This window comes from Caretta caretta, chromosome 8 (genome assembly GCF_965140235.1).
Source record: "Caretta caretta isolate rCarCar2 chromosome 8, rCarCar1.hap1, whole genome shotgun sequence".
In the NCBI taxonomy this organism is placed as follows: domain Eukaryota; kingdom Metazoa; phylum Chordata; order Testudines; family Cheloniidae; genus Caretta; species Caretta caretta.
Window position 1 is genome coordinate 22359203 of NC_134213.1, and position 287209 is coordinate 22646411.

Below are 287209 nucleotides of genomic sequence, written 5' to 3' on the forward strand. Positions count from 1 at the left end.
TTGTTTAGGTTTGTTAGCATATGTATTGTGCTGTTAAATTGGTCAAGAGTCCTCAAGAGGTGAGGGGTTGGGGGGTGAGACGGGGATGGAAGGAGTTTAAACAGTGTTTTTTATATTATTTCTCCCCATTGGTCTGAATTATCTAGGACATCCATATTGCATCACATCAGAGGATGTTTGGATTCTGATGTCAGCCCAGTTTTGCAGCCTGACAGGAATCAGGTGTTGTCTCCAGTGAACACAGAATTCTTCTTTGCAGCCAAACTAGTCTAACGTGCATTTTGCTAACTGGAACTGGAGCAGAAAAACAAAGAAAATAAATGCCTCATTTTCCAGCTTTGTGGGTGAGAGAACTATAAATGAAGATTATAATGCCGGACACAGACGACCTTAAACCAGCTGCCTCAGGAATCTGCCAAGAACTTTGCTGAAAATATGTTCCTCATCTTAGCAATGGAGCTAAGGCTTATCACACCTCTGCCCACCTTTATTCGAATGAAGCGCCTTCTGATCTGACAGCGCAGGCATTGTCAGTTTCATCTAGAACAATTTACAAACTTGGAACCTAATCCTGTAAACCCTTAATCATTTGATAAATCCCATTGAAGACAATGGGACTATTTGCATGTCTATGGACCACTTTTGTGGTAAGAGTTTGAGGAGTCTGTTCTGTTCCTATAAAGGAAGTTGACTCCCCCATTGAAATGCAATGCTTGGGTACGATATAATGCAGTTTAGGATACAGTTCTACTTAAAATTTGTCTTTTAATAAGTCAGACATGCTGAAATGTCTCCTCGCCCAACTCCGTATTCCATATAAACAGACTGAAATACTACATATTTTAAGGGAAAGTGAGTAGTTAAGCATGTTGATGTTTGTGTATACAAACACCCATTTCATCACTGTACTGGAAAATACAGCTGAACTTAAATTTCTGAAAGTTTAACAGCCCCAGTTGTTCTCTGTGTTAATCAGTTAATCTGTGTTAATCAGTGTGAACCTAAAAAAATTACATGCCTTCTAAGAGAAAAGAATCAGTCCACACTTACTGAAAAAAAAATTCCTTCTAACTGTTGTTCAGAAGAATGCTATAAGACACATACATAACCTCAGGTTTCAGAGTAACAGCCGTGTTAGTCTGTATTCGCAAAAAGAAAAGGAGTACTTGTGGCACCTTAGAGACTAAGCAATTTATTTGAGCATGAGCTTTCGTGAGCTACAGCTCACTTCATCGGATGCATACCGTGGAAACTGCAGCAGATATTATATACACACAGAGATCATGAAACAATACTTCCTCCCACCCCACTGTCCTGCTGGTAATAGCTTATCTAAAGTGATCATCAAGTTGGGCCATTTCCAGCACAAATCCAGGTTTTCTCACCCTCCTACACACAAACTCACTCTCCTGCTGGTAATAGTATTATTAGTAATAGTAATAGTATTAATAGTAATAATATTAGTATAATAGTTGACATCTGTTGTTACATAACAGATAACAAAACTCCAGTGGGGCCTGGTGCTGGCACATAGGGTCTGATGTACGTGGTGTGATTTTTCAGAATCTCTTTTGGGAATAGTCATGTAGGTGAAATAGCTGGTACTTATGATTATGCTATTTCTATGCATGTAGATTCATCTTGGTATCTGAAGTTATGAATATTTGCTATGTTTACTACATGTTTGCTCCTGTGGTAACGCCCACAAGGTATTTAGCCAGCACATGAAGGGACAAGTCAAGTTGAATGGCCCATTAAGGAACACTTAGCTCACAATGGACCCTGGAAAATGCCCGTCTACACTTAATGGACTTTTTGTGAATGTTCTAACTAGAATATGGGTGGGCGTGATGGACATGTAACTTGCCCATGTGACTCCAAACACCATCTTTCACAGTAAAAAGAGATTTCCCTTTACTTGGCACTTAGCAGAAGCTAAAAGGCCGTGGCCTGGAAACCTCTCCATTTTGCCTTTTTCCTGCTCTGGTCTCTTTCCTGCTCCAGCCTCTGGACGATGAATATATACTAATGGGAACATTCTAACCAAGGGACTGAGGACTTTAAGGTAATCTGGAGCCTTCATATTTCTTGATCCTTTGCAGATGGACTTATGAGTTGGATATGGTACAGAGACTGTTCTAGCCTCATTGATTGCTGATTTCTCCCTTGCAATGGACAAAGATCAGATGTTGTTTGACTTTTTCACTTGAATCAGCAGCCTTTGATACCTCTGGTATAAGCAACGTAGCCCTTGCTTGAGTGGTTTTGTTCTTTCCTCTCCAAATGTCAAAGCCTGTTCCCATTGAACTCAATAGGAACAGGATTTGGCCCCTAGTGATCAGAGAATGTGATTTTGATCAATTGATTATCTGTCCGGAGACAGGTTTCAGAGTAACAGCCGTGTTAGTCTGTATTCGCAAAAAGAAAAGGAGTACTTGTGGCACCTTAAAGACTAACCAATTTATTTGAGCATGAGCTTTCGTGAGCTACAGCTCACTTCATCCAAAGTGAGCTGTAGCTCACGAAAGCTTATGCTCAAATAAATTGGTTAGTCTCTAAGGTGCCACAAGTCCTCCTTTTCTTTGTCCGGAGACAGTTCTCATGCATATTCTTCCAGGCTTGCCACTCCTGTATGTCACGCTGAGGAAAATAATAAAACAATTTGGGCTGTAGTTCTATCACTCTGGACTTGGCACACACAGTTCTGTGCCTCTTTTCCATGAAACCCAGGTGGCGCAGCATCTTTGCTTTCCTAGTGCCTGGTGGAGAGCAATACTTAGATACAGGCAAGCTGGCAGAAGCTTAGTTTGGACATAAGGGAGGCACTGATAGTGTGTTAAGGGAAAGTAGGATGATTGTCCTTCCTATCCTTCTTTCATTTAAGAAGTTTTCAATTTGGGGTGCTGCTGGATCCTCAATGACACCTGGAAGTACAGGTGGCACCAGGAAACTGTTGAACGGATGCAGTTGTAAAATTTTAGACCGGTAATGGGTGTGTTGGAGGGGACAGGGAGAGTGTGGGGGTCCCAGGCTGGGGGTGGGGTGGGGAGGAGTCACATGGAGGGTCACATGGGGAGGTCATGTGCCCCCCCCCCCTTGTGTCCCTCCCATGAGTGCTGTACTGGCAAGACATGATTTCTACTTGCACCATTGTTCCTGATAGATAAAAAGTCTATTGAAAAACTGTCAGGCCATTATGATTACAGATGTCCAGGTCCAGGTCCAGGTCCAAAGCCCATTAATAACTGGGGACCAGATAGAATCTAGCTGTATCCGAAAGATGATTTCCTTCCCAAGTCTTCCAGCCCCTCTTGCCATCCTGAAATCTCCACAGGTCTTACTTCCTCCTAAACTCAGGAGTTCTCAATCATTTATAGTCAAGGGAAAGAATCCAACTGCTCATTAGCCACTTCACAGAACAAGCCACCTACATCTTGTTTGTTAATTAAAAGAACAGATCATTGCACTGCATTTTCTTTATTAAAACCAGTGATTTACGTGATTCTAAAGCTTCATCAGGCTTTTCGTGAGCCCAGGATGATTGGCTGACATGGAGGCAGAAGAGAAAAGCTCAAGATTCAAAGCAGAAGAAATAAACATTCAGCATTCAACAGTCCACAAGGATTCACCTGAAATCAGCTCCTGGACTCCTCCAGCTTCCTTTTGCTTTATCTGGGAATGGGCCAAAATATTGGAAATGATTGGATCGTGCATTTCTTGGACAGTGTTCAAGGAGAGTGCAGGTGAATGCAGAGCTGGAGCTCCCTTGGGAAGAGATTAGACTGTGATGCAAGGACAACAAAACAGAGAAACCTAATTTCCAGGGTCACTTCTTCTGAACTTGATATATCCACCAAGCTGGGTTGTACTAATATCTCTCCTGACCTGCCGGCTTTGGTCCATCTTATGTATAAAATGTGTATTCTCAATGTCTCTGAACAGTCTCACTGGAGCTACTCCTAGATGATTTGAGGAGGAAGGTTGGGCCATATGACATATAAAAGATAATTTTCTTTATATTTGCAATAAGCTCTTAGATCTATGATATGACCTGTTCTATCACAGTAATTGAGTCATTCTTTATACAGACATAGGTCACAGAGGAAACTTCACTAGCATTATAATTCAGGGAGTGAAACTGGTTGATTTGTTCAATGCTTTGAACATATGACATTTCCATAAGTGCTATTAATAACACACTTTTTAAAAGTTGCAAATAATTCTGAAAATAAATGTTCTTAAAATAACAATTTCCTCTTATTTTTCCTATACAAGTCTCCCTTGTGCATCTCACATAACAGGATAAAGACAGCTGGGGCCAGATCTTCCCATGGGATAAATCAGCCTTCTTTCACAGAAGTCAATGGAGCTATACCAATTTTCACCATCCGAGGATCTGGCCCACAGCATGAAACCAAAGGTAAATGCTGCAAGCCCTCGGTATGTTCAATATCAGTTCTGCCTGCATTAGGGACCACTGGGGGACTGAATACGAGGTGTTTTCATTATTGTGAAACTCAAACTCCCATCTCATTGAATTCAGTAGGGCTATAGCACTGTAACTAAGAGGAGAATGTGTCTTTAGCTCTTCAGTCACACTAATGGCAATGAACTAATACAAGACTTCGGAATTATCAGCCATTTCACAATAGCCTGTGGTTTTTCAGGTGCAAACTGAGCCAAGCGCTCGTATAGCATTGTGCCATTGAGACAGACCTTCCGAGGCACTGGGGTGGTAAGAGGAGCTGGAGCTGGAACATAAAAATATTAAATAAATCTTATCAAAAACCCCATTATTTTACTCCATATTAAGTGCTGTTTTTCCAAGGAGCCCTTGCTCCCCCAGACCATAATGAGATTAATGTTCACGTTTAATGGCCTGTAAGATATTTGCCTTTGTTAGTTTGTAGTCTCTGTGCTTGGAAAGGCAACAGGAAATGCCACAGAGAAACTCCCTTCTGCTACTGATAAAGAATATTTCAAGGAAAATAAGCAACTGGGTATGAAAACAATGGCAGAATGGAACACGTAGCGAGACACCTTGGAGCACAGCCTGCTGCCACTGAAGTCAATAGGAATTTCCCCTGCTGCAGTGGAAGCAGGATTGTGAGAAATGACCTAACTGCAGTAATTTTGTAGTTAAAAAAAACAAATGTTTTCCTTGCCTCACACTCCACATGCAGAAGGTCTGTCTGCAGTATTTGTCTGCACAATCTGCCCTGTCTTATTCTTCTCCTTCCTGGGCCCCAACACCAGAGTGTCTGATGTTCACCTCACAGCAGCAGTTTAGCAAGAAATCGGTCTTAAAAAAATTGTTTTGCATCTGACACCACCTGCAAAGAACAATCCAGCTTCATTCAAGAAGATGGGGCCCCAAAACATAGGAGATGCTGTTAAACACAAGATCTGCTTCTCTTTAAAATGAACGGAAAATACCGATGGTCTGTTCAGTCGTTTCTAGATACTCTTGTTGACCCAGTGTCATGGGTCCACAGGCTTGGTGCCCTTGAACAGCTCTGACTCAATCCCTGATAGGAGCCTCTTCAGCGTGACAACCCCCGCAGACATACAGTAGGGTAAACTTCCTTGCCTTCAATGCCTCCTGGGATTAACCACGGACCCTTCAGCACCCCTGCAGTGAGTCCAGCTGAATAGGCCACTTGAGGAAGCCTTGCCCCCATCCCCCAAAGGGAAGCAAAGCGTGCGCGCACACACACGCGCCTTCCTTAGTCCTCAGTCAGCAGTGACTCTCAGCCAGCATTGTAAAAACAAAAGGGTTTATTAATTGTCTGGAGCACAGCATAGAAAATTCTTTTTGTTAGCACAGCGAGCAGGAAGTTTACAGCAAAATCCATCTTGTTCAGATCCAGAGCCCTAAGAGCTGGCTCTCGACCCTCAAGTCCCCATTTCACCAGCCCTCCTCCCTCCCCCAACTCCTTCCAGCTGCCTCATGCTTAGCCACCACCTCTGGCTCCTTTCCAGTCCTTTGTCCTGGTTCTCAGGAAAACTCTTGTCACCTGCTTTCCACCTTAGTTCCTTTGTTTCCCAGCTGGTCAAACTGGTTGATTTCCTGCAGAGGCTTGGCTGTTCAGGGCTGTTAGTTGCTAGGCACGAGTTGTCTGGGCCATCAGAATGACCCTTAACCTCTGGCTGAGTTACTGAAGTCGTCAAATCATGGTTTAAAGACTTCAAGTTACAGAGAAGCTACCATTTACACTAGTTGAAACCTGCAAGTGACCTGTGCCCCATGCTGCAAATTCCTTCCCAACCCAAGACCCACCAGCTAGACACCTGGGAAAGAATTCTCTGTAGTAATGCAGAGCCATTCCGAACTAGTGTCCCATCACTGGCAGTTGGAGATTTGCTGCTAGCAGATGTAGATCAGCTACATGCCATTATAGGCAGTTCCATAATACCATCCCTCCATAAACTTATCAGACTCAGTCTTGAAGCCAGTTGGGCATTTTTTCCCCATTGCTCCCCTTGGAATCTGTTCCAGAACATCACTCCTCTGATGGTTAGAAACCTTTGCCTAATTTCAAGCCTAAACTTGTTGATGGCGAGTATATATATCCATTTGTTTTTGTGTCCACATTGGCGCTTAAATAACTCCTCTCCCTCCCTGGTATTTATCCCTCTGATGTATTTATAGAGAACAATCATATCTCCCCTCAGTCTTCTTTTGGTTAGGCTAAACAAACCAAGCTCTTTGAGTCTCCTCTCATAAGGTAGATTTTCCATTCCTCGGATCATCCTAGTAGCCTTTCTCTGCACCTGTTCCAGTATCAATTCATCTTTCTTAAACATGGGAGACCAGAATTGCACACAGTACTCCAGATGAGATCTCACTAGTGCCTTGTATAATGGTACTAACACTTCCCTGTCTCTACTGGAAATATGTGGAACATCTCTTAGAATCCATGGAGTTGGTTTATCTTTTTACCAACAAGAAAACTAAGCATTGACCCATTTTAGCCAGAAAGTTCTTATGTCTTCTGGCAGTAATTGATAAACTTGTGGTCACTGTGGGAAGGCAATTACATTCCAAGCAAATACATTCCAAGTTGCATCAGCACCAATGGAAATGTCGACTGATGAGCTTGTGCCCCAACTGGCTTGGCAGCTTTATTCTTTGCAATGTTGCTCTCACATTCCTTCTATCTTTGACTTTCAATCCAAGCAGGAAGAACAAAGTTCAGATCCTGCAGCTGTGGCCAGGAAACCAGCATCTGACTTCATCTTCAGAACAACAATGGGCCATAAAGACTGGGCGTCTGGTCAGTTTGGTGCAGAAACACGTATTACTAAGAAGTGGATGAGTTGTCAGGATTAGTGTGATTCCCTGGAAGACATACACCAGAGAGGAAGAGCTCACCTCGGGTAGGCATCTCATCTTATCTTTCAAAGCCACTGCTTCCTGATGTGCTGATAGTGTGGAAAATACCAGCAAACGAGCATGCAGCTTCATTGGTGATGTGGTGCATCGGGGTACCAATGGCAAGATGTGGGGGTATTTTGCTGCAGATTGGGGGTGTTATGTAGTCCACGGTCTTTGGAACTGTGGGGCAGTAGTGTACAGAAGGGTATAGGTCCAGCTCTGGATGTCAGGTGTATGCAATAATGGGCACACAACTGCAGAATCAACACAAAATCAGGAAGAGAGAGGAAAATAGTATTGTGAAATGTGGATGGTTGGGTCTTTCTCAAAAGCCTTTCCCCAGCTGACGCTTTCTCATGTCTTCTAGAATCAGAGGGGCTGATTTAATCTAAATATTATTTTTAGGAATTTACTTTAGAGACAATACACTGCAAGTGGACTTCCTTGATGGAATTATTTTTCCTCGTTACCTTATTTACAGTAAATCTAATTCATCCCAAACATCCCAAGAAATTTTGGAACATACATAAGTGTAGATACATGGCCATTTCAGTCTATTCTGTCAGTGATCTGCATAGCAAGAGGTCCGCAGGTAGTCCACATATTTTATATGTATGATCTTATGTTACCACCTCACCCAAAGTGAGGTCCCAGGTGGGATTGAGCATTTGCCCTTCTGAGCTGAATTGGGAAACTTTTCCTGCTTAATTAGGACAGAACTGTGCCCCTTATGGAGGTCAGAAACTATTTGATGGGAGATGCTGGTGACCAGAGCCTGAAATTGTGGTGTAATCATGTTGTGTCAATAGAACGGAACCCTTCTCCTGCAGTGATGAGGTGCAGCTGGTGCAGTTTGTTTGTGGGAGTGGGAGGTACAAACACCCTTTCCATCACACCCATCTTCTCTTCCATTCCTATTCTCAGATTCTTTTGTACAGCGCTACGTTCCCTTGTGCATCACCCCCAGAAACCTGCACAGCTTGACTTCAGATTCTGAGTCCAAAAGCAGGAACTGCCTGCCAGCTCTGCGAACAAATTAGCAGGCTATCATGGAGGTGCCAGAAGTTAGCTTCCTGTCAGTTGTGTGAGGAGCCCAGGGCTCGTTGGGTGGAGACCTTACTGAGCGGGATGGGCAAATAATTCTAGTGGATGCTTGTGTAATACCCAGCTTGCAAAATAGTTATTTCTCCAGCAAACTTGTGACTTTATTTACTTATTCCTGTCACTCTCCATGGCCCTGTCAGACCATGGCCTTTCCTCCTTGAGGTTGCCCAGAACAGGACCTACTGTGGCAGTGTTCAGTGTGATGTGCACACTGATTACAGTAGGAACTGGACTCAGATCCATCCATTCATTTCTTGTAGTTATCAGATGGCGATGTCCACAATCCAACTGGGGCTGGATTTGGACCAAGAGATGAAAGGCTCCATGCCCTTCTACCAGTTCCCCAGGATGCCTGGTTCCCATGATCATCCTGAGATCTCAAGGCATCTTTCAGCCAGCCAGCCCCAGTTGTGGTCAGTCATTTATGGAGAAATGGAAAAATCCAATTGCTGATAGAATAAACCCTTGTAACCAAGGCAGCCACCTGCATCCTTTGCACTAATAAGAGGAAGGAAGATGAATAATTATCGGCATTGTTTAGTTTCTTGAAAAAAGCAATTAAAGTGATACTGAGACTTCAATAGAAGTTCCAGGAGCCCAGAATGCTTGGTCTGCATACGGAGAAAGAGGAAAGCTCTCAAATCAAATAGAGAGAAGAGCAGAGTGTTTGACATGCATCAGCCTGTGATCATCACTCTGAAATCAGCATCTGGCTTTCTCTTGATGTCCTCAAGACATCATGAACTGGAACTGGCTTAATTGGCATAACTGGCCTAGTCCGGATTTGTCAGCCCTGTGAGAATTTAGAGAGCATTAATGGTGGGATGCAGGGAATGCACATCCCTGGGAAGAGAATACAATGCCAACGTGCCTTTGGTTAAAAGTCTAGGGAAGAGAACGCTGGAGACTGGGACATCAAGTCCCTACAGCATAAAATGGGGCAGAGGGAAGCCATAAAACCATGATAGAAATGAAGAGGGGTGTGGCTCTGATGCCATGTGATTGAGAGCTGACATTTCATTGTCTCTCTTGCTGTTGGGGTTTATTTTTTCACCATTATTTATGTTAGGGCGAGAGAGAAGAGAGGGAACACAGGGAAAGGGAGAACAGGAGAAGGAGGAGACAGGAAGTGGGAAAGAGGATTGAAATTCAATGGAAAAGAGGAAAAACTGCCATCATGCCGGAAGCAGCAAGACTTCTCAGTCTGTGACAAATGGAAATGAGGCTTCCTGAATCAAGCTCTACCCACCCAACCCAAAGGAGAGACATTAAACCTGGGAAGGAGCAGGAAGAAGGTTAACTGCAGCTGTCTCTGCACTGGGAATGACTGGTCAAGACTTTGATTGAGCTTTACCTTCCTTTTCAGATCCAGAGGGGTGGAGGGTTCGGGGAGAGAGCCCATGCTGAGATGGGATCGAGCTAAGTAGATTGTAGTCAAATTAGAAGGGAGATTGGTTAGAACATTGAAAAGTAACGTTCTGGTGAGTATAACTCTCATCACTGAAGAGAGCTTTATTATAAAGAAAAAAGTCTCTTTGGAATAAATCCCAGGAGCTGAGCCGAATACAGTTTCACTAATGTCCGCCCATAAATAAACCCCTCAGCACTAAAAGACCCCATTTAATGCATTCTACTTGGATCACTTATTTTCACTATCTGCTTCCTTTCCTATCCTGCTACCAAAGTTGTGTCCCAATGGGAATTAAGGACCAGAACCTCAGCTTCATTCACATCAAATGGAACTTCAGCGGTTTATGCCAGTGGAGCATCAGGCCCTAAGTTATAGGCATGATTCAAAATTCAGAGCCAAGTTTTCAAACAATTTCAGTAGGCAAGTCTGTGTGCAATTATGTGCCTACTTTGTGGGTGCAATTACTGCAAGTGCATATGTACACACACAGTGGGTAAATGCAAGCACAGATGAGCCTAATTAGCTATGGGGTGATGATGAAGATATTGGAATTATCAGCTCAGTCTTAACATTGTCATCACAGAAATGTTTGCTTAGCATATATGGTAAAATCTGAGGGAGAATACAAAAATATGGCTTGAGCTCTAGCAGCACAAATAAACCCAGATCATTTCCAGCTATTCATTACTGGATAGTTACACACCATTTCTCAGCGCTGGCCCCGTTCTCCCCAGAATGGTGAGATTGACAGTACAGCTCGTGGGCCACAAGAGAGTTCAGGTTTTGCAAACCTCACATTCTATTCTGTAGATTCACATAAATGTGGATCTTTCCCCCCCAAGGAGTATTCAATATTTAACCCCTTAACTTGCTCTTCTACCTATGATCCCCGCGGGGTCTGTACAGATCAAGGTGCCAACCGCACCTTTTTGATAAATCTTTCCCCAAAATTGATACTCTTAAAATTTCTCTGTCTAGGAGGGATGAGAAGAGGAAGAGCATCTTTTGGTTCTGGACTTTTGTGCTCTTTAAGTGTCTGATTCTGTCACCCTTCTGCATGCTGACTAAATAGCTTTCTCCACGGATAGTGACATGGCTGGTACATGTGGGTGCCCTGTGCCTTATTAAGGCAGCAAAAATGATGTCCGAGGATCTATCCCAACCTTCACCAGCTGAAGTTCTGGCTCCCTATATTATATTTCATTGGATTTTTTCTTTCCTTCTCACTTCCTTCCCCCATGTTTCTTTTTTTTGTTCTGAGCAGAACATGAACAGGATAACATATGAGTCTGAGCTGAATTGTCAAGCCCACAGTGTTTGAGTGGTCTAAAATTACATCAAGCAGGTGAGTACATTTCTAGACTGTGTGTTTTCTGACTGGCAAAGAGACAGTGAAATCAGTGATATCAGTAAATGGAGAGAAAGACCTTGTGGGGCAAAGAGCTGAAAAGAACAATATGTGGGAAATTATCAAATAGACGTTAAAGTAGCCCTGCCCTGGCCTGTGTGTACATGATGCCCTAAAGTGAAATAATCCCATTGCCATTGTTGAGTAAGCTCTTGTTGCACTTTGTCTGCATCAGTCTCTGTGTACAGAAAATCAGCTTTAGTTTTCTGAGGAATCACTAGCAATCTCAAAGCAGTAACTGCTCAATGTTCTCTTTGGGAACTTCCTGTTTTTAATATTGATCTGAAGAGCATTATGGGTTAGGCTTTGGACAGTTCAGATGGCTCATATGCCCTGCTCTGTATAATCAAAAATGACTTACTAGAGTAACAGCAAAATGCTAAGGTGACAAGCAGAGGGGGCAACTGTCAGCATCATGGCTGAGCTGGTTGTTTTATTCTGTATTGAGTCTAAAACTGTCCAATGTCCAATGCCCTCTCTTTAGAGTACTCCTGGATATATGCTGGGCAGCCTACCTGTGTTCATCCCAGTGTCCTCTATGGCCGTGAGTGTGACATATTTGCCCAGCTAAGCTGCAAATATCCTTCCCTCTTCTTATGCTATTATTGCAATGCCCATTCTGGTCCACAGCCCAGTGATGTCAATGGAAGCTTTTCCATGGCCTTCTCTGGGCTTTGGCTCAGGCCTTTATTGAGATGGCCAACCAGAGGGTGCTGCAGGCAAGAGCCGAGCTCGCCAGCTGCTTTTATGCTTTTTTGAAAATATTTCCACTGGAAATTTTACTGAGCCCCTTTCTCAGGAAACAAATGGAGAAAGGGAAACTGGAAAGAACAACACAAGCAGTAAAGGGAGCTGGCCATGCAAGACACGGCCGTGAAGTAAGTCAAGGCAGTGTGAGCTAGGAAGGGGGTACAGCTACCATTCTAACATTGCTGCTTGGTCTGATCAACATTCTGGTTCTCGCTCATCCAAACAAATAGCAAGGAAAGAATAACACCAATAGCAGCTGGTTCAGGATTCCCACTTTGTGGTGTCCGGGGCCTCTCTGCAAAGCCACACAGAGGCGCAGGTAGTCATGGACACTATTCCGCCCCGGAACTGAATAGAGTCCCACCAAACTCTCTGCGTAGGCCACCAAAATGGTGGCAGGCCCTGGAAGTGTTGGCTTTAGAAAATCAAGCTGTGTGCAGCTTGGCTTGGGGGTGACTAGGGTGGGGCACGTATGATAACAGTCCACAAATATTTGAAGGGTGGAAACAGCACACGGGAAGGGAACCACTTCATTTGGTATGAAGGGAGGGGGAAATTTCACTTAAATATCAGGAAAAATTGGCAGTGAGATGTATTAGGTGGCAGAAGCGACTCCCAAGGGAATAGCAGAAGCCACGTTACCTGGGGGGTTTTTTTTGGAAAACGGGACTGCACAAAGCATTAGCAAATGTACAAGAGGAAACAATCGTGCATTGATCCCCCAGCAGGCGGAGTGGGTGACTTAGCATGCCTTTCTGTCTCTAACGTCTATGGCTCCATTATTCCATTCAGTGGTGGGAGAAGTATTGAAAGAAGAAACGGCTGCCTGTCTAAGGCCCTGGATTCCATTCTCCAATCCAGCGTGTTACACAATAAACTGCGAGGTATAAGATTTTGACAGAAGCGATGACAAAACCGGAGCTACAGCAATGTAAGCAACACAGCATTGATGGGAAATCACTTCACTTTCTGACACTGTCTATCCCACACAGTGGCACGGGCCAAACGAGGGGACAGGTGAAAACAGCTGCCAAAGGAAACAAAGGCTGCTCAGGCACTTCAACAAAGCCGGCCCAAAGGTGCAAGCACGGGAGACTGCAGCGCCACTGACATTTCCTCCTGCCAGCAGCAATCCAGCGGGGGTAGTTTTGCATATTTATCTCTTAGGACAGTTGCGTGAAGATTGTATTTATTGTGCCCTTCTTTTCCTTTATTTCCTCTGAGTGGCTTGAACTGGTGCCACCACCTGAACCCATTACATCTGGGATCGTCCTGATTTTGTGGGTCTGGTTCCGCGTCTGGCTAAACGCACTGGAAAGGGTGAAAGGGGGTCCAGGATAACATTTGGGGCCCTTGCAACAAGGCAAAACAACATTGTGAGCCCTGGCATCATGATACTACTTTGTCCTACAGGAGAAACTCTCCAAAGAAGGCAGCCCCACTGCCCCTACAGGGGCCTTGCCTGTAGCGGGGAGGAACACGGGTTGCAGGATAGAAGAGGAGGTATCTGGAAGTCAGTCTGTTTGCACAAGGCTTGAGTTGCAAATAACTCTCTTAATACAGAGGTAGTGTAGGTTTAGAGGCATGGAGTCCTCTCAGGTTATTATCCAGCATGCAGGATGCTGCCCACACATTGTGGGGTTTCACTGGATAAATGCAAACAGGTGGTTGGTCACTTGCACAGAATATATCAGATCATAGTAGATACAGGTAGAAAAGGTCTGTTAGGTCACCTAGTCCTGCATTTGTATTGCCATAGAACAGTTACCCAATAAAAGAAGTAGAGTGATGGTTAGACATCATTATTTCTGGTTATGGTTGACTACAGAGTTCTGCCCACAAGAGCGAGACAGAGGATCACTGGGAATCAGTCCTGACCTGCAGACCCTATCTGCTATTCCACCCTCCCTTGTCTGCCAAGGCCCCTCACTCCTGATCCATAGCAAACACGGCTATTCTAGTCTTGTGCTTCCCCACCACACTCTGCGGAGGCAGCTCAGATCTGATCTGCAGCATCTCCTCCTGTTACATCCATGGGGTCTCATTAAGGTGGGGTCAGGGACCCCAGAGCTGAATACTCCTGAATTGTGGAGAGGCTTGTGGATCTTGATCCAGAGCTGAAGTTTCTGATTCATACCCACTTGTGGCGAGAACCTGTGTGTCATTCTCCCCATGTCACCTTATGGACACAGAGGATTGGCCTCGCATGCCAGCTTAGTTCAAGCTGCCACAGTCATTTCACTGAGGCTAGAACTAAGGCTAGATTTAGCTGAGGGAAGGATTGTTTGTAAATCAGATGCTGCTCTGTGGATGATTTTCTATACCTTGATACCATAAAGATGTGAGAGCCTAATAAGCCAAAATTAAACATTGTGACAGGGTCAGGCCAGATGGCTACAAGAGAGTGGTCGAAGGTAGATACATTAGTTCCCGGTTAAGCAGGTCTCTTTTCCCTGGGTAAGATAACAGAGACTATTCCAGAACACTCAGGAACTTTCTAGAACTAATTAAAGCAGGCAGGCTAATTAGGACTCCTGTAGCCAACTGGGAAGCTGCTAGAACTAATTAAGGCTAATCAGGACACCGGCTTTAAAAAGGCTGTCACTCCAGTTAGTGAGGTGTGTGCATAAGGAGCTGGGAGTGAGAGGACGTGATGCTGGAGGACCGAGGAGTACAAGTGTTAACAGACATCAAGAGGAAGGTCCTGTGGTGAGGACAAAGAAGGTGTTGGGGGGAGGCCAAGGGGAAGTAGCCCAGGGAGTTGTAGCTGTTGTGCAGCTTTTCCAGGAGGCACTCTGGACAGCTGCCGTCCACAGGGCCCTGGGCTGGAACCCGGGGTAGAGGGCGAGCCAGGGTTCCCCTCCAAACTTCCCAACACAGGAGCTTCCACCAGAGGTGAAGGTCTCTGAGCTGGTCCCTGACCCACATGGTGGATCAGCAGAAACTGTGGGGATTGTTCTTACTCTTTTTTTCCCCATGCTGGCCAGTGATGAGGTTATCTGAGTGAACGGCAGATTTGAGCCACGAAAGTGGCCAAACTGAGGGCTGCCGTGAATCTCTGAGGCGAGCAAAATCCACCAATAAGCACAGGACCCACCAAGGTAGAGGAGGAATTTTGTCACACTGAGAAACTATTCGGCAGAATGATTTGTGTAAGTACTATACTTACTCAAATGGCTTTATCTTCTGTTTCAAGTCAGAGGTATTACGGTCAGAAACCCTTTTCATACCCAGTGCTTAGAACGCAGTCCCAGAGGAGGCGTGCACCAGGATCCAGTGTCTGTGCCTGTTGGTTTCTTTAGAGAAACCAGTTTGTTCTGTGGCTGTCAGACCGGACTCTCTGCTTGTTGTTGAAAAACAAGTGATGTAGCCAATGCAGGTAGGGGGTGAGGAATCGGTGTGTGTTTGTGGCTGGAGTATGGTGGAGAGAAACGTCATTAGAGCTGGCTTATTAAAACAAGCTTAAGGGCTACTGGTTAGAGTTGAGGGGCTAACCTGTGTGAGAGCTGAGTGACAGGGCCATAAAGAGATGCTGGATAAGCTGGTCCCTCAGGGATGGATCATGTATTTCTTCCAGGCAGGGGCTGTATGCCTTTTGTGTGCGTACACCTATAGCAGCATCCCTGCAGGGCCCTCCTGGCTTCTGCCCCTGCTGGGCTGAGAAAGTCACACAGAGACCTTTAGGTGCAGTGCCCACCTGGAGCTTTTATTTACCCCACCACCTTTCCACCAGACAAGTAATCCCCTTCTTGCAGTCCACCGGCAGGAGAGAGGGGGCAAGCAATCTCTCTCTGCTTCCCCTCACTGCCTTTCCTCTATTGCAGCTCCCCCTCCCACCCTGGCTTCTTCCCCGGGGGCTCTTATCCAGCCCCAGCCTGATGAGGCAGCAGCAGGTGGTCTACCCAGCTCCAATTCACCTCCCTTAATTGGAGCTGGAGTGACAGAGGGTTGGTCTGTCACAACACCAAAGGGCACAGAGTTGATGCTCAACAAATCAACAATCGGAGGTGAGGTGAGCACTAAATGATAGATTGTGTTGTGAGCTATAAAGATACCACAGTGATGGGCACAGCATTAGAGAAAGAGCGAGAGACAGTGACAGTCCTATGAACTGGCAGAGCCACAAAGAGGCTGCATTGGGCCAAAGCTTGGCAATTGCCTTTGGGGGTCAGCTAATTTTTGTACCCCATAATATTTTGCCCAGTCCATTTCCATTCCCTGACCCAGCAGTTCTGCCTGTGTTATTTCCACTCCCCATCTCCCTATCAGGTTTGGTTGGCTTTCCAGGCAGTAAGCAACCTGCTTTCATCCAGCAATCTCCCCAGCTGGCTGGCTGGCTGCCAGAGCCTTTTCTGCCATGGCTGTGTCTGCCTGCGCAGGGAGAACGTAGCTGGCTCAGCTGATCTGACTCTCAAGGGGACTCTCTCTCTCTGTCCCTGTCACTGTTGCCAACAGCTTGGGGAGAGCATGACCATGACCGAGAGGAGCTGGGCCCTGCTCAGCAACACGCGCACACAGCTGAGTGGGCTGGTCCCTCCTGCCCGTGCAGCACACAGCCAGTTTATCATTAACTTCCACAGAGGCAGCCTAAGCAGCAGCAGCCGCCACAGCCTGCGCCAGGTGAAGCTCCCAGAGGCCAATTCCTGACTCACTGGCAGGTAAGAATGACAAACTCTGAAATGACCCTTGCTTTGCTGCCACTGGAGTTATGTGCAGACAGGTGGTGAGGCCCTGAAAACGTGTGTGGTGCGTTAGCAGAGTGCGGAGGATCTGGCCTCTGCTCAGCAGCTGCTGTCTCCTGCGCAGGAGGGTTGCGTATCCAAGTTGGAGATTATGTACTTTCCAAGGCCTGCCTGTCTCCTTCTGGCACAAGAGCAGGTGCCTATGGGAGAGGGAGGAATGCAGGCACCTGAGAGGAGGGCCTGAGTCTCTGGTTTAGAGCCAGACAATCTGTGTCACCACCGCTGAGTCATACCAGCAGCAATGATAACACTTTGAGTTTCTACAGCAGCTTTCACCAAAGCGACATGCAGGTGGCTCAATAATGTGTTATCCCCACTTGACAGATCAGGAAACTGAGGCACAGAGCAGCGAAGTGACTTGCCCAAAGTCAAACAGCTGGTCAGTGGCGGAGCTGGAAATGTCTCTTGACTCTCAGTCTCCTGCTTTAACCACTAGGTGGGCTGGCTGCCCATGAGATTAAACAAGGACAGGCTCTGGTAAGAGGCGTGTCAAAGCTACACACTCCGGTTTATTCCCGAGACAAAGCTGTGATTTTTAAAGGCATTCTCACTCAGACCATTGATTGGCAGCTGTCAGTCAGGCTTTTGTAGCCCAGTTAGAAATATTTCTCACCTGATCCATTCATTCTGCCCCCTTCCTAGATTAAGAAGCTGCAGGGTACTGTGTTCGAGTCACAATTTCACTTCTTTCCCTCGTTTTTGGCTGGGGCCCTAGAAGCAGGTTTTCGTGTTTAAGTTCGGGGAGGGAGTTTCCACAGATCTGGAAGAAGTCCTAGCAAGAATGAGCTGAGCTAATCAATCCCTCCTGCAGGCTGCATTTCCCCCCGGACAGCAACATGCAGAACTGGGACCTCTGGAAATGAAAGATGTCCAGAGGAGATGTCCGATCCCAATGGAATATTCTTTAGGGAGTTGTCCAGTCACTTTTGAATGATTCCAGGGAGGGGCCTTAATAGGTTATAGTGCGGGTGCTTATGTGGGTACGGTTGGGATCATTATGGTTTGCTGAGCAGTGACAATGCACTCAGTGACATGGATTACTCCCGGAGTCCCCTGCTTGGAGTGACTGGGATTGCCATCTCTTGGAGCTTGTAAGAGAACACTGGAGAAGGCACTGAAAGGGCGTGGCAGGGCACAGCTCTTCATTGGCAGGGGGATGGACTGGGTGAGCTGCTATGGTAAAATTCTGGGACCCTGTGCTAAGTGCTTTCCAGACATACAAGCAGCGTCAGTCTCTGCTGAAGGAAGCTTCCAGCGAGAGACCGTTCAGACTTGTCTGATGCACAGGTGATGACAGCAGCCTGAGGTGGTGCAGGAATCTGAGTCTCAGAGCTGGGAGACTCTGTGGGAGAAGTGTAATTAAGGCAGGGTAGGAGGAAGAGTAAGGGTGTATGGGCGGATGGAGACAGCTCCAAGCTTGCAGAGTGCTGGAGAGCCAGGTAGTTGGGAGGCCAGGTATGGCAGCTACTGCTCCGGTTGAAAATTCTACCACCATGCACAGTGCACTGGAGTGAGATTCACCCATAGAATATAGTAGCAGTAAATCACTCCAGGGCATGGCCACAGGGTCGAATATCACAATGTTCCCCCTGCCACAGACACTGCCCTCCCTGAGGGTAATGATATTCCGGTGGTATCGACCCACGTGTGATATGCCGATGTTATCCCTGAGAGCTTGCCTGGCACTGGCTGAGTCTGGCAGATGCTTCTGTGACTGGACACTGGTGTGAATGAGAACATGTGCAAGGGCTCTCAATCGTCATGAAAGAAAATCCCAGAAGTATAGTGCTGCAAAACTGGCCATGTCGGTTAAGTGTGGGGCGGCTACCTTCTCCTAAAGTAGCACATACAGACAGATATAGATGGGCCGTTCCCTACTGAAACTCTGCCACTCATAAGAGTTGTGGAAACATCTGAAACACTAGGTGCTACAGAGAGTGAGGCAGTGCAATCCCATGAGTAGGCTGTAAACCAGCTCAGAATTTTAGTCCAGTGTCTGTAGAACCTCTCTTTTGATCAATACCTCCGGGCAAGAAGAGCATAGATGTTAGCATCACTGCTGACTGATGGGGTCTGGGGAGCAGAGGAGAGAGGTAAGCCAGTCCGCAGCAGGACTGGACAACCAAACATCTCCCATTTGTTGGAGAGCGCACACCAGAGGGCTTTTCTGAGAGCTGGACTTTCCTGGGGGAGGCTGCCACATAGAAATACTGTCTCAAAGCTACGGATGGAGAAAGCTCTGTGTTGTACTAGCTTAATCCTTAAACCTCTAGCATTTTCCAGGCTGCCCTTCCAGGGGGATGCACAGGAGGATGTGTTTATGTGCCCGTAGTCCACAAAGGGTGATTAATAATTGAGATGAGGATGATATTTGCACCCCAAGATCTCAAAGCTCTTTATAAAGGGGGATTAGTAGTATTATCTTCATTTTATTGATGGGGAAACTGAGTCACAGTGTGGCAGAGTGACTCACCTGAGGTCACACAGTGAGTCAGTAGCAGAAGCAGGAATAAAACAAGCTCAGGAGGTTAAATTATTTATCTGGGTGTGAGGGTGAGGCAGGCAGATCAGAGAAGAGCAGCGAGCGATGACTATGAGTGAGGCTAACATGGGACCAAACACCCACTAGTATATTGCACCCCAAAGCAGGATACTCCTCTCCCGCCCCCCCATAGGTGCTGGAACTAAGGGTGCGGGGGATGCTGCAGTGCTCCCTGGCTCTAAGTGGTTTTCATTATATAGAAGGTTTACACTCTGGTTCAATGCCTCTCAGCACCCCCACTATACAAATTGTTCCAGCAGCCCTGCCCACCACTGGACCAGTTCAGTTTTAGGGATCATCATATTTAGGGTGAGGTGGTAATTCAGCCCCTGAGCAGGCTGGTGAGGACCTTGGTGCAGGAGGGGCTGGTTTCACGTTCCTTTGGAGCCCCGAGCAGGGATCAGCTTATTAGAATCAGGCAGGTTAATCGCCTGGGGTCCCTGTGGGCGCTTGGGGCATCGGTGAACCTGTTTCCTCTGGTGTTTCTATTCCTGTGGCAGCTGTGCTTCAGGGAGAGACTGGCAAGGGGAAAGATGTTGAAACCTGGTTAGACAGATGAGCTCAAGCAACAAACTGCACCCAAACCTTAGGGAGCATGCCTGAGACACCAGTATGCATCCGATGAAGTGAGCTGTAGCTCACGAAAGCTCATGCTCAAATAAATTGCTTAGTCTCTAAGGTGCCACAAGTACTCCTTTTCTTTTTGCGAATACAGACTAACACGGCTGCTACTCTGAAACCTGAGACACCAGTGAGATACACAAGATAAAATGCGCCCTTGAAAACTGGTGGGATGAAAAGAGTGTGGCGCTAGTAATCATTCAAGTTTAACTCCTGGTCTTTTCCCTTCCAAATACAGGCTTTGAGCAAAGGCAGAATTCTTTTAAAGCAATTGAGTGGGATTTTAAGTGGCAACAAACTATCTAAATAATTTCGCTTTGGAGCTACTATCGGTTGGGTGGTTTGAGAGCACACCCAATAAGAGCATTACATTTCAGTAGCAATTTCAGTTTCTACTGCACCTCTCTTCTCCTGCCAGCACATCTGCACCCGGCCCTAATTTTTCACTTCAGCCTCCTATTTTGCATCACCTAGCACGCATCTCTCCCTTTGGGGCCAGTGCTTTAATTATTGCTTCAGAAGCCTTAGGTATTTTCGTGAAGCTAAGCTGCAGATTGGAGCTGACGCAGATTGGAGCTGTTTATCCCATTCCAGGCTTCCCGCCCTGTAGTGATTTTGAGTATATTGCTTTGCCAGTTCCAGTGCTGTGTCTTCCCCCCTTTAGTTCAAAATGAGCAACATACAGAATCCAGGATGGAAACTATGTGAGTTAACTCCATTTATTCCTGTTCTCTGCAGGCAGGGAGGAACTCAGATAGGCACATTCTAATGTGAAAGGAGTGCAAGTTCCTGATAACGCTCCTCCTCCTTCTAATATCTATAACAAATGAAAATTTAGCTTTTTTTAAACTCACTCCCCCTACTACACATGCCTGTCTGAGAGCCTGATCCCAAGTCAATGGAAATAGAGCTGGGAGGGATTTTTTGACTGAAAATTTTTGGGCAAAAAATGTTAATTCTGTGACACTGAACATTTCACAAATTCATGTCAAATTCCTTGTTTTGGTCAGAATAAAACTTAAAACAAATAATTCAGGAAAAATCAAAAAAGTTTCAAAAGTGTCTAAATGAAACACCTTGATTTTTCAATTCAACAAGATTTTTCATTTTGAAATTTCCTTTAATTTTATTTTGAAACATTAAAAATATTAAAATAAAAAATATGCTGTAAATGTTTTGCTGACCCAAAACTCCGCACCCCGCAACTTTTAGATTTGCTGAAATTTTTTTTAAAATTAGTTTTCCATTTAACCCAAAACATATTTTCCCCTGATTTTTCAGAATTGTCAGCAAACCAAAAAATCTGCCCATTTCTAAATGGCAAGACTCCCCCTGGACTTTGAGTAAAGCTCTTGAGCTGCAGGCAGTATTCCAAATGGTTAGAGTTAAAGTGAAGTTGGAAACAGTACAAAGAATCCCAGTCCAAAAGGAACATGCAGAAAAGAAGCAAAGAGTAAAAGAAGCACCATTATCTAACACTCATTGAATGGAATAGCCCGAGGTCCCTGTACTTTGGATTTCTGGGCCCAGGTTTTCAGGCAGCTTAGGTGCTCATTTGCAATTGAAAATCTAATTTTTTCACACACATCTACTGCAATTGCACATGCAGGTCAGATAACTATGCCTGCACATGTAGCTAATTATCTGTTTGAAGGTGCATCTACCCAATCCATGCATGCAGCCACTGTAATTGTGCCCATAAATCTGGTGAATACCTTCCGGCATATTTTGTGTCTAACCTAATTGAAAATCCAACCCTTGGGGTCAGTGAAATCAGCGCTTTATGGCTATGTACAGCTTACTCTCAAGCCTGTTTTATTTCTCCGTCCTGCACTCACTATGTGGGGCTGGAATAATGTTTTTCAGTTTTCTCCTGTTCTTGCTGCAAAGCCAAACCCTAAAGTGTAACTTTTTTAATCCCTGAATTGTAATCGGTTATTGTTATCGTGCCAACGCCTGAGCATCAATATCTCTTCACTGGACTGAGACAGCACTGACTGAGATCCCCACATTTATTGCCCATGGGCCACAAAACAGCCATTGAGTGATAATGACTTTGGGTTGCTACCAGTTTGGGCTGGATGAAAAATGGAGACCTAGTGGCAAAAGGTGACTCAGTAACACTGAATCAAAACATCTGCCTTTATTATAGTCCTGCATAAAGCTGCTGAGATGAGTCAATTGCAGAATTGCTCTAAACTGAGCTCTCTGCCTCTCTCAGAGCCTGCTGCTGACATGGCGAGCTCCAGCTCAGATGAGCCGTCTGCTAAGGAGACACCAGGAGCTGAGTGCCCCATATATGAAGAGGTGATATGCCTTGACAGAGCAGAGCAGAACCAAAGACTGGCAGTGGAAGAGCTGATCAAGACAGAGGCCAGTTACGTTCACACCATTGAGCTGTGTGTGTGTGACATTCGGGTCCACCTACGGCAAAAGCAGGTGAGAGCTAGACTAAAATCTCCCAATGGAGATGTCAGTCACAACGTGGGGTATGTTCTGTTGTTGTCAGATTGAAATGGGAGCTACTGTGTTTCCCCTTGGTATGAGCCAAGCCTGTTCCACTGTACAATGGAAGGGCTCTTTTAACCAGCCTCTTCCACAGGAGAGAAGGTGGGGAGGGGTCTAACCAGTCCTGGAAGATTGACATCCAAGCCCAAAAGTGAAGCTTCTTAAATTCACGGAGGCAGAACCCTCCACCAGCTCCTCAAAGAGTGACCGTTACCCTGGAGGAGTTTTGCCCCATAGAATTACCTGTGACATGAGGCGACAGATCTTCAAAAATAGCCACTGAACTTGCACCTTCTTACCCATTGAGATTTTCATGTCTGCTTTCAAATGCACAAACATCCAGAGTGGGGCACGCAAAGTGCATTTGTACAAGTGAACTGAGGACATGCAGTGCAGTTTGAATGCCTAGCTCTGAACTTCTGCAGGGGTACAACTAGATGTGGAAACCTGTGCATGCAGCTGGAGCTGGTCAAAATATTATAAACAAAACGTTTCCCTTGACAAATGCCATTTCATTGACACTAGAATCTTTTTTTCAGTGCGTGGTGGGTGGGAAGGAAAGAAAATATGAAAGACTGACTCTGATTCTATGGGAGTGTTTAGGATGCTGGTCTAGGATGTAGGAGACCCAGGTTCAAGTCCCTGGTTTCTATCAGGCCAGGCTATAGAGAGCCAGTGTCTCTCACTCTGTTAAACTTCCAGAGGTCTCATTTACATTCTCCATTGAAATGGTTTTTTTGTTTTTTTTTCTTTCATTTGTTGTCCCCCCTAATCTTTTGACACCTGGGTGCAGAGGCTCCTCCCCTTTGGCTGGGGGCGGGGCAGCTTTAGATGTGGGCGGGCCTGGGCCTCCCCATCCCCAGAGCCTCCAAAGGTGGAATGTTACCACATTTCGATACCTCTAAATGTTTTGTGAAGTGGAATTGTTTTCCAGCCAGCTCCATGTGCAACTTCTGAGGATGGCTTGAAGGATGCACATGCTGCTGCCCGGAGGCTGGTGTCTAGTGTGGGACTGAATTCATTCTGATTGCTTGTGGCTTCCTTGTGCCTTTCAGCTGCCTGACATAGACCTGGAAGGGCTTTTCTCTAACATAGATGACGTCCTCTGTGTCTCCAAACGTTTCCTGAAAGGGCTGGAAGCAACAGTGAACCAGGAGCCTGAGCAGCTGCTTCTGATCAGTAAGTGTGAAGGAGGCAGCGAGCAAGGCTCTGTGTGCCAGGCTGACACTGAACTGATACCGCTGATGCCTGGCAGCAGCAGGGGAAAAGGGGCCTGCTTCACCTTAACAGCCATCACCCTTGTCTTCCTCGGCACTCTTGATATCCAAACATGTACCGTGGCAAAGCTGTCTGCAGATCTGGCAGACCCAGCCAGCCTCATGCCCATGGGCAGCAATCCAGGGCAGCCTGAGTTGTACTCATGTCCTGCTTCTCCCAGGAATCCAGAGCCTGAGGGTGAGGAATTGTTGGGTCTTGTGTGTTAATCTCAGCAGATTGCACAGAGCTAGTGAAATAATCACTGACAGCCTAACCCTGCAGGATACATGCTGCATGAGGCACGGGATCGGACCTGCCCATGGAAGGGTTGGGGCACATCAGAGTCAGGTTAGGATAGGGTGTCTGAGGGGCAGTGTTGCCCATTGCTGGGCTACATTTGGCTGGGGCAAGGCCTGGTCTTGTTTGCTCTCATCTCCTCATGTTCCCTGTTCCCCAGTTTCCAGCAGGGTGGAGAGGAGCCTCCTCTGTGACTTTGAACGTCTCTTACTCATCTAGTGGGGAGAGTGGAGACCTCAATCTCTGCACTAACCTTCAAAGTCTTCCTCCACACTGTCCCCTGCCAGTGTTCCTCAGCCGCAGCTTGGAGGTATCTCCCTCAAGGGTGCCTCGCTGCCATATCCATTCAGTTCTTGGTGTCTCTTTGACCTGCTGGCCAGAAGGCTAATGATAGTGCTGGCACTGTGTGCGCTGAGGACGCCCCTCCCTGGGGAATGGAGCTGGCTCCCCAGCGTGACTCTGTCTGGTAACTTTGCTGCCCAGGTGCCTTGTTCCAGGAGTTCAAAGAGGAGATGGAGAGCATCTATAAGGTTTACTGTGCCTGCTATGAGCAAGCCCTTCTGCTGGTGGAGAGTTACAAGAAGGACCCGAGGTTGCAGCAGCAGATTGTGGAGACCCTGAATACGATGGTGTAAGTGCTGTATCTGTTCCCCAGCTCTCTTGGTGAAGCTAACTATGCTTTGGCCTGAATGGCACTCTTTATCCAGGATGGACTGGGCATGCCTTGGAAGCACATTCAGTTTACACAGCTGGCTGGACTAGCTGGATGTCCCTGTCCTCCTGACCAGAGAAGCTGCTGCTGGGGGCACATGTCCTCAGTCAGCTGGCTGGATCATGCACCCTGAAACAGGGGTTGGTAACCATCTTTACACCGCAACCTCCTTCAGCCCTCTGGCAAAATTATGCATCTCTGTGTCCCAGAATCCTCTGGTCCAGTTGCCATGGTGCTTTGTAGGAAGCACTGTGAGGACTGGCCTGTGGTTTATGGACATTCCCAAGGTATGGGGAAGACTCATTTGCAAGGGACTGAGTAATTCTGCTTCAGCAGGAGATCGGAGATGAGGAATGGCGATCGCTCACAGCCACCTCAGACAGCTACTGATGCTCCCATGGGAAGCTGTGACCCAGGAACCGAAGTGTTGTCCTGATAGCACCATTCCCCTTCCCCCTCATTCTGGTGCAGGTGGTCACAGTCTTCTTTAGATATGAGAGACCAGCCTCAGCAGAGGCTGGATTTTCCTTTCTCCTCTGGGGTATCTGTCTGCTCGGCCATGGTGTTCGAATTTGGAGAGTGAAATCTCCTTCCAATCTGGGGTCACGGGGAGAGGCTGCCCTCACACCCCAATAATTCACCTTCTGAACAAAAGTGGGTCAGGGGCCGTGTCAGCAGGGAACGTGCCTAGGGACTGAAGAGGATGAAATGAGGTTTGGGGGGCAGCCCTATGGCCCTGCACTGCCTTAAGGGGTGGGGGACCCTGACTGCATTCTCAGTGCCTCGACCCCTGTGTCTGACCATGTGCTCAGCTCCTGGTGGCAGATCCATCCTCCCTCAATATTGCCCCCCTTGGGCCAACTGAGAAACCGCCTTCACAAGCTCTGAAGGGAGACCCATCTAGTCCTACTGGACAGAAAAGGACGTTGGAATGGGAACGGGAGAAGGAATAATTGGAGGTGTGTGGAGGGGGCCCCACCAGCATTCCGAGAATATCACTGCTGTCCCCAACACACGTGACGGACGGGGGGGGGGGGGGGGGTGTTAATCTGTTGACAGGGAAGGATTTGTGCTGCATTTGCCTTGGACCTTGGTCCCTGTCTTGGACCCTTGGCTCATCCTTCCAAAGCTGGACAATAGGCGAGGCTGATAACTGAGAGAGCATCTGCAGCTTATGCCTCCTCCCCTCCCCCAGCCAGCAAGTGGGGAAAACATCACCCACAGGCGGAAAGGGGCCTGCCAGTGGATTGCGAGATGTCCTCAGCATGACCTGGGGCAAGAGCTGACATGGGCTTGCTGCTGACACTCTCACTGCCCTAGTCGCCCTATTAGGTGGAGCACTGATAGGAGGGGAGGCAGTTGCTGGGGTTTCTTATGCTGTGCCTCCATGGATCTTGCCACAAAATCTCTAGTGAATGGTGCCTGCCACGCTGCTGGGAGGAAGGCTGGTCAGCCTGCAGCACTCATTCTCTGCTAAAGGCAGCTAGTCACTGTCTTTGTCTCCCTTTCCCTCTCTCTGTCCCCAAGACAAGAATCAATCCTAGGACCTGTTCACTAAACAAACGGGGCACTGTGTAATGAAGCAAGGAAATCCGTCCGCGGCTGGCAGTGTCCTTTGGGTCACTCCCTGACTGGTGCTGGCAGAGACAGTCATCGCAGTGGCTTAGCACAGCACTGAGGGGTGACGGTTCATGGGCGTTGCCTGCTTCCCTTTGGAAGGCTGAGATCAGGGCTTCATGGCCTGGAAATCCCTGAGCACCTGACAGTGAGCTCCCCAGCACAGGAGGCCAGGTCCTCAGCTAGTGTAAATCAGCAAACCTCCACTGCAGTCATTGTAGCTACAGAGAAACTGATTTTCAGCAGCTGGGGAACTGGCCATGAATTTGAAGAGAAAATGGGAGCAACGGTACTGCCCATCTGTGATGTGCACAGAGGATCCTCCCCACTGTGGTGTCCTTTGGGGGTGGGAGGGAGGGCTGCTAAACACGTCACATGGATTCAGGGGGTGGATGCAATTAGCCTGGGACCTTATTGTGAAACGGAGTTTCTTTGAAGGTGATCACCCTCATTACATCACAAATGTCTGATGCCCATTTGCCCCCCCTGCCTCCACCCTCATGACTGGGTACATCTGAAAGCTGAGGGGTCTCTCACCCAACTGTGGACAGGAAGGAAGGGCTTAAAGCCCTGCCCGAGTTCAGCTGTACTCAAGACCCTAATCCTCCCCATTCGCTTCTCATGCAGGCCACACACGGGTGCTTCAGACCTGAGCTTCTTCCTGGTGATGCCAGTGCAGAGGATCACCAAGTACCCACTGCTGCTGCAGAAGATCCTGGAGAACACGTCAGCCAGGGACAAAGCCTACGCTGCCCTGCAGAGCGCAGCCAGTGCCATGCTCGAGATTAATGCCAACATCAACGAGTATAAGAGGCGCAAGGAAGTAGGTGAGGAGGAACTGGAATGTTAAAGGCCTTGTCAGAATGACGGAGGGTCTGTAAAACCCAAGATCAAACTGAAACGTCTTGACTCATTGTTATTCCATTGAAAACAGTTTTTAGTCTGGCTTTAACCTGCAGTGGAAGAACCCTTCCTTTCTCCCACCCTCTGTTTGTCTTGATTGTAAACACTTCCAACAGGGACAGTCTCTAGCAGCATCTAGCACAGTGGGGTCCTGATCTCAGTTATGCCCTCCGGGTACTTGAGTAATATTATTACTATGCTAATACTACTCATTGCAAAACAAACTGCCCTGTGTAGGGGATCCCTGAAGTGAAACTGACTAAAAACAATCATGAAACTGACCAATCTGTTGTCCCTCTCAGAGCTGAGAAAAGCAAAGAGGAAACAACCCTCCCCAATGGTACCAAATAAAAACAGGCTTTTAAAATACTTTCTGATTTCTTTTTCTAAATTATTTGTATTCAACCAAGCAATTCACCTTGATACATTGCAGTGGTACCTGGCGACACACACATTTCTCCAGCCGGTCACTTGTGCCAGCACTGAGTCATACCTTAAGTTCCCTCTAAGCTGCGTGGCCGTGCAGCTGCCTATTAAGCCCGACGCAGGGGTTCAGAGCTGCGGCGGGGAGAGGCGCCCCTCCCCACCAGCCCCAGCATGGACCTGCTGCAGCGGGGGGAGGCACATCTCTCCCCGGCCCCAGCACGGACCTGCCCCAGACTTGCCATGGCCGAGGGAGAGGAGCCCCTCCTTCAGGCCAGAGCCTACACCCCGAGCCAGAACCATCACCCCCAGACACACCCCAACCCTCTGCCCTGCCCTGATCCCCCTCCTTCACCCTGAACCCCTTGTACCTGGCCCCATCCCAGAGCCCGCACCCCCAGCCAGAGCCATCATACACACCCCTGGACCTCAACCCTCTGCCTCAGCCCTGAGCCCCCTCCCAGACATCACCTCTATATTCGTGCACATAACAAAATTAATTCCCCACATGGACCTAAAAAATTAGAGGAAACACTGCATACCCATAGTGGTTTGCACACATGAAACCACATTGGCCTTTCATGTCTGAATATTCTACTCTGGTAATGGTTTGAGTTGTCTTTCTTTTTCCACTAATCAGTCTGATTAGTCATGTTACATTTCCTACAATCCTTTCTTTGTGTTTTACTATTCTTATGCCTATTCCTACCTTATTTCTTATTATTATTTGTATCCCAGTAGCACCTGCAGGGACCAGGGCCCCATTGTGCTAGCTGCACAAACACAACTGCACAAACACTTAGCAAGAGACAGTCCCTGGCTGGAGAGCTTCTAGTCTAATTCAAATGAGAAGTGTGTGTCAAACTATAGGAGGCAAGGAGGAGGGTAAGAGTGTCCAGGGGAGAACTACAGGAAGGAATATAATGGAGTAAGCAGGTAGGTCATTTACAGCTTCAGTTATACTCTCTTCCCTTTATGAGGGGTCAGTGCTCTGCATTTGGGCCCCAAAGAACTGAATGAGATGTGATCCCCAGGAGGAACCCAGGCTCAGAGGTTCCTTGATCCCTCACCTGTTTATCTTCCTCCCCTTCTGTCCTGAGGCAGCAACCAAATACAGCAAGGTCGAGCAGCTGACGCTGCGGGAGCGCCTTGGCCGGCTCAACAAGCACTCCATTGCCAAGAAGACCATGCGGTTGAGCCGGCTCTTCATGCATGAAGCGGGCATTGTGCCCAAGGTGAGGCTCCTGCTCACATCCGGCTCCTAGTAACAATACAATGTGTATATGCTAGTGACATAGGTAGGAGGAAAACAGTTCAACCAAGGGCAGCAGGAGATGGGTGCCGCTTCCTGAAAGCACCTGTTTTTCACAGGTGGCCTTTCTGTGGCTTAACACTGGCCATCACGTGTATCTGCAAATGTGATGTGTGAAACATGGGTGAGCCACACTGAGGTCTTATCAACACTGAGGTCATGTGATCCATGCTGATCTCATGTGAGATACTTAAGTCCTCATGTGACCTACCTGTGGTCATTTATCCTAAATTTAAAGCCTGGCCTAGTGATCTGAGTTCAAGTATCAAATTCACTCTCTTGATCCCCTGGTGAGCAAAGTCTTGGAGCATTGTAGAGGCAGCTTGCTCAGCTCCTAAAGGTTTAGGAAGGGAAACAAATCCAGTGGGGTGGACCCTTCCTGCAGGCTGTGGCTAGTGCGTTCTCCCAAGTCCACTGAAGGCCTTTCTATGCCCAACCTCTATCCTGCATGCATCCCTACCACCAGGCAAGTACATTCTGGGCAAAGTTCTGGGCCTGTTGAAGCCATTGGCAAAGCTCCCAGAATTTCACCCTCTGTGTCCACCAAGAACTGTCTATATTCCAATCCATTTGGTGTTGCAATCCAGTCCATTCCACAAAACAGCAGGAGCACTTTGCCTGTTCAGACTAGTCAATGGACCGATTTCCTGTCCAGGAGCCCACAGTATATCTTCTTCCCATTGACTTTCAGACAGAGGACAAAGAATTTGACCGTCTGGAGGAAAAGTTTCAATTCCTGGCGTCTGGTGTGACTGAGCTGAAGGAGAACGTAACCTCTTACCTGAACAATTTGCAGGTAAAGCCCACTCATCCCATAATACCTGGGGGTGAGAGACCTACAGAGGCATCCTGGGCAAGCTCCTGTGGATGGCTCAAGCACCTTCAACTCCACCTGAAACCAATGAGAGCTGAGGGTGCTCGGCACCTGGCAGAATTGGGGCCGTATTTCTGATGGGTGAAATCCACCCCTGTGCAGAGGGCTCACAGAAGGTGCAGAGGGGTCATGTAAGGTCTGTGCATTGCTTAAGTCCCCAGACTGAGCTGCGATTGAAACAATGCCTGGGCCTTGTACTGATTCTCTGCCCAGAGGTGAAGTTCACCCCATGTGAGGAATAAATAAAATAATAACTGCACCATGTTTAGAAGACGCACGGTGCTATAAAAGGTCCCAGGGTTATTCAGGCTCTGAAATCCCCATGCTGCATGAGAAGGACTCTTTCCAACACTAAGGCTGACACATTGGGAACAAGGACATAGGGTGACACAGTGAGCTAGTGCCCTGGCTTTCCTTCTTTGAAGACCTGATCTGCTTGCTTCTCAGCCTTCCCACCAGATGGTATCTCTCTGTGGGAGATGGCCTGGGTATGGTGGCCTGCCTTTGTCTCTAGATGCAGTGTTGCCAGGTAGATCTTGACAAACTGCAGGGCGCTCCGAGAAGAGCATCCAAAAGGCCCAGGGGGCTGGAGGGATGGACTCGTAAAGAGCAATGAGAAGTGCTAAACAGGCTAGGCTAAGAGAAGAGGAGAAGGGGCCGAATAGCCCTTTATAAATACAGGAAGGGCTTAAAGCCCCATGAAACTCAGGAATTCTTTGGGGCTGGAACTGGGAGGAATGGGATGAAATTAAGGAAAGGAAACATATCCTGGGATGCCAGTGACATGCTAGTGTGCAGAATAGTCTCCCAAGGAAATGGTGGAAGCCCCATCCTGTGGGACTTTTGAAACTAGCCTGGAAAAAGACCTGGAGAACAATCCTGCCTTGGCCCCAGGGTGCTGAGCTGGATGCCCTGAAAGGTCTTTACCATCGCTACCGTTTTCACACCACGGCACCAGGAGTCAGGGAATAGGGCTGAGCACCCAGGACAATAAACTCAGTGGTCTGGCTGGGCAGGGCTGTGATCAGACACAGCCTTTAGAAGTGCCTGAGGAAAGGAGTGTGTCCCATCCCTGCCCGAGGGAAATCCTCTGGTAAATATTAATAAATATTTGAGATGATGTGATCTCCCGCACAGAAATGACCTGATCTCCTAATGCACCATTTGGCAGGTTGGCAGCTCCTTAATCCCTCCAGTCTGATCCTCCTTATTCATCTGCACATGCCGTCCCTCAGCCACCAGCAGACAGCCAAATCACTATTTATAAAAAACCCAGACCCCAGTGCGGCTCAGAGGTCTCAGACACAACAGCCACCTCAGTGGTGGAGGGGCCAAAGATACCTCCCCCCATCATCTTCGCTGCTTCTGGTTCCCACCTTTTCAGTAGCAATGAGGGCCTGAAAAGGGAGCTGCATTCCCTGGGACACGACCTCCTCCTCCTCTGGTGGAGGGTGGGGGAGAGCAGGAGTGCACCTGGGACAGAGGAGTCATTAGCTCAGTCTGAGCCAAGAAAGCACCTTCTGCCAGTACTCCAAGGCAGCCCAGGCTGGTGGGAACGGCACATGGAAGCCCCTCTTGAGTGGCCTGGCGACTATTCCTCTGAAGAGGAAGAAAACCCATCCAGCTGTGAGAGCAGGGAGTTCGGCCCCTCAGCAGCTGCCCTCAGGCAGGGATCCTTACGGCTGAGTGGGTGGTGCTCCCATCTCTGGGCCAGAGCATTATGGGTTGGATTCTCCCCTCTGGACTGAATGCTGCCGTTGAAGGGCAGCAGTGGGCCACTGCACTGAGAGAGATGCTGCCCATGAGAGGAAAGGTCGAACCAAAGCCTCTAGGAGCTCAGGCTGTCCCTCTAGGAGACCTGGGACATCTGTTTTGCCAGCTCCTCTCCCTTTGCATGAGTCCCCCAGTCACGGCCTCCCTGGCAGAGAGTGTCAGCTAAGTCCTCTGTGCAGCATGAGTGTTCATGTTAGCCACGCTGCCTGAGCTCCAAACACTACATGCCAGGGAGTACGAAAGCAGCCCCAATCATACTGCTCCAGGGGAGAGTGCAGCAGCCCTGGAAACTTGACAACAAGATCTCAAACCAAGTGGAGGTTTGGGTTTCTGCAGGGTTTCTTGTGGTCACTGGGCTGCGGGCACCTGTTTGTTACTGTAGGGTGGCTCTTGCCACGTGGTTTGTGCACCCTGACCTGGGGGTCATTCCTGAGCATTGCATGCACAAACTGGTTTGCTACCAGAGAGCTGCTTGGAACACTGGTCTACAAACACTGCTTTGGTATTTTAGGATAACTTGGAAATGCCAGGCTGAATCCATTGGTTTGTTATTTTAGGTAGCTTGGGAGAATCAGCCTGAGTGCACTGGTTGGATACTGTAGAATGCAGGACAGCTGCTGTAGTTTTTATTCTCAAAGAAAAGAGGACAGGAGCTTTGGGTGGAAGAGATAACAAGTGCCTGGAGTTTACAGAGGGCTGTAGGAAAAGGAGTAGGTCCCATTCTGAACCTGCCTTCAGGGAAGGCTGACACTGCCCTGGGCATCTCCCAGGTTTTAACACACATGGACAATTCTAGGGTTCTCAGCCCCTTTTCCCCCCCCTCTCCCAGGTCTTCCTCCTTTCCAAACCACAGGAGTGCGAGCTGGAAATGGAAGGAGCTGCCCAGCAGTATCGCCGCCTGGCGGGAACACTCTGTCGCACCATCTTCCCGGAGTTTGTGAGTGCCACCTCACTTACATCTATGTGGACAGGGAGCCTAGCGCTGGCCCTGCAGGTCCCACCCCAGGGCTGTTCTCATTAGCTTACAGCAGGCAGTGAGGGCAGGACTGCATCAGAAGAGAGGACTGTGGGAAAGGCAACTACACTGGCTATTTGACTTGCCTCCTGAACGGTACTCCATAGGGAGCTCCATCATGTGCCTCAGCCCCAGCCCTCCCACCACTCCTAGGGGTTCTCTGACTCCTCCCCGCAGTCAGAACTTGGGCACCTCACTCAACTATATGTTCCCCCACCCCTCTAGCACCCTGCCTGTTTCATTCCACGATGGCTGCTTATCGCCTGGGGACTCAACACCCTCTGAAGTCTGCTCTCTGTCTTGTGCCCCACGCTGCTCACTGCTGCAGTTTCACTGGCTCAGAATGAGGTGGGTGGGTGGCTCTTAGTGTCCGAATAAACATCCAGGGAAGGATGCCTGTTGTGTCTGGCTACCGGTGGAGAGGTGCCTGAGAAGATACAAACCATGTGTGGAGTCTGGTGGGATCATAATGGGAGCTTCCTGGGGTCTGTCGGCAGAAGGCCTCCTTGGTGAGTCCAGTGGAAGCTTCCCTTACGTCAAGTCAGTAGGAGCCAGAAGTTGCTCTCTGCAGACATGACAATTCCCTTCTCTCATGGCTGCCAGCCACGCAGGAGAGTTGGGCGCTAATGCTCTCCTCTGTGACAGGCCTGGAGAGCCTGGAGTTCAAGGGTCCCCCATGCTGTTTCTGATGTTCAGGCTGGAGCACTGTGCTGCACGGCTGGCAGATCTGGGGACATCAGGATTTCACTGGGGTGCTTCTGGGTTCTCTCCAACAGAGGAGTCAGCTGGACCGGCTGGTCTACCAGCCACTCTGCAGCCTGTCAGAGACTCTGAAGGGACCGCAGCAGCTGATCAGGAAGCGCCTGGACAAGCTGCTGGACTATGAGGAGATCGAGGAGAAGAAGTGTGAGATGGGCAACGTGACCTACAATGAGGAGGCCACCATGAACACCTACCTTGCCATCAACTCCCTACTGGTGTCCGAGCTCCCCACCTTCAACCAGGTGGCCATGCAGTGGCTGGGGCAGATACTGCGCTCACTTGTGGCCCTTCAGAGGGACTTGGCAAAGCAGGTGCTCCAAGAGGCTGAAATAGAGCTGGCCCAGGTAACGGAGACCCATGGGTGTGTACTGAGCTAGCATGAGCTAGAAGCTCTTGTGCCTGGCCTCAGCTGACAGCCACACACCACTAAGACCCACAGGCACGGGGTTGGGGGGAGCACCAGGAGAGGTTTCTGCCTGGGTAGCAGCAGGCTGCTTTCCTCCCACCCTGACTCTCCACAGGCAGATGCACCGAGCTCTCCCCGCAGGCTGCACTTTTATTTGCACGTGTCTATTTCCCTTCTTCTTTGGGTGGGCTGGAGTGGCTTCTCCTAGACTGCTACGGGTGGCCCTACCCCCTCTTGGGGAGTTCCCCATGGTGGCTGAGGGTTACTATTAATATTTGAATTGTGCTAGTGCCGAGGGTCCCCGTTGTAGACCTGGACCCCACTGCACTAGGTGCTGTACAGATGCAGAACAAGACGAGAGTTCCTGCCCTGAGGAGATAGCCTGATCAAGCCAGAATATTCGCGATCTCCTAGGAGCCCTCCTCTAAGTCCTGACAGTATCACTGACCATTGTACACATGGGGAGGAGCTATGATTCAAAGTCAGACAGGAGCATCTTGTGTTGATGAGGGGGACCTGAGAGATTGTTCCGGTTTCTTGAAATGTAGAAACTCTTGTTCTCTTTGGGTTTCTGATTCCCTTTCCTTCTGTTTCTCCTCTTCCTGAGACCCTTCCCATGGATTTCTGTCTGCACAGCCCTTCTCCCTTGCGATCTCTAATTCCAGTGTGTCTTTCTACAGCTACCGCATAGCCACATCCCTCTACCTACTTTCTGGAAGATGGTGAAGGACACTTTAAGCCAGTCTGGTGCTCAGCTTAACTCCTTCTGCCAGAAATTTGAGACGGTCATGCCGAGCCCTGTGGTACAGGTAGGAGCAGGGAGGAGCCAGGCACCTCCTCCCATCAGATGGCTGAGAAGACAGGAAAAAGAATGAGGAGTACTTGTGGCACCTTAGAGACTAACAAATTTATTTGGGCATAAGCTTTCGTGGGCTAAAAACCCACTTCATCAGATGCATGCAGTGGAAAATACAGTAGGAAGATATATATACACAGAGAACATGAAAAAATGGGGGTTGCCATACCAACTCTAACGAGACTAATCAATTAAGGTGGGCTATTATCAGCAGGGAAAAAAAACTTTTATAGTGATAATCAGGATGGCCCATTTCAAACCCATTAGTTGACAAGAAGGTGTGTGTAACAGTAGGGGAAAAAATAGCATGGGGAAATAGTTTTTAGTTTGTATAATTACTCATCCGCTCCCAGTCTTTATTCAAGCCTAATTTAATAGTGTCCAGTTTGCAAATTAATTCCAGTTCTGCAGTTTCTCGTTGGAGTCTGTTTTTGAAGTTTTTTTGTTGAAGAATTGCGACTCTTAGGTCTGTAATTGAGTGTTGAAGGAGGTTGAAGTGTTCTCTGACTGGTTTTTGAATGTCATAATTCTTGACGTCTGATTTGTGTCCATTTATTCTTTTGCGTAGAGACTGTCCAGTTTGGCCAATGTACATGGCAGAAGGGCATTGCTGGCACATGATGGCATATATCACATTGGTAGATGTGCAGGTGAACGAGCCTCTGATGGTGTAGCTGATGAGATGAGGTCCTATGATGGTGTCCCTTGAATAGATATGTGGACAGAGCTGGCAACGGGCTTTGTTGCAAGGACAGGTTCCTGGGTTAGTGTTTTTGTTATGTGGTGTGTGGTTGCTGGTGAGTATTTGCTTCAGGTTGGGGGGCTGTCTGTAAGCGAGGACTGGCCTGTCTCCCAAGATCTATGAGAGTGATGGGTCGTCCTTCAGGGTAGGTTCTCGATCCTTGATGATGCGCTGGAGAGGTTTTAGTTGGGGGCTGAGGGTGACGGCTAGTGGCTTTCTATTACTTTCTTTGTTGGGCCTGTCCTGTTGTGGGTGACTTCTGGGTACTCTTCTGGCTCTGTCAATCTGTTTCTTCACTTCAGCAGGTGGGTATTGTAGTTGTAAGAACGCTTGATAGAGATCTTGTAGGTGTTTGTCTCTGTCTGACAGATTGGAGCAAATGCAGTTGTATCTTAGAGCTTGGCTGTAGACAATGGATCGTGTGATGTGGTGTGGATGAAAGCTGGAGGCATGTGAGTGAGTATAGCGGTCAGTAGGTTTCCGGCATAGGGTGGTGTTTATGTGACCATTGCTTATTAGCACTGTAGTGTCCAGGAAGTGGATCTCTTATGTGGAGTGGTCCATGCTGAGGTTGGTGATGGGATGGAAATTGTTGAAATCATGGTGGAATTCCTCAAGCGCTTCTTTTCCATGGGTCCAGATGATGAAGATGTCATCAATGTAGCGCAAGTAGAGTAGGGGCGTTAGGGGACAAGAGCTGAGGAAGTGTTGTTCTAAGTCAGACATAAAAATGTTGGCATACTATGGGGCCATGTGGGTACCCATAGGAGTGCCGCTGACTTGAAGGTATACATTGTCCCCAAATGTGAAATAGTTATGGGTGAGGACAAAGTTACAAAGTTCAGCCACCAGGTTTGCCGTGACATTATCGGGGACAATGTTCCTGACAGCTTGTAGTCTATCTTTGTGTGGAATGTTGGTGTAGAGGGCTTCTACATCCACAGTAGCCAGGATGGTGTTTTCTGGAAGATCATAGATTCTCAGTATTTCACAAATGAAGGAGAACATCCCATTGGGAAGCAAGTGGGGTTGGGGACAGCCAATGGCAATGCCGAGAACTTTGCAGCAGCCATGCTACTGGTTTTGACTCCTTGACAATGGTTGGCTGGTAATTGTGGTGAGCCAGGGAATCCTCCACATCAGGTTACAATGGCCTAGGGTGGATCCCTTAGCTCTGGAGACCCAGCTTCATACCCTGAAGCTGATCAGATGTTTTACTGCAACTGACTGGAGTCCCTACCCTGGCTGACACTGATCATGACATAACCCCCAGTAATCCAGAAAGTAAACACACTCTGAGGGTAAGATCTCATAGTAGGGAACATTTTCTGACTCCGTTCTCCCTGTGTCTTACTCCCCATTAGCCTCTTAGCCCTGCTGAGGAGCACAGGGTCCTTTCACTTGTCAACAAACATGGCCCAGACAAGCTCTACCAGCTGACAAGCAACATCAGTGGCAGCAAAGATCTGGACCTGACCCTGCAGAGGGGACAGATAGTGGCTCTCCTGCACGAAATGGACACCAAAGGCAACACTAACAGATGGCTAGTGGATGCTGGAGGTACTTGCAAGGACTACAGGAACCTTCTCTTTTTCCCTGACACTAAAGGTTCCTCAAACCAGCGTAAAAAACAGAAGGGAGAACTATGTTCTGACAAAGTAAAGTGCTCTGGGTTGGTGAACTGTCCCAAGGGAGCCTTCCATCTGGGAATTTCTGGGGAAGCAGAGACTGCTCGGCTCTAGGGCTGTATCTCTTTTCTCTCTGGAGCAACCTTACTGAGATCCATTCTCCTTGACTGCTCACTTGTGGGTGGAATACATCAGAGCTTTGCTGGTGGAACTCACAGGACAGAGCTCGATGCACTGAGAGAACAGAAGGTTGTGAATTCTGTTCCACGTGTGTATTTTGGAGATAGAACCATTTATAGATAGAACTGAAGCAGAACCATTTATCTCAACCAGCCTGAACTTCCTGGAATTGGATGAAACAGGAGCTAGATGTGACCCTCCCCTGGTTTTGCCAAACCCAGATCCACCCCCATTTTTGCCCAGTTCTAATATGTCTGTAGCCACAGGCCATTACACATAGTGCTCAGGTTTTGCCACATTGATTCCCCAGGGAGCATTAGTGATGTGCCGCAGCCTGGTCCCCTGTGCTCAGCAAGATCTCAGAATCCCTTTGTGGTGCTTCACGGTGGGGCCAGTCAGCCAGATAGCAGAGAGGTGCAGCAGCAGAGCTGTGCAGCCTTGCACTATGCCAGGGTGTTGCCAGAGTCATCCCTTCCTTCTTCCCCTATGCTTGAATCCATCCACAAAAGAAGAACAGGTAACTGGTGCCCAGCCTGACTGAGTCTGTGTGTCTTACAGGTCACCGAGGCTATGTCCTGGCTGGAAAACTCCAACCATATCATCTGGTCCAAAGTCAAAAGCCCAGGATGCAGATGCTGGCCCCGGACGCTGGAGCTGAGAGAAGACGACACTCTTACACCTTACCCGAAACACCCAGGCCACAGGTCCTCATCACCCCTCCGGCTTTCCAGGTGGGTGTGGAGACACCTGCAGGCACCTACGTTTGTTCAGTCATTACACTCACCTCTGTGCGTATAGCTGCCCTGGGCACATCCAGTACCTGCACACATATACAGCACAGGAGTGGGGGAAGCACTTACAGCCAAACTCACAACATGCACATGTGTATACTCAGGACATACTTGGCCATGTCTGTAACCACTTCTAGGGAAGCTGTGAACGGACAGCACAGACTGGATCCGTGGCCCATCCAGTTTGGTATTTCCTCTCTAACATTAACCAGTGCAGAAGAAAGGGACTTCCTCCATGTGCAATTGACTATTGTACAATGTTCTAGCTAGAGGAAAAGGCCTCCCTGACCCCTGCAATGATCAGAAGATGCTCAGAAAAGATGAGGTTTGATTAACCCTCTGCACAGACAACTGTAAATGTCCTTTTGGCTTGTAACATTACATTGTCCCTTTGTAAATCCTGGGTGCAACATTTAACTCTGACGGTCTCATCACTCAGAGAGTGTGGCCCAGGGCAGTCATGGCTTAAATGACAGTAACTAACTCCTTGAATTCCTCTCAAAAGCAAACAGGTAGCCAGTGCTTCTGAAAATCCACACCCATGCACACCTCTCTGAATTGATAAGGCCTAAATGAGTGGGATTCTTCCATTCATCTTCACTTTAGCCCCCCTGTCCTGCTCCCCTTTGGATCTTCTTTCCAATGAGGGTTTTCTGTACCATCTCCTTGCCTTTTCCAGGTGGTTGCAGGTTATGCATTCACAGCCAGGAGCCCCCATGAGGTCAGTCTGCAGGCAGGGCAGCTGCTGACGGTGCTGGAACCTCACGATAAGAAGGGAAGCAAGGAGTGGAGCCTGGTGGAAGTCAATGGACAGCGGGGCTACGTACCTTCCAGTTACCTGATGATGGTCCCCACCCAGGAGCTGGGGGGTTGGAGCTTGCCTGCTTGGTCTCTACCAACTCAGCAAACATAGTTGCAGAAACAATGTTCAGGAATGAGTGATTCACTCCCCTACCCACCCCTCTCCCCAAAGAGGCTTGGCACATGCAGTGAGTAAAGCTGGAGAATGAGCTGGCAAAGAAATGAAGAGGCCCCACTGGACTGAGAACGGGAAGGACAAAAACTACTGACATAGAATTTTGCACAGGAAACTTTGTGTGCGGGAAAGTGTGTGTGTGTGTTAGTCTGAGGGTGCCTTTTGTGTTGTCATGGAGGAGGGCATGAAGGTGTGAGGGTGTGTTTGTGTCTGCACCATCTGAGCCATTAGCAATTCTCTTTGAAAAGTCATGGAAGATGGGAGAGATTCCAGAGGACTGGAAAAGGGCAAATATGGTGCCAATCTATAAAAAGGGACATAAGGACAACCCAGTGAATTACAGACCAGTGAGCTTAACTTCAGTACCTGGAAAGATAATGGAGCAAATAATTAAGCAATCAATTTGCAAACACCTAGAAGCTAATAAGCTGATAAGTAACAGCCAGCATGGATTTGTCAAGAACAAATTGTGTCAAACCAACCTAATAGCTTTCTTTGACAGGGTAACAAGCCTTTTAGATGGGGATGAGCAGTAGATGTGGTATATCTTGACTTTAATAAGGCTTGTGATACTGTCTTGCATGATCTGCTCATAAACAAACCAGGGAACTACAACCTAAATAGAGCTAGTATAAGGTAGGCGCATAACTAGTTGGAAAATGGTTCCCAGAGCGTAGTTATGAGTGGTTCACAGTCATGCTGGAAGGACATAATGAGTGGGGTCCTGCAGGGATCAGTTCTGGGTCTGGTTCTGTTCAATATCTTCATCAGTGATTTAGATAATTGCACAGAGAGTGCACTCATAAAGTTTGCAGACGATACCAAGCTGGGATTGCAAGGGGTTGCAAGTGCTTTGGAGGGTAGGATTATAATTCAAAATGATCTGGACAAACTGGAGAAATGGTCTGAAGTTAATAGGATGAAATTCAATAAGGACAAATGCAAAGTACTCCACTTAGGAAGGAACAATCAGTTGCACGCATACAAAATGGGAGATGACTGCCTAGGAAGGAGTGCAGTGGAAAGTGATCTGGGGGTCATAGTGGGCCACAAGCTAAATATGAGTCAACAGTGTAACACTGTTGCAAAAGAAGCAAACATCATTCAGGGATGTATTAGCAGGAGTGTTGTAAGCAAGACACGAGAAGTAATTCTTCCACTCTACTCCGCGCTAATTAGGCCTCAACTGGAGTACTGTGTCCAGCTCTGGTGCCACATTTCAGGAAAGATGTGGATAAATTGGAGAAAGTCCAGAGAAGAGCAACAAGAATGATTAAAGGTCTAGAAAACATGACCTATGAGGAAAGATTGAAAAAATTGGGTTTGTTTAGGCTAGAGAAGAGAAGACTGAGAGGGGACAGGATAATAGTTTCCAAGTATGTAAAAGTTGTTACAAGGAGGTAGGAGAAAAATTGTTCTCCTTAACCTCTGAGGATAGGACAAGAAGCACTGGGCTTAAATTGCAGCAAGGGTGGCTTAGGTTGGGCATTAGGAAAAACTCCTTAACTGTCAGGGTGGTTAAGCACTGGAATAAATTGCCTAGAGAGGTTGTGGAATCCCAATCATTGGAGTTTTTTTAAGAGCAGGTTAGACAAACATCTGTCAGGGATGTTTTTGATAATACTTAGTCCTGCCTTGAGTGCAGAGGACTGGACTAGATGACCTCTCAAGGTCCCTTCCAGTTCTATGATTCTGTGCTTTATTAGAAGCCAGGAAGGGCTGTGGGTGCATGTTGTGTCCCTTTGCTGTGATTCACTGGAGTTAATAATATTGAGAAGAATGTTCCATTCAGCAGGGAGAAAGAACCCAGCCGGAATCTAAAGGAGATCCAATGTTGACCTCCCCTGACAAAGGGAGACCTCCAGACTGAAACGGACAGCTGTTTGGTGGCCTCTTTGAAATGTATCTGGGACATGAGGACATGACTAGCAAACACGTGTTCACATCCACCCATCACAAGCACCCATCACAACTGGCAAGGACTGGTGCTCTTACTAGCCATCTCAGCAGAGAGGCCAAGGATCAAATGAGCCCTGGAGACTTAGGGGAAGTCTGCTCAGCTGCTGCCCTTGCTGCCCATTCAGTCTCATGGGCTCAAAGTCCAGCACCTTTGACTCACACTAAATCCACTTTAAATAAAAAAGACATGGCAATGGCTGCTATGTTTTAAAAGAGCATTCAAATTAGCAGTGTGGCCTAGTGCATAGAATGCTGGAATGGAACTCAGGAGATCTTGGTTCCATTCCCACCTCTGCCACTGCCCTAATGGGTGACCTTGGGCAAGTCACTTCCCCTCCCCTTGTCTCAGTTTGCTCAAATGACCTCCTTTGAGATGTACTGAAGAAAAGCTAACAATGACTACTAATACTATTTAATACTGAATATTATTCTGACATGTCATAGATACATAAAGCTACATACATACAACAAACTTTCTTGATACTTGGGGATAAGCTACCAAATGCTTCACTCATGCACTGTACTTGGGGGGGAAATACTACTGAGCTGCTAAGTGATAGTTACTGTGGGTGAAGGGGGAACCATCATTCTTTGCACTCCAGCAGTGGGTAGGGCGGGCATGTGGGCAATGGCAGTGCTAACATGGCACAGACACCCCCGACACATCACCTCCACGTCGCCATGACAGGACTCAATTGCCTGGGATTCTTGAGCTGGAGGGCAGCACAGCTGTACTGATGGGGATGTTTCAGACTGTTCGTACATTATCATCACAAGGGCTGGAGTACTGGAAGCATGCAGGGTAAGAAATGCTCATGCCATGGTCAGAAAGGGTTGTGAGGCTCTTGCTCTCTGTGGCTGGTGACAGGAATTCTTTAGTGGCCTGCGACACATCTGTGGTACAGAGGTCCCCGTGCACCCTGTGTCCCACTGCGTATTCATAGTGTGGCCACTAGATGGCACAGCTGAGCCATCCGGCTGCTGAATTCCCGGATCTGCCTCAGCTCTGAAAGAGCAGAGCCTCCAGAGCAAACGTTTGGCTTGAGAAGTCAGTGGGGACGGACAGCAGTTTGTAGAGGAGGCTCTGCCATCCCATGTCCCACTGCCTGCGAGGCTTGGTGTTCCACTGCGATACTGCGTGCTAAGCCACGGCAGGTCTGGTTGGTGCTTGGATGGGAAACACAGAAAGGGGCCCTAAGGGACTCAGTTCTCAAGCAGAATTCTGTTGTGGTGGCAGGGCATGGTGCTGCAACCTTTCCCTTGCATTGTGAAGCTGAGGGCCTGACAGATCCCAGGGCACTCGGGACTGATCTTAGATCAGACTCAGGGTCCTTTCCGTTATTGTTCAAGCTCTAAAATTGGCTTGGCAGCCAAATTGCACTGAAGGTGGTTACGACAGCTTCCCTGCCAGTTCTACTGAGTAAAGGCTTGGTCTTCACTCCTTGTGCCAAGCTGTTGTGTAGAGCTCCTGGGCCCTGTTAAAGAGCTGCCAGGCCCTACCCCAGAGGTGGCTGCATTTCACAGGTGGGCGAATGGATCTCCGTGTCTCCTTATAAATAGGAGATATGACTAATTCCATCTGTGTGGCTCATGCCCAGCACTGGCAGAAGCAGGCAGTGCGTGGGGGAAGGGAGTCTTTTGTGTCACTTGATGGTGGCCTGCTCCAGCTAACATGGCTACACTGGAAGCTTCAAAGCACTGTTGCGGGAACACTCCCGCAGCAGCGCTTTGAAGCGCGAGTGTGGTTGTGTGCAAGCGTTGGGAGAGAGCTCTTCCAGTGCTCCTGGTATTCCACCTCCATGAGGGGATTAGCTCCGAGCGCTGGGAGCCCGGGTCCCAGTGCTCGGAGCCTGTCTACACTAGCACTTTAAAGCGCTCAGACTTGCTGCACTTGCTTGTGATTTTTCACCCCCCTGAGCCAGCAAGTTAGAGCGCTATAACATGTAAGTGTAGACAAGCCCAGAGTAGTGGTGCTGACTGGCTCCAAAGGCAAGAACCAGCAGGTTCTCCACAACTGGAAGCATGCTGCCCTTAAAGGTAGGATGTGTGGAAGCAATAGGCCTGCAAGCCTCCAAGAGAAGACATCCCTGTTCTTCACCCTTGGAGGGGAAGAGCTATTTAGAAACAACACAATTGCCTGTAGCAGCAGCATCTCCAGCCCAAAGAAATGGTCGTGGAAAAGAGAGATGGGGATTGTGAGGAGCAGTGGCTACCATAGAGTGCTCCTGAGGGACAGGCTCCAAATGGACCATGAGGCCTAGGTGGGACCTACAGAGAAAGATGTGGTCTGAGCACAGACCTGGGAGCCAGCGCTCCTGAGTTCTAATCCTGGTTCTGACACTCCTCCCTCAGCAGCCTCATGCCATCCCCTCAGTGTACCTAGCTGGGGAGGCTTTGAGGAGTAACTGGGGAATATTTGTAACATTCTGTGCAGGCATGAAGGGTTATGAGGCACCAGGCTGGCTTACAACTATGCCAGGCCCACTGCCCCACACAGCAGGATGGGCACGGCCTTGGGAAGCAAAGCTGAACAATGCAGCAGAGAGATGAACCAGCCTTGGGGGAGGGGAGGAGAAGGGATGGTCTGTGGGGCACTACTGGAGCGAGACTCCAGGCACTCAGAACATGCTGTTTCTATTTAAAAATGCTGGGCTGGAAAAATCGATCCCAAGTTATATATTATAAATGCTGAAAGCCTCGGCTTTCAGCCTGTTGGGCATGAAAATAGGCCGAGGTCCTCCTCTCAAGCCCCTGCAAAGCAAATAAAATGCTCAGCCCATGCAAACTTCTCTCCTCTTGCTACCAGCCAGCCTGATGCTCCAGGGCCCTACGCAAGGAAGAGGAAGGCTGAACTGTGTCTGGGTGAGGCTGCAGCCTGCAGACGTGGCTGGCCTGCCTGCAGGGCAAGCATGTGTTTTGTGCAGCGGTCTATCAACACAGGCAGCCAATGTATGCCAGCCGTGGGTGGGCGCCGCAGGTGTGTGTGTGCACCCTACAGGTATGTTCATAATTCTGGGGTTCTTTGAGATGCTGGCTGCAGGGCACAGAGCAGATGACACCCATGCACCCGCCAGCTGCAGCCACGGCACCCGGGGGAAAGCAGTACAGCTGATGCCTGTGAGACCGCTCCGGGTACCTGACTGCTAATGCAGATGTCCACTCTGACAAAGGCATGCTCAATATCCAGTTCAGCCCAGTGACAAGCTAGATGAATGCCGCCAAAGCATGAGACCAAAAGCTCAGACGTGTCCGAGGTACGTGACATCCAGACACCTCAGCCCAGGATGGGGCTGCACAGGGGGTATGTGGTTCAGTCCCTTATGTCCATTTGTTGCTAGTGTCCACCCCTTACACACACACACATCATATTCAGAGGGTTTACAGTAAAGTGGTATTTTATACATCTATATTTATTTTGATGGATAAAACATAAGCCCCTCTATCTGCGCTCAGGCTGGGCGGGTGGTGTCTATGTGGTGGGCACTCCTGCAGCTTCAAGGCACAGGATCCAGGTGGACAGTAGGTTGCCACAGTGTGCTTCTCCTCAGCAAAGGGCATGCCTGTCACCTATCTCAAATGATCACTTCTGGCCAACTCAGCAACATGGCCGACGGATGTGATTTGCGCAAGGCAGCAGCCCTGGAGCCTGAAGGCCTCTATGATCCCAAGAACAGGTACAGGCTGGACTACAGCAGGGCAAGATTCCCCCGCTCAGGCCTGCAGTAATGTGTCGAAAGGGAACTCCTCCAGGGCTGAGGGTGCAGCTCACTCGCCATGGCCTGTTTGACCCACAGCTGCTCTGCTGAGTCTGCCAGCAGAGGCCAGTCAGTGCCAGATGCTGGAGCCAGGGGATTGGAGGTCTAGCCCTGCAGAGCTCAGTGGCTCAGTAGGGGGCAGTGTCGTGCCCATGGGAGGCCCTGGATTTGTTAACGGATTCCCATGAGGCTATGTGTGCACTACAGTACCTGAGCTGGTATAGCTTCGCTGGCCTAGCCCCCTAATGTAAGCACGGTGCACTGGGGCCCCCAGTTCCCTGAACGCCATTAACTGTGCTGACAGACACCCTCTTCCAGGGTGCAGCTATACTGAGGGTTTAGGCTGTGCAGCTATGTTGCCGTGAGCAGCAGACGCAGCTAGGCCGGTACAAGTTTTAGGTGGAGCCCAAGCCTTAGGCCTGCTACTATTTCTGCTAACTGGCAGGAAGGCAAACACACAGGGAACAAACAGGAATGACTGCCCAGCAGGCAATGATTTGGTATGTCTTGTGTGGTGTCTTACACAGCAAGCCTAAGCCATCCACTGGGCTGGGCCTTGCCTGAAGCATCATGACTAGCTGGTAGGCTCTCCTGGGAGAGCCCAATGGGATGCTGCTGCACAGGAACTATGGGACTGCTTCAGAGGGGAATCCCGAAACTTGGTGAGATGGGGTGCTGTCAGATCTGTTACAGCCCCCTTGCATAGGGGAAAAGGGGTTCACCCAGCAAAGCCAGTCGCTGACTCACATTGCAATGGGACCAGTAACAAAGCTGCTGATCTCCTCCAGCTTCTGCAGCAGAGCAAGAAGCTAGCAGAAGTTAGCACTTTGCAGGGCCCTGGCCTCTGCTTCTCATCACTCAGCACATTCGCAGGAAGGTTGTGCTGTTTATACAGAGTGTGAGGAGGGTAGCCCTGGCAGGACCATGTTTCCTTCCCCTGTCCATGAGATATAAAGCCAGACTCCTGACCATTTCCCATCAAAGCCTCTGTGGCACTTTTGGCAAGATTATGCATGCTGGCTCTGGTGTCCCAGTCAATCCCAATCTGGGCTGGAGTATATCCTGCCTACCACAAGCTCCCCTGGCATCTCATTTTGGAGCGATAGTCTCCTTCACTTCCTGCCCTGACTGTCTGTGTAGCATTGCTGCCCACTGATACATTTATACAAATAGGATGACCACACTGAGTCGATTATAAGCTTTGTAATGATACCTTCCAAGAGACCTTTTGCGTGAAACATATTCCAGTTACATTATATTCATCCTCATTAGCATATTTTCATAAAATCATATGGAGTGCAACGTCACACCCTCCTCCTGAATGTACTGCCAGAGATTTGGACACTGTCCATGGCAGAGGCAGTACACCTAAAATTCCTCTTTGGGCTCCCCTCCGGGGCAGACACTCCTATGTCCCCCAAAAGGGAAGGTGACCCTGATCCAGCTGTGGGCTCACAGCTACCAGCTATGACAGACTTTTCACTGGCAAGAGCAGTTGCTTTTCACTCCAGAGATGGCTGCATTCCAGGGATGGGTGAAGCACTGTCACCAGAGTCTGTACTGTATTTACAGAGACAGTGAGTAGATCCCTTTAGGCATGGCCGGAAGGGAAGGGGAAGAATCCAGTCTGCAGTTAGAGTCCTATTAACATCTGTATACACAACTGGAATCATCATTCCCTCAGCAGGAGTATAATGGTGTTTGGGTTTCACCCACCTTTGTCAACAGTGCTCCTTTCATCTGAAGCACCATTGATGTGAGTGGGGCGAGGCCGCAATAGGGCTGTGGGGAGGAGTTCCCCTTTATTTGCTGGGAGGGTGGGATGCTGCTGTCTCTATCCCGCAGGAGGAGGTTTCATTAGCACTTTAAAGGTCCAGGCGAGCCCTGCCCCCAGCCACACTGCCAGTCCTGTCAATAGAGTGGCCTAGCAGGAATTGCATCCCCTTTGGAGAGCTGGCCACTGCTGGCCCAACATTATAAATCGCTCAGGCCAAGTTTCTTGCAGACTCTCACTGGCTGCAGGGTACATGGGTGGTGGGTGAATATGGGAATGGAGGCTGGGAATGGGGTGTATAGGTATGGGTAGGTATGGGGTGTACACAGTTGTGGTGTATCTGTCAGTGGGGGCTGGGTCCAGGAGTACTCTGGGAGCCAGGGAGGATGAGTGAGAAAGGTCTGAATTTATGGGGCTGTCAGCATGGAATTGGACACATGAGAAGGTGGGCAAGAGCATGGAGGCGTCTGTCGAGGTGTCTGTTGGGGAGAGAGTAGGGCAGGGGGCTGCCGGTACCAAGGGAAAGTGAGGATGTACAAGGGTGGGGGTCTCTGGACAAGGTGGGTTGGGGCCATGGGGAGACTGTAGGGGAAGTGGAATGTGCGTTTAGCCCAGAACACAGGGTCCCAGACTGCTGTGGGCCCTGCCTGACACTGGTTTGCCCTTTGCTGGATACCCATGGGAACACAGGGGCTGGGGGAGAACACAGCGAGGTCTGACGATCACCGTGAAAGTGTCACTCATCTTCCTACCCCACCAAGCTGCCTGCCAATCCAGTTAGTTAACTAGAATGGGCCTGATGCTGCCAATGGACAGGGCCCCATCCTGCTTGTCTCACCCCAGGGCCTTGTCTCTTAACATTTCCAACCACTGCTATCCCAGGGCAGCTCCACATGATGGTGTCCCTTGCGTGCGCCTCCATCCCCTCTCCTTGGAACAATGCCCTCCATTGCTTATGCATCAGGGCAGTGGGGCTCAGACCTTCAGGGAGCTGCTGATGGCTCCTCTGGATTCTTCCGCTTCATTCTAATCAAATCAAATCAGGTTGGATTTCCCTCCCAAGCGGTCTTCCTGCCAACTCGGTGGGGGGCTCAAACACAATCAGCAGAGCAACCAACACAAGCAATTATGAGAAACGCCAACTCAAACAAGTCCTGCTCCTCTGGAACTCAGACTCCTGAGCCCCTTTGGGGAGGGGAAGTGCTATAGAAATGCTGCCATGCTCTTTGCTCACGGCACCCCAGAGCAAGTTCCGGACCGATCGGGGTGAAAGCTGGGGAGACACGAGGCCTGGCTGCAGAGTTACAACATTTTCTTACTCCACCTTTGCATGAGCTTTTATGAGTGTGAAATGACTGTCCTGTCCCCGTCCAGCAGTGGCTGCAGTTTAGCACTGAGTGAAGTGATTCTTGCACATAGCGGGGCTCACACAACAAAATTTTTGGTGGCCTCAGAGTGTGGCCACCAACTCTTGCTGGGGGCTGCGTTGACAATTTTTCCTAAAATGCTTAAATAGCTTTATGAAAAACAAATAAATATGCACATATCTATGTCCAAATCATTGTAATTTATTTATGTAGGGTTTTTTTTACAGACTGAATAATCAAAATAATGTACAATTGTCTCTATTCTTTACTGGACCTAAACAGAACAGAAACACAAATAAGGTGCTTTGAACATTCTTGTCTTTTTCTCTTGTAGTTTCTTTTGCTTTTTTCCTTTGCTTTTTTTTTTTTAAGTCTGCTTTGAAAAGTGATATTAACAAACACACAATAACAAACAGCCTCAGCAAGCCTGGGGAAAATTCAGCCCTGATGGGGAGGTGAGGATGGAGGCAACAGGAGCCAGGGGTGATGGGGCACTAGGGGAGGCAGCGGGGGCCAGGGGTAACAGGGGGGGTTGAGCTTGGGGCCAGAGCCTGCCACTGCGTGGCTGGGGAATGGAGCCTGAAGCGCCGCAGCTGGAGCCTGCCACCTGCCACCCCTAGGCTGAAGCCCTACCCCACGGCCCCCAGGAAGGTGGGGAACTCACTGGCTGCCTGCCCCTCCAGTGTTTGTATCTCCAGAGGGGGCAGGGCCAACCTTTGCTGGTAGCCGCTGGGGAGGGGCTGCTGCTTTGCCCCTCCCCCCCATCACCGCCCAGGAGGCTTTGGCCGCAAGAAAAGCCTCAGGTGGCTGCATGTGGCCACAGTGGGACCTGCATTTGAGAAACGCTGATCCTAGCATGTAGAGCCTGTGGGGGTCCTTCAGGCTGCAAGTCACTGTCTCCTTCGCATAGCCTGGAGGCTGGCAGGATCCCCATCTAGTGCCTGGGCACAGCACTTGCAAGCAGGCTGAGCAGGCCAATGCAGATGTGAAGGAAACAGCCCACTGCAAATCCCAGTAAGCGGTTTATGCTGGCCACATGCTGAGCTGCTGTTCAGGCGATAGCTGGGCCTTCGGCTGGGCTGAGCTAGAACAGACTCAGGAATGTATTTCCCACGGCCCAGCCACCCATGCTGAGTGCAAGGATGAGATCTGGGGGAGGGGGTGCGGGCGCTAGATTCCTTTTCTCACGCCAGTGACATTTCACTTATCCAGGCCCTGGCAGCCATTATCACCCCAGAATGTTGCCCCCATTGCTGGCCAGGGACAACACCCAGACTTTAGGGTGGGGCCTGCTGCAGTCGGCTCCCCTTCCCCAGGGGTGACCCACTCAGCAACAGGGCAGGACTGAGGCCTGCTGCTCCCCATCCCATCCCAGTGGGAAAGGGGCAGTGCTCCAAGCAAAACCTCAGACGGTGAGTGGCTGAAGGCCCATGGGTGACGCCCCCAAACAGCTGTTTGCTTGGCATGGGCCTAAGGCTGGTCCAGGGATCATTGCTCAGCCATATTGCGTGTTGCTTCCTTGGCGCTCCCTAGAAGTGTCTAAAAGACGCTGCAACAGCCTAGTCCCCGGTGTGTTCTTGGCCAGCAGGGTAATTACTACTACAAGTCTTAGCAAGCAGAGATGGACAGGCTGCTTTGATCGCTGAATCCTCTCCCTACAAGGACAGGACAGAGCCTTCAGGTGTGAGGCCCAGACCCTACTTGAACGTAAGCAAGGGTTTTGCTGCATTTCCCTGCAGTGCTGCTCGTGGGGAGATCTTGCTGTTACACAGCAAGGGTTGGGCAAATGGGCACTGAAGGCCTAACGGACCCCTCATGGCAGCCCTCTCATGCTGTGTTTGGCACCAGCCCCTCCCAATCAGCACTGCCCTGACCCTGGGGCTGCTTCCTCTCAGCCAGGCGTGTGGTACAGGCCTCTTACAGCATAAGTATGTGGAAGAATAAAGGGCAGCCTGCATACCTTTAAATAGCCTGGCAAGGACATACCCTTCCAGCAGGAATGCTCTGGCCCCATGACTGGAACATGTTGTTTGCGGCTGGGAGTGAGCGAAGGGGGAGGGTGCCTGACCCAACTTGTTAGCTCAGTAAGTGAACTCAGGACAAGGTTAGGAATCTCCTTCTTCAGTTAGGTGCATCTGTTGAGGCCTTGGCTCTGGGAAGTTTTCTGAGTCTTGCTCATGTGCAAGGTCACAACAAGGGTGGGTAAACATCCTTCCCCACTCTTTGCTTTCCCCCCTCTTGTGGCTGGGGTCTTCCACAGACCTCCAGCTCTGCAAGGTCACAGCTAAATCAGCTAAACGATCATGCTCCGCTCAGCCTGGGGTCTGTATCTAGTTCAAGGGTGCAGCAAGGTTGCGGGAACCCCACGAATTCTTTCACCCCTCACCCACGTCAGAGGAATGGCCCAGCTCAGCTCTGCTGAGTCATAGTGTTGCCAGTTTTGGCTGGATGTATTCTGGGAGGTTTCTGACATAATCTTTAATTAAAGATTAATCTGTAATCCCTGGAGACTCCAGAACAATCCTGGAGGGTAGTGATCACCTCATCCTGACCTGCAGCCTCCCACTCTGCCAGGCCTCTATGCCAGCTCTGCAGCCCCCTGTCCTGGCCAGGCTAGTCCCATCCCTCTTTAACGCAGATAGAAGACACAGTCACAGGGGTGTTGGACAGGGGGAAGCAGCATATAACTGTATCCAGGTTTATCCCTCTGTCACACTCTGTCAGTCACTCATTCCCTTCCCCCTACCCTCCTTCTCCCACTCTCTCTGGAGAACCCCTTTGGGTCCCATTCCTGACCACAGGAAAAGGCTGCTCCCAGAGAGGCCTCAGGTGAAGGCAAGTAGGGGCCAGGTTGGCATCCCACAGCCCAGCCAGCTGCACAAGTGACCATGTGTGGCTGAAGGCAGAGGCTGTCCTGGGGATTTGGGTGTCGGATCCTCTTTAGGCTATGCTGCTTCCCAGAGCGAACACAACGTCGGGACAGAGCTCCTGCCAGTCCCCTTTGCTATAAACTCCTCATGTCAATCCCACACCAGCTAGAGTAGCTGATTTTCCTGGGTCACATTATTACTGCCCAAAGGGATGATTGCCTATCGCACCTCCTTTAGGTTCCAAGCTGGGACAGCTTTCAGCAAGGGAGCCTCACTCAAGTCATGATCTGTCCATCCCGCAGCCATTGGAAACCCTTATTTGCCTTCAGCACAATTCTAACCAGGGAGAGAAAGGGCAGCTCTCTGGGTAACTCCCCAGCCCCAGCGGGTGGTCAGACAAAACTCTATTCTGCTTCCCCAGCTGGATCTGGCTGGGCCAGGGTTATTCACTGTGCCAACGGCAGAGCGGCACAGCAGGGCCAAGACAGAGCTGGGGAGGAGAGGAGCTCCATCTTCCCCACACTCTGCTATGACTGATCCGCACCAGCTGGGCTATAAGCAAGCTATGTGCCAAGCTGTGGGCCCAGAAAAAGGGAACCTGTCGCTAGGATACCATGCAAGGGCCTCCGATGGCGCTGCCCATGTCCAGGGGAACCCTTTCGGACAGCAGCGCAGAAAGCAAGTCTCAGAATTAGGGCTTGAACCCCCCCCCGCCCCAAACTGTCTGCCTTAATGGGCTGTAGCTTTGGAAAGCCAAACTGACGGCTCCTATCTGAGCCCATATACGAACATTCCCTGCTCCCCACTGCACCAGCGGCAGCAGAGAGCCCCTCACCCTTCCCCATCTTCTTCTGTGAAGAGGTGTCCAGGCCCGTCCCAGACTGGGCCCTCTGCAAGAGGGAGCTCACCAGCCCCAGGAGTGTCACCCACCACTTGGCTCCTCCATCTTGGCTGCAAGTTTGGGGAGACAGGGTGGGGCAGATCCCCTCAGAACTTCACCATTCAGCTCCACCCAGAGAAGGCCCTTCCATGAGGTGCCCATGTCTGCACTGCCGGCCGGCTGGCCAGTGAATCTGGGAGCGTGTCTGTGGGCCAGCAGCGCAGCTGTGGTAATTATGGTATTAGGATGCAAGGGAAGCTCTGCACCTCCAGCACAGGCTGTAAATGCTGATGCACTGGCCCGCGGCCAGGCAGCACATTAACTCAACATTCCCGGCTGATTTGTAAACCAGCAGCTCCCTTCCTGCCTCCTCCCCGCATCTCGCTGTCACGCGTGTTCCTCCAGCTCTGATTCCTCTTGTAATGACAACAGACTGCAAACAAGGAGGAAGGAGCCAAGCAGTTTGCAACAGGGGACACAGAGGCAGCTACAAGGCATGGAGCTGTCATGACACCCTGTTGGCCACAGCTGCTCCCTTGCAGAGAAACAGCCTCCCCCAGCTCCTCATCAGACCTGGTGTCCTGAGGGGCATACGCAGGGCCAGGGCATGATGGAGACTCCAGTGGGTAAGGGCAAGAAAGCAGAGGGACGTGTTCCGTAGCTCCTTGCACTTAATAATAATATTTGTCATGCTTATTAACTCCGAGAGCCTCTCAGAGAGGTAGGATATTAAGTATCATCATTCCCAGTTCCCAGATGAGAACAGTGAAATGACTCACCCCAGGCTACGCAAGGGGTCAGTAGCAGAGTCTTGATTAGAAGTCTGGAGTTCCTGGCTCCTGTTCCTGTGCTCACAACGCTAGGCCCTCTCCATCTCCTCAACCACATCATTAGTCCTATTGTTATCTGTGTTGCCATAGTGCCTAGAGACCCCGACGGAGCTCCGGGCCTCCATGCACTAGACACCATACAGACCCCGGTAAGAGACAGTTCCTGCCCCAAAGGGCTTACTGTCTGAAGAGACAATTTGCACAAAGGAGAGGAGAGGAAACAGGCACAGAAAGGGGCAGGGACTTGGCCAGGGTCACATAATGATTTAATGGCAGACCTAGCAATGAAATGGAGGTCTCCTGACTCCCAGTCCAGTGCCCCATCCATTAACCACACTGCCTCCCCATCAACTCTGGGCTCTAGGGAAAGGCAAAAAAGTCCATCCCCTCATCTCCATTTGAATGTGGGAGCAGAGAAAGGGTGAAAAACGTCCCGCCCCACCCACATGCAGTGTTCACAGGGAAGCATGGCTCCCCCTTTGCAGTGTTTCAGGGACGCAGTATATCTGATCTGCAATCAATAAATTAATTAATTAAATATCAGCGCTCCTTGTGCACAGTTCCTGCTGTCCCTGTTATTGGTGTGCTTGTTCCCACTGACAGAGGTGCAGGGCTGACCCAGGGCCCTGCTAATTACATCTTCCAGCGGAAAAGGCTCTTTGGATTTGTTGTTTGCATCAATCGTGGGCCAGGAAGGACTTCTCCCCTGACTTTGATCTGTCCTGCTGCTTCAGGTCAGGGAGTCCAGGGAAAGCATCAGGCATCAGGGAAAGCCCACTGCAGCATCTCTCCTGCAGAGCCTAAATCCAGGGAGCCTTGTTAATCTTCAGACACCAAATCATTGAAAATGGAAGGGAAATATATTTCAAGAAAGTTCCAAGCCTGTTTTTCATTGCTGAAACAGCATCCTCAGCTGCATGCGTTCTCCATGGTTGGCTGCTGTCAGTTACTTGGCTTCATTCAAGGGCTGGAGAAGGCATGATGGGACTCTACCCAAACCCCACTCACAATCCTAAACCCTGTCCACAACCCCAGAATAGCTGGGTATTTTGTTAAAATAGAGAGCAGGGAAATAATTAATGCTGGCATGTGGGCTGTCATCATTAGACTTCAGAGTCAACACCCAATGCAATTAATAAAGGCAGTGCACAGCTGTCTTGCACCTCTTTTTGCTCTTGATATTCGGAAGGTTCTCTCCCAACTTCCATGATGGCTAGGAACTTAATCATCTTTAGAAATCAAAGCTTAAATCCTGCGGAAGCTGCTAGACCCTGCCCAGAAAAGTGCTGTGAGAATGCTTGATCCAAGCCCTGGCCTCTTGGGAATGAAAGCACGGCCCAGTTTCCAGGGAACCTGGGCAATGGCAGTGCTACTGGGAGTGATGCCATTGGGGTGATACAGGCATTTGTGAGCACCGTTACTGGTGGCAATACGTGTCTTCGTGGCAGGGGCGGTGGTGTTGGCACGGTGCTGCTGTTGGTAGGTGGTGCTCTCGCTGTCCCATTGGTGGCACTGTTGGCATTCATGGGGGTGGCATGATGGCTGGCACTGTGCTTTTCAGGCTGGTGGGGATGCTAGTGGTGGGTTGCAATTGCTGGTGCTGGCTGCCGTGTTTCTGCTGTTCTGGGGTGGGGTGGGGGGGGCTGTGTAAATCTGGTGATGGTGCACCACCAGCTCTTTCCATGAAGGGTTAAACACTGGCAGGAGATTGTCTAATAAAGTAAATCTGAGACAAGCTGGCATCCAAGTGCTGGTGGTGGGTATGTGCCAAGTGGTGGCATTGCTCTCAGCGGTAAACCACAAGATGGTATTTTGAAGAGGGAGACCTTACACAATCATGGCCAGCCTTCTGGACCCATGCAACACAGAGCTCTGGGACAATGCTGTCCTGGAGCAGGCAATTTGCCGTAGGGGCAATACCAGGGAATGTTCTTCATGGCTCTTGGGTTGCTCACAGGCCCTGCTAAGAGCAAGGGAATATGCTTCCGAGGGGAGGGCTTGGAGCAAGAGGGAAGAGGGAAGGAGGCAGGATCACTCACTTCAGATTTGAGCAATTGACACCTGAATTGGCTAATAAAGTGTGAAATTGGTTTCACGCTCTGCTACCTTTTCTGTGCTGCACCCTCATTATGCCTCCTTCCATTTCCCGCCCCAACCAGCGAGCCGGCTGCTGCTGACGTCCGGGCTGCTGTCATTGTGCCTGCCAGATGAGCAGGTCAGTCTCATGCACGTGCTCAGGCTCAGCTGACTGAGTGCATGGGCAGTTTTGCAAGCCCTGCAAGGAGTCAGGCAGTACTGAGCCACTGCAGTCCTGTCAGGATACTCACCAACGTCTGTGTAACCAGGCCGTACGCACCTGAGCTGGGCTGAGCATCTCTTCCCCACTGTCAGAAGCAGCTCGTGGTGGTGGCATTGGACACGGAAGTGCAGTCACATGGGGCACTTGGTGGTGCCATGCCCATCGGCCTGCCATGATCCAGAATGCCCTAGCATTCTCCAACTGCTTCCCCACAACGCCAGTGTCCAAGCATTGGGCTTTGCCATGGGTGTGTGGCACCTCAAGACTTTGACCACAGGGTACTTCTGGTGGTCTTGTCACTGTTGCCTCCAGGCTGGGTGTGGGTTTCACAGGCAGGGAACCTGCTTCAGGCTTCCCCTTACCCTGGTGCGAGGAATGGGGCAGGGGGGTGACTGGGACGTGTCGGCCTTTGCTGCACTTTAATACATCAGACCAGCTTTCCAGTGATTTGTCATGGAAGCCTTATTGCAGACAAGATCCTGGCAGCTAGTGTTCTAACCCCCCATCATCTATGCCCAGGTTAGACAACTGGTGGTAAAGGCTGGCCCGAGCCCGCCTGCCATTGCTACCAGCAGCTGAGCTGCACCGGTCCTGGTTCAGCAGTTGAGGGTGAGGGGTTGATTAGAAAGTCTAGTGTAGACATGCTGGTGTGGCAAGCACCATCACAGAGCTATGTCGGGATGTGCTGGGTGATTTCTAAAGTAAGCCCATTGTAGGTCTATTTGCAGTGGATAGTACCCCTTTAAGAAGGTGGTCATGTGTTTACTGGCATGGTCCGCTTCCCCAAAGGTGCAGTTAATGACAAGGCCTGAGGCTCCAAACCAACCCCAACCTAGCACAGCTGCTCTTGGTCAAAGCTACCCAGGCCTCATCCTGCTCTGCTCATTTGTCATGTGTAGGGCTGCTGCAGCCCTTTCCGGCCTTTGGGGCAGGAAGCTCTGTGCCATGACATCATCCCGTCAGATCACGGTTAGCTCAGGGGCTAGGACAGACCCTCTCAAAACTCTGCCACAGCCAAAGAGCTCTGGCCTCTGAAGAGAAGCTCAGCGTAAAGCACTGTGCCCAGGAACCTGCCCTGTGAGCAGAACTGCTGCAAAGCCTGGCCACGGGGAGTAAATTAGTGCCAGGTGCAGTGCCAATCAGATAGCCTTGTATGGTTTGGAACAGCACATGAAGGTTGCAATCAGGTTCGTGCCGAGAACACCAGGGGCCATGTCACTCACCTTGGGCAAGGTGGATACCTTGGGAGACCTATGCTGGTCTGTTTCCATACACAAACTTTACCACTGGTTGTCAGCAGCACACAGAAAGGGTCTTTGTGGCCCGACACATATGTTTTGAAACATACATGTGGGCACAAAAAGAGGAGTCACATATTTCCCTTGTCCAGGGCTCTGATGATGAATGGTTATGCCTGCGTAGGCTGGGAGTGCTCAGAAGCCACTCACTGAGTTTAATAACAAGAATTAGTCATTCCCTAGCACTTTTAATTCATAGCTCTTTGAGCACTTTCAAAAGCTGGGCTGGTATCATCATGCCCCTTTGCCAGGCAGGAAGCTGAAGCACACAGAGAGAAGTGACGGTGGGAGGGTCACAGTGTGTCCGGGGCACAGCCAGGACTGGAGCCCAGGTTTCCTAACTCCCAGGCCATTGCCTTTTGTACTGGACCATTGTGCCCCCTCGGGGAAGGAGCTAGACCCGTGTCATTACATGCCGGCTGCTGGGCACTCCAGACGCCTATATGTGACTAGCTTGGTGTGCATGTGAAGATCAGGCATTTCCCTCAGCATGTGGCGAGGTGGGTGCCTGACCTATGCTGGCTCAAATGCCTGGTTAGCGCATGCACACTGGGTATGTGTGCATGTAAAATATAGAGGTATTGATAATCTGACCCTCACATACAGCCATGGCCCAGTGATGTCATCACACTAATAGCTGCAGCTCCGGGGAGAGTGGGAACTGCACCCACGGAAGGATCAGAGCCTGTGATTTCTAGGAAGGGGTGGATTGGCTGGGCTGAGCACTTGGAGCTTAGGGTAACAGGGCAATGGCAAGCGAGAGATACTTTGCCCCTGGGGAGTGGTTTCATGTTTTAACTGCTGATAAAGGTAAACCCTTGCTCTGGTTAAAGATTCAGACCACAAGGTATGTTTTGCCATTAGTGCTGCATAATTGAGCACATTTGTGCAGGCAGAAGCTGCTGTCACCTGATCACAGCGTGCCCAGGAGCTTGTATAAGATTGGCAGGTGACAAGGTCAGTTTGCATCTGATCAGGTGGTCGAGAGACCTCACCAACGGGGCTTCTCAGGGCTCTTTCCAATCACCCCACATAGGGCACAGTAGGCAGGCAGCCAAGTGCTTGGAATGGGAGACAAGTAGCTGGCCCACGAAGGGCTAACGGAGAGCAGGGCCTGTTCTACCCACAGGGACAACCCACCCTGAGCCCTAATTCCCACAGCGGGCTGGCGTGGGGATGGGGCTGCATATCTCAGAGGAGATGGGGGGCTCTAGTATGTATCCGCCTCTCCCACCCCCTCTCCCCCCGCAGGTTTCCTGGGGTTCTCCCAGGAGCTGGTGACGTTTCCCAAAGGAGCTGCAGGCCCCACTTCCTAGTGTGAAGCAGGCACAACCCTACTGGCTTCCAGGGAACTCCCCCACTTAGGCCAGGGTGGGCCGTGATGCCTGGCTGGCTCCAAGCTTCCAGGGACGACAAGACTACGACACGACACCAGGTGACACAAGAGCACAACCCCCCAAGGAACCGGGCGACGTCATGGAATATGGCAACAGAAACTAGAGCAGGGGAGGGGCGGCAGAATCAGCTCAGACCAGCCCATTTAAACAAACACCTGGCACAGAGCAGAGCCAGGCGGAAGCTGTGATCAGTGATCGGCCTGGAGTGTACACTGGGCTAGCTGACATAGCCAGCCTCAGGCAACGATAACAGGAACCTGGCTGATCTGCATCTTACCTAGAAAATGGGACCACGCCTGCGTTGGCTGAGCCTGTGGCAGGGAGGATGGGCCGCATGCGCGGTGGGGAGATGTGCGTTGAGGCTCTTGACTGACAGAATGGGGGTGCTGGGGAGATGCCGAGCAGCGAGGGGGAGCCACGTTGTCCTAGCTCATCAGGAGCACCATCAGCCTCGGGACACGCACCTCGCCTGCCTCTCCCTGGAATGGGGAGCAGGGCGGTGGAGTCGGCAACTACCGGAGCTGCGGCTCCGTGGAGGGGCCGCTCTGTGCTACAGAGCAAGGATGTTATTTTGGGGGGTGGTTTCTTCCTGTGGGCTCTGCTTGGCTCATGTTGTTTGAACAGTCATTGGGGGAATCAAGGACCTTCCTGGCTCCTTGGCCCTTTACGCTGAGCACTGGACTAGCCTGCTTGGCCATCTGATTTGAGCTGATCGAGTTAAATTCAGGGCCTCTGGGGACCCTCCAGCTGAGGAGTTAGCAGTGGTGGAAAGCAGAAAGGTCTGCACAGAGGGATGGAGAGAGGCACTGATTCAGCACATCCCCGAGGGAGCAGCCTCTGCCAGCATCCCACCTGGAGGGCAGATGGGGGCGAATCGTCTCTGGGCCAGCAGGGATTAACTGGAGCAGAGAGGGGTATTCTATGTTGTCCCTGCACCAGTGTGAACAATCCTGGCCCATCGTGATGGGAGAGGGGGCAGAGAAGAATGTCTGAGCCAGGCTTGGCCTCCAGCATCTGGAGCAGGGGACTCAGACAGGGAGTTACCTCCACTTCCCCCCAGTGCACACAGTGGGGTGGGAGGGATCAGGCCTGGCCTGTGAGTTGTGAGTATACAGGACCCTGAGCACTCACTTGTGCTGCTCTTCCCTTAGACCGGCCCTGTATCTTGTGCCCCCCAGATTCACTGCTCAGCTGAGAGCTGCTTTTTGGAGTCAGAGGCTCGATGCCAGTTTGGAGCCAACCTGCCCCCTGGGTTGACCTGAGACAGCTGTGAACACAGGGCAGTCTCAGGTCTCAGCAAGCCACTCCTTCCCAGCTCCTGTACAGAGAAGCTGAAGAGAAAGGTCAAGGCAAAATGGGAGAGAAGCAAAGCCAGCAGTGCTGCCTGTGGGTCATGAATCTTTTATTGGGGTAGATATTATAGACCGATAGGCACAAGAGCTGACCTGGGAGAACACACAGGTAGAGTCCCTGGAGCGCTCTGTGTGTCTGCCTGGCTCCCACACATCCCAGCCTGGCTGGAGTCCTGTGCCATTTCACAACAGCCCATAATGCTGCTCTTCTTGCCTTGCCCAGGTCCATGCTGCCTCCAGCCTGCACATTAAAGTTTCCAGTCACAAATGTGCCACTGGCCCCCACATTGGGGTTTCAGGGTGGTGAAAGCTGCGGGTGGAGAGCCCCAGGCCAAGCTGTATCCACATAACAGGTGCAGCACGAACTTCTGCAGGGCAAACCTCCCGGACAATGTGTCCCTGCCCTGCCCCAGAGGGACCCTCCCTCTATCAGTAAGAGGAGAGACTGGCCTCTTTGCTGGAACTGACAACAAGGGGTGCATATTAGCCCCTAGCTGTGAGGTGGCCTTTGTGCTGCAGACGCCTCCTCTGTCTACCTCTTCATTTCACCAAGAACCTGTAACAAATTTCAATCACTTTTTCTGATCTAGGGGAGATTCAGCCCAGTAATTCTGAGGAATTACTCTGCTAGACAGAGATCAGGCACTCAGATACTGTTGGATGGGAGCGGTATAAGAAGTTAAAGAAAATGGAATAGAATAGATTCCTAATGTAGCATTAGACATGGGGCCACTGTTCTCAGCAACTTCCTCATTGGCATTCCTCACATCAGGCCCTGCAGAACCAGTTTCACATGCATGGGATGCTAACTGAATTACTTTCCCCAGCAATGCTGCAGCTTCAGGGAGTCAAACATCTGCATATTCCACGAGCCCGAGCCCGTTGCTGAGAATTCCTGCTGCTAACTCATACTTTACACACTGCTTTAATCCTTTAGGGAAGAGCCAGATGGACTGTAGAAAAATGGATCAAGTTATGGAAAGTCAAACTTGGTGTTAAGTGGCAAAAGGCCTCCATGAATCACTTGCACTAGCAGCAGAGAGTCAAGAAAATAAATAAATGGAACTGACTTGTAAATCAGAAAGGCGAGGGCGTGTGACTGAGCTGCAGTACTCAGAAGTGAGCTGCCAAGATTTGTAAACATGTGGCAGGCTGTCGAGGGTTTGGAAATGGCCTTCTGCTACAAAAAGCCACTGCTCCGTCCATTTCCTGACGTCCAGTCAATCAAGCTGTCAATCAAAGGTTTTGGAAATCAGGTTGCTCTGTCTCCAATTGAAGGCAATGCTTTGTGATCTTGTGTCCTTCAAGCTGTTACTGACCAGATTTATAAACTGTAGAAATAGATCCAGTTTGTTTTGCGCCTCCTGATACATAAATAGAACCCTCAATAACATTGACGGGGGGGGGGTTATTTTTTCTAACAAAGCCCCATAATCAAATCATTTCCATTTTAATTGTGGAGCCACGAGGCAGATTTCTGCCTCCAGAGGGGACGTGATGGGAACAGTTCAAGGTTGCTCACCTCAATACTTTGGGCAAAATGAAATGGATCAGCACTGGAAAGAAGCTCTCACAAATGCTGGGGATCCTGCAAGGAGCTGAGCCCTCCACTTCCCCACGAAGAGGAAAACACTGAACTCCAGAGTGAAAGCAATGGGTGAAAACCAGTTATAGCATGGTGGACCTCTGCCATGGCTGAAACGCAGTTTGGTTATGCAGCCCAGAACCACGCACACCTAAGTAGCTCCAGGTACAAAGGTCCGATAATGTTTGAATTGGGAGCAAAACCCAAGTTCGTAGCATAGTTTGGGAGTGTGATTAAAACAGGGGTGTGAAACACAGAACCTAGGGGCTCCCCAGATTGGATCAGACCAGTGGTCCATGGTATTCCAGTGTCCCATCTCTCACAGTGGCCAGCGCTGGATGCTGCAGAAGAAGACGCAAGAAGCCCTGCAGTGAACAGTTATGGGATAACCTGCCTGCCTACAGAGGCAGTTTCTTCCTAACCTCAGTTAGTTAGAGGTTGCCATAGCCCTGAAGCAGGAGGGATTTTATCCCTTTCCAGAATCACTGCTATGCCATTTGAGAGCTGTGTTTTAACTGAGGGAGGGGATGAGTGAATCATAACTGAGGCCCCCACCACTCGATTTTACACTGGAGGCAGTGCCTGTGCGTCATTTCTTGTATCGGTTTCTCTTTGCTTTTATCTTGTGGCTCCATCAGAGTATCTGAAATCCATTTGTAGATTCCACTTACTGTATCATTTTCTAGTACTTGGACTTGGGGAAAACTAGGTCATTTTATATTTATTTTTAATGGCTGATATTTGTAGCCCTCCAGCCGCAAAATGCTTTGCTCAGATCTCCGTGGAATTTGACAAACTTGGAGGCAAGTGAGCTGCCAGAGGATAAGCTTTCCCCTCACCAAAGAAACTGGCTGTTTTGCCCAGCATCTTGTTCATGCTGTCTGGGGAATTCAACATCCTTACCAAATCTGACATGTCACTAATTGCCTGATTTCTCAAGCCTCCTTTCAGTGGCGGGCAAAATGGTTGAGCTTGTGAAGCATTTGGGGAGCCATTGCTATGAAAATGTAAGTCATTGCTAATTAAGAAACTAATTGTTATTGTGAAGGCAATGCTTCGTTTCAACAAGACACTCCAACCGAAGGTTCTGGGGTTGGGGTTATTTGGTCATTCTAGTGAATCAAGAATGCCTTTGGATTTGGTTGGACAGGCGTGTTGTGAGTTTGAACCTGCTGCTTAAACCCATGTCTCCCATCTCACACAGACCTGGGCAAGGACGGCTGTCCCAGTGGTTAGGACACTACCTTAGGATTCAAGAGACCAGGGCTCCAATGCCAGCTTTCGGTGGGACCTTGGGCAAGTTGCTTAGTTGTGCTATGTCTAAATCCTCCCCTTTAAAATGGGGAGACTATCACTGCTCTGCCTCCCGGGGCTGTTGGGAGGATAAATACATTGAAAAAAAGATTACGAGGCACTCAGATGCTGTGGTGACTGGGGTCATATAAGTATCTTAGATAGAAAGATTCTCCAATTCACTGTTTCCATTTTATAATGCTCTCTTCTCAGTGAGGGAGTGGGTGTGTGAGGGGTTTCAGGTCTAGCCTACGCTAGAAGTTTGCTGGTATAGTTATTCGGGTATAGCTGTATCAGCAAACCCTTCCAGGGAAGACACAGCTTTTGCCAGTGGAACTTATACTGATTCGCTGAATGAAATAAACTATTCCAGCAAAAGCACTCTTGTGTGGGCATAACTGCGGCTACACTGGGACTTCTGCCAGTATAGAAATGTCAGAAAAAAAATGCAGTACCGGAGGAAACATTTCTAGTGTAAACCTGGCCTTACTCTCAGTACAAAGGGCTGCACCTGGCACGCAACCTGGTTTGCGTCCATGTATAACCTCTGCTGGAGCATAACGACCTTCTGTGCCCTGCTGTGCATCACACAAAGGCTTGCAAAACCCAGGCTGGTGTCACTGCGAGGTAATGTGCCATTCGGTATCACTTGTGTTCAATGGCATGGAGTATCAGAGATGCACCATGTGATATATCAGAGATCAGCGGTTGGACGGCAGGCCACAAGCTTAGCCAAAACCGATGGACTTACTGAGTTCCTGGAGTGGTTTCAGTGAAGCAAGGTGGCAGTATGGAGCCCTGAAATTCAAGAATTTGTGGAAGAGCCAGTGTATATCAGCCACAGGGGGCTACCATGACATGAGGCCTTTACAGGTCACAGAGTAGCAGAGTAAAATGGGGGCTTGCAGAGGGCACCCAACCGCCCCAAATACCCAGCCACTGTTCCAAACAGCAACGTACTGCTGCCCTTTAAACATAAATGTAGTGTATAAAGATAGGTGACTTTAAAGATGCCGTTTCTGTGTACTGTGCCTTTAAATCTCTACGTGCGCTACTCTCCAAGGAGAGATAGGCAGCCTGTACACCAGTAAATAGGGAACTTGTCACTCTCCCCTGCTGGAATGCTAGTGAAGATAGGGCTGAGGTAGCTGCTAGTGTATTGGACTGGCCGGCTGGTATTTTACCCCTCTCCATGTTGTGTACAAGCCCTCTACTGCAGGGGGACTGCACTGGCGGTAGAAGGGGTGGAGAAAGCCCAGTCTGGAATAGACAAAGGCAGTCAGGCTTTTACTTTGTCTTTTTATGCTGTTTTGTTCTCCCAATCTAAAATAAGAGTCACGCGGACTGAAGGCGTCTGTTTGCTCCTTGCCATGGAGAAATGTAACAATCAAGGACTGAATTGCTCTATGATTGATTAACTCACACTGTCATTATTCCCTCTGATTCACCACTACCATCTCAACTGATCGCTGCAGCTACCAGCATCTGGCCCCAGGAAGAACTGGGGGAGGAATTCCAGGCTATCAGCATGGGGGCAGGTGATGTTACAATACAATAGACTGACAACATGGTAGAGGGACGGTGATGGGAGAGCCCTTTGTCTCTTGTTTACCAAACAAGCCATAGAAACTCCCCCAAGAAGCCTATGGTAGCGTGCTGCCCAGGGAACAGTTTGGCAGAGCGAAGGGTCAGATTTCTGCACAGTGGCCCAGCCCCAAACCTAGAACCAGTGTAACCTGTTTGGCTTTGGGAAAGGGACCCTCTTAGCTTAGAGCGGAGCAGGGCATAGGGGACGGGGTGTTACTGGGGAATGTTGAGATAAAAATGTAGGAAACCTTAAAGCCTTTGATATAGAGGCACGAGGCTTACCACACTGGCTTGGACCTATGCAGGCAAGACAGTTTCCAGCCTCAGGCGAAGGTGAGTCCTGGTAACTCCCATTGGGCCCCAGTGGCAATATGCAGAAGATCGGCATTTGCTGCTCTGTCTGCGTTATTATCAAGGCACCACAGAATTTCTTATGCTCAAAGCCAGGTTGTGGCTCGCCCTGCATGGGTACACAATGGGGCGGGATTAAACAAGGAGCCTTCATCCCACTTGGGTCTCTGCACTGGGCCCAGCTAGAATAGCAATCCTTACACTCTGTGAGCACAGACTGGGCCCAGCCAGCCCTACAGGTGGTATTAGTCATGCAAGAAGGATTGGGGCCATGTGGAACTGGGCTGGCATTTGGAGCTCATGCTGCCATCCTTTAAAAGGCAATGGAGCTGCCGCTCCAGCATGTGCTCCCAGAGCCCGGGGGGTGGGGGGTGGGGAAGTGGCAAATCAGGGAAAGTTCCTGCTGGGGTCCTTCATAATGTGGCCCTTAGGAATCCTCTGCACAAACCACAAAGGCTCTTAAAGGTCTCAGTCCTGATTCCATTGGTGACAATGGGATAACTGTCTTGGCCTTCATTGGGAGCAGGTTGCATCCTTCAGCATATACTGTGTTCTTGGAAACCCCAGTCAAAACCACCATCCATGGGGGTTGGCAGGGATTCCTTCCTGACCCCTGCAACAATCATAGTATGCCCTGGTGCATGTGTGTGCTCCTGTCTTAGTGGCACAGCTAGAGATATCAGAACTGGTCATAATGTTATCCAGTCTTTTAAAACAAAAAAATCCAGCCACAGCATTGGCCCCACTGGTGGGAAGAGCTAGGCACTTCAGGATATAGCAATGCAACCAGGAGAGAGCATGTCAAGTATATAATAGCCAGTGCTCTTGCTACTGCAGCCTCGATAGCCTTAACTGGACAGAGCTAACTTGTTATCATGGCATGCTGGTTTGTTTTCACTAGAGTGGAGCTCCTATATGCCCGGCAAAGAAGCAAATCCTGCTCTTATTACTGACAACTGTGTAAATCCTTTGGAAGGGTTCCAGCCTCTGGAGATTCTGCTGGTGAACAGTCACCAGGTCCCCTCCAGCCAGGCCTTTTCATTCTTATCTGCTCTCCACTTTCACGCCTGAGTCATCAGAGACAAGAGCATCATATCAAAAATAAAGTCATTCACTTGCTAAGCAAATGCAGATGACAATCCTCACTTTAGTTATTGAAAACAGTGCACAGGCTGCTCGCCCCTGGGCATTTCTGGTGGATGCTTTTTTCCTAGCCCTCTGATCAGCTTTACTAAGCTGGGGTTGTCTGTCTTCACCTGGGGCAGAGGATTTGGTCTGTCTCAGGTTATTAGAATGATGTCAAGGAGAAGAATAAACCAGGCTCATCATCCCATCTGTGATGTTTCCATACACATCGGACTGCAGGAATTGCCACACCAGATCAGACCATGGTTCATCTCATCCATACTCCTGTATCTGACAGTGACCTATCCCAGCTTTCATTTTAGATTCAAGACAACACCACCAAGAAAGAATAACAGTAAAGTCCCCTAGGAGAGCACAGTGTGTGTGTTTCCTCTGTAACAGGTTGCAGTAACTGAGAACAAAATGGCTGCTGGCCTCTGCACGCAGGAAGTGTCCTTAGATTTAAAGGTGCAGAATAGAGACTATAAATGCTATCCCAGTTTCAAGCTACATATACCACACAACCCGCTGAACCAGGCAGGTCCAATACTGCATTGTTCAAGGACAATGTCAAGGGTGGTTAGGCACAAGATCTAACCTGCATTCTCCTTTATGATGGTTTTGAAGACCAGGGAACAATTTATCTATTTTTGCAAAACACAGGTGTCACGTTCATGCCCCTTAGTGCTGATGTACCAATCCTGCCACCACACATTGCTTTGTCGAAGGCCCTCACTCGTGATGTAGAAACCCCATGGCATTCCACCTCTGCCAATGCTCCTCAGCACTGACCTGCTGCATGCCTTGCTATGCCAGTGCTGGAAACCCCACACATCTTTGCCACTACCCCACATTCCTCATCTTCAGTGCCTTGTTATTCCAATGCTGCTCCTCTGCATAACTCAGCCAATGAACCTGCATCTCGACCTGCTACCTCCCTGCTATTTTAGTACGTGCCTCCCACGCAGTTCTGCCAGTGTGTACCTCAGTTCTGGCCTGCTATCACAATCCTGGGCCTCTCAGTCCGCTTTGTGCCAGTCTAGGCAGTGGGGTTTTGATGCGGACAAATGGGAATTAAATTGAGGCCACCGAGCTCATTCTCACTTACAGCCATAATAAGATTTCAGACAACGTCTCACCCGTCAGCTCTTCACAACAGCTGCCTGTTTCCACTTGGAAAATGCTACCCACTATCTCCTGCTGCCATATCTCCGGCATGCTGCTGCCTGCCTAATTGAAAGGGGCCTTTGTCAGTAGAAATCCTTATGGAAAAACAGTAGCAGCCGGATAAATGCTGAAGTATTTTCTTTTTCATTTGAATGTGCCAGATCCAAAATATTGAGGCCCACATTCTGCTCTGGGTTCCCCAGGCATGATGACAGCTTTAAAGTCGGTTTAGTCTGGATTTACACCTGTCCGAATCTGGGAGATCCGAATCTGTCCCTCGCTGTTCATTTCACCTTAGGTCTTAAGAGAGGTAAGTTCTCAGCCTGTGTCACTCTGCACTTCTGCACTGATGGTTCACAGCTGGGTCAGCTGCAATAAAAGTAGGTGATGTGCACTCCAGATCTAGACTCGTACTCTCTGCCTGCGCTGTGCTGTTGAGAGAGAGGCGTCAGTGGATCCAGGACGTACAGCAATTGCACAAGAGCCATCCAGGAGGTTTCTGGGATACAGGGAGGCCAGCCCCACAGCAGAGCAGTTAGTGGGCAGAGCAACTCATCCAGTGACAGCTGAATGGAAGGCACCCGCCTAGCACAATGGCTTAGTGTGAATAAAGTGTCTGGGCAATGAGAGACTCCCTGCGAGTGCAGCATTCTTTATACAGCAGAGAACCCACGCTGCCTGCATCACCCAAGAGCATGCAGGCATAGTGAGTCAGTCAGAGTTAGCTCAGCTGCTGACTCCGGCCCTTTTCTTTCCACTGGAGTGCACCTGGAGGATGGGACACTGACATGCTCTTATTAGACATTACCGGGGAAATGATTTTCCAGGCCCGTCCCAGACAAGATGTGAAATCATTTCAGTAGCAGTTAGATGGAGCAGCTGGGGAGCCCTGCTGGATGCTAGGGCATTAGCTCGCTCACTCTTTCCCCCTCAGCTGTTCCTCACGTACAGACTGTCAGCACAGCAGCACTGGGCAACTGCCGGGAGTCTGTCTGAAGATCAACGGCTGAGGCATACCAGTAAGAAAGGCTTTAAAACCGCCACACCCTCTGGGCCCACATTCTAAAGGAATTGCCTAATTTGTGCATGCAGGTCCCCCCATGTGCATAGACAAACCTGGGGAGCTGGCTCTTGCAAGCATCTTGACATGCATCAATAGTGGGTCAGCATGGGACATGGACATGGGGATATCTGAAATGGGGCTCTATGGTTTGGCTTTCAGTTCTGAGGGGCAATGCAAGCTTCAGACAGAAATTTAGCGGCTCCTGGCTCATGCACCCCTGATTGGTAGTTAAAAGCAGAAACCCGTTGAGACCAACTGCACACACCACCCCCATTGATGGATGCATGGAGAACTGATGCAATTTCATTGCAGATAAATCAGTTAGACAATTTAGCCTTTTGTAACTTTTGCAAGTTGTTTGTAATCCAGCCCTGATCATTATTCATCACAGGTCACGGGATAATTTGGACAAACAATTTTGAGCCCATTTGTTGCTCATGGCTGTTTCCTTGGATTCTTCATTATTGAAGGGTTGTGACTGGTCAACTAAGTCACGTGGTTTGTCCCTGCTCCCTGATTGGGTGAGTAAAACTTCAACGAGGAGGAGGATGCTGAGGAATAAGGAATTCTCCTGTTCCCAGTTGACAATGGGAATTTGCACATCAAGCGTCCATTTGCCCCCAAAATGTTCACACAAATGTCTGCAAATAACTAGTAATAAAGGGCACCCATGTGGTGGAAGGGAGGGAACCACTGCCGGAATTTCAGTGAATGTTTGTGAATTCTAGCCTAAGCTTTGGTGTATTCTCGCCACATCAGCACTGCGCTCCACTGAAGCAGCATTCACATGTGGTCTATCCTGGGAATCTCACTTGAAAATAAAGCAAGTCTGAAAAATCACAAAGGAAATTGTGCTTGGAGGAACTCCCTGAACGTTGTCCCGCCTCCAGCTGATGGTGCCAAATGCGAGGCTTTATTGGATTTTATTGCATTGGAGACAGGTGATGTCTGAAGGTGGGAAGGCAAAAGTGACCATAAACGTCAGGGCCAAGCCAGGATATAGCAACAAAATGATCAGACTCCATTGGAACTCCAAACAGAGAAAGCCAAGCCTTTGGAATGAGTCCTGACAAACTGAAGACCTCTCTGCTTTGCATTGAAATGGTCCCAGAACATGTTTTCATAATCATAGGAGTTTGCTCTGGGATCCTGGGCCAAAATTCCCCTCCCCCCCACACCAGTGCAGTGTGCTATGTGCCAGCTGGCTGCCACTCTCCCATCCAGTGGTAGCTGCATTCAGCGGTGCTTTTGCCCTTAGTTTGTGGAGTGCTTTGAGATCCTTCTGGATGAATGGGGCTATTATTAATTTATTATTATTTGCACTAAGGTACTGCCAAGAGGCCACATCCAGGATTGTGCTAGGTACCGCTCAGCCTTAGGCAGACATGGTCCATCCCCTTACAATATAAAAAAAAAGAGTATTTTCCCCAGCCTCCCCTAAGGAGATTCCACTGTTAAAACTTCGTTATTATCCCCAAAGAGTGAAAAAGCCAGAGAAGAATAAACCTTAGCACTCCTAGGAGGAGAATTGCTACTGTGTGAAAGTCAAAGGCTTGTTATTATCATCTGCAAGGACATTCATTAAATCCTCATCTTCCATGACCTACCAACCCTCACACTAACAAAGAGAGAAGCGCTAGGAGGAATAACTGAGACACTTGGCAAATGGACGAGCTCCATTTCCTAATCACACTCTCTCTTTCTTGTTTTTGAATCAGGGGAGCCAAACGGAAGAAACTTATAACAGGAGCTACCCAGAGAAGAAGAAAGAGAACAAGAATTTTAAAGGGACAATCTCAATTTGCAGCTCATGGGCTGAATCGTTAGACAACGTAAGTCAGACAGTGTAGGGGGAGCACATAGGCACATAAAATGCCATGCAAGTGCACAGCTAAGTTGGTGCAATTTCCAGGACTGCACAGGCAAATGCAGATGCAACCAATTGCCGTGATTAGTGCACTCAATCACACATAAATCTATGCATGCGTTTGTGTATGATATCTGAAAATCTAGGCCCATATGGTTAAATAAAATTCCTTATCACTTACGTAAGATTAGACTATCAAAATCTTAGATTATTAAAACAACTGGAGAGTATCAATAAAACGAAGGATACAAACAACCTAATGTACTCTCCACCATCTATATATGGCATATTTGTTCATTTATTCACACAATAAATACAATTTCCACAGTATGCGTCCGATGAAGTGAGCTGTAGCTCACGAAAGCTTATGCTCAAATAAATTGGTTAGTCTCTAAGGTGCCACAAGTACTCCTTTTTTTTTTTTAATAAAAGTCTACTGAACCTTTTTAAAATAACAAGTATACTGAAAACATACATCTGTTCTTGACAGGAAGAGCGTAATTTTGATTTGCAGTCGTAATGTTTACAGGAATATACATCCCTAATGGAACGTTCTACCTTTAAAAATAATTGGCCCTTGTGTTCCTCACCCGTATTGTAACTCACAAGAGGAAACGACTCAGACTGGACAGTGACACTTGACACAGCTTCACATTTTCTTTCTCATCACTTTTGTGGTCCAGTTCTCAGCCCATAGCTCCATGCTTTTATGGTTGGGTTCCGATTTCTGCGGAATGCTTACAATTTGGAAAAGTGCTGCATTGACGTTTTCATTTTTAGTCTCATGAAAACATTGTGGGTCACATCAGATTTGGTAAAACCCTTTAAAAATGAAACCAACGTTTGGGGCATTACTCCTCCTTGACGATGACCAGGGGCGCTGAAGATTCTGGCAAAGGACACAGTCTAAAGCCTAGGCTACACACGATGTTTGTGCCAGTATAATGGTGGTTTGGGGTGTCATTTTTTACCAAACTAGTTATACCTGTGCATCTCCTAGTGTGGATGCAGTTATACTGATATAAAGCTGCTTTAAACCAGTATAGCTGATTCCATTTCCCATACAGGAACAGCATAGCTGCAGCCAGGTCTACACTACAAACTTTTGCTGTCGGAACTGCGTTGACCAAAGCCCCTCGTGTAGATGCAGTTATACCAGCAAAAATGCAGTTTTGCCAGTATAGCTCATTTTGCACAAAGTGGTCAGGGGGCTGTGCTGCTTTAACTAAACTGATATAGATGACACGGTACAATGTTTGTGTACCCAGAATCACAGGTGCCGACTTCCCCTTTGCCCGGTGGATGCTCAACACCCCCACTGCACCTGGCCCCGCCCCTTCCCCACCTCTTCCTGCCCCATTCCACCCCCTTACCCTAAGTCCCCGCCCCTGCTCCGCCTCTTCTCCTCCTCTTCCCCTGAGCATGCCGTGTCCCTGCTCCTCCCCCTCCCTCACGGAAAGTCCAAAGCACTGCCAAACAGCTGTTAGGCGGCGGGAAGCAATGGGAGGGAGGGGGAGGAGCAGGGACACGGTGCGGTCAGGGAAGGAGGAGGCGAGGGGAGGGCAGGGGAAGCTTGGCTGCCGGTGGGTTCTAAGCACCTGCTAATTTTTCCCCATGGGTGCTCCAGCCCCGGAGCACCCATGGAGTCGGTGCCTATGCCCAGAATGTCTAAGAAAGAAAAGTTCAAGAAAACCAGCAACTGACGGGCTAAAGAGAAAGTTGAGGGACAATTCACAGAAACCTGATTTTACCTAAGAATCATTCTGGCTGCAATAATTGAGACTGACCCGACTGGGAAGCTACAGGCAGCACATGGCTTTACATTTTATAAAAAAAAGAAGAGAACAATAATACTGAATAACACAAAGAGTGTCCCCTCCTCCGATGCTGCTTTTCAAGAATAAAGCAAGGGTAACATTAAGCTGGAAAGCTTCTGGACAGTGAACGGTATTCGTTTTCCCAAGGGAAGTGGTAGAAGCCCCATCACTTGGGTCAGCTAAAACTAGATAGGACAAAGTGCTGGAAAATATTGTGTAGTAAACAATCCTGTACTGGCCCCCAGGAGATGGGCACCCTGGGAGCCTTTTTGTGCTCTAATTTCAGATTCTAAGAATAACAAAGAACTTTATAAACAAGAATCCAACAGTCCATGTTGATAACTGTGAAGAGTGGGAGGGGAGGGGGGGTGGAATGATGACATGGAGAAGTTATGTTCTGAGGCCAAAAAAATCTGCCCCCAGGATCAGTAATGGATCAGGAGTTTGGACACACTGGTTATTTGAAGTCTAGTGTATTGGCTCACTCTTAACCACAGTGCAATGGGAAAAGACAGGGAAGTGAACAGAATACGGGAGACAACTAGAGGGTGGTTCTCGTTTGTAAGTGGCAAAGAACCAGTAATTACGATACATGTAAGTCCCATACCACATCCAGTCTCCAGACTAGCATAAACTTTGCTCACATGCTCTCCCAACAAGAGGGAGTGCTTCTGTGATAGAGTGAACTGGTACTGAAGGTTGTAAGATACTCACTAAACTCCTGGGGGGGTAAAATATCCAGGATGTGTGAGAATGTGGGGAAAGCCCAGACACCAAGACTGTGTTGAGAGTAAGTGGGACGCTGATCCTGAAAACTTCGATTGTGTTCAGGTTCTTGTATTTCTGCACCGCATTTTCATTTCATACCATTATTGGGGTATGCCCACCTGCTCCCAGACTCTTCCTTCTGCTCCCCGTTCCTAGGCTACTAGCTCTTCCTGAGCCGGGGTTGACTCTTGGTCACTGACTCACTGCTTCCTTGAGCCACCTCAGATGTCCAGGCCTGGATCCCAAGGACCAGACCCGCTTCTGCTGACATGACCCTTTGAATAAAACGACACGGAGAACACTGGACAAAAGTGAAACTGGAGATGCAGCAAAGACAGATGGTAGAGACACATTTACGGCTATGAGCCAAATTCTATAGTCTTAACTGGCCTTTTTCCAGACCGCAGCTCTGTATGCATTCCTCCTTTGACCATTATTCCATGGGTCTCCTTTTAATTGGTTCTTCTGTGTGAGCCCAGATGGGTATGAATGGCAATAATCTTCAGGCCAGTTTACTGGGACACAAGCAGAGTACTAACAAGCAGTATATGCAGTCCCTGGACTTTGGTAATAACCTATATGTAGCTTCACCGTACTGTGCACATACGCAAAGCCCTGTGCAGTGTACAGGCGTAGAGGGATACTCCAAGTATATCACAACTTATTTGTCAGCACTTGGCATTCTAGCCAAAGACCTTCAGGCACAGCTGAGCAAACCCTCCACAACCCTCTGAAACAAAGGGAGGTAACTTCTAAGCACTGTGTAAACGTACCAACAGTGATGGGAGAACCATTACAATTTCAGAGGTTCCTTTAGGAAAAACACCTCATCATTTGGAATCTTACCTAAGGCCTTCTCTACTCGGGGGGTTTGGCCACTGGCATAGTTACACTGCTGTAGCTGTACCAGTGAAAGCCTTCATGTAGATGCACTGCATTGTATAAACCCTGACTTGAACAGGGGCAATTTACCCCAGTTAATGGTTACCCCAGTTCTCTGCACTAAGGATTTGCATTGCTGCAGCTACATCAGGGTAACTGCACTGGTAGCTAAAACCAGAATGCAGACAAGGCCTACATCTTCAAATCTGAACCTCTGGGTTGAAATTCACATAAGAACATCTGCTCTTTTAAGATTTCCAGTGCTTTCTCCTTCTGGAGGGATGAGCAGTACAAGAAGAGCTGCCTTTCTTGGAGAGTGCTACATGTCTGCGCCAGAGAGAACCAACAAGAAAAATAAATTTAAAAGGCTAACCAAACATTTTGGAATTTAAGAAAAAAATGGTTCTTGTTTGTTTTAAGGACTGTATGGATGATGGATGTTCCTTATTTTGTTATTAATATGTATTCTTTGTCAAGCATTAAGAATGTAAAATCTACTGAGGAAGAGATGGTCTATGGTCCAAAGAGTTTACAATCTGTTTGCTCCAGCAGAGCAGAAACTGCCATTTCTCCAACAGTGCCTTTCCCCCTCGTATTCTGGTGTCTATAATGCTCTTCTTTGGTGGTAAGCTATTTTGAGCAAACCCAGTTTATCACAGCCTTAAGTTTTCTTTGTATCACCATCCATGGGTTGCAAATAGCAAAATTTCTATACCATACACTCTATATTCCTATACCGTAGCTTGTAGGAATAGGTCTCACACCGTGGTGTTGCTTCTCTAGATCCTGTTTTTTGCATCTGTGCGTGTTGTGTGTGTGGTGGGCGGGGGAGGATATATATGCAAAAAGCAAGAGTGAGAGAGAGAGACCAGATATGAAAAAGTTAGATGCACAAATGTGCGTGCAATTCCATGTCTAATTTATTCACAGAATTACCCCCAAATAAATATGAAAATTGGGTATTTGTTTTTATGCAAAACACGATTGGCTTTGTCTATGGAAATGCTTGATCTGTGCCACAACTGTGGTAAGCGTGCATGCAAATAGATATGCAATTGTCTGGCTAACTTTTTGACAATCAGGTCTACAGTGTAGAGAGGAGAGAGGAATAGATAAATATATGGGCACATAGTGATGTGAGCTTGCTTCTGTAATAACATATTGCATGCAGAGGAGTCACCCACAGCAATGCTACTAGCTCCAGTGGTATCCAGCACATTATGTTGTGCTGAACATTATGATGTGGTTATTAGGAAATTAGCCCATGTCATCCTTTGTACTAAACAGTAAATATTTATACCTACACACACATTATATATATAAGGGGTTTCTTTGTAAGGAGTCAGACAAACAGTAAGTAGGGAAGGATTTGGGAATCCAGACAAGGTGGTTGGGTGAGGGGAAAAAATGATAATCTCTTGCAGTTTTTTAGTCACTTGGACAGGGTTTTTCTTGCAGTGTAGACATACCCTGTGACTTTGGCTGTCATGACCAGTGGCCTCCTATTCAACTATGCAAGCTCTAGCCTACAAAAGTGCTCATGATACTGGGGTCTGGAGTGGTCTGGAGCGTAGAGAAGGCACAAGCGAATGGGATGATAGGTAATAGCGGCCCTGGGACCCAAGCCCATCACTAAGGGAGGGATGGCATGTTCAGAGACCCTACTCAGAAGCCTGCTGTGCCAATAACGGCAATGTGGGTACCGGTCATTCAGAATGATTATTCTAGGTCAGCATAGTGATGGGGCAGGACTTTTAAGAGCAAATATAAAGAAAAGGGAAGCGAGGATCTAAAGTTGGGGCTAATGAGAGTCTTAGGCTCTTTGCTAAATGGGATACGGGCTAGCAACTGATAGCTCTGGGACCTGAGCCATAAGGAAATGGGATGGCGCCTAGGGATGGCATTGCCAACAATTGCAGTTTAAAGAACAAGAAGTCCTAGTTCCACAGCGAGCTGGATCCCACCACTGCTTCCTTCATTTGTCTTACCCATTCAGCACTTGCTGACACTGAAGAGGAAGCAGGGGTCTGTTCCATGAGATAATCATGCCTCTTCAGAGGGGGACAGATAAACAGAAGGAGGTGAAGGAAAACAGTGATCTCAGTACTCAGATAAAAACCAACCCAACCCCCCAAGGAGAGGTGCATGGAATTTCTGTGCTCTGGGGCCACGGTGATCAGAGAAGAGTGGGGACTGGGAGACAGTTCTTTGGGGTCCAAATTTTGGCCACAAATAAGCATCCTAAGCCCTAGAGAACACAATTAAAACCTGAAAGCAGATAAACAGCAGCTCTCTCTATTGATAAGGACTGAATTAAGTTTAGGCATGGAGAACTGGTGCACACTGGCATGAAGATAGCACCATGCACACTCAGATATTGACATGCATGGAGACATCTGCATGCATGAGAAGATATCTGTGCACCCACCAGGCTGTCAGTGCACCCAAGGGTATTGGTGCAGAGAGAAATGACAGCATACATGGAAAAATGGGAGCATGCACAGGGATCTCTATATGCAGAAGCCTCATTTATACATTCACATATACACTGGGAAAACTTCCCCCTCCCTGTCCGCCCTTGGTGACTTCATCCCATTTGGCTGAGTGCTAGTCTCCACCCAGGGCAGGTCCCACCCGAGCCACCCGGAGACGAAGCTCAGCATTTCGTAGCCTCTCACCCCACCAGGGCATTTTGCCTGTGGTTCAAATTGGCTGTGAAATGCTTTAGGTCATTCTCCAAATGGCCGTGTGTGCCCCTGCTGTGGACACCTGCACTAGAAATGCTGAGCCAGCCATGCAAGCTGCTTGCGCCTCCTGTGACTGATTATGAACTGGGCTATTATTATTCGCTATTATTTGTGGAACACTCAGTGGGGAGCTCAGCGCTCAACATGATTCAAAGGAGGACAAGGGCCTGGCCCTGAGCGATTAGTTTTGGAGTCCGATCTGAGAAGGTCTTCAGTGCCTCTTGAGAGCCCTCAACTCCCATTGAGTCCAGTGGGGTCTGAGGGGACTCAGTGTCTTGCTGTGTCAGGCCCAAAGGACCAGGTACTGCTCCTGTTGAAATCAAGGGTAAAACTCCCCCTGGCTTCAATGGGAGCAGGATATATCCAGAAAAAGGGTGGGAGGCCCTTTTTTTCTGAGCTGCTCTAGCGCCTGTGGGATTTGAGTTTTATTCCTCCCCGGGCTGAGATAGCATGTTTATTTGCCTTCCAAACTGTCTGGCTCTCTGATGGCACCAGCGGGCCCATGCTGTGAGCAGGAATGCGGAGACAAGATCTATATGGGTTATCAAAGGGAAGGAGATTCCTGCTCAGGTGGGAGGGGCTCAGACTTTGCTGCATTGCCTGTCACTCAGCATGGTTCTCAGTAAGACCGAGGACAAGCAGGTCAGCCCAGGGGGTTCCCAGGTCTCAGCACAGCCTGAATGAGTTGGCCTCATGCATTTAGGGACAGCTGAGTTGAAGCTGCTGATCCTCTGTTGCAGACAAATACAAAATACATGAGAGTGACAAATGGAAAGGTGATGTGGCTGCTGTTTCATGACATGACATTATTAACCACTGAGACCGGCCAGGTAAGCAATCTTATTGTAGGAGAAGCTAAGGGATGCTGCTAGGAAGGGACCTGCAGCAGGATGAAATGAGCAAGGCAGCATTACTAAGTTACAGCAAGATGACATCAATACAATATGACAGACACCGTAAGTCAAGTGTAACAGCCTGCAGTGGTACAGTAAAGCAGGGTAAGCAGAGTTCGTCCAGAGTGAGAGAGTGAGTGAGAGAGAGAGCTAGTGTGATGTATGCCGGGAGATTGCTGTGTTTGGTCACTAAAAGTAAATAGCTTTCTAGTTTTATCCACCTAGATCTCCTTCAAAGGAACAAATTGCTTTAGAGGGGTAGGAGGTCAGTGATCTAAAGTAGAAATGAAAGGGAAAGATCAGTGCCTTGGAGTCAGGCAAGGACGCAGAAAACTGCACAGATAAAGATGCGGCTGTTCAGTACCATTACAGCCCTGTAATTAGGGTAACATAAACCTCCCGATTTCTTCTCAGATTTAAAGAAACAGGCTGGAGTGAGCTGCATACTTTGATGGCCTGCATCCCTGGGACATTGCCCCTAGAAACAAGGGGAGCTTGTCTCCACTTACAAATCATAGAGAAGAATCAGCTGATGTCTGACTACTCTGATAGGGTAAATAAGATGGGAGGTATTGGTGCCTGGAAAACTAAAAGGGGACAGGGCAGGCATCTTGCTCTCAGGTACAGGGCAATTGGAGTTACCCCTCTCCAGGAATGACTGGCATCAAGAGAAAGGTGTGGTCTAGGGCCCAGCATTATGGCTATCCATTTATGCTGTCATATGAAACAAGCTTTGGTTTCTACTGGCCTCCCCAGCATAACTGGCTTTCTAACTTGGCCTTTACCCTATCAAGAACTAGGGCTTCTTACCAACTGGGAGCTGTGTGAGATTTCCAGAAGAACCTGCCCGCAAAGCTTACTGAGAGCACATGGAGGGCATGACTGTACTGTAGTGGGAAAAGAAAAACACCGCACATGGGGAAATATTCAAAAACGGGGCCAAATTCTGCAATGTGCTCACCACCTTCAACTCCCACGGGCTTCATAGGGAACGGGGGGCTCAGCATTTTGCAGAATTGGGCCCTTTATTAACAACTTTGCATTGTCCCCTCACATATACATATCATCACCTACAATCCCAAGATGCGTGCATGCCCTGGTATACCAGGCCAATGCTAGCAGAAAGACTCATTAAGAAAGACCAGCCTTGCTTCAACCATTGTTTGTTTCTTCATACACACATCTGCGAGTCACTCAAATGCCATAAATTGCCATTGAAAGAAATCAGTGGCCTCAGTGTAATCTCTCAGGCCAGATGGGTGGCTGTTAACATGAGCTGTCACATACGAGCCAACTTCACTAGCCTTCTCCCCTGAAAACTCCATCATCCTGTGAACTTCTGCCTCAGGAACTCCCCATCTATTTTAATAGCTCAATAAAACCCTCTCTTAACTTTCTTGCCTCAGATTCTCCCCATTTCTTTTCTCTGTACATATATTATTTTAATGCTATAAACAACGTGTTGAGATACATTTTTGAGAAAGTCACTATGAAAAATTAGGTGACCTGTACTGTATGGCAGTGCTGTACTGTAGCTTATTGTATTTTTGGCTGCAGGCTCTTCTGCCTTTGTTTTGGTCTTTCGAATCGATGGGTTTTGCCTCAAACCACAACCTCCAAGAGCTAAATTTCTAACATCCCACTAGATCATCCAGATGGAATCAAACACTAGGCCAGGTCTACACTGGGAGCGCTACGCAGATAGTGCTGTGCTGGTGTATTCTACTGGCAAAGCGCTCCTAGGGTGGACATGGTTTATTCTGGCAAAACTGCGCTTTTGCCAATATAATTTATCTCAGGTATACTGAAAACAAAGCCACTTTGCCAATATAACTGCATCTATACAAGGGACTTTTACTGGCTATGTTGGTCACGGGTCATGCTTCTTCAGACCCCTGTTGGACATAAGTATGCCAGCAGAAGTTTGTGGTGTAGACCTGGCCTAACTGTTAAAGATAAAATGATAGCTTCAAAACAATTCAGCCACTCAAGAATCCCCAATGCAAACAAGTGCTTAGACACAGGGCCTGGAAACAGCTGGCACACACCTATATACCGGACTGGCACCTCTCTGAAGGGACTATCTTGTTCTCCAGATTTTTCATTTGTTTAAAAAAGCTAGTCTCTAGCTAATATGGTTGTGGAGAAAACCTCCAAAATATGAACGTAGGCGATGTCTACACTCCGGATGCTACAGCAGCACAGCTCCAAGTCCTGTCTACATGAGTCTGCAGAGAACTTGGAACAATAGCACTGAGAGGTGTGAGCTGTCCCATTCTTTTCGCTGAGAGGTTAGCTCAGATGCTCCTTGGTGAGCATTTAACTACCAGTATTTTTGACTGCAGTGTTGTTGTAGCTGTGTTGGTCCTAAGATATGAGAGAGACAGGTGGGTGAGGTAGGTAATGTCTTTTACAGGACCAACTTCTGTTGGTGAAAGAGCCAAGCTTTCAAGCTTACATAGAGTTCCTCTTCAGCTCTGAGAAAGGTCCTTAGAGTGTCACACCTAAATACAAGATGGGACAGATTGTTTAGCCTAAGGAGTTAACATGTTGTAAGAGACCATTTAAGGTGAAGTGGGTGGGTAGTTAACACCTTCTGCATTCATACGAAAAAGAGGGTTAGTGGGTTACAGATTGTTGTAATGAGCCATAAATCTAGCTTCTTTATTAAGTCCATGATTTTTAGGGCTTGTCTCCACTTGAAAACCAAAGTGGTACAGCTACACCGCTATAGCATTTCAGAGTAGGTACTCCTTACAGCAACCGAAGGGATTCTTCTGTTGGCGTAGGTAATCCACCTCCAGAGAGGCAGTAGCTAGGTCAACAGAAAAATTCTTCTGTCAATCTAGTGCTGTCTACACTGGGGATTAGGTCTGTTTAACTATGAAGCTCAGTGGTATGGATTTTTAACTCCGCTGAGCAATGTAGCTGAGTTGACCTAACTTTTTAATGTAGACCAGGCCTTAGTGTCTAACAAAGTTGTGAATTTAAGTTCCCAGGCTCATCTTTTGAAGGTGTTGTGCGGGTTTCCGTTGAGAACGAGGACCAAGAGGTCAGATATGGAGTGATTGTTTTGTGAAAAGTGTTTGCCCTGAGTGACACAGTGTTATCATTTTTCAGCATGAGTTAATTCGAGAGGGCAGTGATTGTCTTGTTTCACCCACAAAGTTGTTATTGGGGCATTTAGTGCACTGGATGAGGTACACTACATGTTGTAATAGGCATGTGTAGGACCCATGGATTTTGGAAGGTGTATTGCAAGTTGTATTAAGCATCATACAGGTCAGTGGAGATTTGTCTGCAGATTTTGAATCTATTGTGGCAGGGTCTGGTGGTGCTTTGAATTGGTGGTGTAACACTGGCAGACCAGGTTCCAACTCAGGCTAAAGGCCCAGGGGGCCTCACTGAACACTGAGCAGGAAACCAGTCTGGCTCACGTGTGGGTTAGTATAGTTAAAATAGATATGAGTGTTGTTAGAATGTGTTTAGACTTTATGGAATGCTCGTAGGATGCTGCATGTATTAATCCTACTTATAATATCTGTATCCATTGGTTGAAAGTTATATTGAGTGTTTGCATTGTAAACCTCCATAATTATGTAACTCAGAAGTTCTCGAACTGTGATCCGTGGATCACCAGTGGTCCGCGAGCTCCATTCAGGTGGTCTGCGGATAGTTCTCTCTAAGGTGCAGAGCCGCACATGACAGAATGAAGGGCCACCCACCTAATTAATGGAGTTGTGCAGGCATGCCTGGACCCTGGGAAGATGCACATGTAAGGAGAGGCGGTGGCCTTGGGGGAAATAGGGGAGTAGGTGGGAGGGGGCAGTGGGGTGAGAAGAGAGGGTGGGGGGAATTTGGGATGTGCAGGGCTGCGGCGGCCAGAGAAAGAGGTGACTTTCCCCAGCTCCAGGGCTGTGGCTGCCAGGGAGATATGGCCCTCCTTCCCAGCCTCAGCTCTGTGGCTGCTGTGGTGGGGGAGAGACGCCGCTCCTTCCCAGCCCCAGCTTGGGGGCTGCTGCAGTGGGGGAGACAGGGAGAGACCCCCCCCCCTTCTTCCCAGCGTCAGCTCGGGGGCTTCCACAGCAGGGGAGAGAAGGAGAGACACCCCTCCTTCCCAGCCCCAGCTTGGGGACTGCTGCAGCAGGGCAGAGGGCACATCCATCGCATTAGAAAGGTAAGACTACTGATATTAAAATATGAGTTGTGTGCTTCTATTTGTAAAACAAAAAAAATTATTATTAATCTTTTTATATATATAGTGCTTTTATCCAAAGTGCTTTACAATAGTTTGCTAATGATACAAACAACATTTGGAAAGATCATTTAGTGGTCTGCTGAGACGCTCAGCAATTTTCAAGTGGTCTGTGGGGAAAAAAAAGTTTGAGAACCACTTATGTAACCCACCACACAGGAAAAGAAGTGTTAATTAAGTGCTCATCCTGCACACAAGATGGTCCATTGAAGGCAAATGAGGCATTGTGTAGCATCAAAGGACAGAGACCTTATTGGCTGCATTCCTAACTCCCTCCAGGAAGGGGAGGCCTGTGCATGAACTCATACCCTCAGCTTGCATTCTGAGGTTGAGGGGATAAAAATCCCTGACAAGGAGAAACTGGAATCTTTATGCTGTCTGGACTCTGAGGGGCAAAGTTTCCTAAACGTAAGCAAGAGGTTATATGCTGCTGGCATGGGTTAGCCATAAAGAACAATAGAGCTGCTTATTAGAGAAACTTATATTATCTTTTTAAATCTGAAAGTGCAATTCATTTGTGTGTGTGTTTCCTGTTTTAACCTTCTAGATAACTCTCTTATCTCTTTTCCTAGTTAATACATCTTTAGTTAGTTTACTACAGAAGTTGTTACAGGAGTTGTCTTTGGTTTGAGATCTGAGTACAAATGACCTGGGGTATGTGACTGGTCCTTTGGGACTGGGAGTAACCTGAATATTGCTGTGATTTTTGGTGTAAGGTGATCATCTATCACATAGTCCAGCTTGCCTGGGTGGTAAGATAGTCTGGGATGCCCAAGAGAACTGTCTGTGACTCCATGGTAAGACTGTTCTAGTGCTTTAGGAGTTCACACTTGTTTCTGGGTTGGTCAAATCTGATTAAAGAACATACCACCAGCTTGGGGTGTCTGCCCTGCTTTTTGACAGTCTGTCCTGAGGTTGGCACTCTCGGTTGTGAGCCACTCCAGACAGCGCGGCAGGTGGGTCCTGGTCTGTGGGGAGCTTGCTTCTGATGATGAGCTTTGCAAGGCTGTGGGGTTGTTTAAAGGCCAGAAAAGGGTGCTTGGCAAAGATTTCTTTCAGGATGTGTTCCCCATCATGTATGGATTATAATTGTTTAATGCTAACCTCTAAGGGTTCCAATGTGGGGTGGTAGGTGACAACGATGGGTGTGCAGTGGGAGATTTTTTTTTTCCTTTATAGAAGCAAGTCATCTCAGGGTATTTGGGTGGCCTGTTCCATGAAGAGATTTACTTCTCTGGTGGAATGTCTTAGGTGAAAGCGGTTTCAAGTGTGTTAAAATGTATATCCTGGACTTTCTCCTCAGAGCATAGTCTGTGGTATCTGAATGTCTGGCTGTAGATAACAGATTTCTTGGTGTGTTTGGAATGGTTACTGGATCTGTGAAGATAAGTGTGGTGATCTGTGGGTTTCTTGTAAATTGTTGTCTGTAGGGTTCCATTGTTGAAGCTGATTGTGGTACCCAGGAGGTTGATGCTGGTGTGGGAGAGAGGTTGATGAATGGGTGGTGGTTGTTGAAGTTGTAGAAATCTATGAGGGAATATAGGTCATGTGTCCAGATGATGAAAATGTCATTGATATATCTTAGGCATATCACTGGTTTCATGGTATATTTGTTTAGAAATACTTTCTCCAGGTGACTCATGAAGAGGTTGGCATATTGGGGAGACATCCTAGTATCCATGGCTGTTCCCATGGTTTGGGCAAAGTGTTTGTTGTTGAATGTAAAATTGTTATGGGTGAGGATGAAATGGATGAGTTTGGCAATGTGTTTGGGGTGGATATCTAAGTGTTGTCCATTGTCTTGTAGATATTTGAGGCAGGCAGCTAGGCCACCATTGTGAGGGATGTTGGTGTATAGGGAGGTGCCATGGTGCCAAGGATGGTGTTCTGAGGAAGGTTGTTAATATTGAAGATTTTCTGGAGGAAGTTGATTGTATCCTGCAGGAAACTGGCCTTTTGTGTGGTAAGTGGTTTGAGGATGGTTTCTATGAGTCCCAATATTCTTCAGTAAGAGTTCCATGGCCAGATATGATGGTTCTGCCTGGGTTCCCTTTTTTAAGAATCTAGGAAAGTCCCTGAGTGAATTGTGATGTGGTGTCTTTGAGTTCTTTATAGTAGGTGGTGTCAGAGAATTGTCTGTTGGCCTCCTTGACCTAGTCATCAAAGTTGAAGACCACAATGGTGTCCCCTTTATCTGCTGGTTTGATCACTATCTGGTGCTTGGATTGTACAGCAGTCTTCTAAGTGGTGGCAAGATTGTGGTGGATGTGATGTTTGTTAAGGATTTTCACACTCATTTTTTTCCCTGAAGCAATCAATATAACGAGGAGGTGTGTGGTTTTGTCCACTGTGATGTGTCCAGACAGAGGATTGTTTTTTTCTTATGACTACTAGTAAGGCCATGGTGGTAGTTGTAGGTGGTGTGTCTCTGTTGTGAAAGAATTCTTTTCAGTGGAGTAGGCAAGATAATTCTTCTATATCTCCACATTAGTATGGTATCAGGTTCTGTGGTGAGGCAGAAGTTCAGTCCGTGGGAGAGTACAGATAATTCAGTTCTGGTTAGTGGTGGTCTTGATAAGTTGATGATGTTGGGGTGCCATTTAGTGTCCGTGTGATGGATCCTGGTGTCATGGTTTCTTCCGGAGGTGGTGTTCTGTGGGTTGCAGAGTTGTAGTTGGTTCCACTTCATATTTTTGTGTTGGATGCCTGTCATCAGTTTTTTTTAATAGTTTTTTTGGGTTTCTTGCATGATCTGCAGGTAGGTTTCCTGATTTTTTCCTTCCAGTGTGTGGGAGTACGTAATGATTTCTTGTTTACAGTGGTCCCTTATGGAGTATGTGAGGTGCAGGAGATGGTTCCTCAATTTTTCTGAAGTCCCCACAACACACCTTTCAAGATTTATGGGTCCTACTCCTGCATGTCACAACAGGTGGTGTTCCTCATCCAGATCACTAAATGCCCCAATAACCGCCATGTGCGTGAAACCTGACAATCACTATGTTCTCAAATGAACTCACACAGAAAAATTATAAAAGACAAAACCACCATATCACCCATGGGTGAACACTTTTCAGAAAATGATCACTCCATATCTGACCTCTCAGTCCTCGTCCTCAACGGAAACCTGAACAATACTTCAAAAGATGAGCCTGGGAATTTAAATTCATAACTTGTTAGACTCTAAAAATCATGGGCTTCATAAAGACACTGGATTTATGGCTCATTAACAATGATCTATAACCCACTAACCCTCTTTTTTACTACGACTGCAGAGGTGCTAAATGCCCATGTCAGCTTGGATGGTCTCTTACAACATGCTAAACCCTTATGTTACGCAATTTGTTCCAACTTGTATTTAGCTGTGACACTCTGAGGGCCATTTCCAGACCAGAAGAGCTCTGCGCAGCTTGAAAGCTTGTCTCTTCCACCAACAGAAGTTGGCCCAATAAAAGATATTATCTTACCCATCTTGTCTCTATAACTTTGTTGACTGTTTCATTCTTCATCTATAGAGGAGATCGAGGATCACAGACTTGGACAATTTATTGGATCAGCGGGATGGGGAGGGGGGACGACAGGAAGGTGGTGGTACTCTTGTTCACCAGTAGGTGGCATTTGAGCTAGCTCCATCCCTTTGTTTTTCCGATGCAGGAAGGAAAGCCGGAGCCCAGCTCAAGATGTCTAGCACAGCCCATGGGCATTAACCCACCAAGGGGGAGCCAAGAGAACATATAGTATTATAATATGGACATCTGCATTTGAATGTCCCTGCATTTCACTGCATGCTGACTCAATGATTACAACATTTTCTATTTTACAAGTATCAGAAGCATCTGAGATATGAAACCAAAGCCAGAGAGTTCACACAGAATTTTGGGTGTTTCCCACTCAACTGATTTCCACTGGCTCTCTTCTTTATGTCCCACATTTGGCCTTCGGTAGGGCAACAGTATATATAAACTCTGTGTCCTCTCCTGACCAGTGGCCTAATGACATTAGTTGCTCTCTGTGTCCTGCTGTTTTGAAAGGGCATTTGCAGCCTTTTCCTGTCACACTTTAGATTGGTAATATTATACTTAGCCTCTCTGGGCCAAGCATCACATTGCAGCAGCTGGCTATAAAGCTGGTTAAACTCTTGGAGATCACACTGGTTATAATCCATGACTCACACAGACACATACAACTGTGAAAGAGGAAGACGCTCTGAATATTTTTTTTACTTTAAAATTCAGTGGGCTCCTGGGTCAGTATGGCCTGCAGGACCACTTGGCATGTTCCAAGTAGAGCAAAGAATATATATATCATTGAATCTTGAGGTATCAGAAATTCGCATGAGATGGACCCAGAGACATAACAGCTTCTTGCCCCTTTGTTTTGGATAAACCAGGAAATTTCACTGCTTTTCAGGAGAAAAAAATCTCTTTACAATACACTACTTATCCTGTTGCCTCTAGTACTTCTTCTATGTCTGCCAGGCATTCCATTATAACACTTCATTTCTCTGGGGTTTACAACTCATTCATAACAAACTGGTTTTGCCTGAAGCATGGATAAAAGGGAAAAGTTTGTTTTTAATTAACAAAACATTTTGTTTTATACATGAGTTTGGCTTTGCTTTCTTCAGTTACATAAATGCACAAACAAGAGGTCTGACCACTGTCAACTACTTTTCTTTCCTTGTATAACTCAAATGTTTTTATTTAAAAAAGAGACGTGGCAACCAATTAGCTTGTAATGTTGTTGTATAACCACTCAACATACATAATAAGTATATATAATACCACATTATATATGATTAACTCTTTTGCCTCAACATGACATGCAAATGGCACATCCTAAACCCCAGGAGTTGAGTATTTTTAATGCAGCCATGTGGTTTATTTCTAAGGGGAGGAAAACAACAATCATAACTATAATAACTGGCTCTTCTCTACTGCTCTCCATCTGAAGATCTCAAAGCACTTTGCAAACTTTCGTTAATTAATTCTCATACTGATCCTGTGAGTAGGGAAGTATAATTATTCCCATGTTACAGGTGGAAGAAATGAGGCACAGAACAGTAAATGACTTGTCCAGAATCACAGCTTTAATCACTCGCAGAGCTGGGAATGCAGAAGCTCTGACTCCCAGTCATGTAATCTAATGCATACTTCCTCATTCAGGAATCAATCCAGCTCTCATTCAAATCAATGGAAAGACTTCACGTGGAGAGATTTAACTTAAAAAGAAATCCACTCAGCATTTGCTTTATCTAGCTTTCCTTCTATGGATTCTTCTATGCATTTACACCAGAACACTAGTTATGTATTAGATGTCCTTAAGGGCTAGAAGTTTAAAAAATGTAGATATCTGTGTTATAGCCCATGTCTGATCAATCATGCTAACTGTACACTTTCATGTTTAAAAAAAAAAATCACACACACACAGTGTTAAATATAAAACTATGGTCTGGCTTTAAATCAACAATTTGAGGGAAATTCAGATGCAAGGTTGAAACTATAATTAGCTTATTCTTTGTGTCTAGGTATTGGAGCATACATAGAATATAAAAATCATACTTGGACTCGGTTCCCACTGTTGTGCATCAAATTCCTTCGTAAATCACATGTAACTTGTGAAGGCTTCCAGCACTGCTCTCCTTACTGGCCACGCTTGCCCTGTGCTGTCAGTCTGTATATATAGGATTTAGGGGTAGCACAGTCCAGTTCATAGAGCACAGGACTAGGAGCTGAGAGGCCTGAGTCTGTCAGCAACTCTCCATGTGACCTTGAATTTCAATTTTCCTCTCTGGGTCTCTTCCCATCTTTAAAATGAGGACATCCCTTCCTTTGTGAAACCCTTTGAGATCTATGCATGAAAAGTGTTACAGAAGTGCCAACCATTATTATGCTCTCTCAGACAGAAGTGGCTCCGTCCTGCTCCCTGCCCAGCTGCCAGGGAGAGTGGCCGAATGTGTGTGTGGGGAGGCGCAGGGAGAGAAGGACAGAGTGCTGTGGCCAGAGGCTGGGCACAGGGCGGGAGGGGTCACTGGGCAGGGGAGGCGCATGGGGTGGTCATGTGTCCTCCCCTTTAGCTTGCTTGTGCCCCCCCAGTATGGGGAGTCACCAGTCATCTATGCTACCCACCACCTCTTTATTGGTGTGTTGACATAGTTTTTTGTTTGTAGACCACTCAGACTAACTTGTACTATTTTGTAAAATGACCATTGCCAAATCCTTCTTTTTCTTGATTTTAGTAGATGGAATAGTGCCTAAAGTATGTGCTCTACAGAGAGCTAAACAGTGGTGGGAAATAGTCCTTCCTTTGAAACAGCAGTGTGAAGACAAAGTTCAACAGCTACAAATTTTTATTGTTGATGGCCTCAAACAACAATAAATTTATATTAATCCATTTAGAGAAATACAACCATGATGCACTCCACCTAGATCAGTACATATCCCTTATTTGCATAATCAGCTTTATGCACATAAGTATCATATGGTCTCATCTGAGCACTTTGATAGGATTTGGGGATCTGGGCCCAATAGTTTGCATGTGCTGCTACTCTGATCAATTTCACATTGGTTAATTTAGCTGCCTGCTTTTCCCCTCTTGTAATCCTTGTGGCTATGTGAAGTTGGAATGTTCATGAGATTTTGGTCCAGTGATAAATTATTTCTGAAAGAGCTTTTAGTATGGGCAGCAAAATGTAAGCCAGAAAACTGTGCCTGCAACATGAAACTATTCACTGACAGAGAGAACACCACACATGCAATGCAGCACTGAGTTAGTGGCGACCTTTCAGTCCTCTTCATTCTTCACTTTGGGTCACTATGTACTCTGGTTATTGAGTGTATTCAGGGGCTAGTCACATGCCTATGAACATTGCTGAGGCCCCGTGCAAGCAATTCTAATGACGATGTGCCTTTATATGCCAACAAGGTGCAACCCTCAGGCTCCTGGCACACTGCCAATGTAGTCTGAGGTGCTGTAAAGTTTGGTCTCTCCAGTTTAAAGGACCAATCCTGCCAACATTTTTACTGTTGGGCATAATGTTTATTACCATGAATAGGCTGACTGAAGTCAGAAGGACTTCTCACAGCAGTCAGTGCTACAGCCAGTAATAAAGGATTTCAAAAGTTAGAGTATGTCATTAAAGCAGCACAATATGCCAGTATAGTTAAAGCAGCACAACCTACCAAGTGCAGATGCAATAAAATCAGTATAAATGTGGTTTATACCAGTAGAGTTTATTCCTGTACAGAAGGAAAATAACCTCTGCTTACTGCTATAAGGCACCTTTATACATATAAATTTATCCACACTAGGGTTGTACCCGTATAACTTTTTTGGTAAAAAAAAAAAATCACATCACAAGCAACACAATTATCTCAGTACAAACACTGTGCATAGAGCAGGCCTTAGTAAATAGCTGGCCGTATCTCTTTGAATTGATTGTATTCTGTTTTCTGACCTGAAGCGGCATGTAACTAATGGACATTTTTATTCTTTTTTCTGCTTTTGTCCTGTTTCTGTCAAACATATCGATTGAGAGAAGGTGAGGGGAGTTGCTTTCTATCTGCTGGAGACCCTCAGGGCTCAGATCAGCCCAGCCAGCTTTTGCAGTGAACTTTATGGAATAAGATAAACGCAGAAAAGTATGACTGGAGCGTCATCCGTTTGCTGTCGCACCAAAATGCAGCGGTGAGGGGACAGCATTGCCTTATGTCATTGATGTGAGATTCAAATAAGGGGATTTGCTCATCCCTGGAGAGCTCTCTTTAACATTATTGGGGGTTATCATCAGTGTTATTCACAACCTGGCCAGGGCCCAAAGGTGTGACACAGGCCCCAACGTTAGAGCAGCTCTAGGACGGGTTGGAAATTATATGAGTTAGGCTGGTGTTGTGCCCAGATGGTTTGATTTTGGGGCTGCCTTCCTCCCACCCCATGGGAAGTGTTTTGCCCCCTGCCCTGCCTGCCCAGGAAGAGCTGTTCTGAGTGTTCTCCACCTCAGAACCCCAAGGGTTCTCTCAGTGGGAGCTATCCTGCACCCCAGAGGGAAGAGCTCTGCCCCCTGCAATGAGAAATGCTCTGCTGCCTGGCTTCCACACAGGGCTTGGCTTTGGCTCTGGTGGATTGCAGGGCTGTCTCAGCAAGGGAATGGGGAGTGAGGTGAAGCAGAGCCCCTCCTAAGGAAGGTTTCAGAGTAACAGCCGGGTTAGTCTGTATTCGCAAAAAGAAAAGGAGGACTTGTGGCACCTTAGAGACTAACCAATTTATTTGACCATGAGCTTTCGTGAGCTACAGCTCACTTCACAGTATGCATCCGATGAAGTGAGCTGTAGCTCACGAAAGCTTATGCTCAAATAAATTGGTTAGTCTCTAAGGTGCCACAAGTACTCCTTTTTTTCCTCCTAAGGAAGGGGCTGGTGGGAGGTGCTGTGGGGCTAAGTACCTGAATGGGGGATGCTCTGGGGTGGGGGCAGGACTGGCCCCTTGGGGGAGGCTCTTGAGGAAGGGATGCCCCTTTTGGGGGTGCTCTTGGGGAGGCTGTCGGGGGGGTCCTATCCCTTGGGGGGGGATCTCGAGGGGGGAGTGTCCCTTGAGTGAACAATTACCAACCCTCCAGGATTGTCCTGGAGTCTCTCGGAATTAAAAATTAATCTTTAATTAAAGATGATATCACGTGATGAAACCTCCAGGAATAAGTCCAACCAAAATTGGCACCCCTACTTGGGGGAGGTGCTCTGTGGAGGGCTGCTCCTTGCGGGGGGGGTCCTGCCCCCTTGGGGACGCACAGAACAGGGACACGCCAGGAACCACAGGACCCGGCCCCTCCCCGGGCTCTGAGGCGGCGGGGGGGCCATTCCCACAGGCGGGCCGGCTAAGATCCCCTCCTCCCCGCCCTGCAGCCAGTGCCGGGTCCTCCCCGCCCTGCCGCCAGTGCCGGCTTCTGCAGCCGGCCGGGTCGTGGCTCCTCCCCGCGGTGCGGCCCGGCTCCGCCCCGCCGGCTTCCCGGCTCCGCGCTGCTCTAGGCTCGCCGCATGCTTGGTGCCGCCGCTGCCGGAGCCTGAGCCGGAGCTGGAAGATGGCGGAGCCGGCGCCAGACTGCAGCGCGCTCCTGGACGAGGAGCTCTCCTCCTTCGTGTTCAGCTATCTCACTGACAGCCAGGTACCACGGCAGGGAGCCCGGCCCAGGCACCGGGGAGCCGCGGAGCAGGGAGCCCTGCACCCCGTGCACTGCGGGCAGGGAGCCCGGATCCCCCATGCACCGGGGAGCCCTGCATCCCATGCACCGGGATCAGGGGAGCCGGGAGGTGCAGGGAGCCCGGATCCCCCATGCACCGGGGACAGGGAGCCCTACTTTCCATGCACCAGACAGAGGGAAATCCGGGGGTGCAGAAGCCCCGCTCCCCCTCATGGACTGAGGACCGGGGAGTCTGGGGTGCAGAAACACCGGTTTCTCCATGTACCACGGATGGGGCAGTCCTGGTTCCTCGCATACAGCAGAGAGGGCGAGGGAAGTCTGCGGGTGCAGGAAGCCCTGACTCCCACTCTACGCCAGGGAGGGGGAGGTTGGGGGTGCAGGGACTCGTGATCCTTCCGTGCACCAGGCAGGCAGAGGGGGACCCAGGGGGCTGCACGCTGCTGCTGCTGCAGTCCCAGTGGGAGAAGCATGGGAGGCTGTAGCTGGCAGCCCTGACTGACGGGGGTGCGCGTGCAAAGCCCCCCGCGCAGCAGTGGGGGACCTGGCACCGGGGAGGCTCGAGCCCTGGTTCGGGGGAAAGCTCGCGGCGCCCGAGCACTTTCAGCACCACTCCCACGTGGACTCCTGGGTGCTGCTGCCAGGCACCTTCCCCATGCACAGCAGCCCGGCCGGGCTGGACACACGGGGGGAGGGGACGATCAAGGCACAAGGGCCCTACCTGGGCTCAATCAGTCCGTCTTTGCAGGGTTATTGTGTGTGACTGGGGGGGGTGGGGGCAGTCTGAGGAAGTGCAGTTGTTGGGGGAGGGGGTGACAGCGCCGGGGGGATCCGGTTGTGTGGGAGGAAGTGATAGTGTGTGTGTGTGTGGGGGGGGAATGCTGGGAAGGAACAGTCTAGTCACAGTGGTTCTCAAACTTTTGCATTGGTGGCCCCTTTCACACAGCAAGCCTCTGAGTGCGACCCCCACGTCTTATAAATTAAAAACACAGTTTTTTATATTTGGCACTATGATAAATGCTGGAGGCGAAGCGGGGTTTGGGGTGGAGGCTGACCGCCCACCACCACTGCTTAATAACCTCACAACCCCTGGAGTGGTCACGACCCCCAGTTTGAGAACCCCTGTGGGTGCAGAGTTCCTTAAAGTTGTCAGGTTAATGTATCGATTCCTGCTCACCCCCCATCTTCCCAAGTGTGTTTCCTTTCTTCTTCTTCAGACAAGTGGGTGAAAGAAGGTGGGGGAGGAAGGGGTGAGAGGGGAATTGGTTGCCTGGGTTGGCTTCTCCCATCCCAACAAACAGCCTGGCCTGAATGCTAGGGCTGGCATTTGGTAGATGGATTAAACATTGTGGTTGCCCCTGCTCGGTCCTCCAGAGATATGGTAGTGATGGGGTTGTGTGGTGTGGGGGCAGATAGGAATTGGACTGTGTGGATGAGTCATGCCGTGTATCAGTTACATGTATGCAGGCTGAGATCTGGGGGATGCAGTGAGAGGGGTCTTACTGTTGCAAATAAGCGACTCAAAAACCTGGATCAGCTCCTTTTTGGACGGAGCTGGATATTAAAATCAGATTGAGTCTCCTTGGCAGCTTTTGCATGATCACGAGAGGGTGCGTGCTAGATATATCAGAGGCTGCATGCTTTTCCATTTTGGGGGGTGGTGGAAAGGGGCTAAACAATAAACATTGCAATAGCTGAAACTGTGACTGATCTGGAGCACAACCACGCATTTTGCAGCCAGATTTATGTGCCCAGAGCCTGTTGCAAATCTAAAGAGTTTTGTATAGTTACTTATAACCCTCCCCCCAACACACCCTCAGTCTCATAACCACAGATTACAAAACAGCTTTGATTGTGGATCTGCCACATAAATGCCAGCCCTTCTTCTCTCACTGGTTTATTTGTTTTGACTGCAGGAGATGGGGAAGAATTGCTGTTTGGATTCATAACAAATAATAGTTGAAGACTTAGTAAATCTCATTTGCCCCCGGTGCATGTGCCAGACAGAACTCGGCTGGTCTTGCCACAAGCTAGATTGATGTGGTCTCTGTGCCTCCCGAAGCATACACCAGCACTGGAGATTTCCAGTTTGGCATGGGACATGGGGCAGTGGGGATGTGTGTGTGGCAACTTTCATTATTAACTGCAAGCTGCTGACAGTTTGATTACAGATGAAGGGTCAGAAAAGGTGAGAAGTGGGGGGAGGACATTTTATAAACGGAGTTTGTATTTTCTGGTTGGAAGGATTTATTATTACCAGAGGAATTAGTGATGAGGAACCACTGGAGAATATGAGATTGTATAGATAGATGTCATTCTACAAAAACAAAGTATTTCAGAAAGGTTACAATCTGTAAAAGTCTGGTTTCTCTCTATGCAGGTGAAAGGTCTTGGGTACGAGACCCAGTAATAAAATGCATCTTTTCTGCTTGTTTAACATGAAATAAATAATTATATTATATATGCTGTGCATGTACTTTGACAGCCGAAGGAATTTAAAATGCAAAAACAATCTAAAAACGCTATTCCAATAAGAATCTTTCCCCTCTTCTTTTTTATATCCTGATGCAGACATTTTTGAGAGTTTGTATGTTTGCTGCAACACCACCATATCGTGAATATTTTCTGCAAAGTTTGGAACTGTGAAATGGGTTGTGATGAAATAAGAGTGTTTTTTCCCTGACATTTCTTGACATAATATTTGCTAAGTTTGCATCTCTCTCTCATATATAACATACACAGTAGTTTAGTAGTAGCACTATGTACATACATAGTGTTATAGCTAATCTGTCATCTGTTGTGTGTGTAATGTGAACAGCAGCAAATAGATCTTTGCAGACTGCGCAGGCTTCCTCAGAAGTGTTATGCAGTCTGTGTTGGTTATAGGGTATGTATGGAAGGTGCTTTTGTTAATTTCATTTCGCTTCTCTCCCCCACATGTATAGAAGGGTTAAAGTCCCAGCATGTGATTTGTTTGAGAAATGATTGAAGTTGTAAGCGTGTGTCGTGCTTGTACCTTAACCTCTGATGAAACTGCAGTGAAGGCTCTGGTCACATGCTTTGCTTATAACTATAAAAGGGAGGCGGTTCCTAGGCTCGCCTCTGACGTCTCTCCCCATTACTACTGTACTAGCCTGTGCTTACAACTGGCTTACTGAGTTCTCAATGAAGCCTGAAAGCTGCTCCTGCAAAGTCCCCAGTGTTCTAGCACATGATCAGATTATCCAAAGAGGCTAAAATGTCAGGAGGCCATGAGATCATGAATATTATCCGTTTCCTTCATGGAAATCCTGAAGGACTCCAGCTCTCCTCCATCATCCCCCCTTTTCCTTTCTTTTGCAGCAGTATTGCAGAAATTCACAGCAAGGTGCACAAAAACGGTAGGTGATTAGTGGCCCAGCCCAGCTAAACAGACAAAATCCCTGAGAGGCGCAGTGCAAGTTTAACATGGTTATTTGCATCAGTCTCTTAATTACTCAGGATTGTACTGAGGGTGCATGCTAACCTCTATTTACATATGGAAGGTAATGATTATTCTCATGATAACTGCATTGCTACACAAAGAGAATAAAGGGTTTTCTTTTTATGTTTTACTTTTCTTACCAAAATGGGCTTATTTTGAAAGTGACCTGAAATGTATGATTGATAGGCCAATTTAATGCGTTCTGTGCTGCTCATTTAATCTTAAAAGGATAAAGACAATTGCAGCTAATTTGTCGAGGGTATCAGGTGTTGGAAGGGACCAGGCATAGTGGATAAAACCAGTCGGGTTATGGAATCTTTTCTGATTCTGTGGAATAACAAGGCTCAGTCTGACTTTTCCATTTTTGACTTGTTTAAAAATTAGCATCGGAAAAAATAACACAGGCTGCTGCTTGGAGACGTTTAAAGATCACATGAACTGAAATACCTTATTCCCTATTTAGCTTCTCTGCACCTTGTTAACAGCTTAATTCATTAATGGGTGCAAAAGCACTTTGAGGTCCTCAGTTGAAAAGCAGTATAGCAACTTAATTATTATTGTTAATCATTAAGCAGTTTGCTCTTCTCCAGCTATTTCTCATAGCTCGAACCCATGTTCTACTTCTTGTGTGCTCCTCTTCTCAGTCTTGCTCAATAGCTGTTTATCAAAACTTTTTGTCTTGAGGCCTGGAGTAATTAGGCCAAGCCAAAGATGACCCTTCTTTGCACTTGTGTCAAGCATACCTTTTGTTGGACTGCATGCGGGTATGTTCCCTTGTAGTGTGAGCCAGTGAAAAGAAGTGGGAAGAAGGGTCTGAGAATAGTAGCCATGTACAAGTCTAGAGAGGTGTTGCGATGATTACTGAATCTGAGTTTATTGAAGAGCAGACTGATACATCCAAAGCAGAACACAGACATTTTGGGAAGGTGGCCACTGCTTGGAGTTGCAGCAACAGCTTATATCTGAGTGCTGAATGTGAAAAATCCAGAGTACAGCTTGCTGCTGAATTTGTCATTTTCAATGATGAGGTACTAACTGCTAGGAGCAGAGGCAGAGAATTCCCACTGGCAGCTCGGGTGGGACTGGTCCCTTTTCAGAACCTATGCACAGGTCAGCCCATTTTCAAGCCTTGCTTTTCTGGCAATTTGTGTTTAGTATTCATAGTAGGAATCCACTGATTGCATCCTGGTGTGGGTTTGGGGTTTTGTCTGTGTCGTACCAGCACATTCCTTTCCTTGTTTCATCCTGTGATTCAAAGGCATCTACCCCACAGGTGAATAATTAAGGTCTTAACCTGCTGTCTCTAGCAAAGGGAACTTTTATCCCACATCATAGGTGCTGGAACTAGGAGTGCTGGGGGTGCTGCCACACCCCCTTGCTTGAGGTGGTTTCCATTACATGCAGAATTTACGGTTTAGTTCAGTGGTTCTCATCAGCACCCCCACTATAAAAATTGTTCCAGCATGCCTGCCCACATTAACCTTTCCAGTGTCAAAAGCCTCTTTATAGTAAGAAATTCTACTTCCTCTAGGGTTTCGTTTGACAACCTGACAGGGTAAAAATGCACTGACATCCACCCCCCCCCAAACTCCCCAGCTGATTTCCAAAAGAACCTCTTCTTCTTTCCCTTAAGGAGACTGGCTTTAAACCGCTGAGCCTCGAACCTAACACTGCTGTGTTGTTGAGTTGCATGATAGCACTGTATGGCATAGTCTCTGCCATGCACATATTCCCCTTTCCTTGGCCCAATAAGTGACTCCTGCTATTTTGAGCTAATTGGAGGGTTAGGCTGGAAGCGAATTGCTGTGCTTTTTATGCGACTGTTCTACTGTCTAGCAGGCATCCATCTTTTGTGTTTCTCACAGTGGAAGACACGGAGGTTTCATACATTGCCCTTTGGTTTCCTTCAGTTAAATTAGGGACTGGCCCAAGAGCATTCTGTCATGTGGCAGTTCGGCATTCATGTTCCAGGCTAGCAGAGACAGAAGGCAGGGAAGGAGCATTCCATGACACTTAACAGTGACCTTCTTCTGGGCAACACACAGACTAGGATTAATGGGCTCACCAGTGGGCAGGATTCACCCCACCTTGGCTGGAGGGAGGGTGGCTCTGACGTGAGGGCATTATGACTTGTGTTGGTGAAATGGGGGAATTGCAGAAGACCCTGATCTTTAGCAGGACCTCTAGAGTGTGTTGTTTTTGCTTCACTCAGTAAACCAAGATATATGCTCATTTGGCTTTCCCCTCTGCTCTGGACCAGTCTTCAATGAGTGTAAAGAACTGAAACTAACTCCGAGTCCCATGGTCCTTCGGAAGGCAGGGGGCAGAGTGCAGGAGCTCTGATGGGAGTGTCTGTGTGCAAAGTGCCACTGCAGTGAAACTTGTATTTTCACCGCGGTGCCACTTTCAGGTTGTGAATTTAGTGCCAGATTGACAGCCCGCGAGGCCAAATCCCTCTGTTCCCCACAGAGCTGGTACAGCAGCCGGGCACGTGTTCCCTGGAAGGACTGCCTTTAGGGTAGAGACCACAGCTCATGCAGTTCTTGGCTTCTCTCTGAGACTGCCAACCAAGGAGCCAGACGTGATGAGGTATGGATGCCTGTCTACAGAAATCCACCAGACTCCTTTCATATGCTCCACAGAACAGGCCTCTGTCGGTAAATGCTTTTGGTCAGAGGAATCCCCTTTTCAGCTTCCGCTTCCATGGCGTAGCTGCGCTCCATGGCAACACTGTAGAGGCTTATGTTTCTCGTGATGGTTTGGCAGAATAAAGTGATTTAACAGAGAGAGATGGCTTCTAAACCCTGTGAACTGCAGATTGCCAGGGAGCCAGCCTTGGAGCTGGCTTTTTGAACAGCACAGCTGTCTATGGCACACAGCCTTGGCAACACAACACATTTCTCTTCTCCTTGGCCACAGAGTATGCAGTGGAACATGTGATGCGTGTTCCACAGGGTTGTATTTTGGATGGTGCGCTGCTGCATGTATTGGGGAGAAGGTCCCTAAAATGGGGTCTGGTGAACTAGGTTCTGTGGTCTCAGCAACCATATCGCAAATGGCATTATAGTCACCACACTTTTCCTTGCAAGTTTAAATGAATAGGAAGGACATTCCCCATCTCCTAGCCCAGGCTGCATGCTAGACAAATACCAGGTTGTAGAGGCTTAGAAGAGGGAGAGAGATTTAAAAAAAATCGTTGAAGTTGTCGTGATAAAGACCGCTAACAGGCTAAAGTTAATTGGCCAAATCATCAACGGGTGTAAATTGGCCTAGTTTCATTGAAGCCGTGCCCATTAGCACCAGCTGCGGGTTTGATGCCAGACATTTCCTGAGTTTGTCACTATGTACTGGTAGGCTGGTTTGCTTTTCCACATTTCTCTCAGCCTGGACTACGAAAAGACACAAATTACTGTTTGTTTATTTTGGGTGAAGTGAGCTGTAGCTCACGAAAGCTTATGCTCAAATAAATTGGTTAGTCTCTAAGGTGCCACAAGTCCTCCTTTTCTATTTGTTTATTGTTTGTGTTGCGGTAGCATCCAGGATGTGGCAGGTATTTTATGCACGCCCACCGCTATGTCTATGTCGCCTTGTCCTGCAAGTGCTTATGGTCTTGTCGGCTCCGCTCTTGCTCCTTGGCCATTTCACTTTGGGGCTCGCATGCACCAGTTTACAATGATTTAAAAACAACAGCTTATTTACCTTAGAGTTGAAAAAGGGAAATCAAACCCTGCAAACATGTCTGCGGACCTTAGTTTCTGTAGAAGCTGAACAGGGTCAGGGCTTCCTCCACACTCCCCCGTGCTTGCTTTGGAATACCAGCATGTATGCAAGGAGCTGTGGGAGCATGAACTTGGTCATAGCCCCGGGGCCAGGTGTGCTGGGTGGACCGTCACCTTCCACTGTGGCTAGCATTTGGTTAGCATTTACTGGGTGGAAGTGCTAGGGTGCGCCTTGGCAGTGCTTTATTTATCCTCTCCCTGTTCTTTCCCCCTTGTCCCAAGATGGGGCAGAAGTTTGCCGCTAACACTTCTTTTGTGCTTTCCACTTTCAAAATGTTCAGTGTTATAATCCAAGTGGCAGATCACTGCTTTGTGTGTGTGTGTGGTGGGGGGGGTTGCAAGTCCACGTCTGAGGTATGGAGCGAATGAAGGAGCAGTGAGAGACAGGGACTGCTGGTGCATCTCTAGCAGCTCTTTGAATCCCTTTCTGTGTCTCCGGATTCCCCTCCCAGGCAGTCAGAGCCAGAATCTTTCCCAGCCTTGGGAAGGGAAGCTAGAATGGTTGAACATGACGCATATTTCCCTTCACACTGGAACAAGAGGCCCCTTGCTATTGTTGTGTGGAGCAGCAGAGAGGTAGAGGAGTCCCAGATGGCTGTGGCTGCTCATCTCCCATCACAATGTAAGTGGGAGAGACTCTGGGGCATTGGGAACACTGATGTGACGCTTCCCCTGTGTTCCTCCTGGGACCAAACGACATATTCTTTACACAGCTGTTTTCCTTTGCTGCTGAGGGGAGCAATAAAATGCAGCTTAGGATGAAAGCAGTGCCTCCAGCTCTTGCAATAAAATCATTGTGGGGAATTATATTTTGATTAGACGGACTTGCTAAATTCTCTCTCTGTCTTGCTCCTAAGCTGTGAACTTTCTCCCAGCAGCAGTACTGAGCATGCTGGAAGAAAAAGCCCCTTTCCGGTGAGAAAGCCTTTGCTGGTCAGGCAGCTCAGTTCTTGTTTCAGTTTGTGGAGTTCATTGCTGCTGCAGCTTCCAAATTTGTTATTCAGAAAGAGCTGCAAGTGACCTATTAATCCCAGGCAGGGTGGCCATGCATTCACCAGGCTAAGAGCCACCTTCACCTCCCCTGAGGAGCCCTAGTTTCCCTGCAGTTCAAGGGCAAGGAAATCCTGAAACTGACAGGACTCTCCAGGGGACCAGAATACCCTTGCCAAGCCACAGGATTGGAGGTCTCTGTGTGTATCAAGCTGGTGTGGTCAGATCAGTGTGCAGAGGAACACCATTGCTGAGATACATGCACACACCAGGAAGCCTATCACCATCAAATCAGGTTTCTTTTCAATCCCTGTATGGTGGTGTTTGCAAGTTTGCAAGTTGTCTGAGCATAACCTCCTGCTGCCCTGAGTCTGGGCCTGTTTCTGCTTTCACTTCTTCTGGTGTAAATGAGGCGTAACTCCACTAAAGTCAGTGGAGCTACACGGGTTAAGTGAGCTCAGGATCAGACCCTCCATGAGGTGCTGTTGGGAAGAGGAAGTGTTGCTTGCTGTCGTTGCATCTGGGCGGTTTTTTAACCTAGTTGAGTGCTTGGTGGTAGAAATTACTTGTCATGTTTGCATTATGAAAGTGAAAATGTAGCACTGAAATGTTGCAATAGGTGTTGCAGAGGCAGGATGCCATAGTGACTGCGCTTTTTGCATGCACAGGAGAGAATATCCAGGCCATATAATTGTCCATTACTGGACCAGCTGGATTGGTTTCAAGCAAACAGTGATTACTATTTCATCTACCACGTATACAATAAGGTAACAGTAATAATCAGGCTATACTGTATCCAGCTCCCATGACGCCCACTGAAGGCAAATGCTGAGGGAGCCTTGGTTTTACATCTCCTCGGGAAGATAGCGCTTCTGCTAGGATTAAGAAAGAGCATTTCAAGGTGGACCCTGTAGACTCAGTAGGCTGCCTCTTTATTGAAGACAGTACTGCAATTTGCTCCATGTTATGCAGAGGAGATGTGGTTCTTTGGCTTTGGGCAAGTTGACAGCGCAACCCTAATTTGGGCAGTTTGATTGTCCTAAGTACATGCATTGGCAAAGCAATGGAAAATGTGCCATTTCCTTAAGGCAATGCTGTTACCCTTCAACGAGGAAACCCACTACTGAGAGCAACATCTTTAGCCCTGGTTAATCATTTCGGTCTCTGAGCCCTGCATAGCCATCCTGGTTCCCATCACCACTTCCTCAGGGGACTCTCAGGCCACATCCACAGCAGGGGAGAGGGATTGCGTAGTGACTTGTGCTCTACCAGCTGACAGAGCCCTTTCCTGCTTCATGAATGCTCTTCACCTGGCATCCAGTGAGGCTTCGGTGAACTTTGTTCCAGTCTGTTCTCCATGTTCCCTGAATTCTTGGGAATTGAACAGGCTGGATACTAACAGGCTGGGTTCTCCCTGTTTAAAGAGCTTTGTTTTTGTTAATTAAGAAAGCTTTGCTTTGTTTCTCATGGGGTGTGTGTGTGAATTTAGTGCTGGGGAAAGGTGCTGCATTGGTAGACCTGTTGACTGAAGGCACGTCTTTATCGACCAGAGCAGGTATCATACAGACAGTAGCGGTGAAAACTCCCTACACTGTCCCACCAATTCGACTGTAAGCTCCCCTGCCCAGAGACCTTAGTTCCCTATTTGTTTGTAAGGCACCTAGCACACAGTGGGTGTTAAATACATAATGTTAATTAAGAAATGATCAACATCACCCTCACCTAATATATGCATGTATTTACTTTTTTGGAGGATACTGTTGGCCATACGTTCAAAAGAGCCCATTTTCCCCATTGGTACCTAAGTGAGCTGGGAAGATGTTCAGAGGTACTCAGCATCCAGAATTGGAGTACTGAGCTCTTTTGAAAATAATAGAAACACAAAATCATAGAATCCTAGGACTGGAAGGGACCTTGAGAAGTCATCTAGTCCAGTCCTCTGCACTCAAGGCAGGACTAAGTATTATCAAGAACATCCCTGACAGATGTTTGTTTAACCTGCTCTTAAAAAAATATCCAATGATGGGGATTCCACAACCTCTCTAGGCAATTTATTCCAGTGCTTCACCACCCTGACAGTTAAGAAATTTTTCCTAATGCCCAACCTAAGCCACCCTTGCTGCAATTTAAGCCCATTGTTTCTTGTCCTATCCTCAGAGGTTAAGGAGAATAATTTTTCTCCTACCTCCTTGTAACACATTTTACATACTTGAAAACTATTATCCTGTCCCCTCTCAGTCTTCTCTTCTCCAGACTAAACAAATCCAATTTTTTTCAATCTTTCCTCATAGGTTATGTTTTCTAGACCTTTAATCATTCTTGTTGCTCTTCTCTGGACTTTCTCCAATTTATCCACATCTTCCTGAAATGTGGCACCCAGAGCTGCACACAACACTCCAGTTTCAGAGTAGCAGCCGTGTTAGTCTGTATTCGCAAAAAGAAAAGGAGTACTTGTGGCACCTTAGAAACTAACCAATTTATTTGAGCATAAGCTTTCGTGAGCTCAGATAAATTGGTTAGTCTCTAAGGTGCCACAAGTACTCCTTTTCTTTTTGCGAATACTCCAGTTGAGGCCTAATCAGTGCGGAGTAGAGCAGAAGAATGCCTTCTCGTGTCTTGCTTACAACACTCCTACTAATACATCCCAGAATGGTGCGTGCTTTTTTTGCAACAGTGTTACACTGTTGACTCATATTTAGCTTGTGATCTACTATGACCCCCAGATCCCTTTCTGCAGTACTCTTTCCTAACCCATTTTGTATGAGTGCAACTGATTGTTCCTTCCTAAGTGGAGTACTTTGCATTTGTCCTTATTGAATTTCATCCTGTTAACTTCAGACCATTTCTCCAGTTTGTCCAGATCATTTTGAATTATAATCCTACCCTCCAAAACACTTGCAATCCCAGCTTGGTATCGTCTGCAAACTTTATGAGTGCACTCTCTATGCCATTATCTAAATCACTGATGAAGATATTGAACAGAACCAGACCCAGAACTGATCCCTGCGGGACCCCACTCGTCATGTCCTTCCAGCATGACTGTGAACCACTCATAACTACGCTCTGGGAACCATTTCCCAACTAGTTATGCACCTACCTTATAGTAGCTCTATTTAAGTTGTATTTCCCTGGTTTGTTTATGAGCAGATCATGCGAGACAGTATCAGAAGCCTTATTAAAGTCAAGATATACCACATCTACTGCTTTCCCCCCATCTAAAAGGCTTGTTACTCTGTCAAAGAAAGCTGTTAGGTTGGTTTGACATGATTTGTTCTTGACAAATCCATGCTGGCTGTTACTTATCAGCTTATTAGCTTCTAGGTGTTTGCAAATTGATTGCTTAATTATTTGCTCCATTATCTTTCCGGGTACTGAAGTTAAGCTCACTGGTCTGTAATTTCTGGGCAGTTTGTTGAGCTGTGTAAAGGGGAGCGGGGCAATTTTGAAAAATCGGGTCCTGTGTTATTTCCATGCTTCGGGATTATTCTCATTGCTATTACCAGCATCATCCAGCATCCTAAGTGGGGGCAGCAGATAAAAAGCTACCTTAAAGGGGAATTGCGGATTTATTTTTCAAATATCTAAATATAATTTGAGGCAAGAGTGCAAGTTTGGCCAACTGTTTTGTTAATATTTTATAGGCCAATGGAGATGAACTAATCATATTCAGAAATACACAAGGCAAAACTGTGCTTAGGATTAAATAACTTCACTTCCCTGCACCTCTGCAAGTTCTGTGCTTCAGCGGGGCTCTAATGGGAACCGTGGCTGTGACATCTCAGGATGATGAATTCCAGGGCATCAGAGCGGAGCCGGCAGGCGTGACATTTGGGGGTGGAAAAGGAAACAATAGTGAAGGCGAATGCCCTTTGTTGCCCTGGTATTTGTGGCACTGAGCACATTAAAAATACATTTAGCTCATTTAATGAAAAAATGTGCAGTATGCCCTTTAAAACTGTGGGATGGAAAGAGTCTTGATGTGTGTGATTTCTATTCGTCAGAGATAGCTTCATAACATCTTGTTTGTGGCCCTTGCTTTACTGCACCACTTGGCTGAATTAGTTGAGTGGCCAGTGGAAGGAACTGGAATGCACTGTCAGACATATCAGAAAGGCAGGTCTATGGGAGCATCTGGAGTTCCAGTCCCATCTGAGACACGGTCATCCAGTGGAACATGGGATCGGTCGCTCCCGTTCCTTGAGTCTTGGTCACTCCGTCTGGAAGGAGAGCGTAAAAGTGGACGCAGCCTGAAGAAATAGATTGAACTCTGGTCTTTTCTGCCAGCTGGGCCATTAGGGTGGCCTGCAGGCTCCATTCTTATTTCAGGTTAACAAGTCTATGTGCACCCCACATGCAGCTCCTGAGACACATACTTGGGCCAAATTCTGCCCTCAGATACACATGGAGAGCTCCTGTTGTCTTCAGTGGGAGCCACAAACAAGAAAGAACCTGAGCGCAGGATTTGACTGCATGTGTAGGTCAGTGTTGTGCAGTCATCTCTCCAAATTGCACTGCAATATGGAGTTTCTCTCTTACATTATCTGGGGATTCTGCTATAGCAACATGCAGATGTAAAATCCTTTTGAAGTGTGAACCAAATGTCAGTGGAAAGATAACTCCCCATAGCTGTGTAATGTGGTCTCTGATTTAACCTGTGATCTCTCTGATCTGATTTACGACTGGGCTGGACATCATGATTATATGGGCTTGACCCTTCCTGTGGTGGGATCCTCCATTTGTGTATATCTGTGTTGCTGTCCTAAGAACATTGGGTATGATGAACAGTGTGTGCTGCATGATGAGTCTCTGTACCCATCTATTTATAACTGTATAGACAGAGACACCCACACGTGCCCCCTCCTTTCCAGGGCTGATATTCAAACCCAGGCATTCCTGCCATAGGCTTTGTCGCTCAGCTGAGCTGTTTGAAGTGCTAACTGATCTGACTTGTGATCCAGTCTCTGACTGGAACATGCATAGGATGTGGCTGCTGTATCTTTTCCACAGGGATGTGGAAGGTCCCTTAGCTACTTGACTTGTTATGCTCAGTGAATTTCTTATTGTTTCCTTTTCAAGGCACGCCTTACTAAAGGAAAAAATACGCCCAGAATTCTGCTGCTGGGTGGCTTGCTGACCCTCTGAGGAGCTGCAGTACATACATGGCATTGCCCACAGCACATGCTTCCCGAGCACTGGGCTTCTGCTGTTTGTATCCAGACTCGTTTTTTATCATTAGCCAATGATTTACATTAGACAGTCCCATGTTTAGTTTTTAGAGTCAGCAGTGCCAGTTAGCCCTATGTTGCTGGACCCAGGAGTGGTGCTGACAGCTGCTGTCATGCATGTGTGTGTACAGAATGGCTGAAGGCTTAGAGTGAATACCGATCTGGAGCTCTGCCATGGGAAGGGCTGCCTCTGCTGCTTTTGCTCAATCGCCGGGCACCAACCCATTCCCAGTGGACCAGGAACGAAGACCTGCTGTGCCAGTGAGCTTCCTGCCTGTTGAATCCACTGTCCGAGGGAGAGGCCTACCCAGAGCATGAGTTTTGGAGTCAGTGTGATGCCCCACATGGTCAGCTTGTGTTGTGACCTGGTCTAAAGAGTACATATGTGTGGCGGATATGCCATACGCCATATAAGAGTTCAGTGTGTTACCTTTTGTTTCAATCCACATCTTTGCTTGTGTGCGCACTCCTTTAGCAATGCAAGATACTGACTGTAATAGACATCTGCCAAGGCTCTGCTGTCTTCGCCACTACCTACCTGTCCGTCTGTCTTGGCACAGAGGCAGAGAAAGCAACGACTGCAATGCATTAAATGAGGTATTATGCTGTAGTGTTGGGATCCATCATGCGTATAATGTAATAAATAGGGTCATAAGCCTTTTACGAAGTCTATTTCCACTCTTGAATCCAGGATTTAATGCATGGCTGCTTAGAGAGGCTGAGGATTTCAGAGGTCAGCAGGGCTAATTGCAATGCTGTAGTAAAAGGGAAGACTGCAGAATACTGCACATGCGAGTAAACCGCTCTGGCAAAAGAACTTAACGAAGGCTGCGTGATCGTCCAAACAAACAGGCACAAGTACACAGTGTTACCAGTGTTTTGGGAAAACAGTGGAGAGGGTTGTATGGGAGAGAAGGGGCCTCTCAAAATTGCCTCTCAGCTGGGTTCAGGTGACTTTGCAGCATCTGTGGGGGCCTGTGCCAATTTCCTGAGTCATGTGCTGAGAGCAGAATGTAGTGCATTTGATTTCCCCTGTCCTCCGGCACACATGTCTCTGAATATCAATTGGATACAGCATTGCTGGGATTCTTGACCTTAGGTTTCCAGGAGAACCTGAATGCCTCCTAAGGAGCTCTTCAGTGGCTGATGATGGCAAAAATTAGGGACTCATGGAGGGACCGTCTGCTCCACTCTGCCATGTACTCTGCATCCTTTGTGTGGAAAAGGTGCTGGTTGGGCAGCCCTGGAGACCAAAGGCCTGCATTGATCTAGGGACGAGGCCCAGCCTGGGCTGTGTAGGTGCCTCATGAATGTCCCTCAGCCCAACCTAGATGGGCTTCTCTAGATCCGCCATGGCCCATCCTGTTCTTGGGCTTCCTGCCAAGCCTGTCTGCATACAGGCCAGTTAGTGCCAGGCATGAAGTGAACTCCTGTCTGAGTGCTCAGACACCATTGTGCAGAACAGGGAACTAGACAGAGAGACAGTAGGAACTGAACTGAAACCCACTGACTCATTGCTCATATATCATCATCATTGTTATTATCTAGGCAGGGACAACAGGGTGACATGGTCCCTGCCCTGAGGAGCTCATTGTTCAAGTGGACATCACACAAATGCAGGATTGAGGTGGATGAGCAGTGCAATGCACCAAGCGGCTGATTAGCTCCATGGTGTTGTCAATGGGGGCATTGCCATTACTTTCCTGAGAGTCGGGCTGGGGACATGTGGCTTGTTGGAAGAGAAACTGGCTGGAGTTTTTACACAGAACTATGTGAAGCCCTGGAAGTGGCTTAAATCCTTGGAGGTAGGGTGTGGAGCAGTAGAACCACGTGACTGTGCTGTGTCTACTTAGGGGCCCTTCCCAGGGGTCTGGGGGCAGGGCAGAGAGATGTACCTCCCCCAGCAGGGGCATGGTGCTCACCTTGTTCAGCAGAGAAGCAGAGCTGCCAGTGAGTGTGTTAATTTACACTAGGTGGTGCCCAAACTTCGCCACATCGTGAACTTGCCAGGAGTTGGTGGGCTGTGCCTAGTCAGCATAAATTGGAGCAAATGGTAGCCACTCTCAGACTCACTAAGGAGGTATGGTCCATGCGTGCTGCAGGTCCCAGTGTGCAGTGCAGCAAGGCTGTTTGGAGTGTTGCATGCTGGGGGATCATCTATGCAGGCTACACTTTGGCATCTCCCTTCATTAGAGAGTGATTGAGGTTGGGGGACTGGAGCAGTGGGGTCCCTCACTCGCAGGGGAGTTGCCTGCCAGCAGAGCTGTCAGGGCATCCTCACTCTTTCTGAGAGTTTTATCCATCTGAGCAGTTCCCTGTGGAGGGTAACTAATGGCAGTGGATAGCTCCGTGGAGCTAGCTTAGCATGTGGCCAACTGAGCACAGCCTTGGGTCAGCTCCATCACTTCCCTTCAGGATGAAGGATAATGCCAGCTCCTTTCAGTTACTTTCCTTGCCGATCCTGTCATCTCCATCCTGAGCAGGAGCAGTGATGTAGTCATGGTAACCAGCAGGGTTGCAGTCTCACAGTGCAGCTCCTGTGCATGATAGACCAGTAATCTAGAAATATTGTAATGGAGAACTGCTCGTTGGTGGGGAGCTGATCAGAACCCTCCACCAGTTACAGTGATCAGCCATTTGTAACTGGGGAAGCAGCCTTGTCTAGTGGTTCTACTGGAAATTAGGGCTCTTGGGTTCCACTCCCATCTTTGTCCGTGACTTGTTGTGTAGCCTTGGGGAAGTCATTTCACCTCCCCGTGCCTCAATTTCCCCATCTATGTCACAAGGATAATGCACAGATTCATAGACTAGATTATAATGCCAGAGGGGACCATTGTAACAATCTAACCTGACCTCCTATATAACACCAGCCATTGAACTGCCCTGAATTAATCTCTGTTTAAACTAGAACAGATCTTTTAGAAAAACATCCAATCTGATCTAAAAATTGCCAGTGATGGAGAATCCACCACAACCCTTGGTAAGTTGTTCCAGTGGTTAATTATCCTCACTTAAAATTGTGTGCCTTATATTTCCTCATTTCCAGTCTGAATTTGTCTAGCTTCAACTTCCAATAATGACACTTACCCCTACCCACCCACAGAGAACTGCAGTGAGGCCTGATCTATTAGCATTTGCCAAGCAGTGCGAGATCCTCATAGAAAGCTGCTATAGAAATGCAAAGTATTACTATTAATAGAGTCCTTTTGCAAAGTTATCTTTAGCAACCCTGTTCCCACCTTCATTCGTAAGAGCAGTGAGACAGGCCTGATTCTTCTGTCCTACACTGGTGTAAATCAGGAGTAACTCCACTGAAGTCACTTGGATTTGCATTGGTGTGGGTGAGATCTTCCATCCCATCCCACTTGCCAGACAGAGTTCACACTTCAATATCTTGCCAGCATATTTTGGTGCTTAAATAAAAGTTCTGACAAATCTTCTTTCCCTGTAGTGGGAACAGACTGTTTTTTTTTCTGGTTGTTTTACCTACTGATGATTAACCTCTTGACTCTCTTTGAGCTCCCCTCCCCTTTCCTCCCATCCCATGCAGCCTCTGCCCTGGCTCAGACCTAGTGGGGAGAAACTACCAAGGACTTTCTCCTCTGAGTATCTCTGAGGAAGTCCAGCATGTCATCTTGATCAAAGGAAGGAGCAGTGTCTGAACTGCTGGGAAGGATCTGGCAGATTTGATTGGCTGGGCTGGGATATGCCTTCTCCATCTTTATTTCAGTGGGTCTGTGATGTTAGGGTTCAGACCTTGGCTGCCCTTCCCCAGACTGTCTGCCTTGAGGACCCTCACTGTAGGACAGCCAGAGCATAGGCTGTGCGTGCCTACAATGTGGCCTGGGGGTAGCCTGATGTACACTCCACAGAGAGTGTTTCCAGCCTGCCAGATCAGGATGGAGCATTGTGTGCGGCACTTAGCATCTCCACTGGCTGCACTTCCATTGCAGAAGTGCAGGTGATTGCAGTATGCTCCCTTGTATGCACATGGCCCCTGAATTACTGCTGCAGTTCTCAGCTGGGCAAAGTCTCAAGGCCCCTTCTTGCTTGACTCTGCAGTGAGATCAAAAGAACTGGTGAGGGAATGAAGCTGACCCACAGAGAACATGCCAATTCCCACTCCCACAGCTGAGTAGAACTAGTGCCCGATTTTACAAGCCCCAGCAGACTGAGAGGATGCAGCAGGAGGAGGAGAAAGGCGGGGGTCACAAGGGGAAACTTGCTGAATGGGAAGAGCTGTACGTCCCAGGAGAAGAGTGAACTCTGTGGATAGAACCTTTTTTCAGTTCATAAGCTGCTTCTCAGTCATGCAGGGTCGCAGCCTCTGCCTGGAATTCTCTTAGCAGCTTAATAATCGTTTTGATCTTGCTTTCCTTTTGTATTTTAAGCGTGATATCATGGGTCAACCTGAGCACAGGCTGTACCTTAGTGGGTGTGTATTGGCAGAGGTGCATGCACCAGTGAGGGTGTGTGTGTGTGTGCATCAGTCACTGAATTCGAGTGTCAGATCAGACTGACAAGGTCTGAGCTGTGATGTCCGCTTGTGTTTCCTCCTGTTTGGAACGTCAGTCGGTCAACTGGTTTTAAGAAACAGCAGCGTGTGTTGCACTCTTGCTGTGCATAGGCGCGCACACACACACACACACACACACAGACCAGTTTTCAAACATGGAGGCCTCAGTAGAACCCCCGTGTGATGGATTTGGACACTCACACTGGCCCTCCACCCCAGAGGTGGATGCTCCCCGGGCAGTGCTGATTTGTAAAGCTTTCAGGGTGAATATTGAGAAAGCCCATTTGTGTGCAGGCCAGTGTAAATTAATTGAAGGAACGCATGCGGTGCAGGCTTGTTTCCTCCTGTCCATTCCTGGCCAGGCCTCTCCCCACCCTGCCCCCACTGTACTGGCCCTTTCAGCCACATGACGGACTGGAGTGTTGCATGTGCCTGTCACAACATATACAGAACAACAGTCTGACTTGATGCCCCATCATTTTCATGATCACATGGTAGAAATGGCACAGGCAGGTGGTTGGATGTTGCCCTGATTCTGGGTAGGTGGGTCTGATGTAACAGCACCTCCTGCTACAGGGAGTGGGACAAGAGGTGGTTGGAGCATGTGACATTCTCTATCCCTTTGGCCCTGTGGGCACATAGTGTGCTGCCATCCTCATCCCTTGACCCCCTTTTTCTTGGTTCTGACCTGTGGATCTAACATGGGCACGTGTTAGCAGCAGTACAAACTTTTTAAGGTGGTAGAGGAGGTTTTGGCAGCCAGGGCAGAGGGCTGAGTGCTTACCCTAGAGGGGCACCTTCTTGAAGATACCTCTTCTCCCCATTCCCCCCTTTCCTACAGAAGTCAAGTGTCTTCCAGCCTCCCCTCCGAACACCATTTCTCCTCCTTTCTCCAGCAGTATTTCCTTCCTCTAATTAAAAACTGAACTGGGGGCTCTTCTTCCCCTGTGGCTTCTGGCATTTGAAGAGAACCACCTTAACCGTTAAACAGTTAACCGTCTGTGTGAGACGGAGGGTCCATCTAGCTCAGTATCCTGTCTTCCGACAGTGGCCAATGCCAGGTGCCCCAGAGGAAATGAACAGAACAGGTCATCATCAAATGATCCATCCCCTGTCACCCATTCCCAGCTTCTGGCAAAAGAGACCCCATTGCACACAGCAGTTCAACCCCACTGGAAAGGTGGCTGTGCAATGGGAGTTGTGGGATGGTGGGTCTGTGCAATGGGTTGTGTATCCCAGACCCACTATCAGCATCCCAGACTTCCCTGCAGGGGCCACCCACCTGTAGCTTCTAACACTGAGAGTTGCATTTGCATGTGGAGGTGTTTGTACATCTGTGTGTGTGTGTGTGTGTTTGTGAGTCCCAGTAGGGGTGTGCATTAGGGATGTAAATACCATTTAAAAAGTTAACCGTTTAAATTGTTAAAATATATTTTGTTTAGTCAGTTAACTGTTTAAGTGGCTGGGGCCCATCCGGCCGGCACAGCTAGGGCTGGAGCTGCTCTGGCTGGGCCTGCTCTGGCCGGACGGTGCTGCTTTGGCTGGGCGCCGTGGCTGGGCCCGCTGGCCCAGGGGTTAATGGTTAAGGTGGTTAGCTGGTAAGACTGTGGTCACCAGTTAACCGGTTAACGTTTTACATCCTTAGTGTGCATGGAGGTGCGTATATGTTTGTGAGCATGTTTGGAGGGGTGCATGAATGTGTTATTGCTTTGCTAGTTGTAGTTTGCAGCCTAATATATTGGACGGCTCAGGGAACTCTCTCTTCCAAGACTGAATGTGCTGCCTGCTTTCCCTCCCACAGAGCTATGCAGCTGCCCTGCCATCCTGTTAGATTTTTAGTCCAGCCTGACAAGCCCTTGATTTGGCTTCCCGATGAGGGTAGCCCAGGCAGATAGCCTGACAGGCACTGAAGCCTCCAGGGTTTTCCCTAGATCCAAGCAAGACGCATGGATTGGAGCACGGGGGTGCACCCAGGTGAGGAAGGGCCATGGAATCAGGTCTCGGAGCAAAGGGCAGACTGCACGTGGGAAGAGCAGAGAACTTGGAGAAGATGTGAATTCTACTCCTCCAGAGCCCACCATCTACCTCTTCCCTGTTCGGCGTGCCGTTGCATGTACTGACTGTGTTGGGATACACCCTCCCCATCCCTGTGGGAGATGACAGCTCCATCAATTACACACTCAGCTCACTCCTTACACTGAGGTGAGATGCCCCAAAGCCCCATGGTGGGAAGGGCCTTTAGCTAATGTCCCTGTAGTGGAAGGAAAGCACTGTTTGGCCGTGGTGTGGAGGCCTTAGACACAGAACCTGTGGGGTGAACCCAGGGTGTTGTTCCAAGGCAGCATGTGGGTGGGGCAGAGACCACAGTGCTACTGCTACACGAGGTTGGATGCCAGGAGAGCGTAACCATGATAAGCTGATTGCTGGAGGTTCCCTGTGAAGAGAAGCTGGAGCGCTAGGGGAGGGAGAGAGGGAACCGGAGTCTGGGTGTGGTGAGGTAAGCAGAGTCCTCCTCTGGGGATGGGAACCTCACAGAGATGATGCTGCTAGGATGGGAAGGCTCCTGGCATCCTCTCTCTAAGGCTCTGTCTGACTGACTATCTCTTACTCATAAAGCTCCCAGGTTGGTACAGAACCAGCAGCAACGTGGATTCACTTTGAGGTTCCCGGTGCATTAGCACTCAGTGTGGTCTCTCAGCTGCCTTGGGCTTAAACTATCTTCAGTCTTGCGACCTCCTCTCAAACTACCCAAGAAGGTCACTCTGGCTCCCGAGAATGGGGTCATGAAGCTGATAGTATAGGAGGAATCCAGGCTTCAGCAAGGTAGCTGGTTACTGTGTCTGCTGCTCTTCTTTTCATATGAGAAGTGTGTGTATGCGTGTGTGTGGGGAAAGAATAGGGGGACAAGTACATTAAACTCTGTCCTGGCTGTGTGGAGACTGGCCACCTTACACACAGGTTCTATGCACTGCTGCCGTCATCCTCCTGAACATGCTGTGACACACAGAACATCCTACCCTGCCCATTTGCAGGTGAAGGATTTTCTTAGAAGTGATGCAGCAGACACTGTCTCTGCTCTGCTGTCCATGCCTTTGTTGAATGCTGGAGCGGTTCCTCTGGTGGTTCCACAGCAGGGAGTCTTGCCCACTATTGGGGAGGTCGGATGTATTGCAGCCTCCCTGTTAATTAAGGCACCTCATTTTTCTCTACGTCACCCTCTTTCAGCCCTAGTTGTGAGTTCTCCGGCTATTGCACTCAGACCCTTGCATGCTGTGCTGCTCAGTGCAGCTCACCTCATCTGTCTCAAGGGCACAGCCCAGGGAAGAGCAGCAGCCCAGACTGGTGGCACCCAGGGGTCGGATTCCCACCAGGGGGGATACATTACAAAGATGAGGACTAGCAGAGTAATTGGAGACGGAAGAGTGGCCTGTAATCTAAAAGGTGAGGTGGACCCAATCCATGGGGCTCATGTTTACCCTGGGTCATGGAGAGACAGAAATAAGGAAGCAAGACTACACTGATATGTGTAACCCTGTGAGCGCTAGAGACAAATCTGTCCTCTCCACCTTCTCACCCCCAGCTGTTGCTCCCTCCCCCAAGCAGAATGGACCCTTCCAGTCTCCGTCCACCTTGCTGGATCAGTCCCGCAGTCACTCACCACTCCATTGTCAGCAGGGACTGTGCTCCTTTCCCACCGGCTGCTGGCTCAGCCTCCCCAGCTCTATATCAGTAGCTTCCTGTCTCTGCCTCCCATTGGTTCCCAGCCTGAGGGGAAGGTTGGGAATCGCAGGGAGCTGTGCAGAGAAGGTGAGTCCTATCAGGAGGATAGGTCTTTGGAAAAAGCCAGCCTCTTGGTGACATACACCTGGAAGTTAACTGTTTTCCTAGGGTTAAAAAAGGGTGTAAGGAATTGGCTCTGGAACTTACTGTCACAGGACATTTGAGGTTAATAGTTTAGTGAGGTTCAAAAAAAGGTTAGAAACACGTCCAGATAAGAACAGCATTGACAATGACACTAGCTAGGCTGAAATCACAAGGACTGTCCATTCTCATGCTTCATGATGCTGGTTGCCAGCTTTGGCCCAGAAGGAATACCCCCCTGGCGGAATATTGCACATTTAGACACATAACGTGGGGAGGAGTGTGTTACCCTTCCAGCTCTGTAGCATTCAGTCCTGGCCATTATTGAACAGACATCAGATAGAAGGACCATTGGTCTGTGCTGGTGTGGACTTGATGGACCATTGTCCTGCTTCTGCATGGCAGGAGATGGGATACTGGATGGACAGGGCACTGGTTAGCTCCAATACATATTGGATGGAAAGTTGATCTGCTGTGGTTTGGCAGGAGATAGAAAGGGGGATTGGGCTTCTCCCACTTCCTATGTTCCTAACCTAGGTCACCCCACTGACATCATTGGACCCTGTTTTGATGTATGTTGACCTGCAATCGAACCAGTGACCTTCTGAGATACCGAAAGGAGACGGCCCAGGTCTGTTTGAAAGCTGGGATATTCAGGGATTTCTGGGGTTCCTCCATGCTGTTTGAGTGCTGCCTATTTTCACAGGGCTCTTTGCTGGTCTGTTCAGTGGGGATATCACAGATGTCTTTCCCAGTGCACTGGGCTGAGTACTCAGCACCCACCAGAGTTTGTTGGGACAGGGCTGGGATGCCAGGGCCCGCCCTGCATGGAGTGATGGCCCTGCCGCAGCCCAGACTGGCAGTTAGCACGTGCAGTCACTCCCTGCAGTATCGGAGGGAGTGTTGCTGGCATCGTAGCAGGTGATTGCACAATCACATACTTCTTTTTTCTTCCTTTTGGCTGGAAGTGCTGGAGGGTGTGTATATGTGAAGGCAGGCTGGGACAAGGTCAGGCAGGCACTGAACTGCTAGTCATGTGAGGCCACTTGCAATCTTGTTACAACCGACTAACACTTTGGTAATGTTCATTACAACACCAAATGCCTGTACTCTCACCCAGAACTAGTTGCTCCATTAACCCATGCCAGGACATTAAAGCATAGCAACGGTTGAAAGACAAGGGGAAGATATGGCTTTTTGGACTATTGGATGGCCTCTTCTGCTGGGCAATAGTCCGTCACTCCACTGAATGGTAGTCCAGGTATCCTAGTCTGATCTTGAGTGGGCAGAGCTCTGCTCCTAAAGTTGTTTTCTCTGGGACTAATGTCTTGCAGTTCCTGTTGATAGTGCCATGTATATAGGGTTTGTTATGTTCAAAGTACTTCCATGGCAATACCCACTAAATGGTCTTAGCTCCCCAGAAGGCAGGTCAGTATTGCCCCATTGTTGCCGGTGGGGCAGGTGAGTTACACAGAGGAGAAGGCATTTGGCGAAGGCGTGGAGGGTAGTTGGCTTTGGTGCTGGAGTGAAGACTTGAGAGCAGAGCTGTGCAAATAATTGATTTTTTGGTTCACTGACAATTCTGAAAAATTGAAAGAAAAAAAAAAAGGTTTCGGATTGACCTGAAAACAAAATTTTTCAAAAATTCTTTCAGGTTGAACAAACATTTCACTTTGATTTTGAGCATTTTTAAAAAGGTTTTAAAATTATTTTAAATACAGTTGAAGGAAATTTCAACATGAAAAGTCATTTTGAATAGGAATATCCAAACATTTAGGCTTTTTTAAAAAAAAAAAAAAAAAAAAAAAGATGAACAATTCAGCAAAAGAAACAGGAATCCGTGAAATGTTTTGGTGTTGCTGAATCTGCATTTTTTCTAAAAAAGATTGTCAGTTGAAAATGTTTGCCCACTCTGTCTGGGAGTTCCTGAACCTCTGCGTTGTGCTGAGACTCTGAATTTATCTAGCGCCCCTCATTTGAAGGAGCCAGCCATGCATTGGAGACTGGCACCTAAACAATATATGGGGTTCACCTCAGCCAGCACTGATGTGCAGCCACTCCTGGGATCGAATGCAGCAGCCCTGCTGCATGGCAGTTGAGACAGAAATTGAAGAGGAGTCCTGCCTAGCAGGAGAATGTAGGTAAGCAAGATGTAGGCACCCAGGTTAGAAGTTTGTTGAGGCGGCTCTGCCCCGGCTACACCGGTGTGACCACTGGAACAGGGTTACACATGAGAGCTAGAATTATCCCAAGGATATGTGCTGACTTTCCTTTGGAAAGCAGCTCATAAATGCTGGAACTAGGAGTGCTGGGGATGTGGCTGCATCCCCTGGCTTGAAGTGGTTTCCATTATATACAGGGTTCACAGTTTGATTCAGTGGTTCCCAGCCGCCGCCCCATTATACAAATTGTTCCAGCACCCCTGAAGCAACCTGTTGTATGACTGCACTGTTACCCTTTACCCTGTTCATCCTCCTCTGCGTGCCCATCCGGTCTGCCTTTGGGAACTGTCTCTCGCTTCTGAGCGGTCAGATGTGGAGAATGCTCCTGGCTGTTCACCCAGGAAGACTCCAGATGTTGACGCTGACGGAATGAATGTTGTTGGGGGTCCTTGCCGGTATAATTTAAATGGAGCCAGGTGGCTTTTCAGGGTGTAACTGACACCGGCAGTTACAGATGGCAAAAGCCCACGTACACTCTCTCCTGGGTGACCCTGGAGCAGCGTGAACCCTGGAGGGTTAATTCCCCTGCTGCAGCTACACAGCCATCTTAGCACAGCTGGGGCCTTAGCCAGTCCGTCCCTGTTCCCACTCCTTTTACAGTATGGGCTTGCTGGCGAAGGAAGCCCCGTAATCTCCTCTGTCCTGCTTCTTTCCTTCTTTGGTCGTCCTCCCTGCTCTGTGCACCACCACCCGCTCCCTCCCTCGTTCTTTCCAGAGCCCATGTCTATGTCTGTTGCCTCACATTGAAGCAGACAGAAAACTAGCAAGAGCAGAAATGGTCCCTGACACCTGGTTGTCTACAGTGAAGCCTGGCTGGTCCGCTCATGTTGATTGTGGCCAATACGGAGGCAGTTTTGCAGAGGTTTCTCGTGTATCAATCCTCAATCAGTCCCTGGCAGAATTCAAGATGGATGCCAACCGGCTTTCCAGGCTTATAGTGCTTAGCACTTAGAAAGCCCTTCACAGCTGCAAAGCCCTTTACAGCCATTTACTAATTCATCCTCCTGGTGGGAGGTCAGGATCATTAGCCTCATGGTATGGATAGGGAAACTGAGGCATGACAAATGAAAGTGAAGCATTCAGGGTCATAGAGTGAGTCAGTGGCTGAGCTACTCATGTGGTGTCTCCAACACTTGTGGATCAGGATCAGAACTCGGAGCATTCCAGCTCCCACTCCCATTCCTTGTCCACTCTCTCATGCTGGTCTCTTGGCTGGGCATGCTCCCTGCCGGGGATCTTCCTTGAACGGAGAGGAGATATTCCTTGATTGTTAACGGTGGCAATGTCTTTCAGGCCAGCAGCCAATAATATGTGAGACTGATACAGACAGAGATACTCCACTGGAGCAGCAAGTGAGCCTTAAGCATAGATTCATATATTCCAAGGCCAGATGGGATCACTAGGATCATGTAGTCTGACCTCCTGTATCACACAGGCCATAAAACTTCTCAAAATAATTCCTAGAGCAGATTCTTAAGGAAAAAAAAATCATATCTTGCCAGTGATGGAGAATCCACCATAACCCTTGGTAAATTGCTCCAGTGGTAATTACTCTCACTGTTAAAAATTTACACCGTATTTCCAGTCTGAATTTATCTAGCTTCAACTTCAAGCCATTGGATCGTGTTATACCTTTGTCAGCTAGATGCAAGAGCCCATTATCAAATATATGTTCCCTATGCAAGTACTTACAGACTGTAATCAAGTCACTCCTTAACCTTTTCTTTGTTAAACTAAATAGATTGAGCTCCTTGAGTCTGTCACTGTAAGGCATGTTTTCTAATAATTAAATGCTTCTCACGACTCTTCTCTGAACCCTCTCCAATTTATCAACATCTGTCTTGAACTGTGGACACCAGAACTGGGCACAGTATTCCAGCAGCCAAATACAGAGGTGAAATATCCTCTCTGCTCCTATTTGAAAGTCCATTTATGCCTCCAAGGAACGCATTAGTCCTTTTGGCCATAGTGTCGCATGGGGAGGTGGAACGGAGCTGACAAGAGCTGTGTACATTGTTTGTCCTTGGACGGACATCTAGAGCCAGTTGAAACTCAGAATTTCTGGTTCATGGGAAATTTCGACATATTGAAATGTGTTTTTGAAATTTATCCAAATTAGACGCTTTATGTCAAAGTATCAAACTATTTCATTACAACACAAAAAGAGACACTTTGATCTAGAAAAGAAGATGAATGTTTCAATAAGTACCAAGTAACAACTCCCTTTAATTATTTTTAAAATAAAAATAATAGAATATTTCAACTAGTATATTGTGTTATATTATGGCAGGAGCCTCACATTATGCACCACAACTACTGGCATATTATAAAGCAATGTACAAATAATTAAAATAATATAAAAATTGAAAAACAATAAAATATTGGAATTTCCCCAAAACTAATGATTTTTATGAATTTCGAAATATTTTTTTGGGCAGGAACGTTTGTAGAAATCAAAAGACATTTTCCTAAATTTTTCAGTGTGTGTGAAAATGGCATATTGCATTAAAAAAAAAATCTATTTTGATGAAACATTTCCAGCTGGCTCTGCCTGCAGCACATTGTCCAGCAGCAGGGCTGCAGCCCAGTGAGAGTCGCCCCGGAACGCCTGGCCCTGGGCTGGCCCGAGCATGACACTAATGCGGAGGTGAAACCAGTATAAACACTAACGGTGAGCAAAGCCTGAGTCACTTTGCAGGGGGTCAGTCCAAGCCCAGCAGCTCCACAGAGCAGGCCTCTGGGCAGCGGTGGGGGGAGAGACGGAGGGTGTCCTTTCAGCTAGGATGAAGCAGAGCTCAGGCTTCAGCCTGCAGATGTCACTGTCTGAAATAAACAAAGGTCAAGATGAGCTCTCAACATGAAAACAGTTTCTCTGGGTGGGGTTAAGCCCCCCACAGCCCCAGCCTAGGGGAATTAGTGCCAAGGCTCAGAAGTGTCCCAGCACAGGAAGGTCCAAATCACAGACCCTTCCTGGGACTGCACCATGAGCCTGGAGCTGTGTTCTCTCCATTTGCCCCCTCTTTCCCCTTTCCCCCTTCTGCTGCCTTGCTTCTTCCCCAGCACTCCTCCATGTCTCCCCAGACATCTGGATCCCTGAGTGTCCCCAGGATGTTTACTTGCTGACCGACCGTGGGAGAGTTTCTGGAGCATGCGCTGCTGCTGCTTGAGCTGCCGAAGGAGGAGTGGAAATGCCGGACGTCCATGCAGCTGCACTCTGATTCCAGCCCTGTTCCCATCCTGGCCTCACTGGTCCCAGTGTGCTACCCATTTCTGAGCCTTTTCCTGGACAAACCTGCATGCCCTGAGGGTCAGAAGCAGGAAGGAAGGGAGCCTACGGGTGGGTAGGGGGAGTTAGGACCCCAGGGGGTGGGTGTGGGGAAAGTGGCTGTGGGGTGAGCACAGGAATACAAGCTCATGGCTCAGACCCTGCCTGTCTCTTTTAAGGGAGCCAAATCTCCCTTTCTCATCCCCTCCTGCTCCGAGCGTCTCCCTCAGTCACTGCCAAGCCCGGCTCGGCTTCTGCCAACTCTTATTTTAGTGCATTGTCTCTCAGCTGTCCCTGGTTGGTGTCTCAGTGGACTTACCCAAATACACTGCTTCAAGGGTTTCTCTCCCCGTAAATGAGTGGAAATTGGGGCAAAGGCCTCAGGGGGAGGAGGGGAGGGAATGCTGGCCACATTCCCGGTTGCAGTGCCTGGGTCCTGTGTGCTGATCCTCCCTGTACCCTTATTGCTACCCCAGCACCATTCAGTTGTGGGACCTAGTAGCCACGTGTGAGGCCAGGTGTGTTAGTCTGTGTGTGAGGGGTGCATGGCCCCTGGCTGCCCTGGCCATGGAGCTGGGCTTAGAGAAGGCTTTTTTGTCTTGGGTTGGGTGTGCTGTTGTGATCACGTGTCCACATGTGTGTGCCTGCTCATGTGTGATTTACTGCATGGGCCATAGATTTAAACACCTCTCTCTGTGTGACAGAGCTTTACAAGAGAAGGCTAGTGAGGGAGGCATTGTCTGGTGGTCTGAGCGTGGGATGGCGAAGGAGTAACTCTCCTGAGATACAGCCCTGTCTGTGTTAGAGATCCTTCTGAACCCATGGGCCCATCACTGCTTTGTGCCTCAGTTATCCCCCTCTAAAACCACAAAGACACTGCCATCCCAGAGCTGGCTGAGGAATGGGGGGAGGAATTTTTGTGCCCCCCCCTTTTTTTAAATCCACTCCCTTCCTCACCCTCATATTTTAAAAAAGCAATTTAGTATTTTGAAATGTTGTTAAAATTTGAAAAATGAAGAGCTGGGTGGTAGAAATGCAGGGAGGAAATTCAGGAAAAAGAAATCATCCTTCAACCTTTTTTCCTTTTTTAAAAAAAGTCTAAAATTAGAAATTTCAGCTGAATTTCAAAACTGGAAAATTGTTGCCCGTCTGTGCAGTCTCTGTGCCATGCAGGGGTGTTCTGAGCATGAGATAGGTGTATTGTTTGTCAGTGCTGATGGTATTTTCAGCCTTGTGCAATGCACAGAAGCACAGACAGTCTCCACCTCGAGACACTGACAGTGTAACAGGTGGATGCACAGAAGAAGGGACTTGCTGGGAAACTAGATTGTGTATCACTTTGGACACATAAAGGGATCTCTTCCATCACCATTGTAATGTAGCTGCCTCGGCGGTGGAGTGTGGCACCTGTAAAACAGTGAACAGCAACACTACACAACAGTATAGGCTGGAAAGAGAAGCAGAATTCTGCATCCTGTTGACATCCAAGGGGACTGTTGGGAGGCAGAATGGAATCATGTACCTGTGCGATCCTTGGGAGGGGTGAGAGGGTGGGCCAGAGTGGGAGGGGACAGGGCAGATGATCCTTGGCTGGTACAATGGTTCCTATGGTACAACTGCAGCCATTATCCAGTGACCTGAATGTCTCCCATTTGGGCCAGGATCAGTGAAACAGAATGTAGCTTAAGCCATCTTTCCTCCCGCTCTCCTTAGCTTAGCTAGATCAATCAATGTCGCATAGGGGTGTGAAAAATTCACACCCTGGGCACTGCAGTTAAATCCACCAAACCCTGGAGTAGACATGCGGGTGGGTCAGACTTTTAGCGGGTGCAGTTACCTTCTTTTCCCATGGCCATTGTGAACAGTGCGTGGAGTGGAACGTGGCCATTGTGAACATTGTGTGGAGTGGAATGTGGCCCCGGCGCCGGGGCGTTTTAGAGAGAGAACATTCTGGATCAGGTAGCTTCTCTGTCCCACCTATGCTGCAGCACAGACATTGCTACAGACCCCTGGGATTGCGTTTATTGATACAATGCACCACTCGAGCATGCCCAAAATAAAGTTAGGAGAGAGAGACCGCTCTCCCGACATAGGCTCCCAAGCCCTGCTGTGGAGCTGTTTCTCAACACCAGTATCCTTCCACCAGGGAAAGTAATGCTTGCATGGCACTGGGCTACTTCATTAGTAGCTAACTATTACCTCTGAGAGAACAATACCGTGCCCTGACTTTCAGCTCTCAAAGGTACTGTCGTGTGCAGCACTGAGGTCGTTGTTGGCATTTTAGAAACAACAGGGACCTGCCAGCTGGTTTGCAGCTTTAGTGTAGGTGCTGGGATTCAGTGAGTCTCAACAGGGCAGGAATTGCTCTTCCATGCATGTCTCTGGACTCAGATATATTTTCTTTAACTCTTTGTTTATTTACGTAGGAAGTATTAACAGGTTCACAGATTCTTGCCATGTAAATATCAGAAACGAAACAATCACGGCAACAGTGAGCTTTTGTTTAACTAGACATTATCCAGGAATATACTCATCAGACCTTTCTGTTTAACAGGGTGTTACCATATAGCATCATTCCAACACCTGTAATATGTCATTTCTAGTGGTTTTAATAATCTGAGTGAAATCTCTCTCTGCACGTTTTTAACAGATCTGGCATGTCTATTGAATGTTAATATTCCAAAATATTGGACAGGTGTGCTGTGTTTTTGCAGGTGAATGTGCTTGGGGACTCAGATATTTTTAGCGCAGATGATTAATTGTTTAGCACCTTCTCCTGTGTCCCTTTGGTTTTGACCGTTGGTTGGATGCATTGCTTGGGGGCGTTCCTCTTGGCTGGCCCCACAGTCACAAGGCAGGAATATTCTGAGTGGAGATGTTGCCATGGCGTAGCAGCGCTGCTGGAGTCTGCCAGCCAATTGGAGTACAGGGCCACTTGGACCTCCTGTACAGCAGGTGTCCCAAAGTGAACCAACGTTCTGGAAGCACTGGCATTAGGAGGCAGGATGACTGGCGTTTCCATGCTCCTTGGCCCTGAGTCAATGAGACCGCATACCAAGAGCAATGGGATGCTTACTCTAAACATCCAGCAGAGCGTCTTCCCATCCAGGCTTCCAAAGTTGAGCAGCATTGCAGAGGCAGCAGCTAATTTCCAGTGATGTTCCCTGTTTTTACCCACCAGTTGGAATGACCAATGTGGAAAGAGTTCAGCTCACCTGGCCACAGTCCCACACAGCTCAGGAAGAATGTGAACCCAGGGTTCTTTACTTTATAAACACAAAGGCCCAGATCCTCAAAGGTATTTAGGCTCCTAACTTCCACTGATTTCAGTGGGAGTTAGGAACCTCAGTAGCTTTGAGGATCTAGATGTCTGGGCTTCCTTTCTGCGACAGATGGGTTTTCTCTGGGTGTGCTAGGTAGCAGAGAAGGGATTTAGGACATCTTTTTGGCTTCCCCATATTCCTGACCAACCATTTTGAGGACCACTTTCCTCTCTGAGGTCACATGTAGGGTGAAGGCCATTTTTATGAAGGCCCCTCCATGTTGTAGGGCATCTGGCAAAGAGTCCTTATTCAGCCTAAAGGAAACTGTGCGGGACAAACCACGTGTGAGAAGCCAGATTACAGATACTCATAGAGGGCGTGAACCTGGTTAGCGTTAACACAGGGGGCTATAGACAAGAAAGACTTGGAGAATCCAGGTAGAACCATAATGAGATTCAGTCACATTGTGACCAAAATGGAGACAGTTTCCTACCCGCTCTGCACTGTGAAGGGAACAGGCCGAGGGGAGGTAGTCCGGCTGCTGAGACTCAGGATGGGGTTCAGAATGTACAGTCACTCTCCGTAGTGCCCAGCCTATGGGGTACAGGGTGCCTCCCTCAAGGTACTGAGCACTGACAACACCCTGTGAGTGGGCTCATAGGGTGCTGAGCACCTGGCATTTCTCTGCATCCTGAGGAGAGGCTGCCTTGCCCTGGTTTTCAGCTCCCTCTCTTTGTCTTGGCCAAGGGTTAGCTGCTTACCCTGGGAACTGGCTGGAAGCAGACGTGGGTGAGGGGAGTTTCATGGCTTGATCTGTAGTTAGTTGTATTTCTCTTGTATTTCTTATGGGCCAGGGGATGCCCATACTCCCATGCTTTGACAGGGCTTAGATATACAGCTCAAGGTCTCCAATCTAGGTACCATGCCCCCCTGCTCAACAGCACCACCCATCACTGCAGCCCACTGTGTTCAGATAGCTTTGGCTCTGCCTGGGCATTGGGCTCACACCGTGCAGCTGCCAGGGGTTCACTCTCTGGCCTTCCCTGTTTTAGAGGCAGGGCGGTATGCCCAGGTTGCTGAGGCCTAGCGGTGGTTGTGTAACTGACAATGGTATGTAAACTGTGCCCTCAGGCCCAGAGCCCCAGGAACCACCACAGCTATCTGAGAAAGGGCAGGGGTCTCTCCTCCCCTAGGATGAGGAAGATCAGTGGGGTTTCTTGCTACGTGCTGGATCAGACCGCAGGCTGAGAGTCCCAGGGAGTGAGGTGTAAGTGGCCCCAGGTTCACTTCTCCACAGCATCCTCCTTCTCACTTCGGTGACACTGGGGCTCCCTTCCAGCTCAGCCACCCCCAAAAAGACAGTGACACTGAGCTGATAAATCTAGAGGCCGTTCTCCTGTGGCTATAGGAAAGGGCAGGGTTAGAATTACACTTGTGGCTCAGACCTGCCTTTAATTTCCCCCTCAGCAAGAGGCAGAATGGACCCTTCTATTGTTAGAACAGATTTGGTCAGTGATGGCAAGAAAACTCCCTGTCTTTTCCTCCTTCCCTCCCAAACACAGAGAGCTGAGGGACCCTCTGGTAAAGGCCCCATCAGACAATCTGCTCTCACTGACAGGAAGGAATAGACAAGTACAGCTGGGCCCATGTGGGGCAGGGTCACCTGAGAGATGATCCCTAACAGAAGTTCAGTGGCCACCTCCCTGTGTTCTCACTGTCCTTTGTCTCCAAAGTGCGTGGTTTCAGTTTGGTCTTCTCTAGAGTGTCAGTGAGTGATGTGTGACCACCCCCTCGTCTGTCCTCCCACAGGGGAGATGTGAACATTCACCTGCAATATGAATTTGTTGCTGCTGCGAGGAAGCCCTGCACTAGAACCGGAGGAGAGGAGGCTGTGAGTCATGACTAAGGTGCATCAGCAGAGCCGGGGGCTAGGGATTGAACAGCAGGGCATGATGCAGGTTAGGAGTGAGCAGAGTTGGGGCATTCATCTAGGATGTGTTAGCTGGGGTGTCACAGGTCAGGAGTAAGGGGCACTGTCAGAGCTGTGTCAGGGGAGCCCTGAATTGGAATAGCCTTGGGTGCTGCAGATCCGCTCCAAGGAGCTAGCAGAGCTGGGGAGCGGGGTGTGTTTGGACAGTTTACAGAGTGCCTGCCTCTTGAGCTCAAGCCAGTGATATGCAAATTTCCCCACCCTCCTTCCTCCACAGGCTCATCACTTCTGGAGTCAGACAAGCACATCCCTGGCTTGAGAATTCCCCCAGGTTGCTTTAGGGATCCTTTCCCTAGCAGCCTGCATTGCTGTAAAGATGATGTTGCCCAGGTACAGAGGCTGGACCCTCCTTCAGTACATTGTGTTTCCTTCCTGGGTTGTTTCTCTGGGGAGGAGGTTGTGCATGAAACAGCCTCGCTCCCTCCTTCCCAGGGTTTGGAACTGGTTGTAGCATGGAGTGTACCTCCAGCAGAGCTGAACAGGTGCCCAATGCAGCTGAGAAGGATGCTCTGCTGTAGGGAGGATTTGATGGGAAAGGCCTTTATGCAGCACATGTCGAGGATGATGTTTGTTTTAACCCGTTGTGCCCACTTCTGGCAACTCCATCCAGATAGGCTCTGCAGAACCACGCCTGACTTTTGTGTGTTGTTGCAAACTCCTGTAACTTGGCTTTGTGCCATCTCATTTTGTTACTTCCTGGGGAACGGCCAATCCCTGTGTACTTCCTGTTACCCCCAGGGGAGGCAGGCATCACGTCTCTGTGCCTTTGGCTCTCTTGCGGTTGGGTGTGGGACACAGCAGTAACTTGTCTCACCTGCTGCTGCTAAGTTTTAGGTGTCCTGAGTGTCATGGAACTCTGCCACTGCAGCAGGGTAGTGGTTTCTGCCGCTCAGAACTTGCCTGCAGTGAGTCTGATCAGGAATCCGGCTGTTTCCTGATTGGTGCTAGGGTTCTGCCCATTTCCAGCTTCCCCCGCCCTGTTCCCAACCTCCTCCCAGGTGAGAATGGTGTGGGTCAAAGGGTTTGGCACTTTAGGGCATATCTACACAGAAAAAAAACTTGGCTCAAAACAGCAGTGAAGACACGGCAGCTTGGCTTTAACTTGATTTGGTCAGTGATAGCAAGAAAACTCCCTGTCTTTTCCTCCCTTCCCTCCCAAACACAGATTGCTGAGGGATCCTCAGGGTTAGCAGTTTGACTTCAATCCTAGGCTGCTCTATAGGTTGACCTTGAGCTTCTGACCTGAGTTAGAAGCCGAATTACCCTGTCTCCACTGTTACTTTAACCTGAGTTAGCTAAGCCGAGGTAAGAACACACCATTATTTTGCAGCGCAGACGTACCCGTTGATGGCAGGGAGGCAGCTTTGCTCTCTTACCAGGTGCGAGTGAGCCACGCGGTTTGCCTCATGGTGACTTATTGAGCCAAATGATTAGTGCAGTTACCCATGCATATTTATTTCTGATCTGTTACATATTATCTTGGAAATCAATAGCGAAGCTCAGTCCCAACCCAGCGCAGGGGTGTCTCTTTTGTTCCCAGGCCAGGGTCTCCCACACCCTCCAGATCCAGTCTCAGATCTGCATCAAGAACCACTTTGACTTCCCTTTCCCTGCTGCAGCAACACAGATCTCGGCCTGTGGCTGACAGATCATTATGGAGGGTGTAGGATGATGCCAGCGCATCTTCTCAGTCTGTCAAATTTGAGAATTGCCCCCTTCTGCCTCCCACATCAGGACTTGCCCTGGAACTTTGAAGAGGCCTAAGACAGCCAGTGAGCAAAAATTAACCCAGTGATTGCGAGTATCATGATGGAAGAAAACCCAGGAAGGAAGTCCCCTTAAAAATGCAGTTCACATTTTCTCTCTCACTATGGGATCTGAGATGTAGAAACAAAATTATTGCGTGACTTGAGCAATCCTAGGAATTTGGCATAAAAGATTCCTAGCTCCACGTCCTGGAGGGACGGCTGATTCCGTCAGATTGACCCCTGGTATCCTGGCTTTTTGGATTGTGAGATGTACCAAGGTGCCAAACCTCATCAGCAGAAAACAACATAAAATGGGTCTCTGGGGGCGCTGGCCCAGGCTGGTTAGCTAGCGTCTCCTGGTCCTTAGCTGCTCTGCTCTCACAAACGGTAAAGGGAATCCCCTTTCCCTTCTACTTCCAATGCCTCTGAGATGGTAAATGGCCAAGTGCTGTTCTGAGATATGGAGATGGGGTTCATTCTCTTGGAAGATGCCTACAGTGCGAAGCATCAGGGTTAAATCTACAGCTCTGGGGCCTTCTTTAAAATGCTGCAAGTGCCAGGGGGAGACCCCCAAAGAGTTTACACTGACCAAACAACTATGTTTAGTACCTGGGCTTAAGCAGGACAGTTTAGTGCACTTGTGGTCAAACTGGATCATAACTGCAGTTCTGGGCAGGGCCAAAGCAAGTTGTATCCCAGCGTGAGGTTTTAGGCTGGGCTATGTACCTGGTTCGCTCCCATCTACACTGGCAAGACCAAGTTGTATTGTCACTATGTGGGGGAACACTCCTGTCCCCCAGCAGGCTGGTTTTTATAGCCTTGATCTGTGTTTATAAGTGGGACCATATTTAACATGTTGTGCTCTTTGCATCACTGTCCCTCTCTCAGAGCAGTGGGGACCCTAGATGGGGTGCTGAATGCAGAACCAGTAGACAGTGTTTTCCCCGTGTTCAGCTTTGACTAATCCCAACGCTGCCCACTGTTTATTTTTATACTGATGAATAATGAGGTTTTCCTTGCTGCTGCTACACTTGTTCCTGGCTGTTTCCAGTTAGTTTAGATCACTTAACGATTGTCCGAGTGGCTAACAGACAGCAGGTTCTACATGCGCACAGACATGTAGAACATGTAGACAGACTAACCAGTGAATCGCAGAATGCCTTGAAGCTTTTATGTGGCCTTTCCGATCATTCTGGTGTATTAAATGAAAGTGGGAGACCAATCAGAACTCTCCGTAGCTACACACAGGTTGATTTTTTCTCTTTAGGGACAGATTTTTGATGTGCCGCCAAAAATACGTACAACTATTCTAAAGGCCCCAGCACAAGTACCTGGTTTTCACACACCAGTATGTCCGGCTGATTGCATACTCTGCACCAGAGTATCTGAGCACCCTGCACCCTCCAATCTGAAGAGGTCTATCCTACAATTACATGGGTAGATGAATATTGTTGGCATGTAGTTAGTGGCTCCTTGAGACTTTGGCCTTTGATTTGTGCAGGCAGCACTGTATTGGAAGGCGTGGCCGAAGGGGGATGCTGGGGCCAGACACACACCACTACCTTCCTTCTAGCTCTCCCTTCCTCCCCTGCCCGCCCGTCTTTGGTGGCTTTTGTGTTCCTGGCATAGCAGCTCGCTCCTCAGTGAGACTGCCAGAGAGCAATGCAGCGTCTCAGAGCCTGTCCCCATGCACGTGGCTGGTTGCTCCCACTGGCCAAGGGCTGACAGAGGGCAGGGAGGTGTTGTCACAGGCGCCCTGGCTCCGCTTGTACCGAATCCAGTAGGAGGCCCAGTAATAAATGAGGATGCTATATTTAGAGGCGCAGTCTGGAGGAGCATCACATTGTTGCCAGCAGATTTACTACACAAAACAAGCAGGTTTCCCTGCCTGGCTGCTGCTACTTCTCTCTCACTCAATATCACCTTTCCAGAAGGATTTTATGGGAGATCCAGCACCAGCTGGAAAAAAACACACCTAGGGTTTAGTGCCCAGTCAAGGATGGTCAGAGCAGGATCCGCTCCAAGGAGCTCTGGGAGGGGTGACGTGGCCAGGAGCCCATTTGCTTTTGCAAAGGCCTCATTTACTTGCACGGAAGTTTAGTAGCAAAGAAACATATTCCTGGGACAGATCCATCTTCTGTGTCACACTCGCCTGGTGGTCATCCTGCTTTCCTGGCACGTTCAGTAACTCAGCCAGGCGGGAATCCTCCTCCCCTCCTTCCACCACGGCCCTCGCTGATCGATTTCTATTCCTCTTACAAAGGGCTGTGCAAACGCCTGCATTACTGCTGCCCACAGCCTTGTGCAAAGCTCTCAGCATAAGTTCAGCACAGGGGAAATTCTACACTAGGCAAAAATAAAATTTTCCTCCATTGCTACTGTGGGTCCAGCAACTCTGGGAGCTTCTAGTGCAGATGGGCTGCGGGATTCCGCAGCCATTTCTGCATTGTGTCATCTAACCCAGCACAGACTAGTCTGTAGGGGGCTTACAACGCTGGCAGCAGCCCATGTCCCCAGTGTGGCTCACAATGAACTGGGGTGAGCAACAGGGGGATGTTTTGGCAACATTTCCTTTGTGTAGCCAGGGCCATAGAGGATTCTGCTAACCAGAATGCTAAATGCCCTGCAGTCTGTGGTAACAAGCAGATAAAGCGGGTGGAGAGGAGTAATTCATAGCAGGGAGCGCTCAGCTGCTACCCCGCCCCCGTGTCTCCAACTCACATCCCGCACAGCAGATCTCCAATGAAGTCATTCCGGGGTCCAATTAGGACAATACCACCAAAGGCTTTGGTCATGCTGTAGGATGTCTCCAGGGACCCGCAATGGACGGACACCCGCTTTAATGCTCAGTTACTTGTTTGTTTCACATCCCGACAAGGATCGTTTAGAACAAACACTGTCCAGATATTAGCTTGTTTCTCTCCTCTCCTCCACCACCTTTCTCTTAAGAATCTGCATCAGTTTTTCAAGTTGAAGGTTGAGGCCAGGTGTAAACTACAGTGTTTTGCCAGCCTAGCTCTGTCTGTTAGGAGTGTGATACTATCCTGGCCAAAGAACTTCTGGCATAGGTGTACCAGCAAAGCCTTCACAATGTAGCCTAGCCCTGAGATTTTCCAGGCACTGCAGATCCTCCAATTGGCCTATGCACTGCTTTGGAAATCTCAACACAACAGCATTGCCTTAATGCAGGCAGGCGTCCTCACCCAGCTCTGCCTGTGGAGCTTAGTCCTGACCTGCAGCATTCATAACTAATCTAGCTCTGTGCTTCCCACACACAGCTCTGGCGAGGACCTCAGTTGTGACCTACAGCACCTCTTGCTATTTGTTTTCTTCCTCACCTCTGCTCTACCAATGCACCTCTGCATCATGTTCCGTTATTCCAGTATTGAACCTCTCCAGAGCAGCTATCCAGTGGTTCATTTCCCAACAGTTTGGTGATGTACACAAGTGTCCTCTAAGGTCTCTGATTAGATCACTGAACATGTTTTGCTAGGAGTCTAAACATAGATGTGAATCTGGGTCCTCAGCGATGCAGTCAGTGAGTTGAGAGCCCCTGCAGAGCAGGTTGCCTGGAGCTGGTGGTGCATGGACGCTGCTGTCTTGTGTTGTCATGGAGTGAACACCCCAATGTAGCCATCTCTCCTCTCTGAAGCTAAAAGGCCCCTCATGATATTCCCCATCTCTATGGCATAAGAACATAAGAATGGCCATACTGGGTCAGACCAAAGGTCCATCCAGCCCAGTATCCTGTCTACCGACAGTGGCCAGTGCCAGGTACGCCAGAGGGAGTGAACCTAATGGATAATGATCAAGTGATCTCTCTCCTGCCATCCATCTCCACTGTCTGACAAACAGAGGCGAGGGACACCATTCCTTACCCATCCTGGCTAATAGCCATTAATGGACTTAACCTCCATGAATTTATCCAGTTCTCTTTTAAACCCTGTTATAGTCCTAACCTTCACAACTTCCTCAGGCAAGGAGTTCCACAGGTTGACTGTGCGCTGAGTGAAGAAGAACTTCCTTTTATTTGTTTTAAACCTGCTACCCATTAATTTCATTTGGTGGCCCCTAGTTCTTATATTATGGGAAAAAGTAGATAACTTTTCCTTATTCACTTTCTCCACACCACTCATGATTTTATATCCCTTTATCATATCCCCCCTTAGTCTCCTCTTTTCCAAGCTGAAAAGTCCTAGCCTCTTTAATCTCTCCTCATATGGGACCCGTTCCAAACCCCTAATCATTTTAGTTGCCCTTTTCTGAATCTTTTCTAATGCCAGTATATCTTTTTTGACATGAGGGGACCCACATCTGTATGCAGTATTCAAGATGTGGGCTTACCATGGATTTATATAAGGGCAATAAGATATTCTCCATCTTATTCTCTATCCCTTTTTTAATGATTCCTAACATCCTGTTTGCTTTTTTGTCTGCCGCTGCACACTGCGTGTATGTCTTCAGAGAACTATCCACGATGACTCCAAGATCTTTCTCCTGATTAGTTGTAGCTAAATTAGCCCCCATCATATTGAATGTATAGTTGGGGTTATTTTTTCCAATGTGCATTACTTTACATTTATCCACATTAAATTTCATTTGCCATTTTGTTGCCCCATCACTTAGTTTTGTGAGATCTTTTTGAAGTTCTTCACAGTCTGCTTTGGTCTTACTATCTTGATCAGTTTAGTATCATCTGCAAACTTTGCCACCTCACTGTTTACCCCTTTCTCCAGATCATTTATGAATAAGTTGAAAAGGATTGGTCCTAGGACTGACCCTTGGGGAACACCATTAGTTACCCCTCTCCGTTCTGAAAATTTACCATTTATTCCTACCCTTTTGTTCCCGGTCTTTTAACCAGTTCTCAATCCATGAAAGGATCTTCCCTCTTATCCCGTGACAACTTAATTTACGTAAGAGCCTTTGGTGAGGGACCCTATCAAAGGCTTTCTGGAAATCTAAGTACACTATGACACAAGGATCTGTATCCCCAGCTCGGAGCGGTGGGGCCACTTCACTATCAGCCGTTCGTACACAGCAGCACGGTCTTTCCTCCAATCACCCTTGGCGGCACACTGCTCGCATCATCAATACCGTAAAGCTCGAGGACACCTCAAGGTCTGAGAAACCTGCTGACAGGGCTGGTTTCCAGCTGCCTCACTCCGTGCCTCCTACCTTTCATAATACCGTGCAAAAAGCAGAGTACTGCCACGGGGCACCAAGCTGCTACTGACACCTCGAAGAGTGTTGCAGAGAGAGCATCTTTATAGCAGTAGAGAGAAACTGTGGACCAGTGGTTCCCAGCCACTGCTACATGCCACATGGCTATGTCCAAGCACGAAGGTGTATCAGGGAAAGTAAGGAAACCTGTGCAGTGATAATGGAAGAGGATCTGCAGTGCCCATTCAGCACAGAGGACAGCAGCATCCAGGGGTGGGGGGAGGAAGAGCCTGGTTATTCCAGTAGAGACCATTTCAGGAGAGGGGGGAAGTACCCACCTGACTGAAAGGCGGAAGCCCAACTAATTCGTATGGTTACAGTTGCCTCTGTTTACTGTAAATACTGATACAATTAAACCAGCCCCTAGCGGTTATGACAGTTCAGATCCTCCAGGTGGTCCATGGTTTGAAACAGAATTTCAGAACTTTGGGGCCCGATCGTAAGCCCAGTTGCCCAGGGTAGGGGCAGCCACATCGCTGGAGAAATGTGCTGGCTTCCTACATGCTGCAGGAGGAGCTTTCGGCTGGGCAGGGACACGCATCCAAGACCAGAACCTACGGCCCCTGATTTGGCTGCAGGATCACCACTGGGCACAAGCCTGATATGTCCTGGCACTTGAATTCACAGCCTCGGAGTTCAGTCTGTTCTCCACCTGCATTGCTTGCCTGGCAGGCAGAGCGGGGGCTACAGATGATCCCACCGGTGTGTCCGTGAACGGTAGCAGGGCCTGATCAATGTTCCTGTCGCTCTTGTTTTCTCTGAGCAAAGCTGGGAGTAAAGCACAGAGCTCTCTTTATCTCCTCCCTACTCCCCCCTCCCCTTTTCTCCAAAGTTTGCATTGCAGCGTTTCTTTCCAAGGTGACATTGGAGGCGAAACTGCCCATTCAAGGGCACCCAGCTGCATTCTGAGTCCAGCCGCCCCCTGACACAGAAAGCGGAGGCAGCGGAGAGAGACTGATGGCTTCCTTTGAGTGGGGAGATGGATCTGATAAAAGCCAGGCTGCACGATTGGGTGCCGGGTAACTGGAGCTGCTCATGTGACTCGCAAGCAGCTTTTCCTGATGCCTTTCAAAGTTCTTGAAGGTGGCATGTTGAACAGCCACCTTAACCCCTTATAGTGTTGGTCGAGGTGACCAGGCATGTCAGGAACTGGTCTCCTCCAGTGCAGACTTCATTGCCAGGCCTATACGCTATGTTGGTTGCTTCCAATTCACTCAAGCCAGAGATGGGCCCGCGCTGCAAAGACTGGATCTAGATTGAAACTTCTTCAGAGTACGTGGATCCAGGTTTTAGGTTTGTGCCATTATAGATAAAGGGGCCAAGGGCAGAGTTTGGATCAGGGTCCTTTCTGCTCCAGTGCCTGTGGCTCTGAGGTTTGATCCATCTCTGATTTAACTGGACATGATGTCAAAACCTGCTGCTGGGGGACCTGTGCCTTTGGGTGGCTATGAAGAGGCTAGGTCAGGAGCCAGGGTCGGAGCTGGGAAGAAGGAGGGGTACCCCTGTTTGGGAGCCCATGCCTTGCTCCAGCTCAGCATGCAGCAGCTAGGGCGGGTTACGTGGGTATGGATTTGTCTCAATTCTGGGATGCGGCGTGCACTGTGCTGCCAGCTGGGTTAGCACTTGAAGCCACATGTGCTGTATTCCGGACTTCCATCAGCTCCCACTGGATTTCTGCTTTGCAAACAATGGCAGCACCCAGGGCATGGAGACACAGCTCAGCACCATTGGGGCTGACCCCGCTGGGAGAGAGGAATGTGCTTTGCGTTCTGTGGAGGTGTTACACACTACACTAACATGTATGGATGGATGGATCACTCGATGATGACCTGTTCTGTTCATTCCCTCTGGGGCAGCTGGCATTGGACACTGTTGGAAGACAGGATACTGGGCTAGATGGACGTTTGGTCTGACCTGGTATGGCAGTTCTTATGTTATGTAGCATCTAGCCCAGTAGTGGTTACTCACTATGTCTACCTGCCATCCCGTACCATCCCCTAGAGAGGGGGCCCCTCATCGCCCTTCAGCCCCACTCCCCAGATCCACAAGCCTCAGTCATATTTCTGGACTATGCTGTAGCCTGTTGTCTTGTCAACAGTCAGTGGAAATCAGTATCCCTTATCTAGGCAGTTGTAGCAAGAAACCAGCTTTGGACACAACTAGCAGGTCTTCACCTTAGATTTCTTTCCTTTTAGGCTCTTAGGATTTGTGGGGAGTTGTTTGTTTTTAGGTTTATATGGATTCCTGCAGGAGGGTAATTTTGAATGGAGGGGAGCTCTGGGGACCTGCGTGTGTCTCGTTTTACATCGAATTATAATAATTAATAAATGAACATTTGACCCGGATAGTGATTTTCCATCTGTAGATCTCTAAGCACTTTCCTAAGCTGGGTCAGTGTCAGTGAGGTGGGAGCAAGGCAGGAAGATTACAGGATCCCAGAGCATTCAGAGGTGCCTGGCTCCGGCTCCCACTCCCAGGCCAGAATACACCACTGTCTAGTCCTGTAACCATACCAATATCAGGAGCAGCTGGATGAATGGCCCAAGCTGCCAATCCCTAGTTGCTGTGCAGACTCCTTCTCCCCAAGGCTTGGCCCAGAATACATGGCAGCCTAGTTCTAGCCAGTCTTTGCTTTCCCCCACCACCTTCCTATCCCTGTGCATTGTTATCCTGCCTGCAGTGCCAGTCACTCAAGTGCTGGGAATTGAAGGGCAAATAAAAGTTTTACCACATAATGTAATCATCCAGGTAAATGGATGGAATGAGAAGGGTGTTTATGTATAAACAGACCAAAGGAATTCCCATGAAACCGGATTATTGTCTCCTTAAACCTAGACAACCGCCCATTCATTCCACCAACTCCTATGGAGTCCAGACATGACTGCGAGTTTGGGAACCTGGCAGCAGATCAAACTATAATGTCTGGTCTCCTGCCTCCAGCATGGCCACTGGTGCTGGGCACACGGGCACACATCTGTTCTGACCCCTAAGGTGAGCAGCTGGTGCCCTGAAGCATGACTTTGGATTGGCCCCGTCTTAGCTATATTATTGCAAGTAATGGTCAGACATCCATCCTTTAAAAAAATCTAACCACAGCATTTGTCATGCCCTTTCCTCTGTAGTGTTCATAGCTACCCAGCGTGGACAGGTGTGAGCGGGGAATCACAGAAGACAATGGCAGTGTCACACAGGTGCCATGGAGAGGGGTGCAGTCTCGGCACCTAAATGGAACAGCCTGGGGAATGGGTGCTGTCAGTCTCAGTGGCTAATTCCAGTGGGCTCCCACTCCTCGGCCAGGGCTGAGAAGAGGCTAGCCAGGCACTAGGCTGGGCGTTGTCTGTTGCGTGCAGCACTCTCGGTCATGTTTCCTGGAGATTCTGTGTCACGCTGAAGCAGAGTGGAGCAATAACCACTCCGACTGGTCATGTGTCTGCTTGTGCCACGACATCTCCAGGGGCTTTGCAGAAGATGGACACTAATTTGATGAGAAAGACTGCAGTGCCGAGCTAATGAGGGAAACCACAGGGGGAAACAAGGGAGTCTTCAGCTTTGATTGAAAGAGGGTCTGCTGTCCAGATTCCTCTGCACTGGGAGCTGCAGAGAGAAGCGACTGTCCCACTGCTCACCCCCGGCGTGTGGTGTATTGAGACCTCATAGTGCGATAGGCAGGGGCACTGCTGCCGAGGCAGAGCCTCCCTTGCAGTGGAAAGTGGCCTGAGCTGTTAGCTCAGAGAGAGGTGTTTTCCCCTGGCATTATGCGGAGTAGAGTGCCGGAGCCGACAGCAGGCAGCTCCCAATATGGTGCCAGGTTTTCTCCGGAGCAGTGGAGGTGAACGTGATGTGGCACTTACAGTGTTGTCCTTGGCAATTGGTCATCCAGGGAACAGCACTTCTGTGTGCCTCATAGTCAAAAATGGGGATGGCATGAGCAGGGCTTTGTTTAGGCTTGTACCGATGAATAGGCCTCCATAGGAATACCCTGCAGGGAGAGATGGGATGCGGGGGTGGAGGGGCACAAAAAGATGCCAGTGTTTTTCCCTTGCAGCTCAGCCCTCAGTTGTAATGGTGCAATGGACTTTAATCCTGAGACGTCTTGTGACTCGGTCCCTAACAACGCCCTTTAACATGGGAGCTCTGCACAGCTCAGGATCCTCTGGAGCAGCACACCTGGGAGTGGGGGCGGGGGCAGTGCCTTCTCAGGAGCTCTGGCACGCCGGTTCGCCTTTGTCATTTGTCTTCCAACAATACCTGCTTTTTAAGGCTTGCGAACTGTTCAGCCTTTTCTCAGGAGGCACCTGGGGAGGGGAGCAGGGAAGGGAGCGGGGTTCAGAGCATGACAGTAGAAATCATGCCAGTTCTGAGGTCATCATGCTTCTGGGCCCCGGGGGTGTGTGTTGGAGGGGCTAGCTCAGCCCTCACCAGACAAGCGCTCTGTTCTCCTGTGGAAATGATGGACGAGCCCCCAGAGTACCTGTGCCCATGCAGTGCGTGTGGAACTGAGTGCTCCCGTTGTGCGATTGGAGCCAGCTCTGAGACAGTGTGTTTTCTGCATTATACTCCGAGTGGAGGTGTCATCACGGGGCTCCTTCTCCCGGTAGCCTGCCTTGTGCAACTAGTTCTCCCCAGCTTGGGTGGCTTCCTGCTCAGAGGCCGCAGGCCCCTCGTGGAAATGGACTGGGCCAAGCAGAGCACTGAACTGGAGACTGTAAAGCTAATTGCAGCAGATACCATTCAGTAGCCTAATAAAGGGGTCTTGCACTTACAGAGAATGGGAGAAACACTCCCCCTTCTTCCCTGTTTCCTTTCTGCCTCCTTCCATCGATGTCATAGGAGGGATCCCTTGGACGCTGGGGGAAGACAAAAATGAAAGAGTGGACCAAAGTCTAAGGGGAGATGAGTGAGCAGGGACACTGTAACACTGCCAGGCAGGGCTGACCTGTGGGGGGAGAGAAGGGGGAAGTGGGTGGGCTCCTGTTTTGCTGCCCAGTAGGGCTGATCCGGGGAGTGGAATTTGTGGGGAGCTGTGGGGCAGCGGTGAGCTTTGCAGCTCTGGTTCATTCAGCTGTTCACAATAATTCTTCTCCCTCCTTCCTTGCTTCCAAAATTTTCCATTTCCTGCTTTTGGCATTTGTATATTTTTTCCTATGGGGGAAAATGGCCAGATTCCAGCTCCCTTCTACTCTGGGAGAAGGAGGAGGAGAGAAGACAGAAAGCTAGGAATTGGCTGGATTTAGATCTGTTGGGGCTCGTGCCTGGTGCTGCTAGCCAGGACCTGGCCAGATTGCCCAGCTACCAAAGAGGATCATGTTCTGCTGTAAACATGCCAGGTTTCTCTCTGTTCCTGGATCTCGGCCACAATCACTGCTTTGCATTGCAGCTGCAGGGTACATCCGATGGACCTGTGGGTACTTATAGCACCAGGTGCATTGGGGTTTTCATCCCGTTGGAGGTCACGCTAATGCTAGGAAGGACAGAAGATGCTAAGATATTTCTTGTGCTTTCTTAACCCGAGTGTGAACCTTCTTTGTCTCCTTGCTTGTCCTGATTAGCACTAAGGAGACAGTGCTCCATTTCCTTATCTCTCAGGCGATGACACTCAATGAATGCAGGGCTCTGTATTTTCTTCTGCACAGTGAGGGGACTTTAGAAACCTGGTACCTGACCACAAATGACACAGGCAGCCGGGAGAGATGCTCTTCCTTACCAGTCATCAAACTTTCCTGCCCAAGTGCTACCAGTGGTTCAGGAGTGAGGCAGGCTAGGGGAGAGCATGGTCTAAATGCACAGATAGATACTGGTCTGGGTTTAAGGGAATGCAAGATTTGAGAAGGCGCAGGCTGCTTTGGGAAGTTAAAGGTTGTAATGGACAGAGAATTAGGGTTGCGTGCTGAACTGTTATACCCCTTTATTGGGATGTTGCCCATAAAGTCCTGTGCTAGGTTTCCCAAACCGGAGTAGAACTATATAGAAATAACGTTAGCACCTCCTATCGTTCCTCAGTCGAAGACGGAGATGCCAGGCATCCCGCAATCTGCATTTAGACTGTGGTTCTCTGGTTCCCCCTCTTTTTCTAGGCCACCTGCGGGAGTGAGAAGCTGGGCAGGATACAGAACTGTTGGCATTGCAGGCACAACTTTCCCAGCCTCACTTTGGAATGGGATTTACAGGGAAGAAATCACATAGCATGATAAGACAAGACTGTGCTTCTGGAGGAAACACGCACACACACACTGTATGCTTGGGAATCTAACTCCCAGTGACATTCACATTTTGGTATTTCCTGGCTACTCACCCAGGACCTCAGGCATTTCTTCAAACTCAGAGGAACTGCACAAGCACACCAAGAATAGGAATCTCCCCCCACGCTTCATGTGGTTATTGCCGCGTCCCTGGTGTGAGGGTGGGTGTAATCCCTCGCAGAAGGGCCACACTGAAAATTGGTAAGTGTGATAAGTGGTGTCTTCTAACCACACTCCCTGGGGAAACATCACCCGTTTCCCACAAACACGTGCTCTGGCAGCTCCCCCAGTGGTAGTGTTGTTAGGCACCGTAGTGTTGCACGCCTGCTGCCTTCTGGCACCGTTTTACACACCGTTGATTTGGCCATCTGAGAGCAAGGTTAGAAACCCAGGGTCAGAGACCTGTCTATTCCAGGGCTCTCAACACTGCCGCTGAACTGGTGTGAGCCGGGGGAGAGGGGAAAAGAGATTTTTGCTAAACACTGTAGACAGGGCCCTGGATGACAGTACAGCTCCCATGACCTCCACGGTCATGGAGGGGCCTGCAGTCCAGTGCATTTGCACTGTGCCGGCAGGGTAGTGAGCCTCACAGAGCACGGCTCCTCAGCGGCTCCCTGTACCACGTGGCAGAAGGGTCATGGACAGCAGGTATAATAGGCCGGGGAGGCTAAGCCCCCCCAAACAGCCGCAGGCCCGCCACCTTTGAGAGTGTAGATGCCTGGGCTGTGGCCCCACCTGCAGTCTGCCTCGAGGTCCCGCTCCCACTCTTCCCCTGTGGCCCTGCCCGCGCTGCTCCAGCCTCCCCAAATGCCGGAGCCATGTGCCACTCATGAGGGGTAGTTTGGAAGGAGTGACCCAATGACCAAACCCCACCATGGAAGGCAGGAGGGGGCTAGTATGGTGCCTGCAATAACGTGAGCAGGGCCAGCAATTTCCCCTTGCCCTGCTGGTTGGCTAGCCCCTCTCCGCCTACAGCTATCATGTGGCCATTTGCTCCAAGACGGTCAGATGAGGAAGGTCTTAAAATATTTCTCCAGTCATTTGTTCCTTTCAAAACAAGGGAGATGCTTGGGTGGGGGAATTTCTGTGACAGATGAGCCTGGCTAATAGCTCCTGAATGAGTCAGACATTTGCCCCCTCATCTGCGGGGCTAGTCAGGCTCAGCTCCCTGCCTCTGGCAGAGCTGCGGAGATGCAGTGAAAGCTCTCCCAGCTCTGGCCGGGCCCTGGGGCTGGCTGGGGACTCAGATGCTCCCGTTATCTTGTTTGGTTTTATTCCCCTCCAATCTGCTGCTGCTCCAGCTGGAGCTTTCTCTGGAGCTTTACAGATGTGCGGGCTGGATCTCTGAAGAGGGCTGGCGTCGTTCATCACTCACGCAGGTGCAAGAGAGAACCCGGTCTGCTGCCTGGGAAGGAGTTGTCCTGATAAAACAGGCCCAGCTTCCTCTCATCTTTGGAGCGGCTGGAGTGGCCCATGGAAGGGTGCTGGGCAGCCACGGCTATCAGCTCCAGCATGGGGATGGTGACATCTCTCTGACTTATTCCTCGCTCAGCACCGATTGTGTGCGTGGTGCTGTGTTAGCCAAAAGAATCAGGTGGACAGTTCCTGCTCAGGGAGCTGCAGGAAGGGCCTTGGAGGAGGAGCTGGCTTTAAAACAGGGGTAGCATGAGGCATGGCATCCTCCTGTCTACCTCAAGAACACAGAGCACTGTCCCCTGGCCCAGCAAGGGCAGGCCAATTGTGAAAGGTTCAGGCAAGGGATGGGCAGAAGCTTTGGCTGATTGGTTTTAACCTGGCTCCCTATCATGGGATTCCTGGCTTCCAGCCTCTGGGGTGGTCTCAAGGGGGATCTGCCTACCCAGCAGCCTCAGCCTTGGAGCCAGGAAGCTCTGCTCTTGAGTCACCGTGGGAAAGCCTAAGGGTGGAGAGCCCTGCTAGGCTGAGCACAGGTCACCAGCTGGGCTTGGGAGTCACTAATCACGTCAGACGTGTCTTCAGTTTAAAGATTCAGTCCAAAATAAGCTGGATCCCGGGGGCCTTCTTCTGTGTTTATACAGACTTCTGTTAGCTAGATACTGGCTGGCATTAATGGGGTTTTGCCTGAGTCCAGGTCCTCATTCAGGACTCATCTCTACAGAAATCATGCATTCAGAGCTTCTGTCTTTCAAAAAACAAAGCCTGATCTGCTTGCGTCACTTCCTCCATCCCTCCCTTCTCCCTGGGGTGTCTCAGCCGTGGACAGTCTATGCATCCTTACTGGAGAAAGGCCACACAAAGGGCTGAGTCTTGCACTGGAACAGAAGAGTTGGATCTCCGTCTCTGCTCTGTTTCCAGGGCTAGTGTATTCTGCAGCTGTGGGCTCTCGGCTGAGAGATCTTTGTCCCTGGCTCTTGAAAGTTTACCCTGGAGACAATCAAGCCTAATGGGTAGGAAAGAGATCCCTTGTTGGACAGATTCCCCTGACCACATCTGGTTATTTCCCAGATCTACCGGTGTCTTCTCTCGTTACCCGCTCATACCCAAAACCTGTTGCTGCTGCAGGGCTTGGCTGCCTGAGCCAATTTGCTCCTGTTTGAGGTTCCAGTTTGCACTTGCATTTTTGTGCCTTACCCAGCACATACTTACTGTTATTGCTCTTTATTTATCCTGCTTTCTTTTGTGTGGCTGATAGCAAGGGATTTATTAGAAAATACCATTAGGGCTCAGAGGCACGTCTGGGAATCTCAGCAATTCGATCTCAGGACTGGCCTCCTTTGCAGTGCATTTTTGTCAGTATGGGTGAAATGGACTCTGACCAATGGAGCTGTGCCAGTCACACTTGGATTGCGATCACAAGTTGCCTCCTGCCTGAGGGATAGAACTGGCATGTCACATTAGCACAGCAAGGTTTGTGTCTGAGTGCATGCAGTGCTCCCCTTGCTGGGGGAGATCAGGCCTGCACGAGTGTCTGAATGCATTCAGAGAGAGGGGATGCTGCTCTCCAGCACGCTGAGGAGCAGCTGTCGTTATTAGCCTGCAGTTACACCTAGGGCTGAGTGTGTTGCTGGTTTTCTGCGGTACTAGGCTACTGTTGTATTTTTCCCCCATGCAGGCTGGATAAAAAGTCATCCTGTGTAGCCAACGTAAACCAAACTCACTCCTAGTGGAAGCCTCCAGACCTCAGGGGGAAGCATTTGGCCTTTTGTCTTCCTGGTACGCTTGCCCCATCTTTGTCAGTGTATTGTATTTCTTTGAATGCACTCGTTCTGCCTGGATGGCCTGTTCCCTCAGTGCTGCATATCCTGTTGAAATCAGGGCAGAGCCAGCAGCAAGCTTCCTCCCGCAAAAGCAATAGGTCTAATTTCCATATGCTGCTGTTCAGACTCCAGCTTTGGGAATGTCCTTTTCACAGTTACATTCTACCTGACTCACTCCTGCGGTCTCCTCGCTCTCTGTCCGAATGTGTTGTGCAGCATTGCCGCATGCCGTTAAGCAACTGCCACATTCCACTGCAGAAGTGGCTGCGTCTCAGTGCTGGGTGAATTGAGCCCCGAGCGTAGTCTGATCTGTATATCGGTTTGGGTTTGTAAAGCAGGTTGGGATCCTCTGGGATGAAAGGTGCTAAACAAACATAACTGTATTATTACTTCTCTGTGTTAGTCAGGTCTTTGCTGGGGGGAAGTCTGGAGGGGCTGTGGGTTTTGTCACCAGTAACCTTGGGTATACCTCATCTCTTTAACTGTGGGTGTCATTGTTCGCACAGCGAAACAGAGAGGACAGTGTGATGTGGAAAATATGAATAAATGGAAGTTTAAATCCCTGTAGTAATAAAATGGGGCTGTTTAATCTGTGACAAAATATACTTTCCTTCAACCCTTCCCAAATTCAACACACCTTTGTTTAGAAATGGTCTTCTTCACCTTTGCTTATTCAGCATGTTTTACCAGTATTTTAAGCCCTGTTTTTTTACTTTCTGAGATACATGGTATGACTCAGGGATGCTCTAGTGCAATTACTTCCATTTTTCCTCCATGTCAAAGATAAAACTATAAAAAAAATACTTTGCCAGGTAAAGTTAATGTTTAATATTTTCTATTGCTCATACCTTGTGGTACTTTTCAGTGCTGTCTTTTTCTATATAAGGCAAAAGCCAGTACACAAGGACACTGTATGTGTTTGTGTGAGTTGTACTATGGGCAAAAGCACAGGGCTGAGAGTCAGATTTGGGGTCTGTTTCCAGCTTTGCCACTGATCCATTATGGGACTGTAGGCAAGTCACATAATCTCACTCTATGCCTCAGTTTCCCTGTCTGTAAAACACAGCTAACCTGACAATGTGTTGTGAGGCTTAGTGTTCAGTTAGGCAGTTTGTGTGTTAAGACCACGGGCCATCATACTGACGACCATCAGTTCCTTGTGCTCCCCATCTGTCTGTCTTTCTCCATCTCTCTCTTGTTTTATATTTAGGTTTTGAGTTTGTTGGGGCAGGGACTGTTTTTGTGTTCTGTGTTTGTACAAAGGGGCCTGGTCCATGTCTAGGGCTTCTGGCTGCTATGATCATATAAATGATAGCAATAATAAGAAATGATATTTGAGATCCTCAGAAGGAAAGCACTAAGAGGGGTAAAGCATTATCATGTATTTGCGTAGGCCCTACATAATGTGGTAGTATTTTTCCTGGTAAGCAATTTGAATCTTTGAAATAAATTATTATTTAATTAAAAACAGTGAAAATGCACGGGCCCAAACTCCCCAGATTCTAACAGGGAAGTCTGATCCTGGAAATCCCTGTATGTAAATATAGGAAGCTGGGAATTCTGGCTGCTCCTTCCACATTAGCCTAAGGGCAAGAAGATCCATGTGTGCGTGGGAGTTAGCATCCTCTCCTCTCACACTGTGCTTCCTGCACCACCACTTTCGTTGCTTTGAGCCTCTCCTTTCATGTCCCTTCTTGGCTGGAGGGTGGGAACTTAGTGCAGGCCTAATGAGAGAGCTCCCTGCTCACCGGCCTCTCGCATTTACAGATCAAAACCCCATGGGGGCTCCTGGCCCAGTCTCCAGTTGGCAGGTTTGCATTCTGCCAGGAGAGGGGCATAGCGGAAGCCCTCAGCGGTGGGCTCGCTCCACACCAAGGGAACCCATCTCTTCTTTCCGGAGCCCAGCAGGGCAGCATTCCTGCTGCCTCCTCCCCCCGACCCCCCGCGTCAAATATTTATGTTTGCGAGTGGTGCAGGCTGGGTCTCCGGCTCCTATCGCTGCCTCTCCAGGAGGAATGACTGCCCTTGGTGTTTGAGACTTCAGCTATAAATATCCCGCCGTCAAGAGGGGCAGCCTGACAAAAGACACAATCCGACACCACGGCTACCCATTCGGAATGACATTTTGTCAAATGCCATCGCGGGGCTTTACTTATCTGCAGGCACATGCCGCGATGACCTTCATGGCTCCGGCCGGGTGCCTTCTCTCCCTATTTACATGTATTTATAACTTACTTTTCCATCTCCAGGGCTACCCTGCACCAGTCACTCCTCTCCTCCACCCCCCACTTCCCAACACCATATTCTGACTCAAGCAGAGAAGGGTGCAGGGGTGGGACAGCTGTGTCCTTGCCAAACGATGGCCCCTTTTCTGGAGCCAGGGAGGAGGAGGAGGCCTGGGCCTGAATCCCACTTGGGGTGGCTGATGATAACAAGGCTCACAGCCCAGGAACCCTGAAGATGGCAGCAGTCCATGGAAGCCCGGCAGAATTCTGCTGAAAGCAGCTTTTCCCTGGACTGGCTGATGGGGGCTGGCAAGTGTGGGGCTCTGGACATGTGAGAGAGGCCTTCAGTTAGGTAGGGCTGAAATCACTTCTCTCTAACGCAGGGGTCAGCAACCTGTCAGAAGTGGTGTGCCGAGTCTTCATTTATTCACTTTTAATTTAAGGTTTTGCGTGCCAGTAATACATTTTAACGTTTTCTAGAAGGTCTCTCTCTGTAAGTTTATATATTATATAACTAAACTATTGTTGTATGTAAAGTAAACAAGGTTTTCAAAATGTTTAAGAAGCTTCATTTAAAATTAAATTAAAATGCTGATCATATGCCACCGGCCCGCTCAGCCCGCTGCCAGCCTGGGGTTCCTTTCACCTAGGCCAGCAGTGGGCTGAGCGGGGCCTGCGGCCGGGACCCCGGCTGGCAAGGAGCCGGCAGCCAGAACCCCAGACCCGCTGCCGGTCTGGGGTTCAGTCCGCTGGCACCTGCCAGCCAGGGTCCCGGCTGCGGCCCTGCTCAGCCCATTGCTCGTCTGGGATCCTGGCCCTGCCCACATAGAGTGGGTACCTGCCTTCTCCCTGGTTCTAGCCCATTCTCTTCCTCTCTCTCTGCACTGAGCTGAGGGTGGGAGTGCACGGAGCACAGGGTTGGGGGTGAAGGAGCAGGCTGAGGCTTGGGGGGAAGGGTCTGGCCAGGAGCTAGAAGGAGGGAGGGGACTCAGGGTTGGGGTAGGAGGTTTGGGTGTGGAGTGCTTACTAGGGCAGCTCCCATTTGGTGCGAGGGGTGCAGGTGGGAATGTGGGGGGGGGTTCAGGAGCTCCTGTTTGGTGCTCAGGTTGGGGGTGGGAATGTGGGGGGTGCAAGAGTCAGGAGGACATGGGGTGGGGTGGGGGGGCTGGGCATAGGGTGTGGGGGGTGCAGGAGTCAAGGTGGGGGGCTTGGGAGTGGGGGGGTGCAGGGATCAGGGCAGAAGGCTGGGTCATGGAGGGGCAGGGCAGGAGGCTGGGCTGTGCAGGGGTGAGGGCAGAGGGCTGGGTGTGTGTGAGGGGGGTGCAGGAGTCAGGGCAGAGGGCTGGGGGGGTGGGCTAGGGTCGTGGGGGTGCTCCCAACCCCCGGTCCAGAGTGGCTCACGGCAGGGGGCTGTAGGGGATATGCCCTGATTCCACCCCCTTCCCCAAGGCCCCGTCCCCACCTCTTCTCCACCTCCTCCCCACTGGCTCTGCTTCTCCCCCTCCCTTGCTTCTCCTCCTCCCTCTTAAGGGCCATCAGCTGATGGGGGGGGGTGGGGGGGAGGGAGGGAGAGGAGGAGGAGGGGCAGGAACCCAGCAGGCTGGAGGAAGAGGCGGGGGAGGGGGAGCTTGCCTGCCCTGGAGCAGCGCCCGGCAGGACCAAGCTTCTTCACCCTGCCCCTGTAGCTGGGGGGCGGGGGGGGAGTGGCAGGCAGGATTTTTAATGGCATGCTGCTGCCTGCCGGGGTCCGGCCGCCGGCCCTGTTTAGCCAGCTGCCGGCCTGGGTTTGGCAGCGGGCTGAGCGGGGCTGGCGGCTGGGACCTGGCAGGCAGCAACGTGCCATTAAAAATGGGTTTGTGAGCCATCTTTGGCACACGTGCCATACGTTGCCAACCCCTGCTCTAACGGATTAGGAGGGTTTTGCAAGCTCTTTCTCTCCTAGCAAAGGTGCAAGTCATCAAGGGTGGGAAAGCCTTGGACAGAGGGAAAGGAGGACAGTAAGGTTTCTCTCCTGTCTATATGGCTGTGGCCCAGTACAAGCTCCTCTCTTTTATAACGCAGCTTCAGTGAGGCTGGGCGTATTCAATTCCCAGCTTGGGACACCTTGCACATTCTAGATGTGCAAAAGCCACAGACTCCTACAGTGCCTCTTGGTTGTGCTCTAACATGGCCTGGGCTGTTTTGGCTGCCCTTAGCTTTTCCCCAACACTCCTGGGCTCTTTACTGCAGTGGATGAGGAGAGGACAGACCCAGCTCTGACATTAGTCTGCGAACGCTGCTCTGAGCCCCAGGAAGAGGTGGCCACTCAGGGGTGACACAAGGTGCTCCCCCGCACCGGGCTACGCTGGCTAGCTCTGTGGAGCTCCCAGTCCCTGCTGCCCCAGGGATCGTGGGCCTCAGATATAACCCTTCAGGAGGGGTACAGACTAATCAGGCCAAGTTCAGTGCTGGTCTGAGCGTGGGCTCACTTTGACTGTAGTGACTGGGTACACTTACTCCGGAGCTAAGATTGGCCCAATGTGTCCATTGAAGGGCCCCGTTTCCAGACTCATCACACTCCTTGTGTGCACAAACCCCTGCAGCCGCATGCACATGTCAGATCCCCAAGTGTACTAGCCACACACTTACTCCGGTCACTTCCCGCCCCCTTCCTCCCCACCTTCACCAGGGCTAAACATCTACTTCTTGAAAGCAAACCCATTCAGCAGAGCAGCCCTAGGAAGGTATGGAGGCCCCGCGGCTCCCATCTCAGCCAGTGGGGCACTCAGCACATCTTGGGGTCAGATATGTGGGCTGGAAGCATCACACGAGAGCTCATCCCGACAGCTGGGTCAGAAGTTCATCAGAGTGAAACAATCTCTGTGTCTGTCTCCCTGGATGTCCGTAATCCGCATTTTAAACTGTCGGTATTTACGGATTTCCCTGGTAAGCCCAGACGGCTCTCGCCAAAACCCCTGCACAAGGATTTTCTGTCCTTTTTAGAAACAATCCAGAGTGGGGCCAAAGCTAACCTGCCTTTCAGACACACAGACATTACCCTGCACCCGTGTGTGCAACCCTTCCGGTGCTGTTTCCAGCCCTTGGGCTCTGAGTGCGTCACTGAAGGAGCCCTGCGCAGTCCGTGTATTTGGTCACCTTGTGTCAGTTTGTGACCCAACTAAAACACTACTGGCTAATTTGGGGCTCTCTCCTGAGTGCTAATGTATATTTCTCTCTTAATGCTTCAAGTAGGTACTTAGTCATGAGAGGACGGCTCTGTACGGGGTGGGATGAGTCACCGCAGAAGCCGCAGCTCTTTGTGAGTAGATGGCTGCTTGTTTCTGGCTGGGGTTATTGCTTCCTACAGCCTCTCCAGGGTATGGTCACTTTTCTTCCTTTTTCTTGCCTAGAGAGCCGCAAAGCGGCGTTTGAATGACAAGCCTATTGCAAAGCATCCTGGGGACATTTATGCAAATGACAATGTAAATCTGGCCTTCGAGGCTTAAACTGGATTAAGTTATTGAGAAGCTGTTGCAGTCAGTCCAGCAGCATTTTAGCAGCGGCAGACTTAGAAGCTTAAACTTTTGCAGCCTCGTTAAACCTGAGCGCAATTTGCATGTGATTACCCAGAGCACTTTGAGCTGTACTGCAAAGTACTTTGCTGTGATTTAAGGTGCTAGAATTAGGGGTTTCCTGGACTAGGGAAATTTGCACCAGTGTAACTATAATGATATTGAGATTAACAGACTAGTTAACTAATGTGCAGTGGGATTTGTGCAGCATATCAACACGGGGTAGCTACATGGGAGCAGGAAATCCCAGTGTAGGCAAGACTTACATGCACCTTGTTCCACTAGATCCCTCAATGCAGTGAAGACAATAATACACTATAGATTCAGCTGTCCTCATGGTTGTTTTGTACACCTCGCTCTGAGAGGCAAGGCTTTTTTCCTGGTAGTAAGCATTTTCAGAGGCTAAAAGCTCAGGTAAGCATTAACATGGGGAGAAATTCAACACTGATTGCCCAGTGGGTTCCAGCAGCAGGCAGAGCAGCTGGCTCGATGTTCCTGAAATGCTGGCCTGCACTATTTTAGCTGCCCACGTGGTAGCAGAGTTACAATTCTTCAGAGATCATGTAGAAATAGTATGGGAATTGTGTTTCTTTCCAAGAAAGTGCACAGATTACAGACCGGGGCCTGCGTGCAGATACCGTCTTGGAGAGGCGCTTGGTTAAAGCTTGCCTTCTGCAGTCTGCCTTCGGTAAAATGAAAAAGTGCTTGTTTTGAAGGCTGCAGGATGGTGTGGATTGCACCCTCAGCAAGTTTGCAGATGACACTAAACTGGGAGGAGTGGTAGATACGCTGGAGGGTAGGAATAGGATACAGAGGGACCTAGACAAATTGGAGGATTGGGCCAAAAGAAATCTGATGAGGTTCAACAAGGACAAGTGCAGAGTCCTGCTCTTAGGACGGAAGAATCCAATGCACTGCTACAGACTAGGGACCGAATGGCTCGGCAGCAGTTCTGCAGAAAAGGACCTGGGGGTTAGAGTGGATGAGGAGTTGGATATGAGTCAGCAGTGTGCCCTTGTTGCCAAGAAGGCCAATGGCATTTTGGGCTGTATAAGGAGGGGCATTGCCGGCAGATCGAGGGACGTGATCGTTCCCCTCTATTCGACACTGGTGAGGCCTCATCTGGAGTTCTGTGTCCAGTTTTGGGCCCCACACTACAAGAAGGATGTGGAGAAATTGGAGGGAGTCCAGCGGAGGGCAACAGGAATGATTGGGGGACTGGAACACATGACTTATGAGGAGAGGCTGGGGAGACTGGGGATGTTTAGTCTTCAGAAGAGAAGAATGAGGGGGGATTTGCTAGCTGCTTTCAACTACCTGAAAGGGGGTTCCAAAGAGGATGGCTCTAGACTGTTCTCAGTGGTAGCAGATGACAGAACAAGGAGTAATGGTCTCGAGCTGCAGTGGGGGAGATTTGGGTTGTATATTAGGAAAAACTTTTTCACTATGAGGGTGGTGAAACACTGGAATGCGTTACCTAGGGAGGTGGTGGAATCTGCTTCCCTAGAAGTTTTTAAGGTCAGGCTTGACAAAGCCCTGGCTGGGATGATTTAATCAGGGATCGGTCCTGCTTTGAGCAGGGGGTTGGACTAGATGGCCTCCTGAGGTCCCTTCCAACCCTGATATTCTATGATTCTATGATTTGCTTCCAGATGGCTGGACTCCCTGCTTCCCCTCCACCTCCATTCAACTCTAAGCCTTGCAGGCAAAGGCCAAGTTATATCCTCTGAGCATGTGCCATCAACTGTTCCCTGGAGCTGGCTGATGGGGTAGAAATGAGCTAGGCTTCCTGCCTCTGATAGAGGTCCCTCCTGAGCTGTAGCAAGGAGGCTGCAGGCCCAGTTTTTCTTACTGATCCCAGCCTGGTTTGAAGGAGCCAGCACATTCAAAGCCCCTGGATATAGGCCCGAAGCCTAGCACACTCCAAATAAGAGGGAGGCCTTTGTGGAGCTGCCTAATCTGAAGAGCCCAAGTTCACATTTAGTTTTGAAAGAAGGGAAAACACTGTTAATCCAATCCCTTGTTAATCCAATATTTGAATTGCAGTTGGTCTCAGGGAGACACTTCACTTAGCTTTTGAGAAAAGGCCTCCCACATGCTAACACGTGGGTTAAACAGCTCCAGAAGGAGAACATTCAGAGACTTCGGGCTTTCCAGATAAATGTCCTGTTCCAGCCCTGTGTCCAGGATTGCGAAGAGAACTGCGACCTACTCTTCCCGTTGTAACCAGAGTAGAGTTTGGGTCAAAGCTCTGCTGAATCAGGGACTTCTTGGGGCATAGCCCTTATCAAAGGGGCATGTCTGCCACAAGCCAGAGAATTCAGCAATCAAGTAACTTGGCCTGTCAGAGCAGCGCAGGCTGCATTTCCCAGCCCTGTTCTCTCTGTTGTAACAGCCCACAGCAATTATGTCAAATATTGTTTTTCTCTTTAACAACATTCAAAATTGCTGCTGGCGGGCTGTGCTGATGAGTGCTGCCAGGCGGGGAACTAACCTCGCCACTGGCTTCTCCTCCTGCCCTGGTTCTAGGAAGCCAATAGGATAGTTGGCACTAGCTAGTTTCTTAGACAGTTCAGCACCAGAGTGCACATGGGGGCGGGGGGTGGAGAGGGAAGGGGTCAGAGGGAATCACCGGCTAGAGAGAGATATTACCCAAATAATTAAAAGTGAGGGCCAGATCTTCCTTTGGCGTCAGCGGAGCTGTGTCAGTTTACATCAGCTGGGCATCCAGCCCACACTCTTTATTTGGCTCCCCTGAGAAATGGAAAGAAACGTCTACCTCTCTAGTTCTAGAACCGGCTCTGTCCTGGCCTTGGACGCATGAGCCTCTCTTCATTCATCTCTCTTTAAAGATAATACCGGCTAAGCCCCGGGCAGTTCATATGTCACAGCCTCAAAGGAGGCGTGGGCATGCTCTCTGGGTCATGCACATAAGGGGCACTCGTGCAGCAGAACTCTGGTTTTGAAATCCTTCCCTGGAGCCCACCTCAGTCTGTGGAGCCCAAGTCCACGTATAAGTCCACATTTAATTCTGAAAGAAGGGAAAACACTTCCTTCATTGTGAATCCACTATTTGAATTGTTTGTCTGTGTGTGGCATTAGCTGTTCCCTGGAGCAGGCTGGTGGGGTAAAAGAAGAGCTTGGCTCTCTGCTGCAGATAGAGGGGGCCCTCGTGGGCTGTTACCCACTGGTAAAAATTAAAAAAACAAACACAAAATGCCCTAGGACAGAGGCTGCCTCTGTGTCTGCCAGGGCATTCTGTGTCGTCTATTTAAGTTATAAGCTCCTCACAGCAGGGAGCCTGCTCCTGGTGCTTAACAGTAAATTAATAATAGTTTCAGTGCTCTATCCATCCGGTAACCAGAGTCTCTGTTGAAGTAAAGCTCTTTGCAATGCGTATCCGACTGTCGGCAGCTTCTCTGTCCTACTTTAGTCAATAACTGAGATCTTTTCTCCCTGAAAGGAGCGTGCAGGAAACTCATGATTTCAGGAAAGCCATGGAAGCCATCTTAAAGTCACTGTCATGTAAGCCACCGAAATTGCATGTCTGGTATTCTTGACAGGCTGCTGGGTGCTCTGCGGTAGCCTTGATCCTCACGTGCCAGTCAATCATGGCTAGGGTCATCCTATATGATCTTGAATTTGACAAGCACAAAGCCAACCCTCCCCCCTCAAAACCCCTCTATTAGGTGAGAAATGGAAACACCAACGTATATATTTCTGAGTTACCTTTGAAGTTTTGCTTCTGCCTTCACCTCTCCACCTTTGTGGTCATGTGGTTACTGCCCTCGTGATACCTACACAGTGCTGAAAATGGCAGCCTTGTGAGCACTCCCGCTGGCTGTTACCCCCATTCCCAGAGGGTTGTAAGAATCTGGAGTAATTTCCAAAATGAAGTGAATCCCACTGTGCATGGGTTCCCAGTCCCACTGAAGTCAGGTGGGTTTTCCCCATGGATCTGGAGTGGTGATCGGTTGATTCTCAAATCCCCTGGGCAAGTCTCTGAACTTTGCTGAGCTCCAGTGGACACGAATCAGTTGTCTCGAGTGACAGATGGCTCAGAATTTTCATATCTCTCTCCATGGGTGTTTGCTGGCCACACACCAAGAACCAACGGGCTGTTTTCCCTATAAACTCCTGAGTGAAATTAGAACAAAGTTTGTTCCTCCCCAAGCCAGCAGGAAAGGCACAGAGTGGGAAAAGGGAAAGCTGGACCAGCCCAGATCCAGTCTCCATGGTCAGCAGACCCAGCATAGCCAAGTCCTACCTACCATTCCCCTACCCCTGACTAGGGTAGGGGGAGGGGAAGAATTGAAAATACTATCACCTGCCCTCCTGCCAAGTGCCTTTATTCTATTTCTCCATGGCAGGCAGCCAACATGGGATTCTTTCCTCATTGCTGAAGTGAACTTTGTGCTGGGCAAAAGTGCTGGGATTGATAAATCCCCTGGAGACAAGTTCTTCCTTGACAGAGCTGATACCACACTGGCAGCGCTATCTTCTTTCTACCCCACCTCAAGTGTGGCCTGGATAATAGGGTGTCACAGCTGGGAGCTCATTCAGTCCTTGGCTTCCATGTGGCGATTGCCAGCCAAGGCGCTAGCTGTGGTGGTGGTTTGTGCCGTCCATCTGCTAGGAACTGAACTAAGGCTCTCCCCACTTTTCACATATGGGGTCCCTCCATCCAGCAGTCAGACGGGGATGACTTTTGGCCACTACCAACCTGAGCTGGATGCGAAGTTATTGTGGTTCCTATTAGCCTGAGCTGGCCAGTCCCTCAAGCAGCAGCATGGCAGTACCAAGACACTGATTTCATTCTCTCCCCCTGCCCCCTCCGAGTGCCAGCTGGGCAGCTCAGCATTCCAAGGAGGCATTAGGTTGCAGGAGTTTATTTTTACACTGCTCTGTTAGGAATGGGTACGTGTCGCATCTGTAGAGACGATCAAAAGATGTCCCAAGTGCAGGTGTCAGCTGCTCCTTGTGATCTCAACACCAGGATCTTTTTCCTTGTGGCATATCAAAGGGAACAGGAGAATCAGACTGTTGCTTTTTAAATTGAAAATATATCTAAAACGGGGATTTCTAAAAATAAAAACCGTTGCCTCTGTTCCCATGGGAAGAATTGGGGGACAGAGGGAGCCAGAGCAATTGCTGGAAATAGACATTTTTGGGGATAGACACAAGAAACACGGAAGGAAATCAGGACCACACTGTAACAGGTGATGGGGGAATCTGAAGGCCCAAAGGGCACCAGTGCCCCAGAGCTAACCCATATCCATTCGAGAGCAGATGCAGAAAGGGGAGGATAAAGGCAGGAAACCGTATCCCTGTATGTCTACAAGGGGTTGGCTTAGGGGAAATCTGAAGCTTCTGGTTTGAAATCCTCCGATTCCCTGGACTCACAGGTTTGACTTGACTCTTCGTCCTTCTAAATGAATTTGGGCCATTTACAGCATGGGACGCCGGCCGGGTGAGGAGTTAAAAGCCAAAGCCCCGGCAGGCCTGGGTAAACTTGAAAGATCCTGCAGCCCTTCATGGGTTTGCCCTGGTGTCCTTGTCAGCATTTCTCCTTCCCATTCTCTTATGCAGTTTGCTTCTGGCACTTGGCTGTCCCTCTTGATGCGATGGTGCATTCCAGAGATCTAGCAATGGGCCCGATCCTGTTTGCCTTACTTGCTTGAATCAGACTTATTGGCGCCACTGGGGTGGCAAGGCAAGTAGATGTTGGCCCTGTAACTGTAAAAAACTTCTGGGATCCTTTGACATGAGTGTGCTTCCTACATACAGAAACACACATTGTAATGCAGCCTTGCCAGTGGGAAAGACGATGGAGAACATGCTTTCAGAGCCATTGCTTGTTTGAAACCAGGTTCGCTGCTGCTTGTTGGAATTTTGCCCTGTGTTGAGCAGGATGAGTGCAGCTGTATGAAAGTACTTAGAGCCTTGTTATAGTGCTTGGTGAGGGTCTGTCTCTCTGTAAGGCTCTGGTGCCTCAGCTCCCAGACACATGAAACCCACTCAGAATGCTCCTCGTGGTTGCCTCGCCTTGCAAGTACCCTCCAGACAAGTTGCCCTTCCTTTCACCTTCCCCGAGGGTGGTGTTGATAAAGAGAGAAGGAAGCTGGGGGGCTTAATGTTCACTGCTTGTGGAACAGTGTCCTAAACCAGCCTGGAAAATAGGGACAGGACACACAGTCCCATTCCCTGAGTCTCAGGAAACTAGACCAGTTATCCCAGATAATCCCAATTAAAAAAAACAAAACAAAAAAAACCGAGTGAACTGTCTATTCCATTCCTGTAACTTCTTGTGAAGTCTATTTTACTTCCACTTGTTGAATCCTGAAAAGATTATTTAGGGCACTTTAATGCAGCTCCTGGGATGTTTTTTCTCTCTTCACAGCCTCTCGGATGCTCAAATGTTTGTCTGATCTGAAATGCAGTCACTATATAAATAAACTTGCTTCCCCGTTCATCAGAAAACACCCACGAATTGGCCAGTAACAGCAAGAATTGTGTCACACCTTTCGCCTCCAGATTCAAATCCTGCCCCGGCCATTAGTAGAGGCAGACAAACTATTAACCAATTAATGACTTGTTGTGAGTGACATGAAAGGAGTTGTTGACCTTGGCTCAGAAGGGAAGAACTGAGAGCCTGCTCCGTTGAAGTCAGTGGGAGTTGGGCCCTCGACTTTAGAAGAGGCAGGATCAGAGTATGAATGGGCCATGGAGTCTGACAGACACTCACCCCAGTGTAGGGGGCAGACCTGTTTGCATGGGCAGTGTGTGTGGGACTCTTAGCTTTCCACTAGGGGGCTATGCGTGCTCTGTGTGCAGAGATGAGGCCTTCAGCCTTCAGGGCTGTCAAATGAAGTGCTAATTTCAAACCAACCCTGTATTAGCCAGCCAGGCTTTTGGGCAACCTCAGTGGGAACAGGACCCTGTCTGGGGCTCTGTGTGTGTGTATGTGTTGCAGCTGGAACAGAAGAGGGTCAGGAATGAAGAGACTCCTCTCTGTACTCAATAATTAGAGCACATTGACTCAGACATCCAAACTGTTCGACACACTTTCAAATTAGCATTTGCCTGGGGATCACTTTTTGCTTTAAACAAATCCCCCCCTTCACATTCATTCCTGGCCCCCACAGCCAGTACCTTTCACATACCCATGCTCTCTGGTTGGCAGGGCATTGGCATAATGTCAGTGGGGGCCTTGCCCTTGGCCACTTTTGCGTCCATGGTGCCGGTGTGTAACGCAGTCATATGTTCTGCCCCTCAGAGAGCCGTGTGGCTTTGCAGCAAGGCAGCCATCGGGAAGGAGGTGGAAACGGGGCAGGTCTCAGCTGCTTTTCGTGATTACATGGATATTTTTAGCTCTGTTCCTAGAGCTTAAATTGGCCTGGGTGCGCCAGGAATTGATTCCTCTCTACACTAGGTTTTTTGAGAGTGTGTGTGTGTGTGTGTGTGTGTGCGCGTGTGCTGCGTTGGACACAATGGAAAGAGAGATGGGGAATTAAGAGTCTGTGTTGCCTTCCTCAGTGATTCAGCCGCAGGGGGAATGTGAAACTGACTCGACAGGATTGTCACTGGAGGTTGGATAATTTGGAGGTGATACAGTGATGGCTGGGGTTACAGAGTTTAAATCACATGACAGGTGGGAGGATGTGGAAGAGCAGAGGGGCCAGAAGATGGGTTTGGGAGACGGAAGGGCTGGCTTGTCTAGCTGTGAAACCACCCACTCAGAAGTCTTGCCCAGAGCAGGGCTGTCTCATGTGCCCTGTAAGCCTCTTGCTCTCCTCTCTAGTTGCTGACTTATCAGGGCAGTGGGATTAGCCCTGGCTGTCTGCAGGATGTCACCAAAGGCTGGAGTGGCTTAAGTTTCCCTGAAGAGCGTAGACTGCTGCTTTGCCAGCATCTGGCCTGTATGGTTTTGAGCTTGTGCTCGCTAGAGGAGACCAAGGTATTCCCTGCAAAAGCACCCCGTTGTGACACTGGCAGATCCTGAGCTGGAGCTTCTGACACATGGATACTGGAACACAGTTTTGTGGCAGTTTTTGAATTGCAGCCTTGTAGGGCAACTTTCCAAAGTTTCTGATGTGAACTTGAAATGATGTGGGCACTCCCAATTGAGTGGCAAAGTTCACAATGAAGAGAATCCCCTGTGCTACCTCACTGCCATGGAATTGTTCCAAACTTGGCCATATGCCAGTAAGCTGCTCCTGGGGTAAATATGACCCATAATACTCAGTAATGCTTCCCTCTGCTGCTCTCAACTTTAATATTGGGGGTAGCGCATCAATACTACAGCTCCCAGTGTGCAATGCTCTGTGATTATATCAGGCCCTTGACTAGAGATGGAGCAGTGCATGCTGGGAGCTGAAGTCTGCAGGCCACATCTCTACATTCAAGTTGAAGTCTGTTGAAATCTGCTCATTTTAAGCAGATGTGGTTTGGTTTTTGGGCTCCTGGTAAGTTGCCAATGCGGCCCATGGTTGGGCAACGTTTCGGTACCCTGAGTCAGGTGCAACTCAACCCGCATGTAACAGACAGGCATTTTATGAGACCCTGGGCTTTGGCTGCTGTATCAGGCTTTTCTGGCGCTGGCAGGTGGAGGAGAGGATGGCTGGGCTCACCCCCTCTTGTCTCTTCACAGTATGAGGTGTCTGGCGAGGAGCACCTTTACTCTGATTTCCCTGAGATTGACCTGTCCCCGTTGGACGCCAGTGACTTTGACTCTGCCAGCTGCTTCAGCGAGCTGCAGTGGTGTGCCGAGCACTCAGAGACCGAGTCCAGCCAGTACAGCACAGATGACTCCGAGCTCCTTCAGGTACCGTGTGCCATGCAGCACCCTGGCCCAAGGCAGAGGCCACCAAGCGGCTCTTTCACTCTGGGGCGAATCTTTCCTCCTGGTCTCCCTCTCCTCCCCTGCCCCCCACCTACAAGTACAGGGCACTGATATTGTCCCTTCAGCCCACTGAAAGGAGGAAGCCGCCTCTGGGAAGGGGGAGGGAATGCTGTGTTGTCCCCTAGCCTAGCCATTGAAGAGCAGTAAAGACTGAGCGATCTGGGGTTAGTCTGTCCTGGCCATTCACTATGGACCCTATCCAGGTCCCACTGATGTCAGTGGAAAGCCTCCCATTTATTCCAGGGGGCTTTGGAGCAGGTTCTCTCTGAGGAGCGCAGTCACTGAGAACAGATTTCCCACTCCCCGAACTGCCCGTCCAGCCCCTACCAGTCAAGAACAATGCAAACCGTGTTGAACTGCAGGGAGGCGGCTGTGCTGGACTGCAGCACACACCCCCCTCCCCCCCCCCCAAACACACATTCCCCTGCAGCACGGGGAGCCAGCACAGGGCACCCAGCCCATGTGCACACACCTCACTACACGGACGCACAAAGTCACTGCCCAGTGCTGCATATCCAGCCCATTGAAGCCAAGGCAGCTGAGGTTCAGGACGGGGCCTCCTGTGGGCTTCTCCCCAGGTAACATCGCCTCATCGCCTTCCTTCTCCTAGATCAGCATGGGGAAGCAGAGGACAGGTGGCGGGATGAGGAGGGGAGGGGGTCCGGGCTATTCGTCTCTCTTCCCCAGCTGATTAGCGCTGCATTAATTGGCACTCCGTTTCTAAATGGGGCAAGCGGAGTAAGGCTATAATGAGGCGGTGGAAGAATAGAAGAGGGCTGCTGAACCAACTCTCCTGTGATGTATTATTAAAAGGAAGTTACAGCGTGGTGCCTGGTGCGTCCTGTTTGATTTTAGGGCTGACAGGTTGTGCTGGGGTGGGTGGCAGCTGTGGTTCCTAAGAGGCTCAGCAGCAGCACGGAGCGGGGTGGCACAGGAATGTTAATTTCCAGCATGCAGAAGACAGCTTCCCTTTTATCTGACTCTCCAGCTTCAGCATCACCTCTGCATTCTGCGCACACGTTTATTTATAGCAGAGACTCCCTCTCAATGAATTGCGCTCTGAACAGACATGCGAGCATCATGTTCATCGCTGATCTGCATTTGGGGGGAGGCGCTCTGGATTGTCTAATGAACAAGTAGGAAGTGGCCCACTCAGGCCACTCATGGGTCACACACAGGATGTTAGTTCACCCTCTCTCCCCCACAGCACTGTCACTCCAGACTCCGCTCCACTATTGTGCAATCAGAAGGCAGCGTGGCAGTGGATGGGTGGGACACAGAGCTGGGAGTCAGGAGGTGGGTTGTGCAGCCCAGCTGTGCCACTGGCTTCCTATGTGACCTTAGGCCAGCAGCTTTTCCCTGCCTCAGTCTCTCCATTTGAAATGTGGGGAAGATGAAGGGTGTTCCCCATCCAGAAGGCTTTGAGGTCTATTGTTGGGCAATGCAGTATTAGTGCTAAGCTTTATCTTTGTCCCTGTGTGTGTCTGTGCCTGTGGGTATATAAACGGGGGTTAGGTGGGTAGGCTCACCAGACTGATGGTTGTAAAAAAACACCTTGCTTACAAAGTAGAGCTGGACCCAAGTCACCAAGTTTGGATCCAGAATCAGATCCAAATCCAGACTTCACTGACATTTGAGGTGCTTCTTACAGACACACAAATTCATCTCTGGATCTGATCTTCCAGTGCAAGGGGCATGCTGGTCCAGCGTCCTGCTTCTGGTCTCTCTAGTGCATATACACTAGTTTGCAATAGAAAAAACAGAGTTGGTGCTTTTAAAACAAGTCAGTGGGGTGGCCCCTTTAAGAGGCAGGGAATTTGCATGTGAGAGTCACAGAAAGAGTCAATTGCTGGATTTAAAAAAAAAAAGAATGGATTGCTTTTGTCATCAGCACTGACATTTGCAGTGATGTGCTAAGAAAAGGTACTCAAACCTCATTCGGCAGGGCGTCTAGTAATCGACACAAGAGGTGGGAAGGAATCACAGGACTGCATGGAGTAAGGGCACTTTTTCCTGAAGCATCAGAGATAGCCACTGCTGGAGGTGGGACAAGAGACCAGCTGGCCCATTGGTTGGATCTGGTGTGTAGCTAGAGGGGGATTGCGAGCTCTTTGGACACACTGGCTGTGTCTCCCGCAGAAGCATCTGGCACCACCGCAGGCAGCACCTCTAGGCACTTTAGGAGGAACATGGTGGTAGGTTACAAGTACTAACAGAATGGGGGGAAAGGCAGAAATGGGCAGCAGGTCCCCTCCCTTCTGTAAATACCTGTCTGTCTATCTAGATAGCTAAGGTACTTATATGGTCCCCATTACCAAAGTATCTGAGCGCCTCCCCAAACCCCTGAGACTTAGGGCAGGGCTATTATCTCCATTGTACAGACGGGGAACTGAGGCACAGAGAGACTAAGGGACTTGCCCAAGGTCACCAGGGAGTCTGTGGTTGAGCAGGGAATTAAACTTGGGGCTTCCAAGTCCTAGGCTAATGCTCTAACTGCTGGACCATCCTTCATAGAATCATAGAATATCAGGGTTGGAAGGGACCTCAGGACGTCATCTAGTCCAACCCCCTGCTCAAAGCAGGACCAATCCCCAATTAAATCATCCCAGCCAGGGCTTTGTCAAGGCTGACCTTAAAAACTTCTAAGGAAGAAGATTCCACCACCTCCCTAGGTAACGCATTCCAGTGTTTCACCACCCTCGTCGTGAAAAAGTTTTTCCTAATATCCAACCTAAACCTCCCCCACTGCAACTTGAGACCATTACTACTTGTTCTGTCATCAGCCACCACTGAGAACAGTCTAGAGCCATCCTCTTTGGAACCCCCTTTCTGGTAGTTGAAAGCAGCTATCAAATCCCCCCTCATTCTTCTCTTCCGTAGACTAAACATCCCCAGTTCCGTCAGCCTCTCCTCATAACTCATGTGTTCCAGTCCCCTAATCATTTTTGTTGCCCTCTGCTGCACTCTTTCCAATTTTTCTACATCCTTCTTGTAGTGTGGGGCCCAAAACTGGACACAGTACTCCAGATGAGGCCTCACCAATGTCGAATAGAGGGAACGATCACGTCCCTTGATCTGCTGGCAACGCACCTACTTATACATCCCAAAATGCCATTGGCCTTCTTGGCAACAAGGGCACACTGTTGACTCATATCCAGCTTCTCGTCCACTGTAACCCCTAGGTCCTTTTCTGCAGAACTGCTGCCGAGCCATTCGGTCCCTAGTCTGTAGCTGTGCATTGGATTCTTCCGTCCTAAGTGCAGGACTCTGCACTTGTCCTTGTTGAACCTCATCAGATTTCTTTTGGCCCAATCCTCCAATTTGTCTAGGTCCCTCTGTATCCTATTGCTACCCTCCAGCGTATCTACTTCTCCTCCCAGTTTAGTGTCATCTGCAAACTTGCTGAGAGTGCAATCCACACCATCCTCCAGATCATTTATGAAGATATTGAACAAAACCGGCCCCAGGACTGACCCTTGGGGCACTCCACTTGATACCGGCTGCCAACTAGACATGGAGCCATTGATCACTACCCATTGAGCCCGACAATCTAGCCAGCTTTCTATCCACCTTATAGTCCATTCATCCAGCCCATACTTCTTTAACTTGCTGGCAAGAATACTGAATACATGTCAATGCCACAGCTTCCTCTTGTAGCTGTGGCCTTGACATGCCCCATCGCCTCTGGACTGGCAAGGAAATGTCCCCTTTCCCCTAGGTGATGGTCGCACACAGAGAGAAGCCTTGACTCTTCTTCTGCCACTTAGCGACAGGCCTATATTGGAGTCCAGCTCATTGGTGCCTGTAAGCAGCCAGTTGTGGATCTTGGCACTGGTTACATTTTTTGGAGACTTTTAAAAAGCCCCAATATTTCTGAACTGAACCAGAACAATGCTAACGTTCTGGCCTTTAAACTGCGCTTCTGCTGTGCTTGAAAAGGCTCCAGTGCAGCTGACAGACCTTCATCACGAGATGCATATTTTCCGCTGAACTTCCTGGGGAAAAGATAAACAGAACAGAAATATAAGAGACAGGCCCGTTAGCAGTGAGCAGGACACAGTGAAATGTATCCCACTGAACTTCTATGCACAGCAGCCCAAAATGGAGCATCCTGGTGCCTTTTTCCTGGGTCTTGGTGTAGAAACTTCTAACAGGGTTAGCGGGTTGAAGAAAAGAGTGTTTTAATTCCCGTTAGCAGGTGCTAACGTACATTTGGGCCTCATTGTAGACCCAGATTTATCCCTGTGCTACATGCAGAGCTGCAGTTATTCTACTTATTACTGCCAGTTATTTATATCAGGAATGCTACAGTAAATAATCCCATGGAAATGAATCCTCCTGAAGAAGTAAATCCGGGTCACTGCACTTATTCCTTTTCTTATGTCCAGCATTCTAAGGTTTTGCCCCAATTTTGGCCTTTGGCAATATGGTTGAAATGATGGTAGTTACAACAGGGCAGGGGCCTCAGCAGAGCTGTGTGGGGAGTCCAGACTGGAATAGTTGGGGGTCAAGGCTGTAGGTTGGGATTGAGGTGCATCAGCGGAGTGGAGTGTGGGAGTTCAGGTCTGGAATAGCAGGTCAGGACTAAGGTGTCTCAGCAGAGCTGTGGTGGAAAAGTCTGCGGCCCTATCAGGTCTCTTGTGCAGATCAGGTCAGAGTTTAATAGGCTTGCCCTCTTCGTTTCCCTAGAGCCAATGACAGCATCTTTCTCTTCAAAATATCTGCATGCAGTGTGACACAGTGTCATGACATGTGACAGTACAGCCTCAAGTCAATCCTGGTATTACCACCCCCAGGTATTCAGAAATCATGAGGCAGGAGCCAAAAGCATGAGAGTGGCTTAAAAATCTTGAGTTTACAAAATAATAATACACATTGGGTTCTTTCTCCTTGCTTTCTGATTTCTGAGCCTTTAGCATTCATGCCAGTCTCATTTTCAACCTTTTCCTGCAACCGCAAAGGCTAGAAACTGCCTTAGTTTTCATTAAAAGCTGAGAGACTGATTCCACTCATCGGGGCTTTAAGAATTAAATAGCGCTTACCAAAAAGGCCAGCAGTGGCAATGCTGCCATCATGCAAGTGCCATTCCTGCGCTCCCCCGGATCCGAGGGGAGGGGGTCACAGACTCCCTTCCATTGCACAGCCCTGAGCCTAAGCCCTCCCCATACCCTTCCCGCATTTTGCTGTGTGCTCCTCCTCCCCACCCCTCTTAGCTCCGGTGCTGGTCGGAAGCAAGAGAGCGAGTCAGGTGGAAATTGTGGTCACAGTTTCATGCCAGCTGCCCACAAATTGAGGAAAGAACAAATCACTGTGTGTCCTTCTCTGTTTTCAGAGTGTCTAAAATACACCCAAAACGGGAAGGGTGGAAGTTAGTTGGAGAGGAAGCTGCTCAGCAGCTACTGATTTAAAGGGATTGAGTTGGGCGGTGGGTTTTTTTGTAAAGACACTTGTGCAAGTTTGATTCGGAAGGATACAGCCAAGCTCTTGCAACTTAAACCACACACCCCCACACCCCCAGTAGAGAAATAATATGCCTGTTCAGAGATGTGCAGTGAATCCAGAAAGAGTGCATCAGTCTGTTCAAGGAGTGAGCTTTCCGTGCACCAAGCCCAAGTAAATTAATCTAATAGCATTCACTTGGAAGTGAGTGTTCACTGATGGTTGAGTAGGCCAGGGTCTCTCAAACTGGCTACTGTAGGGCACCTACACTTGGAGCTGCTGAGGCCAGCCGTGGCAACTTGCTGGGAATCGGAAGGGCACCATAAATTGGCATAAAATGGACCAGATTCCAGCCGCTCTTGGGCCTGATTCTGCTTGCACCCTGGGGTAAATCGGGAGCAGTCTTGCTGAAGTCAGTGGAGTAGGACAGATGCAAACCTGGCATCAGCGCGAGAAGAATGAGACCCCTTTAAATAATACGGTGGGGCAGCTTGTGGGAGCTGTAGTTACGCCCCCTCGAGGTAGCCTGTAATGGAAATGTCTGCTGGCTCTCACTGCTGTGTGCAAATCTCTCTTGCTTTTCAGATAATAGACAGTGAGAATGAAGCACTGCTGGCGGCCCTCACCGAAACACTGGATGAAATACAGGAAGATGACATTGGCCTGGCTGCCTTCCGCACTATGGAAGAAAGGGATGTGCCCAACCACACCTGTGCCTCGCCAGCCCCTTCCCCCAAACCAGTCGCCCCCACCCCGGGGGGGCCACCTTTGGCCCCTGAGGTTGATGAGCTGTCTCTAGTAAGAACCCACTTCCTACTGTTTAAGGTGGATTTGGATGAGCCTCTGATAAGCCGGCTGCATGGGTATGATAGGAAGCAAAGGTCTGAATCTTTTCATTATAGGCTTAAAACTCTTAACCGTCGATACAAAGTATATACCTGTATTGTATACGTATACATGTGCCGTGCCATCACCGTCACCTCCATCACCATCCTCATGGGAACAAGCTGATTGCTGCTGTGTGCAAAGGGCAGTGGGTGTTAGCAGATGGGCATAATCCATTTTCCAGCTCCCCAAACCAGGGGGGATTTGGACTGGGGCCTCACTTCATGTGAACCCCACCACGGTTGGGCTAACGGGATCTCATTGTGGCTCATTCCTACCTCCACTCCATCCCAGAGCTCCCCATCATTCCACTGCATCCCAGTAGAGCACCTGGGAGCAGTACCCAGTCATTTCCCCTGATCCCCAAACCTCTATCCATAGCCTGATATTTCTCCCTCCCTTTCAGGGTGTGGGCTGAAGACGCCTGCCCTAAAGGAGGCCTCTCTGTGGCTTTGTGAGGTTTCTGGCTTCCAATCCCACCTCCGAGTCTTTTCCATGAATCCTGTGCTTTGTGCTTCCACTCCTTGGAACCCAGCTTCACTCACAGCTTGAGCAGGAGAGCCCTGGCATTGCTGCCAGGTGGTACAAGGCTTGCTGGGCCATATATAAGAGCATCCCTGCTGGTCTGATATAACTGAGCTGTGTCTGTAGCTCACTCACCAGCCAGAGCACTCAGTCCATGGGGGGGACCCCCTTACCGCTCTGCTGTGTAATGACGGAAAGGCATGGTTTATGTAAAAGTGCATTGCGGCATCTAGTGGTGAAAGCGTGCATTTCCACTTCACACTAAAGTGCGTGTGTGGGGGTGTATATATCACACACAATATGTATGTGTATATATAGGATGTATACGTTGCAGGGGGAGAGCACTTATACTTATTATAAATGGGAAGTGCACAATTAAGCCACTGGGCAACCCCTGTTGAAATTTCACTGCAGAACCCAACCAAGATAGCAGAAATGCTGTTGTGTGAACCTCCCACTTCAATAACCATTGTCATGGGCCTGGTCTTAAAGGGGCCCCTAAATTTGCAGGCCATCTTTGAAGACCAAGCCCTAGATATTGCACTTCTGTACGTTCCCACAGAGCCTAAGCAGTCGCCTTGCTATTGATCTAAGCTTCAGGACTAGCGCTACGCGTGTGGAACATGGAATGTTTTTTAAAAAATGTTTTGGACAGAAGAATATGCTAACCCTGTGATCCGAAATGCGTATGCCATGATGCTGTGTAACCTAAGGAAATTCCAGCTCAGCTGTTGTCACCAGACCCTCTTGATGGGATTACAGTGGAATTCACATCAGAGTCACCTTGGGGGAGATCCCCAATAAATACTTGACACTTACACAGAGCTTTACACAGTTTCAAAACACTTTGCAAGCTGATTGATTAATTCAAGCCCCTTTGGATCGTTACTGCCAAATAATCCTTGCATGAGGACTCATGTGAGCTGCCCAAATCAGACACATACATAGAACTAAAATCACCATCTGAAAAGGACAAAATTGTTTTGGTGGGTTATTTAAATGCCCCAGCAGTTTGAGTGACTATAATAGGAGGTGGCATGGTGTACAATGCAGTGTGGTTTTGGGCAAGCAAATTCACCTCTTTGGGCAGCCTTTCCCCATCTTGCATAGCTACAGGTGTGTTATGAGCAGCAATGTGTCAATGCTTGTAAAGTGTTCTGAAGACATAAAGCACTTTCACAGGCTATAACATTCTTTACCTGGAGCCAAGTTGCATGCAGAGAGGCGTGAAATTCTTTCTTGGTTCTATGATCCTTACAGCTGACATCCCCAGCCTGAGCCAAGAGCAGATGCAGGCACACCAATGGTTTGTGGCTCTTGGCTTCAGTGATTGGATATCACTGAACCCACCTCACATGTGTGCAGTAGAGGTTAGCACGCGATCGATCGCTGTTCGCGCTGAAATTCCCATTCTTTTTCTCAACACTTCTCTTTTTTAGCTGAAGAAGTTGCTTCTTTCTCCGTCCCACATGCCTCCAAGCTGTGAGGCTCAGAGAGAAGGGAGAGCACGACGCCAGGGGCCCCCAAAATCCAGACCCCAGCGACCCTGCACAAAGGTATTTCCCATCCCAGCTGCCATGGCCCTGTCCCAGCAGGGAATGCTAGGGATGCCCCCGCCTGCCCATCTCCTCATCACCCAATCTCAAGACTGGCATTCAGAAAACAAGCCAGCCAAATGATGGTTCCATGGAGGGATAAATAACCTCTGAGTGAAGCTACTGGGGGATAATGAGCCCTAGGGATGAAGCTGGTGGAAAACACACTTGGTCTAAGAGTGTCACGATCTGAAGGGGAAGGGAAAGTGCTGTGCATGGGGAAATAGTCTGTCTCAGTGTGGTCTGTCTAACCCCGAAAGGGTTCTGGAGAGACCCTAACTTCCCTTTCTGTGCATTTGGGGCAGCTTGTTTGCAGCGGGGCTGAGGGTGAAAGCCTCTCACAGTTTCCCTGAGGTCAGTTCTTTGGAGTTCTGATTTATAAAATCCCCCCTCCATCCCAATAAATTATAGTAGAATTTGCTCTTGGTTGAGTTGACTTATCCTGGGGAGAGCTGCAATCAAAATTGCAGAGCCCAAACCAATCATTCAAGCTAATCCCCTGAAATTCAACATGAGCCACCATCAAAGATTTTCCATTTGGATAATGGAAATTGTGTAGTGCATTAGATAGGTGGACTTAGATTGCCTGGGAAAGGTAGAAAAATTTCTGCCAGTGAATTGTTCCATATCAGCTGCAATGTGGGAAGGACTGTTGTAAAAAGAAAGAGCTGGTGTTGTCATGGACCCCAGCTACAGCGATCAGCTGTGTCTGACGGAATCCATGTAACCTGCCTATCTAGCGGATCTCTCTAATAGGTTTCCATCATACCTGCACTATTTTTTGCCACATAAACTGAAGGGTGAGAACTGACTCTGCTCAGAGGCCCAAAAAGAGCAACCACAGCATTTGAATGTGTTACCGGGGCTCAGAGAGACGAGGTGCGTGAGGTAATCTCTTTTATCAGTCTAACTTCTGTTGGTGAGAGAGACGAGCTTTCGAGCTATGCAGAGCTCTTCCTCCCTGTAGCTCGAAAGCTCGTTTCTCTCACCAAGAGAAGTTGATCCAATAAAAGATATTACCTCACCCACCGTGTCTGTCTAATATCCTGGGGCTGACACAGCTACACCACCACGGCAGACACAGTTGGGCTGGTTGGATTGAGTCGGTGACGAGAGATGCTAGTCACTCCTCTGGAGTCAAGTGAGTGCTTTAGGGCTTCAGCTGCCATGCTAGCCCTGCTGCAGGGTGAAGGAGATGCAGAGAGCCTGAATGGTGCAGGAAGGAGGCTCTGTATCCCAGTGCCTTTCTCCTCTAGGTAGCTGGTGCAAACTCAGCCCAGGTCAGTTGTAACTAAAAGCCAGTTCCATCTGCCGGCTCTTGGGCAGCTTGAATGAAACAAATTTTGGAGCGGGATGCTCAGTCTGTTCAGACCAGAGAGACCACCATGTCAGTGATGGGCAGCTCGACAACAAAGTCAAGCATGGAAGGGCTATGAAGATGGAGCTCCCTCATTCAGAGAGGCGCTTAGAAGGCTGAGGTTTGCCCTGCGTCTGACTAGATATGACATTCCAGGGTGCAGTCCAGACCAGAGAGGGGCTGTGCTAAACTGCAGATTTGCCTGGTCTCCTGGCTGTCTCAAGACTTTATATGTAAATTGCGATAGGCACACATTCCTTTGTTTAAGATAGGCCTGCTTGACAAGTTTTGCCTAATCAGGACTACGTGAGTTTGAACATGTGCCACTGTCAGCATTCAGGGGGAACTCATAACTTTGCATATAATTGCTACACACATTTCACCATGATATTACTGACCAGCAAGTTACTAGTTTTCAAATGATACCTTACAAGGCATATTTTGTACAAAGACTTTTACAGTAGTAAGAAGAGGAGTACTTATGGCACCTTAGAGACTAACCAATTTATTTGAGCATAAGCTTTCATGAGCTACAGCTCACTTCATCGGATGCATACTGTGGAAAGTACAGAAGATCTTTTTATACACACAAACCATGAAAAAATGGGTGTTTACCACTACAAAAGGTTTTCTCTCCCCCCACCCCACTCTCCTGCTGGTAATAGCTTATCTAAAGTGATCACTCTCCTTACAATGTGTATGATCATCAGGTTGGGCCATTTCCAGCACAAATCCACGTTTTCTCCTCCCTCCACAAACCCACTCTCCTGTTGGTAATAGCTTATCTAAAGTGATCACTCTCCTTACAATTTCAGAGTAACAGCCGTGTTAGTCTGTATTCGCAAAAAGAAAAGGAGTACTTGTGGCACCTTAGAGACTAACCAATTTATTTGAGCATGAGCTTTCGTGAGCTACAGCTCACTTCATCGGATGCATACCGTGGAAACTGCAGCAGACTTTATATACACACAGAGAATATGAAACAATACCTCCTCCCACCCCACTGTCCTGCTGGTAATAGCTTATCTAAAGTGATCATCAGGTTGGGCCATTTCCAGCACAAATCCAGGTTTTCTCACCCTCCACCCCCCCACACAAATTCACTCTCCTGCTGTCACCACTATCACCAGCAGGAGAGTGAATTTGTGTGGGGGGGTGGAGGGTGAGAAAACCTGGATTTGTGCTGGAAATGGCCCAACCTGATGATCACTTTAGATAAGCTATTACCAGCAGGACAGTGGGGTGGGAGGAGGTATTGTTTCATATTCTCTGTGTGTATATAAAGTCTGCTGCAGTTTCCACGGTATGCATCCGATGAAGTGAGCTGTAGCTCACGAAAGCTCATGCTCAAATAAATTGGTTAGTCTCTAAGGTGCCACAAGTACTCCTTTTCTTTCTCCTTACAATGTGTATGATAATCAAGGTGGGCCATTTCCAGCACAAATCCAGGGTTTAACAAGAACGTCTTGGGGGAAAGAGGGGGGAGGAAAAAACAAGGGGAAATAGGTTACCTTGCATAATGACTTAGCCACTCCCAGTCTCTATTCAAGCCTAAGTTAATTGTATCCAATTTGCAAATGAATTCCAATTCAGCAGTCTCTCGCTGGAGTCTGGTTTTGAAGTTTTTCTGTTGTAATATTGCAACTTTCATGTCTGTAATCGAGTGACCAGAGAGATTGAAGTGTTCTCTGACTGGTTTATGAATGTTATAATTCTTGCCATCTGATTTGTGTCCATTTATTCTTTTACGTAGAGACTGTCCGGTTTGACCAATATAGTGTGCAGGTGTGAATACAGGGGTGCATTCCATCACATTAAGCCACCCCAGTTCTCTGGCTAACGAAAAGCCTGTGGTTTACAAGATGGGAAGGCTAGCACCATTGACCATGATGAATTGGGATCAAGGCCCTATGGGCGTGTCTGCACTGCAGCTGGGAGGTGTGATTCCCAGCATGGGCAGACAGACTTGCACTAGCTCAGCTTGAGCTAGCATGGTAAAAAATTGTGGCCTGTGCCCGAGCTCAGAATCAGGGCGTTGGGTGGGCCTGGATTCAAGCAACCAGTCCAAGCTGCCACTGGTGCCGCAATGTCCACGCTGCTATTTTTAGTGCACTAGTTCGAGCAGAGCTAGTGCAAGTCTGTCTGCCTGGGCTGGAAATCACACCTCTCAGCTGTAGTGTAGACATACTCTCTTAGGCCAAGTCCATTCCCTCATCCGTTCGCAGCCAGTTCTCATAATCCTCCCAGAGGCATCACTCAGAGGCTGTTCATCATCCCTGTCTGTTCCAAAGAAGGAAAGCAACCTTCATCCACTCTCCCCAAAGAGCAAAGGCTCCTTGGCGCACTGCCTTGCCCGACCCATGGTCTCAGCTCAGCAGCAGGGGCCCAGGCAGCAGATGAAGGAACCGTTGTTATGAAACGTTCACGTGTCTCCAGTGAGATATAATGAGATGTGATTCGGCCCACTCAGCTGGCTGTGATGAAGTAGACATACCTAGGGCAGAGATCTCCATAACCACCTTGAGGACACATCCCAGAAGACTACTGAGGCCGGATGCGCCTTCTTTCATTGACAACAAACAACCCCTGAAACACTGCATTGTTTGCCAATTCTTTGCAGGGATGACTGAGCCTGCCTTAGTAACGGTGCACTTACCATGTTCGGAAGGGCCTGGGGCTGGAGAGCTGGTCTCACTAAAAATTACTCAGCTCTGGTTTAAAAGTGACCTTGTGAACCCAGGCAGAGTGGAGCCTGCCTAATGGCAGACCATGACTGGGTGTGTAAGGGGCAGAGGGGACGGGAAGCCACCGCAAATGACTGCATTTAGAGCAAGGATAATACACGGAGCGCCAAGTATCCTCAGCCCTTTCATTATCACAGGGACAGCGCAGGTTAATTGTTTACAGTTGTTCAGCATGTCCTAATAAATGTTGTATCCTGTCTAAATCTGGGAACATGGGAACTCGCTGCAGCCTCTGCAGTGGAGACTTTGCTGAGAGCCGAGGCTGGCAGCCTGTGCCATTAGGGAGGTCCTGCTGTCACTCCGTGCTAGCCTGGTTCTAAAGACGTTCAGTGAAGCAACTGCTCTGTCCATGTAACCAGGCAGTGCAAACAGCGGCTCCTCACACCCAGGGCTCAGAAACAGGCCCTGCGCCCCAGAGAGGGCCCACTTCCTTACGCCGCTGGGTGAGAAAATGGGCCCAGGGTCTATTTCCCCCGTAGCATTGTTCAGTGAAATAACTGGACCTGGCACGTGTCCCTAGTGGCTCCCACAGAGTGTATTTCTGCAGGTGGGGAGTCTTGTGATGCACTAGTTAAACAGCCTCATTTTAGGGCTTGGGGGCTGAGTCTGTTCTCATTGGGGCATCTCTCTTCTGTCTCTGAAGGTGGAGGGTCCCCGGGACAGAAAGTTGAGCTCTCTCCAGGCTCAAAGTCGGAGCTGCACAGAGCTTCACAAGCACCTCACCTCCACCACACGCTGCCCACAGACCAAAGCCACCTGGCCGCCAGACGAGCACCAAGGCAGCAGCAGCCGCTCCCCTCTGAGTCACTCTGCAAACAGTGGAGACGACAGCGACTCGAGTGAAGACTCACTGAGCTCCAGTGAGGTCCCGGTAATGCCTCGCTCCTCCAAGGATGGCACCAGCGATCAGTTGGCCAGCGAGAAGGCCATGCACACAGTGGTGAAGCTTATCCGCTACATGCATACCTACTGCCTTCCTCCGAGGAAGCTGCCTCTCAGAGACCCTGCAGATGTGAAGCACCAGCCCTGTAACAGCCCCTACAAAAGAGCAAAGCCAGACTGCCCTTTGCAGATACCTCCCCTTTGCAGCCAGGAGAGCCGGACAACCTGCACCTTGCAATCAACAGCCGGCTGCAAGAAGCCTAGAGCCACATGGCCTGAGTTCTCCATCCTGAAGGAGCTACTGGCCCGGGACCTGCTGTGTGACGTGAGCAAGCCATACAGATTGGCCAAACCCGTGTATGCTTCCTTAGTCAGGCCTCATGGCTCCAGGTCTCCTGGAGCATCTGCTCAGGAGGCTGAGGGCTCTCCTGGGAGATATCAGTCCAGAGCCAAAATGCCTCTGGAGAAAACAGAGCTAAGGCAAAGCCCCAAGGCCGAGTCCGAAGCCAAGAGAGAGACCAGCAGCCCAGAGGATGCCACTGGGAACCATGTGGCTCACCCAGCCCAGCAAACCTCAGGGAAAGTGGGACGGAAGCAGGAAAGCACTATTTATGCTGTCCGGCGCTCCAAGAGACTCAACCCTGAGCTCGGCCACTGGCTGTCATTTCTTGATGAGCCTCCCCCAGAGCCACCTGTCCCCAGAGAGGCAGCAGAGAGCCGGGCGAAGGATGCTCTTGCCTCTCGGGAGCCCGCATTGTGCCCAGCCTTGGAGAACTTCAATACAGAAGAGCCAGTGGCAGAGGTGGAGGTGGGCGGTACAGACGAGGGGGACAGCAGGTGTCAGAACCACCCAGAGACCCGGACCCCCCCGCTGGGGAGCCCAGTTGAGGGGGAAGGATGTGAGGTGGATGAGAGCCAGCACTGCACCCCATTGCATGAAACAGGTAAGGAATAGAGAGAGTACAGGGGCCTAGAAGTGAATTAACCCCAGCATTGACCTGGCATTGCCAGAACTAATGCTCAAAGGTACTCCTGCTGACTCTGTTCTTCCCAGGCCGTCAGCGCATGAGGGGCTTAGCACAGGCTGAGCTGGTCTGTGGTGTTCTAAGCACTAGCCCTGCATGTCAGACCCTGTGCGCTCGCTGGGCGGTGCTGCTGCCTGGCTGATGTAGGAAGCATTTGTGCATGTGCCCATGAATGGCCGTGCACTGCAGACCCCAGAGCCAATGGGGCAAACACCAAACTTCTCCAGTGCTGTTGGGTTTTCTCTGTGCAACTTGTGGGGTGCATAGTCCAGTGGGCAGGGCATGGGCTGAGAGACCAGCTCTGCTATTGGATCACTGTGCCCTTGGGCAAGCTGTTTCCCCTCTCTGTGCCTCAGTTTCTCCATCTTTAAAATGGGGTAGGGACACAGATCCTCCTTTGTGAAGGACGTTGAGATCTATGGCTGAGATCTGTGGCAAAATAAGTGTCAAGTAGTATGTGTTCATCAAAAGACACTGTCTACTGGGTGAATCACTGCAAAACCACCCGTGAAGGATCTCCCCATTTTCTCATCCTATAGAATACTTCCCCTCCAGCTGCGGAGCGGGCCGGAGCTCCCCCTGGAGCCCCTTGTAATACTATTAATTATTAGCAGCACCTTAGCATGTGCATGTTGAAAGCGCTGTACAAATGTTATGTGATTAACCCTCACAACGCAGGCAGGTATTATCCTGTTTGGTAGATGGGGAAACCAAATCACAGAGAGGCAAAGTCACTTGCCTAGTCACAGCAAGCCGTGGCCAAACTAGGTCTAGAATTCAGAGCTCCTGGCGCCCAAGCCCTCACCTAATCTGCTAGCCCACGCTGCCTCCTCTTTCTGGGTGTGATGCAATCAATCAGTCTGAAGGGAATGCAGCCTGTTCAGTAATTCTGCTTCTCTCCGTGTCTTTCAGAAACACCCACGTGTCTCACGCTGTCCTTGGCACAAACGTAAGTGTAAAATAAAATACCAGCAATTTAAACTGAACCCGGTGGCAGTCTGGGCCAGCATGACTGCCAGGTGGCCTATAGTTTTGCCTGGATGGACACTCATTTTAAATTTCAAAGTTAAAACAGCCAGCCAGGCAAAACTTCAGGACTTTTACCAATCAGACGAAGACGAGGTGCAGCAGGGAGGAGACATTTGACTAGCTGTGGCTTGTGTTTGAAGCACAATGTCTTGGACTGGGATCCTAAATGCAAGTGATAGCATAGCTCCAGGCCCTCAAATTCAGGGTAGGTTATGCTTATGGATTTCTCTGCTGAAGTGCCATATGCTGGAGAGAAGATAGTGGGGTACTTCTCTGACTCCTTTCCCTGAAAATAAGGACTTGGAGCTCTGGCTGTGAGGGATACATTTCTGCTGGAGTGTCTCTCTAGCTGTTTGTTCCTCTGTCTCAGCTGGGAGGGAAAATGGAAAAGCTTCAGAGGCTTGGATTTTGGGGCCCCCTCCCCCTATCATGTACTATCCGTGGTGCCACAGAGAGTTGGAGAGGGACACAGTAGGCATCCTGTATAGGTGACATCTCCTCTTCCTGTTCCCCCTTTGGTCGTGGTCTCTGTGCTGCTCTTTCAGCAGTACTCTCAGTCTCTGATGTTCATATAAACACCACCCAGATCCTCTAATGTTCTTCTCCTCTCCAGTGATCCTACGTTTGGGAAGAGGAACTTTGAGCAGGTGCTGACTGTAGAGCTGTGTGGGACTGCCGGTAAGCCACTCATGTAAAGTGCTCCCTTCCTCTGTTGTTGGGATTCTCTCTGTGTACATTGGAAGGTGAGGGGAAACAATACCAAAAATTCAGTGTGAAGTAGTCTAGCGCTAACTGTTTCTAGATATGGTGGGGTGGTGGTAATCTGAAGAATTATTTAAACAGTGTAAATATAATGGATTTTAGTAATAAAAACCTACATTTCTGTAGTGCCTTTCATCTGAAAGGACACCTCAGCACTTTAAAGCTACTTATTTAAGCAATTCAGATAGCACTGAAATGCAACCACCTCTGGGGTGGAACATAGCAGCTGTTCAATGGTGCATAGCAACACTGCACAACAGATCCATCCAGGAAGTGAGAAGGAATCCTGTATGAACTGAAACTATGGAAAATACAAGGAGCCAGATTGTACATTCTCCTCTTGAATTTGGTCAGAATCCCAAGGATAAAGTTAACTGTTAATGGGAGCATTTCCATTGACTTTAGTAGGGGTTGGATTAGGCCTCAAATCCTTGCTTTTCCAAAAATTGTTATAGGATTGACAAAGACTATGGGAACTGGGCTCACGACTGGTCTGCTGTTGAGGGCATTTGCCAGGGAACTCTCCCTTCTAAGCACTGCCCAGGTCCAAATCTGCTTGGCAATCTAGATGTAATGATACGCAACAACTACAGGCTAAATGTATGATGTAACAAGCGCATGGGCTAATTTTCAGAGGTGCAGAGTGCCTGCTGACCTCCACTGTTTCATGGGTGCCCAGGTCCTCTGACAATCCAGTCAAAGGCCTTTCTCACCAATGTGTTTTGAGGAGGAGGCAGGAAGGGGATCCTGTGGGCTTCTCTATCTGCAAACCACTGTGGTGTTGCAATGACCCTCTTCTGAAGACAGGAGGCTAGTAGTAACTATCAGGGAGCCCCTCGCTACAGAGTAGAAGGTTGGTGACTCTCCGTAGAGTTACCCAGACCTAGCTCCTTTTGCCATGACCAGTTGTGGTAAGAGTGGGAAAACTCTGCTCAAAGAGTTTCACTCTTGTGGTTTGTTGTGTGGGGGGGTCTAGGTCTCACACCGCCTACCACTCCTCCGTACAAGCCTGCTGAGGAGGACCAGTATAAGCCGGACATTCCCCATGGGTCAGCAAAGGAGGAAGCCACCATCACCTCCTCCATCCCGGGGCCAAGAACCTCAGCAGTGGCAGTCGACGTGTCAGCCTCCAGGAAACTCATGAAGAAGCACCCAGAGCGAACAGAGCTTTACGCGCACCTGAGCCGAGCTGCCGTGCGCCCTTCCTCCTCAGAGCAGCAGGGGGTGCTGAAGCGGCCATTTTCTCGCTCTTTTGGGGACCACGACTACTGCCAGGTGCTGAAACCCGAGGCTACGCTCCAGAGGAAAGTGCTGAAATCCTGGGAGCCCCGGAGCCACACGGAGGGTGAGCACAAGCGAAGAGTGCCAGATGCACACTATCAGGGGTCGGGCCAAGGCAGCAAGGAGGGGAAGGGTGAGGTCCTGTGGAAGGAGTGCAGCAAACAGCTCAGAGACCAGGAGATCAGAGCCAGCTTAACCAAGCACTTCGGCTTCCTGGACAGTGCCCTTGAAGATGAGGACACGGCCTTCTGCAAGACCCCCGAGTATGACACTGTCTTCGAAGATAGCTGCAGTGAGAGCAGCTCCCCCGTGGAGGAGGAGGAGGAGGAGGAAGACGAAGAACATTGCGAGCGTCCATTGGAATCCAAGCTTTGTTTGCGCAGGAACCCACTTGCCAGGTCCAGTTTGCACCACTGTTCCCGGAGCAGATCCAGTTCTGGGTCTTCGTGCTGCAGGTCCAGGTCTCCAGCAAACAGACGGACATTCAGGTATAGTTGGGCAGCTGGCAGGATGGGAAGGGTGGGACTGATGAGTCCCAGCCTGCAACCACATCTCAAGCAAAATAAGTTCTTGGGGGTTTACACTGAGGGTATAAGAGAGGCAGGTGAACAGAGCACTGGCCTGGGCTCTGCCACCAAATCCTTGTGTAACCTTGAGCAAGTCACTTCTCCATCTCCCTGGGCCTCATTTTCCCAATCTGTCAAATGAGGATACATTTGTTTTCCTCTGTGAAGCACTGAGATGCCAGGACAAAAAGCCGGTGCTAGAGACGTGCCAAGTGATGTTCTCGTGTCAGTGTGACAAACACAAGGACCCCAAAGTGAAGCTGAGGTGGTCCCCCCGACTCCTAGGGAAACATCCAAGCATTCAATCCCAAAGATCACTCAGGTGTTAAGCTTCAGGCGTCAGCCCTGACACACCGTACAGTGCAGAGTTAACACTGAACTCCTCCACAGAGCATAGGCGCCGACTCCATGGGTGCTCCAGGGCTGGAGTACCCAGGGAACAAAAATAGTGGGTGCTCAGCACCCACCAGCAGCCCTGCGGATCAGCTTCTTCCCCACAGTCCCTCCTGCCTGCCGGCGGGCTCTGGTGATCAGCTCCTCTCCCTCCCTCACAGCGCCTCCCACCCGCCACGATCAGCTGTGCAGCGGTGTGCAGTGGGGAGGAGCAGGGCTGGGGTGCGCTCAGTGGAGGGGGCAGAACGGGGATGGAGTGGGCACGGGAAGAGGCAGAGCAGGGGCAGGAAGACACAGGGCAGAGGTGGGGTCTTGGGGAAAGGGGTGGAGTGGTGGTCAAGCACCAGCTGGCAAATCGCAAAGCCAGCGCCTCTGCCACAGAGCATGGGTGTGCAGAGCACCTAGTCTGCGCATGGCATACACTGCATATCAATCCCAGGCCCTTCCAACCATCCAGCCCAGCAGGGGAGTGTTCTGATGAAATCGTCTCCAGTCATTTATTTTAGTTCATTAAAAGTAAGTGATAATACACCAGTGGCTGCTTGGCACTGGTCAGTCAGGCAATGCTTGACCTGTCGGAGGGTGGGTTTCTCTGGTGGTACAAGGAGGAGAATTGGGGAGGAGCCAGGAGCTCCTTGAGAAGGGGAGAGCTACAAGGAGATAGGGAGCCACATCAAGTATCTGTAAAGAATGATTTCCCTTGCGGCTTAAGTCCCGGAACCAGGCCTAAAGCGGTTTGGTTTGGGAAGCCAGGCTCTTCTCTGGAGGATCCACACCTGGCATCAGGGGAGCCTACTCACCAGGAGTCTCTTGGGTTAGAGATTTTTTAAAAGCTTGTGCCAGACACGGCAACTTGATTGTGCCTCCGCTTCCTTTTGACTGCCAAAGCTCCCCCTGCAGGATCCCTTGCTCCGCACTGAACTCCTCTCTCGTGCTTGCTTACAAACAGATGTGAATACAGCGAGCAATGTCAAGGGGGAAACGCGAGCTGGGACCAGATTGAGAAGAGACGCGACAAGGCCATTGTAAGTGACCTGCAGGCTCCACGGGGGTGCTGTGCTGAACGAGGTGGGAGCAGATGGTTTCATCCTGCTGAAGCCCGTTTAAATCTTGGGACAAAGCAATTTGCAGCCCCTCAATTCATCTCCCACTCCAGAAAGGAGATGGTGGAGTGTATTGGCCCTGGCTGTGGCATTCCTGGGGGTGGGGCCAATTTTAAACAAGGGCATGGGGAAAAGATAAAGAGCAAGCTATTGACGCTGGCAATATTCAGAATCCCTGGCACTGGAGGAATTCAGAGCACCCTACATCCACTGCACTCGGAATTAGCAATTAGGGCTGGGAATTCGGGGAATACTTGGAATTGCTAAGAGATTATTGAGCTGAGCCTCACTGCATATAAAAAGCAACAGATATACATAGAAAGCCTGTGTGTGTGTAGTGGTAGTACTTTATTGGTCTTCTGTGTTGCCTTGTACACCCCCGTACATCTCTGGCATTTTTAGCTCAGCACAAGCTGAGTTCCACAGACAGGAATTCTCAGTAACGTTCTCACAGTTACACTTCCACAAGGAAAACGCTGCAAAAGCTGAAAGGATGCAGTAGAAGGATAAAGGAAAGAAAATGTGCATGAAAAGAACTCAGCTGTTTGAGGTTGCTCAGAGAGCTGTTTGCGCAGGGGGGCTGGATCTTTGTTTTGCTTGTGCTCAGAGACTTGGGGGCATCGCCCAGCAGTGGGATTCCCCAATGGGTAATGCCAGGGGAGCAGCAGGGAGGCCTGGTAAGAGGGCAGGCCTGAGCTGCATTGGTTGTGCTTGTACAGGGTGAAGGCCGGGTGGTGTACATCAGAAACCTCTCCAGCAGCATGAGCTCCAGTGAACTGAAGAAACGCTTCGAAGTGTTTGGGGAGATCGTCGAGTGTCGGGTTCTGACCAGGAATAACAGGTGTGTTGAGCGCGAGCTCAGGCCCACACCTGGCAAAGCAATGGGAATTCTCATAGGACTTTTCGGACATAGGACATGTGCTGGCTAACTCATCCTCATCTTTTAATGGGATGAATGGGGATGGCCTTAAAACAGCACAGTCCCCTGGTGTACATCGCATCCCAGGGCTCACAAGGTTCAGAGGAGCTGTCTGTAAATTCCCCCTTGGGCCAAGGTGGGTGTGGGAGGCCTGTAGAACTGTTAAGATACCACAGGTGCAAGCGAGATGCACTGTACAATTCCTGCATGTGCCCTCCGTAAACCAAGCTACACGGTATGTGGCTCTCAGTCTCTTAGGAGATAAGGCTCATCAGATCCCTCTCCCTGGTCAGTCACCTCTTGATTCCTCTCTTTGGCTGCTCAGGGGGGATAAATACGGCTTCATCACCTACCGGTGTTCGGAACACGCCGCCTTATCGCTGAAGAACGGCGCCTCGCTGAGGAAGAGGAATGAGCCCTCATTCCAGCTGAGCTATGGTGGCCTTGGCAACTTGTGGACCAGATACACTGACTTGGGTGAGAAAGCAGGCGGGCCCCACTGGTGGCCAGGCTCTCATTTCCTTACGGCAGAGGGAGTTTTATGGCCCTCTCTGAACGCTGAGGCCCAAACCTCTCAACGGGGCGCTGCAGCTCTTCAGCTCAGTGTCCCCTGGTGAAGTCACGTGGGAGGCACCTGCCTTGTCCATTAAACCCTCATGGGTCTGGATTCTTCTTGACTGGGAGTTTCCTTTAGTAATGTGCCACGGGGGGTCATTTAATCGCCACAGCTTGGAGGTGCAGCAGCGCTGGGAAATCTCTGAACATCAGGGAGCACAAGGGGAAGTGTAGCAGCAGAGCTGCAAGGCATGCCTTTCCCAGGCTAGCTGGGGGGAAGCATTTAGTCTTCAGAGTGGAGGAAAAAACAAGGTTCCCCATAGCCCACACTCCAGCTGCTCCTGCTGAGTGCTGCAGAACTGCAGGCCAGTCCATGGCAGCCAGCAGGGAAAATGTCAGGAATAGATAGACACATACGCCTGTGGAAAGGGCTTTCCCTGGGAGCTGCTTTGTGAAGAGTGGCCACATTATCCTGGCATAACTGTAATAGCACATTGCACTTTCCAACTCATTTCATCCCGGGACCGCAAACCACTTTACAGACATTAATTAAAGCCTCACAACTCCCATGTGACATGAACAGTTATTAGCCCAGTTTCACATACTGGGAAACTGAGGCACAGAGAGGCAAAATGACCTGCCCAAGGACACAGAGTTAGTCCATAATAGAGTCAGGATCAGAAACAGGAACTACTGAGCCTTCTTCCCAGGAACTAACCAATCGATCACATATCTTTCATCAAAGTTATATGTAGCAACTGGAAACCCCCCCCATCCCATGATTGCGTGATGCATCTGGCAGTGTCTGATTCAGAGGTGTTCCAGGCCAAGCATTTGTGCAGTCATATTCCACACACTTTATGTGTATGTTTAATCAAAAAAAAAAGTTGTTAAAAGACCATAAAGGTTGCAAAGCCAGTCACTCAAAAATTAGCTCAGCCCCTTGGTGTCTCTGAATTATGATACAATCTTTAATTACCTGATCACAGACTATTTTCACCACAGGATCCCTGTCTCATTCAGTGAATGAATAGTTCTTCAATATTTCTTTTTATCCTCTTCATTCAGTCTATGGGCCCCAGTCTTATTTAGTACACACCATTTGAACTCCGCATGAACACAGAATTATTAATATCCCCCTGGGCATTTCTGTGGTCCTTATCACTATAGTGGTGGAGTGCACAAATTTTAATGCATTCTTTTCACAGCCCCCCTGTGAGGGGAGAGGCCAGGGAGCATTGCTACGCAGGGAACTGAGGCACAGAGATTAAAGCCAAAACTATCAAAGTGGCAATGAATTAGGGCTTGAGGTGCCCAGAGCCCGATTTTTCAGAGCACGATAGAGGTCCAGAGGAGAGCTCCCCTCGACCTGAGTTGCTGCTGTGAGTGCTCAGGACTTCTGTAAATCAGATCCCAGGGTATCAAGTCTAGCCCCCAGAAAATGAGGAGCACACGGTGGCCATTGGTGAAAATACTGGTGTACGTGACTTGCTCACATCACACAGGAACTCTGTGGCAGAGGCAGGGATAGAACCCCATTCTCTAGGCCAGCATTCAGCTGCTTTAATCGTGAGACCATCCTGTCTCTTCCTTCAGTCCCCTGCCTCATCCACTGAACACATTCCAACTTCTGTACCGAGTGACGCAGGGGCCCTGTAGGCCAGAGGCTCTCAACCAGCTGGGGCTCAGGAGTCATTTGTAAATGTTGATAGCCTGTTGTGACTTAGTAAAAAAGGCCGGGGGAGAGGGCTGGGTACTGCCGCTGCAGCAGGCGGGAGGCTCTGGGGGGCATTGCAAAGCCCGCCCTGCATTCACTCCACAAATTTGGCCTTGCTGGCCCACGGTCATCATGACGGAGAGGCAGCTGCGCCAAACCTGAGTGGCACTATGACCTGGGAGGTTGCAATGTCCAGAGCAGGTAATTGAGCCCAGCCAGCCCTACGGGACCAGAGCCTCTGGAGCGGCCACACAGCCCTTTAAAACATACTGGTGACCCAATTTTGAGTCGCGACTCATGGGTTGAGAAACCCTGCGTAAACAACAGCCTCATTGACCCGTGACCACCGTCCGTCCTGTGAACTGAATGATGCAGGGCTCTTGTGCAAAAAATAGTATGTAATCGAAGACTATATCATAATGCATACACAGGAGTGGACTGAATTAAGGGGGCGGGGCAACTTTAATTCTGGCATTTCCTAACTTTTGGAAGCTTGGCTTTGCAACCTCAATGTTCTTTTAATGTAGGGTGTTTGGGTTTTTTAAAGTAATCTCCTACATTGATTAAAAACTTAAAAAATTTATAAAACAAACTTCATCCTGTGGACATATTGAACCCCATATGGGTCATCAGCGAGGGCCAGAGTTTTAGATCCCCAGCACAGTCCTCCATCACTAAGGCTAATGGAGTAACTGGTAGCAGTAGAAGGCTATTAATGTCCCTCAGGACCTGCCACTACCAGGGATGGAGACGTACTTTGCCAGTGAGTTTCACAGCTATTTGCTAGCAGCAAAGGAATGTTGAGACACAGGAGTCCTGGGCTGTCCAGGTTTTATAGGAGAGTGTGTTCTAGTGGTTACAGACCCTCTGTCCTGCCCCAGCCTCTCCCGGTCCCCTCTTCTCTTATTCCACCATTTTCCCCTCTCCCATTCAAGTCAGGTGGCTTCTTCCTTCTCCTTCATGCTGCACAGGAGAGAGAGTTTCCCTTCTCTTAGTTTCAGTCGCCTGGCGCCACAGAGGAGCAATTGCTTTCTGTAGCAGCCAGGATGAGCAGTTATCGGGAAAGCCCTGTTCAGCCCTTCCATCGCTGAGCTGGAGCATGCTTGGTCAGGCCGGTTGGCACAGAGGAGCCATGACGGGACAGAGATATTCAGTGCAGATGGAATCTTCAGAGAACTTAGCTGCCAAACTCTAACCAAACTGTACTGATCATGTCTGAACTGAATTTTTTCAGAGGCTCAGACCTTGCCCAAATTTGGGCACATTTCCATAGAGATGGGGAAGGGTATGGCCCTGACACCAGGGTAACTCCCCTGTTCAAGCCCTCGCTCCAAAGCATGGAGCTGTGAGCGCTTCTTAATGAATCAGCCATAAGAATTTTTTTAACCTGGGCAAAACAGTGTATTTTTTCCTTAGTCTCATTCTCAGAAATGGCTGGACTGTTTTAGCTGAAACTTTTCAAAAAAATTTAGCTTGAGTCAGACACCCGGCATGGGAAGTTTCAGACTCAAGTTTGGCAAAGTTAGAATCAAATGAAAACAGTTTCTTATAATGGGAAGCATTGAGCAATCTTAGCTATAGGGTCTGCTACGAGTTCTGCCTACAACAGAAAACAAGTAATTGCCCAGGATTTTGATGGAGAAATCCCTCTCTTCTCTATTGAAAAGAGAGGGCTTTTCTCTGAGATGGAGGGGAAAAACACTGCACACTCCACTGCATTAGAGCTAAGAGAAAGTGAGCTCATCTACTGCCAGGTTTGTTCGGGGGCTCAGTCAGGTGGGGAGTGGCTGGTCAGATTGCTGTTGGGAGTGAGAGTCACGGTATAATTTACATCTAATTAAACAGAAAACCCAAACCCACTTTTTTGAGGAGGCAGCATGGACTGATTATTTGACTAGAACCCTGGAATTCCTGAGTTCTAATCCCAGCTGCTACTACTAATTCATTGGGAGCCAGTTTGATCTAGCGGGTGGGGCAGTGGCTGGGCCTCAGAAGAGCTTGGTTCTGTTCTTGACTATGCCACTGACTTGCTGTGTGAACTTGATCAAATCACTTCACCTGTTTTCCCTCTCAACCTTTGTCTGTCCTATCTAAACTGTAAGCTTTTTGCTGCAGGAACGGTCTCTCACTATGTGTTTGTACAAATACTTAGCACAAAAGGCCCCAGTGGCTGAGGCCTAAAGGTTCTACTCTAACACATCATCATAATAATGTGAGAAAGAGCAAGTCAGAATACCACTCTGTGCCTCAGTTTCCCCATTTGTTAAATGGGGACAATTCTTGCCTTATGAGGGAGAGTGCAGATTAATTAGTCCACCCATGTGAAGTGCTTTATAAGTCTTAAGTATAATTAAGTAGCTATACTGATCTTCAAAGAGAAGCAGGATGTCAGTGCTTTGTGACCCCAGCAGATGTCCTGCACCCTGACTATCTCATACTCTGTCCTTGCCTTTACTAGATTCCAATGTGGAGGAGTCATCCCCGGCTCCAGTGAAAAGCAAGTACGAGACCATGGATTTTGACAGCTTGCTGCAGGAGGCCCAGCGAAGCCTGCATCGATAACAGCCTTAACCTTGGAGGAACACCTCAATACCTCAGTCAAGGCACTTCCAATATGTTTACGTTTTCAAAGAAATTATTAAGTATATGAAAAAAGAGAGAGAGATTGAGAGAGACTGCTGTCCCTTTAAATTGATGTTTACATTGAACAAAGCTGCTTCTGTCTGTGAGTCCCCATGGTGTTGATGTTCCACTGCCACACATTAGTATCCTTGCTTCTGACTGGTTGCTTTGGAGTGAGCCTTCTCTTCCCCCTGCCTTCCCCGGGTCCCCCAACATCCACCCACGCTCCCGGAGTGGAGTTGCAGCTGTGTTCACCATAACATTTTTTGTCCGTAGTGTGTGATGATGAAACCGTTAATTGTGAATAGAATCAGGACTATAAACTAATTTTTAATAGAAGAAAAAAGTATATACTTAAAAATGTATTTATGGCTCAGATGTACTGTAATTCAGATTTATTGTATCGCTTCCTTGATTTTTAACTATGCACTGTAATGAGGCACTAGCCACTGAGCAGATGGGGGTCAGTCCGGGAGGGCATCCTGGACTGGCATCACTGAACCAGAGTTTGCCCCTTCAGCTGTGGAGTGAGCCATCCCGGGCCCCAGCCCCTGGTGAACTGGAACAGAATATGGTTGGAGTTTGGCACTCCAGTGTGTTGGAAAAGCCATTTTTCCTGCTTGCATGGCTGAAAGTCCTGGGTCTCCAGCTGTCAGTCTCGGGCTGCCTGAGACCGAACATGCTGGAAAGCGATGAGTTTGGTGGTTGGGCCCCGGCTGGTCCGGAGCTGGCGCGTTGTACAGCGGTGCAGCTTTGTGGGACCGGGGGAAGGGGAGTTATAAGGATGTAGTGTTAGGACACTATCAAACTGGGCACCATGGGAGTTAATCGCTGCTGGCCGCTTTGGTGATGGAATCAGTCACCATCCAGTGAAGCTGCTGTCCTGCCTTGAGAGCCTGGGAGAGAGTGAATTCTAAAAGCCCCCAAAGGGCCATCCCTGTTCATCCCCCCGCCCAGTACACAGGCAGGTGCATTGGTTTTGCATTAGGTGAGGATCACAGCTCCACTTAGATGATCAGCTAAAGCCTCTGTGAGATGCTGCTGGGCCCTCCTCAGCTCCATCCGTTGGCTGGCTCAGCTGGAGCAAAGCGACGGGCTGGGTGCGTCGCGCACAGCTACTTCCACACCACGCAGGGGAATTGGGTGAGAAAAGTCTCCTTTCACTCAGACTGGCAGCTAGATGGCATGGCAGCTAAGCGGAACATCCCTGCCGCATGCAGCATGCCGCCCTTCCTTTGGGTGGTGTCTGATAAGCTATAGACCTACCCAGTCCCACTAGGAAGTTAGCAAATCCCATCTCCCTCTTGACCCCTCTTGGGCTATCACAGTCTCTCCAGTGGTCCTCACCTCTCCAGGCTGCTGACTAGCAGAACGCCAGTCATGGAGGCACTGCAGCCCTGGTGGGTGTTTGCCTGCTGCTGTCACCTCATTGCCTGCTGGGTAGCACTAACCCTGGCCTGCCTCTCGCTGGTTCCCAGAGATCCCCAATCACGGGGGCGTCCTTGCAAAGCCCATCAGCAGGGCTGGGTTTAAGGCACACAGTAGCAGTATGGTCAGCAGCTTCACTGGAGAGTTGACCTAAAAACTTTAAAGCCATTCCACATCTGAGCCGGGGAGAGACCGGGCAGTCAGAGAAAAAACAAGCCAGAAACAGTGTTTAACAGTGGGGACTAAATAACCTTGCTGACGCCACAACCTGCCCCCACGTTTTCAGTTTGTTTTTCACACACAGGTGAGACCGCTGGGATTGAGCCATCCCTTGTAGATAGAATAATAGCCTTAAATTCTGCCAATAGATAGATTAGATTCCCTTAAGGTCTCCCCTAGTACATGGCACTGACATATTGTGATGGTATTACTTCACCATATGGGGCACACATGACCAGAAACTAATTCCACGGGACTAGGTTCTAAGACTCTTAATTCCTGCTGAATTGTACTGTGCTCCATCGACGCCAATGGCATCGCTTGTGATGTAAGATACTATTCAAAGGGGGAAGGGTGCTGGCTCTGTGTGACCCTAGGACACTTATCTGATTAGTTGTCTTATAACGTGGAGCTCAGGGTTCTAAAAATATCCAGTTACATGGTAATTACCTATGAGCTACCTGGTGACTTAAACGACACTTCCCAAAACCTTCATTGATGGGTTTATTATTGAGCACTTACATGGCATATTCCTCATGCTACTTCAGTCTTGTTCCAGAGTAGTTACCCGATTGCGTCCCTACTGTAAAACAGAATCATGGGCTCTTCCTCTCCCAAGCTAAATTACACAAGTAATTCTGACCTAGACTGAGCATCTGCTATTGGCAGTCGCCTCATTGTAGCTTTGCCTTTTTCTGTCCTAGTATTTCCTCACAACAATGATGTTTACATGTGATTGCTATAGAGCTTACTGTAGAATGTATATAGCGACACATTTAGGGTGAGTAGTACTGTCCTGTGCTGTGCTGATGTTTTTCAGAAAACGATCAATCAAAACCGATACGTGTAATTCTTCCATCTCCTTGCTCAAGACAAGGATGGATCAAAGCTCACAACGCTGGCTTTGGTCAGAGATGGAAAATGCATCAAATGTTAAGAATGTGAAAGGGTTGAATGCAGTATAGGGAGAACTTCCTGGCATCTGGAAGGAGCCTCCTTCAGTGTGAATCACTCACTCGCTTCACAGACATTGATTTCAGTACACCCAGTTTTAAATCTCGTATTGCTTTCATGAGGCTGGACTTCCTGTGTTGGCCATTGGCCAATGACAGTTGCAGAACGTCAGCGCATCAAGTGAGATACTCTTGAAGAGGAAGGAAGATCCCGTGATGCACAGGGTCAATCAGTACTGCAATCCTAGGATAGGAAGAGATGCAATAAGTGGTCTTCGTGTTGCCTGAAGCCTATAAATTATTTTTGCAAGAAGTGTCTCCAGGACTTATGCAATATGCACTCAGGTGCACAAACGCACACACCTCTGGTTATGGCCTGGGCTGGGCAATGAGCTCCTGTTCGTGCTGCTGGTGACCACATACGCAGTGAAGCCAGTATTGCTGAATGTAAAGCCGGGGGGGCTATGGTTTGGAATATACGCACAGTTTACGCAGGTTAGCTCAGACCAGTACCTCTTGGTGGCTGCCGAGGGTTGGATGTTCAACCTGAGAAGCATAGCCATGAATATTCGCTTTGTTTATGTCAGTCACATTAGGTCTAGTGTAAAAATTGTACCCTCTGGACTGAGGCTTTTTTTAAGCTCCCCTTGGCTTGCAGTGCTACACTCTGCAGCAGGAGATTCTAGGGGAGGGAGGAGTTATATAGTCTGGTGTTCTGGATGGGAATGCTCTTTGCCAATGGAGTGTGGATCCTTTCCTGGCTTTGATAGGGGAATGATTGCTCAGAGGCCAGCCACAATCAAAGAATGCAGTTTGATTCCTAGTATGCTACTGATCCAGGCTCAATCCAGGGAGGTGCTGAAGTCACCCAGAGTTGGGGGCACTCCCCATCGTTGAAGGATTGTGTCCTAAATTTGGAGCCACATATTTTCCCTGGGATGGGAGAGGGTTATTCTGAGAACGTGTCTTCAACTCGAGGAGAAGAAAATAGCAGTCTGAAACGAATAGCTTTAAGTCCCACGGAGCCGGCACTCGACAGAGAGGGAGAGAGTCTCTGTGGGCGTTACACCATTCAGCTGAGCAGAGGCTATGGCACATTCACCGACGCTTCCCATACAGAGTGGCACAGTGCATACCAGCCAAGGAAGGGACTCCTCCCCTGCGACACCCCTCCTTGTCTTCTCCGCCCTTCTCTGCGCACAGTCCCACATTCTACAGGGACACTCTCCCACTTTTCCCCACATTTGCTTTTCAGGGTCCATGTATCTCTCCCTCCCCCGCCCCCAGTAATAACTACAGTGCAGCAATAACATCAACGTGCGGAAGAAGCCATGCGTCTATGAGGGAAGCAGAGACTTATATAAGGAAAGAATTTAGTTTCTGCATGAGGGTGGGAGTAAAAATGGTGTGTTAAAATAGGCAATCAGGAAGGGGCATTTAGTTTTTTAATTAATTATGTGTGTGCACAGAAAATCCCTTGATGGTTTCTATTTGCTATCAGGTACAAAACCTGACATGCAGAGTAAATGATAAAGCCCCAGTCCCCTTTTCTCATCCACTGACCCATTAAATCTCATTGTTTTGCATGAGATACAGTTCTTTGTGGCAGAATCTAGTGCATTCCTATGACTTCTCAAGATGAGGATTGTTTTTGAATGTCTGGACTGGGGAGGGACAGCTGGGGAATGCAGGGTTTTAGAGCTGATGTTGCCCATTGAAAATATCTATCCCCAGTTCCTACTCAGTGCAACTTTGAGCTGCATTATCTGCACAAAGTGTAAGCAGCCGCTCAAGTCTCTATGTTGCAGTGTTTGCATTAGATCTCTGTACCGGTCCATGTAAAGAAGATTTACAGAACCAGCTTTATTTTTTTGTACTAATATTCTTTTGGGAACTCTCTTGAATTCTTAATATATCATTATCTGTAGCTGAGCCTTTAAAACCTTTTGTTCTTGACGTGACAGTCCATCCTTGACAATTCTGAGCAATACAGAACCAAGTAAAGCTTGCAGGTTTCCATTGCTCTTCCTATATAGATTCTGTAATCAGGTAGTGGCTTAGAAAGTCGGGTTGCAATATACCAGGTGGCACTGCAAGGGGCATTATTTATCAGAGAGCTGAACAAGGTTAATCTAATAATCAGGTGTGTGTATGTGAATGAGCGAGAAGAATTAAATTGATGCATTTCTTGAGGAAGGTGTAAGAATTTCACCTAAAAAGGGGCACATCTGCTTTGTTATTTATAATAAAAGCTAAATTCTACTTTTTGTTTAAAAAAGGACACTGCTAATAACTCTTAAGGGCTCAATTTTGCCACCCTGCTCATGGTGAGTAAGTAGCACCTTACTCCTGGAGTAAGTAAAAGTAGCAGAATTGATCCCTTTGTGATTAAGAATCAAGGTTTTAGTTGACTGCATTTTTTGTTTTAAATTGGTAGAGGTTTTTTATATTTCACTTAATTTCTTTCCCAGTTGTGTTCCGTTGTGTCCTTATTTATGTAATATACTTTAACCTTAAAAATGGCATGGATTCTTATGCCTTTATTCTTATTTTTAAAAAGAGATTTATTTCTAGTGTGATTTAACTGTCTAAACGAGAGAACGTTTTCTTGTATTTTTACATTGTCAGATTCTATAGTTTCATAGATAATTTAACCAAATCGCTCAATGTATTATCTATATCTATCCGGTGGGTATAAAAGTTCTATTTTAAATTGTGTAAATACTTCAGAACTGGCTTCTTTTTCCAGACTCCCCTTGCTGTGGAGTTACTTGTTTACATCACAAAGACTGTAGAATCTCTACGCTCATGTACTGTAAATAGTGAAGTGATCTGCCTATAAATAAACTATAACAAATACACTATAACGTAAAAAAATCCAACTCTGTCCTGATAATGCTTCAGTTTATTAGTGCAAACCCATTTATACATGTTCAGGGAGAAGGTGACTTTTGTTGCAAAGAAATGCTTTCCTCCGTCTTTCAGACTTTGAAGAATGATTAATTACAGAGCAAAATATATGCCCCTCCACAAACAGGTGTTTCCTATGGCCACCCACTCATTTTAGGACTTGAGTATTTGCAGTAAAAGTGATAAAGGGTAATTCCTTCACTTGGTGTTGCTAATGGAAGGAATTGTACATTCTGCCAAGAGTGGTTCTTTATGGAATTGATTGATTTTTGTTGCTTTTTGCCTTTTGTTACACAGAAGTTGCACTTCTTTAAATTGGGAGTTTAAATTGATTTTGTTATAAACCAGTGCAAACCCCTGTGTAAGAGTGGCTTATTTCAGTTTAGGTGAATCCATTTTATTTGCTGTATTAAGCTACATCGAAATAAGCCACTCTTACTGCAGAATAAGAAGGTCTGTATGCCGTCTTTTACTGGTTTAAGGCACATTGGCTGAGCGCACAGGACAGTTGCCCTGCTGCTACCTGTTTCGTGGGCTTTGATTGGTAGGGATGTCAGATGGACACATTTCACCAGCACTAAATTATCTACGATTTGGTAAGAAACAGTTGAACTTGCCCATGCTAGGATAGAGAACAACTCCTCTCTCCCCTCTCAAAAGCCTCCTACACTCCAGCTGATGTATGTTTTTACACTAGCAGAAGGGAAAGGGAAACATCACAATAAAAATGGGAAATATCTGGAGTTTATCCAATATGTAATATTCACATTGACCTACATTTTCTGTCCACACTCATAGCAGTGTGAACCAGGAGTAGCCCGACAAAGTCAATGCAGCTGGAACCAGTGTGAGGTCAGGCTCAGGTCCTTTACAACTAAGTACCTGGCCTGCACATATGTTTTGGAGTCTTCTCATGTCAGCAGTCCTGCTGACTCCAATGAGACTACATAGGTGAGAAAAAATTCCTCGGTGAGGAAACTGTTTGCAGGATCGGTCCCTTCTTTGGAGTATTCCTTTCTAAAACAAACAAACCGCATCCATCCTGATAAGCAAATGGAAACATTTACAAATAATTTGTGACATCTCACTGATGGGAGAAAAAGATTTGTGTCAAGTACATTTTTTGTTGACTGTCTGGCCATCAACTGAGTTGATTAAAGAATGAGAAGAAATGTGAAGGGTTCATGTTTAGTTATTCCACCTGGAAACAGTCAGGGCATACCCTGACTCTTTTGTAGAAGCAATGCACACATTGCTCTATCCAAGAACAAGGACTAGATATGAACCATGAGAAGTTGATTAAAAGACAGTGACCGTGGGAAGCTTTCTTAGCCTGGGCTCAAGGCCTGAGAACCAGGATTGTAGTAGATAAAAGTTGATAAACAAGTATCTTAATCAACGTCATACACTCCTTTGTGTGTCTTTTTGCGGTAGAAGTATGTAATGCATAGGGGGAAGAAATATAATAAAAGGGGAAGGTGGAAAGCTGGGGGAAGCAGCCCAATTCAGCTGACCAGCCTGCTTGCTTGCATAAAGCAAGCAGCCCAATTCAGCTGACCAGCCTGCTTGCTTGCATAAAGCAAGCAGCCCAATTCAGCTGACCAGCCTGCTTGCTTGCATAAAGCTGTGTTCTGTCTCATCATTGAACTGCCACAGAAATGGTTTGTGAATAATGTATTTAACAACATCAATCAGTGAGATAAATCATTTGCAACAAATATCTCCATCAGTTTCATTTGTTCCCATTGAAATTAAAATAATGGAGTTTCCCTATGCTGGTTGCAGTTTCTATTTAGTAAAATATCAGTTTATTGCACACCTAGAGGCCTTTTCTGTTAGTTCATATATTTTTCACCTCCTGCATTAGTCAGTGCTCTCTCTGTTCCCTTCAGCATAGAGATAGATTGACACATTTCTGTTGGGTGATGGGAAGAAAAGGCAGGAGTTTGTTTTTCTGACTGGGGACAGTTTTTACAGCTGGCCTGGACTTGTGCCACACTGCCTCCATGTCTTTGCCTACAGCAGGGACAAGTGAGGTCTTGGTTGAAAATAACCAACTGCTCCCTGGTGCTTTTCGTAGTGGCGAGCGCGTGTGCTGTGCTGCTGTCTGTGCACGTTAGCTGAGCAGGTAGTGCAGTTTTACAGAGCTACAATGCCCACACTTTTTGGGTGACTGTGCTCGTTTATCAGGCCAACACCTCGGCAGCACCAGCTGCCTCCCATTCAGTTGTACAGGATCTAGTCTGCCATAGTCAGTGCCAGATTTACAATGGCTCCAGTGGCTCCATGGAGCTGGGCCCATGCTCAGAAGGGGCCCTGGCCTGCTCCGCTTGCACTGCACCCCGAGACCCCGTTGGCTCCCCCAACCCACCACTTGCTCCTCTTGGTCTGCCTGCCGGCTGGCCGAGATTTCCTCTCTGCCCCCTGGCCCCACTCCAGGCTGCTCCTCTCAGCCCTCTCGCTGGACCCCAGTGCACCTCCGGCTCCGGGCAGTCTCTGCTTCCCACCACCTGTGGGGCCCCGCCTGTCTCTCCGGAGCTGAGCCACCTGGGACTGGTGCAGAAGCCTGGCCAGTCTCAGCCAGGTATGTGTGGGGGGAACAGTGTGGAGGGCTTGGCTGGGCCCCTCCAGGCAAGTGCATCTAGAGGGACCCCGGCCGGGGCAGGTCCTGTCTTGGCACTAGGGAGTGGGGGTTCTGTGTGGGGGGTGCTGGGCATAGGGAGACGGGAGGTGTTGGTTGTGGGAGGCTGTGTGGTGTGACATGGGCCTACCCCTGAGGGGAAGGGGCATGCTGGCAGCACAGGGACGGGCAGGCCACTGTGCGCCTGGCAACTGGCGGTCTGTAAATAGTGCCCTCGCGTTAGCCCCTGCCATGCTATGCTTCATTGCCTCTAGCTGGCCCCTTGCTCTGGGGACTGACCTCCCCGCGCCATGCTCCATTGCCTCCATAGGAGCCCACAAATATGTTTGGTGCCAGGCCCACAAAAGGTTAATCCGGCCCCGGCCATATTGCTTGGGTGGCTTCTGCTTTCATGACTCTGAACTTTGGAGCAGTCCCAGGCACGTTAAAATCTATAGGACTGTACAGGAGATGAGGGGTTGTAGTGCGAAGGGAACCTGGCCTGGAGACTTCTCATTAAGACCTTGCTTAGAGTTCCTGCCCAGAAAACGTGAAGTACAATGGAAGGAGGAGGCAAATGGGGTTCACATGCAGAAGAAGTTGAAGTTCTTACCAGGAGCCTCTCCACCTCCTAATTGAACATCTCCTGCAGAAATTGAAGGCCTTGTGTGTATAGGCTGGGGCCAGACTGGACACGGGAAAGCTGAAGTTTGCCATTTCAGGGCCAACAAATGGAGGATAATGTCAGAGAATGGTGAGAGAGAGAGAAACGTAAATGGCTCATTAACCCTCCCTGCAAGAGAGAGACACTTAAACTGCGCCTTCAAAGTGGAAGCAGGATGAGGGTGCTGCCGCTGGGAAGGGTGCACATGTCCTGAAAAGCAAGGCTCCCCAGTAGAATACACTTATCCTAAGTTTAGTACCATGACGTTTCGCTGAAAGGTGTGCTGCAAAGAGCTACCCCCTCAGAACATGCCTCTGCAAAGCTCCAGCCCTCAGATCTAACTCAAAGCCTGGCAAGGATTTGTCCAATAAACTCTTGTGATTTAATCTGTAGCAGAGCATGATCCTCTCCTGCCTTCTTGCCACAGAAACTTGCTCAGACTCCACTGGCTGGATCTCCACAACATGCTGTTCATTCATGTTCCCTCCACCAACACCTTTACAGTTTTGTGTAGCAATGCAGTGTCCCTTGTATCTTCAGTCCTTTTCCCAGGGTCCAGGAGGAGGAGAAGCCTCCCTTGCTGGAGATCCCTCTGACTCTGGGCTCAGCCAACCCTGCTCCTCTCCCTTCCTGTGCTTTTCTTAACAATCCTGAGCTCACCCAGCTGCCTACCCCACCATACCTGATTAGATAATTAACTGCAATACTCAGGTTAGTTTTCGGGGGAGGAGGGGCATGGACAGAATTGGACTATGTGGTGGCAGAGTGATCAGGGTGCAGGCTCACCTGTTAACTTCCTGCACTGTCACACGATCCATTTGCATTTTGAAAATGTGTCCGCTTCGCAGCAAGGTTTGCGTGGGGTATGTTGTGAGCTGCACACAAAAGATAATCTCACGTGCTCACTTTACAGCAATGCAGGGAACAGGAGGACTAGAAGATGTATGGTTTTAACCCTTGCCTCCACAGATCCACTTTTCTTTGGAACTTTAAACCCCTTTTAATTCTGAGAATGTTCCATTAAAACAACTCCGTGAAAAAGGGTCTGATCCTCCAAAGGGAGTGGATCTTCTGTTAAAAACTACTTACCTGGCATGTCTCAGAGCTCAGATGTGGACATCCCTATCTTCTAAAGATCAGGAGGAATTGCACAGTGTTTTCACTCACAAGTATCTCCTGTTGCTGCAGATTCACTCACCAACAGACTGTACAATCTTTTTTTCATTATTTGGGAATAAGGCAGAGGCCAGCTAGTTTCCTGCACAGACATCCTTTATGAGTCTCTGCTGCATATGAAGTGGGAATTCCTGTTGATCCCAGAATTGTTGAACACATTCAGTCTACGACTCTGGTAAATACCGATTTTTTTGGCTGAGTTTTTATTTCAGCTTCTTTCTCTCAGAATTCCTCCAGGTCTGGCCTCTTAGCTTAAAGTTATATCAAGTGTCTTAGGCCAAGATGTCCTAAGTCTAATTCCCACCTGAAGTTTTGCCAGGCATAGTTCTGAGGCTCTGCTCACCAAAATGCCCAGACTGCTTTATAGGTTTACTCCTGCTCTCCATTGCTCAGGGAATGATATGGGTACTAGTACAGTATTTAAAAACATAGAATCATAGAATATCAGGGTTGGAAGGGACCTCAGGAGGTCATCCAGTCCAACCCCCTGCTCAAAAGCAGGACCAATCCCCAATTAAATCATCCCAGCCAGGGCTTTGTCAAGCCTGACCTTAAAAACTTCTAAGGAAGGAGATTCCACCACCTCCCTAGGCAAATCAAAACCTTGATGCTTTAAATTGAGGTCAGAAGAACTTCAGGTCTCCACATCTTGGAAATACTGATTTTAGCTTCTGCTTGACATAAATTCCAGTTGATGAGGTCTCTGAAAGCTTTGCCAACTCAAGGCATGTAGAAGTCTGGAGAGAAATCAATTACGACAATGTGTGCGCGTCCCCATTCCAGTATAAATCAATCCTTGCTGGCTGCCAGGAGCAGACAGGTAACTGCAGGGAGCAAGGCATGTTGGTTTCTTCCTTTTGTGAGGGCTCTCTACCCGGCCTTCAATTTGCCAGTCCAATCTGAGCCACCATGCTGATTTCTGTGCCCTTGTCACACCCAGAAGGTGCTGTTCCTTCAGGGCCCCACTGTTTTTTAAGGAAAACAAACCAATTTGCTCCTCTCCCTACAAGGCAGTAGAAATGCCTGCTTCTATTGTTGCTGCTATATTGGCTATATTATTGGTTGCTATAGAGATGGGTTCTCTCTGTGCCTGTGCAGCCAGCCCTGGATCTCCATCTTACTTCCCTTCATGGTTTATTCAGTCCCCGGTTGTACTTTTTCCCCATTCATGGCTCCTGCCCAGGCTCCTTCTCACATTCAGACTTAGATTCCTGGTTTCCTCTCAGCAAGGTTCCAGAGGTCAGGAGGGAGCTTTCCCCCCTCTGTTTCTTCTTTTTCTCCATCATTTCCAGCTACCTTTGTGTCCACCACTGTGTTAACTCCCTCTTCCATCTCTCCTTAACTTTTCTAACTTTCCTCACGGACTAGCCCCGTCTCCTAGACCAAGTGAAGGTTTCTGTTTCTTTAAATTCCTCAGGTCTTTGCCACTCATCTTTCATTTCTTGTAGGGGAAGAGGGTTCCCTTGTGACATTGTACGGACTGCATTCCCCAAGGCTATAAGTTCACTAACTACAATCGCACCAGGGATGAATTTGGCCCCCACATCTTGTGTGCTGCTACAGCTAAGTCACTAACAATGGGCCAAAGTACATGTACAGGGACCCTGGTTTGTGTCCACATTCAACACAGTTAGATGTCAAGTTGCAACCAGGCTCAGAAGCTGGGGAGCCTCAAGCATACTTTTAAGCCAACAGGGTTATCTGGAACAAAGCCCTGCCCATGTAGGAGTTCCAGACCACGCTAGCTGTTTGATAATAATCACTATATTAAGCAGAACCAGGCATGGCAGCTGCCTCTGGATACACCTGCAGCTCGTAGGGATTTGGTGTCCCAGCCTGGTGAAGGCTTTAGGGAGGCAGGTGTTAATATACAAACTAGGTAGTGGCCCTGCTGGCATATTCACAACTCGCTCTGTGCAATCAGCATTAAGATGTTCTGCTTCCTTTTCAGCTTTGCTTCACTGCAGCTCAGTGGGGTGCATTTCTGGAGCCAGGGAAGAGGCAGCAACAGAAAGCTTTGAAGAGGAGTTCAATTACTCCCTGAGTCTTGACATCTATAAGGACCCCATGTCTCTGAGTTGTGGCCACACCTTCTGCAAGGAGTGCATCCAAGAGGTGATCAATACAAATCAGCAGAAGCCCTGGGACACCTACTCCCACTCCATCTGCCAAGTCAACCTCCTACCCTTCCCAAAGCTGCAGAAGAACTTCCAGCTGTGCCGCATTGTGGAGAAGTTCCTGGCCCCACCTTCCAAGGAGGACTGCTGGCCGGAGTTGAAGCCAGCAGCACCCAGGCAGGAGGAAGGTATCCCCTGTGATTTCTGCCTGGGGCAGCCTCAGCGCGCAGTAAGGAACTCCCTGAACTGGGAGGCATCATTCTGCCAGGACCACTTGAGGAAACAGCATCAAGACTGCCCAGTGGAGCCTCATGACTTGAGCTATCTATTGTAATGAATGTTAGCAGCTACTGCTTCCCTTGTTTTATGTGCAGCAGTGTGAGTCTGCTACATTGTCTGAAAGTGGCTAAGGGACCAGAAGCAAAGGGCAATGCAAAGCAGCCATGTTATCTGATTTGGGAGTAGCCTATAGTGAAGTACAGCATGGATCAGTTCCACTTTTACTTAACATCTGTGTTAATAATCTGAAATTGTACAATAACAGCACAGTCATTACATATGCAGATGATATTGCACCAGGAGACATCGCAGACACCAGTGAGGACAAGGGAGTGTATACAAGGGGACACAGAATAGGCATAAGAAAAGGAAATACAATATTCAACCTGGAAATCATTTAAATCCTTTTTGGGTTGGGGAGAAGGAGGAAGAGATCAGTGGATGCATCATACCAGACTGGATTGATGGCTTGTTACTATCTATAAGAAAATTGATTTGTCTGCTGGATAAAAAAAGTTAAACTCCATATTCAAGGAGTCCTTGTCTGGACACAGATTCAGGACTCTTTATTGACAGAACCAGTCCCAATCTGCTAAACTCTCAGGACTAGACAAAGGAGTTAATCAACTCTATTCTTTGCAAGTGGATCACAAACAGCAACACCTTCCATTAGAAGGGTATTGTGGTCTCAGTAGGAAACCTCTTTGTGCTGCAATAACACCTAGCTCTTATGACAATATTATTAGGAAACCTTTGTACGTAGCACCATAGGTGTGCCAGGCACTTCAAAGAGAGTGTTTACAATCTAACTTCTGTGCCACATAGAACTATGAGGAGAAATGATCGCAGGCAAAGGGGAAGGGAAAGAGGGAGTAACACAAAGGATTGCAGACAAAGGCAGGGGTGATGTTCCCTGGACTTATAACTAAAACTAAACCAAAACAGTGTAACAAGAAAAGCCAATGTAGTTGTCAGATCGATAATAGAGCTGGGTGGAAAATTAAAACCAAAAATGTTGGGGTTTGATTTTTTTGCCAAAAAGCCCAAAATTTCCATTGGAAGCAGAAACTTCTCATGAAAAATACCATTTAATGGAAAAAACTCAAATCAGCTCTACTCCATAAGCCAAGACATCACGTCTCTGTCCAGAGCAGTGTTAGTCCCCATCTCTGTGTAGCTCTGGTAAGAACATAGCTACAACACTGCTTTCAGTTTGGGGAGCCAGAAACAAATTGAGATACTGGAAGTTATTCAGAGAGGAATAACTTCAGTGATGAAGGAGCTGCAGAACTTGAGTTATGACACTAGCACTGGGTCAGATCTAGCTGGTTACCTAGTGCACCTTCCTGCCTATGTAAGAGTTTTACTGTAGTGCAGGACTTCTCAGACTCCATTGCACAGCAACCCCCTTCTGACAACAAAAATTACTTCACGATCCCAGGAGGGGGGACCGAAGCCTGAGCCTGCCCAAGCCCCACTGCCCTGGGTGGGTGGGAGGGAGGTGGGGGCCAAAGCCTGAGTCCCACCACTCTGGGCAAGGAGGTCAAAGCTGAAACTCAAGGGCTTTAGGCCCAGGCAGGGGGCCTGCAACCTGAGTCCTGCCGCCCAGGGCGGAAGCCCTCGGGCTTTGGCTTCGGGCCTTGGTAGTGGGGCTCAGGCCCCAGCAAGTGTAAGCCAGCCCTAGTGACCCCATTCAAAGGGGGTCATGACCCACTTTGGGGTCCCGACCCAGAGTCTGAGAACTGCTGCCTTAGCGTATGATTTCTAGTTCTTTGCCTGGCCAATCTTTAAATGTCTCCCACACTGAGACTGTTCCAAAGCCTATATCCTGATATTCACCTACATTTTTCCATCTCTTTTTAAATTTAATGCCATTTTTCCTAGTTTTCTGCTCCTGCATTGCCCTAAATCAATCATCTCCTGCTGGGGCTTTCCACCTTTCAAATGTTCAGCTGCTATTATGTTTCCTTCCACACGCATACACTAATTGCTCAGCCAAGCTACATGTGTTTGGATCTTCTCTTAAACCCACCAGCTTGTGTTGCTCTTCTCTGGACTCCCTTCACTTGGTTTATGTCTTTCAAATACTGAGTGCTCAGGACTGCAAGCAAAAGACTCTGACTATACCATGATAAGGCACCTCTGTAGACATATCCCAAAACTGCACTGACCCTGTGTTTATGGATAGTTTGTTGATCGCCATCAGCCATACAGCTCCTTTGGCATCGCTGCTTGTTTTCCCCCCCATTCCACAGCTGTGGTTTGGATTACGTTCCTCCAGATAAATTAGTTCACAATTTTTCTAAAATGAATCCTATTCTCACCTATCTGTGTTTCTAATCTCTCTAGTCTTTCCCACTAGTCTTTCCTGTCTTCACTAGTATTTGCAAATCCCTGCAGTTGAATATCATCTGCTCATTTCTTTAGCACATCAGTAGAGACTAGAAAAAGACTGAGTATACCTAAGCTTAGGGAGACCAGTCAGGGAGCCCCACCGAGAAGGGAACCTCTACAATTTGGGCTTCCTGAACTCCACCTGAATGCAAAGGCCAAGGACAAAAGTACAGCTATAAAAATAAAACTCAGCAGGAGCCTGTCCCTGAAACAGTTTTTAAAAAAGTCAAACCAAGGAAAAGGGGAACCACTGTTTCCTATAGCGTCAGGAGAATCTAGCCACTAGACCTGGCAAAAGCTCAGTACCCTAAAGCACTCACCTCTTTTAGTTCCCTGGAGGAAATAACTCATAACCCCTAGCTGGGCTGGTTCTCCAGCAATCCCTGCTGAGGGCAGGCAGCTGTGGCATCTTGCCCTGCTTAGGAGGACAATATTAACCCTTTCCCTGCTTCCATCAGAGCCCCATACAGAGGCCCATTATATCTGTTCAAAGGGGAGCATCTATTATTGTATGTAATTATTTTGAATTATGTCTCTGTGTTAAAGAGCCCTAGAAACCCTGACACAATTTCTAAAAACAATATAAATAACTAGCATTTAGCCTCACCACAGGCAGCAAAATTCAGCCGTCTGCAGAACTCCTCCAAAACTCTGCACCCTCAGAGGCCTCCCTCTGCAGCAGCCTGAGCAAGCAGCTGGACCTTCCAGCAAGCCCATGTTCTTTTGGACCAAGAGGGCCGGAGTCATAAGTGCCGACTCTGTGGGTGCTCTGGGACTCAAGCACCCACCGAAAAGAAAAATAGGGGCTGCTCAGCACCCCCCAGCCACACTGGTTCCAAGCCCCGGAGGCTGGCTGCCAATTAGCTGTTCGGTGGGGCCCTCAGGCTGGCCCCCGATCAGTACTAAAAACAAAGCTTTTCCATATCTGGGTAGTTTCTCAGATCTTTTCTGGGTTTCTTCTTAAAGGTGGGTGAAACGGCTTCACTCAGATGTTTAGGTACATTTTCAGTTTCCAAAGATCTCCTGCACTTTAGAGCTCATGTTGCATTTGACCACCCTATCACTCTACATATTTAAACAACTACCATACCCCTGTGAGGTAGCTAAGTATTGTCTTAATTTAATAGTTGGGAAACTGAGGCACAGAAAAGTTAGGTGACTTGCCCCAGGCCACATGGGAGTCAAATCCTATACTCCTGAGTCCTGGTCCAGTGCTTTAACCATAAAACCAGTCCTCCAGACAAGGAAAGCTGGCTGTAACCTCCCCTGTTGTCCATCAGTGCCCCTCTTAAATTTGCCCTGGGGCTCACTGGAAAAGCAATCGGAGTCATACCCACCCTTCCCCAGGTGAAGAGGCAGAGTGTAGAATTTTTAGTTTCCCAGCAGCCATATTTCATATGAGAACTATCCAGCTAGCGTTCAGTGTCATGCATCTGATGCACACATTCCTGGATATAATCTGTATCTAACTGCAGTGGAGATGCTGGTGATCATTAAATGTGCATTGGCAGGCCTACCATGGGAGATGATAGGGATCCTAGTCCTTAAGATGTACACCAAAGTATTAGTCCTATTCCCCACTCCCTCACCAACCAGGAGTTGCAACCAGCCCTAAAAGTGGTCAGGGTGGGGCTAGATTGTGAAAGAAACTTGGTGTCATTTTATGACGTCTGACCAGAAGAAGTTCCCTGCAAAGAATCCTATACTTATAAAAACTTCAAGCATTTGTTTGAAACACCCTGTCCATGTGTTAGTCTTTCTAATGGCTCTCACTCTTGTAGTGATATTAGTGAGGCCATTACATATGTTGTTGGATCTTAGTCATATATGAGTAGGGCCCTACCAAATTCACGGCCATGAAAAACGCGTCGTGAAATCTGGTCTCCCACCGTGAAATATGGCCTTTTGTGTGCTTTTAGCCTATACTGTACAGATTTCATGGGGGAGATCAAACTGGGGGTTCTGACCCAAAAGGAGTTACAGGGGGATCACAAGGTTATTTTATGGGGGTCGTGGTATTCCCACCCTTATTTCTGTGCTGCCTTTGGAGCTGAGTGGCGGTAGGCCAGGTGCCCAGCTCTGAAGGCAGCGCCCCACCAGCAGCAGAGCAGAAGTAAGGGTGGCAACATCATACCATGCCACTCTTACTTCTGCGCTGTGGCTGGCAGCGGCTCTGCCTACAGGGGTGGGATCCTGGCCAGCAGCCGCTGCTCTCCAGCTGCCCAGCTCTGAAGGCAGCGCCGCCGCCAGCAGCAGTGCAGAAGTAAGGGTAGCTGTACTGCAACCCCCGCCCCCCCCCCACAGAATAACCTTGCGACCCCCTCACTGCTCCTTTTTGGGTCAGGACCCTTACACTTACAACACCATAAAATTTCAGATTTAAATAGCTGAAATCATGAAATTTATGATTTCTTAAATCCTGTGACTGTGAAATTGACCAAAATGGGTTGTGAATTTGGTAGGGGGCCCTATATATGAGCAAACCCACTGCTATGCAAAAGCTCTAAGCTGACCTGAAGTATTTGAAATAGAAGCTTGGGGTCAGAGTGGATTGCAGCCTGCTAAGGCCCTGATATAACCCTGTGTCAGATATCTAGCTGGGAGCTATAGGGAGGCATCTGATGTTGCAAGTGTATCAGACTGAAATGGAGGACAAAAATGTGTGTACGGGGGAGAAGATGGGAGAAGTGTATTGTGGAAATAGACCGCCAATCATTTTAATGTGCCTTTCTTTTGGTGGACAGCAAAGAATGCACAGGAACTTTAACAGCAATATCTGTTACATATACTACACAAACGTTCACAGTTTTCTATGACTGTAGATCTATGTGAAAGTTAAATGGTCATGGATTATTTTATAACACTACACAACTCGCTAAAAGCATCCCCATTTATTTAATGTGCCAGTCTGTAAGGAAATATTTTTACTGTCTGATGTATTTGCTTGGTGGCATAAACTGCTGTGTTGGGTGTACATTTTGAAATTATTTAGTTTACAGTTCAAAAAGATGTTTGCAGGTGCCATGAGTTTACAAATGTACAGCCACGGTCTGCTCAGATTAACCACTACGGGAGGAGCAAAGCTGATTTTAAACCTCCAGCCTCTCACTCCTGGACGGTGCCTCTTGTGAGCATCAGCACAGAACCCTGGCATCCAGCTAGCCTAGTGGCGAAAGCAGGAGCCAGACACTGAGCCAGGACACCTGGGTTTCTTTCCTCGCTCTGACACTAGTTGTCTGCGGGAGGCCTTGGGTATGTCACTTCACCTCCCTTTTTCCTCAGTTTTCATCTCAGGCGTAAAAACAAGGCCGATGATGATCTCATCCAGCCTTATCAAGTGCTCTGAGAGCCTCTGTTGTAGAAACAGGAAGTGTCATGGCTCTATTTTGTACACCTTATGGCACTTTTGTCTTTGGCCCCACTCTACAATTTTCTACACGACAGCCAGATAAGGCACCGTGTTGTCTGTAGGAATTGTTTAGTTATTTTTGGCATTTGTTTTAATTCTTTATTTAATTGCTTTTCCTGTTCAAAGCAAAGTTTACACAAAGCATTTAATGCACACTGCAAAAGTGAAGGAGTTCAGATGGTGCCAGGTCCCCAGACTAACTCAGTTTCACACAAGAATATATAGCAATAACCCCTGCAAAGGGAAGGAAAGGAATGCTAATATCTAAGCAACTTCCCTTTGGATAGCTCCCTTCAGCACTACACCTGTGGGGAAGGGCTTAGAAGGAAGAAATCTCTGCGAGGATTCCCTTGCAGAGTTCCTCCTCGCTGATTATTCCATTCGGGGGGCAGGGTTTGCTGCACTGCAGATTGGTCACTGGGACCTATCCCCAATCCCTGTAGGTCCTGAGGGATCAGAAGGAGGCCAGGGTCATCTGTGCAGAGGCCCTGTTGCTTTACACCAGCTTTGTGCTGGTCAGGCTTGCCCTCTCCTGGCAGCTCTGATGGAGCAGCACACTCCTATGGACTGTTCCTTGGCCCCAGGATTTCCCCTTAAAGGGAGACCTCCGTGAAGCCGGAGACTCCACCACAGTCCTCTTTCTTGGCTAAGCTCCATGGTGCCAGAAAGGAGAGATTACATCAGGGATCAGCAACCTTTGACCCGTGGCCCGCCAGGCTAAGCCCCCTGGTGGGCCGGGCTGGTTTGTTTACCTGCCGTGTCCGCAGGTTCGGCGGATCGCAGCTCCCACTGGCCACGGTTCACCGCTCCAGGCCAATGGGGTTGCAGGAAGCGGCGCGGGCTGAAGGACGTACTGGCTGCTGCTTCCCACAGCCCCCATTGGCCTGGAGCGGCAAACCACAGCCACTGGGAGCTGCGATCAGCTGAACCTGCGGAAGCAGCAGGTAAACAAACCGGCCCGGCCCTCCAGGGGGCTTACCCTGGCGGGCCGCGTGCCAAAGATTGCCGATCCCTGGATTACATATATGCCCCCGACCCTTATCTGTGAGGATATGTGCACTGTCCCTTTAAAACGGAAGCGAGACACTGGGCAGGAGGGGGCCTGGAAAGGATCTAGGTAGAAGCTCCAGAGTTAAGCCAAAGGAGAGGATGGATTATACTGTTTGCATAGTCCAATAAAGTTCCTTGTTCAGTGTTAGAAAATGGTGGCTGTGTTTGCTCTTTACACAACAAAAGACTATGAAGAAACCACCTGGGCATAGTTGGGTCCCAAATACCCTTGTTTTCTAACTGTACTGTACACAAACATACCACGCTTTGTCACACAGGTGCGTGCACACACACACACACACACACACACTAACTCAGGGGTTCTCAAACTGGGAGTCGGGACTCCTGCTGGGCAGCGCGGTGGTATGGCTGGCTCCAGCGGGGCTGCGAGCTCCTGCTGCTCTGAGCAGCATGGTAAGGGGGCGGAAAGCTGGGGGGGGGGTAGGATAAGGGCAGGGGGTCCTGGGGGCAGTCAGGGGACAGGGGGGTTGGATGGGTCATGAGTTCTGAGGGGGGCAGTAAGCGGGACGGGGCGGATAGGGGGCAGGGGCCAGGCTGTTTGGGGAGGCACAGCCTTCCCTAGCCCTCCATTCAGTTTTGCAACGCTGATGTGGCCCTCATCACAAAAAGTTTGCCCACCTCTGCCTCAGGGGGTCACGCGGTTATTACCTGGGGGGGTCATGAGCTGTCAGTCTCCACCCCAAGCCCTGCTTTGCCTCCAGCATTTATAATGGTGTTAAATATGTTGGGGACACTGGGGCATGGCCACTAGGTAACTCGAGGGAATGGAAGACCACGAGTGTCGATGAAGCCCCCTCGCACTAGGCCCAGGTGTCCTTGGCCCCCCCTCCTGCCTGGAGGCACTCGCCGCAGCTCTGCGTACTAGGCCCAAGTGTCCTTGGCCCCCCCTGCCTGGAGGCACACACAGCAGTTATGCTGAGAATCTGCAACAGTATGTTGCAGAGTCAGACTGCCTGAAACTAAGCAAGGCCAAACAGGGGAGATATGGAAGAACAATGCTAAATAAAGCAGCTTTATGTATAGTTTAACAAATGATACAGAGAATCAGGGAACTAGCTGGGAACTGGATTGGCTGGCTATATGGATACTTGGAGCAGCTTGCTATTGGATAAGTATGCTGGGAAAAAGGATGTATAAAAGCCTGTGTAACTTCCTGCTCTGTTGTGCAGGATTTGAGATTTTATTCTCCCTGTACCTTTTTGCAGCTGCAAATAAACTTTTCTGCTTCTCCACCCCGTTGTGATTATTGGGTGTAGCACACCGGGTAACGAACCAACTCAAGCTGTTGTTCAGCCTCTCGGCACTGGGTGCCGGCAACAAATATATTAAAAAAGTGTTTTTAATTTATTAGGGGGGTCGCACTCAGAGGCTTGCTATGTGAAAGGGGTCACCAGTACAAAAGTTTGAGAACCATTGCACTAACTGTTGTTGACTAGTTTCAGGCAGCTTACACACCACAGAAAGCACCACTAGAGGGCTCACAAACTATATCAAGCAGGGGTGGGCAAACTTTTTGGACCGAGGGCCACATCCGCATTGTGAAACTATATGGAGGGCCGGATAGGGAAGACTGTGCCTCCCCAAATAGCCTGGCCCCTGCCACCTATCCGCCCCCTCCCACTTCCCACCCTCCTCAGAACTCATGACCCATCCAACCCCCCCCTGCCCTGCTCCCTGTCCCCTGACTGCCCTGACCCCTATCCACACCCCCACCTTCAGACAGGCCCCCCCGGGACTCCCATGCCTATCCAACCCTCCCCAGAATCTCTGCCCCATCCAACCTCCCCCTGCTTCCTATCCCCTGACTCCCCCAATGCCTGTCTACACCCCCCCCACCCCGGGACTCTGCCTATCCAACTCCCCCTGCTCGCTGTCCCTTGACTGCCCCCGGGACCCCCTGCCCCTTATCCAACCACCCCGCTCCCCGCCCCCTTACCATGCTGCTCAGAGCAGCAGGAGCTCTCAGCCCCGCCCAAGCCAGCTGCGCTGCCTGGCAGGAGTGGTGGGCCAGAGCGCTGGCAGCGCAGCGCACTGAGGCTGCGGCAGACGGGGGGAAGCCTCCCGAGGCGGGAGCTCAGCTGACTGTCCTGGCAGCCCTGATAGTCATTTTAAGGACGTGTCAGAGGGAGAGAGAAGGAAAGAGACGAAAAGGTCTAAAGCTGCAGATACCACCCAAGCAACCGGCACAAAGAAAGTGGCAAATCTGTTTGCTTGTGGGAGGAGGAGCCAGAGAACAGATAGCTCAGAGGGTGGGTGTCTTAGCCTATAAGGGTGGAGAGGGGAGGTCCTTACAGACTTTGGTATGGTTTTGCTGTTGTGTGCCTGTCTCTGCAGTTGGCCCTAAGCCCAGCAGCTTCCTGTTTAGTTTAGTTTCATTTCTCGCAGATTGGCTAGGAGGGTGTTGTTTCTGAAGCCATGGCAGAGGCAGAGGAAGAATTCAGAGCAGCTGGTGACCTGGAAGATGAGCTCAGCTGCCCTATCTGTCTGTGCTTCTACAGGAACCCGGTCTCCCTGAGCTGCCATCACAGCTTCTGCAAGGAGTGCATCCAGAAAGCACTGGCTGCCCAGCAGCAAGCCAAGGCCACCTACTCCTGTCCTATGTGCAAGGTCCAGCTGGGGCCCTTTCTGGAGCTGCATAAGAACTTCCAGCTCTGCAGCATAGTGGAGAAGTTCCAGACCACCTCTTCAAAGGGAAAGCAGGGCGAGGAGAAGGCCTCTCCGCAAGGGAAGGAGATAATCCCCTGTGATTTCTGCCTGGACCAGCCTCACACAGCAGTGAAAACCTGTCTGACCTGTGAGGCATCTCTGTGTCAGGCCCACCTGAGCAAACACAGTGCCAAGGCTGCACAGAAGGATCATGTCCTGGTAGAACCCAGTGACAACAGCTCCCTGCAGGAGAGGAAGTGTGGCGAACATGGCAAGCTGCTAGAGTGCTACTGTGAAGATGACCTGGTCTTTGTCTGCATGATGTGCTCTATCACAGACTCCCACAAGGGCCACAGCATCATCACCCTGAAGGAGGAGTACGACAAGAAGCTGGTGAGGGGCTTTCTGCATCTCTGCTTGATGGGCACAAATTCCAAAGGAGATCTTATGATTGCTCCTTTTTTATGCTGTGTCAGACTCAGTTAAAGGCAGGAGGCAGATTTCAGTTCAAGTAATGATGTGTGAGGGTCAAAAGTATAGAAGTCCATTGTGGGCCTGTGTGGACGCTGCTAGAGTGCAGTGATAGTCCCAGATAGCATACAGGGAAAGCCCTGGCCAGTGTGTCGGTCACTTGCCACGCAGATAAGTCCGGAGAGAGGTTTGGGGTAAATATCCATTATTGCTACCTTGTGTTCAGATCCTGCAAATGGTATAATAGGACTATTCACCTGGGTAAAGTTATGTACGTGGATAAGTGTTAAGCTAAACTTGTACAACTTCTCTTTTTAACCTACCCAGTCACTGTGTGTCTAATGAATATGGGACTGTCTTTTTGTTCTGTGTTTGCACAGCACTTAGCACAATGGGGTCCTGGTCCATCCCTGGGGCTCCTGGGTGCTATGATAATGCAAATGATCAATTTCTAGGTAAAATTAAAATCAGTTCTGATTAAGGATTCCAAGAAAGTTTCCATTTTCCAACTCCTTCATGGTCTTACGCCTTTGGAGGAGGGTTGCAGGAGGCGAGAAGCACACAACTTATTATGTGGCTCACTTGAAACAAATGGGTGCGCGTATTTGTTGAGAGGGGATAGATAAAAGGGTCGCTTGTTCATTTCATCAGCTCCATAAAAGCCATCAGTGTTGCTTTCCCGTTATAGTGTTTAATGCTGGTTTTCCTTTAACTAGGTTGTTCTCTCTCACACTGTGAAACTGATGCAGGAAAACAAAAGTGCCATGAATAAAACCTTAGGGGAGCTTCAGAAAAGTGAGAATCAGCTCCAGGTTTGTCCCTGGATTATTCAAAGTATCTTTCTTTAATGGCGTGTAAGAAAAAAAAATGGCATTCTGATCAATGTTCTCTAGCAACCCCTTCTGACTGTGAAGATGACATAATAATAAATCTGTGTTAATAATACCCCACTATGGGGCTCTGCAGGTCATGGGACTGCAACTTAAAAAACAACCACCACCAATGTGAAGAAAAATGACAGAGGCAAAGAATATTTGTTTGCATTCTGTAGTGTCTTTCTTCCACAGATCTCCAAGTACTTTGGGGCTGAATGTGCAACCCTAATTCACATTTGTGAGCAGTTACTCACATAAGTAGTCCCACTGAAGAAGGCTAGCCATTTGCAATCAATAATTAATTAATTTTCACAATGCTCCCAGTGTAAGTTAGCTGCTTATTATTATTCTTATCCCCATTATTCTTATCCCTCATTTAAGAATGAGTAAACTGAGGAACAGAGAGGTTAAGTGTCTTAGGCAAAATCACACAACCAAGTCAGAAATAGAACCCAGGATTCTGGCTCCCAGCTCCCTTGTCAAATCACTACACACACTTAATCAATCCCATTGCTTTGTTCTTAAAGCTCTCTTTCTCTGTTAAAAGAGGAGCTGTACGTAAGTATGGGATTTTCAGAGTAAACCAATGCAATTCTCAGTCTATAATGACCTATTTGAACTTTCTCTGCTTTATTCCCTTTCATCACACCCAGATAATTTTCAGATTACGCTGATTACTTGGCTGTGCCGAGGAAAAGTGAAACATACTTATTGTCCACTTCATTCTTAAATCTGGTATTGCAAAATGTTGGGTATAATAATGATAATTAATAAATAAACACACTAACCTGTGGTACTGAATTCCTGAGCCAGCACCTTATTTGCTTACCTGTTCTTTTAGTTGAATAAGAAAACTTTGAATGCTCAGCTGTCAAACCTCTTCAAAGAGATCAAGGCGGAGGTGGATCAGAAGGAGAAGCAGATCCTGGCTAACATACAATCCAGTGAGAAAAAGCAGCTGTCAGACATTGCCACACTGAAGAAGCAAACAGAAAAGAAGAGAGATGAGGCTGTGAAGGGTCTTCAGAACCTGCAGATGCTGAGTGCGCAAACAGACCCTTTCCACTTCCTCAGAGTAAGCAGCAACATTTAGCTCTGATTTAATAAATGAACATTCAAGCGGTTGCCCTTGCCCTGCATTGCACTAAAACTATTTTTTTGAAATATTTTTATAGGAATTTAAACTGGCACAAGACAGGTAAGTTCTCCCCCAAAAGGTTTGTCTTATTCCTTGGCACAGTAGGGAGCTGGCAACTCTAAAAACTCAAAAGTCTTCTCTGTGTCCCAAGTCTTCATTCTGTGTCCGAATGCCCCTCAAATCAAGGTCTGGTCTTGAGTCAGAATTCACCACTCCCAAAATATGGATGGATAGTGTTCACCTGTAACTTCAATAGTGCCCCATTAGTTTTCAATGTCCTAAGCCACTGCCTTGATTACCCACCTCTAAGGGAAGCCACTGGAGCTTATTAGCTCATAGTTGTATTTTCCAGAGATGAGCACAGTGTAGGGTTCAATTGTATTGAGAGTGATGCTTTGTCATGTGTATGCAGCTTTGTATAATGTGCTTGGGCAAAACTACTGCACTTAGAAGAAGGTGCAAGGCTCCATTTTTGGGTTAGGGGTTAACTGTCTCATTTGGCTCAGTTTGGGGTCTCATCGCTCTGCTTGAGGATAGTCATAGTAGTTTTAGTGTTGTTGATGCCTCCTGTTGCAAGTGGCACAGGTGGTTAGTAAGTTTCTTATTGGCACACCTATCTGTTATGGTTATCAGTACAAAAAACTAATAATCATCTGAGCGATATCACAGGCTTGTTGTGGTGATAAAAAGTCCCCTTGAGGGTCACGTAGCAATTTGGCTTTAACGTTGATTTGGATTTTAAAATGTCACCTTTGCACCTTGTAAGAATCAGGGTTAGACTGTGACTTGGACTATGTTTTCTGTTTGTTTATGCCGCTTCCAAAGTGACTTAAGCTATACCAGAAAGAGCACTTTTTATATCAGGATAAGAGTATCCACATGGAGAATATAACTAGAACGGTACAATTATACCAGTATAGTAGTGTCAGTAAATTTCCCCATGTAGACAAGCCCTGATAGGGTATGAATTGTAGCACTGAGTCACAATGCCCTCCACGGCTACCTTTGGGACAGTGCTCCTTACACACCTCAGAGCTCACAGCTGTATCTAAAATAAAAAATCTAACCTTTAGAGAAGGTCATTTCCTGGACGCTTGATGCAGTTTAATATGTCTGGCATTTTTCTTTCGTCACCTTGGTGGCTACGCAGCAGTAACAATAATATTCAGTAATGTTTAGAAAAAAGGTGGTCCTATTTTTCATCAGACAGTTTCAAAATCTGAATGTTTCCCCCCCAGTGGTAATCAATAGCAATACTAGGTAACGTTACTACTAATAACTGTAAGAGTTATCGTAATGCAAAACACTTCTTTTGTACTTTATGTTGCCGAAGCGCTCTCCTCTCTGTATATTCTCTGCTAATTACTAGGTACCTACCTACCTAACTTTAGAGATGGTCAACTTTCCAATTGTTAATTGGTGATCACTGATTAAATGACTGTCTGGGTATTCTAGGATTAATCATCAGGATTTCAGCACTGTCAGTATGGAAGTATTAGCATTGCAGCTGGATCAGGCCACAATTGCAGGTGTTAGAAGCAGGACACAGCAGTATATCTCAAACCTAGATTCACTGATGCAAGTGGTGCACAGTAAGTAAACTACCCAAACTAGTAACAGAACATTACTGGTCTGTAGTGGAAAATGGCCATCTTTTATCAACAATTGTGCAGTAGCTCCCTGATTTATTCAACTGAGCATTGCCTGTGTGCTGCAAATTTTGATCCTTCTCCGTATGGGTGTGGATGTATGCCATCTGTCATGGCACCCTGTCCCCTCAGCCCCTCCCCCAACCAGTTTCCAGCTGCCCCAGCATTCCAAACCTCACCCTTTGTCGGACCTTTAGGGAACCACCCCATTTGTTTGCTCAGTGGACCCATATTTTCAAAGCTGCCTCTGATAATGGGGTCAAGACCCCACAGCAACACATTCCAAATGACTGTTTATATTGCAAATACACTGGCAGCTTTCTAAGACATTCTCTCAATCCTTGCAGGTCAATCCGTTAACCAAACACAGAGGAACAGGTAAATCCCTTTCTTCTCTTCACTTTTGAAATATTTACTGCAAATGCCACTAACCAGCCTTTGTATTTTCCAGAAGTTCACAGCTCTTCATTGGGAGGCCATTATGTATTGGGCTAAAGGGACAGAGATTTCACTGCTTTTATCCTCCTTCAGAACTGGAGCTGCACTGATGCTGCAAACATTCCCCACAAACATTTGTTCACGTTGTTAAACAGATTGGCTTTGAGTGTATCTGTGCCTCTTTGCTTTTCCCAAATATGCTAGCGAAGGGGTTTGTCAGCAGAAGTGCTCCCCCAAACAGCACACTTTAATTCATACAGCAGAGTATTTGTGGAAAGTCGAGTGTGAATGCAAAAAGTGAGAATTCACTATGGCCACTTAATTCTAAGACTTACTGTCTGGAGTGGTTCATGACAGTGAGTGCCAGCCTTAGGCAGACTGTCATAAAGCAGGGTAGAGACCGCAAGCTGACTGTATGTGCTATAATTAGATTTCACCAACCCAGAAACAAGTGTGAACTCCTGAACCACTACAACTGGAGTCACAGACAGCCCCCTTGGCGCTCCAGTCTATCTTGCCACCCAGTCAAGCTGGGCTTAGTGATAAATGGTCACTTACATCAAAGATCACAAAAGATTCAGGTTTCTCCCAGCCCCAAGAGACCAGTCACTTACCCCAGGTCAATTTGTTCCTCAGATCTCACACCAAAGACAATGCTTGCAGCCAGTCCTATACTTAACTAACTAAGGATTTATTAACTAGGCAAAAGAAATGAGAGAGTTGTTTGCGGGATAAAGCAGGCAACATATACACACACATATGAGGTACAGTCTAAGGCTCCAAAAGGTGGCAGAGCTGTAGTAATCTGTCAGCACTGAATGTCTTTTAGGGCTAACCCAGGTCTACCCTGGGGATCTCCACTTTTACTTCTTCGCGTCAGCCCTGTGAGAGTCCAAACAGCAAAGAGATGAAGAATTTTCATGTCAGTTATCTTTATTTCCTGTCTTTGTATTGTGATGGTTCACAATGGCCCTTAATATTGATAGTCCTCCTTGATGGGCTGGGGAACCACTCCTCCTGCCTGAGTTCACAAGTTCAGAGCAAGCATTTTTACAATTATAAAGCAAAACTTACATATGACCTTATTAGAGAGACCAGGTGGGGGAAGTAATATGTTTTACTTCTGTTGGTGAGAGAGACAAGCTTTTGAGCTTACGAAGCTTATCTCTCACCAATAGAGGTTGGTCAAATTAAAGATATTACTTCACCCACCTTGTCTGTCTAGAATCCTGGGACCAACATGGCTACAAGAACCCTGCATACATATTACTTTATAGCATGGGATACAGATATTACAAGTAAGATTAACGCATGCACAACTTACAAGCATTTTATAGAGTCTAAAACGCATCCTGACAAGTCTAATATATATCTTTGAACAATACTAATTGTGGCAAATTGCCAGCACTACTATGATCGGTCTCACGCTTTCTCTTCTGAGAGGGGGGGCGTTCAGGGCACCATTTCTTGCCCCTGAACTGGGGTATTAACTGCCCCACTAGTGTCCTAGAGGAGGAGAGTGGAGAGGGAGGGACCCAGGCCCACCCTCTACTCCAGGTCCCAGCCCAGGGGCCCTAGGGATAGCAGTAAACCACTAGAACTAGCAGTTCCTTCCCCTGGGCTACTTCCCTCTCCTGCCCTTCAGCTTGTGGGGCTTCCTGCCCTTCAGCTTGTGGGGCTTCCTGCCCTCCCTCTGCACAAACCAGGTATCCCTTTACCTAGGGTCTTGGTCTTTTTAGCCCACCGCAGCACTTCTCTAAACTCTCCTCTGCTTCCCTCCAAACTGCTCTCTGCTCCAACGCCAGTCCACTCTGCTTCAACTCTTCCAAACTGCTCTCTGCTCCAACGCCAGTCCACTCTGCTTCAACTCTTCCAAACTGCTCTCTGCTCCAACGCCAATCCACTCTGCTTCAACTCTTCCAAACTGCTCTCTGCTCCAATGCCAGTCCACTTTGCTTCAACTCCTCCAAACTGCTCTCTGCTCCAACGCCAGTCCACTCTGCTTCAACTCTTCCAAACTGCTCTCTGCTCCAACGCCAGTCCACTCTGCTTCAACTCCTCCAAACTGCTCTCTGCTCCAACGCCAGTCCACTTTGCTTCAACTCCTCCAAACTGCTCTCTGCTCCAACGCCAGTCCACTCTGCTTCAACTCTTCCAAACTGCTCTCTGCTCCAACGCCAGTCCACTCTGCTTCAACTCCTCCAAACTGCTCTCTGCTCCAACGCCAGTCCACTCTGCTTCAACTCTTCCAAACTGCTCTCTGCTCCAACGCCAGTCCACTTTGCTTCAACTCCTCCAAACTGCTCTCTGCTCCAACGCCAGTCCACTTTGCTTCAACTCCTCCAAACTGCTCTCTGCTCCAACGCCAGTCCACTCTGCTTCAACTCCTCCAAACTGCTCTCTGCTCCAACGCCAGTCCACTCTGCTTCAACTCCTCCAAACTGCTCTCTGCTCCAACGCCAGTCCACTCTGCTTCAACTCCTCCAAACTGCTCTCTGCTCCAACGCCAGTCCACTCTGCTTCAACTCCTCCAAACTGCTCTCTGCTCCAACGCCAGTCCACTCTGCTTCAACTCTTCCAAACTGCTCTCTGCTCCAACGCCAGTCCACTTTGCTTCAACTCCTCCAAACTGCTCTCTGCTCCAACGCCAGTCCACTCTGCTTCAACTCCTCCAAACTGCTCTCTGCTCCAACGCCAGTCCACTCTGCTTCAACTCCTCCAAACTGCTCTCTGCTCCAACGCCAGTCCACTCTGCTTCAACTCCTCCAAACTGCTCTCTGCTCCAACGCCAGTCCACTCTGCTTCAACTCCTCCAAACTGCTCTCTGCTCCAACGCCAGTCCACTCTGCTTCAACTCTTCCAAACTGCTCTCTGCTCCAACGCCAGTCCACTTTGCTTCAACTCCTCCAAACTGCTCTCTGCTCCAACGCCAGTCCACTTTGCTTCAACTCCTCCAAACTGCTCTCTGCTCCAATGCCAGTCCACTCTGCTTCAACTCCTCCAAACTGCTCTCTGCTCCAACGCCAATCCACTCTGCTTCAACTCCTCCAAACTGCTCTCTGCTCCAATGCCAGTCCACTTTGCTTCAACTCCTCCAAACTGCTCTCTGCTCCAACGCCAGTCCACTCTGCTTCAACTCTTCCAAACTGCTCTCTGCTCCAACGCCAGTCCACTCTGCTTCAACTCCTCCAAACTGCTCTCTGCTCCAACGCCAGTCCACTCTGCTTCAACTCCTCCTCTTGTCTGATTGAAGCAGGGGGGTTTTATGATGTGACTGGCTTCAGGTGGTTTAATTTGCTTCAAGTGCTTTAATTAATCTATAGCAAACTTTCTTCCCTCTACAGGGAATAAGGCTCCCTTCTAACACTCTCCTGCTCTTGGAGCCCCTGCTACACAACCCCCAGCTCTGTGTTCAGGTGGCAGAGTCCCGCTCGGTGCACCAGAGTTTGGTCCTGGCGGAAGTCATGAGAGTCGGAGACCTCCTGGACTATGACTGGGGAGACTGGCTGGATCCCCTGACGCTCGCTCGGCGCATGGGGCTCTCCAGACCCCGTACTCCCCGGCGCATACTTCAGGAGGTGAAGGCCGCCTTGACACCCGCTGCTCGGGCTTATCTCAACCAAGCCCTGCATGAGGGCACACCCTGCCCACCCTCTACCCCAGGCCCGCCGGACCTTTCAATTGGGCCCCTATCCCGTAGATCCCAACAAACCCCTCACCCTTTCACTGTGAGCTGGCTGCATGCACTGCAGCCGGTCAGCTTCCAAATCGCGCCACGGAAATATCTATACACACTCAGGCTTCACACCCTTCACGCCCACACCCTGGTGTCCCGCCCCGATACAAAGTGGCGGGACCTCCTGCCACCTTTAGAGGGTGAGCAACCCCGGTGGGCCAGCCTGTATTCCGCCTTGGTCCCGAGGCCCATCGGGGACATTAGTTGGCGGCTCCTTCACGGAGCTGTGAGCATGGGCATGTTTTTGAAACGGTTCACCCCCATCCCGGATACTTTCCCTTTTTCCAATGTGAGGGAAACCCTGGCGCATGTATATTTGGAGTGTGCCAGGCAGCAGCCCCTTTTCCGGCTCCTCACGAATATTTTATTATGTTTTTGGCTCCACTTTTCCCCTCACCTTTTTATCTACACACTCCCCATCCGTGGCCCCACAAAATCGCGAGATCTTTTGGTTAACCTCTTCCTAGCCCTAGCTAAAACAGCCATTTATAAAACCAGAGAGGGGAGGTTGGCTAATGAAGCATCCTGCGATTGTAGGGCCGTTTTCCGATCCTCAGTACATTCATGTATCCGGGCGGAGTTCCTCTGGGCGGCGTCCACCGACTCCCTTGACGCCTTCGAGGAGCGGTGGGCGCTGTCCGAGGTTCTCTGCTCGGTGACCCCGTCCGGTTCCTTCCGTCTGACCCTTTGATTGAGGGGAAGAGCGAGAGACCCCAGCCCCAGCCATTGCCACTGTGGATACCATCATCACTGTCACCTAGGAGGGGTCCTATCACATGTGGTATATGTCCCCCACACCCCCAAACCACCCACCCGACAGCCGTGCCCATCTTGTCGGGCACTCTCAGGAGAGGAATAATTGGTGACACTGGGCGTGGCACTAGGTAACTCAAGGGGGTGGAAGACCACGAGTGTTGAGGAAGCCCCCCTGCTCTGGGCCCAGGCTAGCCTGAACACTTCTCCCTCCTGAAGGCTGCTGTGTTATACCTTGTGTTTGCTTTTGTTTTGTTGCATAGTTTTGCTTTATCCTTTTTGGTGATTCCTTGTAAGTGTTACACAAATAGAATTTTTTTTCTGCTTTAAAAAAAACCCAAAACACTCTCCTGCTGTCCTCTGGCCAGGCTGTATCACATAACATACAGGTGAGCTGGTCTGGTTTCCAGCTAGGAATTTATCCATGCTCAGCTGGCACCTACAGCCTCGGGAATAGCTGGCACCTGGTCCACTGGTGTCACAGTTACATTCCTCCAACCAGACTCATCCATTGGCTTCAACAAGGGTAGGAACAGGCCCTAGGAGGTTGTTCTTCTTTTCAAAATAATGGGCTTTGCGTGTCTCTGTCTCTTAATAAATTTATTTCATACCCAACTCTGTCCCCAAAGTGCAACTTGTGTTTTAATGGGCACTAATATTCAGTGTTGTCTCCTGACATACAGAGCAGCTCCAGACTTCAGAGATCATTTCCATTATCAAGGTAAGGGTTCAAAAATATTGTTGTTGCTCCTAAAGACTCTGGTCCATATCTCCTCTCTCCAGGAAAAGTATCTCGCCTGCATTTTGTATTGTGAAGCTCTGTCAGATCTTCCTGTCAGAGGCGAGGCCAGTGGGAATGCAGAGGACAGGTACAGGGCATGGTCCTCAAAATCTGCACCAGGCTGATATCTGCTAGAAAACACACAGGAGACATCCTGGAATTTAGGCCTTAGGGAGGGATTCTTCTGCTTCAGTGCTCCTTAGGGGCCTGATCTAGCTCCCAGGAAAGACTAGGCAGACTCCCTTTGACTATAACAGAAGGTGGATGAAGTCTATAAGGATCAGGCCTGGTTACTGGGTTGCCACTGAATAGTAATGTGGGTGGGAATATAGGCTCAGATTTCAAAAAGCATCTGTGCATTTGCATGCCTACTTGATGTGCAAAATTATTACTATAACTGCCTTTTCTCTTTCAGTGGTTTTACTGCAAAGTGAATGAGGCAGTGCTGCTATCTTCCCTCATTCAGTGAGCACCTTAACAGCTTCTCAGTGATTAAGGCATTGCTCCTCCCTCCCCATTACACAGCTAAGTTAGCCATCCACATGGATGTTCAGTGCAGCCTTCTTTTCTTTAGCTACTCCCATGAGATTCTGCTCACTAGTGGGAGTAAAAGATTTTTACTGTATTGCCCTTTATGCTTCAGAAAATACAGGAGTGACTTTAGATTGACTCTTGTAAAGGAGATGAGTCTAATCCAATGTTTCATAAAAAACAAAAGCTAAGTAGCAAAATGTTAACTCAAGCATATAAAGATTTAGGTGAAATGCTGGTCCCAGTGAAGCCAAGGGGGGCTTTACCATTGACTTCAATGAGGCCAAAATTTCACCCCCTGATCTTACATCCATGCTACTTTGTGCTGTTATTTTTGTCAAAATTTATAAATTTAGCAGGATTAAGCCTACTAGATAGGAGACTTTGAAGAAAAACCTAAGGGCTGCGGGACATGATGTCGGTGACTCGTAGCATTCTCTTTCAGTTGCTACTAATCCAATGCCCAAACAGTGCAGCTGGTTGGAAAATAGTGAGTTGTTTCTGTAAAAATTTTTGCAAAAAAAATTATTTTTACGGATGTTTTCCAGGTGTGAGGCAAAAAATAGAAAATGGAAGCCTTTTCAGTTTTCTAACAATGTTTCATTGAAAACCCAGAACGTTTAAAAAAGAAATGAAAATTTTCCTCAAAAATTTTGGTTTAGGGGAAAAAAAGTCATTTCCCATCCAAACCTGTTTCTGATGGAAAAATGTCAGCCAGTTCTACTCAACAGGGTGGTGGTAACATTTTATTTCAACAGGGCTACATGTATGATAGCTGCTCACCAGTGGGAGGAAGGGTTCACAATATAGTCCTAAGTATGATTACATTTCCCTGAAATATTTGGTTGTTTTGCCAGGTAATCCGAACACTTTTTTCTTTAACAAAAATTCGATGTTTTCTGGATGGAAATAGACTGGGAACAAGGCAGTGAATGCAGGTAAGGTACTAAGAGGAATTTATTAATTACACAGAATAATTAAACAGTATCCCTGTCCTCTCTTTAGCATCCACCCTGCCACAGACATGATAGTAAGTGTTTAAAACAGCTTGCCATATTTCTCTAAGACACTATTTTGTCAAAACCCTATATATCAGCTGAGCATTTTAACACAATAGTCTTGTGTAATTAACTGTCTTAAAGAAAGCCTTAGCTCATTATTAGGGCTCTGTGTTTGTAATGTAGGTTTGGTTATGAGACAAGTTTTCTGTTGGTGTCAAACAAAATGTTCCATACAGAACAAGAACCTAACTGAAATGAGAAAGCGGGAGAAAACACTGGACAGGATGAAATGCTAAATAGCCCTTAAGAAATATGGCTAACATACTAATACAAATATAATTCATTATTGAGGGTGACAAAGTTAATCTTCTCAATCTTTTATATTTCTAGAACATACAACAAAAGGAAAGGATGTGGTGTCTGAAATAGTGGTTCCAGCAAGGCGCATGATTCCCAGAAGTAATAAAGAGACATGAAAAAGTTGGGGAAACTGAGACAAAGAGATTAAGTTCAACATTTGCAAAAATGCCCATTAATTCTGGGTACTTTTCAAGTGTCCCTGCCAGAAAAACTTCCTGCAGCAAATAAAAATATAGAATATGAATGCAAAGAATTAAAATGAATGCAGTAAAAACCCATGTTGCTTGGCCTTCTCCCTTTCTCACCAACACATGGAATGGCTTGTTTCAGAGTATTTATCCACCAAGCTATAGTCGTGTCACCAGTGATGTCTGACTAAATAGTGGCTGTATGTGTGTAAGCTTTTGACGTCTGTTCAATGTGTTTTGAAGTAATCAAATAAATGATTAAAAACTTGTAAAGTCAGTGCTATAGTAGTTCATGCCATTAAGCAGATTTCTAGTATTCAAGACATGTCTACTTACAGTTGACTAGAGTAAACAAGGCAGGACTTCAGGAAGCTGTACAGTTCAGTACCATATAGAATCCTATTAAGAAAATTGTGTAAAGGGACTCATCAGTTCACAAGAAGCATACTTCACTTACAGTACTGCAGGCTGGGAATGTGCTGCTTTATTTAACTATATACAAAAACAGGATTGTGGGGGGAACCACTGGAAATGAGGGGTGGAGCATGGCCCAAACCATAATACTCTACCCAGTTAACCCATGGATGACCACGGTACTACATCCCTCTCTTCTTAATTTACAGCCCAAATGTAGTCTTTTAAATAACCAGGGGCTCTTCTCTCTCTCACGGAATAGCGTCTCTCTGGGGCAGCTCAGGCAGACGGGGAACCTGCTGCTTTATTCAACTATATGTAAACGGGTGCGGGGAAAACACACATTAATTAAACAGGAATTAAGGGAATAGGGGAGCATGGCTCGAACCTATAATACTCTGAGTAACCCAATTAACCCCTAGATGCCCACTGTATTAGAGAAAATATTTTGAAAACTTTGCCATAAAGAGTGATTATTAGCTCACGTTCACTTTAGAGCATCATAATTGTTTTTATATCAAAGCCTACAGAATAGGAACACACTGGAGCTTAGGCAGCCTCCAAACCAATCTTTAACACTATTGCTACAGACGAGTCAAAGAGCCAGCAGCAAATAAGGGGAATGAACCAAAAAGAACTGCTCTACCAGAGGTTTTCTTCTGGTCTGACATGCTAAAATGCCACTGTATTTCTTTCACAATCCGGCCCCACCTTGATTCCTTGAGAAGCATTCCGCATTTCAGTAGAAGTAACTGCTGCATTATTTGTAAGAATGTCTAGACAGTGCCCATTTAGTTCCAGGTAGGAGCTATATGAGTTTCTTTTTAGACATCAGAACAAAGCATGAAATTACTCCAAGACCCCTATTAAGTCCATGTTTAGTGTTCATGTCCCAGTAATGCCAGCCTGAAGAGAAAACGTGAACTGAGAATCCCCTTCAATTTGCCCAAACTGTACCTCTTCCTAGTAACTGTTGTCCGATTGTTTGAGATGGTGAGTCCTGGCTCTTGTTCCTTACTTCCAAAAGTCAGGTCAACACCAGCTGTAGAAGGAAAAGTAAATCTATTTTTTACCACTAGTCCACTCTACTTTATTTGTTTAATATCAAATCTTAGAATTAGGAAAAAAATATGGGGAAAAATGAACAAACACAAATCTCCCATCTTAGGTTTGTAAAATACAGTCTTTGGGCCTGCTCCTCTGCTGGTGTGAACTGGTGGAGTTGCTTCCCAGCCGAGGCAGAGAAGGGATAGCAGCTGCTCAGAGCACTCCTGGCTCCCGCTGGAGCTGCTCCTGAAGTAGGGGCACAGGAGAGGTGGTGGGACAGCTGGGGAGGCAACAACCCTTTCCTCTTCCCCATAGTTATAGGGCTGATTCAGACATGACAGTATAAAAGCCACACTGCACAGATCAGGGACACGATTTCAATTCATAATCAAATACACAATTTCTTCCCACGCCATCACCTTTGAGGACCACAATTTAGAGCCTTGAGAGCTACAAATATTCCCCAGGCCACAGGTTGGACACTCTTGACCTAGTGGGAAATTCACCCCAGTGCAGAAGAAGGTCTATGCCCGATCTAAGTGCCAGTTAAGCCCTATTTTGGTTAAATTGATTCCTAGCTCTGTTAGCTACATGTGTGTTCATTTTGACTGAAATGGCTCGAGAGTTTATCTGTGTTCCAGAAATAGGCCACCTATCGAGAGATGTTACCAAATAATCGTGTAAACAATCAGGACTCTTGAGCAGGGCTAATGAAGGAACAGATTAAGATGTGCGCATGCCAGCAGAGATGCTAGTATAGAGTGCAGCAAGGTGACTCATTCTCTTACCACGCATGTGGCACAAGCCTGTTACAATACCATCAAATAAAGCCAGATAAGGTGCTTCATGACCTCAGATCAGACACTGGCCTCCATCGCTTCTTGACTGGGCTAGTGCATGGCATGCTGCCTGCGAGAGACTGTGAAGGTTGCACTGAGATGAACTAGCCCAGCATGCTGCTGTCTACTACTGCCTGAGTGGAATGAGCCAGAGAGAGAACATCACATGGGTTGCTGTATGCTCTGTGCTCCCTATCCAGTCTGAAGCCAATTCAAAGTTTTGTTCTTGATTTTTCAAGGCCACTAATGGATAGGCTCAGGCGATTTTGGGTGACCACCTTTCGCTGGCTGACATACCGTGGCTGCTGTAATCACTTGGGCTGTCCTCCATAGTGACGTTCACAGAGGCTGGGGACATAATGTTCTCAGTAATGTTCTTCTGGCCTGTGGAACTCCCTCCCAAATATGCAATAAAGACCCACCTCTTTGTGCTGGTCTAGTCCCAATGACACCGTTACAGAATGACTGAGGCATTGAAGAAGTAGGGTGGGAAAGTTTGCCTTTGGAGACAGAATCAATGTGGTTCCTTTTTTTTAATGGCACTTAGTGCAGAGTTAGTTGTGCTGGAAATGAAATGCGCACATAGGCAGAGAGACAGCTCATAACTGGATTACCTTTTGTTACATTTTAATTGTTTTAGGACACTAATTAATTATCTCAATCTTCTAATCATTTTTAAATGTAGATAATTATTTAACTATTTAGGACACCAAAGAACTGGGTTAATTTGTTCTACGACTTGCATGGTAGTCTTCAAATGAGATTTGACAGAGGCCCAACCACTCAAGATCAAGAGACAAGACATTTTCTGCCTTGGTGTTTTGAACCCTGCTGTGCTCTTTCCTCGTGCAAGCCTGTTACTATGCTTCCACAGCTGAATTCACAGACTCCAACAGCTCTGTTCACATTTTGGTCTGGATTCAACGGGCCACGTTCTTTGGAAAGTTTGTATAACAAGCAGGCTCACAACTGGGTATTGCTTCTTCTCAAAACCTGCCAAGTGACATGTTGAAAAACAAAAGAAAATAACGTCTCCAAAACAAGATTGTGAAGAAATATTCCTCAGGATTGTCAATGGAACATTGTTCAGAATTTAGTTTCTAGGGTTGATGTTTGCAGCCTTTACATTAACCTGGTGCCATTCTCATTAAATTAGGGTTCAGGGACTAAACTACCATACAGAAAGCAAATTAACTGAATAATGCCTTATAGAACATGCTCAAAAATGTAAATAGAGAGTTATAAAGAGAGATTCCAGTCATTTTTCACACCCTCTTCATGAAGTCAACTTTGTTTTGTAACCGCTTTGGCATGAAATGTATTGAGCAGTTGAAATCAAAGCTGCAGATTTTCCAGCGACCCCGCGTGTCTCTGAATCACTACAGCAATTTCCTTAATTAAACTGAGATTGTAAAACCCAAAGTCGGGAAAAGACCCCACAACTCGTGCAGTAGTTTCCCTATCTATAAATGGGGTCACGGATACTGTCTTACCTCCCTCAAGGTTGTGACAATTATCTGGTGAATATTTGTACTGCCCAGTGATCTCAGTGTTAAGTACGATCATTAGCAGCATTAAAAATAGTGACTGCTTTTTAATAGTCAAAGTGCTCTACAAAAGACAAATAAACCTCATAACATCTCTATGAGGCAGACATTATTCATTTATTTGTAGTACTGTAATATTTAGGGGCCCTAGTCATAGACTAGGATTCCATTGCGTTAGGTGCTGTACAAACCCAGAAAAAGAACACAGTCTGTGCCCCAAGGGGCTAACAGTAAAGTATAAGACAATAGATGGAGGCAGACAGACAGGCAGGCTGGGCATTACAAGGAAACAATGAGACGATATTACTCATCAGGTTAAAAAGTGATAGGGATTATCCCAACTTTACAGAGCAGGGAGGTTAAGCGTTTGCCTGTGGTGACAGAGGAAGTCACTGATAAGAACTCTGCGGTTCCTGACTCCCTGTCCTATGCTCAGGCCATACATACTGCCTTTCTTCAGATACTTCTCTGTGTGTTTATTGCCCTCCCCCTCTCCTCCTTGCCCATTTGTAATAATCCTCCTTGTGCCTGTGTGGCAATAGGCAGGGCCTACATAAATCCAAACTATCACTGCAAATCTAGAAAATGGACAGGTGGCCTCAAATGCAGCCCTGGAAAATGCAAGGGTTTCTTTGACAGCATGTAGCTCAGTCAGATTTTACCAAGGTGCAAATTCATAAAACCTTAGCACACCCTTACTTCCTCTTATTTGTCCCTTGTTTTTTAACCTTTAAAAATAACAGATAATTTAATGCTGGGGAAAGGTGCAGAACTGGCATCTCTTAGGAACAGGTACAGAGCAGCAGCTGCACTGCAAGCTCATACACTATCCCAACATGACTCAGACTTGACCTTGAAACATCACTTCAAAGGGAGATGTGTCTCTGGCCTATTCAGTCCTTAGCTTCTCTACTGAGAGGAAATAATTTGTATCAGTGTGATGGTGGATTCTGTGATGTGGAGGCTTGGCCACTGAGAGCAGAAGTAACACCTCTGACTCATTCTCTGACTATAGGTCACGTCATCACACGTTTTCTTCTCGTGGAAGGGGAAAAGGAGGTCCTATGGGATCTCCCAACCTATGTTCCCTTGTTGCATGCTGTGCTCGCAGCACAGAGCCCTCTCTCTGCCTAAAACAAGCTGGGTTTGTCTCCTTCTGGAACTCTGCTAAGCCTCTGCAAAAAGTGGCCAGAAGGGGTCACTCAAGTGCCATCTAAGACCACCTCAGTGCAGCTTCTCAGTGACCGCCATCCCAGGGCATCTCCCATCCCAGGGTCAACGCACTCTTCTCCACTGAGTGATTGGGGGGAGTAACTGTAGCGAGGTTTAATGTTCAATTTGATGATCCAAGATCACTTCCAAATTATTCCTAGCCTGATACCAAGGATCCAGCCTCAGCTGCACGCCCAGGGACCCACAAATGCCATCTTCCAACAAACAAAATATGCAACAAAGAGGAAAAAGGGAGTGGCAAACTCCCGGAAGAGCAGACAGGATCTGCCCAGCAAGCTGGCAGGGTACGAATTATTTGTAATAAAACCCTTTAGCATAAAGAAAATGCAGTGAGGCACATCAGAAATAAAACTCACTCTGCACTGCAGAAGGCCCAGGGGAAAGAAACCGGTAAATGCATCTGGTCTTCTTGGTGAGCTGCTATTACAGACATAGCATTACTGGTTCTCTTTTAGTGGGGGTTTTAAACACTGTGTATTGGGAGTGTCTTTGGAAGGGAGAGACGGTGCACCTCTCTTTTATCACTTGTAGGAATCAATATGCACCTAGAGTGAGGATTCAAACCAGTAACCTCAACAGAACTGTCTTTGAGATTTCAAAAAATATCTCCCTTCTCAGCATAAACTGACAAGCCAAAGTCTGATAGATCCCCAGCCTTTGCTCTGCTGCGCCTATCAGTCTTCAGTATAACACACTTTGCAGCTAGGCTTGGGAGTTCAGGAGTCGGTCAAGGTAATCTACCTACTCTCCTTATCATCACTCTAACTTTGGGTCCAAGCCAGCAGGATATGGATAACAGCTGCTTTCAACCGCTCAAAAGAAACCAGCCTGGCCTTGTTCACTTTTATTCCCCAGTGTGTTTTCTGATTGTAAAATAGCTTGTTGTTTTCACCCAAAGCAAAGAAGCTATGGCCAGCAGATGCAATCTGGTGCCACAATCACAGGCAGCAACTTTACTGCAAACCAGTTCAGATGGTAAGGTGTTTTCTCAGAGTGCTACTTTAAATGCCACTATGTTGTCCTAGGCGGAGCAAGGGTGAATCTTTGCGATGAATCAGCATTTCTACATATTCCACTGAAGTGCTAATTTGTCACTCTATCGCGACAGCACTTGGTAATTCACAACACGTTTCCTTCACCTCCAGCGGCAGCAGGACGTTGTAGGAGAATGAGGATCTATTTTCTTCTTTCTCCAGCACTGGAACAGCCCCAGCATCACAAATGGCTGTGCTAATTCTGGGCCCTGGGAAGGGGTGAGCAGTTATGTGGCCGCTTGGGGAAGATGTATTGTTGCACCACCCTGTGCTATGAAAATGCCCAACCTGTCTGTTGTCTAAGGTTTGGTTTCACTGAAAGCTCCCTTGCAAGGGACTCTGAAACCTATGCAGCAAGGTGCTGAGGTCTATTCTTCTGCTTTCACAGGCATATGACCTTGTTCTGCATATTGCAGGTGTAGGCCCTGTATTTGGCAGCTTCTTTTCTTAACCTCTGTTGGTGTCAGTGCCAGAGAAGTGGCAGCAAACTTTTCTTCCCAAGATGAGGGGGTTTGGGATGAGGGATTTAGGGAGTTTATGTCCTGCTTAATGCCAACATGCAATAGCATTTGGCTCCACCACAGTTCCCCGCATCTCTGAACCCCTGGTAGAAACGTCTGAAACTGGCTGAGAGAAGATTTCCCCTGACACCACTCAGATAGGTGGCAGTCTGATTCTTATTTGCCTCCTTTAGCCATTTGGAAGCAATGGAAGCAATGCCTCCTTTAGCCATTTGGAAGCACTCTTTAAGCAGGCTGGGTATAGGCGTCCCTGCTGTGATGGAGACCTCTATAGCCCTAACTAGACAGTTCTAAAGCCCTCTCTGAAATATGACCAAAGACAATACAACATCCCGTTGCACAATTAAAACACTTGACAGTATTGCAAAGAACTGAAACCTGAAATTACTGGGCTATAATGAGCAAAATTGAGAGGATAATTACCTAGGTGGGGCCTTCCCATCTTTGCTAGACTATAATCTAGAAGAAAAGATGAACATTTCTCCACATTGGTACAACCTTCCTTATTCTAGTAGAATTTGTTGGGGATGCAATACGTTGCCAAACTGTGTGTGTGGAGGGGGAGTGGGGTGCGGTATCCACATTGTTGGCTAATTTAGCTGTGATGGTGGGAGAAAAGGATTTTGTCATTCCTGCTGTATGGCAGGTGAACTAGATACACAGATCTCCTAATACTGCCTAAGGTGAAAGAGGCTTGCAGGTGAAAATTAATATCTAGGAAGGCAGATTTTTCTAACGTGGATACTAAGTTGACACTACAGTTTTATTTCCAGGTCACATTTTGTCTGTTATAAAATGAGAAAATATGAGTTTGAGACTACTTCTATTTTTAATGCCGCCTACTTGTGCCTTGGGGGAGGAGGGAAAGGACAAAGGTGATTAGATGAAGATTTATGAGGAAATATGCCTGAGCCCAGTGATTTTTTAAGAATTCAATCCTATGAGAATTTTAATACCAGTTTAGCTATTGACTCTAGGAGGACCCAATAGTGCACCATACTGTATACTCAGAATATAACAATTTTGGATAGCTATTTGTGGACTGAGCTGTCTGTCTGTGAGGCCTGAGCCAGGTTTTCTCACCCTCCACCCCCCCACACAAAATTCAATTTCCAGCTTTGTGCTGGAAATGGCCCACCTGTTGATCACTTTAGATAAGCTATTACCAGCAGGACAGTGGGGTGGGAGGAGGTATTGTTTCATATTCTCTGTGTGTATATAAAGTCTGCTGCAGTTTCCACGGTATACATCTGATGAAGTGAGCTGTAGCTCACGAAAGCTCATGCTCAAATAAATTGGTTAGTCTCTAAGGTGCCACAAGTACTCCTTTTCTTTTTGCGAATACAGACTAACACGGCTGTTCCTCTGATTCCTGGGCAGCGAAGTCATTGGGCGCAAAGTGACTCCTTTCACAAAACTAAGTGATTGGGCAACAAAATGGCAATGAAATTTAATGTGGATAAATGTAAAGTAATGCACATTGGAAAAAATAACCCCAACTATACATTCAATATGATGGGGGCTAATTTAGCTACAACTAATCAGGAGAAAGATCTTGGAGTCATTGTGGATAGTTCTCTGAAGACATCCACGCAGTGTGCAGTGGCAGACAAAAAAGCAAACAGGATGTTAGGAATCAATTAAAAAGATAGAGGATAAGATGGAGAATATCTTATTGCCCTTATATAAATCCATGTTACACCACATGTTACAACAGCACATCATTTTCTTCGACAATACTACTAATGAACCATCATTTGTGGCCTTCCCCATCCTACTTCCCCTCCCCTCTATTTTTTGAGTGAAAAAACCAAAACCAGTTCGTATAGAATGAGCATGCATGTTTGCACCTGCTATAAACACAACCTGTGTACTTGATTCAGTGAACAGCAAGCCACGCATGCCCTTGTGCATGCAGTTCCTAGCCTCCAGCCCTACATATCAGCTGATGCCCCATCTTGTAGCACTGGCTGATGTACTTCCTAAGATGGGTGACTGACACAAATTGGAACTTCAACCTTTTGAAATATCTTCCCTCATTTTACAGCAAGGCTCATTTTGTTCCACCCTAATGATATCTAGGGATGAGGGAGCTGCTTCAGATAAAACAAGCTGAACATTCACCCCCAATTAAAATTGAATAGAGCCCAACCCTGCAGTTTTCCTGTGGGTTCAAGCAATATTTTCATTCTGTTTTAAAATGCATATGTACCTCTTCCCTTTCTGCAGTTGCAGTTACTGCAAACAGAAATACTATAAGAAAGGTGATTCCCAAAGTGCAGCCAAAACCAGTTCGCATCAGAATGAGCCAAGATCCAGAGCCAAGAGGTTCTGATACATTAGCTTTGAATAGGCATCCAAAATGAATCTCTGGACCACCTAAAACACCCACCATGCTGGGTTGGCAAAACAGATGGGAAATAGGCATTTTGAGTGTCACACAAAGGTGATCTTGTAAAGGGTGATGATTGTCATGGGGTCACTGGATGAAACCAGGTACACTAATAGCCTGGAAGTTCTGTCTTTTAGGAACATTTTGGTATGGCCTAGCTGATATTTAAGAGGCAATTAATACATGCTGTTAAATGGGGTTTCTCCTCTCCCGCTTTTGCCTCCCCAAAATCCCACAATGGTGTAAATACAATAAGCCCCAATAGTTTGGGCATGACAGATGCTATTTAATGGTAAGTGTTCCCAAAAAGAGTGCACAAACAGTATGATAGGAGAAGAGCATGGGGGAGAGAGAAGGGACCTGTGCATCTGTAACGCTGACAGACCCCAGTCATCATCAGACATGATCGAACTGGGGACTTCTGCAGCTTAATGCATGAGCCTCTACTGCATGAACGAAAAGCCAATTGGCTGCTAGCTAAGGCTGTAGAGCAGACTCATTTTATCTCTCTCTTTAAGTGGTCTCAGTGCCACTAGATGGGACAGAGCACCACACTCAGGAGGTGTGTGGGTTACACATCAACATACCCTGGATCAAATACTGAAGACTACAGCGGCATGGCACTAAAATGTAAGAAAAGTAACCAGATCTACCCTGGGACAAAAGTCCTGTTAACACACAGGTACATTAACTATAGAACCTGATACCATACAGTGCTGCTGAAGGAAAAACAGATGGAGGCTAATTGCCTAATCTTTAAAGATTTACTTTGTGTTTTTCACCAAATATAAAAGCACGTACAGCAGAAAGGAAAAACAACCAGAATTCAAAACATTCAGTCTGGAGAATTTTTTGTTTGTTTGTTTGCTTTGCAATTCCAGCAAATATTATTTCCGTATTCCTCTTTAGCTGACACAATTTGGTTAATATGCCAAATTCCTCTATAGTTAACCTCTCGAGGGAGAAGATGAAAATGCTGTAGTAATTGTTTCTTTGCTTTGTTGTTTCTCATTTGGGTTTTGTAGAGTTACTCCATAACGACAGGTTTCAGAGTAGCAGCCGTGTTAGTCTGTATTCGCAAAAAGAAAAGGAGTACTTGTGGCACCATAGAGACTAACCAATTTATTTGAAAGCATAAGCTTTCGTGAGCTACAGCTCACTTCATCGGATTGTTAACATAAATTTGATAGTCTCTAAGGTGCCACAAAGTACTCCTTTTCTTTTTTCCATAAAGATCTGTCTCTCTAGTGCTTTTATAATAGCTGCCACTCTTTACTGGGATTGACCTACCAGTCTTGGATAGAGCTGGGCAAAATGTTCTGGTTGAAACATTTTTTGGTGAAACATTCAAATTATGGGTCGACCAACACATCATTTTGCGAATTTGTGTCAATTTTGCCAAATTGTTTCAGTTGAAAAAAAAAACCAACTTAAAAAAAAAAGTTCTGAAATAACTGCAATGTTTCATTTTTTCCTTTTAGAAATGAAATATTGTGATTTTTCCATTTGAAATGAATTGGTTTGAAATTTCTTTCAGTTTTATTTCAAAAGTCAAAACAAAATGAAACATAATATTTCATGGAACTGAAAACACTTTTTAACTTTTTGATTTGCTGAATATTTAAAATAAATTGTTTGGGGTTGGTCTAAAATGAACTTTTTTTCTAATTTTTCAGACCTGCCACCAAACCAAAAAATCTCTTATTCTCACAGCTCTAGTCTTGGAGTCCCCATACACTTCATGCTCAGTTAAAACCCAGATGAAAATCACCAGCAGGACCAGTCTCCAGGAGGAACCAGCAATAGTGCTGCTGCTGCTGCCATTAAATGAGGGTGGGGGAGGAAGTGCGGGATGCAACATTACAGCTTTTACATGCACTGAAGTCAGGAAATTCAAAGATAGTTTTCCCCTATAGATCTGATGTAACAGTTTGTATTACTGTATGCAGTGTTGATTATTAAATCTTACTGCAATGTGGCCAAATGATAGTGGTGGCAGGTGTTTTCCTGATTTTTAGGGCTCAGCCATAACTATTCAAGCCAGAATTTAAGGGCTCAGCCATAACATTGCATTAATAAGTGCACAAAACAGGTGTGTCCAACTTATTGTAGCAGGTCTTTCTGGCATCATTTCTAATCTGTATAGCCACATCATTTCCCATAGCTGTATTTCCTTATACCTAATAGGTAGCATTTTCCCCAAATCTATTTTAATCCCCTCATTTTCCAGTTCATTATCCCTTTTATTGGCTTTTTCAGCATTGGGGTCTAGTGCAGTGCTTAATTTGTGCCAGGACTTCCCAAGGCTGAGCCCTGGCACCTCTAGGCTTGGTAGTTCATAGCCCCGGCACATCTGGGCCTGCCGTGTCAGTTATGAAAGTAAAAAAATTGCTTGAGCTCCAGCACCTAATTGCTTGAGACCCAACACCTCTTTCAATACCAATTAAGCATTGGTCTAATGTAATGGTAGCCACTAACTCAGTGCTCAATTTTCCTCTACCGCAAGTGGACTTAGGCTCTCACCTTTTCATGTGAAAGGTGTGTCTAGAGGGCTCTTCAATGAACTGTCCTTTATTACCTAATCATAGAAGTGTAGGACTGAAAGGAACCTCAGTGGGTCATCTAGTCCAGTCTCCTTCACTCAAAGCAGGACTAAGTAATAACTAGTTCATTCCTGACAGTGTTTTCTAACCTGGTCTTAAAAACCTCCAGTGACAGAGATTCCACAATGCCCCCAGGTAATTTATTCCAGTGTTTAACTACCCTGATAGGAAGTTTTTCCTAATGTCCAACTTAAACCGCCCTTGCTGCATTTTACCCCCTTGCTTCTTGTCCTATCTTCAGAGGTTAATGAGAACAATTTTCACCCTCCTCCTTGTAACAACCTTTTATGTACTTGAAAACTGTTATCATGTTGCCCCTCAGTCTTGTCTTCTCTTCTTCAGACTAAACAAACCCAGATTTTTCAATCTTTCCTCATAGGTCATATTTTCTAGACCTTTAATCATTTTTGTTGCTCTTATCTAGACTTTCTCCAAATTGTTTATATCTTTCCTGAAATGTGGCGCCCAGAACTGGACACAGTACTCCAGCTGAGACTTTATCAACATTGTACAGTAAACAATCAAGGCAGTATATTAAACATCTACCACTCAAAGAAATAATCAGCACATTTCATCTTTATTTATTTTTGGTCAAGAGTGAAAAATCTGGTCAGACACCTTTTTCTCTGCCACTGCGACACAACTATCAATTACCATTATGCATGTTTAGAGCCTTAGGAAAGGATAATATTAAATGTATCATTTTAATCTGTACAGTTAAGCAAAAGTGGATCTTTCAGCCCATGTATAATATCACAAAATAAGACATGGGCGGTGAGTCAGTAGACCTAGAGTTGTTGGCACCTTCCTTATTCTTGCACATTGAACGCAACTGATCTTTGTCAGTTCAAGGCTGCATCTGAAAAACAAATATTAGGCAACATTCAGTTTCAGGGATTGCATTCCCGCCTTTCAATGCAAACCCAGCCAAAAAGGTAACTAGGGCTGAATTCAGCCCAAACATTGTAAACCACAGAATACTAGAAGACTAGTGGTTTTGAATGTGTAAAATGTCAAAGATTCTCTGTGATTTGGCTTGGAAGCATTTGATTTTTATTGGTTAATGTCAATTTCACACAAACTGATGAAAAAGTATTTCCATCTATAATAATAGAAATTTATAGACAGGCAAAGTAAGAAAAATGCTGCCTGAGAACGTATAAGTTTGATTTAAAAATATTTAGTTTTTATATTTTGACATGTGATGTCGATAGTTTGTGTTAGCACTTATAAAGTTTTAACTTTTTAATCTCAGTGTCTACTATTATTAAATAATTATTGTTGGACACCCCCTTCCATAATTTTGTGCAACTGTGAACATTTAAAGTGTTAAAAATAAAAAGAATGCTTAAAAACTAACATTGATATTACCTATTAAAATTATAAAAAAATAATAATTGAATTATGCCATGCCTATCTCTGGTTCATAGTTAGGAGGGACAAGGAGAAAAAATAGAATGTTTTCAAGATAGTTCAATGACACTGAGGCAAATAGCTTTTAAGATTTCAAAAGGCATTTGACATTTCTGAATATTTGTGCTATCCTAGTGCAAAATGAGACAATTTTCTCTTTAAGGAATTACTGAAGTATCTTTAAATGTGAGAGATATGGGAAAATTTTAGATTCTTTTGTCTGTTTGTTAGCAACAAAGATTAAACTTATAAATTAAAAGGATTGGGATGATTTAATTGGTTCTCAAATTTGAATTAATCAGTTCAGAAAGATTAGTACCAATGCATCACTCTTTGTATGAGAATTTTTCAGCCCTCATGGGAGTCCGGGACATGCTAGGAAGTAATCATACTTGAAAGTTAAAGCTGAAAGTATTATTATTACCTCTGCAGTGGGCCAAATCTTGAGCACTCTCAATTCCTTTTGATATCAGTGAGGGATGCAAGTGCTTTGCAGATACTCACTGGTTTTCAGGATTTGGCCCAGACTTATGAAATGTTGTGATCAGCTCCATGTGCCAATTCTTCTTGCATACCATGGCTGGTTTATTGGAAGCTGAGATGTTTTTTGTCAGCCCATGTCTCACCCAAGCAGTAGTGTGTTACTCTGCAGTGTTGGTTTTCAGTTTTTTGCCTACTCCTTCTTCTGCAAACCTAGTAATTGTTTCCTTTGTAATCCTCTGTTCTCTTGTCTTCCTCTTTTATTCTGGTCCACTGGTCATTCTTCTGCAATGTCTGTTGGCAGTTAAGAAACCATCTGCATGAGGCAGAACTTTGTCATAAATTCTGTTACACTCTGTTCCGGTCCTACACCTAAAACTTATGTCAAACTAGCTATGTTGCTCACACCCCTAAGACATGTAGTTAAACCAACCACTAGGTTGATGGAAGAATTCTTCTGTTGACCCAGCTACTGCCTCTTAATGAGGCGGATTTACTACAGCAATGGAAAACCCCCTTCTGTCCATGTAGCAAGTGTCTACAGTACAGCAGCTGCATAGCTGCAGTAGTGCTTTGTAATATAGACATACCCTAGGAGACAATGGGCATGTGATTTCAGAGTCCCAACCATTCCCCAGAAATTCTCTCATTTGACACGATTTGGGGTTAGTTACCATTATAATCTGTGTTGCTCTACTTTAGCACTCCATTAATTGTTACTTATTTGAGGTGAACAAGGTTTCTTCCTGTCCATATTGCATTTGGGACAAGGAGGATAGTTAGAATGATGTGATGTAGTTCAAAAGACCGTATGATGACAGTGTCCAGTTTTTCTACACACACGGCATGAAGCATACCATGAAGCAAACCAGCAATGATCTAATCTAATACAACACATCCTCTGATTCTCTGGTGTGCACCCTAGAACTAATGCCAAAGGGTTTGAGTGTGCTGGGACTAAAGATTCAGCTTGGGCCCAAACACTGAATTTGATGGCAAGAGGTGTTGGTTTGTATCTCACCCTTAGGCTAGGTCTACACAAGAAACTTTTGCCAGTTTAGGTGTGTGATTTTTTAAACAACATTTCTATATTAACAGTTATAGTAACAAGAAAAGGAGTACTTGTGGCACCTTAGAGACTAAACAATTTATTTGAGCATGAGCTTTCGTGAGCTACAGCTCACTTGAGGTGAGCTGTAGCTCACGAAAGCTCATGCTCAAATAAATTGTTTAGTCTCTAAGGTGCCACAAGTACTCCTTTTCTTTTTGCGAATACAGACTAACACGGCTGTTCCTCTGAAACCAGTTATAGTAACATACAAGTTCTTTTGCTGGCACAGATTATTTCACGTGGGGAACAGGTGCAGAAGCACTCTTTTGCCAGTATAAGATGTGTTTCCACTAGGAGGGTTTGCCGGTCAGGCTATACCAGTATGGCTACACCAGCAATACGTTTCTGCTGCAGCCCTGGCCTTAGTGTTACGTACAGGTTAGATTTCAGAGTAGCAGCCGTGTTAGTCTGTATTCGCAAAAAGGAGTACTTGTGACACCTTAGAGACTAACCAATTTATCTGAGCATAAGCTTTCGTGAGCTACAGCTCACTTCATCGGATGCATTCAGTGGAAAAACTGAATGCATCCACTGAATGCATCCGATGAAGTGAGCTGTAGCTCATGAAAGCTTATGCTCAAATAAATTGGTTAGTCTCTAAGGTGCCACTAGTACTCCTTTTCTTTTTGTACAGGATAGGGCTCCCCAGTGTAATGACAGACAGACAGGCCTATCTCCCCCTCCCCACCACTCCTTCCGTTGTGAGTAACAAAGTGGCACATGACGAGTGTGGCTTAGGTCAATCCAGGGGGCCTGAAAGCCAGGCCTGGGGCTGGGGTTGTGACAGGGGTTTCTCACCATGGGCCCTCTTGGTGCCCCTGCCCGTGGCACTGTGTGATCCCTTCCCTTCTCCCAAGGTGCCACTTCCCCGCCTGTCACGCGGGAAGGAAGGGGTGTGTGCTTTGGCTATTCCCAGGAGAAACTGCTCCCCCTGACCCCATCGGGCCAGGAAGGGATCCCTAAAGGGGAACAACCGCTCCTCCTCCCCGCTCTGCCCCACCCCCTGTTCCCTGCCCCCTTCTTCTCCTCCTCTGCCCTCTTCTGCCCTGCCCCTTTTACTCCCCCCCCGCTCTGCGCCCCTCATCCTTCCTGCCCCCCCCTCTTCTGCCCTGCCCCCTGCCCCTCTTCTTTCTTCCTCTTCCCTCCCCGCCCTCGCGCAGGGCGCTGCGCCGGCGGGGGCGGGCAGGAGGAGGCGGGGCTTGCGGCCGGGCCCGTCCCCTCAGCTCCGGGCCGGCAGTTGAGCTCAGCGTGGCCGGGATCCGAGTTTATCTCTCGGCGGTGGGAGCGGGGCGGACGGGTGAGTGACCTCTGCTGGGAGCGGGGTGCGCGGGCGGCCTAGCGAGGGCGCTCCGGTGGGGGCCGCCCCGCGGGAGAGCGGGGGTCCCGGAGGGGTGGGTCGTGCTCCGGTGGGAGCGGGGAGACTCGGTGCAGGGGTGGGCGCCCCGGGGAGAGCGTCAGGACAGGGATCCTGGGGGGATGCGTGAGCCCCCGGGAGAGCAGCGGGAGGGGGAGTCCTGGGGAGTGGGAAAGGGAGACACCCCCGGGGGGAATGTGGGGCCAGGGATCCCCCTGGTAATGGGGAAACACTCTGAGAAGGGGGCTGCTGGTGAGGAGGGTGCGGTGGCGCACCCCAAGGAGAGTGGGCTGGGGGTCCTGTTGGGGATGTGGGCGATGCACTCCGGGGAGAGCTGGGCTCACTCTCAATTATTTTCAGACTTCTCAATTAACTTTGTCAGCGCTTCTATAACTAAGCCTCCAAATCTGCTCTGTCCAAAAATCCTCCCTGCCTTGTTCTCCTTCAGCCTCCCTGTGCCATATACACAGAGCCTCCCTCCACTACCAGAACTGCTTGCTGTCCCAGCTCGTCTCATCCCTGCGTTGTCTAACCCACTTACAAACTTCTGCCAGGTGTCTTACTCTGCCTGTATCACATTAAATAACTGATAATAATCCTGAATGGTGGTTTTCCCCCTCTCAGCATCATTTTGATTGGTCAGCTCCAGGCTGGGGTGAAATTAGGAGGGACAGTAGTATTTAAAGATTATTATTAAAGATTTAAACTCACATGAGTAAACCAAACAGACCAGTTTTTCTTAGAGAGATGAAATCTGGAGTTTAAGATTGTTGAAATTTATGATATTGGTGCTGACTCATCACTAGTTTTGAATAGAACTTGACTCATCTGGTTAGTGCATCTTTATTAAAGACTTTATCCCAAAACACCTTCCAGAGCTAAATAAGAAATAACAGCAGAAACATCTCAGTTTGAGAGAGACAGGCAAGAGAGAATAAATTTATAGGTGAGACTTGAAAATAGATGGGAGTATCACAGAGGCAGACTGAGTGCCTGGAGCTATAGTGGGACTGATAATTACTGGATTTGGAGAGAAGGGAAGATGCAGAAGGCACCAGTCCCTTCCTGTTTTAGACCCTGGTCAGTTAAATTCTGATATTTAAGTGGGAAAAGATCAAAGTGGTGATTTAAAAAGAAATAATTTCACTGTTGGTAGGAACTGCAATGTCATACCTGATATAAAAAGGTAGGGCTGAGGCTCTTGATAAAATTGCTGCAAAATTGTCCAACCCTGTAAATAAACATGGGATTTGTTTTTTCTGCTGTACATGCATTATAAAAAACATTCCTTTTTTAAAAGGGAGTATTAAACTGAATTCTGCAGATATATTCTGTAGGAGGCAATGTGGTCTGAGTTTAATGAGACCTGGGTTTTATTTCCAGCTGTGCCACAGCTTGCTGGACCTGGGTCACTTCCCTTTCAGCCAAAGTTTCCCCCATCTGTAAAGTGAGGATAATGATACTGACTTCCTTGTTTAAATGCTTTGAGATCTGCTGAGGAAGAGTGCTTTATAAGAACTAGGTGGTATTATAACCTAATTGTTATTTACTGTCATCTTGAAAAATATAAATAATCTAGTGATAAATTTGTGTTGGCTTCTAAAATGTCCCGCAGCCCTAGTGTATTAGGATGAGACACTGTCTCAAAGAGAGTATGACTGTGACCGTGGAGAGAAGACTTTTAAGCTTAAGAAAAAAAAGTGTTTGGATTTTTTGTTTGATCTGTTTCACTTCTCACCATGTTTATTCTCCCTCCCTCCTACCCTCCCTCCCCCCGCCCTCACTTAACCTTTATCCAAGGTAAATGCTGGCTTTCTGTGTGCTCGTCTGTTCAGTTCAATGTCTGCAGGATTCATTTAGAGATGTCTTCTGTTCATGTGAAAACCAAACAGTTTCTCTTTTTCTGGTGGAGCTGGGAAGTTCCCGGCATTTAGTCAGAGGGGGCCATGTGATGTGAGCTGGCCTTAAACGCTCTAGGAAATTTCTTTGGGGAGAACCTCCCCTGCTGGTGTTTTATGCAGAATCTGCACATGACTGTAGCACTGTGTATCTGTTTAACTTGCCTGACTAACAGTGGGCCAGAGAGAGAGGCCCTATTTAAGGGATGAATTGCCCCTTTTCCTTCCCTGGTCCATACAAAAACTTTTGTTTTAGTTAGAAATGTTTCTTTTAGATCATAGCAAGCTTGGTGATTAAAAGATCTAGACTGACAATCCTGTAGACTAAACTCCAACATCTGCGGAATAAATCCAGCTCAGGTCTGACAGGGCAGTCATCTCTGTCCATGCTATATGTACTGCCATGTTCTCATAGATGAGCCATCCGGTTACTGTATAAGATACAGAGGAAGACACTGTTCACCCAGATCACCCTTTAATATTACATTTGAAATAGACAAAAGACCAGACACACACACCCCACTCACTCTCATGCTCGGTGCTAATTTAGAGCTTTTTTTGCTGTCATGGATAAGTGTCTGTGAGCATCATGGACGTAGTGAAACATTGCCTGAATTCAGCTCCCAAATTTATTGCTGAAATGTGATATTGTTACTGGGACAACACAGAGATGCCTATTTATGGCCCTAATTCAGAATTCAATAGAACTACACATTTGCCTAAAGTTAGACATATGTTTAAGTATGTTGCTGAATCTGAGCCTATTATCTCTTCTGAGTGGTCTAACTAGCACAGAATTAGGGTTACTGATCAAAAAAATAACTGGCATACTTCATAGGAGAATGTCATATTTGTTTGATTTTTTGCAAGAATTTGAGCTCAATCTTATCCACATGTGATCTTTATATTGGTTCTGGAATATTACTGCAGTAGCTGTCTCATTATTTCAGTGACACTGGATTCCCCCAGTCCCTCTACAGTTGTGGATGGACTCAGGCCCGCTGATGCGGGGGGCAAAGGGGACAATTGCCCAGGGGCCCAAGCCAAGGCTCCTGGACCCTTTAAATCACCTGGGTGGGCTGCAGGGCTCCTAGGCACGTGCAGGGTGGTACCGGAGGCGGTGAAGGCAGCTGGGCGGGCATTTGGAAGCCCTGGCCATGCTGGAAGAGCGCTCTCAGCAGCGCAGCCAGCAGCTCGCTGGGCACCAGTAGTGCAGGCACAGCACCACCCAAATGTCAGGCGGACCGTGTGGGCGTAGGCGTGGCTTGTGCATGTGTGCGTGCTCCAGCCGCCGCATGTGGTCCAGCTCTGCCCCCATGTGGTGACTCCACACTGGGCCTGGGGGCCCAATGACTGTTCTGCCCTGGGGCCTGGAATTGCTGACGGCGGGCCTGGATGGACTCTTTGGTACAGGGTAGTTTTTGCCTCCAATAACCACAGGTGAAAGGGCATGTTTTCCAAAGTATTGCTTTTACACTTAGACATTTAGGTTGGATTTTCCAGAGAGCCTAAAATTGTTAGGCCGTAACTCCTAATTAATTTCAATAGGACTTGGGTGCCTTTGAAAATCCAAACTTCTCTTTAGAAAGTTTGCTTGTGCACTCAGGGCTCTTATTCTGGAATAAGTGTGTCTACAAACGGAGTTATACAGGAATAGCTACTGAACTTTAAATTCACACCATGCATTAATCAGAAAGAACTTTCAAGTATAAATTAGCTTTTAGTGTTGAAAAGTGGCTGCATAAAACTACACAACTGTTGGTGCACAAAACTGGGTATTTGCACATTTACGTGGGTGTTTGCGCACATATAGTTTAGGTAGCCAATCTTGACATCTGGAGTCTGTATTTTGGAAAGCAAGCAGGATTTTCTTTCTGCTTGTAAGTACAAACTTGACTTGAGTTTAAAGTTGTAATGAATTGTTTGAGCACATAAGTGTGTTAAAATTCCCATTACTGTTCTCTCACTGTCCAAGTGACCATGTTCTGGGACGGTTACATGGAAATCCTTGCCAGCAGAGACCTCTTGCTGCAGTTCCTGGTTCCATGAGGCTAGACTACTAGGCAGATTGCAGCTAATGGTTCAGTAAAAGGGAAAATGAATCCCCTGTCTTTTTAAACTGACTTATATGTAATCTGGATATTGTACAAATTTTAAGCTTGCATAACTTGAATACGTCCCCTTATCTGATTTTAAGACAGGTCCTTGTGGTAAATGTCTCATGACAGAGGGATATCGGTGACCGTTTCTCTTACTTCACAGCATTTGTAATGGAGCTGAAGCAATTAAGCACTCCTCAAAGACCATATTCAGACTGAAAGGAACTGGTAAGACTGAATTCTGGGCATGGAAATTGGTCGTATAAAAATAACGTCTTCTAAAAGTAAACAGACTTTGGAAACTCCTTTTCTGAAATTAAATGCTGTGCTCACTGTACTTAACTGAAGTTTTTTTGTCCTCTATCCCTGAACGGAAAGAATCCAAGTTTTATGCTAGTTGGCTTGGGTTGTCTGCTTACAGAAATAATACAAAGCGGCATTTTTGGTCAGAAATGAGTGTAACTGGATGAAAATTCTGCCACTATCCAGTGTCCTTTCACCCTTACAGGCAATGCCTGTCTTTTTGATGAAAGATCCTTTTCACACCACATAAGGAAGGCAGTTATACAGATGCATATAAAGACTTTGTGTAAGTGAGTCCACTAGTATTGACCACAACTTACTAGCAAAATCATTTTCCCTTAGACCATGATTCTGCTGTCTAGACATTCACTTAGGACATCTGAATCCAAGAATACCAGACAGGAATAAATAATATAGCTGGCTGTCATTTCAGAATTTTCTGACAGAAATTAAGAATAACTCCAAGGTTGCTGCGAGCCCTCTGTGATTTTTGGAGAAGATGGAGTCAGAAAGATTTAGATTACTGTAATGTAGGAAAATAGTGAACCTGTTTAAGAAGTTTGTAACAGTTACAAGTAGTTTGGAGATTAAATTGAAAAACAAAATGTCAGCATTTTACTGTACTCATTCACACAAGGGTTTTGGTAGAATGATTCTTGGTTCATAATCGTGGACAGATAAATTGAAAAAAAAGGCTTAAATCATAAATACAGCGTGCACTTATAGTGCATACTGTAGATACGTGCACCCTTTATCCTTGAAGTATTGACTTGAAGTATTTGTTTTATACGCACACGCTATAAATAACAGCCAACTAGAATTTTGCAATACCATGTGGGAGAGCACATTATCAAGTGAGTGCTGGAAGAGGCAAGGGTCATGAATTCGAAGATCTCTTTTGGAACTGACTTGCTGTGTGACCATGGGTAACTTACTCTGTAAATTTCCCTGTTGAAAAATAGGGATCAGAATACATTCTTCACAGAGCTGTTGTGAGGCTTAATTAATCAATGTTTATAAAGTGTTATAGTTCTATATGGTAATGACATAATCTTAGTTGTATCCTGCCAGATATGAGACTAGCATAAGAGAGAAGTTCAGAATCGTTAGGGATTTATTAGATCTGTACAGTAGTGATACTATAGTTTAGATGGAGAGTTAATAGACTCTGGTTTGTGGATTTACACTTCTAGAGTGATTAAGAGGGGACGCCCTCATGTTAAGTGTAAGATGGATGTATATTTGGGTCTAAAATGAAGCACACCCCAGCCAGCTAATGTGGGCAGGGCTGCTGGAACCGTTTGTATAGTGGGGATGCTGAGAGCCATTGAACCAAAGTGTAAACCCTCTATTTGATGGAAACCACTTCAAGCCAGGGAGTGCAGCAGCACCCCCAGCACCTCTAGTTCCAACAGCTGTGAATATGGAACCTAAATTTGGATTCCCCGTGTTAGAGCATATAGTGCTGTCACTGGACACTGTGCTGGGCAGGTGTTTGTTTTTATAATAGTTAATTGAAAAGAAAGCCTTTGTAACAAACATAAAAAAGTTGCACTGTAGTCTTCTTCAGAAATGGACTTGTATTGGGTTTCATTTAGTCATAAATGAGCTATTGTTTTCCTCTTTGTCTCATTACTTGGAACATTTTGAAACTAGACTGGGCAAAATGTTAAAAAATAGAGAACAATCCTGAAATGGTAGGGATGTGACCTAGACAGGACATTGTGCCTCAGTGGGTCACAGGACCTAATAGGTATTTTCTATTTCTGGATGCAATGACTGTTCATAAAAGATCAGGCTTTTTTGTAAGCTGCACTTTCATGAATCCATTCATTTCTGATTGACCGAAATTCATCTGCTAATCTAACTGGTTGACACAGATTTGATTGACTATAATAATAATAGTATTTGTGGTGAATTGTCTGTGTCTTCCTAGGCATTTTTCTTAAAATTACCCACCATTGCACTAGCCCTGGTAAGCTCTACTGGTGGTAGAATTGTGGCTGGCTAGTATAGACCAGTTGTTGGTGTTTTTACCATTGTTTCTAACCTCCTCACTGCTGCATCAGTGCTAAGTGGAAGATTTGAAGAAAAATATAATTGGAGACAGTTTCCCCCAATTCTGTTGCCAAAGAAAGGGTCGTGTGCTTTCGGATGCACAAAAACCTATATTCTGTTTGATTAGTGGTTAGCAAACCAGCTTTGCTACTCATGTAATTTGCAAGAGGCCAAGAGTTATTTAATTTGTCATCTCATGTGACTAATGCTTAAATCTGCAATAATAATGAGTCACATGGTTACCATATTACATTAACTTCTAATTATCATGTTTATCTTCAGTAGTATTGTTCAGAGGATTTAAACAAATACAGGTATTTTATATAGCTGCGAACCTTATAGTAAAGGCTACAGCTCACCTTCCACAGTAATCCTCTTTTCACTCACAGCTTTCTCATATACCTTTTTGGGTTGAAACTTTCCATTCTTGGCCTCAGTCCAAAGGTGAGAGTCTCTTGAAAGCTTGAATTAAAATCCATTCAGCCATTTGAGTATGTGTATAAATGAGAGAAAACATACTTCCACTATTGTCTTTCTGTGCCTGCCCAAACAGCGAATGATGTATGCCTCCTGCTGATAGGTGGAGACAGGAAAACAAGTTACTTACAGCGTTGCCTTTGGTGCTACATAAAACATTTGTTGATTGACATGCTCCCATGTGGAAGAAGCTCCTGCTAGTGGCTCTGATGCTCACAACATAAGAATGGCCATAGTGGGTCACACCACTGGTCCATCTAGCCCAGTATCCTGTCTTCTGATAGTGGCTGGTGCCAGATGCTTCAAAAGGAATGAACGGAACAAGGCAATTTATCGAGTGATCCATCGCCTATATTCCAGTCCCAGCTTCTGGCAGTCAGAGGTTTAGACACACCCAGAGCATGGGGTCATGTTCCTGGCCATCTTGGTTAATAGATATTTATGGACCTATCCTCCAGGAATTTATCTAATTCTATTTTGAACGCAGTTAAATTTTGGCCTTCAGAACAAGGTCCACAGGTTGACTGTGCATGATGTGAAGTATTTCCTTGTGTTTGTTTTAAACCTGCCATCTAGTAATTTCATTGGGTGACCCTTGGTTATTGTGTTATGTGAAGGGGTAAATAACACTTTCTTATTCACTTTCTCCACACCATTCATGATTTTATAGACCTCTATCATATCCCCTGTTTAGTTGTCTCTTTTCTAAGCTGAACAGTCCCAAGTCTTTTTAATCTCTCCTCCTAGAGAAGCTGTTCTATACCCCTAATCATTTTTGTTGCCCTTGCCTGTACTTTTTCCAATTCTAATATATCTTTTTTTGAAATGGGGTGACCAGAACTGCATGCCGTTCAAGGTAGGTTATAGCATGGATTTATATAGTGGTGTAACAGGGTTGGCACCCACCTCTCGCAAGTGTTTCCTTCTGGTTGGGCATGTCTGTGTTCTTTAGTTCTGGTGACCCCCTTTGGTGGTTCTCAGGTGGGTTTGTCAGTGACAGCGCTCTGGCTCAGTCACACTGTCTGCCTATTAACCAACACAAACACCTTCCAGGATAGGCCCCGGTGGACTGTATATCTCAGTGCCCCTCTGGTGGTGTCTCTCTCTAGCCCTCCCTGGGCTTTGGTCTTTAAGTAGTCCAGCCTTGGTATGGAGCTGTATCCCTAGGGCTTCCTCCCTGGAGATACTATCTTCCTGCAGCTCTCCCCAGACTCAGCAACCAGCTAGAAGCTCCCTCAATGCTCCCCCGGTCCCTGCTAGCAAACCATCCATGGCCCTGCTGCTTTTTCAGGACTGCAGTCCTTTCTTCTCCTGCTGCTAGCAGCAACTAAACTATTGCTCTGCGCTGCAACTCCTTTTATATGGCCCTCCTGGGCCCTGATTGGCTGCTTCCCCTGCAGCCACTGTAGCCTGCTTGGAAAACCTCTCCACTGCTGCTTCCCTGGGATGGGTGTAGCAGAACCCTGAGGCCTCCAGCAGGGGGCCTTTGGGCCTAGTCCACCCCATCACAAGTGGCATTATGATATTTTCTGTTTTATTATCTATCCCTTCCTAATAGTTACTAACATCCTATTAGCTTTTTTGACTGCTGCTGCACATTGAGCAGATATTTTCAAAGAACTAGCCCAAGTGACTCCAAGATCTCTTTCTTGGGTGGAAACAGCTAATTTAGACCCCTTTATTTTGTATGTATAGTTGGGATTATATTTTCCAATGTACCTTATTTTCCAATTATCAACATTCAGTTTCATCCGATATTTTGTTGCCCAGTCACCCAGTTTTGTGAGATCCCTATGTAACTCTTCGCAGTCAGCTTTGGACTTATCTTGAGTAATTTTGTCTCATCTGCAAACTTTGCCACCTCTCTGTTTACCCCTTTTTCTAGATCATTATTGAATATGTTGAACAGCACTAGTCCCAGTGCAGATCCTTGGGGGACCCCACTATTTACCTCTCCACTGGGAAAACTGACCATTTATTCCTACCCTTTGTTTCCTATCTTTTAACTAGTTACTGATCCATTAGAGGACCTTCCCTCTTATCCTGTGTCTGCCTATTTTGCTTAAGAGTCTTTTGTGAGGAACCTTGTCAAAAGCTTTCACAAAATCCAAGTATATTCTATCCACTTGATGACCCCTTCAAAGAATTTTAATAGATTGGTGAGGCATGATCTCCCTTTATAAAAGCTATGTTGACTCTTCCACAACATATTGTGTTCACCTGTGTGTCTGATAATTCTGCTCTGTGCTCTTTCAGTCAATTTGCCTGATACTGAAGTTAGGCTTACTGGCCTGTAATTGCCAGGATTGCCTCTGGAGCCTTTTTAAAAAAAGTCAGTATTACATTAGCTACCTACCAGTCATCTGGTACTTTGTATTTCTTTTTCTTGAAGTTGTTGTTCTCCCCTTTCCCTTTTTAAAAAAAGAAAAAACAAAACAGAAACAAACTAAATCAATATTAATGAATCATTAAGGCTGCATATTTAAACACAGTCAGGAAATGCAAAAATTAGCATTCTCACAGCAACATTAACTCATCCACACTGCACAGAAGCACTTTGGGATAATTACACTGTTCAGTGTATACCTTAAAATACAGCATGTGCAATGCAGATAGATTAATGTTGCTCCCAGAACCATATTTTTTCATTTCTATACATTTTTGTGTTTAAAATTGCAAACTTAACATTGCTTTAGCTAAGGGTTGTTGGGTTTTTCTGAGGTGTGTGTGGGTTTTTTTTGTTTTTGTTTTTGTTTCAATTTTATAATAATAGATGTAAAATGAAATCACTGGTGATGGACATTATTTAGGTCTGTTTGACTTTTGCAGGCAGTTAGTTCCATGTAATAATGTCTTTGTTCCCTGGGGTGTATCAGCAAGTACTAGATGTTCAGCAAGCTTACACAAGGAAGTGCTTGGATAGATGACTCTTTACATAAAATGGTCGTGAAATAATGTTTTTAACCAGTTGCAGTAATGACCACACTGATGAGTCTGTCTTTCTATTCCTAATATTTATGCTATGCTTACTATAGTCTAGTCTGTCTTCCTTCTCTGTTATATTTCTCATGCACCTAGCATTGCAGGAAACACCATTTAAGAGTAGCAGCCGTATTAGTCTGTATCCGCAAAAAGAAAAGGAGGACTTGTGGCACCTTAGAGTCGAACAAATTTATCTGAGTATAAGCTTTCATAAGCTACAGATCACTTTATCGGTTGCATGCAGTGGAAAATACAGTAGGGGGATTTTATATACACAGAGAACATGAAACAATGGGTGTTACCATACACACTGTAATGGGAGTGATCAGGTAAGGTGAGCTATTACCAGCAGGAGAGAAAAAAAACCTTTTGTAGTGATAATCAAGGTGGGCCATTTCCAGCAGTTGAAAAGAACGGGTGAGGAACAGTAGCGGGGGAAAATAAACATGGGGAAATAGTTTTACTTTGTGTAATGACACATCCACTCCCAGTCTTTATTCAAGCCTAATTTAATGGTGTCCAGTTTGCAAATTAATTCCAATTCAGCAGTCTCTCGTTGGAGTCTGTTTTTGAAGTTTTTTTGTTGTAAGTTTGTAGGCTGTGGAGTTTGTGAAATCTTTTCAGTTTAACTTCACAGTCAGACTAATCGGAGTAAGTAAGCTCAAATTGGGCTGAGCTGCAGGCTGAATACATTGTGGTATTCACTGTCATAAGTGTGTGTGGGATGTTCCATTCAGAAGTGTGACTAGCCCAGTCTGTCAGTGACCTGGGTTCCTTCTTTCAATGAAGTATTTGTGGTTTTTCTGTGTGTGTGTTTCTCCTTCGTCTCCCTACCCCCTCCACTCTGTCCCTCTGCCCAAACCACCATACAGACACTTCATGCAGAAACCCAACCAGTACTCTTTATATGCAGAGAGGAAATTTACCAAATAGCTATTTCAGTTTCTCAATAATTCCAAATCTCTCTGTGAGGATTTAGCTGGCTGAGGCCTTTCCCTCACACCCTTTTTAGTATGGCCTTGGCTTTTATTCATCCTTTTGTCTTTGTTTTTATGTACAGAAAAAAAATCTGGTACTTTGAAGATATACCCCTAAAATTAGAATTGCATTGGACTCTGAGTGGATTAGTTCATTGGTTTCAGTGGGTGTCAGGTGGCTAAAATACTCTGCTCTCTAAGAACTTGAATGTATACTTGAAGGGAAGGGAGAATGACCCAGTTCAATATAATTGATCAAAATATTATAACCTTCAATTGCTATTGAACAATGGAATAGCTCAAGTTTGGTGGTGCAATCACTGGAGGTTAATACAAAACAGAGGTTCCAAAGTGAAATATGTTGCAATGTAATATAGAGTAACTGAACTAATAAGAATGTATTGATTCTTAATTGGAACTTCAATGTAGATGTGCATTGAATACTGCTAGTTGGAAATGGAGGCCACTTTGAAGATTAAATGCTATCATGGGTTCTGGTGTGATGGGCAGGTTTCGGCAGTTCAAGAAAGCAGATACTTTACCATTTAAATTTCTTTGCATTGTCAAAATTATCACCCTAATCCTGCCTGAAGATCCTAGAGACAATTAGTCTGAGTTGTTTTTCTGCATTAACAGACTATTAAACACAACTATGGACATGGATGATGATGACCATGACATTAGAGGCCAGTGGACTGCCTCCCCTGCTTAAGAGCCTTCCTACACAGAATGGAGAGGTGTAGATAATGCACCCTGTAAACTGAAATTAGTTCCACAACTCCAAAGAGTGGTGTCTTGTAACAGACCACAGGAGAAGCAAGCTGTCTAAACTCCGAAGTCTGACTCCCGCTTCACCCACGTGTACACAGTTTCTAAGAGATTCATCCTGAAGTAGTAGAAGTAGTAATAAACAATTTATAGCTCTTTGCAAAGTGTTAATTAGGTGAAAGAATTCCCAGTGAGAATCTTGCAGTATATTCTCAGCAAGCCTAGCTCAAATATGCTTCTGCTAATTAATTCAGAAGTTGACATTACGTAGAATATGCGTTCTGCATTCATTAATGTTTGAACTGCACATTGAAAGTGCAAATTGCTATATAAATGATAAATATTTTTGTTATTAGTAGAGCTGACCTGGTAAAGAGGTGAGATCTGGTTTTGAAGGTGGAGGACTGGGAACTACAAACTTCGAAGTTCTAATACCACCTCTGACTTTGACTCCTTTGTGGCCTTGAGCAAGTCAGTTTCTGGCTGAGTTTCACCCTATGTAAAATATGAGCTGTCATAAATATAAAGGGAAGGGTAAACACCTTTAAAATCCCTCCTGGCCAGAGGAAAAACCCTTTCACCTGTAAAGGGTTAAGAAGCTAGGATAACCTCGCTGGCACCTGACCAAAATGACCAATGAGAAGACAAGATACTTTCAAAAGCTGCAGGGGAGGGAGAAACAAAGCCTCTCTCTCTGTCTGTGTGATGCTTTTGCCGGGGACAGAACAGGAATGGAGTCTTAGAACTTAGTAAGTAATCTAGCTAGATATGCATTAGATTCTGATTTCTTTAAATGGCTGAGGAAATAAGCTGTGCTGAATGGAATGGAAATTCCTGTTTTTGTGTCTTTTTGTAACTTAAGGTTTTGCCTAGAGGGATTCTCTGTGTTTTGAATCTAATTACCCTGTAAGGTATTTACCATCCTGATTTTACAGAGGTGATTCTTTTTACTTTTTCTTCTATTAAAATTCTTCTTTTAAGAAACTGAATGCTTTTTCATTGTTCTTAAGATCCAAGGGTTTGGGTCTGTGGTCACCTATGAAAATTGGTGAGGATTTTTATGAAACCTTCCCCAGGAAAGAGGGGATAATGTTTGGGAGGATTTTGGGGGGAAAGACGTTTCCCAACGGACTCTTTCCTAATAAAATAATACCAGTTAGACGTTTGGTGGTGGCAGTGGGCAAAAGGTAAAATAGTTTGTACCTTGGGGAAGTTTTAATCTAAGCTGGTAAAAGTAAGCTTAGGAGGTTTTTATGCAGGTCCCCACATCTGTACCCTAGCGTTCAGAGTGGGGAAGGAACCTTGACATGAGCGATAATATTTAATTCATCTTTGCTAGCCATCTGCGAAGGAAGTAATGTTTGCAAAAGACTCTGAAGCAGAAGACTGCTGGGTAAGCACCAAATTGCGTACATGTGTTAGAGATGTCTCTTTCAGGTTGTTTTTGATTTGCTTGTCTGCTTGGATATTTTGCTGTCACAAGTTGAGGAAGTAAGTTCTTATTATAAGAATGTTTTTTATTACAGTCACCTTGCTCATATATCATCTGCCATTCAACCTACAGTAGGAGAAACCTGTTGGTGGGAGCATGTCATCTAGAACCCATATTTCCAGTTAAGATGCTTGTTTCTGTTCCTTTGGTTGGATATAATTTGCTTGAAATCCAAACTTTCTTCTTCTTTAAAAAAAATAATGGAAAAGTGCATGCAAAGTGTTCCTGTTCTATATCATGTGCTGAAACAGAACCATTTGGATAAAGATTGCTGCTTTTTGATAACAAGTAAGCTCCAGTATAACTGGCTGGCATCCTAACTGCACTAGAAAGAAAACACTAATGAAAGACTTAGGCCTGGTCTACACTATGAGTTTATGTCGGATTTAGCAGCATTAAATCCGAATTAACCCTGCACCCGTCCACACAACGAAGCCATTTTTTCGACATAAAGGGCTCTTAAAACCGATTCTGTACTCCTCCCCAACGAGGGGATTAGCCCTGAAATTGACATTGCCGTTTCAAATTCGGGTTAGTATGGACGCAATTTGAAGGTATTGGCTTCCGGGAGCTATCCTACAGTGTACCATTGTAACCGCTCTGGACAGCACTCTGAACTCTTATTCACTGGCCAGGTGTACATGAAAAACCCCGGGAACTTTTGAATCTCATTTCCTGTTTGGCCAGGCGAGCTCATCAGCACAGGTGACCACACAGTCCCAGAATTGAAAAAGAGCTCCAGCATGGATTGAACGGGAAGTACTGGATCTGATCGCTGTATGGGGAGAGGAATCTGTGCTATCAGAACTACGTTCCAAAAGACAAAATGCTAAAACATTTCAAAAAATCTCCGAGGCCATGAGGGACAGAGGCTACATCAGGGACGCAACACAGTGCCGCGTGAAACTTAAGGAGCTCAGAGGAGCATACCAGAAAACCAAAGAATCAAATGGACGCTCTGGGACAGAGCCCCAGACATGCCGCTTCTACGCTGAGCTGCATGCAATTCTAGGGGGGGCCGCCACCACTACCCCACCCCTGTCCATGGACTCCGATGATGGGGTACTCTCCGCCATGCCTGAGGATTTTGCAGATGGGGAAGATGAGGAGGAGGAGGACGAGCTTGGGGAGAGCACACATCACACCGTTCTCCCTGACAGCCAGGATCTTTTTATTACCCTCACTGACATACCCTCCTAACCCAACCAAGCCGGAGAAGGGACCTCTGGTGAGTGTACCTTTTTAAAATATAATACGTGTTTTAAAAGCAAGCATTTTTTAATGATTAAGTAGCCCTGAGGACTTGGGATGCATTCGTGGCCAGTACTGCTACTGGCAAAGTCTGTTAACGTGTCTAGGGATGGAGCGGAAATCCTCCAGGGACATCTCCATGAAGCTCTCCTGGAGATACTCTAAAAGCCTTTGCAGAAGGTTTCTGGGGAGAGCAGCCTTATTCCGTCCTCCATGGTAGGACACTTTACCACGCCATGCTAGTAGCAAGTAATCTGGTATCACTGCATGACAAAGCCTGGCAGCGTATGGTCCCGGTGTTTGCTGGCATTCAAGCAACATCCGTTCTTTATCTCTCTGTGTTATCCTCAGGAGAGTGATAGTCACGGTAACCTGGTTGAAATAGGGGAATTTGATTAAAGGGACATTCAGAGGTGCCCGTTCCTGCTGGGCTGTTTGCCTGTGGCTGAAAAGAAATCTTCCCTGCAGTTAGCCAAGAGGTGGGGAGAGGGGCCATTGGCGTTGAGCTGTTCGTGTTTGGCTAGCAGGGATCTTCCCTGATACCAGCCAGGCGGTGGGGGGACGGGAAAAGCGATCATCCCAGAGAATTGGATGGGGGGAGGGGGTTAGTTTGGTTTCTGCTGTTGCACGTTAACAGGAAAACAGCCTGCAAGCTGAATTCTGTTGCCCAGCCCTGCGTGTTTGATTTTTAACACCAAAGCCTCAGGCACTCAATATAAGATGCAAAATGCAACCTTATACCAAAATCACATGTGCTATGTAATGTGAATAGCGTTGTTCACCGTGAAAGAGTATAGCCATTGTTCTGTAAAATGTATCTTTTTAAATACTTCACTCCCTTTTTTACCTCCAGCAGCTTCAAATGTTTCAAGCCTCCCTCCTCCCTACCAAAGGCTATCTCAGATAAGGCGGCGAAAAAAACGCACGCGCAAGGAAATGTTTTTCATAGATTTCATAGAATATCAGGGTTGGAAGGGACCTCAGGAGGTCATCTAGTCCAACCCCCTGCAGGACCAATCCCCAATTTTTGCCCCAGTTCCCTAAATGGCCCCCTTAAGGATTGAACTCTCAACTCTGGGTTTAGCAGGCCAATTTTAGGCTCAAACCACTAAGCTATCCTGGAAATACTTAATTCTCTGAGCTCATGCAGTCATCCGGCACTGACAGAGCTGTGTGGAGGGACACAGTAGAAGAGTACAGGACGGTGGCCGATGAACATGAGGAGAGGTAGCGGCAAGAAGATCAGAGAAGCATGAGGAAATGCTGGGGCTACTGCGGGATCAAATGGACATGCTCCGGCGTCTGGGGGAGGGGAGGTTCAAGAACCGCAGCAGGATCACAGACTGCTGCTGTAGTCCCTGTTTAACCGCCCTCCCTCCTCCCCAAGTTCCATAGCCTCCTCACCCAGACGCCCAAGAACGCGGGGTGGGAGGCTCTGGGCACCCAATCACTCCACCCCAGTGGACAGCCCAAGCAACAGAAGGCTGGCATTCAACAAGTTTTAAAGTGTCCTTTTCCTTCCCTCTTACCCTCCTCCCACACCCCACCCCGGCTACCTTGTGAGTTATCTCCCTATTTTTATAATCAATTAATAAAGAATACATGGTTTTTAAATGATAGTGACTTTCTTTCCTTTGCAAGCAAGCTGTGATCGGAGGCGGGAGGGCGGGTGGCTTACAGGGAATTAGTCAACCAAGGAGTCGGGTTTTCATCAAGGAGAAACAAACAGAAGTGTCACACAGTACCCTGGCCAGTCATGAAACTGGTTTTCAAAGCTTCTCTGATGCGCACCACTTCCTGCTGTGTTCTTCTAACTGCCCTGGTGTCTGGCTGCGCATATTCAGCGGCCAGGTGATTTGCATCAACCTCCCATCCTGCCATAATTGTCTCCCCCTTACTCTCACAGAGATTGTGGAGCACACAGGAAGCAACAATAACAAATGGAATATTGGTTTCGCTGAGGTCTGAGCGAGTCAGTAAACTGCGCCAGCGACCCTTTAAACGTCCAAATGCACACTCTACCACCATTCTGCACTTGCTCAGCCTGTAGTTGAACAGCTCCTTACTACTGTCCAGGGTGCCTGTGTACAGCTTCATGAGCCAGGGCATTAAGGGGTAGGCTGGGTCCCCAAGGATAACTATAGGCATTTCAGCATCCCCAACAGTTATTTTCTGGTCTGGGAAGTAAATCCCTTCCTGCAGCCGTTTAAACAGATCAGAGTTCCTGAAGACGTGAGCGTCATGAACCTTTCCCAGCCATCCCACGTTGATGTTGGTGAAACGTCCCTTGTGATCCACCAGTGCTTGCAGCATCATTGAAAAGTAACCCCTTGCAGTTTATTTACTGGCTGCCCTGGTGGTCCGGACCCAATATAGGGATATGCGTTCCGTCTATAGCCCCACCACAGTTAGGGAATCCCATTGCAGCAAAGCCATCCACTATGACCTGCACATTTCCCAGAGTCACTACCTTTGATAGCAGCAGCTCAATGATTGCGTTGGCTACTTGCATCACAGCAACCCCCACAGTAGAATTGCCCACTCCAAATTGATTACCGACTGACTGGTAGCTTTCTGGCATTGCAAGCTTCCACAGGGCTATTGGCACTCGCTTGTGAACTGTGAGGGCTGCTTTCATCTTGGTATTCTTGTGCTTCAGGGCAGGGGAAAGCAAGTCACAAAGTTACATGAAAGTGCCCTTACGCATGTGAAAGTTTCGGAGCCACTGGGAGTCATCCCAGACCTGCAACACTATGCGGTCCCACCACTCTGTGCTTGTTTTCCAGGCCCAGAATCAGCGTTCCATGGTATGAGCCTGCCCCATTAACACCATGATCTCCAAATTGCGGGGGAACGCGGTTTTAGAGAAAAGTGTGTTCATGTCCTCATCACCGCGCTGCCGTTGCCTCCTCACCTGGTTTTTCAGGTGCTGGTTCTGCATACACTGCATGATAATGCGCGAGGTGTTTACAATGGTCATAACTGCTGTGGTGAGCTGAACGGGCTCCATGCTTGCTGTGCTATGGCGTCTGCTTCTGCTCAGGCAATCCAGGGAAAAGGGCGCAAAACGATTGTTTGCCGTTGCTCTGGCGGAGGGAGGGGTGACTGACAACATGGCTTACAGGTTTGGCTTATAGGAAATTAAAATCAACAAAGGGGGTGGCTTTGCGAGAAACAGAATGGCCCCCTGAAGGATAGAACTCAAAACTGGGTTTAGCAGGCCGTTGATTTCACGGAGGGAGGGAGGAGAAAATGTATACAAAACAAATCTGGTCTATTTCTTGTTTTGATCCACTTCATCTATCTTTATACATCTTGCTGGCAGCAGACTGTGCATTATGACCGCTAGCCATCGTCATCTCCTGGATGCTCTGCAGAAGATGGTGCAGTATAACTGTTGGCCATCGTCTTCTGCTGGCTGCTGATTAAAAGACAGTGCACTGCCAGTAGGACTGAATTGCCATGAGACGAAACTTAAAAGGGAAATGACCTGGCTGAGTCACTCCCATGTTTGCCCAGGTGCCCCGACCTCATTGAGGTCGGTTAAAAGAGCACCCTAGACTATGTCAATGACGGCTACCAGTCATACTGCACTGTCTGCTGCCAAAAGGCAATAAACTGTTGCTGTGTAGCAATGCAGTACCGCGTCTGCTAGCACCCAGGAGACATACGGTGACGGTTAGCTGAGCGGACTCCATGCTTGCCGTGGTATGGCGTTTGCACAGGTAACTCAAGAAAAAAGGCGCACAATGATTGTCTGCCCTTGCTTTCGCGGAGGGAGGGAGGGAAGGGGGGGCCTGACGATATGTACCCAGAACCACCCGCGACAGTGTTTTAGCCCCATCAGGCATTGGGATTTCTACCCAGAATTCAGATGGGTGGCGGAGACTGCGGGAACTGTGGGATAGCCACCCACAGTGCAATGCTTCGGAAGTCGACGGTTGCCTTGATACTGTGGACACACTCTGCCGACTACATGCACTTAGAGCATTTGTGTGGGGACACACACAATCGACTGTATAAAAACGCTTTCTACAAAACCGACTTCTATAAATTCGACCTAATTTCGTAGTGTAGACAAGGCCTTAGACCTCAACTGCTATTCCAGAAATTGAGTTGCAAGGGGTATGTTTCACAAACTGAATTATAATGAATGTTCAACTAGTACAGCCTACTCTTTCTATTTTTGCTGAATAGAATAGACCAGCAACAGTGAGTGGACTCATCAGGGAAGGTGCTCCAAGAAAAAGTGTTGCTAGGGTGGTGTGCGTATATCACAGTTGGGCTGATTACATGAAAAGAAGTATGTTCTCTTCTTGCAGTATGTGTGTAGCTATGATTTAATCAGAGTCATATTCATGGAGAGGCTCTGTCTGATCATAAACAAAGTTTATTTTAGTGACAACAAAAGGAAACAGATTAGGTTTATAAAGCCACAGCGGGAAGGTATTTGTCTTGTGTGGTAATGAGAAAGCAGTAGCTTCAAAGATACAAAGCTGAGAAGTTAGGGGGTGCATTATGCTAGCTTTTAGTTCCTGAAGACATGGGGTCAAATCTTGACATAGGTCATAAGTGAAAATGAGTTTGGGGATGTTTTTCCATTCCATTTCACAATATAGTTGGATAGCACCAGCAGCCCATGCCTATGCCTGGCTGAGGACAGGAATAACAGCTGATGTTTATAGATTCATAGATACTAAGGTCAGAAGGGACCATTATGATCATCTAGTCTGACCTCCTGCACAACGCAGGCCACAGAATCTCACCCACCCATGTTGCTGGGAAGATTGAGTTGTATCATAACAGGTTTGTGTGGAACATTGCAGAGACCTTGCTTGTACAATTGTTGACTTAAGCTAGTACTGTTAGTTTTTGCCTTTCATAAGAATTAAATTAATTCCCATTAAAAAAAAGAAGAAGTCTGGAATAATCTATAAATTAGTTTAAGGTTGTTAGGCAAGAGTTAAAAATTCAGTTAGCAGCTGAAACAGAAACCCACGTAACTAACAAGCAGAAATACCAGAAATACAAGGGCAGTGGCAGCTGTAAACACTTGATAAACTTATATGGTCAGATGTCCGCCTAGTAACTCAGCCTCTCGGTAAGAAAGAACAGTTTCCCTCGCACAGCTTTCCGGATATCTGTGAACACTCACCCCCACCCCACCCTTCGCCTTAAGGATAGTCACAGATAAATGATGTAACTAGAATAGTTTCTATGCGTACGTCCTGCTCCTGGCATTATCATGTTAAATGTTCTCTCTCTCTCTCTCTCTTTCTGAAATAATGTTTGTCTCTGTAAGTACAAGGTAAATGCAAATGGATTGATAAGAAAAGGTATATAATTGATCACTGTAACACTATACTTTCAAAGCTGTTTATCAGTCTTCCCAGTGCCGTGAATAAACCCCTTCAGAATTGCCTGTGCCTGCCTGATTCTTAGGGAAAAGAATCTCCTTGCTTCACAAGGTTAACTAACTTACCTGATAATCTTTGTGTTGGTAGGGAGCCTTCAGGATGGCGGCAGAAGTGGAACTCAGCCATGTCCAATCAGCATCTGAAATGGCAGAGGGAGAGAATGACACACACATTTTTCAACCCACGATGTTCCTGGAGCCTCAAGAGACGAGCATTGATATGAAGGCACTTCTGGTCAAGAAAGTGACGAAAACTTGCAGCTGCACCCCAACCAAAGTTAAAGACCTGATTTTCAGTTTTCTCCCTGTCTTGCAGTGGGTCCCCAAATATAAACTGAGAGAGTACCTCCTGGGAGATATAATGTCTGGTGTGATAGTGGGCATCCTGCTGGTCCCACAGTCCATTGCCTATTCCCTGTTGGCTGGCCAGGAACCTATATATGGTCTTTACACATCCTTTTTTGCCAGCATTATTTATTTCCTATTTGGTACCTCTCGTCATATATCAGTTGGCATTTTTGGTGTTCTTTGCCTTATGGTGGGACAGGTGGTGGATCGTGAGGTACAGAGAGCTGGGTATGACGTAGAGCCCAGTGTTCATAGTGGCCTTCAGAGAGATATGGTTATTTATGTAAATACCACCACTTTGGCTGTGAACCAGACATCACAACCGCTGTTATGTGATAGAAGTTGCTATGCAATTACTGTGGGAGCCACGGTGACCTTCATAGCTGGAGTTTATCAGGTAAGAGGGGGCAGGGTAAATGGGTGTTCTGTGAAAATGCTTCTAATTCTCTTCCTCTCCTCTCTTAGCTATAGTTCAACTCTTTACTGAAGCCTTCTGAGACCAGCCTGAGAGACAGTGGTAGTGTTGTTCATAGCAGTAGTGTCCCATATTGCTGTTCTGGTTAAGGGTCCACCAACATTTCCCTTTATAAGGACCTGATTCTAAGCATTGCCAAAGGCTCACCTCCCATTGATTTCACATTATCAGGTACTCAACACTTCTTACAGTCTGGCCCTAAACACTTCTTTTCATTGATTTGTATTTGGGCTTTAATTTTCACTGGGACAAAATTTGCAGCATCAGCTTTCAAATCCAGACCACTTTTTGTTTATTTCACGTGTGATCAGCTGGCTTTTTTTCCACTGAAACAAATTGTAAAATAATTTACATGGTATTTGATGCTTTTATTTGGTGCTTGTAAAACTTGACGACTTTTTGTTCAAAGCCAGAACCCTACCATTATTTTAAAGGGATGCTACAAAGATAAAAATCATAATTGAAAAAAATCTGTTACTTAATACCTTAATTTATTAAAATGGAAACATTTAAAAATATAATATTTTTTAACCGTTATGCTTGTATTTCACTGTTTAGCTACTGAAATTAGATCAGCAAGCTTAATTTCTGGTTCTTGTGCATTAGCAAAATGCTGTTGTTTTGGGTTCCATAGCATTGTAGAGGAAGGCATACATCCAAAATCATACACCCTCATTTCTGGAGTGCCCACAACTGTAGCATCTAACAGAATGTGGGGGAGAGAAAAAGAAAACATTTTTCTGACATTCTAGACAATCCTCTTAATATACAACCTAAGATGTCATCTTGTACTACCTGGCAGTGTTGAGTAATTGAGATAGAGTGGTGGTGGTGGGTTGGGTTTCTGTGAGGCAGTGGGGTTGTGGATTGCTGTTTGGTATTTGGCAAAACACTCTCTCTGGCTTCTTTACATAAACAAGTCAAGTTACTTTACCTGATTTAGATGTTATACATAGAACAGCAATTAGCTGTGTTTTGCCTGGGGTCTCTCTGCTTACCAGCCAATAGAACCTCACTTAAACTAAAATATTACTTATGTTATGTTTGCTCTTCAAAGCCCCAACCAAGAACAGGGTCCCTTTGTGCTAGGAACTACAGTAGAACCTCAGAGTTACGAACACCTCAGGAATGGAGGTTGTTCGTAACTCTGAACAAAACATTATGGTGGTTCTTTCAAAATTTTATAACTGAACATTGACTTAATACAGCTTTGAAACTGTACTATGCAGAAGAAAATGCTGCATTTAACCATCTTAATGTAAATAAAACAAGTACAGAAACAGTTTCCTTACTTTGTCAAATCTTTGTTTAAAACTTTATCTTTATTTTTTAGTAGTTTACGTTTAAACTCAGTACTATATTGTATTTGCTTTTTTTTTGTTTTGGTCTCTGCTGCTGCCGGATTGTGTACTTCCGGTTCCAAATGAGGTGTATGGTTGACTGATCAGTTTGTAACTCTGGTGTTTGCAACTCTGAGGTTCTATTGTATACAGACACATAGTAAAAGACAAGCTCTGCCCCAAGGTTGCTTGCAGTCTAAGTACGCAAGAGAGATAAAGAGTGAGGGAGAGGAAGTATTATTATCCTCATTTTATAGACAAGAAACTGAAGGAGGAGTCAAGTGACTTTTCCAGGGTTACACAGGGAGTCAGTGGTGGAGTCAGTGGTAGAGTCAGGAACTGAACTCAGCTCGCGAGTCCCAGTCCAGTGTCTAACCTCAAGACCATTCTTCTTCTCAGTAAATGTATGCAGTTCTTATGCGTTAGACCAGTTTTCAGCTATGCCTGTATTTTCTTTGTGTTGCCACCGCTAGCTGATGACACGTGTGACCAAGTGGGACGAGTTTGTTTGAGCCAAGAGGTGTAAAAGTACCATAGCTGGCAGCTTGTGGGATCCTGGCATGGCAGTTTCTAAGATGACAGCAGGGAAAAGGCCAGTTTGGCCAGTGAAAAGGGCTTTTAGTGCGGGGTTCAAAGGGAGAAATAACTGAACTTGGTTGTAAGGGAGGCCTGTGTTTAACTTACAGAAAGTTTAATGGGGAAGCAGAGACACTTAGCCACCACCACTGTGGCTGTGTAAATACAGGGGACTGCAGGAATCTGTACATCTATCCACCCCTTTCCATCATGCGCTAACTGTAGACAGCACTGAAGATTTAATTGGAACTAGAATTCATAAATATGAATAAAAAATATACATTTAAAAATTTGCTTTTACTTGTGTAACCTGGGCATAGTGGGAGTTTCTGTACTCTTTTGCTGAATTAGACATGCCATGGGTTAGTTGTTAGTGAAAAGAGCAAGCTGGTATTTGACTGGGGTGATAACTTATTGCAGGCTACGAGGAGAAATGCAAGAGAGACTAGGGCATTGGTGCTGGGCTTCTGTAACGCCTAAAGGCAAGGGGATTTCAAAAATTTGGGGGAGAAGCAACAAAATTTACCAAAAATGTAAAAAAACTTTTTTCCTGTGCTTCCCCTCTTATCCTTTAAGGATGCTGTAAGCTGTTACTGAGAGTTGAAAGAAACAATGAACAAAAATATAAAAATAGTTCAAAAAATGAAGACCTTGTCTGAAAGCCAATGCCTGATTAGCAATTATGCATCCCATTTAAGGCTGATGCATCTTGAGTGGGTAGGGATTCTGGCTTGCATTTCACTTCACTCATCAGATGGTGCAATATCCTGCAAAGTGACATATTGTGCCGTATTACCTATGTTATCTAACTTTCCTGCTAAATTCCATAACGCTAAGATTTGTACTCTAATCTATTGTGTGTGGTTGATTCCTTTAGGTTGCTATGGGCTTCTTTCAGGTGGGCTTTGTCTCAGTGTACCTCTCTGATTCCTTACTTGGCGGATTTGTCACAGGTGCCTCCTTTACTATCCTAACGTCCCAAGTGAAGTATCTTCTGGGCCTGGACATTCCACGCAGCAATGGCACTGGCTCCCTCATAACCACTTGGATAAACATCTTCAGAAACATCCACAAGACCAACATCTGCGACCTCATCACCAGCTTCTTGTGTCTCCTTGTCCTCGTCCCAACCAAAGAGCTGAATGATCACTTTAAATCCAGGCTCAAGGCCCCCATACCCATTGAACTGGTCGTGGTTGTGGCAGCTACGCTGGCATCCCATTTTGGGAAGCTGAAGGAGAATTATGGCTCCAGTGTTGCTGGACACATTCCAACTGGGTTCCTGCCACCCCAGCCACCCAAATGGGATCTGATTTCTAGTGTGGCGATGGATGCTGTTGCCATAGCCATTATTGGCTTTGCTATCACTGTGTCCCTCTCAGAAATGTTCGCCAAGAAGCATGGTTACACAGTTAAGGCCAATCAGGAAATGTACGCCATTGGCTTTTGCAACATTATTCCCTCTTTCTTCCACTGCTTCACAACTAGTGCAGCTCTTGCCAAGACTCTTGTCAAAGAGTCAACGGGCTGCAGAACTCAGATCTCCGGGGTGGTGACCGCATTGGTCATCCTATTAGTTCTGCTTTTGATTGCACCTCTCTTCTACTCCCTTCAGAAATGTGTCCTAGGGGTCATAACCATTGTGAACCTCAGAGGAGCCCTGCAGAAGTTCAGGGATCTGCCCAAAATGTGGCATCTGAGCAAAGTGGACACAGTGATCTGGTTAGTCACGATGGTCGCTTCGGCACTGCTAAGTACTGAAATTGGCCTGCTGATTGGTGTCTGCTTCTCAATGCTGTGCGTCATTGTGAGGACTCAGAGACCAGAGGCACCATTGCTTGGCTGGGTGGTAGAGACTGAAATGTATGAATCCCTGTCTGCCTACAAAAACCTGAAGACTAAGCCAGGCATTGTGGTTTTCCGTTTCGAAGCACCTCTCTACTATATCAACAAAGAATGCTTTAAATCCATGCTGTATAAGCAGACTGGAGTCAACCCAGCCGGGGTGCAGGCAGCCAAGAAAAGGGCAGCAAAGCGAATGCTTAAAGAGAAAATGGTGAATTCTGGTGGCAGCCAGGTGGATGTTGCAGTGCAGCTTGTCACTGAGCCATTGGTGTTTCACACCCTAGTGATTGACTGCTGCGCAATACAGTTCTTGGACACAGCTGGGATCCACACGCTTAAAGAGATCTGCAAAGATTATGGGGAGATAGGCATCCAAGTGCTGCTGGCCCAGTGCAATGCCTCTGTGAGGAGTTCCCTGCACCGGGGAGAATACTTTAAAAAAGAGGAACAGAACCTCCTCTTCCACAGTGTGCACCAGGCTGTGGACTTTGCATTGGCTGCACATAAGCAAAATGGGTGCTGGAAAGTTAACAACTATGTGTAGGATCAGAGGGGGAAATTGTGGATGTATATGTAATGTGCGTGCTCTCACACAGGTAAAATGCACCAAAGTACAGGGATATTGTTCAAAAACTGTAGTGTAGAGCACATAGTGTGCTTTAATCTTGTCCAACTGGATAGGGTGATTAGGTAAGTAGTGCTGAATATAGGCATCCTCAATGTGATCATGATTAACTTGGTAAACCAATGTTTTTCATGATCCTCCTGTGTATTCCCTGTTCGGCTCTCCATATCCTAGTAATAACCCAACATTTAGATCTGCACCCCGATGCCCTTATTACTGCCACCATCTTTCTGGATTGAACTTCCTTTGACAGCTGTCAGTACTTCCCCTTAGTGAATAGTTTGAGGCAACTACGCTTTTCCTCCCCAGTTCCCGGACTGGGCATGCTGCCTTCATATCACTTAGTCCTTGTGCTGGCCAAGGAATGAGTGAGCGGGAACAGATACCCAGCTCTGTTGGGTTGTTCTCTGACATGACAATGGAGAGAGTTTTCTGCTGGATGAGGACCTGGGCCTGACTTTCACAAAGAGTTACAATTTCACTCTGAGAAAAGGGAAGTGACAATTAGATTCCTTGATGTATGTGACTTGTGCATGTTACATATGCAGCAGGTCAGGTACTGAAAGAACTTCAGGAATCGGAGTGATTTGAAATCAAGGCAACAAGTCTCAGAGCCCAGGTCTGCAGATTTGGGCTCACACTATGGTGCTAAAACCAGCAGTATAGATGTTCGAGTTCGGGCTGGAGCTCAGGCTCTGGAACCCCCTTGCCTCGGATTTCAGAGCCCAAGCTCCAGCCTGAGCGGGAACGTCTACATAGCTATTTTTAGCGTTTTAGCACAAGCCCAAATCTATAGACTCAGGCTCTGAGACGTGCTGCCTTGATTTGTTTGAGTTCAGGCTGAGTGCATGACCCTGAGGGTGTGAGTTTTCATCCCTAATGGGAAAGCATTACAGTTTATCTCACTGTCACATTCTATTGCTGTTATCAGAGGGATCTGCAGAGCAGGTACTCTGTAAGTTCAGGTTTCAGAGTAGCAGCCCTGTTAGTCTGTATTCGCAAAAAGAAAAGGAGGACTTGTGGCACCTTAGAGACTAACCAATTTATTTGAGCATGAGCTTTCGTGAGCTACAGCTCACTTCATCGGATGCAGTGATCCGATGCAGTGATCCGATGAAGTGAACTGTAGCTCACGAAAGCTCATGCTCAAATAAATTGGTTAGTCTCTAAGGTGCCACAAGTACTCCTTGTCTTTCTGTAGATTCATACGCCTTTGATTACACCTCTGATTGCACAGAGTTTAAGTGTTTTCAGAAATACAACTTGATGCCTTTCTAGCTTGCATGGGTTGGGTATATACTATTACAGGCAGTTCAGAATGAAATGCTTTAATAAGTAACTCCTCATAATCACTTCTAATCAAAGATGCCTTGCCACCTACTCTCTGACCTTGCCACCTATTATTCTTATCTAGTAGATAAGGATTGGAGCAATGGTTTTCTTATTTACACACATGGTTGTATATTTGTTGGGAAAGTTTGTCTTTTTATGTTGAGTTCCTTTGGACAATCTTGACAGTTTTTTATTTAAAGATTTTTAGAGCACAGTACCAGGAATGTATTATAGATTGGAAGCTGTAAGGCAGGCTAAGTATAGCCCGACTCATGCTTGTATTTAATTATTTGCTTATATTCAGTTATTTGCCTAGCACTTAAGAGCAATAGCATGCTATACTACAGAATCATAGGAATTAGACCTAATCTATTATTTTCAGTAAAGGACTGTCCCCTGCAGTCAATATTGTGTGTCATGCAGATTGAATCATATACGTTAGAAATTGAAAAGGTGGGTGAGGTAATATCTTTTATTGACCCAACTTGAGAGACAAGCCACCACAGCTTTTCTTTACCTTGTCTCTCTAATAGCCTGAGACCAACATAGCTACCACAATATTGGAAGCAGAAATGAAGAAGGCCTTTTAAATTATCCATCCAATCCCTAATTTTGCAACTTTAATGAAAACTTCATGTACTGTTCAGTAGAAACGAGTAACTTGTCCTTCACACATGCAAAGTAACTGTGTTTATGTAACAGGGAAGGGGTAATACAAAAGAAATGGAAACCAGTTAACAGATCTTCAGCTGAGTTCTGTTTACACACAGGATCGCCAACTCCAGACATTCAAAAATCAAGAGTCATGCCTTAAAAAAAAAAAAAAATCATGACATTGGCTTAAAAATTAGGAGGTTACATAAAAATACATTTTGTCTTCTGGTTTCTGAGCTGCTAGGGTATACTTGGACCATATTTTCAAACTTTTCTCTGCAACCATGAGGGGTTGAAACTTCTTTTTTTTAACATGAAAGTGAGATGATCGTGTAATCACTTGACTCTAAGAGCAGGAGCTTTAAGAAAACACCAAATATCACAAGACTTGTGATAGACTCACAAAACTTGGCAATGCTGGAACTCAGAATCCTCAAATCTTCTGCAGTAGCATACAGGCATTTAGACAAGGTGTGATCGGATGAGGATTTTTCAGGTTCCTGAGTTAAGAGCTTTAGAACTGTTTAAAGTTTTTTTTAAAAAAAAATATTTTTTCAGAGAAATGTACTTGATTGACCAGAACATAAAATGCTATAGGTAAGTTCAGGAATACATGAAACATTAGATTATAATTATTTTATAATGCTAAGAGTATAAAAATGCATTCCAAAATAAACTACACTAAGCAAGTTCCTTTTTTCAGAGGATTTAAGTAGAATACAATTTGTGATCTTCCCACAAAGTTTACAATCCTGCACAGCTTTAAGAGAGCGAAATACAACCAAAATTCATCTGTTCTAAAGGCTTGAGCCTGTGGCTGTTTAGATAAGAAATTGCAATTGACCAGATCCTGCTGTCCCACCGTAGTTTCCATGGCCATGCTCTCCTCAAGTCAGTTTTTCATGAAGCTCCAGGAAAAACTTCCTTGGCAGTATAAAGCATCAGTTTTGCAACAAGAAACAGTAGGTCTTGTCTGAACATCAGTAGGAAAATGTTAAGCCTCCAGAGCGCTTAGTACCTAAGCATGCTTCTATAACTCACAACATTTAGGCTAATGTCAAGAGACAACAATTTTATCGTATGCACAGTGACACTTGAAGACTTGAGACTGACAGGACTATGTCTAAGTGTAAAAGCCTGTACATTCCAGCAGGGGGCTCTGCATGTTCACATATTATAGGAAGAAAAAACCAGCATATATTGAGAAATGTAGAGGTTAAGCACTAGAGGAAGAACTAAGCATGAGAGTAAATGAAATGAATGAGCCCAATATCAGCCAACGCAGAGTCTTGGCTGAATTGCTTTCAATATGATTGTTCATGGGACCATAAAGTGTGACTGGAACATTGATTTTATTCCTCCCCCTCCCCCCATTAAACTGTTAAACGTTAAACTGTTTAGTTTTAAATACTGATTAGCAACATATTTCAGGAGAACAGACTGATATTGGAGAAACATTGTCCTTTGCTATACTTTCACTTCCTAGTAAGTGTGGGCTTCCCACAAAATTGCAGAACACTTGTTCAAAGCTGTTCCATATTCACTTTCATAACAGAACCATAAAAACCCTCAGGAAATACAGTTTAGAGCTGTTAATGCAGCGTGATTAAGACACATCTAGAACTAATTTATGTTCAGCTAAAATGCATATTATTTGGACACAGTAAGTGCTGCTGTTCTACATGGACAACAATGGGTTTTTCCTCTTGGTATACCCAAATACCATTAGAGACAAAACAAAAAACAACAGCTAAGCAGAAAAACACCCTTCTGAACAATTCTGTGTAATACAAAAGTGTCCTGAATGCCATAGCTTATGTGCAGGTTGTATATTAATACACACAACCCCACTCAGAAGTGTTCATAGATAAATGTCAAAAAAGGTAGAGAACTAGAACACTACAAATAATACATTTAAATGTACATGGGCACTAAATAAAGATTAGAGTTTACCATTTCACATGTTATGTGAAACACAATTACCAGGGTATTTACTGTACTTGTTGCACTACTGATGAGGAAGAAGGTCTAATGCACTAAAGTCCACTTATATGTGTGTGTGTTGGACTTTTAGTACTTTAGTGATACATAAAAGAAAAGAGGAAATCATTTGAGTTAGCATATTGGAATGCATCCTCCACTCCAGATTGTAGCAATAATTGTAAATAATACCTCCAGAACTGTGGGTCAGATCCTCATTTGGTGTGAATTGGCCTATATTCATTTGAACAGAGCAAGGCTGAGCTACACCCACTGAGAATTTAGTACTCTGATACCAGAAATCCTTAATACAGCAATCATCAATATGAATGATGGATTATGAGATCATTAGCACATTAATTTTAATGATATGGCATTATGGAAATTAATATTCACATAGTCTCAGTTATATACCTGCCAAGAGACTTAATCTCTGCTTTTACTTAGAGCTGCTATTTATAGCAGTTTCAATTACTCTTAATGTAGGTATTGCACTAATAAATGCTTTAGTTGTTTAAAATGTTTTGAAACTCAAACAGTCTACTTATTAATAAAATCTACTCATTAATAACAAAGACAAATGTACTGCAGTGAGTTACATGGCACTAATTTTAATCCTGGATTTATGGCCACATCGTTAACCCTGGTCTTGTGCTTTGTAATGACCCCCTGTGGAATAATTTCCTTGTAAATCACTGCAGCTCCGTCCATTTTTTTTTCTAATTCATTGCAAGATGTGGGCCGTAAGCCATTCTGGCATTTGTTTCCCATGTTTTATTGTAAAAAGACGTAGCATATGACTAACTGTGAATAGGAGACCCATTGTCTTTGGAGATACGGCTTTTACCCGTTTTACCCTGTTTGCCAGAAGCTGGCACTTGATGATGACCTGTTCTGTTCATTCCCTCTGGGGCACCTGGCATTTGCCACTGTTGGTAGACAGGATACTGGGCTAGATGGACCTTTGGTCTGACCCATTATGGCCATTCTTACGTTCTTATTTTCAGTGCTAAATCTTTTGATACTGTGATCCAAAGCAGCCGGATGAAGAGTTTAAAAGAAGAAATGAATGACACCTGAAGAAAAGGGGGAGGAAATTATTGGGTGTTTGGGAGTTCAAAGCTCTAAACATACCATTATTCATAATTTCTCCCTATCTTTAGATCAGAGGGAACACTTTGTACCCTCACACGGCAGCATAAGGATTTGAGAAATTTTGTAGAATATCACAAATAATATGTTACCCAGGAAAGTCAAATCATAAGTGTCTTTATTATGGGGGCTATTATGAAATTGGCTTCTCCATGTGTGCATAGCGCTGTGCCTTATTCCACAGTCAGTGTAGGAACAATGCAGGGTCCCGAGTAGTTGCTGTGGGTCACTGTGTCTCATTACATACATGCTATGTACAGTAGGGTTTGTTTGTTTTCAGGCTTATTTATTTGTGTATAATTCTGTACCCTCAGCTCTACCAGCCTAGACTGCTGGGCTTGCATTTCTCCTGCACTCTCTGTCAGGTTTCAGCAACTAATGGAAAGTTATACTCCAAGCCTGCCAAAGCGTCCAGTGGTGCCTCCATATCTACTTGTTGCTGCTGTCTGAGTTACTAACAAACGGTTTAAAACTCATCATATGACGCTGGTGAGTCTAACATGCTCAATCAAGACATCACAGGTGGCAAGGTACCTCTAAAAGGGTTTGGACCCCAAGGACTATAATTCAGTAAAAATCCCCTTTTGCCTTTCACTTGTGCTGAACTCCACTGTGAATTCTGGTTGCCTTGGATCCTAGATCTCCATTGTTTTTAGTGCTAGAAAAAGACCATAGAAATTTAAAGCAAGAAAAGATCCCTTAGGTCAGGGGTAGTCAATTATTTTTTGTCAAGGTATAGTCGAGGTCCAGACTCCAAGAAAATAATTAAAATAAATAAATAAATAGCACTAAGTAAAAAGATTTTGGGGTCTGTTCAAGAGTGTCTGGTGGTCTGGATTTGGCCTGTGGTCCACCTACTGACTACCCCTGCATTAGGTCATCGAGTGAATCCTCTCAGGCAATGTAGGCTTGTTCCTTTCAATGCATTTCCCAGAGCTTTTTTCTCTCTGCTTTTGGAGAGGCAATGAAATGATGACTAAGGCCAGGTCTACTCTAAAAAGTTAGGTCGACTCAGCTCAGAAGTTTGAAAAATCCACATCCCTGTGTGACATAGTCAAGCTGAGCGAATCCCTCGTGTAGACAGCGCTAGCTACTGCCTCTTTGGGAGGTGGATTAACTACTGTGGGAGAACCTGCACTTAAAAGGTTTTACTGGCATATCTATGTGAGGTATCATGAGGGGGGGTCATTTTCTTATACTGATCTAGTTATGCCCTACTGTAGACACAGATATTCTGGTGTAAGGCCCTTTTATATCAGTATAGAATATGCTGTACTGGTATAAATGCTTTTATAATGGTATACTTGCATCCACACTAGGGGAGTTTTGCCACCTTCAACTACATTGGCATAGTTAAAGCAGCAAAACTTTAAAGTGTAGACAAGGCATTATGCATGTGCTTTACTTTATACACTGTGAACAGTTCTCTGTTCCAATCAAACTCCAACCTGAGCAGGAAACTAATTTTTTGACTCAGTTATACTTTTGATGCCATTAAATAATAGAAAACTGGGCCTGGAGTCAGGTAAAATAACTGCTCTTTAAAACAAAGATATACTGTTTAATGACATGATGTGGTTAGTATCTTTGCACTTCGTATTCTATAGATAATGTCAGACAGATGCCTGCCTCTCTAAACTGGGGGTATATAAAATGTTAGTGCATTTAAGAGGCTTGTATTAAGTAGATTTACTGCCAAAATTATCTCTCTCTCTCTTTTTTTTAATTAGCTAACTCCTAGCTTTAGGAAGAAAAACTTTTATGGGGGGAATATGGGCTGGGAAATGGTCAAAGGTAGCTAAAGCTTCATTGTGGAGACTGAAAAGCTTACCAGCTTCTTGGTTCATTGGACTCATCTTTTGGAATTTTGTATCACACAACAAATCAAAGCCACGTTTTCCTAAGTGGAAATGACAAGGTTTATCATTACCCTTTTCAAATTTTGGGATAAATTTAAGTAAACAAAACCTCAAGTAGCCAAATATTTCTCTTTAGGAAGTAGATCTTCCCACTTTACAAAAATATTTTATGTTTAACAAGAAGGTTTTGAACTGTACTGAACTATGAACCAAATAACTTTTTTTTTTTACCATGAACTATTTGCACAATGGATGTTTTGATACTGACCTGATGATCTACAACATTTACCAGAAATCAAGGTTAGAAGAATTTAGATAGCTGGGGAGAGCCATTAAGTGATCTAGTCTGACTGCATTCTGCACATGTAACTTGTTAACATAAACTATGCCTGTGCATCAAAAGAGAGAAAAGACCTGGTGTTTGAACATCTTTCTTTTCACCAAAAAGCTGTACTAATTTACCAATTTGTATACCAGTTTGTATAAGGCAGGTTGTATTTCGTCAGTTGTATTTCGTCAGTATTGCCTTACTATAGAAAAAATGTTTGTGTTTGTTTTGTAGAGTGTCAAACTCTTTCTATTATCTCCAGCTGTTAAACAGTACTGATAATATTGTTTTAATGCCAATGTGCCTTATGAAAAAGTAGCTGTGGAGAAACCATGAACACAAGAATTGTATCCGGTTTAGTAAACTTTTTTGTCCACATTTAAAAAGAGGATGTTTATAATTTTTCTGTTCTTGATGTTTAAGCTCTTTTCATCTGGGTATTAAGCAAGTACAGAGACAAATGTTACATGAAGCACTGGTCCCTTATTCTTTAGACAACAATTTCCACCCAAACAAATTTGTCAGCGATGACATGTGCAGCTAATTTTTTCCTAAATTATTTAAAAATTTAGTAACAAAGTAACATTTTCATACTCAGACTGTAATAGCACAATCACCTATGTTTAATTGTATATATAAACATGTACACACAGTTCGATATGAACATGAATCACGGTGTATTAGAAAGAGCTCATTGAAGGTGGCTGGCTAATGCTGCATGGACAGAAGCAAGCTTTCCCCTCAGTCCAGCCTTCAGTGCTCCATGTTGCAATGCCACTATGCATCTCCTCTGCAGATATGGTCATTTATGACACATGTGGTGGTTGTTTTGCAATGTGACCAGGCTCAGATCTCCAAACTGGACCATAATTCACTGCAAGAGATGAGTGAGGAGTTGTCTTAGCATATGTGCAAGGTGCCTCAGGTGCATTCATCACCCAATTTGGTCCACTGGTTGGATCATTAGCTTCCCCAGCCTGGGCTGGGTACTGTCGGGGCGTGGGACGTGAATGCTGATCCATGGCCCCTGAGGAGCGAGTGGAATAGTGTTATCCAAATTTCTGAATACAAACGTATACTCACTTATAGGGTATAGTGCTTTGCAAACACTAAGTATTTAATTCTCACAACGTTACTGTGATGTAATTGGTATCTCGGGGTCTGTCTACCTTGCAAAACCCACCTTGGCTGGCCCGCGTCAGCTGGCTTGGGCTGTGGGGCTATAAAATTGCAGTGCTGGCTGGAGTTTTATAGACTTGCAGTCTGACCCCTGTGAGCACTAGTGACTAGTCAGCTGACACAGGCCAGCCAATGGTGTTTTACTGCTGTGTAGACATAGCTCCTGTTTTACAAATGGGGAAACTGAGACAGAGGGGATTAAGCGATTTGGTCAGTGCCACTCCCAACTCTGTATATATTCCAAGTATATTTTCTGTAAGCATTGTCTATAGAACCACACCTTGTAGTTACACACATTAACAGAGTATTTGACCTTAACTGACACAACCTTTACCTTAAAATGCCTGGCTAGGAACTAATCATATGAGGGGCATTTTTTGCTGAAAAATTTTTGAATGAAAATTTTTTACCTGGAGCTAATGGGGAGATCTCCTGGGTACATAATTAACTAAGTGACCTCCTGCTTCAAACATTTTTTTTTTAACTTTTTTATTCCCCAAGAACTTTGCAAATTTTTGGTTTTGGGTCAACCTGAAATATTTTTTTCCTTGATTTTCTTGGAATTGCCAGTGAGCTGAAAAAAATATCAGTAATAGGCACAGTGCTACTCACCATGGCTTTTTCCTGGTGTAGTTTTGGTATCATAAGTAAACCATCATGAGACTGAAATAGACTGGTATTGGCTCTCTACTGAACATACATTTTAAGGTATGTCTACACTTCAAACTGGGGGTTTGAGTCCCAGCTTGAGGAGACATACCCACACTAGCTCTGATTAAGCTAACATGCTAAAAATAGCATATAGCCTCAGGGGCATGAGCAGCAGGAGGGGCTAACTGCTCCAAGTATGTGCCTAGCATTGCGGATGGGTACGTACTCAGGGTGGCTAGACCCTCCCGCCAGTGCAGCTCCACTATTTTTAGCATGGTAGCTGAATCAAAGCTATAGTAGGTATATCTCCTCTAGCTGGGAATTATACCCCCAGCCCGAAGTGTAGAATATCCTGAGACATGCACCGTACGGCTGCATTTTAACTGCAATGACTGCTCGTCATTTTGGTGTTACATCCTCACAAACTAGAACAAAACCAAAAAATTTAAAAAACTCCGTCTTATCCATTTGTTTTAAAAACAGTGGACTCAAGTATCTCAACCAAGACAACTCCATCTATCAAACAGGCAATATCCTGTCTTCTCTTGCATTGGTCAAGTTGGTACTGGCCGCTTCTCCACTTAAACCTGTCCCAGAATGGGGAATTGAATGAGTTTATGGTGTCAATAGAGAACAACTTTAAAAGATGGATCTGAAAATAAACATGTCATTTGAACCGGCCAATTTTGGTGACCTTTCCTCAGGTTGTGTTTACCGTCTCGGTCAGCTGAGTACCCCTAAGTCACATGACGTTTTGTTGTGGGTTTCTTTTTTAAGTTCTTTTATTGCTCTTGTCATAGAGCCAATGAAACAGGGATTCAGTCTCTACATCTCTTGAGCCCTTCATCTACCTGCTTCCCTGGAGCCTAAGACAGAGATGTACATGTGTGAACACTTTGAGCTAGCTCCTTAGTAGGTATGAATTATCATAGCTCCATTGGCCCTTTATCTGTGGAATAAAACCACTAGCTGTTCAGGGGGAAACTGCTTGCAATTACTGCTGGATTCCAATCCTGCCATTTACAGGGGAAAGGGGTTAGGACCAGCTTGTGATCCTTTTTGTTTTCTATTTACTTCAGAGATGGAGGGGAAGGAAGGGGCTGGGGAAGCTTTTGCTGGTGGGAGAAATTCACCAGTCTGCACCTTTCACTTCTTACATAATAAGAAACCATTATTTATTTTATACACAGTCATCTTTATGGAACAATGTTAATAAGCCCATTGATGGGGCACCGGGACACATGACAAATTAAAAAACAAACATTAAATTAAGCCACCCACAACCAAGAATGCAAAAAGGCCCCCTCCCTAAAGTGTCCAATTCAACATAAACAAAACCTCTCCGGAGAGGAACCACAGTCAAACCAGTGATTGGCCAAAAAAGTGTGCCATGCACAGGAGGGTCCATGCACTGGGCTATTGGTTAGGTCACATGACAAGGCACGTTTCACAGTCATCCTTCAGAGAATGACCTGCATCCATCTTCCATCCTAGGATGGTAATCTTCCTCCTTCTCATCCTCTCTTGGATGGGTGGAGGGCATCCCAGTTGTTCTTTCACCCTTACAGCCTTCTCTTTATACTTGCTCTCTTGATATCCCTGCTTTTCCCCATATCAGCTTGGCTGTTCAGTGATTTTGAATCAGGCTGTATGTGGCATGCCCAAGCACAGAACAAAGCTAGTGACATAGCCATAGAAACCCAGTCTCCAGACTGCCAGTCCTTTGTCTTAGAATCATAGAATCATAGAATATAAGGGTTGGAAGGGACCCCAGAAGGTCATCTAGTCCAACCCCCTGCTCGAAGCAGGACCAATTCCCAGTTAAATCATCCCAGCCAGGGCTTTGTCAAGCCTGACCTTAAAAACCTCTAAGGAAGGAGATTCTACCACCTCCCTAGGTAACGCATTCCAGTGTTTCACCACCCTCTTAGTGAAAAAGTTTTTCCTAATATCCAATCTAAACCTCCCCCACTGCAGCTTGAGACCATTACTCCTCGTTCTGTCATCTGATACCATTGAGAACAGTCTAGAGCCATCCTCTTTGGAACCCCCTTTCAGGTAGTTGAAAGCAGCTATCAAATCCCCCCTCATTCTTCTCTTCTGCAGGCTAAATTACTTAATCTACTGGACCATGCTACCTCCCCTCTGGGCATTATGAGAGACTAGCTGCAGTGAGGAAAGACTGGAAAGAGGCAATAGTGGGGCATGGAAAACATGGATAGAGTTGGGTACTGCAGGGAATGAAAGGTGTGACATAAATTAAGCAGTGGGCCCAGATCACAAGAGGAGAAAGGACATTGCTAATATTTATGAAGCTGGTGTTTTTATTCACTAGGAAAAGCTGTCTCTGTCCTACTGGTGCTATCTTCAAGTATAAGGACATGCTGATCTCTGAAGCCTGTATGTGAGCAGTACTGAAATGTTTATTTCAAAATCCCTTGTTGCTTATGATACAGTCACTAAAATACACATGCCAAATGCAGCTTCTCTTTCATGCACACCCCACCCACACATTCTTCTTCTCCCTAACTGCTCACAAAATACTCCAAGTCACCAGAGCTTTGCTTTCGGTGCAAATCTTCTTGTACAACCCTATCTGAAGGTGTGGCATTAATGACTCTGTACAGGTGACTAACTGGGGTCTGGTACACTCGCTACTGGAGCAGCAGAGGTGTACTTTACAATGGGTGTTTGGTACATTGCTGGATTCTCATGGGTGTACTGTACTAGCTCTGTATAATTGGTGGCTGGCACTATACTGTACTCAGAGGTGTACATACACCTGGATAGCACAGTCAGTGACTGCTATATTAGGCATTTTTACAGGTACCTATAGGATGAAATAAAGGTGAGCATGGAACTAGTCAGACAAAAGCTGCCCGTATATGAAAGGACTGCTCATGAGCAGCAAAGCCAGCTAAGAGAACTCCTTCAGCACTTGGAGGGAAGACACAGTAGGCGGTGGAGAGAGATTCCTTTGGCACAATTCCCCTTGTTTACCAAATAAAATCTTTTGATATCGGCAATGCTGCCATTCGCTAGGAGTATTTGTCTAAACCTTTCCAATCATCCTAATGGGCAGAACAAGTTTTCACTAAAATATCCCTCTTGAATGTTATTTGTTTTCAAAATACAAACTGTTTGGCTGGCTTCATAATTTCGATCAGGCAGAGCCAGATAAAAAGGACCAACAGCACGGGTGGATTATCTAGGTCTCTTCTCAATGGGAGCAAGATACAATCCAGGAAGAGGACCGGGAAACAGGTTTGAAACTTTTTGCCTCATGCATTCTCTTCTCTTTGCTCCTGTTTTGAGGTAAGATGGCTGCTGGGAAGCAGCTTGGGAGATGCAGAAGATCTCCCTTCAGGTAGCTCATGGTCACAGAGATATAAACACACTGTCACTGCTGTCGCAAAGGCATCCCCTGCTCCTCATGAGACCAGACGTAAGTTGTCATGGGGTTCCACAGAAGGAAGCCAGAGCACTGAAACAATGCAACAGGGTAGAGGGAAAGCGAGCTAGAGGACAGTGTCATTTGGTTTCAGAAGTGCAGCCCTGCAATGTCTGGGTGCCGTGGGGTAATTTGAGGAGCCCTAGCTTTGATTGGGTCAGACCGGCCGAACGACTAGAAAATATGAAAGCCTGTGTTTTCATATAAAGTAGCATTACTGCATGCAGCAGTGATAGATGCCTTAGGGAACCACAAAGCGGTTGTATTTCCATTTGAGCAAGTGAGACAGTTAGCTAAATACATCTCCCCTCTAAAACTGGAGCCTGCCATGGACCATTGTCCCCTGGTGACACTGCTCAAAAGGGTGTTTGCTAATCTTGTTTCCACTACCACACCAAGTGTGAGGCAGTATATCTGACTGCTGGGAAAGTACCAGACAGCAATACCCACCTCACCACAAAGCAGGATTTAGGGCTTGGCTACATATGGAAGTTAATCCAGAAAAGAGTCAGATGTGACTTTAAAGCAAATTAACTATTCCTGATTAACTCCATGAGTGGCTGCTCATATTCTGAAGTAAGAGAGTCTTATTTACTAAGTGGATTAAAATAGATTAAGCTAATTCATAATAAGGGATTTATATTCTGGAATAAGGGCTTCCACACATGGAGTTAATCAGCAATAGTTGTTCGGGACTAACCCCCTAGGGGCTGGCGCACTGTTTTTCTAGCCGCAAAATAAATCAGGGAAACAGCATTCAGTCCCTTTTCTCCAGGGACACCTTTATGGGAATTTATAAAGAGTCCAAAGAGAACAGGACAGCAGTCACAAAACACACACAGCAGTTACAACCACAAGTCACACAGACCTGGGCAGGACTCCAGCTCACACTCAGCTGTTCCCCCTTCGGCTGCCTCTAGAGGTCAGGGCTAATTGGCTGCTGCATTAACCCTTTGGGGTTTGGGCTAGGCTAGCCTGTCATATTTCCATGTTATAGACCAGGGGCGGGCAAACTTTTTGGCCTGAGGGCCGCATTGGGTTTTGGAAATTGTATGGAGGGCTGGTTATGGGAGGCTGTGCCTCCCCAAACAGTCAGGTGTGGCCTGGCTCCCGCCCCCTATTCCCCCCCCCGCTTCTTGCCCCCTGATGCGCCCCCCCAGACTCCTGCCCCATCTAACCCCCCCTGTTCCCTGACGGTCCCTCCGGGACCCCTGCCCCATCCACCCCCCCGCTCCCTGTCCCCTGATAACCCCAGTTCCCCCGCCCCTGACTGCCCCCCGCCGCCCCATCCAACCCCCCCTTCCTGACTGCCCCCCCGTAACCTCTGCCCCCAAACCTCCCTGCTCCCCGCCCTCTGACCGCCCCGATGCTCATCCACACCTCCACCCCCTGACCACCACCCCGAACTCCCCTGCCCTCTATTCAACCCCTCCTGCTCCCTGCCCCCTTACTGCGCTACCTGGAGCACCGGTGGCTGGCGGCCTACAGCCGTGCCCCCTGGCCGGAGCCAGCCGTGCTCCAGGTCAGGCCGGGCTCTGCAGCTGCGCTGCCCCAGGAGCTCGCAGCCCTCCTGCCCAGAGTATGGCTCCGGCAGCTCAGTGAGCTGAGGCTGTAGGGGAGGGGACTAGCCTCCCGGGCCCAGAGCTCAGTGGCCGGGCAGGAGAGTCCCGCGGGCCGGATGTGGCCCATGGGCCGTAGTTTGCCCACTTCTGTTATAGACAAACTCGGAGACTGGAAAAGGCATTTTAAAGGGTTCAGTCTTCGAGTTTACCCATCAGATGGTTATGCAGCTGTGCAACGAATACCCCTCCTGCCCTTAGGATATTGAATGAATGTACATGCTTCCTAGAACTGCTTAGAATTTTTCTGTAGAAATGAAATTTTTCAATGAAATGCAGCTTCTGGAAAAATGAAAATTTTCACAGAAAAAAAAATCATTTTTGGTGGAATTTTCCTTTCTTTAAAAGCAGTGGCAGATTTAGAGTTAGTGGGGCCCTGTGCGCAGCTTCATTTTTTGGGGTTCCCCCCTCGGGACCCAGCCAAGAAGAAGAACATTCTCTCTTATCTCTACCCCCACCCCCGTTTTTCATTCTTTTTTTCTTCATCCTCCTCCTGTATTATAAATACTGGGAAATAAATGAAAATAAAGTGAGATAACTTGATTAGGGCAGGGGGTAGGGGTGCAGGAGAGGAATGTGGGGGGCGGGCTCTGGGAGCAAGTTTGGGTGTGGGGTGCAGGCTCTGGGCTGGGGCAGGGGGTTGGGGTGTGTGTGGGGGGGTGGCTCCCAAAGTGACCGGCACACACATGCTTCCGGCAGCAGCTCCTAGGCAGGGGGTGGGAGGGCACGGAGTCTCATGTGCCGCTGCCCACAGGCGCCGCTCCTGCAGCTCCCATTGGCTGCAGTTCCTGGCCAATAGGGGCTGCGGAGTTGGCACGTGGGGTGGGGGCAGCGCGTGGAGACACACATACACTCCCCCCACGGGCCGCAGGGACATGCCGGCTGCTTCTGGGAGAAAAGCGGTGCGGAGGGAGGGAGGCAGAGCGGGCAGGGAGCCCCCTTCGCCCTGCTGCTGGCATGTCTCTGCGCACCCCTTGGAGCGAGGGGGGCAGTGGGTCTCTGTGCGCTGCCGGGGGTGGGGACAGTGCACGGAACTGCCTTCCTCCCACCACCAGGGGCATGCAGAGACCTGCCGCAGCCAGCCGCCTCCGAGAGCGGCACGGGGCCACTGGCCACCACATGCAGTCAGCCTGCCTGCCTGAGCCCTGCTGCGCTGCTGGCCAGGACTTGGGGGCAGGTTGTCAGATATTTGTCCTGTATTTTGGGGGGCCCCTGTCGTTGGGGGCCCTGTGCCACCACACAGTTTGTTTCATGTAAATCTACTCCTGTTTATAAGTTAAAAACCAAAAATCTTTTTTTTAACCAAAAGGGTTTTTTTTGAACACTCAATGTTTTGGGGGTATTGGTGTTTTGTAGAGAAAAAATGGAAAAATTTTCCTAGGAAAATTTGATAAAAATGAAAAAAAAAGTTTTCAAAATTTCCAGCAAAAATACTTGGCATGTTTTGATGAACTCCTGATTCATAATCAAACACCACAACCACTTCATTTCACCTGCTTGGACAGAAGGGGTCTCTCTTCCTCTGTTGTAGAGGTTTGCTGGCTGCGAATTGGTTTTTCTGGTGCTTACCTCCTCCCTGGATGCTCAGGTAGTAGCAGCCAGGAGAGTGGAGCTGGTTGCATGGTTAACAAAAAACCCAATTTACAAATATTTATGCAAATAAAAACACCAGGGCCAGCTCAGTACAATTCATGGGTTCATATTATGTATCATATATGAATATTCAGATACTGCTGAACATTCATGACAATGTTCACAAATATCAAAAATTTCACTAATGTTATCACAATTCATAGCAAAACATCTTACTCACTATTCATTATTCTCCTTTTTAAAAACTCACTTACCCAATCAGGGAAGAGAAGCACAATAGCCCATGATTTAGGTAACCAATCATACAGCACAAATACCAAATAGCATCTAACAGGCTGTAAATTATTGGCCAAAACTAATACTACAAGTAATAAGCAGCAGCAGAAACCAGGTCTGGTTCACAAATGATTTGCTAACTAAGAAATGCATAGAGCCATGTGGAAACTGGAATTTCCGATTTGTTCTGCTCCGAATCAAAACAAAAACAAAGAATTTCAAAAATTTCCCATGAAATGAAATTTTTGACCAAAAAATCATTTTGGGACAGTTGAAACATTTTGTCTGGATTTTGACTTTTTTATTTTATTTTAATAGACTCATAGACTTTAAGATCAGAAGGGACCATTGTGATCATCTAGTCTGACGTGCATGTTGCAGGCCACAGAACCTCACTCACCCATGCCTATAATAGACACCTAACCTCTGGCTGAGTTGCTGAAGTCCTCAAATCATGGTTTAAAGACTTAATGTTACCGAGAATCCATCATTTACACTAGTTTAAACCTGCAAATGACCCATGTCCCATGCTGCAGAGGAAGGCAAAACTCTCCCTGCATGGGTGTCAGGTATCAAAGGCCAGAGAGAGCTAAATCTCCTCTAACCCAGCCCGTTTGGGTCTTATTGAAATGCTTCTTTTCAACTCCCCCCTCCCTCTCCCAACTAAATTTCCTCAGAATCGACACATTCCTATGAGAAATTTCAGTTTCAATGAAATGACATTTTCTCATGGAAAAATAAAATGTTGTAAAAGCTCTGTTGCTACGTTTGCAACAAGAATTGGGCCTGATTCTCCATTGCCCTTCACCTTGGATAGTCATTTACACCAGCGTCTATTGCAGGGGTCGGCAACCTTTCAGAAGTGGTGTGCTGAGTCTTCATTTATTCACTTTAAATTAAGGTTTTGCATGCTAAAAGGTCTCCATTCTAAAGACCTTTTTAGAAGGTCTTTCTCTATTAGTCTATATATTATATAACTAAACTATTGTTGTATGTAAACAAGGTTTTCAAAATGTTTAAGAAGCTTCATTTAAAATTAAATTAAAATGCTGATCTTACGCTGCCGGCCCGCCCAGCCTGTTGCCGGCCTGGGGTTCCATTCACCTAGGCCGTCAGCGGGCTGAGCAAGGGGCTGGCAAGGGGCTGGCAGCTGGGACCCCAGACCGGCAGCGGGCTGAGTGGGGCCGGTGGCCGGGACCCCAGACTGGCAGTGGGTTGAGCGGCTCAGCCTGCTGCCACTCAGCCTGCTGCCGTTCTGGGGTTCCGTCCGCCGGCTCCTGCCAGCCAGGGTCCCGGCTGCTGGCCCCACTCAGCCTGCTGCCAGTCTGGAGTCCTGGCCCTGCCCACATAGAGTGGGTACCTGCCTTCTCCCTGGTTCTAGCCTATTCTTTTCCTCTCTCTCTGCATTGAGATGAGGGTGGGAGTGTGCTGAGAACAGGGCTGGGGGTGAAGGAGCAGGCTTGGGGTTGGGGTGTAGGGTCTGGCCATGAGCTAGAATGAGGGAGGGGGCTCAGGGTTGGGGCAGGAGATTTGGGTGCGGAGCGCTTACCTGGGCAGCTCCCATTTGGTGCGAGGGGTGCAGGTGGGAATGTGGGGGGGGGTGCAGGAGCTCCCATCTGGGGCTCAGGGTGGGAGTGCGGATGTGGGGGGTGCAAGAGTCAGGGCATGGGGTGTGCGGAAGCTGGGTATGTGTGGGGGGTGCCGGAGTCAGGGCTGGGGTTGTGGGGGGTGCAGAGGTGAAGGCACTGGAATGGAGTGTGTGGGGGGTGCAGGGGTGAGGGCAGAGGGCTGGGTGTGTGTGAGGGGGGTGCAGGGGTCAGGGCAGAGGGCTGGGGGGGTGGGCTGGGGTCATGGGGGTGCTCCCAGCCCCCTGCCCTGAGCAGCTCACAGCAGGGGGCTGGAGGGGATATATCCTGATTCCACCCCCTTCCCCAAGGTCCCTGGAGCAGAGAGCGCACTGCGGCTCTGCTTTTACCTCTCCCCTGCTTTTACCTCTCCCCCTCGGTAGCAAGGGCCATCAGCTGATTGGCCGCAGGGAGCGAGAGAAGGAGGGGCAGGAACCCAGCACACTGGGGGAAGAGGCGGAGGGAGGGGAGAGTTTGCCTGCCCTGCAAGGAGAGAGTGGTGGGCAGGGGGCAGAAAGAGTGGGCCGGGCAGGATTTTTAGTGGCATGCTGCTGTCTGCCCGGGTCCGGCAGACAGCAGCGTGCCATTAAAAATTGGCTCGTGTGCTGTGTTTGGCACGCGTGCCATAGGTTGCCGACCCCTGGTCTGTTGGATGTAAAATGCAACTATTTTGATGTGGTTGCATTTCAGATTGACTTTGCACTCATTTTGCACTGGTTTAAATGACTACACAAAGTGCAGTGGAAAATCAGGCCCATTATTCAGAATAAATAGATCAACCAGCTTCAGGGAAAGATGATTTTCTAACTGATTTGTGTCAAATTGTTGCCTTGCAACTTGCATTTCTCTACTTGTGTGTTGTGCATGGTCCCTGAGTCCAGGCAGAGCATACTTATATATACTCCAAAATAAATACTTTAATGAGTATGCCTGCTGTCCTCTCTTAAGCTTCCTGGAGCAATGGAGACTGCCACAACACAGAAGTTTGAGCAGAGCATAGAAACACTGAGCTCCTCTGCACCACAAGATTCATCTTTTCATCACATACACATCAAATTAGAGGAGCATGAGCCCACAAGTCTTAGCACCAAGGAGCTCATCCTGAAGAAAGCCAAAGAAGCTTGCAAGTTGAATCGCCAAATTGTCATCACTTTCTTCCTCAAACTGCTCCCAGTGCTGGAGTGGCTTCCCCGATACAGAATCAAGGAACAGTTGCTTGGGGATGTCATCTCTGGATTACTGGTTAGGATAGTTGCCATCCCACAGTCAATCTCCTACTCCCCCTTATCAAGCCAGGACCCCATCTATGGACTCTACACCAACTTCTTCTGCTCCATCATCTACTTTGTCATGGCCACCTCGCGCCATAATGCTGTCAGGTCCTTTGGTGTCCTGTGCCTGATGATTGGGGAAACCGTGAACCGACGGCTTCGCCTAGCAGGGTATGGAGATGGTAATACCGGCTCTGCATCGTTAATGAATTTCACATTGTCCAGCAACGGGACAGCCATCTGTGACAGAAGCTGCTATGCAATCACTGTGGCAATTTCCTTAACTTTCCTTGTTGGGCTTTACCAGGTATGGTTCTTTCATTATCATTCTATTCCTCACTGTGGTCTCCCCCACTTAGGGACTGGCCTGAACCAAACACCCCAAAACTTAGGATCTTTACAATCCAAGCCTTGATTCACAACTAAATTTCACAATTAATGACAGTGATACTTGGCGCTGATCGTTAGAAAGGTTCTAACCAAAATGTTTGAGCCAACCACCCTCATGCTTTGGGGGATTTAGAAACCCTGATCCAAATATTTTGAATTTTGGGACATCGGTTTATTTCTCTCCCATATCATGGACCAGATCCTTGTATCTGTTTGAGCTGTATTTGGGGCAGAAGCTAAGATGGGGGAGAAAGTGGGCTATAAGCCCTCTCTCCATGCCCAAGTCCTGGAGCTGGGTTGCCTCCTGGCATAAACTTGGAGCAGTTTTAGAGTTGCTCTGAATTACACGAGCAGTAACCCTGCTTCCTCCCGCAAGGACCATTTTGCCAGCAGGGGATTGCTGGAGTGCAGTGTGCTCCAGCTATATCTGCTACTGCCCTTGGCCTGATATTGACATGTCCCCTTCACCAGGGTGGCCGAAAACAGTGAACGTAGAGTTGGCTACATTGACTTTATTGCAACCTGAGGACTCCCGAGTGCTACCTTGGGCTACTTAATTAGTGCAGTTCTGCCAGAAGAGGGGCTGAGGGTCTGGCCCTACCCATGGATTCCATGGTGTTTACTGATCACAGTCATTTGCCATCAGGAGATGGTGACAGAGGCTCTGGAGGCCTTTCTGGAGCCACTGGACACAGACAGGCCCTATAATCCTCTCTGGCTAGCTAGCTCTCAGCCTGATGTCAAATAACATTCTCTGTATTATAACAGTTTACTCTTGTGAAAGCCCAGTAGATAAAACAGCCAGTAGCTTTAGAGTGACAGCAAATTGAAACGTTGCCTCAGTCACTCTCTCTTGACTTTAAAACCAATGCTAAGGGTACAACTGGCTCTGTTTTCAGATCCTTCTAGGTGTTTTCTAGCTGGGCTTCATAGCTGTGTACCTGTCAGAACCCCTCCTGAGTAGCTTCGTGACCAGAGCCTTTCTGACCATCCTCACCTCTCAGATGAAGTATCTCCTTGGGTTGAAAATCCCTCGCCACGAGGGGGTGGGATCCCTCATCCTGACATGGATTGAGATCTTCCGGTACATTCAAAAACCAACATCTGTGACCTGGTCACCAGCCTGATTGCTTTGGCCGTCATTGTACCAGGCAAGGAGATCAATGTCCGGTACAAGGACAAGATGAAGGCCCCATTTCCTGTGGAGCTGCTGGTGGTCATTGCTGGCACTTTGCTCTCCTATTATTTTAAGTTTGAGAAGCAATACAAATCTGCCATTTGTGGGAGCATCCCCACTGGTTTCCAGAAACCCACCGTACCAGACCTGCACCTGTTTTCCAGTCTCACAGTTGATGCTGTGCCCGTGGCTATCATTGGCTTCGCTACGACAGTCTCCCTAGCAGAAATCTTTGCCAAAAAGCATGGCTAAACTGTCTGGGCTAACCAAGAGATGATTGCCATTGGCATGTGCAATTTGGTCCCCTCTTTCTTTCGCTGCTTTGCCACTCTGCAGCCTTGGCCAAGACCCTGCTTAAGGAATCCACAGGATGTCACACCCAAATCTTGGGGCTGATCACCTCTGGGGTGCTGCTGCTGGTGCTGCTGTGGATTGCCCCTCTCTTCTACTCGCTGCAGATCAGCATCCTGGGGTGATCACCATCGCCAGCCTTTGGGGAGGCTTGTGGAAGTTTGCTGACACACCCAGCATGTGGCGACTCAGCAAGGTGGACACGGTGGTTTGGTGGGTCACCATGCTGGCCTCTTCACTGATCTTGACAGACATTGGACTCTTGGTGGGAGTCTGCTTCGCTCTCCTCTGCATCATCGTCCGCATCCAGAGGCCCAGGGCCACCCTTCTGGGCAAGGTCAATGATACCGAAATTTATGAGGACCAGTTACAAGCAGCTCAGCAGTATAACCAATGTCAAGATCTTCAGGTTCAATTCCTCCCTTTACTACCCCAACAAGAGCTACTTCAGGAGCTCGCTCTACCAGAAAACTGGGATGAATCCTGCCATGGTGGCTGCCAAACAACATAAGGCTCAATCCAAGACAAAAGCAAATTTGGACAGCAGTGACAGCTGCTTCTCCTCCAGGTTTAGCTTCCTCAAGCCTTCAAAGAAAGGAGTCCAGAAGGACCCAACAGCAGCCGCCATTCTGCCAATAGGTATGCACACCTTAGTCATTGACTGCAGGGCCATGCAGTTCTTGGACACCGTGGGCCTCAGTGTGCTGAAGGAGATGCACCATGATTACAAGGAGATTGTCATCCAGGTCCTATTGGCCAATTGCAACCCTTCCATCCGTCACCTGCTCCAGGATGGGGGGTGGGAGAGTGAGACAGGAAATGGTGAGCTGGCCTTCCACAGTGTCCACGATGCTGTGCAGTTCGCGGAGAGTCAATACCAAGAGCAGCACAAGGACAGTGAGGAGATAGGGGCTGCTTTCCTTGACAATGAGGTTCAGAACATCTCAGAGGACCCCAACATTGAGACAGCTCTATAAGCAGTTAGGGATGGGGGTTGTCTTGAAATTGGGATGGGCCTAGTTTGAGCCTCAGAACCCTTTTAAATCTTCATACACTCAGAGTGAGCAGAACATTCCAAGGGAACATTAGCAGCAAGACAGGGCTAGACTGAACATCTACATCGGCATAGCTACGTCTCTCAGGGGTGAGAACAATCCACGGCCCTGAGAGATGCAGTTTAGCCGACCTAACCCCCGGTGTAAACAGCGCTTCTGTCAACCTACTTACTGCCTCTCATGGAGGTAACCATGAGAGGCGGTAGGTAGGTTGGATGGAGGTGGATTACCTACAGCAATGGGAGAACGCCTCCCACCACTATAGCAAGTGTCTATGCTAAAGCTTGGAGAAACTGTCACTCTTTGGGGCTTGGGGACCCCAGTATGGACAGAAGCTTTTGAGCTGGAAAGGTCTGTAGTTGGTCCCCTCCTCCATCTCTCCAGCATCGAGGTCAGATTATCCCTAGTAAGCATCCAGGCATTTAATATCTCCAGCGAGGGCGACTCCACAACTTCCCTTGGCTGTTTGCTTGCAGGCCCAATCTGTTCTGCTATTGAGCCTGAATGTTCTCAGCTGCAGCCTAAGCCCTTTCCCCTCCCTCTGCTTTTATTCTTCTTGGCTGATCCTATAGAATTTAGCATTTATGGGGTTGAGAGATCACAGTAATCAGCAGTAGAATAGCACTGTATTGGTGTGGGAAGATGGGATGATATGATTGTGACGGGTTTCCCGGGATGCAGCCTGGAACTGGAGTATCTCTGAGCTTTCTGTCCCTCCAGCCTGGGCTTCCTTTCATACTGTGATGCTGTTGCTAAGCCACAAACCTCTGTCAGGTACTGTACTTACACAAACATCCACAGACAGGGACACACCAAGCTGAGTTACATGAATGCTTTTGCCAGCCACTCATGAACCAACAATAGAGAGGCTCCAGCCAATTATCCCAGCTCCCCAGCCTAGAACCCCCAGGCTGTACCATCTTGCCTTGGTCAGAAGCCTGACCAAAGTAAGTTTATTACCCAGTCCACCACCTCTGCAAAGGAAAGTGGACGTTCACCAGCCCTGAGCAGATTTCCCAAGCATTTCAACCAAAATGCACTGTTTTAGGTAAAATATAAAACAGATTTATTAACTACAGAAAGATAGATTTTAAGTGATTATAAGTAATAAGCATGCAGAGTTTAAGTGATTATAAGTAATAAGCATGAGGTTACCTCAGAAATAAAAGTAAAATCGCAATCTGAGTTCTATAAACTAGACAGGATTTGAATCAAGCAGTGTCTCACTCTGGTAGTTGGTATAGTTCCTTAATACACAGGCTCCTTTCCAGCCTGGGACCATCTCCCCAATTCAGTCTTTTTCCTCCAGATGTGCTTCCCGGTGTTTATTTGTGTTGGGGGGGGAGGGAGGAGTGAGGCCAGGGGATGATGTCACTTCCTGCCTTTTATAGCTTCTTCCAGCTTGCTGGAAAGAGCCTTTGCTATGACGTGGGTCAAGCAGTCTCCATTGTCTATGTGCTATCACTGAGAAGTCTCGATTGTACGTGGTTCCTGGGATAGTCCTTGGGTGTGTGGATTTCTTTAATGGGCCATCTGCACATCTGGCTCCTCCATTGTTGCACTTGAAAGGCTGGTTGTGGGTGTTCCCAACCTTGCAACATATTTCAGTAACACACACATAGCAAAACTTCATAACTTCCCATACAATGATAGCATATAAAATCCAAGAGGATATTAATGTTCAACAGGTCAAGACTTTTAAAATGATACCCCACAAGGCATACTTTGTACAAAACATATCATAATTATATGACGGAGGTGAGTATGTGCTCACTGTTCCGGGTACTGTTTTGGGGCACAACGGGCCCCAGTGGGGGAGCCTGGTCTAGTGGATCTGAATGGTGGATCTGAATTAAATCTCATGCTTCAGGGGTACAGTGATCAGGATGAGACCTAATGTCAGACCCACATCTTCCTATTGCATCTCATTGGCCACCATCAGAGACAGGATACTGGATAGGATGGCCCTTGGGTCTGATCCAGTCTGGCAATTCTGATTCTCCTGTCTCATAATGAGGGACGTTTGAAAAGAGCCAGTAAAATGATCAGTGTAATGCGCAAAATGACATAGAAATCCTGTTATTGATAAGGATCCTATTTATTTATAATGTCTCTGCTAAGTGCCTCCTCTGTTCTTTCCCTCTTTGGTCATCTCCTTTGAAAAAATAAAAGAAAATACATCCTCACCTCACTCTGCCTGGGTATTTTATTCTCTGGTCCTGGTTCATGATTAACATTAACAGCATGCTGGTCACCAGAGGGCATAAGCGCATTACAAGTAGAGAGCCATGAGAATTGTACTTCTCTCTCATCAGTTGCAATCTGTCATGCGGGATCTTGCTAGAGTGACACTTTATTAATTGCGTTAATTGCATTCACTTCTTGAGTTAAATTTGCAAATAATTTATTTCCTTTTATTATCATGGGAGGAAATAAAGGATTTTTGATTTGGTGGGGGTGTTTTGCTTTGCTAGAGTAAGACTCTTTAATGTATTAAAGAAACAAATACTTAGTGAGTTTAAAGTACTGAAAAATGGGGACATTTCCCACCGGACAGGACATAGTTTGTTTAGGCACCTTGAAATGTAGGGTCTCTCATAAGGAATGAATTTTATGCTGGGATAAACTTGAAAAGAATTTTACGAACACAGTATAACTTTTCTTGAGTTTAGAGCCCAGAGGCAGAATAGAAACATCACTGCTGCTTTATTAACAGGCTACATTCAGCTAGAGGAGCAGGGGAGCAGGAATCTTCTCCAAGCAGCAAACATTTCAGCCAAGCTCCCCAGCTGGATACTGACTGATACAACACTCAGTCAATGAAACACAAGACAGAGGCACGACAACATCAGAACAAGATGTCATTGGCTAATCAGGACATTGTTCCTTAGCAACATCAGAGATCTGATTAGCCCTTTTGTTAGCTGATTTATATTTGTACAGATTTTTATATTGTGACTTCACTGCCAGGGTAAGCAAAAGGGGGAGATGGGCCTTGCCCAAAATCATAGATCTAACCGCCCCCACCTCATACACTTAGTTGATGTTCAGATTTGGGTCAAAACTGGGCCCAATTCTAATCATAATTAGCATGAATAGCATGGGAAATTATTACATTTCCAGATGGATACGTTCAGCACAACCCTTGCAAATGCTGTACCCACCGGGCCTGGATCCAACTCCTAGTGAAGTCAAATGGGGGTGTTTTTTTTACTGACATCAATGGCAGTTGGATAGGGCCCAATGTGAGGAGGATCTGAAGGGCCAAATCCAGTTGGAGACCCTTTAAATGACCCACCATTAATTCAACAGAGTCCCTCCCCTGCGGCAGCATTTCATGAATACAAAACCTTCCCTAGGGATGGTTCTCAGAGAGCAATCGCTTCACTCACCACCTCAGCGGGGAGGGCACAGAGCAAGGCACAGTAGCGTGGCATTAGGGGGATGGAAATTCTGGTCAGGGACAAACCTCCATGCTTTTATGAGAAATGTCTGGAGATCCTCAGTGTCCCCGTGGATCCATCTGCACCCCGAGTATCAGTAGGGGACTTGGCTACAACAGGGAATATTTTGTGTAATAGCTTATATAATGTTAAGAGGCTAGAAAGGAAAGAGGGCCCCTCCCACCTCAAACACTCCCTCCCCTTCCCTCCTCTTGCTGGGTGTGCAGCTAGAGGGAGTGTGTCTGCATGAACTCAGTACTACATTCCTCCTGAGCACCTGTGAGGTCAGGTTGTTTGCCTTCAGTTACCTCCTTTGTTTCCCCTGCCCTTGTCTAGGGTTACCTAGTTGCCAGAGGGCTGAGGAGACATTTCCTGGTGAAACCTGCCCAAAGAAAGTAGGCAGATCTGGAGAACAGCATAGGGGATGGGGTTAGTGGTCCCTGCATAGATTCAGCTCCCCCACGTCCTGGAGCATCTGTTATTGGGTGATGATGATAGGAACATGCATAGGATTGAATTTAAGAAGGACAGACTGGTCTAAACAACAAATCAGAGGAAAGGCCCCAGCTCCTGCCAGGGTCTGCAGAAAATCCCTGCCTCCCACCCAGGTCCATGGAAAGGCCCTGTCTCCTTAGTGAACACTAGAGGATTGTGCAGTAATTCTGAGCTAGTTGAGAGAAGAATTTCCTTCTGGGTTCTCAAATAGGACAACAAGACCAGTACAGATGTATTAGTCATGATGAAGGCACAGCTATGGGCAAAATCCCCTTCAAGGATGTTGCCATTCACTGAAGTTCCACAAAAAATGGGTCTTAAAGAGAAACACACAACCCAAAATGTCCTTGGCTCACAGTCAATGAGCTCTAAATGTATCAGAGAAAGAAACAAAATTCCAAAGGTACTAACCAGCCAAGAACTGCCTCCTGAAAGTCAGATAAAAAGGTAGGGTTATGCACGGAGTGTACTAGTTCCTTTCACCACTTTAGACAATCTGTCAAAATGAGAGATAAGAGGAGGTAGGCTGTCAGGGGTTGGACCAGCTGCTGATGGGCTTTTCAGAGGTCAAAGGTTGGTTTGTTCATTCTTGGTACAAGTTGTGTTGTTTATTCCCTCTTTCACAGCACGGAGTGATGGGTCATAAAGGACAGTCCATTGTACTAGCTGTAAAGTGCCACACACAGCCGGGGGTGGCTTTATTCACAGGCTGACACACAGAGTGAAAGTGAGGGAGAAAATGACAGACTAAAATAAAAATAGCAGATAAGGACAGTGTGTGGGGTGTGCGGAGGTGTATTTAATAGAGTGGCGTGGTCCTGTCTCTCTTCCCAACACACTAATCTATCCCCTTGGTCAGTTCCTTGGCAGCAACCAAAGCCAAACAACAAAACCCCAGACTGCCAAGTTGATTCCCTTCCTTTAAATAAACAAAAGCAATAGCTAGAAACCTGAGTTTGCTCAATTGCTAGATCTTGTTTATACTGTAAATGTTGCTTAGGGCTTGCCACTTCTTCGGGAAACAAATGCCTTTGAGCTTCAGCTGCTGAGGCCTGTCATCATTCACATGAGGAGAGACAAAGCCCTTCATGGATGACGATACAAAGTGATTGGCGGGTACCTACCACAAGGAGCAGCAGGAAAAGAAGTCAGAGGCTCCTAGGGAGCTGACCTTCCCTGCATGGTGAAGATCTTAATCAGGAGCACTTGTACCATAACTAAGGCTAAGACTTTGTCATTTTTAATAAAAGTCATGGACAGGTCACAGGCAATAAACAAAAATTCAAGGAAGCCGTGATCTGTCCGTGACTTTTGCTGCTGCCGCTCCGTGGTTTCCCCCATCACTGTGGTGGCTGGGAGCTGTGGGGTTCCCTCTCTGCTCAGGGCAGCTGGAAGCTTTAGGGGGGGACCCTCTGCCCACAGCAGCTGAGAGCTGCAGGGTGGCCATGTTTCTCAAAGAGAAAATGGGACACCCCTAGCTGCTTGCCCAAGACGTCCCCCTCCCCTCTCCCCCCACCGCCAGGCACAAAGCTGTCGCCCATCCCTGGAACTCTGAGGAGGGCCCCCTCAGGCATCTGTCACCTGTCACTGGAACCTTGCAGGGGGCCACCTGTCTCTGCTGTCGCCTGTCGCTGGAACCCTGCCAGGGCCCCACTGGCTGCGAGCTGGAATCCCGAGCTGGAATTCCGCAGCTCCAGGGGCTGAAGCAGAGAATGTCATGGAGGTCTCTGGAAGTCACAGATTCTGTGAATTTCATGACCTCTGTGACATAAATGTAGCCTTACCCATAACCAACACAAACCACAGCTTGTCTGGGTTCCTCAGGTGTGAATAGCATCATGCTGCCTTTCAAATATATGCCCTTTTCAGATACCATGGGGTGGATCTGGGCAATAGCACCAGTATCCTGGGTACCCATCTTTCCTCAGAGCAAGGAAAGTATGTGGCCCTCCAGTATGACACCAACAAATGCTGCGGAGTATGCGTACACTTTTAAGTAGACCAGAGGATGGCCCAGCATCTTGCTCTCCTCGGCACAAAGAGAAGGGAGTGTTCTGTTCACATGGTGTCTGGGAGACGTGAGGGTCAAAGAGCACAGAGGGCTAACGTAAATCCAGAATAAGACAAGGGACAGCTGGGAGGCTGTAGTGAAACCCTCCTTCTTATCTGTACCACAGCGGTGAGCAGCATCCTGGGTAAACTGCTTTCCTGCCTTGGGAAAGAAGACACAGGTCTAGCAGCTGGTGCTTAGTTTTGGGAGACCTAAGATGCTCCTGATGGTCTATAAAATCATGACTGGTGTGGAGAAAGTAAATAAGGAAGTGTTATTTACTCCTTCTCATAACACAAGAGCTTGGGGTCACCCAATGAAATTAATAGGCAGCAGATTTAAAATAAACAAAAGCAAGTATTTCTTCACACAATGCACAGTCAACCTGTGGAACTCCTTGCCAGAGGATGATGTGAAGGCCCAGACTATAACAGGGTTCAAAAAAGAACTAGATAAATTCATGGAGGATAGGTCCATCAATGGCTATTAGCCAGGATGGACATGGATGGTGTCCCTAGCCTCTGTTTGCCAGAAGTTGGGAATGGGCGACAGGGGATGGATTACTTGATGATGACTTAAAAAGAAAAGGAGTACTTGAGGCACCTTAGAGACTAATGACCTGTTCTGTTCATTCCCTCTGGAGCACCTGGCATTTGCCACTGTCAGAAGACAGGATACTGGGCTAGATGGACCTTTGGTCTGATCCAATATGGCAGTACTTATGTTCTTATGATACATGCTGTGAGGCCTGATATTGTCAGGAACCATGATAGTTTTCCTTTAATGAGATGTCTGTGAAAAATTGTCTAACACCTTCCATTCATTCAACATGCAATCATTTTCCTCGCCTTATTTGATCAGAGACAGAAGAATGAAACTTGGGAAAGATCCAGCCCAGAGGAACTCAACACAATCTCCCAGGTGCTAGGTTGGCAGGAAACTGTCTTGGGTGAAAGGCATCAGAAAAGGAGACCAGTTAGCTGTTCTATTAGAATAATTTGTTTGTGTGGTCTATTGCCTCCCCTGAATTTGTTAAAGTCCTCCCCCCCCAGCCCCCTCCCTCCCCGCACACACACAGCTGTCCTGTAGCCAGCTACTTGAAGTCAGTATTAAATTAACTTGACTGAACACTTCCACACCAGTGGGGGATCTGCACGATCCTAACTGCTTCTCCCAGAACCCTGGTCAATGTGTCCTGGGTCCAACATAAAATCTGGGATGGCTCATTGGCAGAGGGGGCTGTTTTTCTCCAGTTTTTTCCCAGCAGGAACACTGAGCAGTTCTTCCATGCATCTGGGGGGGGCGGAGGGGTAAGAGTCAGCAAGTCTTTAGACTAGTGGCATCTTGTCTCTTGTAACAAGAACACAGCCTTTTCCCCTTTGGAACAGCACTGTCATTACTTCCTTACATGACCACTTTATGGGGGAAACTAATTTTCCTAGTTAGACTTTAAATGCATTTATGACCCACTGGGATCATAAAACCACAGCAGGAAACAAACAGCCCTAATAGCTCATGAATACTAGCTTGGTGCAGTATAATACAGATGAATTTGTTGTCAGCCTAGGGGTTCACATAGGGGTTTGCTTTAGGAAATGGATGTTTACCTAAGCAGAGAGTCCAATATACTTGTCTGAATGCGTCTTTCACAGCGATGCGCCAACAGCTGCCCTTAGAAAGAAGAAGTCTCTGCACAGTCAGGGAAATGGCAGATGAGCTGGCTATGAGATTTCACTGTGGGAAGTTTGGGAAACTGAGCTTGGCACTAGTCCAGTCCCTCACTGGCTTTAAGCCAGAGGTCCCCAAACTGTGGGGCGCACCCCCTACGGGGGCATGGAGGAACATTCAAGGGGGGCATGGCTGGGGCCCATGCCAGCCCCCATGGCGGGTGGGGAGGGAGCTCCACTCAGCTTTGCTGATGGTCCTGGCTGCCAGCCTTGGCCCCCAGCCAAGGCTCCATTCCTGGCCCTGGCCCTGCCCCCTTCCCCACTCCCAGCTATGGCTCCAGCCTCAGCCCCCTTATCTCTGTCTATGCCCCGCCCCCACCGGCAGCCGTGTTTCCGCTCCTGGCCCTGGCTGGGGGAAGGCATGGACAGCAGTAAAGGGGGGCATGAGGTAAAAAGTTTGGGGACCACTGCTTAAGCCTATGTCTGCTGGGAATGCCCCTATTGTTAATCCTCCATTTCTACCTGTCCCTGATGATGCGATGAGAAAGAGAGCCCCAACTTACTCATGATACTGATTTGTTTCTAGTAGCTCAGACAATGTAAGCTCTGCAAATAGAACAGGTGATCTGAGCCTTGCCCTGAAGAGATCAATCTAAAAGAGGCTGGATGTAGGCGGCTGAAGGGCAGATGAAGGGGTAAAGTGGTGAAGGCCATGAGCACCCACATTTTTGTATCTTGATGGAGTATTGTTTTGTTAAGATTAAACCCAGCTTAGCTACTATTAATTGGCCAGCTTGCTGTAGGGATCACGCCAGAGGTGGGTCTTCAGCAGGAATTTGAAGGCAGAGGGGGGACTGATCTTGCAGACTTCTCTTGCGAAGGGTGTGCTATGTACTGGGGGGGTGGCATGGAAGAAGGCACCCAGGGAGCTTTGGAGAAGCAGGCAAACAGCAGGCTCAGGCTGGTAACACTGGCATGGGTGGCGGACAAACTGAACAAAAGAATCCCTCTGGACACAAGAGGAAGCCAATTTAAAGCAGGGGTCATCCTAATTTGGAACTGCAGCGCACTGACACTGGAAAGTAAATAGCTCACAACGGCATGGTAGCTTCAGCTCCATTTAGAAAATCTCCATGATAATTACAGACCGGGTCATAGTCCAAGGTCACAAAGGAGATGGCACAGGCCTTACATGTTGGTGGGGGACAGATTCACCTTGGTTTGGTGTCTGAGAGGAACAGCCCCCACCTTTCCGGCCCGCGGCGCTGCCCGCCCCTTTCTAAGGGAACAGTCTGCTGCTGGTGCTCTATCACATTAATAAGTGAACAGTGAATCACCTCTGCATGCAGAGACAGACCATTCAGAAACAAACCTCATTACACAGAGGGGGCTGGCCCCAGGAGTTATCGGGTGAGCAGGCCTCTCTCAGCTGGGAAGTGATTTATTCCATCTCTGAGAGAGGAGCCTGGAAATGATCTCCATTCACAGCAAATGTGTGTAAGAGTGGCACAGCGGCCTTGCCCCAGTGGCCAATTACTGGAGTCCCTGGGGTCTCTCTGACACTTGCCATCTGGGCTATGATCCCAAATCGCGTGGCCTATTAGCTGTAAGACATCCCGGGGAAAGCGCTGTGGGTACTGAATGCTGTGGTAGTTTGGCTCTGACATTACTCGCTGTCCCTCAGGGTCTCTTAGTTGTGCATTTAAAGTAGCGCTAGGGCATTGGCCATTTTGACATCAGTTACTACGTAAGTCCCTTCCCTGTCTGGATGCTTCCGTGCTGGAAACATCCCAGAGGAGAGGACGCACACACTGGGAGGATGGGCTGAACTGGAATGATCAAGGATTAGCTTATTATCAGTGCCCTAGGAAATCAATCAGGCTTCCCTCGCTTCCTGCATTTCTTGGCAGATACAAGGGAGAGTGTAAGGGTTACTTTGCACTCATCCTGCCGGAACATTAGTCCTGACCGAACCTGTGTGACAGTCAGCTCCAGGCAGCCTCTTTCTCTGCTAGGACTGATGGAGCATCTGGGTAAAGTGGTAGGCAGGAACCCTTCATGGAGAACTTTCTGTAAAGCCTTAGATACTGCGTCAAACACGACAGGTAGCGTGGTATAGTCAGCAGACCCTTCCACGGTTGGGGAGCCAAGACCAGGATTTAGGAAAACCCCACGTGGCGCTAGTTGACTATGTCACTAACTTGGCAGCTAGAGATCCAGGGCCTGTCTGTGTCCAGTAGCATCGAAAAGCAATGTGTTTTATTTCTATTATAACAGAGCCCTGCCTTGATCTACCACGAAGGACACCAACAGGGCTGTGGGGTATTTCATCAGGGCCCTTTCTCTGAAGCTTTACATAGGAATTGCCATACTGGATCAGGCCTGTGGTCCTGCTGAACTGTCGTGCAGATCAGACCCCTGGGATTCGGATCAGAACAAAGCTTTACTCTTTCTGCTGCTGCTCTCTGTCCCCTGACTTACCCTAAAAAAATTATATGAACACTCTAGGGATATGTTAAACGGGGGAAGCTGCTCCTTTAAAGCTTTCTGAGCTACAACAGGTTGATAATAGTGCAACTGCTAACTATGCCCAGGCAGCACCTGGGTTAGTTTAAATCCCTTAGGCACTTTAAAGTTTTCCCTTGTAGGGAGTTTAAGGAACAAAGGTCGTAGTGGATGATATGTATTTGCTTCCCCCTCAGTAAAGCAGATGAGAAACCAGTTGCAGCAGGAAGTGGCTGCTCCCCTAAGGGCTTTTTGCTCAGAGCCTCTCCCTGAAGCATTTACACCCTGGTTTGTTTTTGTAACACAGTGAGAAGTTGGATCTATAGCCCGGTGTCTAATTTCAATTAAATATTCAGTGTTTTCCTCCTAGAAACCTAGTATTTACTCCCGCACTTATATAGAAGCTTTTCCTAGGAGCTGACGCTCAGTAACAACTAGGAGAGCATGAGCTGGAATACGATGGTTTTATACCTTCCAGGGAGGGGGTGGGGGAAGGGAAGAGGGGAAGATGTGGGGACCAATCCTAGCACTTGATTAGCGAATCATTGGACCCTGGTTTGGGATAATGAAGACTAGTTACAGGTGGAAAGCTAACTGGGTGTGTTTCAGATCAGGTCTAGTGAATGCCTTATGCAGCTTAACCAAACTAAGGGAAAGCTGGGTGTTAATGTCTTCATTAAGGAGCTTGTTGATCCGATTGTTTCACTTTTATGCTGCAATTTTTTAACACTGCTGTTTATAAGAATAACCTTTTTCTCTCTCATGTATTTATTTCAGTTTAAAAAGAGATCCTATCCGAGGCATAAGGTGCGTATACCATTCAGTTTAAAAATCCATTCACAAAAAGTTCAAATTGATGCAGTGGCCACATTAAAAAATTTTCCTAATCAACCAAGACAAAGCCCTTCCCTAGTTTCTACTCCAGAATATTGAACAGAGCTTGAAGAAATAGACAGAGCTGCCTTTATAACGTATATAAGATGCCATATCTGTACGGTGTTAAAGAAAAAGCTGAAGCACAAAATTCATAGTTGGGATGATCAAAATAGAAGCTTCCTCAAACTTCAGAAGCGTTTGGGTTCTGGTTTTGGCCTGTTATATAGGTAGGCCTGAGCCATCAAGTCTGCATCCAAATGAAAGAATACATTGCTTGTGTGCACGCTCCTAGGAAACAAATTAAAACAGAATCCTGTACCTGTGGCTTCTGTTTGCTGTGTGTACAAAGGGTTTATTATGTAAAGCAATTTCTCCACTTGGTTGTTTGAGCTCCAATGCCCCCTCCTGAAGAAGTATTGTCTCTTGGCTAGGACATGAATAATGTCCATTCTCTTCTATGAGACATGTTCTTGGGTCCCTTTAAAGCACTGTAACATCTTTATCATAGACAGTGCTCAGAGTGAAGGCTTCCTTTCATGGATGGAGCCCCTTGGATGTAGAATACTTACAATCATGATGTCCCTGGGCCAAAGACCCAGCACAATTCATGTGCTGCACCATATGGCCAGATAACGCATGCTGCTAGCAGAAGTTGCTGCCTTCATTGTCTCGTTAGTGGTGCACACACACAAACTTTTCACCCTGCAGGCCTTTGCCTAAGTCTGGTACCTAGTTTATTAGTTGTACCATTTCCAAGCTGGTGCCTCAACACTTGTTGGCTGAGGGGGTTTTCCTAACATCCAACCTGTTATAATTAGCCAGTGAAACACAGACATTTTTCCCTCTTGGATCACAGTGGAAAGGAAATACTTCTTGGTGTCTGTGAACCTCCCTGTAGCAACTCCTGCCAATGGGTGTTCATTTAACTCAGCAAAACAGTGCTCTAGAGGCAGTGTGTCTAGAGGTTAGAGCACAAGCCTGGGAGACAAGACTCTTGGACTCTGTTCCCAGCTCTGCCACTGACTATTGCCTTGGGCGAGTGCCCAAACCTC

At 47.5% G+C, this 287209-nt stretch overlaps 4 protein-coding genes and 1 pseudogene across 18 annotated transcripts; all 5 read left to right on the forward strand.

Annotated features, from left to right (window-relative positions):
* The first annotated feature begins 16399 nt into the window (after positions 1–16399).
* Positions 16400–40930, forward strand: ARHGEF37 (Rho guanine nucleotide exchange factor 37). Its single transcript, XM_048861924.2, has 13 exons — positions 16400–16709; positions 22178–22395; positions 23520–23643; positions 24502–24649; positions 26975–27174; positions 28778–28908; positions 29677–29781; positions 32462–32569; positions 33424–33753; positions 34496–34624; positions 36778–36973; positions 37780–37952; positions 38692–40930. The coding sequence occupies exons 2-13, from the start codon at positions 22192–22194 to the stop codon at positions 38923–38925; spliced, it is 2082 nt and encodes a 693-aa protein (XP_048717881.1). The 5' UTR covers positions 16400–16709; positions 22178–22191; the 3' UTR covers positions 38926–40930.
* A 48180-nt stretch (positions 40931–89110) lies between these two features.
* Positions 89111–183930, forward strand: PPARGC1B (PPARG coactivator 1 beta). Of its 3 annotated transcripts, XM_048861471.2 has the most exons (12): positions 89111–89323; positions 152803–152976; positions 159079–159291; positions 161343–161459; positions 166243–167425; positions 168419–168455; positions 169149–169213; positions 170274–171066; positions 172487–172562; positions 173360–173481; positions 173885–174036; positions 178290–183930. In XM_048861471.2, exons 1-12 carry the CDS (start codon positions 89240–89242, stop codon positions 178391–178393), a joined length of 3120 nt encoding a protein of 1039 aa, XP_048717428.2. In that variant the 5' UTR covers positions 89111–89239; the 3' UTR covers positions 178394–183930. The 3 variants fall into 3 exon arrangements, with proteins under 3 accessions (XP_048717428.2, XP_048717427.2, XP_048717429.2); XM_048861470.2 differs by lacking the exon at positions 161343–161459; XM_048861472.2 differs by lacking the exons at positions 89111–89323; positions 152803–152976; positions 159079–159291 and adding an exon at positions 159308–159374.
* Positions 183931–198480: 14550 nt separating this feature from the next.
* LOC125641674 (E3 ubiquitin/ISG15 ligase TRIM25) lies at positions 198481–212533 on the forward strand. 4 transcript variants are annotated; one of them, XM_075131357.1, is made up of 10 exons: positions 198481–198957; positions 200192–200732; positions 201527–201622; positions 202527–202760; positions 202861–202883; positions 204279–204415; positions 204820–204850; positions 210083–210120; positions 211569–211649; positions 212103–212533. In XM_075131357.1, the coding sequence occupies exons 2-9, from the start codon at positions 200292–200294 to the stop codon at positions 211622–211624; spliced, it is 1056 nt and encodes a 351-aa protein (XP_074987458.1). In that variant the 5' UTR covers positions 198481–198957; positions 200192–200291; the 3' UTR covers positions 211625–211649; positions 212103–212533. The 4 variants fall into 4 exon arrangements, with proteins under 4 accessions (XP_074987458.1, XP_074987457.1, XP_074987456.1 ...); XM_075131356.1 differs by lacking the exon at positions 198481–198957 and adding an exon at positions 199710–199942; XM_048861977.2 differs by lacking the exon at positions 198481–198957 and having other exon boundaries at positions 199963–200732.
* Positions 212534–228052: 15519 nt separating this feature from the next.
* Positions 228053–254252, forward strand: SLC26A2 (solute carrier family 26 member 2). 10 transcript variants are annotated; one of them, XM_048861965.2, is made up of 7 exons: positions 228053–228191; positions 232344–232473; positions 239679–240559; positions 241150–241203; positions 241337–242530; positions 248058–248714; positions 251586–254252. In XM_048861965.2, exons 5-7 carry the CDS (start codon positions 242357–242359, stop codon positions 253095–253097), a joined length of 2343 nt encoding a protein of 780 aa, XP_048717922.2. In that variant the 5' UTR covers positions 228053–228191; positions 232344–232473; positions 239679–240559; positions 241150–241203; positions 241337–242356; the 3' UTR covers positions 253098–254252. The 10 variants fall into 10 exon arrangements, with proteins under 10 accessions (XP_048717922.2, XP_048717919.2, XP_048717920.2 ...); XM_048861962.2 differs by having other exon boundaries at positions 232348–232473; XM_048861963.2 differs by lacking the exon at positions 241150–241203 and having other exon boundaries at positions 232348–232473.
* A 17585-nt stretch (positions 254253–271837) lies between these two features.
* LOC125641219 (sulfate transporter-like) lies at positions 271838–277238 on the forward strand (annotated as a pseudogene).
* Positions 277239–287209: the final 9971 nt, after the last annotated feature.

Bases quoted from the DNA above. Each gene is read 5' to 3' on its own strand.
- LOC125641674 (XM_048861977.2), top strand. From the start codon at position 200,109: ATGGCAGAGGCAGAGGAAGAATTCAGAGCAGCTGGTGACCTGGAAGAT. The intron at 200,733-201,526 runs GTGAGGGGCTTT...TCCTTTAACTAG, and splicing joins AGGAGTACGACAAGAAGCTG to GTTGTTCTCTCTCACACTGT. The intron at 202,761-202,860 runs GTAAGCAGCAAC...ATATTTTTATAG, and splicing joins ACCCTTTCCACTTCCTCAGA to GAATTTAAACTGGCACAAGA.
- ARHGEF37 (XM_048861924.2), top strand. From the start codon at position 22,192: ATGGCGAGCTCCAGCTCAGATGAGCCGTCTGCTAAGGAGACACCAGGA. The intron at 22,396-23,519 runs GTGAGAGCTAGA...TGTGCCTTTCAG, and splicing joins TCCACCTACGGCAAAAGCAG to CTGCCTGACATAGACCTGGA. The intron at 27,175-28,777 runs GTGAGGAGGAAC...GTCCTGAGGCAG, and splicing joins TAAGAGGCGCAAGGAAGTAG to CAACCAAATACAGCAAGGTC.
- PPARGC1B (XM_048861471.2), top strand. From the start codon at position 89,240: ATGGCGGAGCCGGCGCCAGACTGCAGCGCGCTCCTGGACGAGGAGCTC. The intron at 161,460-166,242 runs GTATTTCCCATC...CTGTCTCTGAAG, and splicing joins CCCAGCGACCCTGCACAAAG to GTGGAGGGTCCCCGGGACAG. The intron at 172,563-173,359 runs GTAAGTGACCTG...GTGCTTGTACAG, and splicing joins AGAGACGCGACAAGGCCATT to GGTGAAGGCCGGGTGGTGTA.
- SLC26A2 (XM_048861965.2), top strand. From the start codon at position 242,357: ATGATGGGGTACTCTCCGCCATGCCTGAGGATTTTGCAGATGGGGAAG. The intron at 242,531-248,057 runs GTGAGTGTACCT...TTGTGTTGGTAG, and splicing joins AGCCGGAGAAGGGACCTCTG to GGAGCCTTCAGGATGGCGGC. The intron at 248,715-251,585 runs GTAAGAGGGGGC...TGATTCCTTTAG, and splicing joins TCATAGCTGGAGTTTATCAG to GTTGCTATGGGCTTCTTTCA.